This window comes from Numenius arquata, chromosome 3 (genome assembly GCF_964106895.1).
Source record: "Numenius arquata chromosome 3, bNumArq3.hap1.1, whole genome shotgun sequence".
Lineage (NCBI taxonomy): Eukaryota > Metazoa > Chordata > Aves > Charadriiformes > Scolopacidae > Numenius > Numenius arquata.
Genome location: NC_133578.1, coordinates 35,733,719 through 36,022,076, shown reverse-complemented (window position 1 = coordinate 36,022,076; position 288,358 = coordinate 35,733,719). Strand labels below are relative to the sequence as shown.

At 37.4% G+C, this 288,358-nt stretch overlaps 1 protein-coding gene across 3 annotated transcripts; it reads left to right on the top strand.

Moving 5' to 3' along the window:
• Window positions 1-60,641: 60,641 nt before the first annotated feature.
• On the top strand, window positions 60,642-224,449 carry GULP1 (GULP PTB domain containing engulfment adaptor 1). Of its 3 annotated transcripts, XM_074145051.1 has the most exons (13): window positions 60,642-60,743; window positions 139,938-140,024; window positions 152,942-153,003; window positions 178,281-178,352; window positions 188,212-188,310; window positions 191,457-191,594; window positions 194,043-194,159; window positions 194,541-194,633; window positions 205,882-206,106; window positions 208,987-209,125; window positions 215,787-215,881; window positions 217,812-217,822; window positions 223,149-223,170. In XM_074145051.1, exons 2-13 carry the CDS (start codon window positions 139,997-139,999, stop codon window positions 223,168-223,170), a joined length of 1,101 nt encoding a protein of 366 aa, XP_074001152.1. In that variant the 5' UTR covers window positions 60,642-60,743; window positions 139,938-139,996. The 3 variants fall into 3 exon arrangements, with proteins under 3 accessions (XP_074001152.1, XP_074001150.1, XP_074001153.1); XM_074145049.1 differs by lacking the exon at window positions 217,812-217,822 and having other exon boundaries at window positions 223,149-223,890; XM_074145052.1 differs by lacking the exons at window positions 205,882-206,106; window positions 217,812-217,822 and having other exon boundaries at window positions 223,149-224,449.
• The last annotated feature ends 63,909 nt before the right edge of the window (window positions 224,450-288,358 follow it).

Below are 288,358 nucleotides of genomic sequence, written 5' to 3'. Positions count from 1 at the left end.
TCTATACAGGAAATGAGTACAGACTTTGCACCTAACAAATTTAACTAAAGTAGTTTTACAAACAGAAAGTTCCATTTGCCCATTTGTTTAAAGGTAGCCTTCCACAACCCTACAAAGAGTAAGAAACTGAATCACGATTTAAGGAAAATAATTGGGGAGGGTGTCAAGTAAAGATGGTCCCTACTCTTCATCCCTACTCTGCTTTAGACCAGATATTTACAGACAGTTTGCTGCTTATTAGGAACTTTCACAGCATTGCTATACTTCCACTATAGAAGTATCAAGATACTTTTTAATAAAATAAAATCTACATCCTTACTAATTTTCTACATGTTCTTCACCTATCCACAACCTCATCCAAACACTACAATTCATTCCTCAAATATACGTAGAATGCCATTAATAGTTAAACATATACTTAAAGCATTAAATAAATCGGATTTATAGGACCAGACACCATTAATCTTTGTGGATTAAGTTAAATCACAGAGACTAGTGATAATATTTGGGATGTTGTGTACAAGACCACACAGTGAAGTGACCAAATAACAAAATTTATATCCAGAAGGAAAAGAGTATCTCAATTTATAGTGAGAAATGAAAAAACAAGGTTGAGTCATAAAAAGAGGGGACATCGCTGTTAGATTGCCCTTATTGCAATTTTAAAACAGCAAGTATAGTAGCACAAGTGTGCAGTAATGTACATGTTCTGTTAAGAAGTTCAATAATAGAGATGAACATCGAAGAGAAGTCATACTTTTGAAACCCTTCTCTATTTCACAATAAATGGCAACAAGTAATTATTAATGGCATATAATTCATTGTGATCATACAGAAACAGCTTCAATAAGGGATTTAACTCTGTGTGTGACTGCAGGTTTACAAGGGGCCAATGACAACTAGAGTCTTCATCTAGCTGGACAAGGCAATAGCCCAAAATTCTTTTAAAATACTCAAAGCCATTAAACCTGATCTTGTCAGAACTGTAAAGTTTCAGTCAACCTCAAGTCACTTTCTGGAGAAAATAAATTTCTGTTAAAACATACTGATTAAAAACTCCCCAAACTAAGAACTGATACATAATAATCCTGTGGATATAGCTGATCTGCAGACCTATTATATATTTAGCTCTTGAAAACAATAATTTTGCATTTTTTCCTACAAGAATCTTGATTATTTTTAAGACAATTATAAACTTTATCACCAAATTCAAACAATTCTTCATTCATAAAGTAGAATTTCCTGTCAGAAAAAAATCTTTAGTACTTGTTGCAATTTTTATTGTAATCATTGAATTATTCTGGCATTTGTCTACACCAATTTCTCTCTCTGCTGTTTAAACTTAATAAACCAGTAACAGAAAGCCTGATGTAACCCCTGCTGCAATGCCAGTGTAGGGAGTGACTGCAATCTGTGATGTAACACAGTGCCAAAAGTTTAACTTATTTATAAAATGCCTGACAGATAAATCAGGGCTTGTGCCATTTTAACTTTGATGACAGGAATTTGTGATCATGCAACCTAAGCAAAATATAATGCATTTCACCAGGAATAAATTATTTCCAATAATTGTCATAATAACCAGCCCCTGAAGACAAACCAATGCTGAAGTTAAGCTTTAGTTGATGCTATACGAAGACCTAAACAGAGAAAAGCTGACAGAATATCAATGGCATATAAAACAATTTTATTTATCTTCTAGTTAAGACAGAATGGACTCACATATGAGTAATAAAGGTTTGAGCAGTGGTAAAGTATATCTAAATAAATGGTAAAAATGACAAATAACTTAGCTGTTCTTATCCAAGCTACCTCTGCAAGCAACACTTGATATTTTTCCTTTGAAAAATATCCAGGATTTCAAATTTAATGAACGTACCTTATTCATGCTAATGTTTTCCTGTCCAGAAAAGTCTTATAGCAGCCTAAATGTTTTGATTTGTTTTGTTAGACAAGGCACAAGTAAACTCTCATAAGGCCTTCTTTATGGAAGAAAAATAGCACATTGTCATCTGTGAAATACCATGAACAGCAGCCTCCTTTGGCATCCAATTGCAACGATACCTCATATTGATTTTAGTCTTCAGTAAATCTAGGCTATGTTTCACTTTAAGTGCCATCTTGTATGGTGTTTACTTCGTGGCAGAATCTTATTACATGTAATCCTCAAACTGCTTCACCCTGTAGCCCTCAGTCTGAAAACCCTTTATATATGAACAGCCTTACTGAAGCCAGGAGGCTACTTTCTTTTTGCCATGCTCAGAAAACAATACTGTGGGAAGAGAAAGTTTGTTTTCTACTTCTGTGTAGAGGTGAGGGGGTGGGTGGGGTGGGGAGCAGAAATGAAAATAAAAAAGGAAACAATAGAATTTAGACAAAAAACTAATTCCACCCAGTAGTAGATGACCAGGTAAATAATGTAGAAGAAAAACCATGAGCTAATTTTCTCCTCTGCCAATGTCAGAGAATTTGGGACTGAGGGAACACAAACCTATGTCATGCTCTTTCCTTTTTTCAGCCACAATTTAGAAGTCCTCATGGGCTACCACATTAAGATAAAAGATACATTATTTAAACAAATGACAATATACAGTACTGCTCAAAGGATCACTGTGCATACAAGAGGTTTGCTTCATTTTACCACAGTCTGCAAAATACAGACAGCAGCCCAGCAAGCCAATCTGGTATCTGACACATCCTTCTGGCAGCACTCTGCTTTCCCCAACCCCATCCCATACCAGCATGGGAAAGGTGTGGCTGGTGCTCCAGAACATGATCCCAAAGTCTCCCAGTTCAGCCAGAGCTAGTGACAGGGAGCCATCTCCTCACCTAGTGGCCTGCATTTGGGCAGCCACAGGGCTGACCCCTGCATGCAGCACCCCTCTTAACAGCATCCCAAAGATGGGTGCTGCTGTCACACTAGCATACCTTTAGCTGGAAAATAAAAAGCTTGTGCACAAATAGAACAAATATGTATTTTCCAAAAAATCATGAGATGTGCAGGCACACTATTAAAATTCAAGTCATATAGTACTGACCACTAAATTATACAAGTATATAAATAACAATCAGCCACAAACAACAAAGATGAGAGATTGCTCTAACCTGTTATCATCTGCATCCAGAAAAGTTCGTCTCTCACATACCCTCTGCCATCCATCCACCAGCAGGAATGTACTCTTTTCTCCTCAAACCCACTCCAGAGGTATTTGAATTACCTTGTACCATCAAGGCCATGAAGGTACCCAGATAAACTAGTTGATTCAGTCAGTGCAGGTCTCAGCACTAGCATTACCTTTGCTATAACTTGTATATTTGCAAAATGAAATCCATTATTTGCCTAAACATGTGTAATAGATGAATAAGAGCCTTTCAGAGAATTAGGGTAATATTTTATATCCTTTTCACATCTTTTAAGGTATTGGCTGCTGGCAAAGCTAGCTGGGGAGACAGCTGAAACCTAATACTGTAAGAACATTCTTAACTATAAATACATTTTGGAAGGAGTCTTACTGAGGGTATTACTATCCACAGTGCAAGAGGTCAAGCAATAGGCAGTTTTAGAAAGCAGTTTTGTGTCTCTGTTCTCTGAGCATGTATTGGTCTGGTATGCAAGCCCTGAAGTCAATCTGGAATCAGAGTACTGCACAGAGGGATTTTTTGAGTCTAGAAAATGCTGACAAGATAATGCTGACATTTTAACAAGCAGGTTTTGTTCTGAATTTACTTGTACTTAGTATTTCTTTGATTTAGTAAACTAGTTTAGAAAGCTAGCCTCAGAGGAAGATTTGATGTGAACAAGTCAGTCTATATGATGTGAAGTCATATGCTTTGCATCACAAATATTAAGCTAAGAAAAATAACTCATGCTTCAGACAAGTTGTTCTTGTATTCCACAAATGTCATTGTATAACAATAAAAGGTATTGTGAAACAAAGTTTAGGCTTTCTAGCAGTTTATTTAATAGCACTTATTTAAATTGTTCAGGAGTGTGCCAGATTAAAGTATTCATATATTGCATTTGTTGAACATAAAGCACTATACAACTGCTCATGGTTCACAAGCTTTAAAATTGCTAGGGAGTTATTAATGAAGTGGAGAGACTGCATACAAGAGTTACAATAGAGCAACAGAGTCACATAACTGTAAATGTAGTCTCGTAACTCAGTCTAAGGCTTCCCAAAGAAAATTTAGAACCAATAAAGCAAAAAAAATTTTGAGCAGTTTTTCAACACTACCCCTGAGATAGCATACCCCCAGTGACACAAAAGGATTCTGAAAATTGTAGCTGCTTGTTCTATTTCACCTTCCCCACTTGTGAACTAGATTACTCAGTTTTTGCCACATGCCCAAAGTTACTTATTTGAATTACTCAGAAATGAAGTAACTGCAGTAGGAAGTGTGGCTTGGGAGACTTACTACAGGTTACACACTATCACTATAAGACACTACATTAATTTTAGGTAGTTCACAGAACATTACTAGTTACTCAAAGGGCACATTAGGATATACAGCAAACAGGGGTTACAGGGTTAATACCACAACTCCTATTCATCAAGTAAATTTTGTTATTTTTGAGATGCCTAGTATTTGTCAGCATAAGGAATTTTTGTCATCTTCCTAACATCTAATCACAATTTGAAAGTTAAAAATCCAAGCATTTTTAAGTTAATTTACTACAAAAGAAAACATTACTGCATTGACAAAAAAAATCAGTCTAAACTGCTCCGAATTTATTGCCAAACATCCTATGTTTGCAAATATCTGAAATTTGGAGTGTCTCATGGTCATCAGGAGAACTTCAGTCTCCAATAGAGATGTATGGGTGGCTTGTTCATTGCTTTAAGGGCATCATAATACAGCAATCTGTAAATAAAGAGTATTAAACTGTGGATTTGGAAATAATACTTCTGTTTTATTTAACATAAGACACTTCTATCCCTGTATCATATTGATTCTCACTAAAGTACTATTTTAGAAGCTTTCAGAAAACATTTATGGTAATTAAATTCTTCAGGTATGGATTTCAGCAAGTGCATTCAGCAATTTTGAGAAATATTGTAATATATTGAGCAAGGTGTGGCATAGAGGGGTAAGAGGAAGAATCCCAGGTGGCAGTCCTCATTAGTGTGTTACAGGCAGTGTTTATAGAATAAAATAATGCTTAGGAAATCATACAAAAGTAACACAGTAGAAAATACTTTTAAAAAGTCATCATTTACAATACTGATTATGAGCCAAGTACCATCTTTTGATTTTTCCTTTAAGTATCCTCTCCTACAAATATTCTTTTCAGGGGTGTAATTAATTTTTTCAGGACTGTGAGAAAATGTAAAAATTTGAGACGTAGACAATAGACTTGTAGGGTGTGTTACAGTTTTGTATACGGATATAAATCACAGATCAGAACTGTACTGACTAGAAGGACAAGACTGGCATAGCATTTACTTTTCTGGAAACTGAAGTTTTGTTTCTGATTTTTAATCTCTGCTCAGGAAAAAGTTATTCTTGGTCACCTGTCAGGATCAATAACCCATTGTAGTATGGGAGGGAGTAAGGAAAGAAACAGGGTCCCATGTCAGAAAAATTCTCATGATTCACATTTCTAAAAGAACCTTGTTCCAAAACCACATAGTAAATAACTGTAGAGAAACAAAGAAAATTTTCATCTAAAAATAAATTTCAGCTGCTTTTTACTGTAAAATCATGAAAGCATTTTTTAAAATTATATTTTGCATGAATATACTAGTCAAATTAAACTTGTTACTGTTTTTCAACTTCAGTCACTAAAGATCTGAAAAAAAAAACTCATAAATTGCAGAACAAGCATTTAATCTAGAAGATATTGTGGCTATTCTTGTCTCACTGAATTACAGGGTATAAAGCTTCTCATATGCCAGCCATCTCTGCTTGCTAAGATGACTGATACTAATGGGACATAGATCATGTTGACAAGTTTCTCTTAATGTACAAACCTGAAGTAAGGTAAAACATGCTACTGCACAGTAACTCAAAGTGTGACACTCCAGGAATGAAAATAACCAGCCAGCTCTTTGTTAGTTCCTGCAGCCACTTTCAATGCAGTGCAAGTATGAAGAAGGCATACAATATCCAGACTAGTAAGCCTGTCACACCAGAAATCTCTCAATGACAGATTTAACAAGCTTTTCTTAAATGTGTGATCACTGTACATAGTCCAGAAACTTAAAAAATTTCAGTATTTCATTGGCTTTTGTAACAAATCTCAAGGGATTAAGGGAAAACTAACATCACAGAGATGGCTATAGCTAGATCTGAAAAGTGCCATTCTTGTAGTCTTATTTATATTTAGAGCTAGTCAGTTTTTCTGACAGGACATTATCTCCCTCACTGGATTTTGTCACCTACTACAGATACTCTATGTAATCCTAAACTGCTCAACTCCATTACAATCTGTGTTCAAACATTTATGTTTCCACTGCTTATGCAAAGAGCAGAGCCATTCCAGAATCCCTCTTGTGGAGCTCTCCCATTACAGGAGTTCAGCGTTCACTTTAGTTTTCAGCCCTGAGTTAACAGTGTTAAGGTATTTTGAGGTGCTGCAAAGCAGAATCCACAATGATCAGTCTAGGACATCTTGGAATGCAAAAAGACAACATCTAGCTACAGAAGCTGATGCTAGAGAAAGAAGCTTGCACTGTTGTCCATTCTTGTAGATACACAAGTGGATGGTGAATGAAATACAACTATTTGGAAGCCAAGAGGATGTTCCAAGTACCCTTTATATTACCATAATTTTTTACATGAGCACTCACTATTTTCTTCTCCTTTAGCTACTATACCTTAGCTACCACAGTGAAGATAATAAATAGCAGATCTCACCACCTTCAACCTCATCACCTGGTCATACATTGTCACCTGAGCTGACCAACAACTGAGCCTTTGAAGCTAGTTTGACACCAGAAAGCACTGGTATTGTGAGCTCTCAGTGAGTAGTAGATACCCCAATGTTCTTAAAATCATTAGCATTTAAGATCTTGCACTGAAACACCAGAATTCTGTAGGGATTTTAAGAACATAAAAATGAATAACATTTCATTCTCCATGGGCTGAAGCACTTTTAAGCTTTGTTCATTGGTAATAAAAATAAAGTGTCTCATGCAAGTCAGGGAAGGATAGCTTTTTCAAGTCAAGATAGTGCGCACTTTGTCTTCAAGATACCATACTAATCAAATATTAATCATCTACCTACAGTTCTGTAGGCATCTGACAAAACCCCATGAGAATTCTAATGATTTCTTCAGTCTCTGCACATCTATTCAACCTTTTGGAAAAAGTGGCAAGTATCCATTATGGTATGAAAAAATGGAGAAAAATTAAACATCTGCATTCTTAAAAAAAAATGCCTTCAACTATGCTATGAGATTATGAAGAAGTGAAGGTGAACAGATTTAACAAAAAGACCTCCCAGGATATTTTATTTCATCTCTCCTTTCAAACTGGGAAAGGAAGAACACTTAGTCAATACACTATGTATTAAGAGACATCTCTAAATTTGTGGTGTTCTGCAATGCAAGCTTAGGGCTTTATATTCTCAAAGTCAACATCTTCTGTCAGTCTTCTCTTGTGCTACCCTCATATTTTATTGGGTATAACTTAGAGACTTTGGGGAATTTTGTCTGCTTTGGATATACGTCAGTTGTGAACAGGAATTTAAGCTAAAATTCTCTCAAATGCTAAACAGGAAAAGGGCATGTTAATGATAAACTGTTACAAGAGCAGTTCACAATTTAAAAAATATCTAATATTTTTTATTCTTTCAAACACCCAGTCCAGGATTCCAAATTTCATGTGGTATTGTATTCAGATTCCTATATAAAGACCTAAGAAGTCTTTTAACTCCCAAAGCCTTGGTTAATTATCTTTAGGGTTTTGGCACTGCTATTAAAACTTGGATTTTACATGAAAATGACTTTTTGCATAGTGGTTATGGTCTTCTCTTGGCACACAGAAAATGACAGTAGAATCCTATATTCAATACATTTTAATTCATACAGGGAGGTAAGTGCAGCAGAACGTTTTATTGCCAAAGAATCAAATTCATACACCATGATAAATTCCATGTTACATATATATAATCCTAACTTGCAGTATAAGTCTTCCAAGTGTTCTGTTAATGTAACTTAAAAGTAATATATTCACAGTAGAAATAAAGATTAACCAGATACCAGTGTTAAAAAAAATATTTATGCACAAAGTCATTTCCTGCCATGCTGCCCTACTATTTCAGTTTGTAGGGGATTCATCTGAACACATGTGGATTTGATCCAACAAGATAGTCCTGAATATTAATGCAAATTAGCTGAATCTCTTGAGCCAGCAACACTGGCTTTTAAGTCTCAAGTACCAACTCCCATTAAATTCTAACCTGTGACAGTATATCTAAAACATCTGGTTAAAATCCAGAGGCCAGGAAGGTTATTTTCCAGCACTGGAAATTCACCAATGTCACTATCCCTCAAACACTGAAAAAGCACCCAGAATTCATCTTCATTTCAAAGTTCATAAATATGACAACATAATTGAGGTTTGAATTAATTACATGCTGAAAAGAAGTGTAATACTTAACACAAATTAAGTGTTCCAACATACTGACAGGCTTCTGTTGTTTTTTCTTTGGTTTGTTTTTTGGGTTTGTTTTTAAGGCATCACTGTAATACTGTTATCTACTCTGTTTTGGATTTCTTAGTATATATAAGTTGTTTGGGTGGATATTTTTTTAAACTGGTATATCAACACTTATCTGGGAAAAATTTAAGAAATTGGTCTTCAACATTTCTACTCTGCATATAGAATTCTTAATAATAGACAAACAAGATACTCAGCTTTGAAATGAGGGAATTAGAACGTTATTGAGAACATGAAACAATTTCTTCACTTATGCACATTTCTAAGTCTATGCCAGTTCTTGAACATAATGGTTTAATGCCTCTGGCCAGTGTCATCAACCACATTGCTTGAAAAAAACTACACACAGCTTTCATAATACTCAATAACTCTGGAATCTGAATGGAAAGCTGTAAACAGAAAGAAAAGGAGCCATGCCTTGAATAGCTTAAGTATGAAGCCAGTTTTATTACCTTCCTTTTTAGATAACAGACACCTCTTTCCATATTATATGCACACACTAAGAAGCAAGAGAAACAACAAAAAAACCAGAACTCTGTAGTTCTAGCAGGCTGCATTTAGAGTATCACAGCAAGTCCTTCTGCTCTACAGCATTAGCAGCTATGAAAGAGCTGGCTAGAACACATGAAACAGGAATAGATGCAGCAGACTTCTGTTTCTCATTGAAGCAGTTTTCTGACATTAGGAATACAGCTGCACTGCAGCTACCACTGCACTCTGAAATAACCAGAACATCTGCAGTGAATAGATGCAGAATTTCTAAAAATCAATTTACTTCTGGGAAACTCTTCAGTATTAATCAGTGAGGCTTCAGTACAGAACTACATGCTACAGACAAAGATGTCAATATCATTTGTACTAATAATCTAGTATTGATTCTGAGGAGACACTTAAGTCCACTCAAAAATCAAAGGCCTGTTATTGTGTGCTGAAAAAAGTACATGTTTTATCTGTAAGACTACCAAGTATCCCACAAATAAATAAAACTATTACATGAATTTATTCATATATTTGAGGTACTTAATATTTGGTTTGATTTTTTTAAAAAAACAGATAGCAAGACTGTATTGGTCACATTACTCTATTTTGTGGTAAAAACAGCAGGGAGACTTAGAAATATAAGAAAGCTCCCTGACATTAATCCCTTCCAGAAACATGAAGAAAATTTCTGAACTTGAAGGAACTTCTGATCCTTGAAGGATCTTTTGATCCTACACACCAGCAGTGAAATGCATTTCTTTATCAGTACAAAGTTCTTCACTGGTAATCATTCCTTGCTTTGTGTACTTAACTAAACAAAGCATCTGTAAGACTAAAGCCATTCTAAAGGATGTTCTTTCTGGGGATTATCTGCACTGTCCTATTAAATCAATCCCACCATGAACATGATGCAGTTCAAGGGTCTACAGACAAGTGTTTTACTGCAGAGTGGCAGCTGCACAGAAATACAGGAGCCTGAGGACAATCAAAGCTTTGTCTAGTTCCTTTGTGCTATGACAATACTCCCTCATTTTTTTTCACCACTTCTCTCTCTCCATTCCCCACTCTTGCTGTAAATAAGTGTCTTTTGGCATTCTTCTTGCCTTCTCCCTCCAGCATCTCTAATGGGGTAGCTATTTACCACAGTGCAGCTAATAAGGTTGGTGTCATTCCGTTACTGTTTTATGTGGTGTATATACTTCTGAGGTTTTTCATTTGCTGGCAGGAAGTCTGACAAATGTGTCCTCAGTGAGGATTCTTATTTCCCTCATTGCTTCCTGAAGAAGTTAAGACATGTATAATGATTCACAGATTTTTTGCAGAGTGCTTTGGGCAAATGTGTCACATCGAGTTATTCTGCTCTCTGACAAATATTTGAACCTGAAAAAAAAAAAAAACATTAAAGCCAAGATAGACAGTTTGAAACTAATACATCCTTGGAGGAATGTAGGAGAATAGCAACCTTGAAAAAAAAAAAAGTTACAGCCTATGGTAGGCACGTTAGAAATCCAGGCAAATCTTGTCACAAACATTGTAAGCATATCCAGCATGGTCATGCAAGAAATATCTAGCAGTTATTTTGGAGAAAAGGGCAATTTTATCTGCCTCAAAAGTTACTTTCCAGTACAAGCTACCACAGGAGATTCTGCTATGACTCTTGAGCATTTGCACTGCAGGTGCTGTCCTGTGCTTACAACACAAGGGAGACAATGATTTTAAGTGTGTTGCTCTAAAAGGGAAGGGCATAGTAGCCAGTATTTTGTAGGGTTGGTATAGCAATGGGATTTCAGAAGCAGCAGATTTAGGGTTCTGATCACTTCCTTTCTATAGGAGGGTCATGTTGTAGAGTCGCCTTTTCATCCTTAATTTATTAAGGAGAAAGGAAGTCTGACACTACTATGACTTTTGAGACAAGATTCAGTCTACAGAAAGTACTATAGCATTGCAAGTTAGCATAAGCACAGAGATTGTTATAACTTATTAGTTTAATTCCCCATTCTTCCCATCTTAAACAGCAGTGCTCACAATGAGTTTCTTTCTTTGTTAAAAGGAGAATTCTGTAGAAGAGTAATGAAAAATAATTCCTTACACACCTTTATCAGCATAGCCTTTTTATCTCCCTCGATGTCATTTAAACATTAAGTAGAAAAGGTGCTGACAGATTTTTTCAAGGTTCTTTTACTAATAAAGATCTGATTCAGTGCTATTGACTCAAAGTGAGCTAAAATATTGTAGTGAGTAGTACCTCACATTCACCAGTTATATTCAACTGACTGTATTCAACACACAGCTAAGGAGATCACCACAAAACCATCTTGATTTAACCAGTCAGTTCTACTCACATGTACTGTATTTTGTTTGTATAACATGCATATATACTTCAAAAGTAATTTGTTACAATTTCTTACTGTTATGACTTCAGTTAGTATTGTCTTGTTTATACATATAAACCTCAAATTTAAGAACCATAGTGCCCAAGACACAAAGAAGTTTCAGAAAATGCTATTAAACTGGCATGTATTTTTTTTAGCTCCCGCTTTTAGCGGAGAGTTTATTCAGGGTATTTAAGGAAGTCAGAGTTACATTCTAGCTTAACCTATGCATTCTAACTAAGTACTAGTGTGCTTTACCTTTACAAATGCTTCAACTGATAAAATGGAAGTATGGAAGTAAAACCGCCCCTTGAATTATTTTTTCCTCTTGCGCAACTTGTTTAATCCTACCTCTGGCAGATCTAAATTTATGGGACAAAGATGACTTCATTGGATGAACACTAACATGAGATAAGATCCTGCCATTGGCAAAACTTGTTTGGTCTTTGACAGTGCTCCATACCCACTTTCCCTTTTGAGCATGCATTCAATAAAATAAAACCTGCAATTTGTTTTGGAACCAACTTGTGATAACTGACTACTTCAGGACTGACACTTCTGCATTCAAAAAATGCTTTGTGAAAATAGCATTGATTTCATTTCTTATGAATATGATGGCATAGAACACAAATTAGTTAGATAGGGTTGTTCAGTGTTTGGTTGTTGGGTTTTTTTAAGTTGTAAAGAGTTCTACAAGTCTGACAGAATTGACAACTGCAGAACAGCATTTAAAAAAATATGACAACAATGACAATACAGGTATCCTTATAATTTCAACTTTATCATTAATGTAATGCATCAAAAACTGTTTAATAATTTGTTCCTTAGAAGAAGCCCCCAAAGCCCCCTGGGTAGTATATCACTGAATAATCATGAATTTGAATTATAAGACATTATCAGAAGTGAACTAGAGACTCTCCAGTCTCCATCACATGAACCCACTTTTCCAAATTAACTGCATTCTAATAATCCAAGGACACCTGCAAGAAATAGTTCAACAACCTTGAAACTATAAAGTGGATCTCAGATTGGTAAAACTGAATACAGCCTTAAGAATAAATGAACTTTTAGAACAAATTATTTCATTCATTAATTCAGCTTTAATTCAGGCCTACCATGATCTACAACTGCAACCTTATTACCTCTCTTCTTTGTTGTTAGCTCACATCCCTCATTAAATTTGCTGGTGGCATTTTAGGTACAGATGCTGCGTTCCTGAAGTTGACATAGCACTTAGCACAATGGGTAATTCAATGCGATTTGGGCTTATTACTTCATCAACATATATAAACACTACATGTTTTTGTATAATATGAGCATGCACATTTTTGCAAATTCAAGTTTTTGCAAAAAACCCAGTATTGGCAATTACCTATACAGTTAATTTATTCAAACTGACATTAAATCCTTCAGGGCTGTCCCCCGTAGCCAAAATCATGGCTTCTAGAGTCTTATGACTGCATACATCAATCTAATTCCTCCAGTCCAAAAATCTCTTGAATGAACTTCAAAGTTATACTAAATAATAATGCCTTGGGTCATTAACTTTAACACTGCCAGCATGCCCCCATGATTGGATTTACTTTAATTAGTGTAAACTAGTAATTAATGGCACACTTCACACAAAGGACTGCTTTAGCATATTGCCAGCTCCAAACAAATGAAGCAAAGTGCTTGAAGCAATATTTAAGATAATCTGTTGCAGGTGAGACATGCAGAAACAAAAAGGATAAATCAGGTTTTTCTTAACATAGGTGTAAAATAGCTTTAACTGCCATGATAAAAACATGACCCACATTTTATCACATTTCTTTCAATTTTTGCAATACTAAATTTGATTATTAATAAAAACTTAAGCCTGCATCCACTAATTCTGTGCAAAGTTATTAAACTAATGGATAGAGAAACATTAGTTCTAATACAGCAACGAGAACACCAAAAAAAACCCTCAAGAAATAATCTTAATAGCATCCTACTACCTCCAACAGGTCCTTTGCCAGAACACTCATATTCCAAACCCATTCTCTCCTCACTTGTTCTGAGGTTTCAGCTTCTGATGAAACTTTTAATCAAACTTGGTATCTATCAAGGGATCTATCAAATTTATGCAATCTTTCATAAACTTTTGAGAGAAAAAAATGTACACAATAAGTACAGTAACATGGTTTAAGTGGAAGGGTAGCTTTCTAAATACTCTGTTCTATAAAAATACTAATCTACACAGTGACTTTGAACTTGAAGATTGTTTAAGTTTACTACATTGTCCAAAGCCAAAAGAAATCTCTTCTGCAGTCAATGTAGCATCTCAACACTACATTTTAAGTGGATGCTCTTTGGCAGAACTGGATCAATTATCTGAACTGGCTGATTGTAAAACAATGCATTGACACAAGATGATTTGATTCTAGAATTATTTATCAGCTATACTTGATATTTCAAACAGTAATGCAAAGGGAAGCTCATCAAGGGGAAAGCTCATTTTTTTGACTCTCCATTTTCCATCCTGAAAGCTGAAATGAGGATAGGCCTACTTAGGTGCGCATCACATTATCACAATGTGCACATCACAAGTGTTTTCACTGGCAGAGAATGGGAGATACTAAAGACCTAGCAAGAACAGAAAATTTCAGATATCAGATTCCTTTTGGATGATTCAGAAAACCATCTGTCTGCCAGCATTAAGAACAATTTACTTTGAGAGCCATCTGTGGGAGATAACTGCACCTGAAGTCTGGCAAAAAGTGCCTTTTTCTTTTAATGACTCATGAGCTCACTTTCTCCTCTGAGAATAATAAAGCTTCCATTACTGTCTTCAAAGACTATTAAATCATTCCCAGAAAGCGAGAGAAAAATGGCAAAAACCAAGAGGACAGCAAAGAACATGAAAAGACTGTTTTGGAGAGGGATATGCACCACATCCCCCCACTACTTGACTTTCATATTTATTTCTTTCCAAAAGCCTATTACCTGCATCACAACAGCGATGAAGGATTTGTCTGGAGTTGTTAAATATCATGAACAGGTGGGTGGGAGTCCTTCAGTCATCTGTAACCAAGGAGAAATCTCAGAACCACTTCAGCAAGCCTCTGAATGTTGGTCTACGTACCACCTCTAGGTTTGCAGGCAGACTCTGACAGTGCAAGAGAATATGCTCTACTCCCACTTGTAAGCTTTGGTTTTTTTCTCCACAATTTGGAGTTCTAACAAGGAAAGGGTCCATTTACATTTAATGTAGAGATATAGAAATGTCAGTGCACTTTGATGTACTTTAAGTTTATATGTTTGGGACCTAGGGAATAATAATCAACAATAAAAATATTCATAGAAATTATTTGCATGCCTGACATCAGGAATTAAAGGGTTGTAGAAACTCAAAGACATCTGACTAACAACTGAAATCCAGCTTGCATAAGTACAAGCCACAGCTGGAGTACCAGTTTAAGCAGATAAAGTTAAGGACAGGGAGAACTCCAGTAAAAAGTTATATGAATTAAAGTATTCACTACAGGAATCATATCAAGATAGCCAATCTGCAGATGTGGCAAACAATTGCAGTGTTTTCTTTCAGCTATCAGTACCAAGAGATATCATCACATGGGATCATTCCATTGCCACACTACCCTGATTCTTTCCACTTCACTCTATTATAATCATCCTTGATCCTGACTACCCAGAATGGTGTATACTAACCAAAATAATGCTGACCATAACGTACAAGCTTGAAGATTGAAATCACTCATTAGCAAACAAAATATTTCAATGCAACATCTGACAATGCATTTCTGAAGTACAGACACAAACTATCAAAAATATATTAACACCTCCCACTTATTGACATCGGCAGAGAAGGAAATGGAACTGAGCAAAACGAATCAGACTAAGAAGTGATTAATATGAGGACAACTGAAGATTATCTTGTCAATATTTAGGTAAGATACCAACATAAAACAGTAACAATACAAATTATCATCTGTGGTCATATATAAAAAACAAAAAGGCTTAAAAATAAAATTAAGGATAATTACACTGGGGGTATGGAGAATGAAGAATATGGAATGATTCAGAATAATATAGAGCAATACAATGCCAGGAAATGGACTGTGGCTTACTATCACATCTCAGATATGAAATAGATTGAGCAATCTAGTTACTCTAAGAGGTTTTATCCATCTCTCCTAGAACTAATGAAAAAAGTCAAATTAAGCTACCACAACTCCCCTCTAAGAGATGCACTTTCCAAACTTTTCCTTCAGACGTAAGAGTTACTGGTAATACCAGTAAATAGAGAATATCTAATAGAGTTCACTCAGTCATTTTAAAGGCATGATCTGTTTGACATACTGTTATTTCTATGATGCTATTTGACCTTGTTTTCTCACATACATGCTACAGCTTTCATACATCAATGCAAGTATGGCACTTCTTTAAACTTAAAATTAAAAGTGGATGTTGAACAAACCCATCCATCAGGGTGCTGCAATTTCAGAGGATGCATTTGTGGACAGATATGGATACATTTGACATCAAGTTCTGAACAGCTTTGCCAAACCCTCTCAGAAATGAGAATTTTTTTCCCTTTCCTTTGCCCTCTGACCTCCTACATAGAGCTAGTAGGTGGCCAAGAGCTTCCGACGAAGTGGTCAGGAAACAACTTTCCGTTCAAACCAGATAGTGTAATCTCTCCCCTGGACAAGATAAATATTTCAGAAGTCTGACAATGCCCAAGGGCTTTCAATCCAGCAAATCCAAGGAAACTGTCCACAGTGGAGTTACTAATTCTCTATAGCTATATGTATTTTAAAACTTAATGTAGCATAATTTAACTGCATATTAAAACTTTAAGAAAAAAGATCAAGTTACCTTCATATTTCTGCTCCACAAACACTTGTACGATTAACTTGATTTGAGCAAGTGGTACACTGTGGCATGCAGAAGCAACAAAAGGCAGATGGTTTCAGCATGTCCACATCTACAGACTTCAGTGGCACACACAGAGGCTATTTATTCCACCCCAACTACATGTAACAGCAATGAACAAAGAGTCAGCTGCAATTAGTTCTTCAGACTTTGTAGCAAGGCTTGCATAGATTTGTGGGGGGTTTTTTTGTTTGTTTGTTGTTTTGGGGTTGAGTTTTTTTGGATTTTTTGCAGGGTTTTTTGTGGTGTTTTTTTTTTCCCCCAAGAGTGAGCAGAATTAGAAATAGTTGGCTAGCTTACAAAAATAATACAGATGAAGACTGGCAGGAGTAAGAGTGCAAAGCCCAAGACTTTTGCTGTAATTGCAACATCAGGCAATGGACAGGCTGATTCAAGTCAGCATTTTCATCTGAGTATTTCAGCCCTCCAGGACATGGTCTAAAGACCAAATTGGTAGAAATTAGTCATGCCTTGCTCATTACCCCAAAGGCATAGACTTGCATACAAGAACTTGAACATATAACTTTAAAAACTCATTGTGGTCCAAAAAGGATGCTATTAAAAAAACAACAAGCAGATTTAGAAAGATTACTATTTCCTGCATTTCTTTCAAAAATGTTTCTATTGAACATCCACCTATTTAATGTATATCCTACATATCTCAGGATTACAAATGTATACTTTATCATGTTTTAGCATCACTATGCAAAGAAAAAAAATGTAGACGGTAACCTAACTTTTAGGAAACCATTAAGAAATCCTAATTCAGCTTGAAGGACTAGAAACAGTATCAGGTACACAGTTCTCACTTCCACTGCAATATTTGTGTCTTACTGTACTGAATTACCTATATGAGACAACTAAGTATATACAACATACACAAGAAATTGCATTATCTGTATATATCTTAAAGCTGTAGAAAGAAGAATATGTTCCTAAAACCAGCTAAAGATACCATGATTTTACTTGATAGAAACATTTTTCTTGAATCTTTTAATGTCAGTCAAGCCTTGCATGTATCAAGTGGAATCCTAGTTAGGCATAACCAAAGATCATTTTCTGTTCACTAAAGGACCAAGGCATCAAATTCAAAAGTTTATTAAATCCTTAAGTTTGTATTATTTGATGAACTAAGGTTTGATGCTTAAAGATTTCTGGAAAAAATTGAGGCAATGATTAATCTAATTTGTGAAGCTCCTAACATTAGGCTATGTTTTAAATGTAATATAGAAATTACTGAACAGGGTTTTTTGAGTTAGATAATGCTAGATGATTATTTAGCCTCTTTGAAAGCCATGGGTAGGTTATTTTTACTAGACCTTTTTTCCCCTCTTTCAGTCTGTAAAAAAAAAAAAGCCTGAAATCTAGAGATTTTTAATTTGTTTCCAGAATCATTATTTGTAGAGCCACTAACTTCCTGCAAGAATCTTTCCTTTAAAGCAAACATTAATTTGTCAAGGGCAGATTAAAATAAACTTGCCCTTTGATAGACACAATAAAAAACTTCCTTTGTGAATACAAACTAGTATCCTCAAAGCATGCCTCAAATAAAAACAAATAGTAAAAGCCTAGAGTGCTTGTTCTTTCTTATAAATATTGAAAATCACATGCCCAAAAGAGTTTAATAACAGTGCTTTTCCTAAGTTTGCTTCTAACAGCAAGTGTCTATATTCACCTAGATAAAGCAAAATGCAGAAATATCACATATCACATAAACACTAAACAAACAGTAAAGCCAACCAATCAAAAATTGGTTTTCAAATTTTTATCCTCAATTTATAATTACTCTTGTAAGTACTCTGAGAAGGCAGGTGTTCAGTTGCTGAAAGCAGAGCTGTTGCATAACATAGTATAGTAAAGACTGCCTTTTTTTGTAGCTGTAATGCACTGTTTATACTTCTCTGTGAATAAATATAACCAACCAATGCTTGCCTGGGAAGTGGGCTAGCATCATAATAAACCACAATTGAAATAATTCAAACTAGAAAGTTACATTTTGATGATCCATAATATTTTAAACCATGGTGCTTGATTGTTACTATCAGCACCACAGCATGATACATAGTATGTGAAAATACAGAGGGAGGAAAGTAAGAGCAATTTCATTTCAAAAGAGCTTGCCTTAAACCAATTTTGAAGTGTCTAAACAGGAAAAAAGTCTCAGAAAGACTACTGTAACACCATTTTGAGTATAGACTGCCTATGTGCACAGTATAACCTCAAATATTATTCTGGAAAAGTGAACTGATTCACTTCATTTCTTTTACAACATGAAGCAACAGATGTATTGGCTATTAATTACATCACTACTTCCTCAAATACTAGGAAAAATTGAACATGCTGTCTAGCTCCAGGGTGATTAGCACTGTCATTAATCAGCTGCTTCCCATTTACAGTACAACAGTTCAAGGCTTAAGTTCACTTTGATGTTAGTAATATAACTATGATATTATCCTACTTTTTTTATTTCTGACCCTAATGTTAAAAGAAGATCAAAGCATATTTAAAGGAAAAAATATTTTTTTATTTCTCTCAAGCAATTTAGGAACTAAAAAAGTTGGTTTCCAGGCAATATTTCAGTTTGTACATTCCACTAAGCAATTACTTTCTATTTCACACAGTTGTGAATAAAAGACATTGAGGCAAAAATATAATTTTTAAGCAAAGTGACTCATCTATAAAGATTAAATATAATGTTATAAACTTAGGCTGTCCACAAAGCTATGCCCTACAATATCTTTATTAGGGCAGCAATACAATTATAACTCTTGATTTTCACAAACTTATGGAAAAACTTACAGATCTGAAAATTCCCCTCTTTCACAGTTTGGACTTGTCAATAAGGAGAACACAATGTAGTTCCAAAATAGGCTGTCCTAGCCAGGACAGCTGGCATTTCAGAATTTGACAGATAAAACATTAATAGAGGCTTTTAGAATGCTGGTCACTACAATGTCATTCAGAAAGTCTGGCCTGTATCACAAGTATACATTTCTGAAGAAACAGAAGTTGAATTTACTGGCTCTCCAATACACAACAGATAAATGGGTTTTTTTGTAAAGAAAACAATCATCTTTTCATCAGAAGCTTGTTGTGATTTCAATGGGAATGTTAGACTGAGTTGTTAAAAGTTTTTAGTATACTGAAGTGCAAGGAGGGGTCAAAAGTTGAGCTACTGATTAAGTATTTAATGAAATTAGGGGAAACTACCAAGTTGGGAGACCTGCCATAGAGCACAGATTTAATAACTGTTTGAATTACCTCTTCTGAGAATTCTTGATTAAAAAGTTACTTCTGATCTCCAGCCAGGTTGAGATGATAGTGTTTTGTAAAAAATGTGATTCTATAATACACAAAAATTGTTACTTGAAAAGTTAGCATGCTTGTCCAATACAAGTACATAAATTATGTTTTTAAATTATTAAACATAGAAGAACCATTTTCTAAGAGGAATTTACATGTACTATTTAGTATTTTTTGCAGTATCACTACATTGACAGGTTTATGAAACAAGTATGGTTAAGTGATAAGCATATTTGTCTTGGACAACGGCATGATGCCAACCAAAACAGGAAACTGAGGGATCCAATTCACTGCCTTTCTCATTCTATAAGAAATTTTAAACAAGAAAAATACTGATTGCAAAGAATCTACAGTTAAACAAGTTGCTTTGCAGAGACTACTCTACAAACACCATGATGTATTCAAAGTCAGTTATGATAACTTGTGAAGGATCAAGCTCAAAACAAGCAGTGCTCAATAATTAGAACCAATCTAGAAAAAAAGAAAGGCTTAATTACAGTTTATTAACTTTTTTTTTTAGAAGAAAGCTAGAGAGTTTGCAAGGGACAATGCATTTCCTACACAAAATACCAGATTCTGCCAAAGTTTTCACCTATTCCTCTCTAACAAAAATCAAGCTAAGGCTTTTGATACAATCACAGAAGCTTAACACTGAATATGTGATGTGACATACTAAACCATGTTGTGGATCAAGTTAAGTTAGGAGCTAGAACAAAAGCAGCAGTGTCCAAGTCTCTCCAGAATTGAGACAGTTCAAGAAATAAGCAAACAGGCTTCCTATATAACTGTGTTATACATCTTACTGCCAAAGTAGTAAAGGTACTGCACATGCAGCTACTGTTAGGAGATTACAACTATTATTAAAGGTAGGCATAATGAATCATCACTGATGAAGAGGGGTTCATTTTGGGTTTTTTTTTTTTTCACTTGAGGCAGTTAGTTATTCCATCTGTTGAACAACGCAATTGGAGGAGAGGAAGCAGGTGAAAAGAGTAACCTTCTCTTTTGAAAAATGAGAGGTTTTTCAAACTCTCTATTTGTTACCTCACCTGTGCTCTGAACCTGACTCAAGCCAGTAGACTGCATCCCTCCATCCACATCAATAGATATTAACAAAAGCAGATGTTACATGTTCATATGTGTGGGCCAGCACCACAGATGCAGATTACCAGCTTTCGGAAAGTTATTACGTTTTCCCATACACATTGTAAAAAGTATTTTGACTGGTAATTCTAGATACCATAACTATATTTGAGTTTTCAGCAGGATGACCATATGCTCAATCCTAACAGAAGTAGTTTATTTCTATTTACAATAGATATTTATACTGGAAAGCAGTTTCAGACTCTCTGGTTTCTACCTTTAAAGCTAGCAAGTAATTTCCATTCAATATATTAGTTTAAAATCATAACTATTTTCTTCCCAGAGCCCTTCTTTTGCACTTCATTTTAATGAGATGAGAACAAGTTATTTAAACAGCTATAAGCCACAATTAAAATTTTGCCTGATTGATAAGAAAGCTAAAATATTTTACTGCAGAGCCCCAAGTCTTAAATAATCATTTTCTATATGGTATTTAATTAACTAATCTGTTGCAATGTGTGATCTTTAAGGTAAGCCTCCAGAACATTGTCAGAGAATGAGTTTTGGACAGAGAAAGCACAATATTGCTACTCTTTATTTAATCTTACAAGGTTTACTCCTTTGCACATCAAGTGCATTTAAGTTTTTATTATTATGTAAAAGTACACTACAAGCTAAATTTGCATAGCATCTGTATTACTTGTACTACAAACTCTTAAAGAATCTAACGTACTATTTCCTCCACATAATGCTTTCCTGTTCTGTTTCAAACAGAAAATTCTAGAAAAGGAGGAAGAGAGGAAGCATTAAACTCCGTAAAGCCAAGCAATAGGAACAGAGAAACTTGGTTACTTGGTGAAATTGACACAGGAATTAAGTCTTTTCCAAACAAACCCCTACCATAGGATCATTAATCCTTTTAATATTCCTATTAGTATTACAATACAAAAGAATTCCCTTTTTCATTGGCATCACAAGAATGTTCCATCACTTGCTGAATTACAAAGAACTAAAACATGGATTAAGTAAATAAGAGGTGATTTCACTCAATAGTAAGACTGTTGTTGCTCACCAGGCTGTTCCCCAGATTTAATTTGTTTTCCTTATTTTATCAGTTTCATAATCCTGTACAAGTTTAGAAATAAGTTCAAGAAAGATATGAAACTGTATAACGAGCACAGCAAGGAATTTATTCAAACTGACCCTTGAGAAGGGCAATGTTGAAAGGATAGGAGATATCAAACAGATCTGGAGAAATAATGGTAAGTCTGATTAAACTAACAGTTCATGATAATTGCTTGAAGTATTTATGTTCATCACTAAAGAATGATGGGGTTGACAGCCAGAAAGACATCCTACTGGCAAATATAGAAGCTGTAATACAAGTATTAGAGTAATCTAATTGACATACACTTTTTACAAGTACTCTTAAATGTCTCCATTTTGGGATCCTCCTCTACTAGAAAAAAAAAAGAGGTATACACTACTCAATTAGTCCTTAAGTCCTGCAAATAAATTAGTTTTTCCTGAAGAAGTAACAGACTTAACTAGCCTTTTTGTGTGATCCTAACAATTATTTTCCACAAAAGAGGAAGAGATACCTTGTCACAAAACATTGCTATAGGAGGAGAGTTACTTACGCCCATCAAATAATTACTCAAGGGAAAAATGTCATATTTCTTTGTAAGGCTTAATGAGACATACCGAATCAAGAGGAAGACTTGGAAGAAAGACAGTTTATTAGTAAAATTCCTCAGGTGTTAATATGGAAAACTTTAATCCACAGGTGTATTGTGGCTAACCTCTGAAGATTTTGCTACACAGTTTACTTATCATAAGCAAAGGGGTCTTTCATATTGCTAAGACAATTGCTATTTCCAAAGTTTGTATTCTTCAACGTGCACTATATACAGGTATGCAATTCCTACAATCCAAGAGAACAAAGTGACAGCTGTTCAGAGGAAAGAGTGCATAACACAAAAGTAGGAGATTGAGCAATTGACATCAAGCATTCAGACAGACGTTTTTCCCAGTCAATCAATCAGAAAAAAAACAGAAGACTACACACCACTGTTCTTCCACTTACCACCACAGAATTAGAAAAGAAGTAATCCCCCCAAATCAGTGCCTCCACACACAAACTATGTTTTCAAATATGTACCTATTCTTCAGATATCCACTTACATAAAGAATGGAACAAAACATTTTCATGACTCTGAAGCAACAGCCCCATATTCCAGGTCTGATGTTTATACTTGCTTTGAGTGCTCATCCATTGCTGCTTCTACTTTTACAAAACTTATTCCCAGAGATTCTATAACATTATAGTATTTTTTAAAAAATTTGCTCCCTACTGTTTGAGATTTTTGCTTTCAAATTTTCAGTCAGAAAGCAACTGGCAAATGGTCATAGTTACTGCGCTGTTACAGAAAGTTTATTTTGAATATACATTTTACTTGTCACACGACTTGTTACAGCACAAGTATATTCCACTTCAGATCTTCAGCAACAAAAGAAGGGGAAGGCATTTGCTTTCCTTATTTCAGATATGTCATCACTGGTCCAGAGGCAGAGAATTATACACTTACATCTGCATGCAGTTACTTGAACTTCAGCACAACAGACACTGACGTTGAAAAGCAGTATGTAGGTCAGTATAAAATTCTAGTCCAGCCCTTTGGAATCAGCATTTCAGTTCCTCAGCTTAAGCAGTTTGCAATAAGCGCCAGTGTTTAAACTGTTGTCTTGCCAACGTGCTAAGCCATGCACTGCATACCAATCACTTTTAGGCTGGTATCAGTTCAATGGGCGTTTGTTTGAAGATGAGTAACATTTTAAAGTCCTTCACTGTCTAGCATAGCAACCTATTCTTTACACCTCAAGAATTGTTCTCCAGTGCTTCATATCAGATAACAATAAGCTTCAACAAATGTAAATTGTGTTCTGCCTGTTTTGAGTTGATTTCACCCATTTCTGATAAGGCTATAACATAATATTCTGTTTCTTGGAAGAGTATATAGTGTGAGAAAGTTTGCAAATGCACTGTAAATAATTAGCTTTATTTGATCTACTTAGTACTAGAAAATTCTGCCTCATTTATTTTAGGATATTCTTGTGTGAGTGTGGTATGATTATTTTCTCACAGATCTTCACTCAACTTTCATGAATCTAGGAGCAAACCACTCTGCTGGGAGGACTTGTTGTCCAAAACAGTCAAAGCTTTTACAGAAAAGCATAAACAAAGGTAGAATTGAAATTCTTATACTATGTTTGCACTGGATGATAGAAAAACCTCTCTCATTTTACAATGAATTACTACATTTCAAGTGTTGGCTTAAAACATGAAATGGGTAATAGAAGGTTCTGTTATGATACTTGCATTTGAACAACTGTGCAATGAACATATCAATTCAGCAAAACAAAATCCTAGTACGCCCTATCTCATTACTTTGTAAATTAGTTTGAAGAAAGCTGAAATCAAACAAATCAAGCTGAGTTCAGATCTCTTTAAGTTTAACTAAATCTCCAGCTTCACATTTACTATGCATTCTTCATTTCTATGAGAAAAACTAATAGGGGACCTTGTTTTATTTTCTCAATTCCTTTAAAAAGGGAAGAACAATGCACAGCTTAAACTGCTGCCCCACCATTAAATTAAATGTTGGCACTCATTACACACTTCTTAACCTGAAGAATTTAAATACTGATCCCAAAGACCTGAACTACAATTTTATACTGACCTACATAGTACTATTCACAGTCAATTTGTTTTATGTTAAAAATATACAAGATGAGGTATACTAGGTTTGAAATCCTCTTCTCCAAACTCCCTACAAGAGTCTTCTCATCTCAAACCCACAGCTAGAGCAATTCTTTGGAAATGCTCAACAAGTCTTATGTCGGATGCTCGCCTGGCATCCTAGCAAAGTGGAACTCAGAGGCCACTTGCAAACACAAATATTTGTAGAACTAAATTCATCACACAAATTTTTGTTACTTTGCACCCATTAATTTTAAGTCATCCACATTTTGTACACTACTGTTTCTAATATCAAGAAAAAAATAATCACTGAGCATCAATTTCACAGCATTTTTAATAATTTCTATTTTCAGCTTGTTTCTTTTGAAGAAATGAGCATTTTTTAATCTACTTTATCATGATGCTTCTAATATTCACATTGTCTCTGTAGAGCTTTTAACCAATATCCTATGCAATAGACTAAATAAAGTCTCTTTAATTTTGTAGGTTAAGTGAAAAATAAAAGGAATAAAATGAAACTTTTCATATAGCAAAAGTACAATCTGAACTCTAAAAGTGTGAAAAAAATCAACTACAGCTATATTATAAACCTTCCCAAAAGTAACATTCAAATGGAGTATTATTTAAATGCATTTAATTCAAACAGCAGGAATTGCTTGAACTCTTCTATTCTTTCCTGAATTTTCAGGATCTTTGCAGACCTTAGGTTCATTTGCACATTTTAGAACACTAGATTCATAGTATTAGTCTTGATCACGCATAAAAGTTTTGCGAGGCATTCATGTCAATCAGGGCAATAAATAAGCTGAGAACGGAGTTTCTCTAATCACATTATAAGGTAGATTTGGTTTGGGTTTGTGGTTTTTTTTTTTTTTAAGAGAAAAAAAAAAGTACTTTTCCCACAGTACACAGCTTGTATTCTTTAGTGGCTGCTCCAGGAAAGGAAAAAAGCCACATGAGTAGCTGAGTTTATTGTAGCTAACCAAACAAGTTAAAAGGGTTAAATCTTTATCAAGCAAATCTTCAGGAAGAAAATTTCAAAACAATAAGTGGGTAACTTACTCACTGGCAGATTGGGAAGGAGAAGGAACAAGACACATAGCAACCCCTTCTCTCACATGAGAATCATTAGCATTTACAACGTTTTATCTTTGAAGGGAAGAAAAGCTTCCAGACACATTCTGCAAAAGAAACCCTTCAAACATCAACGGAGTGCAAATAAACTATGTGCCAAGTCTGCTACAGAGAGAAAACCTGAATGCCAGAAAGTTTGCCTTCCCCTTCCTTGGAGGGCAGAAACAGAAAGACAGATTGTTGATGCCTAGTCCTATACTGAAGTTCCCATAGAGCTCTTAACTCTTGATGTGCAAGCTCTAGAAGTGTAATTCTTCAGTAAGCAGGCAAGAAAACTGACCAGCTATGGGAACTGACTTAACAGTTACGTCATAAGATATTTAAGAATTTTGGAAAGCTCTACTAACACACTAGATTAAATGCTATGAAGTTTCTGATACCAAACATCTGATCTGAAATGTCCCATCCAGTAAGCCTAGAAGTAAGGAATAGGCAAAATCAGATTGCTCTCTTTCCTAATCCAAGTCTAACATGAAAAAAAGATTTTAATGTTGAAAACAAAGAAACAATGTTTTAGAAAAGGAATTTAACCCGACAATAAGGTTAGGATAATCAAGCATGTAAAATTAAAGATCATTGAAAGTTTTGCTGACATATAAACACCGTAGTAGTCCATATAAAACCAAATATCTTTAGAATTTATTTTATTCTGCTATGCAGAGCCAATTCCTAACTTCCAAGGACAAAGCAGCAGGTATAAGAAGGGAAAAAATAAGTCTATAGAAATAACAAGAATGTAGAATATTTAATAACACGAATTGTCTAGTTTGTATCCCATTCCTGTTGCATAAAATGCATAGAGAAAGAAATTGTGCAGAATTACTTTGGAAGAGGTGGAATCAATTTCAGTCTAAACTGGCTTCTGAAGCTAACCCGTGAAAGATAGTCTTACCCTGAAGCTTAAAACTTACATACACAATAGAAGCACAACTTGCTGTTAGTTTCTACACCATTTGATTAGTCTCTCAAAATAACAGAGCCTGTTAGCAGACTTAACTTTGCAGCTAGTTTATCTGGTTTTAGAACCATATTTCATGCATTCCCTATTCTACGTTCTATGTCTTCTATACACCTGTCTGGAAAACTCTAAGTAGAAACTTACTTCTAAAAGACTGATGATAACTAATGTTTATAGGTACTCTCTTCAGTAGAATTACATCACTTACGAAGCACTTGAAGACCCTTCAAGGCCCAAATTCACCAAGATCCTTTATGAAGTTAACCTAGCCCATAGGAGTAAATGATGGGTCTAAATGATTGCATACCACAGTCCCACATACTCAACATTTCAGATACACGATCTCATATGGGTCCTAACACTAATGAAATGGGGCCATTTGCCCAGTAAGATGCTACACCTCATTTCTGCATTAACAGCCCACAAACCTTATTATTATGGCCACATTTGTGGTAGAGTACATGCATATATACTTTCTAGGCTTGCAGACTTGAATTTACAGACAAGGATACATCTTATTACAGTTTTTTGTCTACACAGCAAAAGCTAATGAACTTAATAGATACCACTTAAAACTCAAGAATTGAGTCATTGAGTTTCCATTTACACGAACCTGGAACTGGCAGGAGTCTACATCCTGTAGTGATTATCATATCTATCATTGAGCATAATAATCAGGAAGTTCAAAAGAACACTTTTGCTCATCTGATTTATTCATAATCTGATTGGAAGATAAAGACATCCCTTAATTTGCAGCTCTACAATAATGTATTTCTTCACAACCAATTAGGCAGTTCACTGAAATAATTTTGAAGCATGGAAATACATTGAATCCAGTGATCAAGCTTTCAGACACTCCTCATCACTAGTTTTCTTCGAAAGTCTGAGTTTTCACCTTGCATAACAACCCTTAGCTTTCTTAAAAGCATTTGATCTTTGTTGCCAGCTAGCACAGGTTACAGTTATTAACGCTACACTTTACATTTTATTTGACTAATTTCAAGCTGAGAGCTCTATGAATGATTGTGAGTCACAGACCCTGCTCCACAGGTCTTTCCTCTGATTTCAACTGAAGCAAAATAAGCATTAAGTAGCTTGGTTTTAAAAACTCAACATAACATCAACATAGAGCTAGTCTCTCTAACAGCTTGCATACGCTTTCCCTGCTGTTCCTGTAGCTTGATGTGTAAAAACTGTTCTGTTACCACCTTCTGAGCTGTATTTTTTCGTGGCTTAATTTTTTGGCCCCTCATCCCTAAAACAAGGGTCTTTTGCTCAAGACCATTCAGAGTTTGGGCTTTTGCGTAGCCGCCCTAATCTACATAGTATCTTACCTTCAGTTATCAGCAGTTCCTTTCTTCCTCTGTAAAGGAAGTCAAGCCCCTGCTATCCATCTGTCTGCACAGAGTCACTTCCTCAGCTGCAGATGCTCCTCCAGTGCACCCTCCAGCCCCAATGAGCTAACTCGAGTCACCTGCTGCAGGCTCAGTTCCTGAGGGTGACCCCACTGCCCTGCACTCCTGAGCTGTGCACTCCTTCAGACTAGCCATTACAGACTTCATTGCACATAAAATGTAAAAGGACTGACTAGTGATTACTGCAGTGCTGATGTGTCACTCAGCCTTTAAAGGACAGTAAACTCCAGTTATCTCCAGTGAGTACTACTTTAAGGTACATCGTGCTTTGGCCAGTCAAAAACAGATCTCAAAAACCACAAAATTTGAGAACATGCCACAATGCTCCAGGGCTCAGCTGTCTATTCTGCATCCTTTCTGTAAAAAGGACTAGCCTCCACTGACAAGTCAGTACCTACTTTTCCAGGCGACCTGAGTCAGTAATTCTGCTTAAGCAAGGACCAAGCTCTCCTGCTTGCAATTACTTCCCTCCCCCAACAAGACAGATCCATTGCCAGATGACAGTACTTCAGAGGGTTAATATCAAGCTTTCATTGGAAATACATACAGACACAGCCTCCACTGACCGTGGCAGAACTCCACATTCAAAGTGTGCTACCATTCATGTGTTCAGTTTTCTGTTTTTCTACCCCAGATGCTGACTTGCTTTCCCAATGCTATTCTGTAGCTAAACCATGCCACCTTTTAATCATGAAAAAATGAGTCTGCCCTGTTAATAAGCACTTGTTATTAGGACATCTTTTTTTGCCCTGAATTAGGATATGGCAACACTGAGTATTAACAGCAACATACATCACCACCTCACAAGTTCATGCCCCTAAGCCTTTTTCCTGTCAAGTAGTATAACATTTAGTACAAAATGAACTGCATCTGCTTTAATTGTAACACCTTCTAGTAAAGCAATTTCAGGTAAGCAAGAAAAACCACAAGAAGCAAAGAAAGGAGTTTTGGAGTTGCTGTATAACAGTTGTGACTGAATTGGGATTTTGTGGGGGTTTCTTGTGGTTTCTTTTTTTTTTTAATATAAGCAGTGTAAATAACAGTCCATGGCTCTAATTTTGTCATCTACAACCACCATTCCCTTACTGTGCTCAAACATATCAGAATTTCTGTTTCTGTTGCAATCAGGAACTAAGTGTCTAGCAGGTATGTAACTGTGTAACTAAAAGGATTAAGGGCGCCTTTTACAAATGCAAGCAACAGCGAACAGTGAAGAATACCATCAGAAAGAACCTGTTTACAGGCCTGCAAAATAAATGGAGGAGTTGCAAAATCTTCTGCATTTGCCTTCCCCAATCCACTCAGAGTTACCAGTGCAAACCAGCCTTACTGATCAAACAGAAGGAGACTCCAAGTCAAGGCCTCATATAGAAAGAGCCACCAAGAATTCACTGAGACTTCACCCCTGAGTGACCACCAAACACCACTAGGGACCACCCAAGACCTCCTATGAAGCCCCTAATGGACTTAATGCACATGTGCCAGGGTGATGTGAATATTATAATGAGTTCTGAGAAATGTAATGACCATGCATATTCTGTATAGATAAGTTTCTGTGAATCTTGCATTCGGTGGACATGTTGGGTGGAGATATCTCCCATGTCCCATAATAAAAGAATGCCTGCTTCTTAAAAATACATTGGTGTTAAAGAGTTTTTCTGATTTCGGTAACGTTCCTCCTACTGATCCCACATATATTTGAACCTGATCAGGTTATTCAACAAGAGAGTTAATCCTTATGGTGCATTTAAACTTGCTATCAATACCACTCTAGAAAGCCTTAATAGATTTCTTTCTAGTCCTCACAGAGCACAATTTGTTTGAGACAAACCTTTTGCATACGTAAGTTTCATTTGAACAATATTTAGTTCTATTTTGCTTCCAGACATTGTTATCAAATATTCAGTAACACAGCTGCAGCATCTAGCTCTCCCACATTTTTATTCTGTCAATTACTAAAGTTTTTTTTTTTTTTTAGGGCTAGACATGCAGCTTTGAATCTTTCAAAATTTGCCAAGTACTCTACCCATACTTTTCTATCTACATGCACTGAACCCATGAAATATTGATATAAACACTGGCTGTCCATAATCCTTTTGACTTCCATTTGAAAAAACAAAGCATTAAACTATCAACAAACTTACTTGCTTGGTAATGCTGCCTATGGACTATCAGCATACATAGACTGTCCACCACAATGGACATCAATATTTCTAACTTAAAACACATTACATTTTCCTGCAAAACATACAGTGCCAAATAAAACCTATATACAGCCTAAAAAAATTTCCCCGCAAAGGGGGAGGGCTCAATTCCTACTTGACAATACCTCCAACTCATTGTCTGTGTGAGCTAGATAATACTTTATTATTAAAACAGCCAGGCATCTCAAAACAGATATTCCCTATGACTCAATCTGATTATTCTTCACTTAATTTGAACACTACCAATAAGAAAGAGTGACTACTTTGGACACTTCAATAAATTGCTCTTCTTACTTTCTTCCCACTTTAACTTTCACTAAAAGAGGTTACATGTCAGAAAAAAATATCAGCAACTAGATTTTTACATTGAAGTAGTACAAAAAGCAATGGTAAAATGAAATCTTTAAACAAGCTAGAAGGCATTTTCTTATATAATTGAGTTCTTATTTTCAGATTTCTTCTGCAGCAGTAAAAAACATGTTCGACACAAAGAACATTAGGATTCAGCTGTAGTCTTCTCTGTCCTGAATGACAATCCCAAGAATGACAATCCCCCTCACCAAATATATTTTCATGTTTAAGACCCTAATATTTTTTAAAAATATGAATTACTATTAAAATAACACTTATCTGCAAGGTAACATTTTAATGACAAAACCCCAAATAGTCAGTGTGTTAATACTGTTTTTCATCTGCAATACTGATGACTGAAGCACTACAAGTTTAACATTCCTTTCTTAAGTTGTTTCTATTTCACCAAGTATCATTTGTCTTTGGTGTTCAAACTAATGCTTTATGCATTGCTCCCTGTACAATACTGATTGACCTTGTAGGTTAGTCTTTTGTATTGTATTATATAAAACTCTTTACTGTAATTAAGTGTAATTATATCTTACTGCAATTAAGTGCAATTATATCCAGAGAGTCTTCCATCAGTCCCCTTCTTTTCAGATTCATCACAATTTCCTTTTATGCTGACACTTCACTATAAAATCATAGTGTGCAGGAGCTCTGATTTCACTCAGTTTTACCAGTTGAGATGGAAGAACAGATTCAGTAATATAATTTAGATAACTCAAAGATGAGGATAAATGGGTCACTTAAGATCCAGGACTCCCCATCACAGACATCTTTGATTCATATATTAATTTACTTTATTTCAAACTTTTCTGAGGTGTTTCATGTTTCATTTTTCACATTTCATATGCTGAACTTTCTTCCTTTATTAATTTCAATTATATCTTCCTGTCAGGAGCCAGACCCTGCTCCTAGAAAGATCTATACACAAGCCTAGGTTTATACAACAATTTTCCTCCTTATCCTTTACTCACTCAGTCCTCCAATTAAGATTCATAACTGGTACCAGACGTATATAAAACCAGACAGTTACTTCTGAAAATAATAGGAAAATATAATACAAAATAGTAGCAGAGAGAATGACCAACCCAAAATTTTGTCTTTGCATTACCCTGTATAACCAATGCCTATGTGAAAAAGTGTTTTTTAGCCTATTGTCTTATCCTTCATGCCCTTTGAGTGCTTTCTTCAGCCAGTTCTGCCTTCACAAATTACTCCATATTCCAAATGTAACAGAACAATGGAAACATTCTGCACATTACCCAGATGTCCCAGGATCAGAATTACAGTTTTCTTCTTTTACAGTTTCTTTCCTTTGGAACAGTTTGCTCCAGGACACTTACAAACAAGATCTGGAAGTATATGCCCACAGGACTATCATTTATCCATTTTTATTTATACAGTATTTTAAAATAAGATGGATAAGGGAACTATGACTTAAAGCTAAGTCTGAAAGTATAGAAGTAAAGAGGCTTATAAATCATCAAAATACACTAAAAAAAAAAAAAGTCTTAGACTGTCCCTTCTTTCTCTGCTACATTCTAAACTTCACAACTAAATCCCCAGTACCTCATGAGCTAGACCTCCAACATGAGAAATATTAATAAAAATATTTTTGTAGACAATCCATACTCAAGCCATTAGCTTGCTTTGCTGTCTTTACTTCATTGCTTTTCACCCCAGTATTTCTCAGGGGAAAATAGCCTTCCTGTTCAATGAAATATATCACTACAAATTCACTATTTTTCTGAGAATAGACTGTTCTTATTCACAACATGGGGATATTTGTACAAGACTTGCTAGCCTCAGTCTGGAGCAGGAAGGGCTTCACATATCATCTTTGTCTTCTCAGGAAAGATTTGATCATCCCTGGATTCTTCCCAGCACTTCCTGGGGGAAGTCAGAGTGGGAAGGTAGAGAAACCCCATAAAGCCTGCTACATTCTTCTGGGAAGTTTTGATTTCAGCAGTTTAGTATTTGAAAAGCCCACTTTAAAGTGTGCTTAAAGTTTCTGATTTTAGCTCTTTATAATTTTTTTTTTCTATTCTTATCTGTTAATTCCATAGTAAGGCTGCAATGCTGGTTTGAATCCTTTTAAGTAATGTTTTTTTTTTTTATTTTTAGTTTAAGATAAATTTCTCTTAAGGTTGAGATTTAGTAAAGATAAGATGCTTCAGAAATAAAATTTTAGATTGTATACAAAACATAGAAGAAATGGACTTTCTTTCCAGTCCATGTTGCTTGTAACTTATCAACAGTCAATAACTAAAGTTTTTTGATTGTAACCTACTCAGCACAAAGAAATTGTGTGAGAGCTTTCTTCCCAAATATTTACTTCAGATGCTACCAGGTATATATAACATCATTTTACAGCTGTGGAAAGCCAAATAAATAGATCCATCACCATGAACCTACAACCACAGAAGTAAACGTGCTCCTTGATTTAAAAGGGAGATGTAATGAATAGTCCTCTATTAGCTTGTGGCTGCACACAACCCTATTTATGGGAGAACCCAATAAAAGTCATTACAACCATTTACATCCAGCAGAGTGAAATATTAGTTTATAAATACTTACTATTAGAATATACTTTGTTCTGTGTTTGCAAAGCAGCGGGAATGCAAATTCAAAGTGTTTTCCTAGCTGCAAAAAAGTGAAGACTTATAAAAAAAATACACTAGCTTTAATCATCTATTCAGGAAATTCAACAGCCTTTGCAAAATAAAACTTGCAGAATAAACAGTGTGGCAAATGCAACCAGAACGTTTTTCCTTAATGCACAAATCAGTACCTACTACAGCATGGTCCACCGAAATTCAGAATTCACAACTGCTTCATGGGAATATATACAGGACATCTAATCACTCCAACTCTCTTCTTCCCTGCATACAGCCTCAGAGCACCTGCTCTATCCCCATCAAGGCTAATAATTCAGCATTCCACAGATATCTGTGCATATAACTTTCATAAGGTAAATAATGACTAAACAGAATTCAGGAAGTTTAAAAGCTACAAACAGGTAAAATTGACAGTCAAAGCACAATGTATTACTCTTAAGTTTTTTGGAAAGGAAGGATAGGATATAGATAAGGTAGGAGTTCATGAAATGTCTTGAGTCAACAGCATTAGCAGCAACTCAGTGTACTGTAATAAAGGAAAGAGACCAATTTTTTTTCATAGCAAATGCATTAGACAAGACCTTCCACCGAGAATGACAGAGGACCAAGGAATATTTGCAAAGCACATCTTTCTATTGTGGTTACTTTGAAGAGCATAATGACAAGAAAGTTTTACTCCCCAGTGGTAGCAGGAATTCTTTGTCGACATGGAAAACAACCTCCGATTTTTCTTAACCTTATTATTTGACTTTTTTAGCTACGAAGCTAGAAGTATCAACTATAAAGAAGTCAAATTACTTGATGCAACTCTACATGAGCTTTTAGGATTTCAAGTTTTCTGGTTTGTAGTATTAGCACAGCAAAGTTTAAGTAGTCTTAATTGAGAGATTAATATCCAAGATATGCCAGTTAGTTTTTACATGGTAAGGCTGGAGAGTCCTCAATTAATTTAAAATCTCCTTAATGAGGCAAATCAAGAAAATAATATGCTAGTATGCTCACTGGGTCCTTATCTGCATTCATTTTAGAAAACTAAGCAATTCCAGCAGTTTATACACAGTTTCTGAAACACTAGATAAATATTTAACAGCAGGCAGGGTCTCTTGATCATGAGAAGGATAGTGTTTCCGGCCAAACCTTTAATACAACTGTAATAATCAATGAAGAGTGATACTTTACATCCTATAGCTCTAGTTTATAGGATTTTGAACAAAGTAATACTTTATATGGCTTTTTGGGTAAAAAAAGGTAATTTTTTGAACAAATCTTCTCAGCTCATACATAAAGACATGGAATGACTGATGAATATTCTACTTAGCTTGCATAGGATAAAGCAAGTTGAAGAGCTACTACCCTAGCTAGAACCCTTCCTGCACTACATACCTTTATGATATTTAGACAGTGAGGATAATTATTTAAGTAGCACAAACTTAAGGCTTGAGAGGTCTAAAAGTTTGCAATAAATCCAGTAATGAAACAAATACTATTACAGTCTTGTATTTCCCCCTCTTCCCTCTCCCCCCCCATTTATCTCTTTAGAAGGAAGCTACTCACAATTACAACTTCATCCTCAGGGAGTTTGTTACACTAAGGAATGCGTTTTTCCCTAGCTAAATCTTTAATTATAAGAAACATTTAGTTTTTCTCCTTGTCAAAGACAAAAAGAATTATAGCAGTATTTATAACCAGATATACAGCTTTTCTTTTAACAACAGGACAGGCAGAAAAATGAACTGACCTTTTTTGTAGAGTGCAAAGTCTACCTCCTGTTTACCTGTCTTTCCCACGTGTTTAACAGCATCATCTCAGACATTCCTGGATTACTGCATAACCATCTTCATTCATTTTCTGGTGTGGCAAACTTAAGCTCTTTCTGTTAAACCAAATGAAGTAAATGTTAGTAGTACTCTACTGAACATGTTAATTTCTCCAAGCTTCCCAATAAAATTAAGTAAAGACATGAGAATGCCTGATTTTGTAAGTCCTACCAGACTGTGTAATCTAGTAAAAAATGCTTTTCCTAAGCATAAATTAGTTACAAACAACCAAGGGATAAAGAATCAAAACAGCAATGATAAGAACCATTCCTCCTATCTAATCATAACAGCTTCTCAGAAGCCTTCCTTCAGGATCAGCAGAGAAACAGAGACTAACACAGAAACATTAAGTGTGGAGTAACTTACTTCTGTGCACTAAGTTCAGAGAACATGCAAGTGGACTAGTATCAGAAAGAAACAAGAACAGAGCTAGTCTATAAGGAAAGCAAACAAGGAGACAAGACCAGCTACAACACAGACAGGAGCAGGGTCCTCACCAGCAAGGATGCAGAACCATAGATCATAGCAGAACATTCATTGTAACATCACTAGACCAGTGATTATGAGACAAGCACTAGGTCAGATCAGCACTCACCATCAACAGGCAAAAGACAGCACTAGCTACAAAGATGGCTCTTAAATACCTTTATGCAGAAGGTGTATGAGTAGAGATCCCAGGAGAAGCTGATTTGGGCAATTAAGGCCTATTGGTGCACTCAGGCCCCTAAAAACTAGTTAGTTGAAGTTGACTTGATTTCTTGAAGCTGAGAATAATTAGCTGCATGTTTTGATACAGCTGAATAATGTTTTCCCTGACAAAGGCACCGATTACTCCTACTATACTTGGGTTATCACCGGTATTACCAGATTTTTTCTAGCTAGTAGGAACTTAGGTACATTTTGCAAGGCTTTCTCTGATGAATTTCAGCAAGCTCGTCTGTGGATATACTTGGAGATATTTGTCAAGGTTGATGACATATTTTATGCCTTCTGCACCGATATTTTCTACTGGCTTTGATAAATCCAGTTTTCTTCAGAAAAATCAGAGGGCTGCTCAAAGTAAGCACTATGTAGCTTAAGCTGAGAGTTTGAGAGCAGTCAGGCTGTCTTTGTGTCTGTTCAAAACATGATTAGATTTAGGCCTGTGTAAATCACCTTAGGTACAATTTTGCAGGGTTTGTGACAGAGAGCTGTGGACTATGTTTATGCACACACATCGTTCTTTCCAAACAGGACTTTCTAATAAGATTGTGTTAGTGAGGCCTTAATTTGATGTAAAGCTGATTTGACAAAATCAAAAGCAGCAGCCATTTTGGGCAGGTTCGGTGTTTTTAACAATGCTCCATCTCTGATCAACACAAGAGGAACATCTCTGTCTTTCCTTCCCCCTCTGAGAGTAGCAAGGCTCTCTAAAGGAATATCTCTGCCCAGCCAAAAGGAGTGTGACAGTAGCACATCTGAGCACGTTTGTGCTAATATTAACCTAGCAGTAAGAACCCAGATATTGCAGGAGGGCCCTCTGCATGGAGCATCACCTCAAGGATAGCTCCGCTGAGGATCCAGAAAATCACCTGATAAGTATTTTAACTGCCAGTCCAGCTCAAGCTCTGTAGTCACAGCTATAGTTATAGATGTTGGCCAGTTCACAGCTAGCAGCACAAGCATGCCAGAGAGAAACCATACCGTCCTGTCATTTCTTAGATATAGCATAAATACTTCCTGCATGTGCTAGTCTCTGATTAATGTGATCAAAGCTTTTTAGCATGTCTCCAATCTGTTTCTGAACCTTAATTAGGAATTAAACCTGAGGTCCCTTAGAACTACTGGGATCTTCTGGAGGCACAAAAGCATGAAAGTCTCTGTCATTGCTGTTTCAACATTTTTGTTAATTCAGTGTTAAGCTGGGCTTTCAAAGCCATTAGGAGGAAAGCATGTACTGTTTGTCTACTAGGGCGGTTAAGTAAATTTATTAAGTAAAAACATAGACATGTTCCAATGAAATTTTGTAGCTACAAAAAAAAAAAAAGTATATTTGGAAGATGATATATATGGTATTATATATAATCTGCTGGTGACTTATTGAGAGTATTGTACGGACTAGAAAGAGATTTTTTGTGTTTTATTTATAATCAACTGCCAACTTTCAAAAAATAGCTGTGATCTCATCAGAAGAGAAACAATACGTTCCAACAGACCAAAGTCCTTTGGAGAAAGTGTGGGAAAAGGAACGGTTTTAAAAAATCCCTCTGATTTTCAGAGGAATATTGCTTAACTCTTAAAATAAACCCAAAACATCAACCTTAAGTTCTTCAAAATGCAGGAAAAGTATAGAGGCCGTGTATTTCAACTGCCACAATGTTTGCACAATGCCAGCTACGTGACCTTACTTGTGAGAATTAATGTAGCACCTTCTGTGGAATAGGTCACTGGAGCTCAAGCGGCTGCAGAAGTAAATTTAAAATGATACTTTTACAAGTACTTTTCTGACTCACATACCCACAGACATATGCACTGATATGCTGAAAATACTGTGATACTCACAACGATGAAGGACCTCAGAAATGTCCCAAAAATATTCTTACAGAATGACTGTATAATAAATCAGCTTCTAGTAAAAAAATACACCACTCTTAATGCAAACCCCATCTGAAGAGCCCTGAGTGACTCTGTGAAGAGCCAGGGTGTTACATACCAAATGGGTACAATGTCCACCCATGTCATTTACAGCAAGTTACTAGCACACAGAGTGGCAACGTTGCTATATAACAAAAATACAGCACCTTAAAGAAAGAAGTTTTTTGGTAAATGATGCCAAAGCCCCGAGTGCACTAGTGGGCCTTAGCTTCCCTGAGCAGCCTTCTTACCTGGGGCCTGCTCTGAATGGGGACTCCATATAAACTCAGGCTGGGGCCTGATTGAGCCCTGTTCCTGAGGGACTATGTGGTCTCTTTGGCTGGGCTGTGGCCCCAGTGTGTCTGGTGGTCACCAGACTGCTGCTCTCATCTGCTTGCCCACCACTGGTGTTGGGGATGGCGCCGTGTTGGTAAAGCCACAGGCCTGGGCTGCAGCTCCCCTCAGCCCCCTGAGGTAATAGCTCTGCTCTTGCTGCTCCTTTGTATATAAACAGTACTCCAGCCTTGGGTTGGTTTGTTTGTTTGTTTGTGGTTTTTAATGTATATGGCGTGCAGTATTGGGCGTGTGAACTGATTCAGTATCCAAAGACTCCAGAAGCCATATGGTAAAAGGAATGGTTGCCTGTTTTTAGCAGGTTACTTCCCCTACGTAAAATGCAGAGGTAATGACACAGGCGGCAACAGCTTTCTGTGAGGAAGCCAAGCCTGGAAAAGGGGAGGCTTTATGTATCATCTGGAAGGAGTGGAAAAATAATTTAGCATGGATCAGAAAAGACAGTAATAATTTCCATAAAGTTTAATGCAATTTATGCAGGAGAAGTTTTACAGTTTCTTGTTGTGGGCTGTTAGGCACAAGAGAGTGTGCAAATGAGCAGATTAAAGCAGCAGGTTTTTCCCTACTTCTATGGACTACACTAACTTTTTCTGGGATGATGGGAGACATCGTGACTCAATACTATTTATATTTCCTTTACAAGATATTGAAAGATTTTCTTATGCTATTTGTAGTGTTAAAATTAAAATAGTCTTATCTGATACATACTAAAGCTTATATTCGTTGAAGGATAGGTTACAATAAAGAAAGATAACTTTGATAAATGTAATTCTTATCTAATAGCCTCTCACGGAAAAGAAGAAAGAGCTGAAAACTTATTTCAGTGCCACAGCTCAGATCTCAAAAAGTTATTAAAAATAATTTACAACCAAAATCTAGAAAAGCTGTTATACAATTCATATTTTGCATTTTAAATTGTATAGATTTAAACATTGTATGAAAGTATTTAGAACTGTTCTAATTTTTTCCTCAGTTTTGGCAGAATTCTATGATCTGTTAATGCAATAAAGTTGAAAATCTGTACTTCTACCCTGAAACACAATATGGTAACATTTTAGGAAGGAAAAAGGGGCTTTCTCACTTTCATAGGAACAAAACAAATGTAGGAAAGAGCTTTGTATTTTTACTTCCATGTAAGAGCTGTATACACAGGTGAAAAATAATGGAGCAGAGGGCAGAGTAGTTAGTGCTTTGTGAATTAGATGTACTTTTGGTGTATGAAAAACATTTCATTTCACATTGCATTGTGGAAAAACACTGTGCTCTATATTTCTCGAGTTTTTTCTTCCTCTCAACAGTGTTTATTCTTATTCAAGCTAGTATGTCCATTAATTGAACTTCAGCTGAGGAAAATTTTTTTTGCAGATTCTGTTGTAGGTTTAAAGAACAACATTTCTATAAAGAAAGGTGAAAAAGTCAAAGTGTAACTAGTTTACAAGTTCTTCTCATCCCTAAATGTTTATACTGAGTTTTCATTCATCGCCCCACTGTCTGAACACAGTCTGTGGACCTTTAAGACTGAAGCTTTCCACTTCAGCTTCCTTGATTTCATAGAATTTGTCTCATTCTGATTTGTTACTGGTGACTAATTCTTCTAATGTATTTTGAGCTAGCAAGAAATCAGTTTAATGTGAATATTCTTTGTAACACCTGCTGCCCATTATAGTAAGGTTATATTGTGAAGGAGAAAGTTCACTTTCTCCTGCATCAGTCAGAATCTCTGTGGTTCAACAGTGCATGAGGACAAAGGATTGCCATCCACACTGGCCAGGAGAGTTGGTACTTATTGTTAATCTGTCTTTTAGGTTTCTTTGGCTGATTCTTTTCATCTCTGCAACATTTTGGAAGTGTACAATATTCTAAAATTGTAACTCTAATATTTTCATTTTCAGAATAAAAGTACCATCACAAAACAGCCCCCAGAATGATTCCAAGTTTCTATTATTTGATTACTTTAAGTAGTCTTTCTGAATATAGAATACATGTAACAAAATTAAACTTTATAGATTTTTCAATTTTTTACAGCAATAAAAACCCTGGTCCATGACATATACTCTCACAAATTGCAATCACGGCTTGACAAATGAAGCTAAAAAGCTTGGTTTCTAGAATTCATTCTGGGGCTAATGTCCTCAAATTAATAAAAAATATTAGGAAAGTATTTATATGGCAAAAAAGAATTGATATGACTTTTCTCCCCATGTAAATAAAATTGTCTGTCCTAATTAGGCCTTACCTTGTATCTTGAATTGATACTTATCACTGTAAAATATCACTGCTTTCTACTATATAGTGTTTAAATTAATGGACTAGAAATAAATTACTATAGAACTACAGTGTGCATTCCTTCAAGTTTCTAGAGATGTTTTCAAAGAGGCTGCATGCATGGACTTGAAAACTTTGTTACAGTGAGATTTGCCAGTGATAACAAAGAGATGATGATAGGGAATAGTTCAGAATAGCAAACATAGAAGTGATGCTTATCATCCAGATTCTTAAAGGAGAAGGAACAACCTGCAGATAGAGGCTTTTTTCAACATAACACCAGGTAGCCAGCTATAAAGCCAAGTTAATAAACAGAGAGCATGATAACCTGTAAGAACACATCTTATGAATTAGAGAAAAATCCTGCTTCCCAGCAAGCACAAAGGAAAGAATAAAGTAGAAAGAACAGTTCAGAGCCTCCCAGAGGAAGAGGAATACTGGTGAGTGGATATATACCGTTTACTACCCAGCACATGATGCAAGGTATAACAGCTGGGGCAGGCTGATTGGGTTAGGAAGGATTAGGGGAAGAGTTCTTAAGCAGTTGGGTCTGTGCCCAGAAGTATCACAGGAGCTGGTCAAGTCACAATTTATCTTTGTACAAATTCATACGATTAATGGCTGTTGTCATGGAACAAAGGAGGGTCTTCAATACTTATTCCCTAACTAACTTCTCAGTACTTAGTTCACTTAGTCCTGCTGGGGTCATGATTTCACCCAAGGAAATTTTTAATCATTCCAAGAAAAAGGTATACCACTACTAAGTTATTTTTCATACTGTTTTGAAAGGAACTATTTCTCACAAGCAAGTGAAATGGTTTACAACCTGAATTAAGATGTTTGCAGTTCCAGTTGGATTAAATATTTTAGGCTAGTTATCTAAGGAATTGTCATCTTTTCCAGTTCTCCTACCTTCTCCTTTCCTTCTTACTTGAACCTTGGGCCAGTTCTAACCAAATTTGACAAGAACTGAAAATATTTTGTAACTCTTACAAGCTTCCCTAAACTAAATATCTGAGACACATGGGAGAAACCTCAGGTGCAGGAAAAGCTGTGAGTTTAACCACATGGCAAGAAAATGCTTTGAGGAGATGGCACATGATATCCATATGGTACGTCAGGTTTCAAGACTTACACTGCTCACATTGTATTTTATCTAAACTACTTATAATTTAGACCAAAGCAGAAATGTGAGTGGCTGAAATGTACAAAAGGAAAGAGAGCATAGATCAGGCTCTTCTAGCATAAACACTAAATGAGGCATATGGGCAACGATGAATACTTTTCCTTCAGCAAAATATTACATTTTGAAAAAGAGCTGTCTTGCTTAGAGAATACAATAACTGTGTCTTAATATGAGTGTCCAGTCACATTCCCACAAGCAACTCTGCTTTTCAGTCCAGTGACTTCTCAGTGTTTTCTTCTTTTCAAGACTGACTAGAGTAGGTATCAAGGTCTCCTTGATAGAGTCTACAAAAGATGTCAAATGAGAAATATGTTTTCCCTATCTACCTTCCTTGACCATGTGGTTTCTATAAGTTCTTCAAGTAGAAGTTTTGCTTCAGGAAGGACAATACCAATTACAAAAAAAAGCCCCATCTCTTTCTTTTCCACTTAAAAAAAAAAAAAAAGAAAAGAAAAAAGAAGCATGCAATAAAGTGCCCTAAAAGGACTATGTGCAACTAAACAATAGCTGTATTTTGACTGGATTAGCTATCATATTTCATTGGCTGAAAAACTTTGGGTAAATTCAGACATTTCTGAATCCACTATGATGTAGCTAGCAGATCTGTTTTCTTATTGAAATTCTATCATTTCCTTCCACAGAAGAATTATCAAAGACAGCTGCCCTTTATTTCTTCATATCATATGTATGAATTTTTTCAAGGGACAAAAGGGAAAGTGACTATTTCTCTAAGAAAAATCTGCCCTAGGAAAGATACTTATTTCTCTCTAGTTGTATTTTTTTTTTCCTTCCCTCCATACTAATGATCTGGGTATTGTTTACATGGTATCTTCATGTACTTTGATACTCTGAAAAATCTCAGGATTCTTTTGGGAACTACAACACAACGGCAGTTTGAGCAATCCTCTCGAATTCCCGTAGTATTTTTCCCCTGGGCTCTTGCTTGGGATTATAGCTGTCAAGAAAATAACCTGGAGAGCAGGGAGGAGTATGGGGTTGGTTTGGTTCAGGTTTAAAGAAAAGATATCCTAACATCTCTCCCAGCTAGTTTACATCACTCAATTTAAAAACCTAAAGAAAAAAAAAAAAAACCAAACAAGTTAATCTTTATTTGTTTCAAGTTACACAAAACCAATTTCAGAAATCTGAGCAGGGATCATATCCATACCCAGAAAGAATTGTCTGTATTTAGTTCAGTTTTGCACTGAAGTAGAGCTATTCCATCTCTGCTCTACAGTAACCTTTACTTTTCAGGGTCCAGTATAATAACATATGCCAAGCAATGGGGAGGAAAAGAAATCCAAACCACAACTTGGTATATCAGGGAATATTAGACATTAGGGTACAGAGGCATGAATATTTTCCTTGGAATTTATTATGAAAAGTCAGTACAATGTGTTGTCTTTTCCAGCAATGTCCTTCAAAGCCGAGGTTGTTTCTTGTTTGCTTTCTTTTCCTCTGCTATTGGACATCCTCTCTCCTTCTACTAGGATAGAGAGATTTGAACAAGTCTAACTTGTTCTAAAGGGACAGATCCATAATTTCTGAGAGAAGCATTTTTCTGGCTCCAGTTCTTGTTTGCAACAACAGGATGCAGTGTTACAAGCAACAATTCCAACCATGAATAACAAACATAATTTAGATTACTGCATGACAGCACAATACGCATCAATAGATAACTTGTCTTTATTTGTTTGCTAAATGAGTAGACACAGTCCATGCGTTGAACTACCTTATCCAGTGTTTTCTCCAGTGTGTAAGTAGGCAGAAAAATAAGATTTTTTTCCCATGAAGAACTTAGTGATGTAGAAAAATCACATTATCCAGACACCAGTTACTTATTGTTGAATCATGCCTGATTGATAAATTTTATTTTGTTATCATCAGATGAGATATGAGGTAAGATAAATTTAGGGGAGGCATGGGAACTCTCTTGTTTTGGTGTCATGTACCTACTAAGAGTACCCTTGAGAGGCTAACGAGGTTAATTCGCAGCAAGGTGCAGCAGTAGCTTAGTAAATATCTTTAAAAGGGCTTGCTACCTCTTTGCTGTGAATTTGTAATGAAAGTACTCTGCCAACTCCCAGAGACAGGTAAACAACTTGTATACGAATTGATTAGCAGTTGGGAGATGCTATCTCCTAGAATAAACAGATGAATGAGTTTTGTTTCCATGTATTAATAAATTAATGTTAATGACAGCCATTTTGTTTGCAGGGTTTTCACCGCTTTGGCACCATGTAGACTGCTTGCTTCAGTCCTCTTGCCTAGACAGAAAGCAAGCAAGCAATTATCCAGAGCAACTGTCATCCTTCAGGCTTTCAATACATTGCCAACATCATAGGGAATATGGACCTTCCCTGGTAAAGGCTCATCAAAGAAGCCAGAAAAGGCTGTGAAGTATATCTGCAGGTAGGTTCACTGAGCAGGTAATCCAATTTGCTTATCTTCTGCTCTCTTTGTACCACCCTGTCATCCAGCTGAACCCCTTCTTGAGAATTCACCTGTACTTCACTGTACTTAGTGTCTGTGAGGACTTCCTATAGTAGAAGCAGAAGTGCTGTAACAACTGCAGGGACTTAAAAATAAGCTACATGGGCTTGAAAAGGAGTTCAGGTAAGAAGAGATTCAGTATGTTAACTCGTGATAACATTTGCTGTGTTCATTTCGGAAGTGATTTGCAATAAGATTTTGACATTTTGGAGTTTGCTTGTTTGATAGAAAGTCATTAGTCTAAGAAATTATTAGAAATGATTATGCTAGCTGGGCATAATCACAGTAAGATTAATGTGGGACATATTATTGCATTGTAAAGATAGTCTGCAATTCTGTGTTTCAGAAATATATTCAATCATTTAACATTATGTATTAGAATTTGTAAACTTTCTCCCTCATTCCCTATCTTAATCTCTGGAAGTTGGGCTAATACAGGAACTAGTGAGCATAATTTGAGCAGCAGAAAAAAAAAAAGCCATTTTAAAACTAGGACACTAGGAAGTGAATCACTTAAATAAAATGAGAGATAGAATATTAAGACATATTTTTCAGCCTCCACAATGATAATCTAAAATTAAGATATAGCCTTCTATTCGCATGAAATTTAGGGAAAATAGGAAGACATACTTTAAGAAATGCATAATAGTGAATGCATTTTGTATGCAAATTTACAACACGTCTCTGAAGTTAAGTGTGGCTTTCATCAGTTTCACAGTGGTGGAAGTATCACTCAAATTAGAGTTTATACACAGTGCAGTTGGCTTTTAAGGAACACCCAGTCTATTCTGCAATCATGTAATGAAAAGGGCCATGACCTCATCCGTGCTTTGAACCTTCTGATGTATTTTAAGATGTTTTGCACTCTGAGGCAAAGTAGCAGATTCTAATACCATTAAATGTACCCACTTTATCCTGTTGCCAAGATGCAGAGGAGAGACCTTTCTCTGCATGCATTTTTTTCCCCAGGGCCTCCCTTAAGGCAACTTTTTATCTCGTTTCCATTTTGTAACATAGGAAAAACAACCTATTGTATCTGTTTCAGTAGTCATAACATTAAATCATAATCGTATACAAAGACAGGTGCATTTTAAAGTTGTAGAATCTTTAGTTATAGAATGTAACCAAATGATCAGATGAGTTGTACAAATACTGTATTAATATTTCTTTATAATTAGATTATTTTCTTATTCACAAAGAATTTGCTTTAATAGAAAATGGTTGATTCCCTGTGCAAATGGTCCACACACAAAACTTTCTGATTTTTCTTGTTTATTCAGGTTTATTTTTAATCAGCTCTTAAAGGCTTTTTAAGTAGTGTGGTTTATATTCTTCACCTCACATAGAACTGGGAAGGGGAGAGTTGTTTTCATTTCAGTCAGCAAACACATCTGGAATGAAGAATAAAGTCAAATCAGTGTCCTTCTAAAAAATACTACTTTTAGGACACCATGCTGCTGCCAACAAAATTAAGGGCCAAAGTTCTTTTGCATTAATAAACTAATCTTGCAGTATTTGAACTGTGAATAATGCACAAAATCTTCTGATTACTGTTTACTAGACTATTTTTTTAAATGCAGAGAAAAACTTCTATTAGCATGTATTGATCACCAGGTTTTATAAAAAGGTAAAATTAATAATTTTATTCCAACAATGCCCTATTTTTTAAATTATTAGGAATTTCACTGGGCTTTTTTTTATTTCTAACCCTAAATCAAATGCAAAAAGGTACAGAGCAACTTGTATTTGGGCAGCCATACACATGTTTAGAGAGAATTGCCAGATGTTTCTTGGACACCCTTATCTATCTGTAGTGCTTTCAATACATTCAACTGGAGATTCAAAGACCTTTACTCCTTACTCTGCTCACATTTTATTGTCCTACGGATTCTTCTCTTGCTTGCTCTGTTACCCCACAATTGAACACCAATCTAAATGACAGCATCATTATCTAAAGTTTGTTGCAGGACACAAAATCAAACTTAGAGTTATAGTGGAATACATGTCCAGGAATACATTTTGTCCTAGTTAGTAGCAAATGCTAAGATAATGTGACAGAATGCTACTAGTCAATTCACTGTAAGCTGTGGTCTTAAGTCATTTTTGGTCTTAAATGTCTGCTTCCTATAGCAGTTAACTTCCCTAGCTCTTAGAAATAATCAGTATTACACAGCAAGTTCAATTAAACACCCACTGCAACTGAGTCTGTCAACTTTCAAACACTTCAAATAATTTTAAATATGAAAGCTGAATTTTTTCCTATCAAATCGCTCTGTTAATTCTTCTTTTCCTATGACTTTTTATGTGCTATGGATTAAAAAAAAAAAAAAAAAGGGAAAATTATGTCATCTTACCATTTTCTTTGCTCTGAGCAGCAGTATCCTTGCACAGATTATTAAACACTTTGCTATTTCTGTTGTTTTAATGCAAGCCAAATTATGTAGGGGAAAAAGAAAAGATCATCTATTTTGATAAAATAATTTAATCCTACTTTATTTTTCTAAAAGTACACTCTACGTTTCAAGGTGGGAATTTTTTAGCAGAATGGTCGCACTTACAGTCATATCAAATGCTCCTCGGCAGAACTGGCTGGAAGACTATATTTTTTTGATACAACAAACTAGTTTGAAAAGGTCTTATCCATCCATGGGGATCGATACAGGCTACTTACTTCATTCTAGATGTTTTTGTTAATGTTTCCTAACCAAGAACATCAAAGTACTCTAACTTAAACAGCTGACTTGCAACTGTGGTCATCTTTATTCTGGAATTTTTACTTTTTTTTCTTACAAAAATATTTTTGCAGCAAAGTAAATCTACTCTTTCTGAAAACAGCTGTTTAAACTTGTGATTCTGTGCACTTTGTGTCTGTTTTGCTATACTTTGGTTAAATGTTAAAAGTTTCTTTTGGAAATGAATCCACAGGCTTAAGCACTATTTTTGACTGCCATTGATGTTAACTTTCTTCGAACTTGAATCTTTAAAGCCACTCTGTTTCTCATGTTACTTTCCCCCCTATTATTATTTTTATAATTCTTTTTTCTCTTTGCCATATAAGAAAAATAAACAGGCAACAGAACCTCTCTGTTCTGCTGCTCATATGCTGAACACATACAGTCTTTATGCATTATGACTAGGACATAAAATCCAGCTGGTGTTGATTTCAATAAGGAGACATTAATCATCCATCCTTCCTCTTTAATAATATTGCAAAAGAATGCTCCCAATTGTATTGACACTGAAGATGTCTCAAACAAAAAAGAAATTGTAATAAGATGGCAAAAATAGCTGTGCCTTTGTGAATGCATTTTTTAAATGCATAAACTTTTAACAATTGAATGTTCTTTGGCATTATGTAGCATAGCAAGATCCACGATGAAGAGACATGCAGTGATATGTGATGCATGCTGATAAAAAGCTCTCATATAAAAGCAGAGATATAAAAAGATTTAGCTTCACATACACTAGTATAATTTTTTTCTTGTGAAAATCATACTAACCTATAATGTTCCCTCACTCTTGCTCTCCTTTTTTAATTATTTTATAAGGTCACAATTTCAAAAACTTAGACGAGATAAGGTATGAAAAAAAGATGTGGGAAACAACAATGAAATAGGAGGGTACATGCTAAGTGATATTTTGGGTCTTTTCAGTATCTGATTCCAGAACCTAGCTTACAATAAGGCTAAACAACTATGTCTGGGTATAAAAAGCAAGATTAGTCCAAAGAAAACTATCAAGAAGATGTATGTCACTTAACTGTGGTAAGTTAATGTTCTCATCTCATACTTTTTTTTAATTTTTTTTTTTTTACATGAGATGGATTAATGATTGTCAGGGAGGGAAACATCAGTTCATTTGACTGCTGAATTAGAGATATGTCTTCTAGTAAGCCCTGACAGTAAAGAATCAATGCATAAACCATAAGTCAAGTATGTCTCGCAGCTTGTAAATCCAGTTAGTTTTATCGTCTCCTCCTTTCTTTGGGTCATCTGCTACCCTTGCTGTCATTATTTTCTCTTGCTTCCTACCTGCCAGTTTCCTCTTTTCAGAGACCTCTCTGCTCTTTGTTCTTTTATATACATACATTCACAAGAATTCCTTTTTGTCCACCCTAAGGTTGTGGATATGTGGAGTTGCTAGACTACATTTTTTGCTGGCTGCATTGTTTTAGTCTCTTGCTTTTCTTTTTAGCCTCATCAGCTGAGAATAAAGGCAAGAGGATTTCTTTATTCTATTTGCTGGTATACATCATAAACAGATTTCAGACCAGAAGAGTGGAAACAAACACAGCAATAAGTGACTGAAAGAAAAGGATGTTGATTTACTTTCTGCTACTATTTCACCAAGATGAAGGATTTTTATTTTTGTTACTTTTTCCTTTTTGGTTCCCAAGATCTGGATGTATTTTGTGTTGTTTTGTTCTTTGTCTTTGGGGTTTTTAAACTCCAAGAAATTAATTTTCAAATATATATATGAGTTAATTCTTGAGTTAATCTGATTAGTTAACTCTTGCTGTATTTTTACAGAACTGTAAAATTATGTAACTACATGATTGCAGTTCTTCTGTTGATATGCATTTGATATGAGAAAGGAGTTCAAAACTTAAGTCCCAAGCTTTTCTTTGGAAATGTATATCTTTGGAGATGCTCAATAGTTCTTTTGAAGTAACAGTATGCACTTGGTGGATTTTTTTAGAAGGTTATAAAGAATATAAATTTTACTTTTAAAGCAAATTTTAACATTCTATGAGCTCTTTAAAACAAACATAAATAACTGGGGGCATACACTGCGAAACAGTAATTCTAAGGAGACAGGAACTAATTAAATTCTCCAAAATGTCGTATTAATGACGAGAAGAGATTTTTGGCTGAAAAGAACAAAGGCAGAAGTCGTTAGAAAATGAGTTGTTCATACCTTAATTTACAGTTCTAAACCTAAAAATAATCTTCCAAGTCCCACTCATTTGAATAGAACAACTTAAATCATTGACATTGAAGCTAATACTAAGAAAATTGTTCATTTGCATTTCGTGTAGAGAAGCCAATCCTGCATTCCTTAGGCAACTGTTGACCAAACGGCCGTATCAGTTAGACCAAGGACAATGCTAAAACTGGAGCACTTTCCTTTTTGTGAAAGAAGTAAATAAACATCCCACTGTACAATGTGATTCCATCCTATGATTTCTGTCGACCTACAGCTGATTTAAGCAGCTCCTGCAATCTTAGTTTGTTTCTTGCCTCTTCCTCACTCTTTCCCAGTTACAGTTTGCTCTCTCTAGTTGTCCTAATAGGTCATTTTTAAGACTCTCCTCTCAAATAGGTAAGTGAAAAAGCAAAAATGAATCCTATATTTCTAGGTTTTTCTCCTCAACACAGAAAATCTGTATATAAACTTGTAAAGAGGCCACACAAACAGCTCAGCATAATGAAAGATGAGGGAGCAAGCATTCAAGGGTGAAGAAGGACAGTAATCCTTTAAAATGTTTTTGCAATCAGAAATTATCATAGGAATCAGATAACTTTCTTTGACCACTTTGTGCATAATCTGAAATTACAGCCAAGCAGCCTTTACTGAGGGAGTTCTACTTTGTTTTGTATCCTTTCAATTCTCGCATTAATACAGGAAAAATGTATCGATGTGGTATCCATTCCAGCATTATTTACTATAACAAATCCCAGGTATGCAATACTTCCAGCTAATGAGCAATACAGATTAAAGGCAGATGTTTGCTGTAACCATGAAGTTGGCATTAATCTCATAGCAACATGTTTAATCTGTGCTGTATGTTTACTTCTTGCTGTGTTTGTTGTCAAGTAGCTGTAGTTCTGTTGTAGTTTAAATTTAAAAAAAAAAAAAAAAGGTCTCCATCTTGTGCCCTTCAAGCATATAGAAAATGGAAACTGGTAGTGTTCATCAGCGTTTCATGCATGAGCAGCTAACACAAGGAGGTCTGATTGTCCAGAAGCTACTTGAGGTTGTGAATCAGCAGGAATTTGTTTTTTGGACAAAACCATGGTACTTGTAAAACAGGGGCAGAAAGCTGAGAAGTTTAACTTCAGAGCCAGTTGAGCTCTTCCATTGCAACACTTGCACAGCACAAATTCCAAACCATCTCTCTGCTGTTTTAACTCAGGCATGTAAATGAAAAATGCTATGCTTTTAGGACTGTGGTCTCATGTTAAATGATCTCAATTGGTGGGGACACCCCTGGGGTGCTCCCTCCTATTACTAAAACTTGAACCATCAGAGTGAGGAGGAAAGCAGAGACTCACCTGAAGCCGCACAACTGCAACATCCCATCAAAAGATTAAGGGAGAAAACACAGCAGTGAGTGCAATGTTAAAAGTAGGACAGCTCTACTCCAGAAAAAAGAGAATGAAAATTCAACAGAATAAAATCCATCCAAGAAAAGGATAAATATATTAAGTAAGAAAAACAATTTGGCATTTCTTTTGCAAAATGGTAGGGTAACATTAAATTTGAAAAAGAGCAAGTTAGAAGAACAATTTTAAATGCCAAATTTCAGTCATCTTTGTGTATTTTACATATGGTCTCTATGAAAACGTCACACTGACTTTGAGATTGCTAGGAAGTATGCACAACTGACAAAGAGTATGCATGATTCTTATAAAAATATTTGTCTTTAGAAAGTATTGTCACCATCTTAACTCAGAGTTAGATGTAGTTTCCCTTTTTCACACTAATTTTGAAGGTGATCCTGATTATTAGGTGGGGAATAAGGGAAGGGAAACAGTGCTGAATTGCTTGTTTTGTTTCCACAGCTATAACATGCCTTAGAAATTTTAAGTGACAGGCAGGAAAGGAGATTGATAGCAGATGGGCATTTTATTGTTTTGATGTTTTCTTTAGTTACTTTATTCCCAGTTTTGTATCTGAGACTGTCTTCTGTTTGGTAGAACAAATATGATGTTTTCTTTCTTGTTTATTGACTTGGATAGGATGGGCTACCCAGACATGAAGAGAGGAAAATTTGACTTTTGATAATGACATTAGTAATGAATAATCAGTCATTAACCTTCTGTAACGATAAGGTATTTCTCCAACCACCTGTTTCTTCCTAGTTAATACCTAGCAAGTAAATTCATTTTTGCATGCTAATACTTCCTGATATTGGCTCACAAATTTATCCTTACAGCTGAGTAACAAACACACACTTTAACACTCCCACACATGTGGGTAGAGTGAATTTCTGGTATTCATTGCTTATTTGGGTACCTACCTCGGGGTAGCCCTGCCTCAGTTTCCCTCTCCTCGCAGCATCACAAGCTGTGCACTCCCCAGGCCTTAGCCCAGCCCCATATATCCACCCCATGGGATGTGCTGGGGTGTGTGTGTGTGACAGCCCCATGGCTGTCCTCATGTCGTCCCCCCACTACCCGTGGCTGTCACTCACCACTTCTCTCTGCTGCCCACCCGCTGCAGCACCTTGTAGCCGAACCGGCCCTTGGCTGGCCTGTGGAAGAGCCACGGGTGCTTCAAGTCAACTTTGAACTTCACACACACAGCCCTGGGTGGGTGGGGACAGCAAGCCCTGAGGGTGGGGACACCCACAGACCCAAGCGTCCTGTGACCCCTCACCCTACATCCATCCATAGGGATGGGGCTGCTGCAGTGGAACCCCCAAACTCCAAGGCCCTACACAAAAACCCCCAAAACCTGATTTTTTGAGTGCTGCTAGGAGCACTCATCTCCCACCCAGCGGGGAATTAAAATGGGGGGGGGGAGGCGGGTAAGGACATGGGGATGAATGCAACCTGCGATGGTGGCCACAACCCCATAATTAGGCAGGGTGATGACCCAGTGGTGGGTTTTGGATAGTGGGTGATGGATAGGAGGACGAAGAGGTTTGCTGGGGAGTCATGGCACAGCCCTGGCACCCATGGGTCCTTGGGGTGCCCATCACCCTGCCAGGGGAGAAACCTGCGGGGTGAGGTGGGGAGTGTGGCTGAGGGTGGTGAGTGTCTCAGGGGAGTTGGCTGTGGTGGTGGCACCCATCCTGGGGTGGTCATGGGGGAGAGGTCCTGAGCGCTGGGTGCTAAGCACCCTGTGTGTGGTTCCAAGCACCCAACAGGCAGCACTGAGCAACCCCTGTACGGCACCCAGCACCCCAAATACAGCACAAAGCACTCCAGGTATAGCACCCAGCACCCCAAATGCAGCACTGAGCACCCCCACATGCAGCACCTAGCACCCCAAATGCAGCACCGAGAACTCCACGTAGAGCACCAAGAACCCTGTGTCCTTATACGAAGGGAGGCTACAAGGTTGAGCACCCAGAAAAACAAATACCTGTTGTCTTTGGTAGGGCTATAATATACTGCTGTGTTTTGCCCAGCAACGTGTTGCATTAGGGTAGTTCTGTGAACTGTTTGCTCTTTATTTAGTGGATAAGCACCTATGACTTTTTTGAGAGTAATATAATAATAACATCAATCGTCATAAATTAGAACAGCTATTACTTTCAAAGGGATGCTTAGGCTCCATTTTGAGATGTGCTGAATGTTAAATAGTCACTAGAGGGATCTAGGAGTTCTGGATAGACTTAGGGTTCATCTTGAATGTGTTTTTATCACAGTAAATCCTGCTTCATCAATAGCAATTTTTGAACTTTTGGGTAAAGATTGTACTCCATGTAATTATATATAAACTTAAATGCCCTTTCTATGGCATTTCTTTTGAAAGGTCAACTGGGCTTTTTGCCTGACCAGCTTCAAGTTAGTTTTAAGCAATAGCTATTTCAGAGGTAGTCTCATATATGGTCCAAATTCTGGGGAATGTTTACTTCTTTAACTTATTGTTCTTTTTCATGAAAGACATCTGAAGATCATTGCCATGAATAGAACTTTAACAGCAATGCTAACTACACCCAGTAAGGGGAAGCCAGTTTTTAACCTCTACTTATGGCAAATGGACAGCACTGACCAAGGGTTTGCCTTGTCCATAACTAAAGGCACATCTATGGGAGTGCTGAAGGCATGGGCATGAAAGGCCACAGTTTAATTTCGTAAGAACTACAACTCCAAGACAGACAATATATTTACTTGAGAGGGTTCAGTATGATATCAGTCATAGGTGGATTTTTATGTGTGTTTTAATGTTCTCCAGATTGTACAAGTTCCTTGCACTTGTTACTTTATTTTATATAATGGACTATTACCTTTTAGATAAGAATTGAATTTTACCTGCAACATCAAAGTCCATTTACAAGCCATCTACAGGCTGAGCTGTTTTTCATCCTAAAGCATAAAAAAGAAGGATTACTATGAAAGGACAAACCCAGTAATAATGACGTGAGATATCTACCAAGAAAATGGAAAAAAGAGTCTGATTTTGAAATGTTTGGCAGAGTATAACAGGAAAGTCTCATGGTCTGGTAGCTATGGAAATGTGTGAACTTGTGTCCAGTGAAAGCACTTAAGGCTTATGAATGTGTTCATAAATCACATATATCAATTGTCAACTAAGAAATAATTCTATAGTTCATTTCTCACTCCTGTAATTCAATAAGAATACCTAAGAAGCTTAGAGGAAAACATGGAAGCTAATTCCAATATCTGAACAAGTCTATTCAAAGTCTCTATTTGCAGACGTTAACTCACGTGTTCGTTTCCAATTAAAAGGTGGTGTTCTGTTCTCCTTGCTTGAAAGCAGCAGCAAGTTCTGCAGAAGTCTGCATGAGAATCTGGCAACCATCAAGCCTAAACTCCAAAGTGATGCTTATTCCTATTGTTTTACCTAAACAGATAAAGCCGTTGTCTAGAATTTACTGAGGATTCTTGGCCTTACGTGGAACAGCCAATGGAAGAAATGAATGGCACTTTCTGCTTTCCAGACACGTATATTCCAGGACAGAGGGCGTATATAAAAATATTTACAATATTTTGAACTTCTGTAAAAAACCCCGCATTTTTTCTATGAGAAATGAGTATGCAAGAAATGTGTCATTTTGGATTTTGGTAGTATTAATGACCCATGATGGAGACAAGTGGTTTTAAAAATTATGGTACAGCTGACTACAAGAGAAGAGACTTCATTTCTGCAGAACACAAATAATGTAGATAATTAATTACACTTCAGACTTTCAACTACACTGTAGTTGTAATTGGATATTTATTCCCTCTCCTACAGATCACAAATACATATTGTATAACACGGCTTTATTTCTTTTCCAGTATTAGGTTCTTTTTTTCAATATTAACCCTGTGCTACCTTCAGCTTTCATATCCTTCCTCTAGGCTTCTACCAGTATCCGCAAATTTCTTCTCTTTTGTAACTTTTCAATTTTACATTATATGTGGAAAATAATCTAAGGGATTTTAATGTGCATACTAAATGCATGCATCACTTATATTGTCTTAGAGATATAAATCACAGTCTTGGTGAGATGTATCTAATGTAAATAAGTAAAACTCATCCTCAACTGCACATGCATTTACAGCCAGTCTTGCATAAAGTAGAATGAAGTGTTACATATGGAAAAGAAGCAAAGGAAAATAGAGGAAAGTCTGGGTTATGACACATGCATATAAAATATTGATTTGGCCTTGACTGAGGGCCTCAAATAATTTTGGGCTTTCATGAGGCCTTGACTGGGCTATTTTACTAAGTAGCTTTGAAGATTTTAGTTTCCAATTTACCTGTTGATAGATGCTGTAGTGTTTATGTCAAGGGACTAGAGATTCTTCCAGAACTCAGTTTCCTTCTTAACATTTCATCTAAGAGAAGCCCTAAAAGCAAAGACTTTAAACAGATAATTTTTTTTCTATTTAGAGGTTTTATTCTTGTATAAGTATTTTATTAATATATTACAATATTTCTTTCAATGAAATCCACAGGAAAAATCCTTGTGAGTTCAATGAGAGCTGACTTGAAATTTTACCTTGGTTTAGGCACCCTTGAATACAATTTTGTTACATTGGTTTCAAATACTAGACAGTTTAAAAAACTGATGTCCATGTGTAGTGTAGATGACAGGAGCAATGGTTTCTTCTATTCTTTCTGTCTTAAGCTAACAGCATGGTTAGTTTTTAGGCTGTCTTGTTGTTCTAGGTTTTTGTCATGGAGTAAGCAACTTAAACCATTTCAAATAGTTTCAGAAGTAGACGTTCTGCCATACTTCAAAGGATAACTTGCTCAGAAGAGAAAAAAGCAATTGTATTAACCATTTTGCACTCTTGTTATCTGCAAAGACTACTACATATTCATCTTTTGTTTTTAATGAAAATTCTGTTTCTTCTTCCTTTTCTCAAAACTTTAGAATGAAATGCCCAAAGTCTGTTTCTTTCTCTGGGCTTTGTAAATGCAAGGTATATAATTGGCATGAGTCTGTGTGAATTTCTGCAGGAAAAATTGCTTTTCTACTTTGGAAATATTTTGTAATGCTGGCTACAGTACTTCTAATGTTACATACTTCCACAAAAAGCTTCTGGGATACAGAGACTGACCACCTCTGGGATGGAAATTCTATGAGGTATGGCATAGATCACCTTCCTCTTTAGATATATTGCTAGTTGATACTAATCTCACGCTCAGGTTTACAATGATCAACATTAAATCAGTCACCTGCACCAACCACCCCACTTCAGCATTGTCGACACCCTGTTTTTCTCATCTCTCTGACACTATTTTCCTCAGGCCCTGAATGGAGTTTAACAACACAATAATTAAGACACCTGGATAAAATTGAATAGCCTATGACACCTACCGAATCTAAGTAACATAATAGTTATTTCTGCACTTACATTTTAACAATGATGAAAAAAAATCAGTAACAGCACAGTAATTAGGAAAAACAGTATCAAATATCCAGCAAGAATCCTTTCATAAATGGGAGCATAAGAGAAACACAAGAAATATTGTGATTTTGAATCAATAACCCTTCACATCTTTGAAACACAACTGCATTGCCAGTTACTCAAGCTAGAAAAGACACCTTTTTCTCATGCTCTTCCCTCTCTCCCAACGCCCTCCATGTCAGATCTTCTAATGTATACAAGCCTCTCTTATGTGTTGTCAGTAAAACCTGTCTCAAAAGAGTTTTTGGTTAAATGTCAAAAAAAAAAGTGAAAATATCAGGCAATATGATGTTACATAGTCGCCTTCAAGAGACCAGTATCTGCTCTGTTGGCCTGACCAACAGTTACCCTTTTCCTGGTTGGTTAAGTTTATAGAAGATAAGGCAACTCGTTGTCTGGGTACCCAGGCCCTCTTGGCCTTTGCCGTCTCTGATATGGAAACCGATCATACTGCTAATGATTGTAATGATCTTTCCCTTGACTGAAATTCAGTGCTTTTTTCACATTCTCCTATGATCATTAAGATCAATGTGGGGATATGATTTTTGTTTACAATGTGGCAATTTATGGTTCTCTGGCAAAGCAAGGAACGTTTAAAATGGGGACATACATTACACTACCATGACAATACTAAAAGGCCTACAAGGTAAATATGAAATCAGGAGTGAAATTTTCCCAGGCAGCGTTTCGTCCTAAGAAAGACTGGAGGGGGATTGCTTTGGTTTCTTATTTAACATCCTTGCAGAGTAATGCTAGGTAGCTTTTGGTCTATGTGAGAGGTGAGAGTGCTCAGTAGGGAGGTGAAACTTCTCAGGTTTTGTAATTGGTGCAGCCCTTTGATCTTGGTTCCTTCTAGTAACTGCTTTCTGTTAAATCAGCCCAAGTGATTAATATTTACTCTTTGATCTTGGCATAGCTCCAGATCTAAATGAATACTAATTCCATTGCTTTTGCTCATCTTCTATCATCTCCACTCAGTCTTCACCATCTGTTTACATGACTGACATTTACAACCTCAGGAGAACAATAAAACCAATCAATTCCGGTAAGGAGCCAGGACGCAAGCCTGTCTTTATGAATGTGATTTTGTTCTCTCTTGAGTATGCTCTTTTCATTTCTTGAGTGCCTCATTCTTTGCTGAACTTCTCTGCAACACTCAGGGATGACAGCCCCAGTAATGCCCTGACTTTGTCCCCGTCAGGTTTTGGGGGACCTAGGCCACAGAGAAAGTCCCTGTTTTATTCTTTTTGCTCCTAGCCTTTTGTTCCTGGTTCACACCAATTAACAATTAAGATGAAGAGGTACTAATGCTAGAGTTCATATATTTTTGCTCTATTTTTCCTCTCAAATACTGTCATCACTCCATCCCTGGGTTGCCACTGTTGATGGAAAAGAATGACAGTAAAAGAAAGAAATCACATTTTCTTCTATTCCCTTCAAATAATATGCATCAAATTTAAATAAAAGAATTGTTTGCTCTACACTCCTTTTATTTAAGCATTGCAATACAAATTATGTCCAAAATATATCTCAGAAGAACTATGAAGCTTCCTACATACTGAGTGTTTTTTCTCATATTAGAAAAAGTCTCACTTTTTTTAAGAAAAAAATTTGCATGCAAAAAGGATTTTGAAAAATGTGCTTTCCTGAGGTAATATAGTCTATACTTATATTTTTATTGCATTTAAAATGGTCTAATTTGATTTTGGACAAAATCTACCCTAACTTCATCAAACACACTTTACTTCAGAAAAACCTGGTAACTAAAAAAACACCCTGCTATGGTACCGCAAAAGTATTTTAAAGTGCCCTTGATTTTACTTCCTTTCTGAATCACCTTTGAAAAACTGAAGATAACGTGTATTTCAACAGCCAAAATGTTTTCTATTGTCTAGCGTGTGCTCTTCTTTGCTGTTGTGACTGAGCTACCAACTTTTATTAGAGTTTTAGTAAAATTCTACCAAGGCTTAGTTTTGGGAAACATAAAATATGTAAGGATGTCCATAACTTTACAAATAAATATATACATTTTTAATAGGTAGATCAAAACTTTAAGACTTTATCCACTAACCGGACTGCAGCTGAGCTTGTCTAATCAAAATTAAAACAGTACTGTAACTGAACAAGTTTGAGTACTTGTTTACAACATACAACAAAGGCCAGCTTTGGATGTATGTTATGAAACGTCAAATACATAAAGATGCTTCCTGACACTGAAATATACTAAGAAAGCAGTACACGAAGTGCCTTGTTGCTTGAAAAACGAATCACACAAATATGAAAAACAGGTAATCAAAGTCTAAATGTTTAACACAATTAAAAATTCAAACTCCTGACAGACTAGATTAGTCTGTGTTTTTACTTCTGAGAAACTACTAAAACCCGAGGTTCTTGGTAGCAATTTACTTTTATTTTTCTTCCATGATTTTACAGATTGAATTTACAGATTATCTCTCTTCCCATCCTTCCTGTCACTGATTTTGACAGGCACCAATGGCTAAGGAGAAGCACGCAATGCAGTTGTCAGCTCCAACAAGGTGCGGTGGAAGTGTCTATGGGAATAGCTGTCAGTAACAACAGCAAAAAAACTAAAAAAAGTTTCTGTATTGACCAGTCATGGATCAGCTGTTAATGAAATAGGAATGTTCTGCTCTGATTCATTAGATACAGCTTCAACGGTCTTAAGAGTGCAGTAAAGACAGGTTTATTAAGGTGTGGCATTTGGGTTTTTGGTTTGTTTTTTTGTTTGTTTGTTTGTGGTTTTTTTGTTTTTTGTTTGTTTGTTTGGGTGTTTTTTTCCAGAAAAATGTTTGTTAAGATTTATTTTCTGGATGCTGAAAACAATTCCTGACTCTGTTGGTACTTAGAATACAATTCCCATACAACTTCCCCCAAAGTGTTTTCCATTTCCCTTCCTTCTTAGAATTTTACTTCTGTCTATTTATCTTTTGGAATTCAGCTGGTATGCTTCTACCACAGTCACAACTTTCCACACAATGATCCTTTGCAACTGCTTCATAGCCTGTTAGTTTCCTAGTAAAATTTACAAATAACTCTGAAACCGTAGAAGTAGTTAGCATTTGTTTCCTTTGTGGGAGAGAATGAACTGATGGAAAATTTCAGAAGCTTAATAATCATCTCTAGAGCAGACAAATTTACTACTAATTTGCTTTGGTTTTGTGCGTGTATTTTGGAGGGTTTTTGTAGTTTAGTAGTGAATGGAAAAGGCAGCCATGCTAATTAACTTTTTACATAATTCACATCATGCATATAATTATCTAGGTCTTACTAATTTAAAAAGCTGCTTGCTCTTGACTTCTACCCTTCATGGTTTTTTTTCTGTCATGATCCTTCCACTTCTAATTGTAAATTGCCACCCTGAACTGCTTTCCATCTTCCCTTTTAAAAAAAAAGAAGAAAACACCCACTGCAGACTAAATACCTTTGCTTTGATTTGTTACGTGTTTTGTTCTGCTCTCTAAATAGCCATTCTTGAGGTTTGTCAATTGATTAACGAAAAATGAAAGGCATCTTTCACTTTGCTGTGAAAACAATCAGGCAGAGTAATGACAGGTGAGTTTCCTGCCTTTCCAAAGACACTACATGCTCCTTACTGGCAGTATCACGGCAGAAGGCCACCAGGAATAAAAGAGATATGGCAGACATGAATTCCTTGCCTTTCTACAGGAAATACTTTGTCTCTAACTTGTATTTGCCGTGACTGTCATAAAAATATATTGATCTACACTGTTCCAGTGTTTCTAAAACACGTTTTAATTGGGGTTGTGTGCCACAGATAGTATCTTCAAAGACAGAATGACATTACATATCTGAACCCTACCAAAATACTTCTATTCTCCTTCTCCCTCTCTGTAGATATTCACACCCCCCCGGATGCATTCCTGTGCAACCTGCTCTAGGTGAACCTGCTTTGGCAGGGGGTTGGACTAGATGATCTCCCGAGGACCCTTCCAACCCTTGCCATTCCATCATTCTACTCCTCACTGTAGATTTACTCAAGACCGGTGGAAGTATCTCCATTAACTTTTTTTCCTCTAACAATGTTTCCTTGAGGAATGCTGAGCTACTAACTTGCACTCCCCACTTTCTCAACAACTACCTACTCTTCACGACTTTTTTTCCTTCCATTTCTTCACTTCATCAGACTTTACTCGAGGCAGAGCTTCATTAAAATAAGCTGTGATGCCAGGTGAGGTGTGCCCATCCTTGAGTTTAGAGCACTGCCCTGAGGCGCCCCTTCCACTCTGCTCAGAGAGGGGCACTCACGCTCCCAGTCGCCTCCCTTACTCGCCATCCTCGAGGGGAAGGGAGGCTGAACCAGCGCTCGCCCTCCACGGACCGGCACCGGGGCAGCGGCACATCCCACACCCCGCACGGGGCTGCCGGCGCCTCCTGCTCCTCGGAGGCCTGGGCCTCCCTCAGCTCCCCACAGCCCCGGGGCTCGGCGGAGGGGCCGCGGCCGGGACACAAGTCGCGGCAGCCCCTGCTGGGCCATGACGCTGCAGCCAGCCACGGCGTCACGGAGGGCCACTCTGTGACTTCACGGCTACGCCTTCCCCAGCCTCCGTGCTGCCGCCAGAGACCCCCGGAGCGGGGCGCGCGCGGCCGTCCGCCGCCAACCGCCCCGACAGCCGCGAGGGCGCCCCCTGTCGAGCGCGGCGGGGCGCGCCCCTTCCGCCGCCTCCCTCTCCCCTCCCTGCCGGCCGGCGGCGGGAGGCAGGGGGAGCCCGGGAGCAGCGGCGGCGGCCCGGCCCGGCGGGCAGCGAGCCCGGCAGGCAGGCGGGGTCCCCCCGCCCGCCCGCGCTGACGTCAGGAAACTTTCTCCGCGGCTGAGGCGGGAGCGGGCCGGAGCGGGCGCCGTGTGCCGGCGCGGCGAGGCAGCGGGACGGCCTCCATCACCTCGCCAGGTACGCGGTGCTTCCCTCTCTGAGGGTCCCGGCCCCCCGGGGGTAGTTTTCATGGGTAGCGGGGTTCTGAGGCGGTGAGGCGGGCGGGCTCCTCGCCATCCTTCCCGGGGACGAGGGCAGCCGGGGTCGGGCGCAGCCTCCCGCGGGTACCCGAGGCGCGGTTGGCGAGCAGCAGCGGGGAGAGCGGTCTGGGAGCCTGTTGATCGCCGCGGCGGCAACCGCTGTCCCGGGCTCAGCCGCCCGGCCGCTGCCCTTGGCTGGAAACTTCGCAGCCGGCGGAGGGGGCGGGGGGGGGGGGGGGGCGGTCGGCGGAGGCGCGGGGCGGGGCCCGGCGTGAGTAACGGGGCTCGTTGCCGGGGGCGAGCGGAGCGGCGGGGGGCAGCTTCGCCCGCCCGTCGAGGCTGGCGTGCTTGTTTGGCAGGTCTCACCTGCGGGGAGCGGCAGCGGGTTTGGCGGGGTCAGACCTCTCCGTCCCTTCCGCCTGGGTGCTCCTTAGACCGGCGCCAAACGTGGGGTGGGCGCAGCTTGCCGCCGTCCCCTAACTTCAAAACCGCAAGGACTTAGGGATTTTAGACATGCGGTATGCTATGGTTTGGGGGGTTTTTTTGAATTTCAAGCAACTGAAAATAGTCAAATGCCTTTCATTCCGTGTTGGTTTTTTTTTTTTTCTTTTCTTTTCCTTTTTTTTTTTTTTTCTCTGAGTAAGTACAGTAAAGCCATTATCTGGGAGGCAAGGTTTTGTTTTCCTTCTGAGGGCTTCGCCGTGGCAGCTCGGCGGTGCTGGGAGCCGAGCCGAGCTGGCCGCCGGGGCTGATGAACGCACAATTGTTGTACGAGGGAGGATTTTCTGCTCGTCGGCAGCCCCAAACCACCAAGTTAATTTTTGCTCCCTGGAGCGGGCGGGTGTCGGGAGGGTGGAGTACTGGCGTGGTTTGTCGGATCATCATGTGAATAGAAGACTGAAATTTGAGCGAAGGCTGCAGCCGCTGGGTTGAAGTCGGGCGAGGGAGCTTCAGGGAGAAATTCTCAGTTTAAGGAGGTCTGAAACTTGTGTGATAGTTCTCTGGAGGAAAATGGGGAAAGTGCGTTGCTCGTTTAATTTCACCATCCTTGTCATTTATTGAAAGGCACCGAGAGTCAGTCGAGGCCCGTAGAGGTTAATTGTATCTTTCATACAAAGGAATTTGCCACCTTCCAAAGAACTACATTTCTGGGGTCTTTTTTGAAGTTAGGACGCTCATTACATTTCTAATTTAAGTACCACGCAACTCTCACTTTTTAAATTTTCAGTTCTTACACTTGCAAGTTTTTTAAAAGTCGTCTTTATGTAGACGTAACTACAAAGATGTTAAAAAAATAAATAAACCGGAAAGCAAGCCATACATGAAGGTGACTATGAAAGTACTTTGAGTGTATAGATAAGTACAAAATGTTTTAGCAATATATTCGGTCTACTAAGTATAAATATAAATAAGCATTTTTACATTTTATGTGGATAACTATGAACCTGTTTTTTTAGAAATACTTTTATCTTTTCTGTGATTTTTCTTCCCCTGCGTTTTAGACTAACATAACTTTAGTCATGCCTTTCAATTGTTGTTGTGATAAGCAATGCTTCAGAGCTTCAAACCTCTGCCATTTATGATGATAATCAAAATAAGACAAAATAATTCACCTGAGAGGAAAAAAAATTTTTTTTGAAGGTCAAGCTTCTGTTTTTATGGCGATTTCAAAATGAACAGAAAAGTTTGCCTCATAATTTCGGATTTGCTTGGTTGATTTGTTGTGTGGTAGTGTGTCAGGGACAACCTCCGATGTTTGGAGATTATCCACATGGACTCAGGGAAAATAGTGGGGAAAAAAGGGCAATAATTTCATGATTATTAGCCTTACACTTTTTGGTTCACATTTTATTTTTAAGTGTATGGCTGGTTTAGTGATTATAGGCCTCCTTCAAGGCATATATTTACATGAAGAGGTTGAATAGAGTGAGTGATTTATGGATTAAGAGCCTGGGAATGATGCACAGTGTTGACGGATGCTAGGTAGCACTTTGGTTTGTGCTTTTAACAGAGTTACAGTGGCAGGGATATCAGTGAAAAGAGACTGGAAATAAGCAGAAGCAAGTAGAAATCACATTGCCTTAGAAGTAAGGATGACAGTGTGAAATGTGATCTGGGTAGCATTGGGCATGTCTCTTGAGTGATGAATGCAGAAATTAAAATGACTTTGATGCCAGAAAAAAAGAAGAAAATGCTAGACCGCAACAGGGAACTACTACTACGATGTTCTGTGTAAAGCATTTTAAATCACATTGGAAAATACAAAACTGATACCAGAGGACCAAAAAGGAGGAAGATGTAGGAGGGGCCAGTGAGAATGGTTGTTACACAAACTCACAGTTAGTACTGCCTCCTTAGCCTCTGGCAACAACTTTGTAATCTTTGCAAGGTCTTTTTAGAGTTCAAAGATTGTGCATCTGCTGCTCAGCAAAATACTCACCTGATGTGTTGTTTCAGAATTTCTTTTACAGGCTGATTAAAGTAATTTGTTAGTCTTTTGCCTGTAGACAAGGTTACATTTCATGGTTCAATAGCAGTGTGTCTGCATGGGTGTGTTCATAAAACATTTGTAAATATTTCTGGATGCTCTAAAAATCTTAAAAGACTTACATGAAGAACTTGAGAGGTCAAATATGATAAACTGGCATTTATATTACGATTATAGAATTATTTTTTCTTGAGATAATCCCTCAATAGCGTATAGCTTGAATGTGTCACAAGAAAATAATTAGAATTACGGCATGAAAGAATTAAAGGCCAACTTCAGCTTGAACTGGGGGACTAATGTAGCTTGAAAGAGAACAAAAAAATGAACTACCTTATCCTTCAATTGTTGATGTATCTAATATGACTCGTGGCAGAATTCTAATTCTGTTACTTTTTTAAAGAGAGGGAGTCAAGCACTGAGAGCTGAAAAGTCCACCAGGTTCACTTCACTAAAATCGCTGCTCCCCTGGAATTTTCAGTTATTGTTGACAGTGAAATGAGTGACAGAGATTGAGGCTGTGTTTCAGTAAATTGGCTCTTGAGACAAAGTCCTGAATTAATGACTTAATAGATTTGTTACATAAGAATATGCTAATTGGGCTCAAATAAACGTTTACCCCATACCATTTTTTGTCTTAGTGCAATCCTATTTTTGAAGGGGTAAGCGCCTTTACAGAACCAGGTTGTATCCCAGAACAGAGCAAACAATACTGTTGCTGTTAGAACACATAGTGCCTCTGTTATCACTGCCTAATAACGTTCTCTAACTCTCAATATATAACTTTTTGTCTAGAAATATTTGTTGATAATGTTGTTCCCAGTGGAAATCAGTTTCTTCCTATTTATGTCCTAAATCACTGAGATCAGAACACTGGCGTTTTTCATGCAGTTAGTCTCACTGCCCCACTGTCAGTGCTTCGCTGAAGATGACTTAAATACTACATCAAACTGTTCTGTGGATTTGCTGTTGCAGAGTAGCCACTATTACCATTTAATATGTAGCCTTCATCTGGGTTTGCAGTCATGGCCTGTGGTGGTGGTGGTAGATAGGGGCAGGAGGAAGGAGGTCTTACATTTACTTTTAGTTGTCATTTTGTGATCTATCTTCAAGACACATACCTGTGACCTAACAGGAATAGTAGAATGCAGTAGTGGCATTATAGTGGGTTATTAACCACGCTTTTAGTCTTAGATATGCAAGTGTAGACCTTGTCTGTGCCATTTCATTTGCCCAGGGACACTGAAAGAATTTTGTAAATGGTCAGTACTTGATCTTGTCTTAAAAATACTTTCTACCTAGGCTGCAGCTCCACCCCATCTAATAAGCAGAAGGATCATCTGAAACTCCTCCTTATCTTGCTGTATGGTCTCAAAATGTGTTACACTAAACTGAACGTCAAGAGAAAGTGATGTTACCGCATAGATTTTATCCAGGATTTCAATAGATAATTTGTCCCTCTGGAAACTCATGAATTCCCAGGAAACAGTTTACACTTTACTTTCTTCTTTCCTCTGACAGGTTAGGCAGCTGTTCTAATCACTAAACTAGGAGGGTGCTCTGGATTAAAATATTATCATTTCCTCGGGTTGTAATGACTTCCTTTGCCTAATATGTATTTACACCCCAAAAAAGAGAGAATGAAACAAACTTTTTTGAAGAAGAGACAAGACCTGAGTTAGATAGGGATAGGGGAGCCTAATCTTCAAGGTGCTTCGATCTTCTCATAGTCCCTAAAATAACATGAGAACTTTAAAACTGTATTCAAATTCTTACTTACTATTTTTAGATAAAACAAAATTGTTCTTGGAGGACTGCTGGATTCTATGAAACTATTCAAGATCTTTAATGTGATTTTTTTTTTTTTTTTTCATTCTTTCTCTGCTCTCTCCATCCTCCTAGTTTTAATGGGGCCAATCTTGGACAAAGGCAAAATGCAGTAGTAACACGATGTGCAAAACCGAATCCTGGCTACCACCTGCTGTGGCATTTAATAGTCTAGTCTATTTTCATTTTTGTTCTTTTAAAAGCAGATGTTAGATCTTCAGTTCCTTCTAGGCAGGATGGGCCATTAGGAACTTAAACATTGTGCTTAAACTTTCTAAGTGATCTAGGACACTCTAAATCCGTGTAGCCCTTAAGTTTTTTCAGAATTCTCAGCAGCCTATACAAAATCAGACTTTGTTTCCACTAGATGAAAGGCTGGTGTAGAGCAGCTGCTGCATTGGGGAAAAGTGGCTGGAAGGGAGGTCGTTGCCCATTTTCACCTTAGTTTTGCAACTGTCCTGGTGGCAGGGAGACACCCTGGACAGCTGGTTTCTTCACAGCTGCAGTCTGTGCCATCTGGGCTTTGGCAAGTTGCTATTTTGCTAGAGCTGGCAATTTCTGTCATCTGCTGCCCTGTGTAACTATTGTTTTTCCTATGTATAAAGGTACTCCTAATATTAACCAATTTTTTTTTTCTTGTCACATTGAAAACTTCTATTTTTTATGTGTGTGTTTACATCTTTTAAAGAAGGTATCTCTTGAAACAACAGCATTTTTTTGCTTAATCTGTTGTGAAATCTTCTGGAAAGTGTAACAGAAGTGAGGTAATGAGCCTAGATAAAGGACTGTGTTCCCAGTAAAAAATGATTTTTCCTGCAATTGCATCTCAAAATATTGTTTGGAGCAGCAGTCATCTTTGCATGCCAATTCCATTAAGAGTTGTTTAAAAAAGTTTGGTGTGTCCTCAAACCTATTTTCTTAATGTTTGTCCAGACCATCTTTCCAAATGCCTTGCTGTGCAGATATGTGCTGTCTCTAATGCTTTCTTCCTACATGCTGTGTTGGCAGCTGTATGCATTCAAAGATCATGAGTCAGGTTCCCTAGGAACCTTTTTTTTTTTTTTTTTTTTTAACAAAAGCTCAAAATTTCAGGACTTGGGTCTTCAAGAGAAACGGATCTTATGAGACTTGCCCTGAAATGATGAATGATGTCACCACTGTGTCTGGGTGTCTGCTGATACACACTTCAGTCTTAAATGAGAAAAATACTGGTCAAAAGGTTTCATTTTCATCTGTGTTTGTATTCAGATGTAACAAAGAGGCCTCTACTGATGGTTTGAACTGCTTGTTCATGTGCTGAAGTCAAAGAAGCTTCAACGCTAGAGCTGAAAATACTAGCCGATAGCATATCTTTTTTTTTCTACTTTCCAGTTGATAAGGTGACAGAACCATCATTTCCAAAGCAGTGAACCAAATTGGGGTAACAGCTAAATGGTGGTTTCATTTTGTGGGGTATAGTATGCACAAGTCATACCTATTTTAGAGTAACTGTAGTTAAAATAACATGAGACAACATGTTGAAACAAAGTAATAAGTAACAGTGAGAGGGTGACGTGTATGTGGTATAATATGATGGTGACTCTTTACTTGGGACAGAAAATAGCAGGGGACTAGTAGCCAGTAGAAAATAGTTGAGAGACTAACCTCTGCCATTGTGCCCCTTAATCTGTTTCACATGTGTAAGCTTTAAAGCAGAGCATACTGTGGATTTGTAAACACAAAGGTCTTTAACATCTGAGATTAGTACAATCTTTTTCTTTATTCAAGCAGCCTTAGTAATTTTGTAAGTTATATGTTGTATTAATATTCAATTTATCCTGTTGTGCAAATAGGCTTAGAGTGGAAGAAATACTTTTCCAACAAATTTTGTAGCTGGAGCTGTTGCTAATTCTCTTATCTTTCTGTGCCATACAGTAATTGCACTTAATTGTTTGCTTCTGCTGTGTTTTGTGGTGTGAAATGCAGTATGTCAACATTGCTAAACTGTGACATTAGTGTGTATAATGCTAATGTTCTTGAAAGAGATAATTTCCAGATTTCACCTAACTGGATGAAACAGCTCATGTAACTACCAATGCAGGGCACTATACATTTTCTTGTAATGAAAGTTTGTAGTTTTTTCTCAGTAACAGGTTGGTTTTGTCTTCACACTTGTTTTTGTGTAACGCATTGTACTGGTGAGCTAAAAGGCAACAAACGAATGGGGCTGGGCCAAAGTCCACAGCTGGGAAAGCAAGTTGTAAAGAAAATAATATTTTCTTACACAGCCACTTTAAAAAATTGGGGTTCTCATTAAATCCTTGCTCTCCTTATAATTTAGTGCAGCTCTCCAAAGTTGAATCTACCTTTTTAATTTTTAAAAAAAGCATATTAGGGGTTTTTTTTTTTTGGAGACCAAAAGAACTCACCTAGAAGCATTCCAACTTGTAAAAATGATTCTACAACCTACCTTCCCATCCCATGCTGTGATGGGAGCTCTATTTCTGGCTTAGTCCCCACAGGTTTGAAATCGTACTTCTTAAGAAACCAGCTAGTCTGGGAGAGGGCACTTGGGAACTTTATAGTTTCGGGCTTCAGTTCTCTCAAAGACTATTGCTTCTGCACTGAAAGAAGCTGCAAGCGGTGTTTTAACCTGGCCATACTGACTCGCAATCTCATATGTTTGTCAGTAGTAGCCTGTCATTGACAGCAAATATAAATGAGAAGAGCGTATGAGCTATCTGTTGTTTTCTCTTTCAAAATTAAATACTTCTCCCCAACGTGTCAGTTTCATTCCCCATGTTTTGTGTCAGAGAATATTGAATGTAGCTACTAAACTGCTAGACTGATTTTGTATTAGTAATTTTCTCCAATATGAAGAGTAACTCTTGAATCCAAATCATTAACTGGCATTTCAGGCATGTAGTACCGAATAATGTGCTTGCATTGGTAATATCCACACCTGTCAGTACAGTTATGTTGGCTGTGGTCAGTGACTCTTTTACTGGTTTTGACTGGGGTGGCATGAAACAGCTGATGACTACAGACATGGTAAATCTGCCAGCGTGGAAAATTCACAGGGCAAGCACAGTCTACGTAGGTATCGTAGTAATCTGTCAGGAAACTGAAGTGCAGTTGACAGCACTGTTGATTGTTTCTCTTAGAAGAGTGCTAGTATTTACTTTGCTTTTTGTACTGACTGGGAAAGCAAAAATGATTCTACTGCACAAGTGACATTGCTGCTCCGAGGAAGGAAGATATCTATATTACAATAGGCAAGGATACTGTGCTATACTTTTTAGTAACTACTTTAATGCACAGTGTTCTGTATTATGTATGTTTACTTTGCAGTCTTGCATAAACATGTCAGGAAATGGCTGGTCGTTATCCACAGCAGTCAATGTAAAATAGTCATGTTTGGATTTTCTCTTCTGTTGGAATTTCTGAGGGACAGGAGCAGGGGGTGACTACGTAGCAATAACATGATGCGTGGTACCATTCTTCATGTAGCTACGCATTTAAAATAGGTAATTAAGAGATAAGGCAGTGTATATTATATAGACTAGTCTATATGAACATTTTGTATTTGATGGCAAGCTTAACATGTACACACTAATACGTATGCTTCAGCTTGCTCCCAGTATAACTGATGGCCTTCAATCTTATCTGTCTTCAAAATGTAATTTTCGCCATGAATTCTAAATGCAGTATCAGATTCAGAAAAGATTGACGTGCTTTAGTGAACAATTTGCAGAGGCTTTCTTAAAGGTTTAAATTTCTGTTTGTCCCAAGCTTGAACCTAATAGGATAAAGGATACCCTAAGAGAAAATGTTGTTTTGTTAACTGGCAAATTTGGTGGCCTTCTGTGACAAAGTTACAGGGTTGGTGGATAAGGGAAGAGCGACTGACAGCATCTACCTGGACTTGTGCAAGGTGTTTGACACTGTCCCGCATGACATCCTTGTCTCTAAATTGGAGAGACATGGATTCGACAGATGGATGGTGGATAAGGAGTTGGCTGGATGGCCGCACTCAAAGAGTTGCAGTCAATGGCTTGATGTCCAAGTGGCGAGCAGTGACGAGTGGTGTTCCTTAGGGGTTGTTACTAGGACTGGTGCTGTTTAACATCTTTGTTGGTGATATGGATGTTGGGATTCAGTGCACCCTCAGCAAGTTTGCCGACGACACCAGCTGTGTGGTGTGATTGACATGCTGGAGGGAAGGGATGCCATCCAGAGGAACCTGGATGGGTTTGAGAAGTGGGCCTGTGTCAAACTCGTGAATTTCAACCAGGCCAAGTGCAAGGTCCTGCATGTGGATCACAGCAATCCCAGGCACAAATACAGGCTGGGCAGAGGGTGGATTGAGAGCAGTCCTGAGGAGAAGGGCTTGGGGATGTTGACAGATGAGAAGCTCAGCATGAACTGTCAATGCGCACTGGCAGCCCAGAAAGCCAGCCGCATCCTGGGCTGCATCAAAAGAAGCGTGGCCAGCAGGTCGAGGGAAGTGATTCTGCCCTTCTACTCCACTCTGGTGAGACCCCCACCAGGAGAACTGCATCCAGCTCTGGGGCCCCCAACGTAAGAAGAACATGGACCTGTTGGAATGGGTCCAGTGGAGGGCCACAAAGATAATTAAAGGACTGGAGCACTTCTACTGTGAAGACAGGCTGAGAGAGTTGGGGTTCAACCTGGAGAAGAGAAGGCTCCGAGGAGACCTTATAGCAGCTTTCCAGTGCCTAAGGGGGGCCTACAGAAAAGATGGGGAGGGACTCTTTATCAACAAGTGTAGAGGCAGGACCAGGGGTAATGCTTTTAAACTGGAAGAGGGGAGATTAGATTAGATACTAGGAAGAAATTCTTACTGTGAGGGTGGTGAGGCATTGGAACAGGTTCCCCATGGAAGTTGTGGATGCTCCGTCCCTGGAAGTGTTTAATACCAGGTTGTCGATGGAAGGTGGGTTGGACCTTCCAACTCTAACCATTCTGTGGTTTACAAAATGTCTGTCTTTATGTGAATTTTACTGTTATACTAGTTCCTTTACTTTTAAATTCCTGAATTTCATAAATAAAACAGCAATGTAATATTTTCTTTTAGATCTCTAAAGATAGAAACGTAGTCACTAAAAACTGATGAAAAGGTTCCAGCATCATTTGTTTACACTTTTTATTCAAAGCCATATGAAGAAAATGACAGCTCATACAGATGAGAGGTGGTTTTGTGTGGGGAAAGTGAATAATTTTGAAATGCTTATAGATGAGACTTTTGATGAAGTGGGACACGTCGCTCCTTTTGCTGGCCAAGGTGATAATTTAAAAGGGAGTAGAAAGCATCTTCCTATGGAGGCTTTTTGGGAAGACTGACTGTTTCATACACCCCATGTATCCATATATCTTTGGTGGTCACTTATTCTCTGATATTTTTAAGAATTTCCTCATCTGTGATACTCGTTTCCTGAAATTTAACTTATTTCCAACCCCACTCCTGGAGGAATCTGGCATACCTCAAACAGAAGTTCAATTATCAGCATGAACAGTCATTGTCTAAGCTTTTGACATCCAGAATACAGAACCAGGTCATATTTTGATAGCTTAAGGATATTGTACTTTATTATGTAGCAGTTTTCTTACTGCTTGTGGAGGATATCCTGAGTTTTTATAATTTTATGGCTTATGAAGAATTCCTAAATAAGATTTTCTCCCTCTTCCCATTTTGGAGTTGTGTTTCCTCTGTAGCATTGTTAGGCTTGATTAGGATCTAGGAACTTTTTGAGTAGTGAGTCAGAAAAATAAACAAAAGTTGAGCAAGCTAAAGCTGAGGAATGAGAGAAAATTTTGGTTTAAGTGTAGTTTAATTCCTTGCAGCTTTAAACTAGAGATATAGTTTCCCTCCCTTGCATGCACACCTTTTCCTTCCTTTTTCCTTGTCCCTTCTCTTGCCCTTGTACCCTCAAAAAAATCGTGAAGGACAGTTCTGGTATGCCTTCCTCAGACAACTTTGTGGGATATGCCTGCATGTGCTTCTTTAAAAAAAACCCAAAGGGAAAGCTTTCAACTGTAACAAATCTGTTGTGTAAAATATGCAAAACAGTAAATATGCATATAGTCATAAACCCTAAGAATTCCACAGCAGTCCCTTATATAGTTCTTACTCAGAGAATTACCTATGTTGTGACTCTATGTGCTTTTCAATTTGGGATTTCAAGTTTTTTGACATTGTAACTGAGCAGTGATTAAACAGTATGAAGAAATGGACCATAAAATAGATGTTTAGTGAAAGATAAAAAAAAAAAAAAAGCATACTTAATAAGATCAGTGGACTACATTTGAGATGTGTTATGTTACTGGCATACCCGTGACTGCTTAAACACTGAAATAATCTGTTGCTATTTAATCCAAATCAATTCCATTTGCTAGGTCATCTGGAAGTTACTTTTGTTGAATAAAGTTCTTAGTTGTTTAGCCAAATAGCGGGGGGGAGAGGGGAATGTCAAACTACTGAAGAAATATGCCTCAACAGGAAAGAACATAATAAATGCTAAACATCTCAGTTCTGAAAGAAATAAATGGTTGGCTGGAAATAATTGCTTTGAATATTTTGAATTCATTATGGTGAATTTTGCCAGATGCTCCTGAAGCATATTTGTGTATGTTATTTACTGTGGTGTTTCTTGTGCTTGCTGCGAGGCATATGTACTTCTGGGCAATTTGATCCTGTTTGTTTATGGTCTTCCCCCACCTCCCAGACAGCAGTATTCAATTGTGTATTAGGTTCAGCTGCTTTTTAGAAGACGTGATAAAAATGCAAGTACCAGGCAGTGTTCCTGTAAGGTAGAATGAAGCGTATTTCTTCTCAGCTACCAAACTTCTTTTGAATCTTGACATAACTTGACAGATTTCTGAAACTCGCATTTCACTATGTAGCTAGGAACATTTTACAAGGTAAGATCTTTAAAGAGATGTTGCAGTTCAAAGACGTATTTGTAACATAACTGGAGAAGGCGACTTATTAACTGTACTCTCAGACTCTTACACTGTGGAGGGGAGGATGGTAGAGAGAGCGCTCTCTGCTCTGTCCTATCTTGTCACTTATCTGGAAATATGTCAGTTATTCATTTGAGTCTGCCCTGACGTGGATATTAGGAAAACCTATAGGTATACATGGCAAGTGCAACAGCTGATATGTGAAAACCTGCATTGTGAATGACTGCAATTATGTGGTTACTAGTTATGTTTTGTTATGGATATATGAATTCTCTCATGCCTGTGCCTTGATTTCTCAGAGTATGCTTGGTTTGAACATTTACACCGTAGTTCTGTTGTTTGAAATAGCAATGATGCTGCTGAAATGGTGGTTGGATCCCTTCTCTATCCCTGTCCACCCTTTACCTGCCTGATGTGCCTGCCTTTGGTTACTGGCTCAGGTATTTACAATATGACTTTGGGAACTGTATGGGTCAAGTGTGACCAAGAACTGGGAAGTGGGAGAAATAGATCCATTTATACACGTTCAGTCTGATTGTGGAGTGACAGTGTAAAATACAATAAAGTTGCTTTTCGAAGTAGATTGAACCAAGGCTTACAGCTTAGCTTCTAGGTGTGCAGGTTTTTTCACTGCCTGCATTGTAGTTCATCACTGACCAGTGAACAGGTTCATCTGTACAAACATAGTCTCTTTCTGGTCTTCACTGATGTCATTTTATACTCTTCAAGGCACCACCACTTTAACAAGTGAGGATAAAGAGTGCTGTATTGTGGAAAAACAAAAAGCTTGTTGTTACTATATCCAGTTTATTTAGCTTTGTCATAAATTCAGGTTCCTAGGCATGTGTATTAGGGAGGTTTGTTTTTTTTCCTGCTGAGTTCTATCAGAAAAAACACAAAAGGTTTTTTTTCTTTGCTCTTACCTTTCTTTAGAAATGGAGAATGCATTGACTTCTGAATACAACAGACCACTTATTTAATGGATAAAATAATAATAGAAAAGAAACAGAAATTGAAGAAAAATTGCAGAAATTGAGAATCTTTATTGTGTTTTCTTGTTCTTTTTTAAATGTGGACTTCCTTGATTGGCTCTGGTAACCACAAAAAGAATTAGGGTACATGATTTTCTTTCCGTATTATTGTTACTAGCCTAATAATCTTTTATCACTTGCAGAAAACAAGTACTGTGGATTCAGTGCGCTCTGTGACAAATAAGCAAGAATGTCTTAATCAAACCTTTATGGTGTTGTACTTAGCATCATGGTAATCATCAGGCTGTCCATCGTGTAGATTGAATTTCATGGCAAAAAATGTGTATTTTTGTGGCACTCCAATCGTAGCCAAAGTGTTAATTTCATTCTCTGGGTGGTTATGCTGGTCCTTCTTCATTAGAACTACTTGGAAGTGTCTGAAGTTAGTTTGCAGAATTTTGGTCCCAGATTTTATGTATTTATAAGAGATTAAGAATGTTTTTTATTTAATTCTACCGTTTAGTGCTATTACATTGGAATTAGGTGAATACTGATTTCTGTAGAATGGGAACTGGTTGATCTTGAAAATGAAGCCAGACCATTTAAACTGATTCTTTTCAGCTCTAGTGGAAATATTTTTTTATTATTTTTTCTCTGTTGGAGTTGGGCTATGGCAGAGTAATCTCATTTTTCGTTTTGCCTTTCTCCCTAGCAGTGATTCTGGAACATGTTGGCTTGCTCCAAGAAAACTTTTACACATTTCACAAAATCTGATGAATGGTTAGAAAATAGAGATTGACATTACTGTTCCTGTAGAAGACATGTAGCTGACTGGAGAATGATGTGGCAGAAGCAATGGATTCTCACTTATCACCTGAAGTCTGCTGATTTTTAGTGACAGTTACCTGTAATAAAACCTCTGACAAAAAGATTTTTTTTTTTTTCTTGCTCTTAAAAATGTATCCGTTAAGCCTTGTCATAATGGATGAAACCCTTCTAGCACTTTATTTTGGAGTAGCCTTACAGGTGCACGATGTTGTGAATTTAATGTCATTTCTTATCATGCTCATGCAGTTCGGTCAGTCGTCTTTATTATTTATTATTTATTTTCTATTTTTGTCCCATTTTATCACATTCTGTTTTTTTGTAACGTTCATTTTAGCCCTCTTCAGTCAGCTTTTTCGGTAGACACAATCTTTTACTCAGTTAATTGTGCTTAGCAGAATTGGCATGAGATATCCAATATATGTACAGCATATTTGGTATATTTTTTTTTTTTTTTTTCTTTTTGCCAAAGTCTCTTCAGTGTTCCAGACTTTTTGGAGTGAGGCGTGGATCAAATAGCTTGCCTATTTTTCTGTAGAAATTGTCAGTTTGATGTAGATGTCTTCTACTGGCCTGAAGAAATTCTACACAGTGCATATGTTCCCAGAATTTGCAGTTAATTTTTTTCTTGCAAATTCTTTCAAGAACCTGGATGGCTTTAAACTGCATAGCATGTTTGGTTGTGTTCTGTGTATTTTTTTTTCTTTTTTTAAGAGGAAAAACTTATGATCCCAATTGGGCTTGTTATTTTTCAGATCTCATTTCAATATTCTTTGTTCAGCAGTGTTCTAAGTGGCCCTTTTCTCTATGTGCACAAGATTCAGACTTGCCAGTTGTTTCTTTTTTTTTTTTTTTTTTTTGTATTTATATTTGTGTTTTTTTATAGCTCGGTATGCTTTTAGTGTGCTCTACAAACTAAAACAAAAACTAATGGAATTGGAAATCTTGTCTGTTGTCTCTGCTGTCTGTCCTTTGCAAGCAGCAATGTAGTAATGTCTGTCTAGAGGCTTTGAAGGTTATTATTACATTAAAGAATTTTAGGGTCTTCTGTCTTTTACTGGGAAACTTCCCAGCGTTGCTTCATCAACTGTGCTTGTAGCTTTTGGTAGCTTTTCTATGTATTAATTCTGTTGCTTATTGTTTGCTGGTTATTAATTTTTTATCTATGCTTGGAGGGATTTTTTTTTTCCTTCCTGTGTTTCTTTTTAATTGGATAAAATTTTAAAACATTAGATTTTGCTTTCATGTGTTTTCTTCAGTTGCCTGTTTCAGCTGCTGATTTTCTTTTCTCTTTTTTTATTATTCCCTTTATACCTCCGTTTCTCCACCACATTTTTGTTAACGTTGCAAATGCAGGACTTGGTCACTGATTCCATTTGCTAATTTCTGCAGTTCAGTATCACTTCAGTGTTTTTCTTTTTGCATTTAAACTGTATGCATGTGTCTTTATGCATCTCCCAGTTCATTTACAGAAGTTAGTGATACCTTAATTGATGCAAACAAGAATTCAAAATTTGAGGGGATGGAGTGTACCCTCAGCAAGTTTGCTGATGATACAAAACTGGGAGGGGTCGTTGACATGCTGGAGGGCTGTGCTGCCATACAGCGAGACCTGGACAGGCTGGAGAGTTGGGCGGAGAGGAACCTGATGTAGTTCAATAAAGGCAAGTGTAGGGTGCTGCACCTGGGGAGAAGTAACCCCATGCACCAGTACAGGTTGGGGGCTGAATTGCTAGAGAGCACCTCTGAGGAGAAAGACTCCATCTAGGAGTCCTGGTGGACAGTAGGATGACCGTGAGCCGACAATGTGCCCTTGTGGCCAAGAAGGCCAATGGCATCCTGGGGTGCATCAGGAAGAGTGTGACCAGCAGGTTGAGAGAGGTTATCCTGCCCCTCTACTCTGCCCTGGTGAGGCCCCATCTGGAGTACTGTGTCCAGTTCTGGGCTCCCCAGTTCAAGAAGGACAGGCAACTGCTGGAGAGGGTACAGCAGAGGGCTACAAAGATGATTAGGGGCCTGGAGCATCTCTCTTATGAGGAAAGGCTGAGGCACTTGGGTCTTTTTAGTCTAGAGAAGAGGAGGCTGAGGGGGATCTGATCAATGCTTATAAATACTTCAAGGGAGGACATCAAGAGGATGGGGCCAGTCTTTTTCAGTGGTGCCCAGGGATAGGACAAGAGGAAATGGGCACAGACTCGAATATAAGAAGTTCCACCTAAACAAGAGGAGGAACTTCTTTACTTTGAGGGTGGCAGAGGACTGGAAGAGGCTGCCCAGGGAGGTGGTGGAGTCTCCTTCTCTGGAGCCATTCAAAACCCACCTGGATGTGTTCCTGTGCAACCTGCTCGAAGTGGACCTGCTTTGGCAGGGGGGTTGGACTAGATGATCTCCAGAGGTCCCTTCCAACCCCATGTGATTCTGTGAAGGAATATCGACCACATTTGGTCATTGTACCCTATCTGTGATTTTGCAGGAGAAAACAAGAAATAGGTGTGACTCATAAAGACTGAATTACTTTCACATCTGTCTCTTTTACGGCTTTCTTGATAGAAATGCTACTGCGTTGCCATTGCAGGTCTGACTCTGCAATTTTAACCAAAGATGCAATTTCAATCTCTACCACATTTCTTAAACATTCTTTTCCTGTGATGACTCTGTGACTCTCCACATATCCAGATTTATAACTGATTTTTAAGGTATGATGCAGATTGTAGATGATAAAAATATACCAAAACCTCTTGTGTTAAATGTGATCTGGTGCTCTCCTCTGGATCAAAAGATGAATACTATTCAAAATGGTTTTTTCCCTTCATCTGCTGCATTGCAATGATGTCATGTAACAGGACGTTTTTAACCTCCTGTGATTTTTTTTAATACTTAATATGTTTTACAAAGGAGGCTTTTCCTCTTATTGTTCTCTTGTCTTCTGTGATGAGAAATACAAATGTCCTGAAGAAAACACTATGTATAATTTTAACTGGAATACACTGCTGACCTGAGTAACAAGTAGGACTCCAAGATGCAAGTGTGATAATATCACAAGTTTCAGCAAGCCTTTCTGGAGATTTATGGTAACTATTAGGGCCAATATGCTTACAGTATATTTTTTCCAGTTTTCAAGTTCAAAGAGGGAACAACCATTCAAGTAAAAATAAATCTGTGATGTATACTTCTGTCATATCAATAATCCTAGTGGGGTTTTTTTGTGAGTGCAACACATAGATACTTGATGTCCTGGATTTTGAAATAATAGCATTGTACTATTAGTGTCACAACTGGCACTGCAGTGTTCTCCTGCTTTTCCAGTCCTAAAATACACATTATGAGTGTGGTGTTATCTGTGAATGGAGAATATGTGTGATCGTACAGATATTTGGATTGAAAATGTGAAGAACATGCTGAAAGATCTCGTTGTGGTGCACGAAGGGTTTAAAATCAACCCCTAGCTTAAACTGCACTAGTGAATAAATTAGGTGTTTTGATGTGGCAAACTGGGAAATTGGTGTCAGAGAAATAAAGGTTTATCCTTTAAGATTCCTGCATCTGCATCTGTTTAATCTACAGGTTAAGCCGTTGACAAAACTTGAGTTTATATTTATTTCGTGGAAACAGAAAATACTTAAAAGTTCGTGTGCGTATTGTATCCCAGATGGGCAGATGACACATTAGTGATTGCCATTAATATGGGCCATGGGCTTTTTTACTTTCCAGAATTATCTTTATTTCAGAAAACAGACTTGCCTCTTTCTCTGCATAGGATCCAAATCTACGTAGCACCCTAGGGACACTTGCCACAAAACAGGACTACCATGTTTTACTCTCTCTAGCAGAATGTCTCCGCGCCTCCTCCATGTAATGGAATGCATTCGTGCTCTGTTGGGGTTTCAACTCTCACAAACTCTTGAACTAGTTTAAAAAAAGGGTTCTAGATACCTTTTATCAGTATGACTAGCTGAACTGCAGATTAAAATGTAAATACCGTTAAAGTTATGTGAAGTGTCTTACATTTCAGGAGTGTTGATTCCCAGGAGGATAGGGAAGCTCTACAGAGAGACCTAGATAGATTGGAGCATTGGGCCAAAATCAATGGCATGAGTTTCAACAAGGGCAAGTGCCAGGTTCTGCACTTGGGCCACAATAACCCCAAGCAGCGCTACAGGCTTGAGGAAGTGTGGCTGGAAAGCTGCCTGGAAGAAAGAGACCTGGGGGTTCTAATTGACAAGCGGCTGAATATGAGCCGGCGGCGTGCCCAGGTGGCCAAGAAAGCCAACGGCATCCTGGCTTATATTAGAAATAGCGTGACCAGCAGAAGTAGGGAGGTGATTGTGCCCCTGTACTCAGCACTGGTGAGGCCACACCTGGAGTATTGTGTCCAGTTTTGGGCACCTCAATACAAGAGAGATATCGAGGTGCTGGAGCGAGTGCAGATGAGGGCAACAAAGCTGGTGAAGGACCTGGAAAACAAATCATATGAAGAGCGGTTGAAGGAGCTGGGACTGTTTAGTATGAGGAAGAGGAGGCTGAGGGGAGACCTCATCGCTCTCTACAACTACTTGAAAGGACACTGTAGAGAGGTTGGTGCTGGTCTCTTCGCACAGGTAACTAATGACAGAACAAGAGGGAATGGCTTCAAGCTCCAACAGGGTAGGTTTAGACTGAACATTAGGAAAGAATTTTTCACAGAAAGAGTGGTCGGGCATTGGAATAGGCTGCCCAGGGAGGTGGCTGAGTCACCATCCCTGGATGTGTTTAAGAGCCGTTTAGATGTGGTGTTGGGGGATATGATATAGGGGAGAACTCTGTAGTGTAGGGTAGATGGTTGGACTCGATGATCCCAAGGGTCTTTTCCAACCTGGATGATTCTATGATTCATTTCAATATTTCAACTTGATATTGCCTTAATATTTGGTCGCCTTGTTCCTGGCTCCTTTTAAAAATTATTTGACAGTTGTGCAAAGCAGTCTGTTTCAGTCACTTAATTTGAACCAGCCCAAAGGAGCCTGATGCCAAAGACCACTGAGGACTCCTCTCACTGAATATTAGACAGGTTAATTTTGGTACAGACCCAAAGTGGCTTGTCATATTTGTAACCTTCAGTAAAATACTGAAGTCGGTACCTAAAAAGGAGAAGACTTTATAAATCTGGAATTTGCAATCCTGTTCTATATATGATCCAGGAGTAACAGAAGTATCTTTCCATGCTAGCTAGCAAGTACATTATTATGTACAGTCCACAATAACATAATTCTTAAGTGGTTGTGATTCATTTAAGGAGTTGCTTTTGTTAAGATAAATCTGAGTAGCTTGCAGTTTCATAAAGGTCAATGGCTGTGTGTGGGGTGTATCTCAGGACAATTTTGATTTGCAAAGTAGCAAAGCCAGTATAACTTTGTTTTGTTGTCTTTTTTTAATTCTTGTGGAATTGTTTGTTTATGGCCATAGACCTAAGGTTTGTTGGAGAACATATGGTTACACTATACAAAAGATTTTTGCTGAATTAATATTTTTAAATTGCTGCAGGAGTTTTTAATAGAGCGCATGGTGCTTTGTTTCATGTACCTTTTTTTTAGTTCTATTTTTTGAACCCTGACACTCATTGCAGCAGTGTAACATTGATAGCAGGGGCTTAGTATGAGTAAAGAAGTAGGAAAAAAACAGAATTACATATAATGATAATGTTTGCAATTCTATTGAGAGTCTTCTAAATTAAGAAAAATTGTGCAGTCCCACGCTTGAGGTTATGAACTTGTTTATGGATCATGCACATGATGAGGGCAGACAGATCTGAGCTTATCAACTTCTTGTTTAAGTAAACCATATGGGAGACTGTTCCATTCGAGAAATACTGTGTGTATGTTATCATGCTTTAATACATTCTAAGACAATTCTGAAGTGGGAGTGTGTTTGACATAAGGTGGTCATAAACAATGTGAAGTTTCAGAGGTCAAGCGGGTTGCTTAAGATTCCAAGATTCATGGCATCCCAAATGGGATGTTGAAAGGCAACATCTAATATCCATGTTGCACCTGTTTCTTACTGCCCCTCTCTGTTCATTTGTATATTTCTTGGTGCAATGTCTCACTGTTTCTACATCACTTGTTTTTAGTACATGAGTGTGATCAGAATCTTTTTGCAACTTCTTGACAGGTATCACTGTTGTGGTAGATTTTTCTAGCACTTGTGTCATGAATTACTTGGAGTAACTTAGTCTAAGCTATGTGGAGTAACATGTTGAGAGAAGCCTTTAGGTTCATTTTCATATTTGCTAGCAGGTTGTGATTTTAACAAGGAAAAAGAGTTTGTATGTTAGGCTGAGGAAAGCTGTGGGTCCATGTAAAAACTTCTGTCTGTATTGCCTGATGCTTGCTTTGGACTCCCTCTGTATAAGTAGTAACGTTAAGGATTTGATGTGGTTTCTCTATGGGTTGGTTTGTTTTTTTTTTTTAAAGGTATGTGTACATGTAAAAAAATATGTACAAGTAAACTTGCTCCCAGACTTTTTGAATTAAAGAGTTGAACTGAATAGTTTGAACTTGCTCTGTGTGCCAAATGGAAGGAAAACGTCAACTTGAGAGAACGGAGACGTGAGAGAGGTCTAGCCTTGGTGTATTTCAGGTGGTTGGGTTGTAATTTGCAGACAAACACAGTTGTAATATTTTTAAGAATAGATACTTTTACAAAGCAGAAATATACAATGCTTCAAATATATGGAAGTGCTAAAGAGAAAATATTTACTTAAATTATTTACTTTGTAACAGAAAGCAAACAATAGTGTGGGGTTTTTTTAACTACTTCAAACTAGATATTGAAAAAAACCACTTGTAAACTGTGCACATTGGGCTCTTGTTTGCCTTGGGAATTTGGTCAAATTATTGCACTGCACTTAGGTATTTTTAATATTTTTAAAAAGCTGGATAAGAATATGGTTATAAAAACATTGGAATTTGTGTACTTAAATAGTCGACTGATAACTACAGTGAGGAAAGGTAGTGAGAGGAGTGCCTTAGCAGGAGTGGCAAGCTCTTAAATCAGATCTATTGCTGATGGAATAGTAATGTATGATCACAGCATTAATTGTCACATCTATGTCTTCTCAAAAATGAATTTTCATTCTCTATGTCTTCATTTGCAGCTTTCAGAAACTGCCTTTTCATTGAACTGTATGACTGGTTTTCGTGATTGAATATGTACTTGTTATTCTAGAAGCATCTTACGTTGAATCTACAATATAAACTGAGACTTAGATAATAATTATGAATTCTCTCTGCTAGCAGTGGTATGTATGTGCACATCATCAATGCAGAGGATAGAATTTTACTTACTAAGAAACTCTTTAACTTTTCTGGTCTCTTACTTGAGTTATATTGCTAAAGGAAAAAAATATATTCAGAAAAGTAAAGAAGTAGAACTGTCTAAAGCTTTAATTTAAAATGGTTTGGTCCTGGTTCTAAAATTTTAGAAATATCTGAAAACTTGTTTTGAATTAGTGACGTGTAGTATAATTTTTCTCTTAGCAATTCGTTATGGAGAATGTACTTTCTACTACTTCGGATTTTAGGAAATTTGCAGAATCAATTTGTGTATACTGACATTTTCTTTGTGCTCATATCTGGAGTAATCATACAAGATAATTTGAAAGAGGCTGCTAGAGGTCACCAGTTTGCCTCTCTCTTCCATGCTGAAGTGGAGAAACTGGGCCTGTAGTCAGAAGGAGACTGAGGATAACTTGGATTAAGATTTTAAGGCTGGGAGGAAAATAGATCTTGAACTAGGAGCCAGTACTTGATCAGATAGTAATTTTGAGGGGAACAGAAAAGCAAGGTCCATTGGGAAGATGGAGTATCTGTTCAGAGGAAGTAGGTATCATGTGAGGAGCTGCTTGTTAAGGTAAAATTTAGACGACTTTGATAAAAAGGCAGTGACCATGAACTGAGCTGATATTAAAAATGGCCAAGGAGCCTTTGTGTGCATTTTCCATAACTGAAGAGGGACTGGGACTCAGGATAATCATGGGGTATAAGAGGAAAGGAATTTATGCAGCCAAACTGGAGAACAAGCACAAAAGGTGCTGAAAGTGATTTGGACAGAAAGGGTTAGTCTTGCATACGATGAGAAGACAGAACTTCATCCTTGAGAACTTATTTCCCTCTCCAGAACCTCAAATGGAACTTCACCAATCAAGTATTATTCTGGAGAATGTGATTTTTCTCCCTGTTTTTCCTACTTGATACTGGTCAAAATGCTGTTGTAAGCTTTTCACTAATGTTAGGAATACTTGACTTTAGCTCTTGGCTCTGATTTGAGGAAGTGCTGACTCTCCTACCTGAAATCAAGGGCAGCTTGCTTTGAACATAAAGTATTCCACATTTTACAGCTCTTTAGGAAACACCACCTGAGGGCTTAGACACACGTTTTCTTGGCAGGTAATTTCTGTAGTTTTCTGCCAGGGTTTACTGCACCCACAGCAAATCAGTTGAATGGAGTACTCAAGTGTAGCCGAGTTTAAACTACCTCTAACATAAGTAGGCAGCTAAATGTTTGATGATTATGATAATTTCAGATTGGGACCTCCAATTCTTTGATAATATTGAATAGCCACAGTGACTAACTGTAAAATGAAGACAGCACTATTTTTGAAATTGAGTTTTGAAATACATTGAAGTTTGTGGGCCACAGAGTGTTCTGGTGAGAGCTGCCATAGAGCTTGCTCTTGTGAACAACCTCTGTCTTCAGACTCTGCTTTGAGGAGTTTGCAGTAAATAATGCACCAGGCTTTCCAATGAACATCGAACAAGTTGCCCATTTGGTGGACAGCATCCCTTTTGTGTACTGAATGAGGCAATAGGCTATAGAAAAGGTCTTTCATTACACAGTTGCATACTGTCATTACGCTTACATGTAAGGGATTCCAATTGGGATCACAGAGACATTATTCTTCCATTTTACAACTTTTGAGTGATTATTGACATTGCTTAAACCTTTCATCTACAATCTGAGACATTAGCATAACCAGTCGTTCAGTTTTTAAGAGGATAGGGCCTTAAACTGGACTGGTGTGACACAGGACTTCTGAGTCAGTTGTCAGAAATACTGAAAGTCCTTTTCTTCTCCTGGGCTATGCTGGTGGCCAGGCTTGCCTCGTTTGTGAAGGGAACTGTCGACTGAAGCATCCACTTCCGAGTGCTATGTTTTCTGCTCTTTTAGGAAGAGGCAACTTCACTATCTTACGGCGGAATTCCTTCTGTCATCCTGATGTTCAGTCTCTGCAGATTTATCTTTCGTTTGATTAACAACATAGCTTCTGCCAAAGGGAATATTGGTAAATACTGGACACGTAAGAACTATGCAGAGGTCTCTCTTGCTTGGAATACTTTGTATGTTCTTGTTCATAAGTTGTTACTGTTAGTACAGTTGAAGGATTTGACAGTCACAGACAGAATTCTTGTTGGAAAGCTAGGGTTATTGCCCTTATTTGTGGTTTATTTTTTTTAATAGTTTGTAGAGCGTAAATTATTTATGCAATTTGACAGCAAACATTTTTGCAGAATCATTGTTTCTGGATCATCTGTTTCTTGTTCAACATCCATGACTAATTAGCTTATAAAAAAAGTCATTGAGCTAATATCTTACAGAGAAACCTCTGATGTGAGATTTGATCCCCTAATTGCTCTTATAATTGGCATTCATTAGAGCTCTTTCACAAGTCAGGGCAATAGACCTCCTTTGTTTTATTTAGAATGTTGTAAAAACAATTGAACTGGCAGCTGATTCCAGTTTTCTGTTCAGTAAGCAATTTTGGAAGGCTGTGGGCTATGCAATTGTCTGATTTGCCTACGTTGTAAAAGTTAAATGTAAAGAGAGAGGAAACTTCAGCATATGGCTCTGTATTAGCAATTACATGCGTTAGTGGTTAAGCTGGTGTATTGTGTCTGCTTTATAAATGTTTATATTGCAGCATTCTACTAAAAGATGTTTATGACAGCCAGTGTTATGGAGACATAAAGTACAGTGTATGCCAGTGATCATTAGTTACTGCCCAGTAAAAAACTAGATACACGTATTTGATAGCATATCCTGTCCTAACCCATGCTGATAGGAACATCAGCTATTCTATTGTTCTTTAATAATGTAATACGAGGTCATTGTCAACTGGAATGTAAATGTTTAACTTTCTATATTCAGCTTCATCAAGTTTTAGAACTCTTTAAACATAAGCAAACCTGGAAATAAAATGATACTGATGCTTACATAAAACTTGTCTTATTCATTCTGAAATGTTTTGGAATGTTTTCTGGTTGCCTGAGTACACGTATAAATGAAATATACAGTCTGTGTTCTGAAAATACAGGCAGCTCTGTGGTGAAAGGCAGCTTTTAAATGTCACACTGTTGTCAAGAAAATTCATTCACTGATCATTGTCCATAGAAATCAGTGGAAAAATTCTATGGTTATGAATGGTCTCTGGATTTAACTTCTCTAAAATGGGAAGAATCTGATAAGTTTGAATTAAGCTGTGATGGGTATTTAGACATCAAAATATTTAACTTTTGCCATATGGCTTCTCTCAAATTCAGAACTTCTTTCTCATTTGCAGATTAGCTCTGAATAGCATGGTGATTGTGGAATGATCTGTTAAAGTCGCAGTTACAAAATGGAGCTTGTTTTAAAATCTTTGCCAGTTAGAGACAGCCTTCTGGAATTGTCTGCAATTTTTGTAATTCTAACAGTGAATGTCTAATGTGAGTTAAAAGAATAAATGAAGTATTTCTGGTGGTATTCATCCCAAAACCAAGGCATGATTAGCAAATAATTGGTTGTTGGTATTATGTCTTTGCATGACTTCGCTGGCTGGGTCTCAGAAGTACTCATTTTTCACAGTGGTGAAAAAGATGAAGGGCTTCTCTTGGATGTCGAGTTCAGGTGCCCGAAGTCTACGAAGTCCTGTGACAAGTCTGAAAAATGACCTGTAGACCTTATCCCAGGTGCGTAAGCCTGTAGGGCAAGGAATGCTGAGCTGTTTTGTGCCCACAGAGTTCTGTAGTGAACAAGCCATTTCTTGCGTTGTAAAGCATTTAGTTTCACACGTCTGTGGATGATGATTTTTTTTTTGATGATCCACATTTTTTTCAATATGGACCTCTTCAGGCCACTGAGAATTGTCTTTTCTGTTTTATTTCTCCACATTTGATATATTTAGAGGAAATGCCTCTGCTTATTAAAACTTTTTTTTTTTTTTTTTTTAGTCTGTATTATTTGGGAAAATAGATTGTTAATGCATTTGATGATATTATTCAACACATTGTTCAGATGGTAAACATATGCAAAGCCCCTATACTAGACATGTTAAAATCACCCAAAGAAGCCATTTCAGTGATTTGCAGTAACGGCTCTTGAGAGCCTGTTAAATTCTTGTGATTGTTGTGGTGGATTTGTGTCCCGGAGAGCACGTACCTCACCAAAATTCTTAGATGCATTCAGCCCTCGGGAGCTGATCAGTCCTTGGCACCAGAAAATTTTTCCTCTGGAAGTTTAAATGCGAAGGATCAGGAGTACTACAATCATCTCTTGGTTCATGTTTGATCAAGTATTAGGCTAGATAAATCTGATGTCCAAAGTATTAGTAATATATGCAAGCATGGACTGAAGATTTTGAAGTAATTTTATGAGCTATGAGTTCGTTCCAGTGTTTGTGGTTTCTGAGCTTTTTGATAGATACCTTTGAGGTGAGATGTGAGACAGGTGGAGAGGAGGGAACTGTCAGACCAGGTTCAGGAATAACCCTTTTTTGGTATCATCTGTATTTGGTTTACTGAATATCTACACCTGTTCATGTAAATGCACTTATTAACACTAATAGATAATCAGTTATATTAGTTACCTGATGTAGATAGAGTTAATTTGTATTTGTTGCCTTTTAGAGCTTCACAAGCAAGCATTTATGTGCTAAAAATGTGCAATTAGGTAAGAATGGATTTGTTCCAAGAGTTAGCAACAAAATAAAGTACCACAATATTTTTGTTTGGTTAGCTGACTTTCTTACAAAACCTTTTAATCATTTTCTCTCAAGATGAAATGGATTTTAATCTGTATGGTTTATGTTGTAAGAATATAGTTGCATTTCAGATATGAGGCTTATGATTAAATAAAGGAATGTTAGGTGGGAGGACACGTGTTCATGAGCAATATTAAAACAGTATGGGTTGTGCTGTTGAAGTCTGAGTGGGGAGTTACGCTATGTAACAAATGATGGTCTGGCATGTGCAAAGTATCATAGCTGATGCTGGAGTTTCTCGATTAAAATATTTCTGAGAAATAAAGCAAAAATAGCTGGATGTTCTGTTGACATGCCACAAATTGTAGGCTTTGGCCTCTTAGCTTAATGAAGTCTTGTGTAAACAGGATTTGCTGGGATTACACAAGTTGTTTTGGTTTTATTTGGGTTTTTTTTTGGTTGGGTTTATATATATATATAAAGCTAATTTTTATCCATAAAGAGGTGGTGTTTCAAGGTAGCATTCAGTGTGTCTTCAGCCCTCACTCACTATTGCATAAATTGGGAGACATAAAAAAGAATCCAGAAATATGAGTTCTGCAGAATGAGCAGTGTATTGAAAGTCTTCTGACCTTCAGATCAGGCTCCTAAAGATACATTTCTGCTGTGATCGTTAGTGACAGAGAAATATAAATGGTTCCTTTCTGCTTGCACTTGTCACATGGGACAGTCAGCCTTTGTGTAAAAGAGTCTGTATGAGGTTCACTTATTTATCATTTGCCTTTCTGCATAGGAATAAACCCCCAAATTTTAGTACTTGCATTATGAAAATTGCTAGATGTGTTTAGTTACAGTGACTACTCATCCAGTGTATTGTTTATTGGGAAAGAAGAGAGGGGATGAATAGAAAACTGTTGTTTATATTCCCTTACACTCCATTATTACTCTCATTTAGCATGCCAAATATCTAATGAAAAACTGCCTTGTGGATTGTTTGTTTTATTTATTGAACAAAGCCTGGTCTGCCAATGTGATCTTATGGTTCCATATTGCTAGGCTAATATACTATAAGTGGCATTAATTTGAAATTCTGTCTTGGCGTCTTTAACACCACCTGTGGGATTAATGCAAGGTTTTGCTTGCTTTGCTTTTTCCCTTCTACCTTTAGTATTTATTTACGCAGTAATGCTGGATGCTTATTATGTTCAAATTGCAAAGGAAAAAAACTGTTACTTAAGGGTATAATAAGCCAAAATGTTATTTTTATTTTTTATTTTTACACATTGGTAGTAGCACTTATCTAAAGTAAGAAGCAAAAATAGTGGAGCCTGTATGGTGAAAAAGGAAATAATTTTCCTGTCCCTGCTACAGATCCAGATGCTTTTACCATGAGAGAAGCCTTCACCATACCAGATTTAGTTTTACATGAGTTATGTTCATCCTTTGGATATCTTGATGTACTATAGCATGCATAAAGACAAGGTGATAAACATCTGACTAGCTTGATAAATGCAATCGCCTGATGATTTATTTTTTTTATTGTAAAAAACTCAGGAGTAGGCAATAGTCCTTGACACAATGAACACAGGAGTGTTGGTCGCCTGTGTTTAGAACCTAATATCCCTTTACATGTTACTCTATATTCTTCTGTTAGATTTAGGGAAGATTTAGTCTAGTTTTCTCAAAGGAAAGGCACAACTCTACTGACCCGTGTACTGAAGTCATTAGCTAACAGCCTCAATTAGCATGACATACGAAATACAGAACAAATGCAGAAAAAGCAAGACCGATTTAGCCTTGAATTTTCTGCTGTGACCGTATTACCATGATAGAAGGGTTCCTTCAGTAGACCTGCCAGGCAACTCTGGAGACTCAAAGAATAAATTCTCAGTTTTAATCTTTTTTTGGGGGGAAAAAAAAGCCTACCTTTGCAACCAAGGTAGTAATTAATCTGAAGCAACATAGATTAGCCTCACTTGCAGTGGAATTGAACTATTTGGAAGCAATTAATTTAACATAGACTTGAGTCTACTGAGCTTGAGGGAGGGCTGAGAATAGGGTTTTGTGTCAAACAGTAGTTAATGCGCCCTCTCTGCTTTTGGGTAGCTTAACTTTATAATTTAACATAACTTTCATCTTGCAATTTGTCATCAATTCAAAGACAACTGTTTTTCTGTAAATGAAATAGCCCTTTCTGGTAGAAGGAGGGGAGAACTTTGTGGCATACCAATCGATCTGTCGCTGTCGTTCAAGGAGGAAAGACACAAGACCACTACTGGTGTAGCCACAGAGTGTCAGGAAGGCACCTGGCAAGGAGTCCACTTTGTGCGGGAGCTGCTGGACTGTTTTGTTTTTAAAAAAGGATGGGACTGGAGGAACCAAAGACTTAGTGGTCTGGTACTACTGTACCTTCTGCAGTGGAAACGAGCGGGCAATATTGGTCAAAAAGTGGTGCTTGTTGTAGCCAAGGTGAAGGTTGGGATCAAATATTCAGCAGAGGACTTTGGTGAGAAAGGGCCTATCCAATGCTGCCCGTTTACCCTGGCTGCAACTTTTTTGGTGATGTCTGCATCTGCCATTTGAGGAAAGATTCTCTAGAGCAGCCGCATACGAGTTCTTCAGTGCCTGGAGCTCTTCCTACATGTATAAGTAAAATATAAGCAGTGGCTGCTGCTGCAGCTGCTTAGGTGTAGGGCTGGTGGACAGAGTGGGGTGTTCCCTCTCTGAAATACTGGTGAGGAGGGGAGGCTGAAGGACCGTGTTAGGATGTATACCAGCTGATTCCTTGTCCATTGTCTGATTTCCAGGTAAGAAATGGGATGCTGAAAACATCTTGTTTTAGGGGTGAGGGGGGATTAAGTGTAGTTCCCTCCCTCAAAAAAAACCAACCCCAGTGCTGCTGTAGTTGCTTTTGGCTATTTGACTGTGTAGTATAGTGTATTATATCTCTAGTGGTTGCTTTAGGTTTCAAAGCACGTTGTTGTGTTGAGGCCTCAAGAATCCTTTGAACATGTGGGATGTCTCTGTTTTCTGCTGGCACAGTAGGTTTGCGTTTGGCAGTAAGGAGTAATAACATTTTAAGATGTAGTCAGTTATGTCTGAGGAATGTGGTTTGGGCATATATTTTAAAAGGAGGAACACAGGTTCAGATGTATGCATTTCCAGTGATAGACTATTTTAAAAAATTCTTCCGTTTAAGGATAATCTTTTAAAATTTCTCTTGCCAGGTTTTCACTAAGCAGGTTAATGGCGTGTGTCACTGAGACAGCCAGACTGTGGCACAACAGCAAATGGACCCAAAGAGGTCTAGTCATCCTTAACTTACTATGAAATGCTTTGCATGCTGGTGGCTACAAGAATTAAGTTGGCATGTAAAGGGAATGTGAGAAGAACCGAGCCCAGCTGGCTGTGTTTCTCCACAGAAAGTGACTATACTGTTTTGAACACAGACCCCAAACAGGAAGCGGTGACCATAATCTTCCTCCTTAGCCTCTTACATATCTAATTAGAAAAGGCAATAAAGGCTCTTCCAAGTGTCCCTCATTTTCTGGGCTGGATTTGGACAATGAGCTGATAATCTTATGAGCTCTCTCTCTTATTCTCTCTTTTCCTTGGGGAAGAAAAAGGAGGGGAAGGAACTAGCATCCTTAAGATGCATCTAGGTTTTAATACCTGTTGATTGTTGTGCAGAATCCTGCTGTGTTTGTGGTGTGGTTTGGTTTGTAGCAGCATCTTACAGCATTATGAACTCTGTTTGCAGGACACTGTGGGTGAAGGTTTAACCTGACAGATCCTTTCGCAGGGTCTGTGGGAAGTAATGGGTAGACAAAGGCCAGGTTTGGAGGCATTTTCTTTTTGTTTTCTAGTTGCAAATCTTCTCTACAATTTATTAATTGTACTGTGAATGAAAGAGCGGATGTTTTGATTTGAAAAGGGAATCTTATTTATAATTCTTGTGTATAAACAAACTGCAGAGAGGAAACCTTATTGGAAACCAAAACAACCTTATTAGATCATCTTGTAAGACTGGGTCCCAGGACAGCGAGTAACAACCCTTTTGGTGTTTTGTATCAGTGACAAGTGTGTGTGTGTACGTCTATTTTTAGAAGGGCTCCCAAAGGGCAGCCTTCTGCTTGTTGGTTTGTTTGTGGTTCTGTGCTGTGCAAAACAGTATATTCCCAGCTCAACTCTCCTCCTGTTTTAAGTTCACAGACTGCCTTTATCTGCCCCCTGTGAACTAATGACTGGTGCAGGGAGCGGGAGGCTGGTAAGTGATAGAGCTGTCTTTCCACCTCAGTTTTCTTATAATTGGCATCAAACGGTAATTGCTGTTCATTCTGCACTTCAGAAAGAGCGAGATACAGAGCTAGGGTTTGCTTTTCCCCCCAGGGTGATGTGGGTGTGACTGATGGAATAGAGCCAGAAGAATTTGGCAAAGTAGCCAGCTGTAAAGGGAATAATCTGTTTCTTCTGATGATGGATGGCACTTAGAAGGCAGCTGAGCTTGAAAGCCATTTTTCATGCTAGGACTGCGATGTGCAGGTCAGTCATTGAGCAAATGCAAGCCTTCAAAGTGCAAGTTAATAGCTTGGCAGGTTATGCCTGACAAGCGGCAAGTGATTTGATTTTAGTTCCTGGGAATGTGTGTGGGTTGATGGTTTTGGTTGTTTGGGTTTTTTTTTTGGCATGGATCATAACATCTAGTAATTTTAATATTTTCTAATTGCATGATGACTTGTTTCTAAGTTCAGAAATACCTTAAAGAAGACTCAGTTAATAGGAAATACATTTTTGTTTGCTTTACTATCTAAAAAGTGATTCTATTTAACTGCTGCACATGCTGTTAAGAGTATGGGATAAAAAACATATTTCAGGTTATTACCACAGCTGAGCAGGTGTTAAAATTTTGGCCCCTCATTTTTCTGTGGAGCAAATTGGCAGCTACCTGGGGCAGAACATCTTTGTGTGTTACTTTGTAGGAAATGGTCATGGAGTAGTGACAGTGAGAATTGACAGGAAAATCTATAGTGGAGTAAAGCTACATTGACGTAAGATAACATATTGTTAGAGGCACTTCTAGTCTAATTTGATGGCCAAGAATCTTAGCTCTTGGAGAGTTTATATTGTCATATTTACTTCTGATTTGGTAAAAGAATACTGCTTGAGGAAAGGCTTCCTGGCAAATATCTAAATAACCTAATTTACCCTGTGAGTTTCAGAGCTGTTTCTTGAAGAGATCTAAACTCTGAACAGCTACTTTTATCTGGAGTTGAAGTTTGAGAAGTAAGATGAATAAAAAGATTTTTTTATATTGAATATCCAATAAATGACATATAAACAAGAATGTCCAAAACCATTATAAAATTTGGATTTTTCTGCTAGGGGATAAATCGGTGAGACTCGGTCACTAGCACATGTTACCTACTGCTTTGTGAATACAGGAAATTCTAATCTTTAAACTGCTTGGGATAATGTTAAGCACTGTACTTGGTTCTGTTCAAAGGATTAGATTTTGGTACCTGTTCTCCCTATGACAACATAATGTATTATTCAAAACATATTGACTGCACAAATATGTTTTCTTGTATTCTTTAAGCAGCAGCATCTTGAAATAAATGTTTATTTTAGTGTCTGAAACTCCTGTGTTTACCAATTATCATCTTGTGCCACTTGATTTGTTATTCACAAAGTTGGAGTTTCGTTTTACAAGCATGTATTGACACCATAATTATGAATGTAGCATTTTCATCTTTATTGTAAGAATAGTTTTAATGTTCAATATTTTAAAAAATATTTTTCAGGAGACAGATGTGTTCCTATCTTGATACATGTGTGCACTCTATGCAGTTTTCTTAAGAATGTTTCAGATTAGCAGTTGGCCTTAATTGGCAGATGGCATTCAGGTGAAGTAGAAACCTAAACTTTTTAGACTTCCAGGAAGTCCAGGAAGATCCATTGTGTTCTTGTAAAATGAACTCATATTACATTTTTGATTCAATAAAAACAGCATATAGACTCATAGAATGGCTAGAGTTGGAAGGGACCTTCAGGATCATCGAGTTCCAACCCCCCTGCCATGGGCAGCGACGCCTCCCGCTAGACCAGGTTGCTCAAAGCCCCATCCAGCCTGGCCTTGAACACCTCCAGGGATGGGGCATCCACAACTTCCCTGGGCAACCTGTTCTAGTGCCTCACCGCCTCACAGTAAAGAATTCCTTCCTAATATCTAATTTAAATTTCCCTTCTTTCAGTTTAAAACCATTACCCCTCATCCTGTCGCTCCACTCCTCATGAAGAGCCCCTCCCTGAATATGGTGCCTACTAGTTAGCATGTTAGGCAAGAATTCTGTTTCAAATTCTTCATTCTACTTTTTATGTGGCATCTGGCAGTTCCCAAAGTCTCAAAAGGAGTTAAGTACTTCTGTGGTTCTGGGAAGTGGTGTTTTTCTGGATCTTAATTCTGAATTTACGAAAGAAAATTTTGCAAGGTATTCATATCTTATGGTATTTGTGATCTTTTAAAATCATGTGGTAAGACTAGAGTGTCTGCATACAGACGCAGGATTTTTTTTTTTTCCTCAGATACTTGTGTTTAGCAGAAGTTGGAGAACAGTGGCTTACATCACTCTAGCCTCAAAGGCCCTATTTAACTTAATGCCAGGTATGGTGTAAGGTGTTGACTGAATAGTTATTCAGAACATCCAGTTAGTGATTGAATATGCTGGTGTGATTTAACTGAATTAATGCTATAAACTATGTCACTCAAATCAGGGATCTGGCAACCTTATTTATTGGGGCCTTGGACATTCTTAGCAGCAGAAATGTGTTGATTATATGGACACATCAGATACTAAAAAAAATAACTAACTGATCTCTATAGGAGAGATCAGAAAGAAAATGTAGGTATGAATACATCTTGTGTACATCTGGTATGCCTGTGATGGGAAGTTATCAACTGTGGGAACTTTTAATTGATTTATGGGAAATAAATTGTTGAACACACAGTAGGTTGCTTACAACATGGGTGTCAGTCTCCTCAGAAAGTAGAAATAACTAATATATTCCTGGTTTTTATGGAAAATTTTGTGTTCTCTCTTAAAATTTTTAAAAATAGGAATCTGAAATGTGTTTACCCACTTTAGGGTGACCCTTCACAAAATCTTTTTTCTTTCTGCATGTGAAAGAAAGGCATAGTGATACTATCTAGTTTTAAGCAAGAACTAGAGCAACAGATGGATGATGCTGTATGTAATTGCTGCTTGATTCAAGTTTACGATATTCATTAGAGACTATCTGCTTTTTAGAGAGATAACAAACCCAGTACAAGGAGAAAGGAATATGGAATGTTTCTACTACATTTTCATAATTATACCTTTTGGTAAATTGATGCTCCAAACTTTGACTGACTTTGTGCTAATATTGTGATACATTTTCTTATTAGGCAGTTAATGCAAAACTTTACTAACTGAGGAAGCGATAAAGTGGAATAAGGCATCCAGTTTCCCACCAATACTGCACTTGGCATTGCCATACCATTACTTAGTGTGATTTGGTTTACTAATGTTGCCCTGCTTTTATAAATTAAAAGGATGCTGGCTACCAACTTCTGCCAAGTAGTGACTTGGCCAAATACTAGCTAAGGATTATGAAAATAACTATTTCGGTTTGCATTTGTTTGTACCTGATGCTTCCTGTAGATGTTTAATGTTGTTTCAGATATTAGATATGAATCAAGTAAGAAGCTATATGAGCATGAATATTGTTTGGAAATAATCTTTAATTTTCTTCTGCAGTGTCTCAGTACGGCTGGCGTTTTTCCTGGATGTGGCTCTGTATGCCTGCATTCTGAATTTGACAGTCCCAGGATGTTTTTCCTGCAAGTTCTAGAAGTGTTTTTCATGGTAAAGCCCCTATTTTTTCCACCAGCCTTAGTTGTTAATCTTCCTGGGAAGTTAGGAGGAAGGAATAGGATGGCTTTTAACAAATCTCTTTTCTGAGACTTTCAAAAGCTGCCCTACTTGCAGACAGTGGCATGGGCAATTGGTCATCCTGTGCCTCTTACGGAAGAGGGACACTTGTCCTGCTGTGCAGTAAGGCATATGGGAAAAACTTACTGAGTAGAGGCAGAAGAGGAGAGAAACTCTCTCTTAACAGGCCTGTCTACTTCTGTAGAAAAAAGTTCATCTCTAACAGAATTCAAATGGATGGAAAGCTGTGAGTTAGTGTGCCTATAGTGAAGCAGAGGGTTATTTATAATAAGTTACTTTGTGAGATCCCAGTAAGGACAAAAAAAAATTAAAATTTATCTAGATTGTCACTATTACTTTGTGTTAAGAGTAGTATAACTAATAGATGTCTTGGGAGGGGCAAAAAAAAAAAAAGAAAGTTTTTATTGAGCAAAGTACTTGTCTATATCATGAAGAGACTTTGGATTTCTTCAAATCAAAATACTTGGCACTACCCAAAATATTTCATTGCACAGAACCTTTTAGAGGTATAAGCTCTTCAGAGTTGAAGGAGACCTTACTTTCCCTGAACGGGTAACTCTGTAGTCAGTTGACGATATCTTAATGAGTATTATTGGTTATATCCATGAAGTAGCTGATTATTCTTTAATTCTGGAAGATGACTGTTCCTAGGTTGTGGGTTGGGTTTTGTTTTGGTTTTCTTTTTTTTTGTTTGTTTTTGTTTGGTTTTTTGTTTGTTTGTTGTGTTTTTTTGGTTTTTTTCGTTGTTGTTGAATGCTAAAAACGTGCTTGATATTGTAGTATTTTTTTTTAAACTCAATGTCATCTGTGCTATACTTTCTACAGTTACCTGATGATGGCATAGTTGTAGGTAGAAATAAATGACAAGTCATTCCATTTGTTAGACTGCCTGCTAGTTTTTCTTTTCATTGCTGTTAATGCAGTAAAGTGCTCTGTAGTGGTAGCAGTGGTTGAAAATCTATTAGCTGGCTGAAGAAGTAGGCGTGATCTTAGCAAAAGGAGCCTGAAATTAAAGATGATTCCCATAGAGTATATACATAAGGCGCTAACTGTGGAACAATTTCCTTTTACTGATGTTTTCAGCCACGTGCTAAATCTAGATCACCTGGACTCCTCAATAAAAGGTTCAACCTGGCAGAGAGATTGGTAAGAGAACTAGTGGGTATGAATAGACTCAAATTCAAGGAGAGCTTGGTAAAGGAGGAGACAGACCCCCATGATCAGCTTTACTGGACTGGCCTACAGCAAAGGAGTGGTAGATGGCTTGAAATATTGTATGGGACAAATGTATCCCAGGTAGCAAAGGTGCAGACTTTTGCAAGACAAGATTACAGAAGGCTACACCTATTCAACATCACAATGATGCCTGAAATCATTTGGTTAAGGACGGAGGAAAAAAATAAGTAGCTCATTTTGTTTTCTTTCCAAGTGTATAAAGAAGAATCAGAAGAAGCTACAAAATTATATTTGTCTTCCAAATAACCACACTAACTTGGTATCTACGTTATATTTTTTTATATACTGACATTGTCTGGTTTTTGGCCACACCTAGAAGAGACACCACTTAGTGCTGTATTTCTGCTGCTTATCACAGATTTCTCCTCATGTAGTAGTAGAAGTAATGGCAGGAACTTGAAAAATCTGTTTATTTTACTGGTGGTCTCTTGTAAGAGTAATTAGTAATCAGTTGGGTGTTAATACAAAGTGGAACAGCTCTATGTAATTCAGTGTTTAGAACCTCCCTGTATCAGCAATTATTTTGACTCATCAGTTATTTTTCCCTTTGATATACACTAACACTTTAATAACAACCATGGAACAAGTCTTCTGAGATTTTTATAGTCTGAGAAACATCTTGCTTCCAGACCCTAGTAGCTTGTATCTCTTACCAGACTGTTCTGAAAAAGATCAGGGAATAGCGGGAGGAGAGGTGAAGCAATGGAGCGCTGCTACATCCATAAAGTCTTAGTTACCTTTCATACCTCTCCAGCATTAGCAATATCCCCCCGTTGTTAAAAGTAAGCAGCAGCCTGAAGTTTGCAGTCACAGTATGTTCGTTTCCGTTTTTGTAAAAGGTACATGCATCTTCTGTGATTTGCTTGAATGAAGTTTATTAGGGTCCAGTATTGTCAAGGTGAAATGAATCCTGGCAGCTGCTTCTGTGAGGGAATTTTTATTTGAAGTCTCCTAGGTGGCCTGTGTTTCACGCTGTTTAGTTGCAAGATCGTTGTGTTCTGCCAAAAAAAATGTGAAGTATATATTCCAAAGTGTTTCTTTTTTTTTTTTAAGCAGAGAAGTGGTAGTGGTTTTATGGTATAATGGAATGGCAGATTATCTTGGTAATTTTCTGGTATGCAGGGTACTGCAGGCACTTTGTTTTGTATAATCTGCATATTATGGCTTATTTGACAGGGCTGGAAGCCAGGGGATTGGAATTACATTTGATGTGCTGCCTGTTTCTCAAAATACAGTTTCTGTTTCTGTCAACCTTATGTAAGAGGTGTTAAATGAAACAGGTGAGATGCACAGATGGTACCCTTGACTGTGCTGACGTTCAGAAGATAGGTGTTCCTGCTCCAGAAGTCTCATCTGGGCCAGCTACTTCTTAAACTATGCTTATGTGAGCTTTTTTTGTTTGTTTAGTGTCTTCCAGATGCTACTGGAACTTCTTCAGGGCCATAGGTGACTCTGAGATACTCTGATGTGTCTGGTTGTATTAGTGTTTATCTGAATTACAGTTTTGAGGTCTTACCGATCACTGGTGTCTGAAATAATGGATCTCTAAGGAGGCTGCCTGCGGTGACACCCATGAGTCTGGATTGTGTGTGCATTGTTTGTCCTACATATTACTGAGCTATGGTGAAGGATATAGCACTGGCAGAGATAATGAGGTGAAACATAAATGGAGTAGGTGATTTTTGCTTTGATTTTTGCAAACTTCGTCTTAATGAAGTTTGATTCTAAAATACAACCATTACCATGATGTCTACTTACAGACAAAGTTGTTGAGAAACTGGGTGGCTGTAGAAAAGATCCATAAAAATGAGTAGAAGATTGTCAATTAGAGACTTAATGCTTATCAGAAACAGAAATGAGAAATGCCTTTACTATATTGGAAAACAGCAGGTAGTAATGCATGCGTTCATTTGGAGGGAGACACATAACAGGAATCAATCACTAAACCAGATGCTGGATAACTCACTTTGGAGGTGAGGCATATGTTTTTGACAATAAGGATGATTAATCTTTTGATCAAACTACCATTTGGGAACAACACTGTATCCATCCTTTGAAATGTTTAAATTGAAACTGAAAGTTTTTGCTTTAGCTTTTTGGATGTGGAAATCTTTACTAGATGAAATTTAATGGCTTGTGGCTGGTACAACAGGTAATTTTGGTTCTTAAATTTAGGAATGCTTTTGCTTCCTAGCTTTGCATTCTGATGTGTTGTTGGCTGCTGCATAAGGAACAGTCTGCTTTACCTACTGTTTTTTCACTAAAATGTGATGTGATCATAGGGCCCAGATATAGGCTCCCAAAGCACTTTTTAAACTGCTCACCTATTGGCATTGTAGAAGCTTCTGCCATCTTAGTGAATGTCTTTAATAGGTAGCTTCTCTTTGATTTGTACTTCTTGGTTTTGCTAATTGTTCAAAACCCAGTAATTCCCGGTGTTGGTATTTGAGAAAAGAGCCACTTCTTAGGATAGTGACAGGTATACGTGCACTTTTTTCTTTCAGATATTGTAACAAGCCATATTACAAGAAAGACTTGGTCTTACTTACTGGTATTTTAACTTTTTATTATTTGTGGTTTCAGGGTTTACTCAGAAATACTTTGGTGCCTTCACCAATACATTGGGATGAACCTCTAGTAGAGCGCTCTGTAGCATTGTTTTCTTAGTATTGTGGGCTCTTCTCGTTCTTGTGGGGTTGAAAATACAACTATGTTCTTTACACGGGACCTAGGAAATCCAGGGGGTGGAACACCTCATCATTTTTTTGCGTAGTGGGTCCATTTAATTCCCCACTGTGTATATTTTCTTGCAGTATAATGTTGATCTAAAAAATTCTGAAGTGTTTTAAATTAGCATGATTTAGATTTAACAGCACAACTGGCAAGGTAGGCATGGTAGCTGTGATTGGGTGCCTTTTTGGTTGTTGCCTTTCCTTGAGGTAGAATTATCCCTGTGATAATACTGAATTTGTCCTTGAAAGACTGTTTCAGTTTTCTTTCCATTTTACTTTCTGTTGTATGCTTTCCTTCCTTTATTAGAGTGTGTGGATCACAGGTACCAACTGGAAGAAGGGAGACAACTTCTTTCCTTGGGGTAAATGAGTCTGCTTGCAGGAGAGGAATTTCCAGAGATAGCGTGACACCTGACAAGCGCTGCAGAAGGGCACAACTCACATGAAGCGTCAGAAGCTGCGGTGAGCAGCAAAGCGAGCTACCAATGCCCAGAGGTTATGGCAAGTTCTCTGTAAGGACTAGAAATGACTAAGCTAGTTTACAGGCTCACGAACCTACTGACTTAGAATCATAGAATCATAGAATGGCTAGAGTTGGAAAGGACCTTAAAGATCATCTAGTTCCAACCCCCCTGCCATGGGCAGGGACACCTCTCACTAGAGCAGGTTGCTTAAAGCCCCATCCAGCCTGGCCTTGAACACTTCCAGGGATGGGGCATCCACAACTTCCCTGGGCAACCTGTTCCAGTGCCTCACCACCCTCACTGTAAAGAATTTCTTCCTTATATCTAATCTAAATCTCTTCTCTTCCAATTTAAAACCATTGCCCCTTGTCCTGTCACCACTCTTCCTGACAAAGAGTCCCTCTTCAGCTCTTCTGTAGGCTCCCTTCAGGTATTGATAGGCTGTTATAAGGTCTCCCCGGAGCCTTCTCTTCTCCAGGCTGAACAACCCCAGCTCTCTCAGTCTGTCTTCATAGGAGAGGTGCTCCATCCCTCTGATCATCCTCGTGGCCCTCCGCTGGACCCGTTCCAACAGGTCCATGTCCTTTCTGTGTTGAGGACTCCAAAGCTGGACACAGTACTCCAGGAGGGGTCTCACGAGCGCAGAGTAGAGGGGCAGAATCACCTCGCGAGACCTGCTGGCCACACTTCTCCTGATGCAGCCCAGGACACGGTTGGCTCTCTGGGCTGCCAGTGCACACTGCCTGCTCATGTTGAGCTTCTCATCCATAAGCACTCCCAAGTCCTTCTCCTCGGGGCTGCTCTCCAGCCATTCTCCACCCAACTTGTATTTGTGCCTGGGGTTGCCACGTCCCAGGTGCAGGACCCTGCACTTGGCTTGGTTGAACTTCATGCAATTTGCACGAGCCCACCTCTCCAGCCTGTCTAGGTCCCTCTGGATGGCATCCCTTCCCTCCAGCGTGTCAACTGCGCCACCGAGCTTGGTGTCATCAGCAAACTTGCTGAGGGTGCACTCTATCCCACTGTCCATGTCACCGACAAAGATGTTAAACAGTACTGGTCCCAGTACCGACCCCTGCGGAACACCACTCGTTACTGGCCGCCACCTGGACATTGAGCCATTGATTGTAACCCTTTGGATGCGGCCATCCAGCCAGTTCCCTATCCACCGAGTGGTCCATCCATCGAATCCATGAGTTTCCAATTTTGAGACCAGGATGTCGTGCGGGACAGTGTCAAATGCTTTGCATAAGTCCAGGTAAATGACGTCAGTCGCTCTGCCCTTGTCTACCAAGTCTGTGGCAGTATTGTAAAAGGCCACCAAATTTGTCAGGCACGATTTGCCCTTGGTGAAGCCATGTTGGCTGTTTCCAATCACTTCTTCATTCTCCATGTGCCTTAGCAAGGATTTCAGGAGGATCTGCTCCATGATCTTGCCAGGCACAGAGGTGAGACTGACCGGCCTGTAGTTTCCCGGGTCTTCTTTGTTTCCTTTTTTGAATATTGGAGTTATGTTCCCTTTTTTCCAGTCAGTGGGAACTTCACCAGACTGCCACGATTTCTCAAATATGATGGAGAGGGGCTTAGCAACTTCGTCCGCCAGTTCTCTCAGGACCCGTGGATGGATTTCATCAGGTCCCATGGACTTATGCACCTTCAGGTTCTTTAAGAGGTCTCGAACCTCGTCTTCTTGTACTGTGGGTGCTTCTTCATTCCCAGAGCCCCTGTTCTTGCCCTCCGTGACTTGGGCAGTGTGGTTAGGGCCCTTGCCAGTGAAGACTGAGGCAAAGAAGTCATTCAGTAGCTCAGCCTTATCCACATCCTGGGTGACCAGGTCTCCCGTTTCCTTCCGGAGGGGACCCACAGCTTCCCTCGTCTTATTTTTATCCCTGATATATCTATAGAAGTTCTTCTTGTTATTTTTCGCATCCCTGGCTAGATTTAGTTCTGCCTGGGCTTTCGCTTGCCTGATCAGGTTTCTGGTGACTCGGACAGCTTCTCTGTATTCTTCCCAGTCTACCTTTCCCTGCTTCCACCCTCTATAGGCCTCCTTTTTGGTCCTGAGTTTGTCCAGCAGTTCCTTGTTCATCCACGCCGGCCTACTGGCTATTTTGCCCGATTTCTTCTTTTTTGGGATGCACCTCTCCTGAGCTTGGAGGAGGCAATCCTTAAATACCACCCAGCTTTTTTGGGCCCCTCTCCCTTCCAGTTCTTTTTCCCACGCTACCTTACCAATCAGATCTCTCAGGAGATCAAAGTCTGCTCTTTTGAAGTCCAGGGTAGCCAGCTTGCTGCGCACCCTCCTTGCTGCCTTATGAATCTTGAATTCTATCATCTCATGGTCACTGCAGCCGAGGCTACCCTTGAACTTGACATTCCCGACCAGCCCCTCCTTGTTGGTGAGGACAAGGTCCAGCACTGCTCCTTTCCTCGTTGGTTCCTCTATTATTTGCAGAAGAAAGTTGTCGTCGACACATTCTAAGAACTTCCTGGATTTCCTGTGCTCTGCTGTGTTGTCCTTCCAACAGATGTCGGGGTGGTTGAAGTCCCCCATGAGGACCAGAGCGTGTGAGCGCGATGCTGCCCCTATCTGTTTGTAGAGGGCCACATCCTCGCTGTCACTTTGATCTGGTGGCCTGTAGCAGACTCCTACTGTAACATCACCTGCCCCCGTGCTCCCTTTAATCCTGACCCATAAGCTCTCTGTCTTGTCTTCACCCATCCCCAGGTGAAGCTCCATACATTCCAGCTGGTCCTTGACATAGAGGGCAACACCCCCTCCCCTTCTGCCCAGCCTGTCCTTCCTGAAGAGCTTGTAACCTTCCATTCGAACACTCCAGTCGTAAGAGCCATCCCACCACGTCTCGGTGATGCCAATAATGTCGTAGCCCTGGAGGCGTGCGCACATCTCTAACTCCTCTTGTTTGTTCCCCATGCTGCGTGCATTTGTGTAAAGGCACTTCAGCTGGGTGCCTAAAGGGGCCGACTTATTAGCTGAGATGGCAGGTTGAAGGCTCTCTTTGAGTTTTTTTCTGCTCAACCTACGCTTAACCCCCTCCCCCTTCGATCCTAGTTTAAAGCCCTTTCAACAAGCCCCGCCAACTCACTTGCCAGTATCTTTCTCCCCTTCTGAGACAGGTGTACTCCATCTGTTGCTATCCGACTCGGTGCCATATAAAATTCCCTGAGTTCAGAATACCCAAAATTTCGGTGATGGCACCAGTTTCTGAGCCACTTGTTTATCGCAGTTGCCTTTTTGTTTCTTTCAGGATTTCCTCCTGCAACTAAGGGTATCGCTGAAAAAATTACCTGTGCCCCTGATCCCTCAACCAGTTTTCCCAGTGTCTTAAAGTCCTTTATGATTGTTTTTAATTTCCTGGATGTATTATATACATCATCACTGCCTACCTGAAAAACTACAAGGGGGTAATAGTCAGAAGGGTTGACTAGAGCAGGAACTTTGTCCAACACGTCCCTGACCCGTGCCCCAGGGAGGCAGCAGACTTCCCTGTGAAGCGGGTCAGGACGGCATATTGGTCCCTCTGCCCCCTTCAATAGAGAGTCACCCACAACGATGACCCTTCTGCTTGTCTCAACGATGTCCCTTCTGCTTGACTTGGCTCAAGCTGAGCCCAGAAGGAGGATTCGTTGGTGGGGAAGCTCGGTCTTTTGTTGGACCAGTCATGTTGAGTTTTCTTTTCTCAACTGATCTGTTCTCACAGATGCTTTGATAAGACTTGTCTTTTCAGTTTTAAAAAACCCTGGATTGTTGTAGGACAAATTCACTGAACAAATTTAGCTCTATCTCGGGCCAGCTTGGGGTCCTAGGAGAGCATCATACAGCAGTTAAGTGGGACCAGTGGACTTTAATATTGAATGACTTGAGCAACAAAGGCTGTAATTGATGTGGAATATACCTATGACAAGAGTTAGAAGTAATTTTAAGAATGGCTGTGTGGAATCAGATTAATACCCTGTCTTCATACTATCGTATTTGTATACTAATTTTCTTCCTTACAATTTATTGGGGGAGAGTATAAGAATAAAGTAGCACACAGAGACACTTTCTTAGTGATCTGTAAATGAACAATTAGGATCAAAGATGATTTATTGTGTGCTTAAGGGAACTTCATGGACATTTTACCCCCTAGGTCTGTCCAGATACTTTTTGAATACTTGAGGAAGTTTGGAGCATGCAAAAAGCTTCTATCAGTGTCCAAGTTAGAAATGCTGTTTGTGTATGTAATTGAATACACAGGGGGGACTTGTTATTTTAATGGTGTTGATACAGTTGCCAAGCCTCAGTACTGGGCTGTTTGTGTTAGGATGTGGATTTAAATTGACTGATTAAGAGGTTTTGAGTATATTTGGGTGATTTCTCAGGAGCCAACTACCTGATTAGTGGACATCTGTTCAATATTCAAGTATACCATTTGAAATAATTAGTTAATAGATGGTTCTAGCTTTAAATTCTTTTAGCTTACCTTTTTTTTTTTTTTTTTTTTATCCTAAACCGTGTTCCTGTTAAATCATTGATACAGGGCAGGGGAAGAGGCTCAGAAATCTCACTAGTTACATGTATAGTTAAATGCTGTGTTGCTTCCAGAAAATGAGAAGCTGATGTAGGAATGCTTTTGAAGGAACTTCTCAAAAGGAAATTGGACACAATAATGTAAACTGAATGTCATTTCACTGGGTAGGAAATCTAGTGAATAACTGAATTGTGAGACAACAGGGCTATTGTAGCAGCTGTTCAGCTTTTAACGAAAATCAAAGCAGTGGTATATTTTTTCGCAGTTCTGTGCACCTTAAAAAACGAACAGTTGTACTTAATTTTGTGAAATATACACCATGCCTTTGTAGGAGAATGTTGTGGGAGGCATGCAACATCTTATAGAACTGGCTCATGAACTTTGTGGTTGTGGTTTTTTGAAATAAATGATTGCTAGAAATCATTTTTGATATCTGTCAGTCTCTCATATGTAAATATGTTTGAACTAGAGCTCTCTGAATTCAGAGGCTTTGCTGATATAAACTCAAGAGGGTTGTACCTTACTTGGCTTTTGGAATATTAGAATTATATCCAACATGTACCATTTGTCTTGCTCTTTTAGTAAATTTAGTTATGCTACAAATGAAGCCTCAGAAATTCTAACACTGTAAAGAGATGGACTGTATGCGCTGCAGGAGAAAGTGTAAAACTTATATTTTCTCATTTGTATGGGGAGAATTTTACAAAAATGAGGGAGGAGGTAAATGGGCTTGCGGCATAGTTTTGGAAGCTGTTTGATATGTGAGCAGGGGTATCTAAAACTCTTAGATAGCAAATACCTTACAAAAAAGGAAGGTTTAAATAGAATTTATAGCAAATGCCAAGGTTAGACACTGTGCTGCTGGCAAGTATCCAGAAAGAAGGCAAAAAAATATTTAGGAAGTGTGTGTTATTGATCCATCTTTTACAGTTGATGTAGTAGCCGTGGGGGAAGAGAGGGTTGGATGACATAGGCAATATGCGAGAGGAGTTAACTAAAAATCCCTTCATCTTAGAAACCTTGTTCAGGATGGTTGTACTAAAAGAGACAACTCCATGTACAACACAGGAAGAATCCCTTCAGAAGCTTACCATGCAGAATTTTTTTAATGCTGTAATTCGAGCTTTTCCAGTACAATACAAGTCACTGCCTGTTTTAACTGTTATTGCTTATGTGAGTTGAATGTTCACAGCGGCAGTTCTGACATCTGTCTGTCTTTTTATATGATCACAAAGTCAATGTTTCTTGCAATAAATCTGTTGTTCACAGTTTTGCTTATGTTTTCACCCACAAAGAATATTCTGCTTTAGTGTGGTTATTTGTGGTAGTGGTATAGATTTGATACACAAGGGTGTCCTGGGGATTCTGATCTGTTTACAAGTCTGGTTGTATAAAATCTGTTTTGACACATAGACAGTAATTGGTAAGACTGTGATAATTTAATTCTACAGATATAGCAAATGAGAAGTACAAATGAAGTGAATTAAGATAACTTTGTAGTGATTATCAACATGTATATGTTAATCACTTGAAGTTTTGTTAATAATCACATTGGTAGTTAAAAAATATTTTCTAGGGATTCAAAGCATTAGGAGTCTGATTCAAGTCATACTTAGCTAGAGAGAAAGGCTCCTATCAGCTTCCCCCCCCCATCCCAGCTACCTGTCAGGGGAGCTTAAGTATTAACCAAGGTTTTTAATGATTTCGGATGACATCCAAGGCATTTTGCACTAAGGGAAACTGATAACCTGCAGAGCCTTTGATATAAGTTGCCAAGAGGTTTTCACGACTCATTCCACCTTACTCTGATAAATTAAAGAGTCTTGTCTTTGTTCACCCAACAGTCTTGGTTAGGGTTAGTACTCTGCTAGGAGTTTTGTAGGAAGCGATGAAAAACTTTTCACTGTTTTCTTGGTAATAAGGTGCTTGAGTATGGGTATGTTCATGCTCTTGAGTTTCGAGAGCTAATTAGTGTTTTATTACAGAAAACATTCAGGTGAAATGAGGGCGGGGTGTTTTTCCTTTATGTAGCATCCCCGTATATTGGTATCATTAATTTATTGATATCAACTCTTGTAGTTTTTGCAGTTCTTTCTCTGCTGGACTAGCCTCTTCCCTACTGAGGGAAGTTGGACCTAACTCAGTAGCCAGTAAAGTAGGTAAAATAAATGCAAATTCTACTATGAGACTCTGAACTTTACTTGACCAAAGACTTAATTGGTACAAAATGCTGATTCCATATTTTGTTGGTCTCTACTAAGGAGCTCATATCTTGGATTTTCCCCGAGTTCTATGTATTTCATTGTTTTTCTAGTTGGGCTGCATTTTTCTTGGCTTTGACTATATGGTCATTACTGTGCCTTAACAGGAGGTCAGCTGCATTTTTGCAGTTAAATAATGGTTTTAGTATAGTAGTAGTCCAGGCCTCTATGAAGAAATACCCGTTTACTGTTGGACTATGCACATACATATAAACTCTCAATAATATAATAAAAAGTGCTATCCATGCTTTTCCTCTGTATGACAAGAATGAATTATGATTTTATACCTGGTTGTTTTTAAAAGTAGATAATTGCTTTCTCCACTGCAGATTTAGGTTGCTTCTAATCTGAAATGGAAAAATACAGGGATTAGGTGTTGGTTTTTTTGAAGTAATTATTTCCTAGAGAAGTGAATGCAGCCAGAGAAGGCAGAATTCGGATCAGATGGAATTCCTGTAGATGTTGGCATGAACTTGCATTGGGTGAGGATATAGTTCCCTTGTTATCCCCTTGGAGCTGGGCTTGTATGGGGCTTCACTGTGTCTAGGTCTATTGGCTGTATTAGTTACATCACCAGCATTCCCACCTTGTTCTGTGGAAACCCTCAGATGTGGTTGTACTTGGTATGGCCAGTAGAGCTGGATTTCGGGATTAAAATTAATGTCTGAATAGAGGAGCTCTATATGCTATTGTTTGTAGTATTTTACTTTGCAAATATATGCTTTATAGAATCCAAAAACTGCCAGTTGTTTTTTTCCTACTTGGCAATTGTGCTTTTGATCATTACATGTGCACATAGATGGTCCAGGCATAACGTGTTATAATGAAATATTAGTCTTTGTGAAAATGAATATAGTATTGTGTTTAAACAAAATGCAAGAAACAGTAGCAAGACTATAATTCTGTAGTACAACCTGAATTTTATTCATACAATTTTAGGTAGGTTTTTTGAGGGTAGTATTACAGTGTGCCTCTAGGCACGAAAAGGCAGGGCACATCATAAAGAATATGACAGAATGTCTAGTAACATTCCTAAGAAAAACAAAATTGAAGTGTCCAAATGAGTTCATCAGACTTTTACCCTCTATAGTACTTGATGGGAAATTGAATGGTTGCGGGGTTGAACCTGTGTTTGAAGCAGACACACCTGTAATATGGAAAAGAGAAGGGATGACCTTTTCTTTATCTCTTTTTTGCTAAGTATAAATGTTTAATAATCATGAAGGTTACCAAATGAAAGTATACCTGCTAGGTTTTTCATCTCATTTGGAAAGGAGGGATTGATTCAAATCCTAACCTGGCAAGAAGATGCTGATGGGCTGAAGTTACGATATTATAAAAAATTATTGCATCAAAGGCTGTGGAGTAGCAATGCAAGTTTTGAGTTCCTTTGTACAGCCAGTACTACATTTGGACCTTTTCACAATAGAATTGTGTTTAGAGATTATTTAGAAGCAGTATCTTCCCTTATTTAGTCAAGTGTTTGCCAAGCATGATATCACCAGAACTCCATCGTAGCTGTGTTTAACTGGAATAGTATGCTGTCCAAAGCCAGCAATAGCAGTCTGTTGCAAAGCACGAAATGCAAGGTCCTTCTAGCAGTCTCATCGAGAAATGGTGGATTACTGCAGGTATTGATCTCAGTCAATATTCATCACATCAGTGACATCATCAGTCAATATAAGTTGCGATTTCTATCATCTCAACAGAGAAGTTGTAACCAAGAAAGGAATGGAGGGAAAAATTGAAGATGGGACGTGCATGTGAACTGAAAAATAGTTTCAGATAGAGAGAGGTAAAAGACCAGTTACTGATTGAAAAATGAGCACTAGAATCAGGATCATACCATAGAATATGAACAGTAAGAACTCTAACTAGTTTAGAATTTCTGTAAAGAAAATTTTCACCCATTTTAAAAGATCTAAACAAGATTTAGTGAAAGGGAGGGGGCTATACCTTATCTTCTGTCCTAATTAACTTACTGTGTATCTTCCTGCTTCTATGACAGTCCAGACTGAATGTGTTCACAATGATCAATGACCTTGCCAAGACCTTGGCCTGTTCATTATCCATTGCAGGGGTGACTGGGTCCAAATTATGACAAAGCCAAATACTGTGTTTTAGTGGAAGATGTTAGCCATTGGGAACCAGAGTAAGATGAAGTGCATTGCCTGTGCCTGACCAGGAATGTCATACTTTATTCCGGTGTGAGTGAGTTTGCTTAAAATTGTAGAGAATATCTATATGAAATGCAGTTGTGGTGGTAGGAGAAGTGACACTTTCTGATTTCCTAGAGGTCATTACTGTAATGAATTTGAAGATGGCAAGGGAAGCACTTCTATCTATTGTAAGTGAAATCTCAAAGCAGCAATCCAGATCCTCCTAAATACTACAGGATGCCTCTTATTTCGTGTGAACTCATGGAATTTGCTTACTCTAGTGATGAGAACTTGTGGAAGGGTGATGTATGGCATCTAGTAAAATTGTCTTTTAGTCTTTGCATTGCTAAGTATCTGCATTCAGGTTGACCATAAGATCCGTAATTAAACATAGGCAATGTTGAAAGAATGTTATAAGGAGTGTTGTGTTTCTTGTAGGTAGCATCTAGAATTTACTTTCCTTGAAACTTGTCATAGATATTTAAAATTAATCCTATTAATAGCTTTGGCTCAGGCATAATTTTGAGCTTCTTATCTAAAAGTGTTTTATCAATCTAATATATTTTTTTCACTATGACTTAGGTTTATGCTTTCTTTATGTAATGTGATTTGCAAAACAAAGTTGGAGTATATCTGGCTTTAGCTCACTGATTACAGCTAGACAGAGTTTTGTAGTGGAATGTGTTTAGCAAATAAAAAGCTGTGAGAGCTTTTAAAAATTCAGATGAAAATTGAACTTAACCATCTTACAGATTTATAAAAAGCCTAATACCTTTATCTGATGATACGGTTGAGAAATCCTTCTAAAATACTTTATAATTGTTTTACTTCTTGCTGAAGGAGTTTTTCTGCTGTGTAAGTACCGATACAGTATCTTTATTTTGGATTAAAATAGGCAGTGAATCACAAATTATTTCTATATAGTCTATTTTAGTGATCGATAATTAAATGTAGTTTGTAGTTTGGCAGTCTTGCTTTTCTGTATTGCCCACGTCACCTTTTCCTGCATACAGTCTACTTCTTTACATTTAAAACATATTTGAAGATCAAAGTTTCCATTTTTGTGCTTTATATAACTTCCGGCATTTTACATCATATAAATAAATGCTGAAATGTTTCTTAAACAGTAGATTGTTATTTCAACTGTTACTCACCAACCTTGTCTAATGACAACTAGGATGTTTCTTAAAAGAAAGAGAATGTCTGGGCAGTTTGAGATAATGCCAAGGAAGTTGCCATGAATGCTAACAATTTTACAACTCTAGTGTTCCATGCATTGTGCTGTGCAACTTCTAGTTTTCCACTTTTGTTCTTTCTTTTCTTTCCTGGATTACTCCTGAGAAACAGGATGAAATATCCGGGATGAAGCTGGGTGATACTTCTAAAGTCTTACTGGGTCTTGCATAGACCAAGCCAATTTTCTTTAAGGTAGGTGTAAATCTCCCTATGTGATGCTGTTGCAATATTGGCATAATCCTAGGATTTTGAGTGAAGTTTATAATCCTCACTTCTTTAACTTCTTCCATCCACAAGGGCAGTCATGGTTCATATCGTGCCTTTGGAGAATGCTCCATGCCTATAATTAAGGACAAAGTGGATACAGCCAAGAGTAGGTTATAATGTTGTGTCCCATGTGCAAAGTTAAGCCAAGAGTAGAGTAACAGTAAGGTTCTTTAAAAGCCATGATCACTGTAGGGAAATACTATTACAATTTCTAGAATAATGTTTTATTTACTGGATACCTGACACTTCTTTTTTTTTTTTTTCCTCCTTTTTTTCTTTTTTCTTTTTCTTTCTTTTTTATTTTTTTCCTTTTTACTTTTTTTTCTTCATGGGACCTTAATATGTGAGACAACCTGAAAGCTCAGGTGAAGACATTTTGTGAGGAGTATGTGGCAGCAGTGTTCATTATATGACCTCAAATCATTCCACAGTTTGAATCATGTAAATTCAGATTTTTAGGCAAAGATTGTGGGTCAGAGTACAACTTTTGTTGGGAGCTGGATGGGGGTTTTGACTTCAGACAGACTCACCAATGTTAGTCTTTCATGTTGGGAACTGGTAGTGTCTCAGCTTGTCCATCACGATTTGGTACTACTTATTTGAAATCTTGATTAGAAGAGATGTGCTGCAGAATATGTGGAAAGTCAGTTTATGTTCTGACGGTGTTATTGTATCTGATGCAGGAATCCTGTGGGCTGAAATCACTTCTTTAGTCTTTCTTTAAATGGTGCTCTATATGTTTTAGTTGTAATCACCGTAACTTCTCTTTTACACTTGATACATATTCATGCACAGATGGCAGGGGCTCATCTCTGAACCCTGCCAATCCTTAGCCGTTGGGTGAGCGTCAATGTACAAAACTTTCTAGCTTTAATAATAAAGGCATATTTGATAAACAGTCCCGAATGTTACTGAATCAATAAATGTTGACAGCACTTTTATTCATGAGTTTTGATAACAGCAGCAATTACGGCAGCTACATGTAATACATCATAAGATATAAATTTTATCTTTTGGATAATTTCTGTACTAAGGGCATTTTCTCGTATGAAGTGATGTCACTGTCAGTTGCTCCAAATGTGATAAACAACTGTTTATCAGTATGTGGCTGCTATCTACATGATGTTGAAAGAGATATCAGTCAGTTGAGACTGAGTATTGTATGATCTGGAGCTCTTAATGTGTTTTTATTTAGTGTTTGAAAACTTCAAATTGTTTGGGCTCTCTTCTGAGATAAACCCAGTATTGAAGAATTAACCTAAATTATATATTTTGATATTCAATGCATTTGCTCACTACTTTCTGTCTGGATACAGAGCAAATGTATTTTATTATTGGGAAGTAAAACTACTCAGGCTACAGTATTTGTGATGGCAGTTTTATTTTCCAGGCATAATGGTTATGTTTTCTTTCTATACTCATTTGTGAAAAGATTAAATCATCATAAATCATGTTTTCATGGGCTGTGATGCTCAAGTTATTCAGCTCTGGGTTGCATGGATTTAGGCAATCTGTCATCTGTATCCTGGCCTTATTTTAATAATTTCTCATAAATCACAAGCCTAATAGAACTTTTATCACTGGATAAAAACAATTCTTTCTTTAAAACTGGCCCCAAATGAGTAACTTGTCAGAGTATTTATATCAAATTGCTATCCAGACAGGAGGGAAAAAGCAGAGTATATGCTTCCTTAAATCAGCTTGAGAAAGGTAGATTGCAGGTTTACAGAGAAAAATCTGAATTCTAATTTTGCTGGTGTTTTTTATGGACTACTAGGTATGGGGAATCTGCGCTGAGAAATCAGTGTATCCAGGTGCTTCAATACAGTGATGTGACTATATTCATGCCTGACTCCGGGATTGAGCAGCAGGCCTCTGTTGAAGCTCTCGATCTATTCGCTGGATTTTCATGGGTTTTAAATGGTGAAACTGTTGTAAGTCTGAGAAAAAAGTTCGTGCTTGCTGAAAAATTCAAGCTTAATCTGTATGACACACCTCAGTGTCTTAAACTTGAAATCTGTTTCTGTGGCTGAGGAGGGCTATTAGGGTTGAACAAGTGTTTTGAAATCCCATTTAAAAAAAGAAGTTAGGACATGGGACGAGGCTTATGTGGTGGTTATTTTGAAATAATCTTATGTATTGCGATTTGGACTCCATTAAAGCCTGAAAAAGACAACGTCCACAGGAGTGAGTAATTAGTGTGGTAGCTAGTTGAACTTAACCGCAGCCTTATGTTTCTGTTTTTGTGTCAGCTTAGTAAAATGGAAAACTTTTCTGGCATTCCTCACTCAACTCTCAGCTTTGTTTGCTTAACATACTAAGCACAAGATTGTCCATTTTGAAATGTAAAAGGAGTATTTCCCAAGGCTTTGTGAGGTAGAGGAATCAATTTAGTACGGTCGTCTACTATAGATTTTTCTTTCCCCTTTTCCAGCAATGAAATTTAACTTGTTTGTGTCTGTTTTTCACCTTTCCTTTCTCTAGCTCCCTTCCCAGCTTTCTATCTGCATTTAGACAATGTTTATAATCACTGCCTTGTTTTCCTACTGTGGTGACCAATAATGTCTGGAGTACACACTGAAATCTGGAATAGTACAACCAAAGTGGATTTTTTAAATTGTTTTCATCTCCATTTATTAGTGATGCTTCATGAGACTTCCCATTAATTATTTAGCAGCTCTTCTTAAATGTTTGACTCATAATTTTACAGTGATAAATTACTTCCCTGTCTTTACACAAAATTTATTAGTCAAAGAGATGCATTTTCAGTATACCCTCAAGGCATCACTGGTGTTTCTTGCTGTAGAGACTTCTTGTTCCATAGTGAGTGTGATAAAAATCAGCCCAGAATGTATCTGTCTCTGTTAATTCCGCAATGGGTGCGCATGGGCGGTATTTCTGGGTAATGGAAGCAGCACTTTGAACTTGCCAAGCTATAGCAGCCGTGTGAGGAAACCATCCTTACCAAATGGTAAATATCACGCTACACAGGGTTACAGCATAAACCTTTTTTACGATGAAGAGAGATCCTGTGGGAATAAATTCAGCCCAGTACAGAACAGCTTCAGAGGGCAAAACTGCTTTTGAAGGCAGAGGTATAATTTTATTGTCAGTGAGGAACTCTGACTCTTGACGTCCTCACACACTTTTGAGTCCACAGAAAACAAAGTGGCATTGCGTGAGTCATGTGGAGCAAGAAGCAATACTATAATTACATTATAAAGCGTACAGAGGAAAGAGTTCTGAATCCCAACTTCTAAATGAAGAATTTTGTGCTTCTTGATTGCAAAATATCAGCTTCTGAGCTTTGCATTGTTCTCCCTGTCTCATCACCACTCAAACTTGAAGGGGAAGCTGAAGGAAAGATTGCATGCCTGCTTTTGAGGCTTTCTTGGGAACAATACAGCTAAGATCAGTAACTGAAGTATAAAATGCAGAGAAATTATATATTGGTGCTCCATGCATGTATATGCACACACACAAGTATATGTGCTTGCATTTATACATACTCCATTCTTCAAGGACATAAGAAGAAGTAATTCACTGCCTTCACATTTTTTAAAAGTGAATTAGTGTGCTGATTTATCACTGTTCTTTTCAGCTCATGAGACTGTCATGATCTGCTTGAAACTATTTAATCTTGTAGGTGTTCTGAGCTCGTCTGTGGGTATGGATCAGAAAAGCTTTTTTAAAATCTCCACATGAATTAAAATATTCTGACAGTCAAATATTTTGCTTTCGATTTTTTCATTGACGTTGTCGATATTTAAAGATTTCTCATCCTGCTCTTTTCTAGCAGAATATAAATATTAGCTGCTCAGTGAATTTTTCTTCCTGTGGCATCTTTTGTAATACGTATTAAATTGTATCATAACAAGCTTTTGTATTTATGTTTGTAAACAACTGTCTTCTATGTACATCTGCAGATCAGTTTATATGAGAATAGGGGTTTTGTATGTATGTAAAAAAAAAAAAAACAACAAACAAACAAAAAACCCAAACCAAAAACAAACAAACAAACAAAAACAAAAACGTGGGTATTGAGGAAAAAGTTGTGTGATCATTTCTTAAATAATGAACTCCAGGCTGGTGGCATCCATTGTAAGGCAAGGAGCTGCATGTTAGTTTTCACAGTAGAACTGTATGGAGTTCTTGTTTGATAACTATTTTGATTCAGTTTTGTATAAATATTTTGGAGGTTAAAATTAGAAAATGCGGTATAGTAGTAAAAGATCTGTATTATACACAGTACTTATCATACAACAAAATATATTTTAATTTCTGTTAGCTTCTCCTACTTAATTTGCCCTGCAAAATGCATACCAGCTACCAATAGCTGAAAACTCCTGTGAGTCTGTTTCTATTTTTTCCAGGAGTGTTTTGCTTCCTCATTCAGCTTGGTGCACTCATACTGTCTCCATTCTTCAGGTCAGTAATCAACGTGCAGCCAGGTGACATTTAATGGTCAGATAAGAAATATCATGGTCAGATGAGCATAGAACTGTATCTTAACTCTCAAGTCACTGGCCTGTCTGGGTTTTTTTATATTTCATTGTTCTTTAGGATTTTTTTGAAAACTTCTGTTGACCAGCAGTCCTGCAGCATGTGATAGTCATGTTTTCCACATTATTGATTTTTATTGAGAATAATAATAGAACAAGCAGCAAACAAATTCATGACATTATCAAGAAAAACAAAACATGAAATGTATTGTCTGAAAATAAAATGGGTTCATTGACTCTCTTGTTTGTTCTGGCAGTTAGATCAACCCTCATCACAGCAGTGAAGGCGAGTCAGCGAGTCACAGTTGGCTTGTCTGTGCTGAGCAGAGTAATTAAGATTAGCCAGTGACTTTTGCTAGCTGACTAAAATGCCCCTTTACACCTCCCCAGTATCTGTCGGGGAGTATGAAGGAATGATCTCTGCTGAGTCCCACAGCTGCTGACCGGTCAGTGGTGAGGACTGGTGGTGGTGAGACAAATGAAAATGTATCTCCTAAAGATGTTGTGCTCTGAATCAAGTTTTAAGCATCCCGTATTAATGTGTTTAGACAACTTGTGCATACCCTTAACTGGACCTGCTGCCTATCAAGAAGCTGTATGATAAGTAGAATTTTAGAAAGATTGCATTTCTCCAGTTTGCCTTTGGTTCTTTAGGGTGTGGTCACATTTGGGGACTTCTCTGCAGTTGTAAGATTTTCCTTGCTCTGATCAGAGATGTGCTGTTATTTGGGCATAAATTAAACTATAGGAATAAAATAGTTGTTGCATCATGTTATAGGGCTGTATATATTGCTCATTTCTCTAGTCTTAGAGATCTTCAAAATAACCCTGGAATAAATTCCACTCATACAGAGGAATTCAGTGATATTCTGTTTTGATGTTTCTTCTCTGCTAAGGAATGCCTGCATCTTTAGTTTTGTCTTTGCAAATACATTCTTATTTAAAGTGTGAGAAATGACTATGTCTAATCTGAAAATTTGCTTAATTCTTCCCCACCCCTTTTTTTTTTTGTTAGTCTTTAAATCAACCTTAAGAGAACTTGGCTTAGTGGATTTTGATTTTTGTAGTAATTGTTTTGCTCAGTTTTATTTCCTTGAAAGATCTTATCACCACATTAAAGATCAGAAAGCTCTCCGCCCAGACTTTTTTGAAGACTGTATTGTAAACAAGTTGTTTAGACAACCATAGGACTTGTCAAGAGGTTTCTTTTCAACTTGAATGCAGTTCTGTTACCTAATCCATGTTCAAGATACTGAATTTCCTTAATCTGCCATAGCTCATTAATTTATGACACTACTGTAACATTTATATTGCAGGGTGGCTTTCATTCTTTTGAGTACTTCAGCTTTGCTTTCTCTTTCTTTTATCACCCACTTTAGAATTTACTTCAGACCTTTACATGTTAACGTTACGATTTAGTCAAGATCATATCACATTACGCCACAGTTCCAAGATTTAAAAATACCCTATTCTGTCAGCATTAGTTTATGGGTAAGTAAAGCCAATTGTAGTATGAAGTACATCGTTACCAAAGTGCTGAGACATAGAAGACTTTTAATCCTATCTATAGAATAGCAAGTTCTTTTTTACGTCTGCTGGACCAGAATATGTATAAAAAATATTTTCATGATACTGCAAAAGAAGAAGAATGTAAAGTATTTTGTAAAAGAGAGTATTAATCACACTGAAAAGATGTAAGAATGCAATAGGGGATGCATCTATGAACTAAAGAAGATAGGTTGACAGGAATGGGTATAACCAAAGTTGGAAAGGGGAGTTTACTTGAGATCATTTGGAGCTGTGGAGACTGTTTCATTTCATGTGGATTTAAGGTTTGGAAATTTTTAAAAAAAGTAGTATAACCGAGCTAAGTGTATTTGCACTGGACATGACATTAGGACAAGTGTGGTTATTCCTCCAACGGTTTTCAAAGAGCAAAATTTAAATTATTTGGAACATTTTGCTCTGAGATGATGTCAAGCATACTGTACCTTGCAAAGATTTTTATAGCCTTGACTAAATGATATTTGGTGTCTTCTAAAACTGTTATAGCTTCCATTAAGCTATAATTATTAAGAGGCATCCTCCCTTTCTTGAAGGCAGAGTAAAACTGGAATATTTAGGAAGAATTTATACTATGTACTGGGACTTCTGTAACTTGGAAGGTATTCTGATAGCTGAGTTTGTTACATGTGCTTCTCTTCCCATGTGTTATTATATGATGTGGGTAATACTGACCTGTGCATGATTGCCAAATCTTTTGACATGTGTAAGTGAAAAAATTCTTTACAATTTTTGTATATAGTGCACTTACAAATATTTTTATTGTTATTATGATAATCAGAAAGTGTAAATGAGAAGTAGCGCTACTCAATGTAACAAATACTATTTTACCAACTACTTAAAGCTGAAGAGCTGCTGCTGTACTCTGAGACAAATTGTTGCCTTCTATACAACAGCAGACCACAGCAAAGGGTCTTCCATGTCTTCCTGTGATAATTCCAGTTTAAGAACCTCTCTGCATGATTTCTGAAATGTCTGTACCTTGAATACAGCTGGTGAATTGCCTAAAGTTTCTGCTGCATATCCTTCTACTGAGAGCTGCTCTATAAATGTCATTATTGAAATACTGGTTACAGTGCCTGTGTACACAGTGCCTTTGTACAGTGCAATATGAATATGATTCTGAATAACAATTTGCTGGCAGGCAGCTATGTCCATGGCTTCAGGTGCTATAGGATGAACTACAAATAAGCAAAAAAGACTGGAGCCATTTGGGTTAGTGATTCCCATCTCCATGGCTCCTTCTGATCCAGCCTTGAACGCTGCATTGAGTGTTGCCTTCCAGTGTCCTATGATCTTTTCTCTTGTTCTGCTTTTACTGTGGAAAGTACAGTTAGAATACTGTTACTGTATAGTTACAACAAAAAGTACCAAGAGGCAAGAAAAAGTGTTTAAACTTGGGGTTTTCTTCTCCCCTAATTAAGCCACAAAGTCATCAGTGTGAGGGAAGAGCATTTGCTTGTTGAGTTCAGTACTGTCACGTTGATGAAATGGTACAGGATACATTTGACATTAGACCAAGGGGAAAAATCCTTGTATGTTGTAATTCCAGAACATACTCTCTTACACAAATGACCTTCAGCATTTAATATCTTGGTGTTCCTATAAAGGCATGATAGAAGCAAGTGAACTAGTTGAGCATGGTGTATTGCATAATTAATAAAATTGACACACATTTAGTTTGGCAGAATAACAAGGCCGTGAAATTATAATGTTGTGGTGCAGTATACAGTCTCTTAGAAAATGTTTCTGATGTATTAGTGCTCGGCTTTTATTCTACTAGTATATTATATCATTAATCATACTTTTGGGGTCTTTTTTGGACTTAGCTTACCAAGTTAGAGGAAGAGCACAAAAGGCAGAATGCGTTCTTGCTAATTATAGAAAGAGAGGCAAATTAGCAAACGAGAATAATTTTCAGGTTTTCTATTTCAAGGGGGTTTTGTCAAAGATTGATTTTTAGAAGACATCAGTTGTTTCTTAACTAGAGATTTATACAAAAAAAACGAGGGAGAAAGTCATGGAGTTTTTCTGCTAACTTATTGATAAAAAGCTGGTAATGAAGGGGTGGTATATGCAAACAGTACAAATTAGCATGTCTGAAGGACGTACCCTATTGAATATTAAAGGATTTAGTTAATGAACTTGCTGAACCACTGGTAATTATTTTGAGGTACATAAATAACTGATACTATGAGCAACTTACTAGATGAAATTATTTGGAATATTAGTATTCAAAGATAATACATTTTGCTTGGTAGGTCTGACTTGAGTCTCTAAATAGTAGCAAAAATAAAGTAAGTAAGCACCTGATGTGAGGTCCTGAAGCATTTTTGCCTCTGATGCTATTCTGCTTCTTGACTAGGGAAACAAAATCAACAAAAAGTACCTTTACCTAAAATAAACTTTAGTTAAGAATCTAGGTCTAGATTTGAGTAATATTTGATCATGTGGCTAGCTTTCAGTAGAGACAATCAGACATTAAAGTTTAATACGAGCTTAACTTTCTTACTATGCTGAGACCACAGCGAAAACTTCAGAATTTCACTTTCATAATTATCTAGTGTATGTGTGATGGTATAAAGTCTTAGAGACGAGAAAAATGAAAAAAGATAGTTCAGACAATCACTATCAAGTGTGTCGTCTGTTTCATTGCTGTTTCTTCTTTTGTTTCTATGAAGATATAAGGGTGATCTAGTGGTAAGAATGATGTGTTTGCTAATGAATGGAATACTTAAAAATCATCATTTTAAACATAACATAATATTGTATAGTCTTGAAAATAACAGCTCCTCAGCTGGGTAACCTTACAAATCTATTCCCATTGTAATAGATTCAGTGCCAGTTACTGAAATTTGACTTGAATAAAATTGGGAGACACAGGCTAAAGAAAAAAATATATGAAAACGAATAGACAAGTATGGTTGAAAAGGAAAACCAAAACAAAACCCAAGTAACTTTAGCAAGTAACTTTAGTTTGAATAAAAGGGAGAAAACTAGCAAGAAAGCTACTTCACCCTTGAGAAATGTTTGAGAGTACAAGAACCCAAATAAAGCTGCTTAGAGTTCTGGGGAAAGGTAAATGTTGCCATCCTTGTAAATTAGCTGAATCACTGAAAAGACTGAAAACCCTAGAAGTTTGGCATAATCAAGAACTTCCTTTGGCTTATTTTCACTTTTGCACCTAAATTTAGAATTTCACCTTGAAGAATACATTCCTTATTTGCTATATATTTTTCTTTACATTTCCCTAGATGATACCTCTGGTATCTTCAGTACCTCACATAATGGCAGCAATTGCTAGGTGTGTTGTTTCTTTGGAAGCAAAAAATCCAAACAGACTTTTTGCAGCCTGGGACAATTAAGGTATGTTACCTCCAACAGGCTGCAGAAAGCAGTGTAGTAACCAATGTAAACGTCTCCTGAGTACCTTGTGAGTGGGGCTTCTAGTTCTGATGTGGTGCCAAAATAAATTGGTCTAGCTGTGGCTGGTACTATGAAGTAGCAGACCATAGTAAACCCTTTCCAGCCTTAGTAGGTGTTAACAAGGCCCTTTAAGAAAGGGTAGGTTGAGAAGAGGTCACCAGTGAAACTGGATGATGCTATCCTGTTGAGCTATATGATGAAAAAATGGGGTTTTTTAAAATTGTATCACCTATTGTATCATTGTATCACTGTCATTGTAGTGGAGTAAGTATTGGGCTGTAATTATTTTCAATGGGCTCTGTGCTGTACCTGAAAAGCCTTTGACATTTGTGCTTCTCCAATTTGGAATTGAAAATTACTTTAAAATCCGTGAATGTAAGAGCTTTATAGATCTTGACTGTAAAAAAAAAAAAAAAAAAAAAAAAAATTATAAATCAAATCGGAGGGAGTTGTCAAATAAGGTGCTAGAGGTATTGCTGTCACCTGGTTTTACTTGTCACCTTGAGTAATGACTTCGGAAAAAGGGCAATCATAATTAATTGGATTGATATAGGTGAAACTTAGTTGAGAACTAATGAAAAAACACCCCGTGACAATTAATAGCTGAAATGGTACAAGTTGGGGAAGGACTGCGTAATATAAGGAGTTTGTGTGTATTATGGTTGGGGTTTTTTTTGTCTTAAAGTGAAGGAGAAAAAAAAAAGCCACCATGTCAGTGAAAGAGGAATGAAGTAGAGAAACAAGAAATGATGGAAAAAGCATGAGTTCACATTCCTCACAAAGATGAGTTTTTACTTCAGGGCAGCAAAAGATAGACCAATGAAAACTATGTATGGAAGATGTAGGGTCATTTATTCATTTCATGGATCTGGGAAGTAATATTTCTTGCTGATTTGGTAAAATTCTACGTCTTGTTATCTCAATACCTGAGAGTTAATAGATCCAAGAAGATTGAAGGGGATAGTATAAGTAAACATCTCAGAGTGAATGATCAAAAATATCAAGATTTAAGTTGGTATGGCTTATCTAAACGTTCAGTGAAGAGGGTAAGAGTATTTTAAAATCCTCTGAAAATATCTTTAAATGGAGAACGTCAAGGAGTGAAGGCCAGGGTGGTTACTTAGGAGGGACCAGGTCACATGCTGCTCTCTGGTAAAATAAGAAACAGAGCAGGAGCAGACTTCTTTGGATCCTGGTTCTGCTGGAGAGTGAATTGAACTTCCTTATGTTGAAATAAGATGTGGTACCGTTTCTACAGACAGATTTCCTAGCATCTGTGGGAGTGCAGCATTCTCCTTAAAGGAACAGGATGCCTAATGCTGCGTGCCTAGCGCATGTCATATGTAGTGGAATGAAATGAATAAATTAATAAGTGGTCAGGCTGTTGTTCTGTATGCTAAGTGGTTATTTTGTTGGTGTAGGGCAGTTGTGGATAAGGAAATTATGGAAAAATACTTGGAACTGAAATTTCTGTTTGAAGCTACAGTTCTATTGGTCCCAGCATTTTAGTCTGATTTGAACCTTTTCAGCAGAATTCTGTTAAAAAGATTGTGTGAAATATATTTCCATTAAACCGTTTACACTAAACTTCCTAGAATGAGGCAATAATTTCTGTGCTTTGGTAATATACTAGTTTAATATCTGTTATTGTTTCTTTTTATTCTAGTACATGAGAAACTATAAAGCAGCAGTGACAAAGGTTCAAAAATGTTGACAAATGAGTGATCTATTCCACATGAGAATTAGTGTCTGCTCTATACCTTGGCAAGAAATTTGAATGCAGAAGGGTAAGCTGTTTTAATTGTTGCTATGATCTACTTTACAAAAAAGGATTATGCAAATTATTGAATTTTTTTTTGGTCGAGTAGAGGGTTTTTCAAAGACTGGAATGGGTGACCAAGTCAGACTTCTGATTTCTTTTCTATTTAAAGTGTTTGTAACAAAGCCAAAAGGTTAAGTTTATAGACTTTGGGGGTTAGAGAGGTGCTTCTGTCCATTTCCCCTATTAAACAGTACCCTCGACATGAAGTTAACTGCTGAGTGTATGACAGGAGCAAATTGTTGACCCAAAGCCCTTACAGGCTAAGTAACTGTGTTTCAGTAACCCTGTTGCTGAGTGAGGGATAATGCTTGTTGTCATGACTGTTACAAATTGGCTTTACTTCTCTTTTTTTTTTTTTTTTTTCCTTATGTTCCATCCTTCTCCACACCTGATAACTCAGTGCTTAGATTGAAAACACTGCTACAGTCCACTGAAGGTCCAGTCTCCTTACTTCTTTTCTCTCTATTCTAGAGAGAAGGGCTTGTTTGGATAAAGGAAAGGCGGCAGCTGTGAAGCTCCCATCGATTTATTGGGGAAAAAAAGGCAAAATATGGGGGCTTAAAATGTTACGGATAAGAGTTTGTTTATGGAAGTCATTATATACTTTTCAAAAACATTAAATAAAGCTGAATGTTTTCTAAGTGTGGGTAGGGAACTAGGAGGCTCTGGAAAACTGAATTTTCTATGATTCTGTTTAGCTCAGTGAAAGGAAGGTAAGCAGAAACTATGTAGCAAATTTGTATTGTTTGACATGAGGGTAAGCAAAAGTATTTGTTTAGCAATCTGGTGCTTAAAAATTTTCTCTTGGCTTGCTTATTTCAGTTGCAGCAGTGTGCTTTAGAGCAAATGCATATCACTTCATTTGATTATAAATCCAAAACTTCATTGAAGTACCTCTGAGGAAGTGTAGAGCTAAAGTCAGATTAGGCTGAGTCAGTGTTGATTCTGCTGGTTTTCCCAAAGGTTATCTTTAATCTGGCACCAAGATGGGTATTACTGTGATATTATAACCTCTTCAATCTACTCACATGATTTCATCACTTCTCAAAAACAGGTCACTAGCCTGCAGTTCCCTTCTGACCTCCCCTGTGCATCTTGATGCCTTCAGCATAGGTGGTATGCAAATACTATGTTTCAAATAAAAGTTCCTTGGATTTGGAATTACTGGTATGACATCATCTTGTAGGATGACCAAGGATGACTTCAGTTTACTCCTGGTTTTCAGAATCAATGTGTATGTTTACAACTTCATGCTATTACTTCCCAATTCCGTCTCAGATAGGTCCAATGGTTCTCATTTCCTGGATGGCTGGGATGAAAGGCTGTTGTTTCTGACTTTCTTTGTAAAACAAAAAAACGAGTATACAAGTCCTTAGCTTTCTTCCTTAAGATCTTTCACTACTTAGGCAAGTTTCTTGTGTTAAGATCTTTCTCATGGGGCAGATGGGAGCTGCCCCATGAGGGGAAAAAAAAAAAAAAAAAGGGGGGGAGGAGAAGAGAGAGAATAATTTAAAAAAAATCAAAGCATGCCAGTTGCAGAAGGATCTGGTAGTACGAGAACAAATAGAAGGAGACACATTCTTTCTTTCTGACAACAGCAACTGAAAATCACTCCCATCTCTGTACTGGATTGTCCTTTTATCTCTGCACTTGAAAAAGACTACTTAATGGGTGTCTCCTTCCACAGGGTGGGGAAAAGCCAGACCCATTGGCAAAAATGTTGTTGATAGGCCTGATTGCGGGTCCAAAACACAGAATCATTTTGTAGATGTAGACTTACTTTAAACAGATTTATTTAAGATGCTTAGATACAAATTCTTTTGCTGATTTGCAGCAGACTTATGTAGTATTTGGAATTCTGGAATTAAAAGACAAAGCTCTTTTTATGTACAAAGTCCTTTACTTAAAGAACATTCAATCCTTGGATTCTTAAAGGTGTTTGTCGTTCTGGCATCCATCATTTATTCTGAGTAAATGAAGAGTGTGGCATTGCAAAAGTATAGCAGAAATGACATGGAAAATGCATAGACTCGCACACAGAAATCCTTAGGGCCAGGATTAATCATTGGCATTATCAAGATTGGATGCTGACCAGCATAAAAACTCCAAAATGTTGAACGTGTTCTGATTTCACTGTGATGAAGTTAAAATAAATGATTCAACTTCCCTGTATTATTTTGCAGAGGACTGAAATTTATTTTTACCTCAGCAGTGATGTACTACAGTAGTAAATGCTAGGAGGTTCTACCATGCATGACCTGGTTCAGCTGGATAACACTATTGATTTTTTTTTTGATTTTTTTTTTTTTTTCCAGTGCCTCTGCTTTAGTTAATTTTAACTTCATTTTCTGAGTCTTGATTAGCTCAGTGGTAAGTTGTCATTACAACATTCGACTCCCTAAGGACATGATCTATAAGGCAGATTTTTCCAGTGGAGGGTCATGATTCAGCTAATTTACCCATAATTTAAACAGCAGTTGGCCTAATACCCTGAAGTGGAATTTGAGATACTTGAAGTCCAAGAGTGTAATACCATAAATTAGTGTTTATGTTAAGTACTCTTTAGAGACCTGCAGGAAGGGCCAGTGGAACATGTAATTACCCTTGTGTTTTTTTCAATGTGAAGTTAAAATCTGAAGGATGACTAAGAAAGCAGTAGCACTTAATGCAAAATTGCCACTTAACATTTCATCAGGAAAGTTTTGTTTCATCAGTTGTCATAGTATTTGTTTGCCCAGACTCTGTATTTGGATTTCTATGTTAGTGTCCTATTCAAATAAATGAGCATTTCTTGTTAAGTTTGGTGCTGAGCTGTGTTTAGTTAGTTAAGACAGCTTTTATAAGATACAGAGAATTTGTCTCCATGTTAGCATCTAAATGGTTTTGTCAAGCAGAGCTGATGTCTCAGAATGCTCTATAGAAGCAAAAGACAGGATAAACAAATTGGATTCGTGCCTTTCTTGACTGTTTTGGTGCAACCCCTCTGTGGACTGAAGCATGACTGTCACTTCACCCAAGAAAAGATTGTTATTTACTGAAAGACTTCCTACGTACATTAATGCTGTGGTTTCCAGTTTAGTACTACCTCTAGTGTGGAAGTTAGCCGAGATGGTCCTGCCCTTCATCCACTTTCTAGGGCTGATTGTCAGCCCTTACTTTTTGTGGGCACATGGTAGGAGAAAACTTCAACTCAGTTTTGTTTGTTTGGTCGGTTTTTTATTGGATTGTTGGGTTTTTTTTCTCCCCTCTGCCCGGTTCCCTGACAGAGTTGGCTGTGCAGGAGTGCTCGTGCCAGTGTACAAGGGCAGTGTGAGTGGGAATAAGTGTTGGGGGACAGAAGGCAGCAAGGAGCACAATTGCTCCAAGAGTGCATTAAATCAAATGTAAAACTATTTATGGGACTAATGATAGTTATGTCAGAGCTAAATGCGTTTGAAAGACTATGTTTCTGTGAAGCGGTTTTCAGCTAGCTAGATGGTGAGTAGCTAAAGAGCATTAGTCAAGTTTCTAAAAGAATCAGAAGGTACTGTCTAGATTGTTTTGTAAGTAGCTGTACTTTAATGTGATAATCAAAACTGGACAAAACATCTCATAGGCTAATAACTAAATTGATGGCTCATGGTTTCGATCGATGTTTTAACAAGTATTAATAACCATAAATAACCAATAAATATATACATTTAAAAGATTTTTTTTCCCTTAAAAAAATTAAAACAATTTTTGTGAGTAAACTATACTAAGATGATGTTCAAATATGAGGGTGGAGTTGTTACATACACAGTCTCGATTTTGAAAATTCTTCCTATAGATCTTTAAGGCTACAAGAAAAGCAGTGAAATCTAGCCTTAATTGTAACGTGTTTGCCTGATTGGGCTTTTTTTTTTTTTTTTTTGCTTGTGTGTTGTTGATGTTCTTGATTCAAAAGTGGATCCTGTTTTTAGGGGACATAACAAGTTTTGGTGTACCAGTAAAAATCTCTGTGTTCAATATTGATCATGATACGCTTATTTAAAGCTCTGTTTCTCTCATTCACTATTTCTGCCAAGCTGCCACCATATCTCCCATCTGTCTGCCGCTGGATCTCTGATTCACCTTCCAAATAGCTAGACTGGTTTTTATCACTGCTTTTTCTTTGTTCCCTTTATTGCCTTTGGTACTGGCAAAGAGCCAACCAAGGCTGAAGCCAAATGATTCAAAATGTAAAATTTTTTCCAGGTCTGTTTCAAGGTATTACCTTGAGCTTCTTGCAATCAGCTGTATTATAGGCATCCTGCCATTTGGGAGGGAGTCGCTGCTTTTTAGAGGGCCATTAAACTTTTGAAAGTTTGCAGGTGGTGAAGATTCTGCCACATTTTTAATTAAATGCTTCTTTATAGGCAATTATCTTTTTTTTTTTGACCTGCTTCTAGGTTGCATTATTTTTATTTTTAGTTCAGCATTAGGCTTAATGTCTCTGAAAGTCAAGCAGTTATATAATTTTAAAATGTTTTCATCTCAAACTTTTTGCAGTATTATTAAGGTGGGTGCAGTGCAGTGCCTTTTGGCATAATGTGTAAGGTCAAACTCTAATTACCCTTTAGTTTAAGATATGTTTGAGACAGGTAATTCCAGCTGCTTTATGCCTGTTAGTTTAAATAACCATAAGAACTGAGGATTGGCCTATAGAAGAAAGGGGTTCGTCAGTACCAAGACCTGCTCTGTCTTTCAAAAGTGTTGGCAGCCAGGCAACCTTCTTGATGCAATTGATGAAGTTCTTGGATGGTCTGCTGCATCAGTGCTCCAGTCTTTGCAATTTGCTGTAATCTTAACAGAATAGCCTGGTTGACTGTATGCATGACACAAGGAATGAAATGGTGTCCCAGTCAATCACTCTCCAGCATGACAGGTGGAGATAGTTGTGTCTTAAGTGGTTCTGAAAAAGGCTTGTCAGCAGCCTAAATAAATGTAATCTGTGTTTAAAAAAGCAAACAAACAAAAACTTAATGGAGTTTGTTCTTGCATTTGTGATTCTTCCCATTCATCTCCCCAAACCACAAACATTACTTGAACTGTGTTTGGAAGAAATCTGTGTGTCTGTAGTTTTCCCGTTGGCTATCTATACGGTTACTTGGGTTAATGATGTTCTGCTATTGAAATACCTCTTTTTGCTTCTTTTCTTTACTTACCTACAAGAAATAGGACACCTGGCCTTATTAGGGATTCATAACGGCTATCACATTCTGCGTTTATAGAGGTATACTTACGCTATGAGTAAGCAGATGAATCAAAGTATCAGAGGTCAACTCAAGTGGTTTTGTGAGTCAACTCTATAATGTTTTATTCTCTACAGTAAAGATGTAGATAGAAAAGTTACGCAGCTCTCCTATCTAACCCTCAATCCTGTTTCTAAATACAAGTCTGTTCTTTCCATACTTTTGAGTCATGGTAAAGCATTAAATTAAAAACCAGTCAATCCATCTGTGCCAAGAAGCTCAGTAGCTTTGCACAACAGATACTTATTTATTAGGTAGTTTCTTTTTTTTAAATCTGACACCTGTTATGTGATATGCGAAATTGAAAAGGACTTCATTGTAAACTTCTAAATGCAATCTGTTGCCACCTCTTATTTTCATTTATAAATTACTTTAAGATCTCTCTCCAAAAGTTAAGATTCCTAACAAGGAAGAAGGGTTTTGTGAAAAGGTCAACTGTGATAATTTTTTTGACTGCTCTTGAGACATGTAATTCTTAAGAATTACATTTCACATCTCAATGGTTATGGACTTAACAGGAATATTACATGATTTCATGCTAAAAATGAAGGTACTGTATTGTAATTCATGTTGTATTTATTTTTTTATTGTTTATTTATTTGGTTTTATATTCATAAATCACTGCCTATAATTCAGCTCCAAAACTGGAAAATTTACAGATTTATCATGTTTATCTAAGTTATGAGGCTGTTTGATTCTGTCCTTTTACAGACAGAAGTACCATAACTTAATTTAAAAGTTTTTAATAACATAAAAGCAGTAAAGTGCCTTTCCCCCCATTTGGATTACTTCATTTTTGTAAGATGTTGCCACTTTGTTTTCATCCTCACCTTCAACCATGTTGTAGCACCGAAGTGGGAAGACTGGAGCTATCCAAAGTGTATTCAAGGTCCTAGGTGTATTAGAAATGATCTTTCCACAGTTCTGTAACGTTGTTTCTTATTTCTTAACTTTTTTTGGTAATTGGGACACTCTGGCTCCTGAAATGGAAGTACAAAGACCACCTAGGCTTACAAATTTTTGAAAAACAATGTGAGCAACCATGTGTTGCTTCACCTAAATATTTTCCAGGCTGTCAATGGCAGCCTTTTTCATAATTTTTTGAAGGGTTTTATGTAAGTCTGTACTTTCATAGGTCAAAAACTTGATACGTGATTTATCCATTAATAAAAATTTACGTACTTGGCTCACTAGACACGTATACTACTTAAAGCAGCTCTTTTCTGCGTTTTTAAGTGACTGTGGAATTCAAGATGGAGACAAAAAGTCCAAACAAAGGAGATTTCTGAATAAATGTAATTAAATCTTGCTAGATTTAAACCAAAATCTATTTTAACAGATAGGAACAGTTAAATTTTGGTCTATTAAAAAAACAGACAAACAACACAACAAAACCAAAAGAAAACAAACAAACAAAAAAAAAAAAAAGAAAAAACCAGACCTGGATAGCCAAATAGGTCATGTTTCAATGATGCAGAAAACAGAAAATAAAGACCTGCCATATTACTGTTTTTAACACTAGGACCTTTTTTTGAAAAATTATAAAAGTCCTTCTATGGAGTTTGTAGAATCTAAAATAAAAGCATCTCTAAAGATAAACTTCAAGAATCAGAAACGTGAAGATTAACTTACTATACTCTAATTTTTTAACTTCTGCTGATCTAGGGCTCATGGTTGTGTGGTGGTAAGTAGGGATTCTCTCACAGGTCCACTTCTACATGCTGCTTCCATCCCTTCCTCTTCAAGTATGTTTTATTTTCCTGGATGAATTGAATCCTTTTTGCAGACTTACTGTCTGAAAGTAACTCTCAGGCATTTCCATTATCACGTGTTTACTCTGCCATACTGGGACATTAATATGTAAGACTCTTAAAAGGCATATGCGCTTGACTGCCCCTCTGCCTTGAGCAGTAGTTGTGTCAGCAGCTCAGGGCTGAGGCGACAGCCCTAAGGGCTGGGTGCTGTGCTCCCATGATCTACAAAGAGTACTCCGTTACCTTTGAATAAATGACACAGCTCACTGGCTTGCAATTTTTTATCACTAAGGCACTGTATATTTTGTGAGTGGTCATTCGCTCAGTGTTTCCACAGATACCTGAACAGCACTGTTCATCTAAAACTGCCAATCTTAAGACTCAGTTTATTCTTCCCCTCTGCTGAGTGTTCAAAATTAAAACTTGCATCTGAATATTCCTCTACACTGCTGATTGTTTTATTTTGTGGGTGTTCTCTCAAAACACAGAGCACGTTTTCGGGTGTTTGGTTCGCAGCATCTGATTCTGTGTTCTATGTATGCTTTTAAATAATGGTCTCTCCACTGTGTTCTATCCTTTACTGCTAAATGGTGGGAGAAATGTATTCTCCTGAACATCAGCCTCCGTGTCTCTGCTCTCCCATCCATGAAATGCAACTCTGACCTATGAAGTTGGCAAGCCCTTATTATGTTATTAAAGAAGTTGTCAAATAATATGCTGACGGCAGCTATATGGATATTTAAGAACAGATAGCTAAACCAGGTGATTTTCTAGTAACTCAATTGCTCTTGAGCTTAGAGAAATCATTTACTGCAGTTTAGTGAATTTCTGTTAATCAAAAAATCGTGTTAGTTACACAGATACGGCTTCATGACAAGTACAAGATAAAACAGTATTTTAATTTTGAGTGAAAGTGATAATTTGTTACAAATTTAAAAGCAAGTTCATATTTCTTTATTTCTTTGTTTTGGGGAATTGTGGATCTTTTTGCTCCTAAAAATACCCCCAATTGATAACATGATAAAACTGACTTTGTACTTGGAAAAATCACAAGGTTGTGTTGTTATACAGCTTGGACTGCACTATGTTCTAGCATAGAGTTTAGTGGTGGATATCACAGAGTACTTGAGCTATGTTCTTGGCCTTTACAGTGGTATTTTGTGCTCAAATTTTGATGCTACTGGGTAGGTATCTTTTAAACAGCAGAAATGCAGTTTATTAACTCCTACTGAAGAAGAAGATGCACAGATCTCTGATTGCTAGCAGTCTGTTGAATAAAGGTAGTTCTCAAAATTATCTTATCTTTTTCAACAGGGGGGAAATAGCAGTGTCTGCTGGCCGCTTTCGATTTATCACTGATGAATTTCTATGTGATCTGGTTACTGACTCTTTGAGTCTGGAAAAAGTACCAATTTGAAACTGGTACAATACAGACAAGTAAAAGAGGTATCAAAGGGTGATTGTTTGTATGGGTAAAAATAAATAAATCATTTTGACTTTGGGATGAAAAGTGCAGATCTTCTAATGCAGTGAGCAATCAATTTGTATAATTTTGATCAATATATTGTAATGGAATATTCACAAAACAGACAAATCAATAGATGTAAATGTCACAAGTGAGGTTGTTCATCACCCTGAGCAAAGCAAAGATTTGGTTTCATGTGAATGAATCTATTCAGTGCTGGAAACCATGGACACAGTGCCAGAATGCAGATGTGTGGGGAAAAAACAAAAAAACCAAACAAAAAACAACAAAACCCAAACAAAAACAAAAAAATAAACAAAACCAACCAACCAAACAAAAAAATCCTCACAAAAAAACCCCTAAAACCCACCCCGCACTCTATGTAATGTGAGTTGTGGGTTGTGGGATAGAGTTGAAGGTGATACGTGGATGAGAATTCAGGGCAAAAGTACGTATCTCATGCAAGGCAACCTAGGGAGGATGCAAAGGAAAGTTTTACTGGTCTTTGTGGGTGCATTTGGTCCCTTGTAGCTTTAACAAAAAAAAAATAAGGCAAAGAAAACCCTGAAAAGTAAATAACATCCTTTTGACAGGAAGCTATGTAACAGTGCAGACTTATATTTGTAACACATAGTTAGACCAGTTCTGCAATATTTTAAGACTGCTAATGTGAACAAGGAGCTCCTGGACATGCTCTAAAGCAAAAAGGAGGTCTACATGTAGAGGGTGGAAGCAAGGACAGGTAGCCTGGGAGGAATACAGAGAAACTGTCCAAGTGGCCAGGAACCAGATTAGGCAAGCTAAAGCCCAGATAGAATTACATCTGGCCAGGAACATCAAGGATAACAAGAAAAACTTCTGTAAGTATGTCAGAGGTAAAAGGAAGACTAGGGAAGATGTGGGCCCTCTCTGGAAGGAAACAGGACACCTGGTCACCCAGGTTATGGAGAAGGCTGAGGTACTGAATGACTTTTTTGCCTCGATGTTTGCTGACAAGGGCTCTGGTCACACCGCCCAAAGTCACAGAAGGCAAAAACAAGGGCTATGAGAATTTTAATGTGCTGAATAGCTGGCACAGAATATTTGCAGTTTAGAGAAATCCTTAAGCAGGAATGTGAAATTCTGTTCTGGGTTTTACTGCAGCTGTCAAATCTTTCAGTGGCATTGGGAGGCCATGTATTGTGCCTCTGTCTTAATTTATGCATCTACAAGATGGAATGATAATAATGTCATAAGAGAACTTATAAACTTTTCCTAATGTCAATGGGTGCTTCTACATCCTTTGTTGAAAGATTTCATAAATGCTAAGTGCATTTTGATTTTCATCTCTGTCCCCTCCAACCATAACAGAACTATTTTTTCTTCATATTCTTGTCTTTATTTACAGAAACTTGCGTTGTGGTTTGCATCAGTATTGTTGAGATACTGATTTCTTTCTTTGAGAAGTACAATTTTTTCTCAGGTGACTTAAATGCTGCTGTTCTGCAATAGCTACTTCATTTTTCTCGTTTTGTTTTAAAGGCAGAGTCAAAGATGTTTGTAAGAATTCAGTAACAGTCCTTTTTGTCCGCATGCCATCAGTCAACCAGTTGAGAGTGCACATCTATGCATGTGCATATATATTCAATCACCTTCCAAAGAATGAGCTTTGCTTGACTCTTCTTGCATAAATTTTCCATTAAAACAGAATGGGTTTTAGAAAAGCACAGAAACCTGTAGATAACGATGTGGTGTGTTTGAGCAGGATTTTTATAGCACTGGGCCGTAATGCCTATTCCCTATTACAGAAATTCTCGTATGTTGCTGCATTACTCAATTATTACCTTTGTGCTCAATTTTTTAATAAAAAATTAAAACTGCAGCAGAAGCAAGACTTTTTTTTCACACAAGCTTGTTCTTTTTCAGTACTCCTAGCTATTTCTTTTGAAATGAACTTTAATGAAATGCATAAATACCAGCAGAGATGCTCAGCTCACTCTCTTGTGTGGTTGATTCTTTGATTTTAAAGCAACAGTGTTTTTGAAAAGCAGTGTTCAAGAAGTGTTTGTGAAGTTGTGTTTGTGTATGAATCCAAAACATCGAGTAATTTAATTTTCATTAGCATTTCATACAATAACTTGTATGTGATTATCATAGGAGTAACTTAAATAATCTGAATAGGTATGTGTGATTCATAAAATTGGCAGTGTCAATGTATGTTGTTGGGGGAAGAAGAAGGAGAGCCTAACACGTAGTTTGGTGTAACGGTGGGATGTAGGGTACAGTTTTATGTTGATGGTTCTGGTTTTGTTTCACCAGCTGACTCCTAGGTTTGGTTTTTGAAAGCAGCATTTTTTCAAGTACAGTAGAGAGTCATTTTATGTTCTGTGGTTTTGCTGCATTTTCTTCTCTTGAAACAGTGTCTGGTGATAACTATCTAGGAGAAGCTTCTCTATGGCTGTGTGTTACAAGGATCTCATGAAAGAGAACATGAACACTGGTTGAGTTTTGCTCTTCATGTAGGAGGACAGCTGAATCATATGCTTGTAAAGGACAGGAGAAGACACTCTTTCATCCCCAGATATTGGAAATGCCTCACTGAGGGTTTTTTCTATAGGATGTTGAACAAACTGTGAACATGATGTTAGACATGCAGCAAGTTTCAACTACATCGAAGTTAATTGGAGCAGGGACTGGAATCATGTCTTTCCAGTCCCAAGTAGCCAGTACCATTCTGTGTGTGATGCAGTGAATGTCTGAGTCTAAACTTGTTGATCTTTCATGCTTTTAAAAACTTACACATTCTTCTTAGTCCTAACTGTGTTAAAAGGTTCCTATCCAGGAAAACTGAAGAAGTTTGTCTTGCTAGCTTGAAAATTTTATTATGTAGTAGTCTTTATGTCAGTAATTTCCACTAAATTACACTAGGATGGATCGCTTCCCAAAATCTTGACATAAGATTCATAATAACCATAATAGCATACAAAACCTGAATGTTTCTCCTTAATACTCATTATAATGAGGTACCTGAACACATTTCTGATCTGCAAGACAGAGATGAGGAAATTAGTTCGTCATAAATATTATTTTGTCGGTTTCATATCTGTGCTTTTAACTTCATATCACATCCTTGTTGAAATGTTGGGATTATTCAGAATGTATTCAGAAGGGCTAAAGAAGATAAGCTAAAGGAATGTAATATGATAAAGCCTAAGAAATAATATAATCCAGTTTTTGAGATACTCTGATTTAGTAGAAGTGAAAAAATGGATATCACTAACTTTTCTCAATTTTGAAAACTGTCACAATCACTTAATAAAGCCTGTCTCATCTGTGTAAATACAACTTAATGATGTCCTTGAGGCTAACCAATTAAAGCAAAGATTCTGAATGTAATAACTTTAATGAGAGATCTATTGTCTTTAATAGTAAGGGATTGTGTTCAGTATCATGGATTTTAAAAGTCTTTGTGAAGTGAATGACATTTTTTTAATCTTTTGTTAAATGAATGACACTTCTGTATGTCATTGTTTCAGAAGTATTTAATAAGTTAATAAATTGGTTCTGAGAAAATCGGTTGTTAGAAATTTGTATGGCAGTGATTTTTTTTCAGCATGTGACCTTCAGCATCAGAAGAGAAGTGATTATAAGAATTGGACTATAAAAGATGAGAAAGCACGTATATATACATACACTCTGCATGGCAGTCTGCACACCTAGAATTTATACAGGGTTCTTGTCCTGCTTTGAGGGAGAGTTGTGGAACAAGGGTCCCCAGATTAGTTGAGGTAAATAAGTATGGACTTAAAAGTCCTGCAGATAAATAGGTTTAAATAATTATATCATTATATATTTCTCTTCCCCTCCCCCCCCCCCCTCCTTTTGACATGATTATAACTTTTTAACATGTACTTCTCATTTCTTAAGAGGACAATTTATGTTAATTTTGTGTTGATCTTGTGCACTAAACCCCCCCCCCCCCCAAAAAAAAAAACACCCCAAAAGCTTTTACATTTAAAAGAACCCCAAACTATGATTTTTAAAGAGTTATGAAAGCATTTGTAGTGTCATGGTTCAGAGCTCTTGGGGGAAAAAGGGATTATTTCTCTCATTTTGCATTTATGATAAATTGGAGCAAGCCTGTTGAACTCCTGGAGAGAGGACTGCAGCAGAGAAAACATCTAGTGTGTACTGTGAAGTCTGTACAGGATCAAAGATAATACAGGGGTGGGTGGGGTGGGTGGAGATGCAGGCACATTTCTCCTCATTCTTTGCTTGCTGGTTGTTTCCCTGAAACTTTCTGGTTGCCTCTGTCTAAACAGACATCTGGGTTTTTCACTTCCTCTTAATCATCTTTTGAACATCAGTAATTAGCTTTTCAACTTCAGTTAAGTTTAATGCACATTTAGGGAAGCACGTAGAGTGGTCTTGTGGGACGTGTTGAGCACGTGTGCACAGTGGTATATCTAATGGACTTTTCAAGTTTGGCCAAATATACTTTGGTAGAGTAGTAAAATGGTACCTTTTGTTAAACTGTTGTACCTCTACAATGGATCTGCTAAATATGATGAACTTTTCATTGTAAGTAGAACTAAACTAAGTTATTTTTAAAATTGTTGTGCTTTATTTGGAGATGACCTTTAGAATACCTAATGGGTCTTTCCATCTCTGCCTTTTGTCAATAGCACTTTTAACAATGTGATTGGGAAAATGCAATGAGTACAATAAATATAACCTTAAAAATTTCAGAAGGCTTACAAGAATTTGCTATTGTTTGGAAACTCAAAGATTTAAAATACTTTTTTTTTTTTTATTTCTTCCTCCCTGCAAAGAAAAAGAAATGGAGGATTTGAATTGCCAGTAATTAAATAAATTGCTCCATACACAATCTACATAAGCTATCAGCTCTTCCAGAGGAGAAATGACTATGTCAACATAGAAGTAACTATATTCAGTTTCAGGACATATCTTTCCTTTCAATGGCATATATCCATTCAAGCAAGGACTGTGTCTGAAGTTTTGGAGAATTCTTCGTGGTGCGAGTCAAAAAAGTCAAGAGTCCAATGTCCCTTCTACCAGAGCTGTTTTATTTTTAAGAGCTGTTCTGTGTTTACTTGTTCATAGTGGACCCCATTGTTGAATCCCACTCTGTTGCTGTTGAAAAAAAAAAAAAAACACTAATAAAGCTCCCCAGGCTCTTCTTCATCCAGCTGAAAGTGGTGGGACAGGCAAAAATCTTGTTCAGATTTCATATAGATGATCAAATCACCAATGGGATGTCAAATACAGCCCCTCTTGTCTGCAAGTAAGCAAGATGTTTGGCATCTGTCTGTCTTATGGATGCAGATGGAAGTGCCTGAGTTCTTTGAGAGAGAACATGTATAAAGCCTTTCTACCGACTCTGAGCATCTGACATTTGTAAGTTCTTGTACAGCAGAGAAAAAATTAGGCTGACACGAATGAAATCCTTCAAATTTCACTAGACACTAGCGCTTGTGGTTTTGAGGAAAAGGGAAGCTCCTCTTGTTCATAATAATGAACAAAATAAGAGTATTGATTTTTCATACAAAATATAACAAGCTTGGGAAGAAGGGAATATTAATGTTTATAAAATTACTAATTTTGTTTGTACAGTATAAAATATAGTTTGTTCTGTGAGTAATGTAATCCACTACATATCAGTGTAATCATTGATAAGCATAACTCAAAAGAATTGTTTACAATTAAATATGCTGAAAAATGTAATATTTTAAAAATTAAATACCTTTTCTAATACTTTAAAAGCCACATCTAGAGAACTGTTTTTGTGAAACCAGTGAATTTTGTATTTCTGTTTTTAATTAAGATTGTGCCATAAGGAACTTCTCTGAGGATTTATTGGTGCTTGCAGCAGTTTTAAACACATTTTCTTCACTTTAGTAGTAAAATTTATTCTTGTTATATTTCTTGATGTTGTTATTTCTTCTTCCTGTAAAACAAAATTCAGTGGTAACCTTGCCTAAGGAGTTGTTTTTGCTGTCAGATGTCTCAGTGAATATCCCCTTGTCACCTGTTACTCATCTGTATTTCCTTTTTTTCCTATTGGATGGAGCAGGTTATTTTTAGGAAAAGGGAGAGTAAAAAGCCAGTTACCAGAACTTTTTGGAAACTAGTATAAAATGCATGAGTTTCATACAGATTTTCTGATCTGTGGTCTCTGATATTTATAGCAAAACACTACTGTCTGCTTGTCTTCAGAGTTTCTGTGAATGCTCCTCTAGCTTTGGCAGGTCTACTGTATGAGAAGTGCTTTACCTGTGGTCTGAAAGACTTCTTGCTGTGGGGGGAAAAACATTTGTCACAGTGCTACTAGGCTTATACTGGTTGAGAGAGGAGAAAAAATAGTGCTTGTGTGATTCTTCTGTAGCTTCCAGCTGGTTTCAGGAGCTTGGGGAGAACGGGGGCTGTCACCTTTGTCAGACAGGAGGAATGTTTTTAGACTTCAGATTAGGGTGTTCCTGCCCATCCTTTTCACAGAAGGAGAGTGAGCATGTTGGAAGGTGAGCTATGTTTCAGGGCTGTGTTTTCCAGTTTTTGGTGTTTGCCAGTCCATTCTATCTTCTTTTCACTAGCACTTGGTGAGCCCCGGTGACACATCTGGTCGCTCTCATGCCTCCCTCACTGCAGGCTCTAGGGCCAGCGCTGCAGGCTGACAGTCCACCAGAGTTGTTGCTTGAGCTCTGCCCCATTGAGAATATGATCGTCTCAAGAGCAAGGTATAGTTTAGTAGTGGGGAGAGTATTACATAGAAGACCAGTTCTTAACCAGTTCCGCGCCTCCTCCTCTGCATATGTGAAAAATTAGAAGAATTAACCTCGGACTTCTGCAGATTTGCCTCCAGCCAGAAAGAATGCCTGCCACTTGATTCTAGATAATGAATGCTTTTGAAAATGTGGAGATTAATAAAACTTTAAAAGTAAAGCTTTCCAGTGACTGAATGTTCTCCTTTATATTCCATTTGTGTTTCTGTGCAATTATGAAGCCCAAGTATAGGCTGAGGACTTCAGCTGGCAGAATGCTGTTCAGTTTTGGTGAGGCCCATAGAGCTGTGCTGTTTTTGAGGATCTTGAAGAGGTTTCTTTCCTGCTAGTTTTTATAGCACTGAATTCTATTTAAATGCTGTTGTGGTTTGTATTCTATAGACTATGCTATTTTCACTTATAAACATAAAGGACACGCATATTTTCATAACATGAATGGAACTGCTTACCTCCCAAATATTAAGAAAGGCTGTATGTGAGTGCAGGTTTGGGTCTACGCTGAATTTGGTTCATTGACGTGTCAACATCTTTTTCTTATCATTTTACTGTCTCAGAGGAGAAAGAGTTGTGGCAAGTTCACGTTTCAGTTAATTGTCATACAAAAAGAAGGGGAGTACATCATGATATGATGATGTTTGTTTTTGTGTATCACTTAATGTACTTTTTTATTATCATAATTTTTTCCTTCATTATGTCACATGTCATATCAGGGCAATATTTTTGTGGTGTTTTGGTCTAACTCAGAAAAAGAGTTTTAAAGCTGTTAGCGTATTCCAAAGTTTCTCGTCTTACCTTCAGAAATAACTTTATAAGCCGAAGTTTCATTGCAAGTCAATGAATCACACATTCCTGTGTGCTGCGGCCCTTTTGAAAACAGGGTTTAAGATATTTTGTGCTTTATTCTTTAAGAAATGTTATCCAGTATGCTTGAAAGGCTGGGGTCTGAGAGGGGAAAAAGTCTGAATCCTCAGGTCTTCTGAAGCTAAATTTGGCTTTGTATGGAAACTATGTATGTGTGCATTTGAGAAGGAAGGAACAGATTGGACGAATTTTTATTTCTTTTTAAAAAATTCTTTTTTTTTTTAAACTGAGTGGATGGGTGCAAGTTGGGGGTTTTAGGGAGGTTTTGTTGGAAGAGTTATTTGTGGAATGAAAAAGAGGTACACAAAATTTAAAAAAAAAAAAAAAAAAAAAAGGGGGCTTGTCCCAGGTAATTGTGATAGCCTGGGCCATTCAAAGGGACTGGCTTGGGGGGGGTGGGGTGGGGAGGGAGCTCAAATAAATCCTGAGGAATACCCAATTTTTAAGAGGAAGTAAGAGACAAATGTGACCAGTTACGCTGGTGATTTGTTTCATCCCCTTCCGAAGTACCCTCTCTCTTGGCTTGTCTGAGACAGCTCTAAATTTAGAAAACATCAAAACACAACATTTCTGAAGGAGCCTGCAGGCATTTAAAGATGTCTGTGTGGAAGCTTCGGTGGTGTTTCAGCAGCCAGGGAGGACCGCGTTTGCTTGTGCTGGAAGCTGGAAAGCTGCCACTCTGCTTCCTTTGTTTGGCTTCCTTTGCTGCATAAAGCACAGAAGACAGCAACCAACGTTAGTGTTAGTGTTAGAAAGCAATTACAGAGGTGACGGCTTCAGCTTCAAATCTTGCCACCCTTGCCCTCACCAGTCCAAATGCCTGCAAACACCGCAGTCACCCAAATCCATTAGTTTCATTGCACCCCTTGCCATTTTGCAGTTTCCTCCTCACGGTGAGAAGCACCTCGCCATGAAGGAAGGGGTTAATGACAGCAAAGACAAAGGGAAAGGAGACGAAGGTGTTTGCTTTACCCTGTTACTGTTTAAATTTTGATATGGCAGCTTAAATATTCAACTTTCCATGCCACAGGCCCATGTCACTGTTCAGACTGAGAATGTCTTGTCTCCCCCTGCCCAGAATGTTTGGCTCTTATTTATATTTTTATTATTGTTAGTTTAATGAAATAACTTTCTAAGCCTTTTCTCTTTCTTTTCTTTCTCTGTCTTTTCTCTCTGCCCCAAAAGAAATAACCTGATATAACCCAAAATTTCTCTAGTTTATACCTGTCAGAAGTATTCATATTTTGTCATTTAACCATTTTGTATTTCCTAGTAGCGTTTGGTTTCTGGACAAAGCTGAAGAAAACTCCTAGGAGTAAGGTGGAGGAACATTCTTTACATAGGTGTGTCTTCCTACGTGATGAGTAATGAAATGGCTTGGTCCACGGTTCTATTCCCTGATGCCTCTGTTGCAACTGCTTTACGCTCTCTAAACAAGTGGTTTCATAGGAAGGACTCCCCCTTCTTCACGGGCCCCCCTCTACCATAATGGGATTTTCAGACTTGCCTTCCTTTAGACTTCATTACAAGCTCTTAACAGACTGTTTTGCAGCTCAGTTTATTCCAGTGGCTTTGTGTGTCGAGCATTGTCAGAAACGAAATGATACTCTACCAGAAAACCTGTCTAGCATCTGTGATCAGAGGACAGCTTGCTTGCTCCTAATAGTTTTGTTTGTTTGACTGTTGGAATGTTTTGAGCAAAGATATCACAGATACATGTAACCATAACTTTCCTTTTTCCCTGATCAAAAGTTTAACTGTGCTGCTAACAACAGTCTGATACCACTCTCTTGTCCCAAACCCAACTGATGAACTTGAAGTTAGGCTTGTGATGTTTGGATTGCTTTATCTAAATAGCAAAATTTTATGGGGCATTTAACCATCTGCTTTTTCTGCATCTGAGAGGTTGATGAAGTTGTTCATCTTAGAGTTTGAGGGAATTTTAAAAGCAGTTGCATGTAGCTAATTGTGTTTCTTTTCCTGTTTAACATTTTCTGTGATAAGTGGAAGTACGCTGATTGAGTGTTTTAGTACTAGTTGCTGCCTAAGCCATTTGTATGTTTTCTTCTACTGATGTTGGAATTGAAATTATGAACACACTTTTGGCAAAATACTGTCCATTTTTAGGTAAGTAGTAAATAAATTTTGGCTGGTTTTAGTGTACATCACTTTAATGGTAATGTATCCTTGTCTGTGAGGAAAAACCACATACTTAGTTACTGCTAGCTGTGTTTTAAACAAAATACTTGAGTGGTGATCTCTAGAAATGTGGCCAGCCAACAGCCTCATGATGTGCGTGCATAGGCTCTATTTAGGAGATCCTATACTCAGTAAGCCGTCTCAAATATGTTACTTAGTAGTTTCTTGGATGAGAAAAGGAATGCACACTTAAGAAAAAAAAAAGGTTCTGAAAAAGGACAAGTTAAGATCCATCGTGGAGGAGAACTGAAGTGATTGGTCTAGTGCTGTGCAGGACAACTGCCAAAGGTATCTAAGAGGGGAAAGCATACTCTTTATTTTTTTTTACTCAAAATTGCTTTCATCACTGATTGTAATAGTTCATGAAGAAGGTGAACATCCTGAACTAAGTTCTGCCATTGTGTGTATATCCTAAGTGTATGTAATAGGCTGCCTGTGTTCCCTGTGAAAGTAAACCTCTAAGCTAAACATGCTTGTCAATTTCTTGAACAGTTGAAATTCTCATGTTGGTAGCTGCTTGCTACTTCATTTAAAGTGAAGTGATTGTCAGCATTTACACGGCTGAAAGTCCTACCCTCTGCCTTCTCTGCGAAGAGAAGTATTTGCGTGTTGGCAGCTTTTGGTGGAACTCCCTCATGGGTGAGCAATTACTTACTGGAATTACCTCAGTAATGCCACTACCTGTTCCAGGGATGCTGCTGAAATCATTCCTAGGGCTTCAGAGCCCCTGCGGGTCTTTGCTCTCTTCACTGACCTCAGTATCCACAGCTTTCTGTGTAGCCCTGCTGAGCGTGAAGGCAGCCAGTGGGAATGGCAATGGATGTATGTAAGGCTTCTGCAGTTTTGCTGTTAAGAACTACTGTGTAGTGTGCCAAATGCACTGTTTCTTGATTTTTTTTTATATCAAAATAATTAGATGGAAAGTATGTCCTGCTACCTTTGCTTATTTCATTGCGCCCTCCCTTCTTAAATAAGAGTATTTTTAAATGAAGAAAATACAGAATTTACTCTACAGTCTGATGTGATTAGAGCAAGGAGGTAGTTGCTCTGACAGAAGACAATTTTTTCAGTCCTGAATCCCTGGGTGGAGTCTCTATATTGTGATTTTTATTTTTATTTTTCAATGACAAGCCCACATGAAGATGAAAGCATAGCTTGAAATAATCTGACAGCCTAAAGGACACAAAACAGAGCAGTGCAAATGTGAACTGAATGTTTTTATGGAGTTCTGTAGTCAACATTCATTTTAAAGCTTTCTTTCCAACCTATTTGTGTGTAGTATTTGTCTTCACGTATATATATAATACCATCTGCTCTGCGTCTCTGAAATCTCAGTGAGAAGACCTCCACAGAAAGCTTCAAAATATCTTTCTGTATTACATACCACTGGGCATTGAAACAAATCTTCTCAATTCTGCAGTTTCTTCCTTGACAAAGCACAACTCCCTTTTATTCTCAGAATTATTTCAGAATCCTTAAAATAGTTTGTGTTATCTTTAATATGAAGATAATGAGGTAACTTCAAATATAATAATCAACTTTTCTGTTTTCTTATGTGTATTATTCTGCAGGTTTAAGTGGGGAAAAAATCCAAACCCTGAAACATTGTTGACTGGATAGATTTTTCAACATGAATCGTGCTTTTAGCAGGAAGAAAGGTGAGTAATTTTGCTTATGTTCCATGGGAGACATAAGTATCCTATGTAAATTCTTTAGAGTATCAAGAATTACACAAGGAAGTACTTATGAATAAATGCACCTAGTGAACTAGGTAGAAATGGGCAGCCTACTATAAGATGTACAGAGCAAAGCATTCTCAATTGATAGTTATAGAGCTTTCTGGATTGTAAGGGTTTGTGGATTGAAGGGTTTTAGAACTTCTAAAGGGTTAATGACTTCTGTATTTATTGCATATATTCATTGCGTTCTTACTCTTGGAGAAGCTATTTTAGAAAACCGTATTTAATATACTTGAAATATCTCATGCAGCAGAATGTCTCATAGCTTTAAGAAGCTATTCTGAATTTGTAGCAACCTGAAATGGTATGCTTTCCAAAAGAACATCAAACCACTAAAAATTCAGAGTTATGTATTTTGCTCTTCTGGCTTGCTTATTCTCTTTTCATGGTCTGTTTATGATTAAACTTAAGTTTTAGATCGAGCATTAGAGATGCAGCTTTTTTTACTCACAGCTTGTTGTAATGTAGAAAATACTCACTAGGTATAATTTCTTTATTTTTCATGTTTTCTTCTAAAGATTCTTAAGTGTGATACACACTGAGCCAGAGCCCTTGCTTTAATAACTAATTGTAAACTCAGTTGGAGTAAGTGTAAAAGTTTTGTTTATCTAAATAAAAGTTTTCTTTATCTAACAAGAATTCTTACTTTGGTATCGATATCAAAGCTGGAAATAAAAGGAATCTGCCATAAATTAGACCAACATGGATCCTTCCATGTCTAGTACATTTATTTGTTACAACCAGAGGAATCGAGATAATGTAAGTAGTCCAGAATATCAGTAGACATAGCTTGATCGCAAAAAGAAGATGCACTTATTCACAAAGGCTACAAAACCTAATGAAAGATCATTTGATAACCATTAGCATGATGGATGCTGAGGAAGGAAGCTCAATTCCATAGCCCACGCTCTTCTTAAGCACTGATATATTTTCTTATGTAGATATTTGTAACACCTCTATCCAGATCTGTACCTACCAGCTGCTTGATAGTGTCGCCTAGCTTCTTCCAAATACTGTGAGAGACCATTTCAATATTCTTTAACTGTGCTTTTATTTATCACTGCTGGGAAAGAAGCTTGGGGTTTATAGATTTTGTTTTGTCTAGGCAACCATAGAATACTTTTTTTTTTTCCTTTTTTTCTAGTGACTTCTGATAATATTTGAAACTCAGCCTGCTGTGTGTTTCAGAAATAGACCAGTTGTATTTTATGGGATTTTTTCCTTGGTGTTTTGAGTTGCACCCAGAGCTCTAAAATGCTCTTTTGCTAGTTCTCATTGCCCTTGCCAGTGTCTGCATCTTGCCTTTATGGTCAAATTGTGAAGTTGTATCCTCAGGTATCTGGGATCATTTGAGCGGTCTAGATTAATTCATTTCTGTTTTCATTACTTCTTCATAAGAAAATTCTTACTAACCTCACCTAAATTCTTATAATGTCAGTGTATTCAAGGCCATTTGCTGTGTTGTTCAGTTGATTTTGTGTGCTATTCTCTTTACCCCAGCAATAAAAAAGTGTCATAAAAGAAGCTGCAATGAAGTGCAGTTATTGTGGATTCTTAAAAATGACTCAGAACTTAGACTAAGTAGAAGAATTAAATACTGTCATGTATTAATTTTACTCATAGTAATGCACACAACATTTCCATTCTTGTATCCTAGGAAAAACACAAATTTCAGTTAAGCAGTTGTCAAGAATAAGTGAAAATTACATATTTTTCATGCCAGCTGAAGTTCAGAAAAGCTCAGCTGTATCAGTATTTGTGTTTAATGACTGCATTCAAGAGCAGGTTCAAACAGCTTCAATTGCTGAACTTCCTTTATATTTTTTTTCCTGATTTTACTCCCAGACCTCAGAGAGAGAACAATTTCCACACCTGTGTTTGGTGGGGTTGTTTGTGGGTTTCTTCTGTTTACAAGAACATGTATATTTTGAGTTCTCTCTAAATCCAAATTAGCCTCCTGGTGGCTGTGCTGGTAGGGTTTGTGCTAATGACAAGTTTATATCAGTCTGTTACCTTGAAGTTACGTAAACAACAGTCTCAAATATATAGGATTGTGAGGGGAATTTAAACAGATGTAAGTGGTACTTTCACAATAGCCAAAGGTTATCTGAATTGTGCAGATTTACAGAATAAGTGTCCTCTAATCCTCATTGACACGCTTGGTCTATACTAGCTTTTCAATACGAAGCATATACAGAACATAGTAGCTATTGCCACAGCTCCTTATCTTCTTGAACGAGATAAGCTGGTGACTAGAATGACTCGGTCTGTGCTGTACTTGCGGAAAAGCTCCGTGCTTGCTCCATCACTTGATTCAAACAGCAGGACTTTTCTTCTAAGTGCAAGTACTTGGTGTAAGTTTATTTTTGAGGGCCACGATTTGAGCATGAAATAGCCACTTCCAGTGACAAGGTGTCCTGAGTGCTCTGACCTTAAAAACACCTATTACAGCCATTGCCTGTCTGATTCCCAGAGATTTCACACAATCCAGAAATTCTAACCTGGGTACTTTATGTTTGTATTTTAGTTGTATTTGTTTTCTTTTGGCTGATAGTAATTTTAATCGAAGGCTTAATTGATGTGCTTAAATCTCAAATTGATTGTGAATAAAATTGAGCTGTTTGTCTTTCATCCTAATAATGACAATGAAAAATATAAGAAAACGTGAATTTTAAGGAAATTCAGCTTGTTTCAGGAAGTACTTGCATAAGCAATCCTAAATAAGTGGAATCTTTTTCCAGTCCAAGTTGTAATATCTATTCTCATCAGTTAGTCATGAGCTCATATAACAGGGAAACAAACTTTATGAAAATACTGACCAAAAAAAGACAATTTTTGGTTTAAAGCTGGTATCAGCACCTGCTGAAGTTGCATCTTTTAATGTGAAAAAATGTAGTACCTGTTCAAAATACAACAACCTCTCTGTTGACTTCAGTAGAAGTTGGTTGGACTACCAATTATGTATGTTCTGGAGAAGATACTATCTTGTAGCAATATTATATGACTGAACAAACTGTACAAAAATATATATTCCTTTTTCCATTCACTGACCTATGAGTGCAGTATACTCTATTGAAGTAGATTTTATAGATTTTCTTTTTTTTTTAAGGATCTCTTTCTTTCACCCACAAAAACAAATTAAAGAACAGTGTTATATATGTTCTTGCTGCTTTGTTATTGTGACAAAGCTTGTGAAAACGTTTATGTATCTATCAGTATCAGGAGCTGCTTTTATATGTGGTCCTGGTTTGGGTCACAGTTTCTGAAGAGCCCTCTTAATTTTTCCTTTGATTTTTGCTCTAAAGTCAGGTGTGGTAGGATGTTCACTTTGAAATGTTGCAGTGCGAAAATCCTGTAGTACAGATCGAAGTCTGTTAATCTCAATATATGTTTGCATCTTGATAATTCCAGTCTCTCTTTTAAGTAGTTTAGGATATTAATATTATTCTTCATTAAGAGTTCTTTGTAAATGCTTTATTTTCATGTAAATTTTTCTCATTTTTACTGTATTGCTATCTAAATTGAATTACCTATTTGTCCTTAATTTATATGTGATTGTGTGTACAGGTAATGTGTATACACAAAACAGAAAACATTAGCAACGGGATCGTTGCTTTTGGGTTTTTTTTGATTGTTTTTTTGTTTGTTTGTTTTAGTGAATGGAGGTGCCTCTCCCAGATCAGTTTGGCACATTTTACTGATTCTGTGGCCTTCCATTCAAAGCCATTAGTATAAGAACTGGTGCATAGAATCATAGAATTGTCAAGGTTAGGAGGGACCTTTCAGATCATCAGCCATCAACCTATTTCACTAAGCACCACATCTACATGTCTTTTAAATACCTCCAGGGATGATGATTCCACCAATTCCCTGGGCAGCCTGTTCCAATGCTTAATAACCCTTTCAGTGTAAAAATTTTTCCTAATATCTAATCTAAACCCCCCTGGTGCAACTTGAGGCCATTTTCTCTTGTCCTATCGCCTGTAACTTGGGAGAAGATGCTGACCCCTGCCTCTCTACAACCTCCTTTCAGGTAGCTGTAGAGAGCGATAAGGTCTCCCCTCAGCCTCCTTCTCTCCAGGCTAAACAATCCCAGCTCCCTCAGTCGCTCCTTGTAAGACTTGTTCTCCAGACCCCTCACCAACTCTATTACCCTTCTCTGGACCTGCTGAGCACCTCAATGTCTTTCTTGTAGTGAGGTGCCCAAAACTGGACACCGTATTTGAGGTGGGGCCTCAGCAGTGCCGAGTACAGGGTGACGATCACTTCCCTAGTCCTACTCACCATGCTGTTCCTGATACAGGCCAGGATGCTGTTGGCCTTCTTGGCCGCCTCGGCACGCTGCTGGCTCATGTTCAGCCGGCTGTCGACAAACACCCCCAGGTTCTTTTCTGTCAGGCAGCTCTCCAGCCACCCTTCCCCAAGCCTGTAGCGCTGCATGGGATTGTTGTGACCCAAGTGGAGGACCCAGCACTTGACCTTGTTGAACTCCATACCATTGGCCTCAGCCCATCGATCCAGCCTGTCCAGATCCCTCGATAGCACCTTCCTGCCCTCAAGCAGATCGACACTCCCACCTAACTTGGTGTAGCCTTCAAACTACTGAGGGTGCACTCGATTCCCTCGTCCAGATCGTTGACAAAGACCGGCCCCAATACTGAGCCCTGGGGAACACCCCTCATGACTGGCCACCAACTAAATATGGAATGACTGTAATCCAAACCTTTTAGGAGAAAAAGAGTGAGACTTTCTGAGTGTCTCAAAATAGTGCTAAAAATGTAGGTACATGTCTACTTTGGGCTAAATGTAGTACTGAATTATAAAATGTTAAATGCAGTGGGCTTCAGTGAGGTTGTGGAGGATGGAAGTCATAGTTGTATTTAGTTCATTCTTTATTACACCCCAATGGTCCTTCTTCGTCCCAGAATAAATGTCAGCCTTACTTTACATATGGCACAAAGTTCAATGCCAAAGCTGCTGTTGTATGCGGGAATCTGAATTTTCTAATTTTTTCCCATATAGTAGCAGTTCATAAGGTTGGTAACTGGTGCCACGTTATCAGCTCATGAGATGTAGATGGTATTCATAATGCTAAATGGAATACATTAAAGTAATGGCCTGTCATAAATCATAAGTCAGCAATAACATTTCTGTGCAGTGGCTTTTTATGAGTCTCATTTATGAAAGTGTAGACAGATGCATTTAATGGGCAGGGTCTGACATATAACAAAATGCAATCAAAGGTTATAGGATGCTCTCTTATGTGAATTGACTGGCTACAATACGATCTTTATTTTCATTGTAAACTTACGCTGCATTCCAGAGATGACAAATGTTATATTTTATATTTCCTTTTCTGAGTAGACAACAGGTGAAGCCCCAAAAGGGTGAAGGGGATAAGGATAGGCCTAAAGCAAATACTTCAGTTCTGTCGGAGAGTGTATTTCACATCAGTGATATAAACAAATGGGTTATTGTGTGCTGGACTCCCACACTAACAGTAATACTAAAAAACATACAGAAAGAGTAGATACTCATACACTTTAAAGGTGTATAAGTAGTCATAATTTTTCTCATCATGGTCTTCAGATATTCTTGTGACTGCAATTTGTCCTTTCATAAAGCACTCATCACCTTCCAGGAAAAAACAAAACTAGGTCTAAATGTCTTCCTCTCTTCCACTCCCAAAAAACTGCTTGATGTTTGTAGGATTTTTTAAAATAAGAATTTTTTCAAGAGCAAAGTTTGGAAGGGAAAAACGGGTGCTTTTTTTGTATACCAAATATTTCTATATTCTGTTAGTCTCACTCGACACAATAATCGGTTATCTTAATACTTTTGTGATACCTCCGCAAAGAGGTTTTGTGTGTTCCAAATACTGCTTCTTGAGTTTTGAAATATGGGATCATGTGGTAAACGAATATTCAGTGGCCAAGTCTCTTTTTTGGATTGGCAACTGAATATGTTTTTTTAAGCATCATTTGTACTATTATACTGTTTTCACTAGACTATGGTGATACTCTTTCAAGTACACCATCAAGGAGAGTTGAAGGGTTAGTACCTTAATTTGGCAAGGACCAAATCATCTTCTGTTGGTGCGACGAGGAAATGGCTAGTCCTGCAGCATTTGTATGCAACTCTGTATTTATATGCTGAAAGCAGAAGGAACAGATCTAATTGTTTAGGAAAGAAATTATTACAGTATGTCTTCGGAGCATTAATAGCTACAAGTGAGGAGTATGCTTTCGAAAGTTTCTCTATAGGTTTCATGTTGAGTCTGCACAGATAAGCCCAATTTTTCTTTTTTTTTTTTTTTCTCTGTTAATATGAGAACAGAAAGAAGATAATTTCCTGTTGGCTATATTATCTGCATTATCATAGGAAAGATATTGCAGAAATCATCTTATCTATCGCCTGCTTTAAAGATTATTCTAGGCAAGTTCACAATGATATTTACCACAATAACTATTTGTTGCTTCTGCAAAAGCTAAGGAGTTCCTTTTAAAAACATATGCATACTGCTTAACCATAAAGCACTAAATACTGACTTTAGAATGGGAACAGCGTTGAAGGAGCCTTAAGCTTTTTGGTTTCTACCCTATTAAAATTTATACAGCCTAATTTACAGAATGTTTAATGATTCACCCAGTGGTTTGACAAGCATATCTTTTGAGATCTACAACCTTATAAATTCTTGATTTAAGTTGTTACTGGTGTATGATGTAGAGTTCTTGTCCAAGTGACTATTGCAAGTAACTTCCCCAAGCTACATACACCCTAAATGCTTCATGAGTTTCATAGCTACACTGCTAGTTAACTGGATGAATGTCTGATTAAAAACAGGACGTATTATTCTGTGTGAAATAAATTTGGATGTGTACCAACCATACCTTGATAGGAATCACAATGACTACTTCTTTTTATGGGACGTTGTCTTTTAGAGCGGTTGGGAAATGCAAAGAACATCCAAAATATGTCACTCAGGACAATACTATTTTGTGAAATCAAATCCTTTAGGTACATAAAATGATGTACCTTAGGTACATAAGCAAGAGGGAGCTGCAGATATGCATGTTGTAGTTGTTCTGATTGGTTGCTGCCACTCTCCTTTCTTCCCTTTCCAGTTTGTTGGCATTTAAAAAAAAAAAGTTCCAATTCAACTTTTCTATTACATTATTTTAATCTTCCTGAATTAGAAAAATTAAAATCCTGTTTTAATTGTATTGAGATTCCAATTTCTGTTACTTTTCCTTTGTTTGACACACATAATGTTCTTACCTTAACAGTTTGAAACTCTTCAAAAACTTGCCTTTTTAACAATATTTGACAAACTTAATTGACACTTTTCAAAATTTATTTATAGTTATACTGGAATAGTTGACTGAACTCTGACTCCAAAAGTGAAAGGTGGAGTTGGAGGTTTGATCTATACATATGTCTTAGTGAAAACTTGTTGAAAATGTAGTCACTTAAAATAAATCATGGTACACAAGTAACCCCTTTTTCAACTTCAGCTAGAAGCTTTTATAAAAGTCACAGTGTAGTTCTTCTAGTGGCAAGAAGACCTAAGAGGTACAGGCTAAGTAGCTCAGAATGCTTTTCTTGTTTTTCCCTTTAATTTAGGAAGTTGAACTTGTTAAATGTTCTTAACATCAACAAATTAGAAGTGCAGAAGCAAAGATATGCTAATCACTAGTTAATTGCACTGATATATTATTTTGATCCTATTTTCCTTTCTTGTCAAAATCTACATATTAGCATCCGTATCTTAAAAATAGATAGTATAAAACGTGTAGGTTATGCAGTGAATGTTACTATTTGAGGAAATGAAAACACTAGACTTTTTTTTTCATTTTGTAGCTGTGCCAAGCCAGCATTCTATATATCATTTTGCTATTTTAGTAATCAGCTGTTTAAAACCATTCATGAGGTCCTAGATATTAGAGGGGAGGACAGAGAGGCTAAGCATTCTGCAAAGCTCACTCTGTTCTAGGGAGATACAGCTTTGTTGTCTTGGCAAAGAATAAATAAGTCTCCAAAGAACATTTTATGTTTGCCAAAAAAAAAAAAGGAAAAGGAACAACAAAAGTGATTTTTTTTTTTAATTATGTAGATTGGTGGGCATTTGCCTATACGTGGTTAGGGCAGAATCTGACTCATAATTTCAGTTGCTTAATCATAGTAACCTAGTAGTAACTTCAATAAATTACTGCTATTAGACATACAGATTGTACTCATACAGATTGTACCTAGAAGGTGGTTGGAATAAATACTGTAGCTGAATTATAGAAGAATATGGGTGGATTTATGTTTGTTAATAATACTTAGATATTGCATTAAGATGAAAGCTCTGGTAACAAGCATTAAGTCTCATGGCTCAGTGTATCAGTTGATTCATTGCCTGCAGCAGTCGAGAAGACAAATTCTACCTCGCTGTCTGACTAGCGTAACTGAGGTTTGTGAGAACCTGCCTGCTTCTGTTGCAGTGCAGGGTAAAGGAAATGATTTCATAGGGTGACTTCTTGTATGTCCCATTGTGAAGGTTTTCTTTCTTTATAAAAAAAGAGATAACCTAGGAAAAATTAAAGTTATAGATACCTGTATACAAACACTGAAGCAAATAAGCTATTTGTTCCCTGAAGCATTAATACCTAGATGAAGCCCTGACCTTGTGGGATGCTCTCTTCTTCTTGAGGAGACTTTTATTAGGCTCATTGTCTTAGAAGATCTTTTTTTTCATAGCAGGTTTTGTAAAACAGGAAAAAAGACAGTTCAAAGATTTCTTCTTTTCTTTCAGCATGGAAATCATCCATTGATGTCCAAGAGATTTTAATTCAATAAAGAATAAAGGCAATTTAATTTTTACCTTCTAGAAATGATTGTATTTTCACTGTGGCACTAAAAAAAAAGTAAGTTAAAACCAGAGTCGTTCTCTGTTCATCATATTAAATGGAGTGGCCACTAGGTCTCGTATGCTTTGGTAAACACTTTGGAAACATAGTTAAGTAGAGCCATTTTAGCATGCATGAATTAATGATGAGAGTGGGGCTTAGGGAAGCAGTTAACTGAACTTGCACTGTTGAGCATTGTTTTGCCGTTTAGAAAATAGTTCATCAGTGCCTCTCTACTAAATACATTCTATAATATCTGTGGGCAGTAATGTGTGGAGAAATTAATCTCAAAGGGAGAACAATTTCTTGGCACTGTTACTACTTTCCTTTTTGGTAGATAAATGGTCAGCTGTGCTGTTATCTAACCTAGTGTCATCCTCCACTAAGTGCAGCAGAGTTGTTCTGGATACTTTATGAAGTCCCTGAGTCTATTGACTTCAGTGTGTGATTTGTAAGCACGCTTCTCCTTCCCAGCTCTCCCAACACCGCTGAGGCCTCTGAAATGGCTCACACCAGCGCTCCCGGATTGTGTGATGACCAAGTATTTGATGTGAAATGCGGATTGTAGATGAATCTTTCCTTTGTAATGGAAGGGGGCTGGCATGGCTCAAGGGAGACTAAAAAGGAGTGAAGTCTCATTTCTGAGCACAGTTAATCCTCTGACCATGAAAGTGCCCAGCCCCCTGCCTCCACCCTTGCAATTCTGTCAGTCAAACCCCAGGTCTTCCAGAGTTAATTTTATGCAGTTTTCCCACTGCCCTTAGCAGAGCAGTGTGTGCTGGCAGGGAGCAAAACCTGAGAAGCTCTCACCCAAGTCAAATTCTCTTAAAAACTCGATGGGAAGCTGGGCTACTGCTACAGAGACTCTCAAAAGCCTGTGCCGCACAGTTAACATGCCACGCACATGAAGAGGTGTTGTGTAGAGGCTACAGGATTACTCTCTTAAAGCAGGGCTGTGGCTTACCCTGCGCCCTTGAATTCTGAACGGTGATCCTCTTTCCCATCTTTTCTCCCATGAAGCGCGAGTATGTTTGGCAAAACCACCACATATTTAGGCTTTTACCTCTTAGAATCTCTCATACCTCATTCAAACTAAACTCTACTTAGGTTTTAATGGACTCTAGGAGGCTCGAACTCATAATTCTCAAAAAATAACCGAGCACTTATTTAAACTTTAGTGTAAATGCTAAGGCAACCTAGATTAAGATCTCAGACAAGATCTAAAATAACTGTAGTTTTCACCCAGTGTGATACCGTGAGTGTCTTTTCACTTTCTGCTGCTGCTATGTTAGATGCATGCAGTTGTCAGTTTTGGTTTTATGTAGGCTTTTGGTCCTTTCTTTAGGACTTACTGTTTTATTTATCTATAAAGTGTCTAGAACTCTTGCTGCTCTATAGCTAATAAAATAATAATATGAACCGTGATTTCTCATAGTAGGGTTTTATATTTTGTTACTTCAAAATGAATAATTAAGTACTAAGCTGTGAATACCCATTTAAAATTAATTCAAAAAGTGAGGGATCATGCAAACCACAAGCCACATCTACATTATGTATTTAAATGAATACCTGGTTTATAGGTTTTCTTTTTTCATATTTTTCTGCATGCAAAATGTCTGAAATTTGGTATTTCTCAACTGCTGTGAAATCAAACTAACTCTAAAGCAATTTTACAGGCTTTAGAAGATACAGCCCTGTCACTTGTGTTAGTACAAGGCATGAAATGAGCGGAGGACTGGTTTTATTGTTGTTATTTTTTTTAAGAGGTTCAACATCTTATTTTTACCAGATTTTCCCTTATGAATTTATAAATATGACAGTATCCTTGCTGAAGCTAGTAAACGGTGTGTAAGAAGTAGTAGTAAATAAAACATTGACATTAGCAATGTGAATAAACATTTTGGAGTTGAAATTTGCACTGTATGGATCTTGACTGTGCTGCAGTAAGTATGATGGGACAGGGACATTCCTGCCTTACATGCCAGCTTCCTCTGTGTCTGGGACTTACTGTCAAGCCCAGTTACCAGTCTGCTTGTCCGGCCTTCAGCAGTGCACTGACTTGAAATACAATGCTTACGGTTAATGCAGGACCTGTTGTGATAGAAGAAAGGGTAATGGTTTTTAAAAAGGTATATTTGGACCACATACAAGAAATTTTTTACAATAAGGGTGGTGAAACACTGGAACGTGTTGCCCAGAGAGGTGGTAGATGCATTGTCCCTGGAAACATTCAAGGTCAGGTTGGACGGGGCTCTGAGCAACGTGATCTAGTTGAAGATGTCCCCCCTCATTGCAGGGGGTTGGACTGGATGACCTTTAAAGATCCCTTCCAACCATAACTACTTTATGATTATATGATTCTCTTAGGCTTTATTCTAACATTTCTAATTCACAGCTTTTGATATTGTACTCAAGATAGAGATCAGGTTTCAGATCTTAAAATATTCTGGGAAATGAGTGCGGTTCTTTGTTGCGGTATTCCAATCACAAGCCACAATTGAAAGGAAGAGCCACTTCAGTGCATAATCATACTCCTGGGTGCCGCTGAATGGACAAATCATGCTTCCTCAATTAAGAAGTGATAATATCATTCTTCAGTAATGGAGCTGAACGTTACTGTCATCTAGAATAAAATTTGCTTAAAGAAAAAAAATTTCCTGTAGCTTTGCAGTTTTGATCCTCTTACTGTGGTGACCATGGTGAATATCTTGTTTAACAGTTTTCTTGCTGATGGATATTCAAAAATATTTAGTTACTGGTTTAGCGTCAGTAAATGTCACAGCTTTTGCTCTTGAACAGTTTGAAGTGAACAGGATTTTATTGTTCTTACATGTAACTAACAAAAAAATTAATAATTGCTATAACTGCAGCTCCCATTAAAGGCAAAGGGAATTGTCTGTGAATATCCAAGGGTAGAATTTTGCTTTAAGCTATTATTCAGTTACTTAATTCAATAAAGTTCCAGATTTGTGACTTTAATTGATGCTAATTAAAACAGGATGATACTTATGTTAGAAAATACTACTAAATATTAAATGTGTGGAGTATAAAATACTGCTCAGTGTTACAGAATCTCTCATGTAGTTGGTAATACAATTCAGTATTTTGAGACATTTTTTGTTTTTTTAATGCTTTCAAATGAGAAAACTTTTTAAAATAGTTTCTAAACTTCTAATAAAAAGAATTTTTTTCTAATGTTTGGAATTCCACCTTAAATTATGTAGAGCATTCTAAATGGCTGTTAAAAAGAAGGAGGGAAGATGTATTTCACAAATAATGAACTCATCATGTCACCATACAAAGCGTGCAGCGGGAAAAGTAAGACAATAGCGTAGTCTTGTGATGCGAAAATCATTGAAGGAACATACGCAAATTCATTTAGGATATGTAAGGAAAGATTAAAGAAGATCTAAACTTCTGAATCAGTTACCACCATGCGATTTGCTTCTCTTTTCTTGTAGAAGGATTAGGGCTTTTTTTCTATCAGTTATCGCTCTGATAATTTTTCCAAAATATTTTCCTTTATCCCTTTTGATGTCTGTGGATAATTCATCTAAAAAAGCACATAATAAATAAAAAAAGCCATAATTAGAAGCACAACATGCATTCAACAACAGCAGGATGCAGAAAATAATGAACTGAGGCAGAAATACCAAATAACCTTAGACCAATAAATGTATTTGGGGGGAGGAGTTGGAATTCTTACAGTAAATCAAGTTGGTTAAGATGAGAAGTGTGCCCAAGAGAAGTAACCAGGTTCTTTCATGTAAATCTTTGAGAAATTGTGAGATATGCTGCATTTCCCACCAGCCCCAATAACTACTTCAGACAGATACTTATCTAACTAAAAGGAGGGTCGTTGATGTTTTCCAGGTAGATACTATAATAGTTAAATTAACAATTGAATAACCAATTCAGTGCTTCTTTTATTTTGCTTTTCTATAGACAAAACATGGATGCACACTCCTGAAGCCTTATCAAAGCATTATATTCCCTATAATGCAAAGGTAAGAAAATACGGTTATTTTGTCCTCTTACCTTTAGAACACAGCACGTTCTATCTTGCTTTTCTTTCAAAAACTGCAGAAACATGAATTAGCCAGATGAAATAGTGAAGAAAAATTTAGTAAATGTCTGTTTTGCAGATGAAAAATTTCTGTTTCTTAAATAATGGTCAATTGATTCTTGTTCTGAAGTATTTGATGGTTTTCTACAAAGCAAACCAGTCATCCTCTTCTGCTTGATGCTGTTTCTTTTTAATGGATGCTAAATGGATGGAAATTTTGAGTGCAAAGGAATTTAGCATCAAGCTGCATGTCTACGGTACTGTAAAAATTAAAATTAATAGCACAAACTTCTTTTGAACAATAGCAAAGACAATGACTAATGATCCTATCTGCTAGATATATTGAAATGTCAAATACTCTGAAAATATGGTAGAATAATAATGGAGTTTTTGCACAGTAAAAACAGAAGTCTTACTCATATTTTCTTCTCCCAGTTACAGCGTAGTTCTACAGTAGTATTTTGATTAATCAAATGACATCTGTTCTCAGGAAATTCATCTTCCCAAAATAACGATTTAGAAAATGGTTTGCTAAAAGGAGGAGGGAATACGCAGTAATCGGCATAACTCAGAGTAAACTGGGTAATCAGCTATTACTTGACTAAATTGGGAGGATAATTCAAGAAGATTCAACAGTGGTCTGTTCAGGATGAAGTTCTTGTACGATTGGTATTTTTTAATATAAAAATAAAAATTATTTCATAGGCTGGGACTCACTTTCCTATATTGGTATTCCCTGCTGTTGTGTTTGCAAATTTCTTTTGCTTAGTATTGCCACACCGTGCGCAAGTGCTTGTAGTGGAAATTTCAGTCTCATTCTGCTAGTTGCCAGGTGAACATGGTTTTTTTTTCTGTGTGTTTTCCAACTGAATTTTTGACCAAAGGTTATATTACCATTTAACTGTATAACCTCGCCAAACACCTTGGCTTTTATATTACAGTTTTTGAGGGAGGAATACTTGCTTGGGTGACTGTGCCATCTGTTTTAAGAGCAAGCTGAAGCTATGAATTCTGTTAATGGACTGAACAATGTGTGTTTGTTTGTGGTCTTCAAGAGAAATAAAACCCAAAACTCCCTCATCTTCCATGTCTCATTGCCTTTCTTAAGAGCATATCTCGTGAATAGGTGTCAGTACATCTATGCAGGAAAAAAAAAATAAAATTGGAATATGGAAAACAGTGATAGGTCGGTGATAACTGTAGAAACAATGGCACCAACAGCTTCTGGAGTAGAAAAAAGGGATGGGGAATTCCTATCCAAAGGAAGTCTGTTCTCAGCCTTGTTAGAAAGACTCTTGGTCCAAAAAATTCTTCCCTTTTATTTCGGCTAATATATGCCCAAGTGTCCTCTCCAGTTCTGCTCTTGTTTAATGTGGGTTCTGACCTTATGGGGCCTCCTTGACCTCTGTTCTGTTGGCCTCTGAAGTCTGTCAGAATACTTGCAGACAATGTAGTACAGCATGTGCTGCTTTTTTCTTTTTTTTTTTTTAAAAAAAGTTTACCCGTTTTTTTCATTTGGATCACAGTAGAAATTATAATTTAGAGGTGTCGAAGTGTCAGTTATTTGATTCATTATTCCAAAGCAAGCAAAAAATTGCTCTGCTTTGTAACTGGAGTGTAAAGGGTATGGGATTTCAACATTGTGGTTTTTTATTGAGACCTGGCATAAATTTGCATAGCTTTTATGAGGTTAGCAGGCATATGCAAACATAACAACATTACTAAATCTAGATGGTGTTTCCACCTCAATTATCAAGTACCTTTTTCATTAAGTTTTTCAATATTTTTCTTTTTAAGAGGAAGGCATCTATCTGTTAGTACCTCATTTGGATTTTGTAACGTTTTGATCTTTAACTAAAACATCCCATTGATTTCATATCTTGTAACTACATTGTGAAATAATGATTAAAAACTCAGTAAGCATTCATAAAGCAAGTATTGAAAAAGACTCATTGATTATTTTTTTTCAAGTGTTCATATTATTCCACTTCCAATTCTGTAACATTCTATTCATATAACTTTTATATTTGTTGGGAGGAAAAGACAACACTTAATCTGATTTATTTTAAAAGTTAACTATGCGAGTGCAGAATTATGTGTTCAGTTAATCAAATCAATTTGATTGAGAGCAGTACCGGAGATGTTCTTTTTCCATGGGCAAGTGAGCTGTATTCTGATACGTAGTTTTTTCAATGCAAATTACCAAGGATGAAAAACAGTGTTTTCTCTTCTTTATAACACACAAAAATTGCTTCTGTGACACTACCCTTCTGAGATGATCAGAAAAAGGAGACCTTACTAACAACAGCTGGAAAGGATGGGGTTTTGTTTGTTTACTTGTTTCCTAAGACATCTTTAAGAATTACAGAAAGCTTCTTGGTAAAATGCAGTTCATGAGTTGACTGTTATGTTACTAAAAAAAAATCCTAGCACAGTTAACTGGAAATTAACCCTTCAATATAGACAACTGGCTTTTTTTCTACAAATTGGAGTTTTTAATAGAGAATTAATAACGTCTTGTATCTCTTAGGACGTACACCCTCAGGATGATTTATGGCAATAATCCTCTTTGCAAGAAAATACAAGCAGAGTCGTTTCTTCTGGAAGTAAAATCCAGGAGCCACCAGTCTCATAAGGATGCCCTTAAATATAAAAGCTTCTTGATTCTTTCTCTCATTTCCAACATACCCAGTCCTTATGGTACTTGCTATTTTGAAATCTGCTGGGTTTTGACATGGTTTGGTATATGGTGTAAGTTGATGGGGGTTTGGGTTTTTTGGTTTGGTGGGTTTTTTTCAGTGTTTTTTTTTTTGGGGGGGTGGGGGGGGTGGTGCAGGTTGTTTTTTGCTTGTTCAAGGTTTTTTGTTGCTTTCATTGTTTTTAGGGGTTTGTTTTGTTTTTTTAATCTTACTGATGTCCCCAGTCTTGGTCTTGCTGAAGGCACTGATAATAAGATACCACACGTTTCAGGATGGTCATCATTTTGCCATTAGTTTGTGATCCTATATTTTTCTTGAATATATCACTCCAAATGAAAGCACATTGGTCACATTTTTTTTTTTTCCCAAAAGATTGTTTAGAAACTTGATAGTATATTATCAAATATGGGGATACAGGAATCATTTAGGTGTAGTAGCATGGCAATTTTCATGTTACCAGGATATAAAATGCAAAGGCAAACCAAAATTTCTCTTTTGTGTCATCTTTTTTTTCTGTGATGTTCCATAACTAAGAAGAGATGTTTGTGTTATTGCCCATACTGTAGGGGGAAAAAAGTTTGGTTTTGCCCTCAAGTCAGTTCTCTTTATTTTCAGCCAGTTTCCTTTCTCCAAAACAAAAGTGATCAAAGTGTGACTTTATAGTGGAGTCTGACTGCAACCTTTAAAATGAACTGATTGTTGTCATCATGTAACTGATACTATCCTGAGGGGTGTCTTTCTGCTAATAAAAAGTTGCCACTGCGCAAAACCGCAATGTTTACTATGTTTCTTTGTAGTAAATTACATACATATTCCACTTTTTAGTCCCTTGGCTATTTTTTTGGCTTATATCAAATTCCCACTTGTACATCTTTCCATTTTGCTGATTAGAGGTTCAGCTTTGCAAGCCTCATGTTTATGTTGGCTCCTAGTATCGTAGTACAGTAGCTTTGACCTTACACTAGGCTGAAGAGCTGCTATTTTACATAATGACATGATGGCATGTTAAACCCTTGGGAGTTTATTTTACCAAGAGATGTGATGGCTTCGTAGTGCTGAGGCAGCTGCTGTACTAATGTTTACTTCAGACTTATTTTAAAACTTTGTATATTTTCTTGTATGTAGTTATGATTCTTGCTGAAGTTTAAATTTGAAACTTTGAAGATAAATGAGCAAAACTTTCCCAAAACAGACTTCTAAACATCTCTTACTTTGTATTATTGTGGGGTTTTGATGACATTTGTGAATTTTTGTGTAATTTCATGGATGATCTTTCCTCTCTTATTCAACATATATCTTCACCTGTAGGAAAGGAAAATAAAAAGGCATTAATAATAAATGCCCTGCAAAAGGCAGTACCTAGTAGTATTGATCTTCACTGTAGTACAATAACAGAGTTTAGTTAGGTTTTCAACTCTATGTAATTTCTTATTCCTTCAACTTCTGTATCATTAAGGAATGGCAGATAATACAGGCATTTTGGTTACAAATTTTAGGTCAAAAATATCATGCTGCTTCTAATTGATGTAACTACTATAGCAGGGCTCCAGGTACACTTATGTCTTTTGAATATCTGCACATTGCTATCATTAGTGTACAGTATTATCAAAGCCATGTTTTCATGGCATAAACTGCACTTCTACAAATTTTTGTTGCTATAGCTATACTAGCAATTTCTGTTTTTCTAACAGTCAGCACACTACAGAATGATCGTAGGTTTGTGTCAGTAGAAATAATTAATGGAAGAATATCAAAGGGAAAATTGTATATAGATTTTCCAAGTAAACAGCAACACAAGGCATGCTATTAAAAAGTATACCGAAATTTATGTGGTGAAGTTATATATACCAAAATATTCCAAACTGAGCACAAAAATGTAGAAAATGAGAAACTAATGAAACAAAGAGGGCATTACAAGAAATAATTAATTTTTCTATATTTAATTTATCATATTTAGAATTAACAACTTAATTCCAATTAGCTTTCATCAGATTATCAAAATGTTTTGGGTGTAATCATAATTAATTTTGTGTTGAAACACAAGAAAAATGAGTATTGTGAAAATAAACAAATGAAATATGAAAGCAGAAAATTATAATTTTACAAGGAAATGCAAATCTGAACTTCTTAGTTACTTCTGATACATTATAGTCATTAAGCTTGGGGCTTATATCAAAGATGAATAATCATGTAAATAAAATATTTAGAGTCTGCAAAGGGTACTGTCAACAGACTTCTCTGGTTTAGGGAAACGCACCTACCTATTCCATCTTGCTTACAAGATTACATACTTAAAATGGGGGAAGGATAGGGGAGGATAGCATTATGTCCACAAATAGCCAACAAAATAAATGACTGTGATGCAGCAGGATTGTATCTAAACTTTCCACAGCAACAAACATCATCTCATATAAGTTGCTGAAGGAGGGGAGCTGCGTTTTAGCTGTTCAGCTTCAAGTAGTTTCAGTTGTTGTCATTTGTCTGTGTGAAAACTGGTTAATATTTCAGCTTCCTTAAAATTTGGCCGTTTGTTGGTTCCTCAGAAAGCTCTGTTGGATACTGAGTGCTGTTGAAAAGCTGTCAGTCTGTCTTGCCTGAGGTTGCATAGCCAGCCTGTAAAGGGCGGAGAATTAAGTCTACACCTCCTGAGTCTTGGTCCATTGTTTTGAGCCCAAACCCACCCCTCACTTCCCATCAATAATTTATCACTGTATAGTAAGGGAAGTTGAATAGTATTTGCAGACAATTGTATATCTCATCTGCATATGAATGCCCCAAGTTCAAGGACCGTATGAATGCGTGTTGCATGTGCTTGAGTAGCCCACAATGCCGCCTATACGTTAGCACGTCAAGATCATTTTGCAAGAATTAGTAGGCACGTGGCTTATGGTATCTGTGCATCTGCACCTAGAGTTTTGTCTTTCACGTCCATTTACTACTGCCTATCTGAAGGCTTTGAAAAATGTGACTTGTTCATAACCGAAGAACTGGTGTCTTTCATGACTGAATACTGACTGAGGAGTTTAGAAAAATTTGCGGGATAGCAACAGCATGGTTTTGGCATGTCTGTGGTCTCTTTCCAGGTGTCTATAGCCTTCTGCCAGTTTTCTGTAAAATATCCAGCTGTACAACTTCAGGCTCTATAGATCAGTCTTATTCTCTAGAAGATTACTTGCTTCAAGAGAGGAATGAGTTTATGACCAATTCCAGTTTTTCTTTCTTACGGTCCATTTGTGTGTAGCTTGCACAGAGAGGTTTGACTGAAGCTCCCAATGTCATACGTAAATGCAAAAAGTATATAATTTTGATGCATATACATGAGACAGAATGCTTAGATTCAAGTAATTAAAATTTGGCAAGGTGATAAACACTTGCAGAGTGGAGGGGTAGGGATAGGAAATGGTTTATATCTGGATGCTACAGGCACACATACTGCAAATTCTGCAGTGTAGTAGACGAGTATGCAGATGAATACATGTATGTACTGAAAGGATTCATAAAGGTACTTCACCTAATGTCTAACTTTTAGTTTATAAATATTACAGCTAATTTTAGGCAACCATGAACTACAGTCAGTGTAAGGGCTGATACCCTTTTTGGTTTTGTCCACCCAGCATAGTTGCAAGGTGCTATTGCAAAGTCCTCCCCGGGTGCACGGGCACCTTGTGCAATAGCACGGTTGCTACCACAAAAAACAGCCTATTTGCTGCACCCACTTTACATCCATACCTGGCACAGCATCATCATTTGGCCACTCAGGGCTAATTAAAACCAAAAAGGATTTCAAAACTTCTGAAATAATGCAAGACAGTTTACTATAATGTATAATGTTTCATTTCTTTTCCTCTCTCAGGAAAAGCAATCAATAGAGCACATGTGTTTTAATGAAATATTTTTGGTAGATACTAGTAAAAAAAAATAAATCAGTGAATTTAATTGGGGGAGTGAGGTAAAAAAATATTGGTCATGTTTTTTTATACATTGCAAACTGCAACTGAGAGACAAAACAGCAGCTTTTGATCTATTCTCCAGAGCTCTCATCTTCTCTCAGGTTCTGCTTATGATCTCTTGCTCTCTTCATAGCTCCGTTTTACTTGAAACGTCTAGGTACTCTATGGCATACTTCAGTTACAAGTATGAAACAGTTATGCAATGCAAATAAGAGATGGAAGTTATAATTTCTTGGCAAGAAGAAAAAATAGATCACACCGATTAATGGTAGTGTACGCAACATAGAATCTGAGAAATATTTTAAGTCCCTTTCTCAGTAATGTATTAAGTAATATATTAAAACTCTGTAATGAAGCAAGATTGGGACAGAGCCCCTAGTCTGCATTGAAGATAGCTCTGTAAGCTGGAACAGCCCTGGAGTGTTCCCTATTCTGAGTAAGTTTACAGTTCCCTTGGTATCCATCCTGTTTGTTTCTCTCATGTAAATTGCCTTCACATCCATTCTGTTTATTCTGTTCAGGGAATTGAAGGGTAAGAATCTGGAATAATTTAGGTTGGAAAGGACCTCTGGAGATGATCCAATTGATCCCCATCTGAAAATGGGGCTGACTTCCAGGTGAGACACAACAGAACCTCATACAATCAAGCTTTAAATACCAGCAAGAGCAGAGATTCACAGACTCTGGGGAGCCTCTTCCAGTACTTGGTCCCTGTCACTGTGATTTTTATTTTTTTTTTTCTCGTTTGTAGTTGTAATTTCTTTTGCTGCAACTTGTCACTCAGCCTTACACACACATGTGCACACATAGTCCAGCCTTGTCAACTTTAGGTTGAACAAATGCAGCTCCCTTAGCTGCCTACTGTGGTCCATTTTCCTAACCATCTCGTTGCCCATCACATCCCTCACCAGTTTCAACTCCAGCTAGGATTTGGCAGAGTTTGCTTTCCTAAGTTCATCCCTGCATGCCTGGAAAATATTTCTGTATTCCTCCTAAGTAGCCTGTCCCCATGTCCGGCTTCCACGCGCTCCCTTTTGTATTTGAGTAGTGCCAGGCATTGTGCAGCCCAGCTGATCGCACAGTCAGCTGTTGCGGCATTCAGGAATGCTTTCCAGAGTTACACAGTCAAGCCGATTGCTCCACAGTCCATGGCTTTAAGAGGAAGGTTGATGTTGCTGTGTTACTAAGAGGCTTCTGCTACCATAGCAGTCGATCTAGTTATCTTTCACATTCAAGTTAGGTTTAGTTTAAGCTTGAAAGTGTGAATGCAGCTTAAGGGAAACAATAAAACTACAAGGGCCTGATTTATTCTGCAGGGGCTCAAGAGTTAGTCTTGTTGGTGTGCCCATACAGGAAAATGCTGTGTGTTGCTGCTTACCACAGAGCTGGTCTCTTCATTGGAGAGGGCTGTGGTTAGCATTAGGAACTGGGATTCTAAAGTTTCGGGAGCATAGGCTGCTGCTAGATTTCTGTTTCTTTAGATATAGGAAGGAATCAGGCCTAAATGTAATTTTAAGCTTTACATTTTGTTTCACTTTAAGAATGGGATACTGTTGCTTTGTTTCATCTTGGAATCAGAAGTGTGGAAGGGCTGGAATGTGAAACTTCTGGAATTCACATGGCTTCTGTATTATGAGGCATAAATTTTACATAGATATGTATATATGGGAAACTTAATTCGGGCTCAAGGCTTTTTGCAGCCTTTTACTGTAAGACGTGATCTTCTAGGTATGTGTGTTGTTTTGGTGAAGTTTGAAAATCTGCAGTGGGGAATTCCATAGTACTGATTTATGTGGCATGATCTGCAGTTAGGAAGACTTTTGTTGATGGCATGATTAACAGAGTACACTGGTTAACAACATGGTACCTGAGCCCCATCTGTGCCAGGTACGTTCTTTAGATTATTTTTATTGTATAAATTATGACTCTTTGCAGTAGTCTTGGTGTAGAAGAGCTGTTAGTTGTAACATAGCACAGCCATATGTTGGTGTTAATCCAACAAGTTTTGAAAGTACAAAAATATGTTTGTATATATGTATGGTACACAGAAAAGGCTAGTAGAATTTTTCCTATAGTAGTAATAACAACTCTCTTTCAACAGTAGTTCTTCATAATATGACATTTAGTATTGAACACAGCATCTAAAGTATATTTCTAAAGATACTATGTTAACTAAAAGTTTTAAAATAAGTTTTAAACAGATGCGTTGCTGCCCTTCCGCAGTATCTGTCTCAAAAGAGCTGAGCAGTGAGACTGTTGAGACATAGAAGATTTGTAACAACTTCTATAATGTAATTTTCTTATTCTTCCGAAAACAATAAGCTAGTATTTGAGCATAAGTCTCCACTTCACTGTGAAAGATACTCGCAGTTGTGAGTTCCTCAGCCCCGGGCAAGAGCAGGCACCAGTTGACTAACAGGCAGTGAGTGATACGAATGTCTGCTCAAGACAACTGAACAATACCCAAAGGTTTGTCCAAACAGAAATAACAAAACAAAAAAAAGCGTGCAACGAAAAAAGATGAAATTTCCAAAGACCTTAGGGTCAGCAAAGATTTACTCAACTCTCCATGTCCCTTTCTGTTCCTTCTCTGTTGCTGGTATTTATTCCCTTGCCTCTCCTTAAGTCTGCTTGAAACTACCAATTAGCCTCATTAGCATGCCCTCCGGGCATTCTTTCTGCACAGTTATATTTCCCTGTGAGCTGTCAGCTGTGACAATGTGAGGCTTCCTTAAGCAGGCTTTTTAGGCTCTGGACTGTCAATTGTCAAGTGAGTTGCATGTCTGATGCTGGAACTAATAGGCTATAGAGTTCAAACATGTAGATTTTTTGCACTCGTGGGCTGGGTGGCTGACAGAGGTTTATAGATTGATCTTGCTTTAAATTAGAATCAGGCCTGCAGATGAATTAACTCCTCATCTCCCATTTTTACTTTTGACAAAGATGGGTATTTCTGTTTGCTCAGCCTTTGCTATGTTTATGGAGCTACTGCCTTCTTCATACATCCACTATTCACCAAAAATAATTAGGAAACTCTCCCAAAATAAACTAGAAAAATTAAATAGAACTGGATCACGACAAATAAGGGAATGGCACAACTTTTTGAACAGAAACTTCTACAAGGACATACAATTTTAGCAATAAAAATAAGACTATAGGAATCCGTCCAACAGCCAGGCAGTTCACCGTTCAGAAAAGAAAAGCTTCGCAAATACTAATCTCCATGAGGATTCATCTTCAAGAAACCATTGGACAAGTCACCAACTGCAGTCTCTGACTTTATTAACTGTAATAAAATAATAACGTACACTAGTCAGATGTGAATCCTGAACTGTAATGAATATTTCTCTCAGAAGTGCCTCCTTCAGATTACTCTGATTCAGAAAGTGTAAAGCCAAGCTTGGCCTGTTTTAAAAAGCATTTTGAACTCTCAGGCTGAGAATTTTACGTGTAACTTACTAGAGGAAGTAATCACTTCTGGTTTGCCACATAGCAAAGGAAAAATAATAAAGGAAAAATAATTTCTAAAGCTTTGTTAAAATGTTTTGCATATTCACTAGAAATTATTGTTGGCTATGAAAAGGGAGAAAGTGATGGATTACATTGCTCTAAACTTAAAATTTTTTTTTCCCACTGTATACTTTTGTGTAAGTAATCTTTTCTTCATTCTGAATTCTTAAGGGAAATCAAATCTAGTCAATTCCTGTAGTTTTGCAAGTTGTTTTTCATCTTGTTGCTGTAGTCTTACTGAAAAGAGGGAAAATGTGGAAACAAGGGTATACATCAAATCTTAATGATATTTGTGGAACCAAGAGTTGCATTTGAAGGAACAGATAATTTGAAACATGAACTAAAAATGTCCCTAAGCCATGTCTCTTACTATTGTAGTAGCACTTACATGCTTCCGAAATGGGAGATACTAGGGAGACAGAGATAAGTAACTAAGCAAATCACATTCATTAGAACATTCTGTTAATAAGATTAGGTGGGAGGGAAGTGCCGTCTGCCCATGAATATAGGATTATTGCTGAAAACCAAATGGAGTCAGGAATGTGTAGGTCTTCCTAAGTCAGAATTTAGAGGCCATATCCCAACTTGTAGTTTATGAGGTTTTGAGGAACTGCAATTATTAAAAGTAAATCGATTCTCAAAATGAAAAAGCATTCACTGAAATTGCATCTGCATACTTACGGTTCAAATTGATTTTAAAAGCTTTAGAACTAGGTATAGATGTTGGGTTTGGGTTTTGTTTTGGTTTTTCTTTTTTTTCTTAATAGATGTTTAAATGACAGTACAAGTGGTCTTGCTTTGGTATGTGGTCAAGTGAAGCCTCCTTACTCCTTTAGTGATGTATTTCAGGGGCTTGCCATCTTCCTCCTCTTGCCTTTGGGTAACCAGAAGAGAGGGAAGTGGGAAAGTTGGACCTCTTCACGTGTTTTTTATTTGCAAAATTGGAGAGCACTCTGTTCATTTTGTACTAGTTGTAGTTTTTTTACTTGTATTAGTGTTTGCTATTAGAATGATAAGAAAAATGGGATTCAATGTTTTATATTGATTTTTATCAGTAGCACTCAGAGGCACTAACTGAGATTGTGCTATTTCCGAGAGGTTAGTGTAATTTATCATAGTTCATTAGATTATAAATTCTTTGAAGCTAAGGGATATTTTTTTGATGTTTGTACAGCCTCCAGAATAATGAGACGAAGGCTCTAGGTGCCACCCTGGTGCAAATAGTCACAGATCAAAGTTCAGAGTAAGTAAGCAACAGAAGACCTTGGACTTGACTCTCATGAGTTTTCTTTTCCGTTGGAATAATTAAATGATAATGCAGACAAGAAGTGGGTAAATTATTATCCTCAGTTTAAAGATAGGGAACTGAGCTAATACTGGAGGTTTTCTGCAAATCTGCCCCAAATTTGTGTTCTCAAATCGGATCCCAAATTTTGAATTCTAATTCAGTGCCTTGAGCTCAAGACTAAATGTGTTCTCAATACCTGCTGTCTCAGTAAGAATGATTTATGTTGCTATTTAGAGAAGACTCTAAACACTTATATGAAGGATTTTAAAATACACTTTCCTTATTTTATGTTCACCTAACAATGCGAGTATCACTATAATGATCTAGACTAGACTAATTATATTACTTTAGCATCAGAATACAGATATTTTATTGAAAATCATATTTTTTATGAACTAAGAGCCGGCAGCCAACATTAGTGTTGGATTAATTGCCGTTGTAAAATAATTTATAAATTCCTTTCCAATTCAGTTATGTTCTCTTAGAACAGTTCATCTGAGATCCATCTCATCTGCTGATGGATCTTAAGGTCATGATAATAGTGGTTTCATTTTGTATCTGATGTCAGGTTGAAGTAGCCACTATTAAACATTTTTGCAGTTTGCTAAAATGATCTTTCTAATAAAAAATCCAGCTCCCTAATTTGTATTGTTTAGAGGGAAAATATTTTCTATGTTTAGGTAGTGCTCTGCAAATCCCTTTTAAATGTCTACAGAATGGTAGCTTAAAGAGGCAGTTCTTTCTGTTCCAAGTATTATTTTACAATAAATTACTCTCATCCTAGCTAGCTTTTGGAAAAACTCTGTTACTGATATTCTTGAAGTATCTGAAGGCCAAGTGTTGAGTTAACGGTGATCACGTATGTTTTATAGCTGTCTTTCATGTGGGATTATGTGAAGAAAAGACAGCTTCTTCTAAAAAACAGATTAACAAGAGAGAACGTAAACAGGTTCATAAAACAGTAATCATCACAGGTAAGACACCTTCACTTACATGTAGGAAAAGTGAAAGACTCACTACAGCTAAACCAATATATGAAGTTCTTATCTTGTTAAGGCTTATTGCCTATGCAATACTTGCTTCCAGAATCTGTGGTGTAATTGAAGAGGGATTCAGAGTAGGATTTGACTTTTTGCAGGCAGAACATTCACAGATAATAAGGCAGGAGTATGTTAAGGGTATGTTCCCAGTCTTTGAAAGAAAGATTTCCAATATCTTTGTGTTACTCCGTAAAAATCTTAAATGTGATTCCTGAAGATTCTTTCTCAGATTAACTTGTACTGTGGTCACGAACCTGTAGTAGATGAAGATGCTATCCCGCTGCTGTGTTTGTGAGACATTACTTAGGCATTAAGTGAGACATTAAATTTGACTATTTAGTCTTAAGCTTCCATATGTTCTGGTACACTCCAGCCTCTGTTCTTTATTTGGTTTTTCAGCTTGCCTCCTAGGCATGCTTTCTTTATGCTGTTACCCCTTTTCAGTTAAAATAATCAAAGCACCCAGAACCAGTGCTGGTTTCCCTGTCCTTTTTCTTTTCCCACAAGATACCCACTTTTTTTAAAGATATTTTCTCAGAACTTCGAACATGATGCAATTTGGGGGTCACAGTTACTACTCTGCTTTGTCCTCTGTGTTCTTCCTTTCTGCTGCATGGAGCTTCTCTCTTTAATTTCCACAAATAGACAGGTAATCTGATTTTCACTTGGCTACCCCAGTGAAATACTCCAAAAATTTCTGAGGGTATTCTGTGAATACAGTAATTCAGGAAGAAGTCCATAGGTGTCATTTGTGTAAAATTAACAATACATTTAAAGTAGTAGATGGAGCGTAGGAAGTAGTTTTTAGGAGCAAAGAAAAAGATGACATTTTTAGTTTAAAACCACAGACATTTTCTTGGACACTTATAAACAAAACAGTGGTATTAATTTATGTGAATGTGGCATTTATTTTAGCACTTTCTTGTAGATTATCCACGTGATTGTGGATTGCACTTAACACACTGATTCAGCATAATTCCCAACTGAAGATGCTTTACTAGAAATGTTAGGCTCATACTTTTTTTACAAATGTAGTAATTCTCAGTATAGGAACTCTACAGTTTAGGAAATTAAAAAAAAAAAAAAACAAAAAACAAAACCAAAAAACCTCTAAAAGCCAAAACCCAAAACAAAACAACAAAGCTAGTTCATACTTCATGTTCCTATTCTTTAATACACCTTGGTACATTTATCTGTCCTGTGGTGTCTTTTATCTCCCTCGTAGAACTTATATATAAATTATTTGGTACATGCTAAAGTATCTATAATACTAGAATTTAAAGAGCAGATGAATGTCTGTAGTAATGATAGTTTAAAAGAAAATGGTCAAATTATGTTTATATTACATGAAAAAATTACCAGAACTGCTATTAAATTTCCAGGCTACTAAAGCTAAAGCACTAACTATTTTCTAGTGTGCTGCTTGTCCTCTGTTTGACAGCCAAGTGTTTTTATGACTCAAGAATTAAACCAAGAGTAATTTATCCTAATCTATGGTGCAGTAAGGCTCACAGTATTACAAGTCCTGATTCAGAAGAGATGCTGTGTCCTTAAAATAGACAACTTCATATTTCACATTAAACTGGAAAAGGGCTTTTATAAACTGAGAGTAATGGACAATAGTTATTTGTTCCTATTACTAAGGCTATTTGTGTTTGAATGAGAATTTTGTTACTAACTGTGACTTCTGGTTTTTGTCCCACAGGGAATTCCTGTTTCTGTGTTTATAATGTCATTGCATGTTGCCATGGCAAAAGAGTGTGATACTGCAAGTTCAGCGTTATCATGTTAGTCAAGGACAAAGGAGGTAGAAACTAGTTTAGAGCAAAATAAACTTTATTCACAAAACTGACAATGTCTGTGGAATTTTGTCTCTGCTTTTATAAGATATAGTTAATATTTTCCAGTACAAAAGAGTAGCTTCAATACTTTTCCATTTGTCTTTATTAATATATATACTATATATATATAAATATCCATCACAATTTCTTCCACAGCTTGTAGAGTTCTATTTACATTGAACAGAGGAAGTCTCTAATGATTTTGTGTCCAGCTTCAGTCTGAAGAAGTTATTGCAAGCTGAATGCTCAGAATTGCACAATCCCATCTTGAAACGGGGCATGGAAACTCCTGGCTGTTCTTGTACATGTTGTTATGAAAGAAAGAATCTGAAGCCTGTGCTCAGATTCATGCCTAACAATGAAGTCATCTGGGAAATACCTCTTTGTAGGAACAGCCAGTTTCTAAATGACGTCATGGCCTGTTTATTCATGTGGCTCAGAGGTACACCCTTAATTCAGCTGCCTCACTCCAGTTCTGAGTTAATCAAAATTCTCCAGATTTCAGAAAGCTTCATCGTATTGGTAAAGCAGAATGGTTTTGTCAGTTTGATGAACTAAGATTTGTTTTGTTATCGAATACTTGACAGCATAGCTTGTTTCTTTGTAAGGGTTTTTTGTAATCTTGGTTCAGTTTTCATTGTTCTTGGAGAGGTTTTGTTTGATAGGCTGAATATTTGCAACAGAAAAAAAGAAGTCAGCAGGACAGATGGAGCTTGAGAACATGGAGTTCAAGCTTTAACTTGCTATAATTTGTGAAAAAAGCTAGATAGCCTGCAGAATGCTAATACAGAGCAGACCAGTGCGTGCTACTGTTAAAGGAACAGTGGCATTATGAAAACCAGTGGGTTGATACAGCAAGGCAAAACAGAGCTAAAAACTAGGACTACGGTTTTGCATATCTCATGCAGGGTGTTACAGTGGTAGCTCTTATATAAGTTGTTATGAGAATGCCAGCACTTGGGGTCATGATCTTGCTGTTCCTTTATTGTAGCACTGTACTAGATTGGGTGTTTTGAGGCGGTGGGGAGGCCTGTCCTTTAGCTTTATGGGAATGCCAAAAACTGTAATCTCCATTTGGGTAGGCTAGTGGGTTCGTACACGTAGTAACAACGACAACATTTTTTTTCCACACTATGGTACAGTGCAGTTTCCCATAGACTTCCAGTGTTGCTAGCTAGCATCGGTGGAGATTAAGTGGGAATTAAAGCAAAAGTGGTCTCTGTTTTAAAGTTTCTAATAGTACATTTGACATCTTTGCAAAAGAGCCTGTAGATGTAGAGCTGTTTGTACTACTTCAGTCAGTTTGAGTGCAATATAGGAATTGTTGAAGTCGTCCTATGGTTAATATAAATTAAATCACCGTATTGGCATCTGGTTTATAAAAAAAAAAATGCAAACAAGATGTCAGTTTTCTTAAATTAAGATATTGGAAAATATCTAGGATTTGGTAAAAAATAGCATTTCAGTAAATTTGAAGGCTCAGTCTGACTTTACTATTTTCATAAAGAAATGATCCTTGAGTTGAATCCAATTCCTGTGGTGCAGAACTAAGTCTACTGTCTAATTATGGACTTGTAAAGCTGAAAAATCTATCTACTCTGTTATTATGCAGTTCTAAAGCTAAGAAGTTGATGTTTAAAATAGTGACTGTGAATTATTTTTAGGTGGACTCTCATCCCTTACGTTAAATGTTTTTTTACTGGGAACAATGCAGTCAGGTATACAAATCTTCTGAATTGAGGCATTCAAGCAGTATGATATGTCTTCAGTGAATGAGTATCAGAGGCTTTATGTTTAGAATATACCTCTCTACATGGAGTGTCAAGTCTGATTATTAGTTCTGCTTTCCCTGTCTGGATACAGAATGGTTCTTGTGAATATACAGGTGCCCTTCCCTGTACGCTCACATTATCAGAAGTATAATCCATTTGAATAAACGCCTTCATTGAATGTTGGTTCAATAATGATAACTGTTACAAAAATAAGGAGATACTGAATTTTAAGTTTCAACCATGAGTTTAGAGTTGCCAGTACTTAAGAGATCAGACTAAATAAAATCTAAACTAATATGAGAGTAATGATAGAGGATTGCAGGAACTGGCAAGGATGTTATTCAGCATTTGTACTTGGATGGCTCAGTCATTTTCTAGGCAAGCCAGGAGCAACTCAGACCATGAATATGGCCAAGCTAGATCACGTTAGACAGCAGTTTGCTCATTTGATGAGTTATCTCTTGTTAGTTATTCTAAAATTTCCAGGCAGTAACAATGATACACTACAGGAGGCTCTGTAGAATTGATGAATAGCAGTGGAGAAACAGAAGATAGTAGATGCAACTGTTTGATGTTAGATTAATCTCTGTGTTAATAGTTTCTGTATTGAAGTAAAGGAGCTATAATAACCTGATGATGCCTTTGAATCACCCACAGACATCTCCTGTTGCTGGCAGATGTTTCTACCAAAAAAAAGAAAAATAAAATAAAAGTAAAAAATCTGTTTGCATGTGTACATGCCAAAACTGGGAACACTGTGTCTGAATTGAAACCCAGAGGATGAAGTTTGGAAGCATGTTTTTCTTTAATGTACTCCTTCATTTTTCCCATCTCTGAGCACAGGATTCTTGCACATGAAAGGTAGTGAACAATGCAGCACACCTGAAGAAGGAATGCTATCAAAATGCGTGTGTCCCAATCACAACCAGAGAACATAGGATAAGAAATTATTTTTCTTCAGTGATAAATTTGTTCTCACTACCATCTTCCTCTGATACTATCTCTGATTTTTTGTTTATATATCAGCTATGTGAAGTGCACCTGGGCTTAAAAAAAAAAACAGGCCTTCACTATGATATACTACTACTGTTAGCATCGCTGTCATTTGTGCACTGTTGAAAACTTCCTCTTTAAGCCCTTTTCCTATTCATCAAAAGCTTTTAATGAATTTTCTAAAAATCACTTGAGCTTGCAGGTTTTTTGCTCCAAGCTGGAGTTTTCCTAAGGGATATTCGTATTGCCCTCCTGCTGCTATCTCCATTTCTCCGCTGGGTAGAGCCCACTTAGACCAGAAGTGAAATGTTAGCTCCAGCTAACAAGTCTGCAGAGCAGAGTCCAAGAACCACTTTTTCCTCATCCAGTTGTTTGAGGTGGTAGTAAGTTTGCATGTAGCCGTGTTTATTCTCATCCTGTGGCTAAAAACTGGGTAGCTGTAAGGTGGCTGATAATGGTGTACGCTATGGGAGAACAGCATACACCCCACCACCACCACCCCAGCTCCATTATGATCTTCAGATTGAGCCTGACAGCTCTTCAGGGCATGATACGGTTTGAGATGTGCTTCTCAAGTGCTGTGTAGATTGATGGACTGAAGAAATACTGAGTGTTTTTCTTGTACAACTGGTATTTTCTATAGTGACAGTCTTGACAAGATAATCTTTTTACCTTTTTGCTTTCTTTCTGTATTCTAGTCTGCTTTTATCTTCCTTGTGGAGGTATTAGCTCTATCTCCTAATATTATTTTACTTTTAGGATTGGATGGTTTTATGCAGAGAACAGCTTTGGTAGCTGTGTTGCAATCTGATTTAAGATTTTATTTTTAATATATCCTTGTTGATAGCCACCTTAGCATATGCTGGTCTCTCTGGAGAAGGTCTAAGTTTGATTATTTGCAAAATGTGTCCTAAATTCTCCTAAAGTTCTGCTTACAAATAAACTGGTTATGTTAATATAAATGTATACTCCTATTGTATTTTCCTTTTTCTGTACCCTTTGGTTTTTCCTGTTTGGCTGTGGATGGAAATGCAGTGGCACTTGAGCAAAAATATGACCTGGTGAAACTATTCTCATTTTTTTGCCTTTAAAATTACACCAAGATAGATTTAGCTTACTTGAACCAGGTATGAAGTTTCTTCCCTGTGAGTAGCTATGGAATTTCTTTTCTCATCAAATCTAAACATGAGTTAGAAGACAGGTGTAGGCAGGATTAGGACTGCCATATGTCCTCAGTTTTTCAGGCTTCTTTACCAGAATATTTGTAGACATTCCTGCTTCCAGACATTCAGGCTCCTGGCAAGAACCACATCCAGGATAGCATTCCTTGGAGTATTCTGCTCAAAGGAGATGTCTGTATTGTCTGTGTCTGTCAGCTGTTCAAAAGCATCTCAAGCTTTAGTTATCAAATTATGTTCTTTATTATTTAGGCATTGCACCAAACTTGAAGACTGAGATGATTGCTTACACATTCAATATCAAAGAGTTCTTAGGTACACGCATCTAGAGAATAGAGGAAAGTACAAATTAAACCAGTGTAGCTTGCTAATAGCTTGTTTAAAGTTAAGCACAGTGTGTTTTTATATCATTACATCTGGAAGATTTGTTTTTTAACAGTTACCTATTTATTTTATGGTCCTTTCTCTAATGCTGTTCCCCCCCGCGCCCTCCCCCAGCATTTCAGTAGCTTATCAAATAGATTTTTTTCTTTCTTTATATCTTAATTATTGTAAATATTTTCAGCTCTGTGTTTTCTCACCTGCCTTTGGCTTATTTCTACTTATGCATTAAATACCTGGTAGTATTTTATTTCCATTAGAAGACCCTTCTTTTTTTCTTTATATTTTTAATCATGCATTCCTTTCTTTTTTGCAAATAGTACTTGAACACTCCCTCAGAAAAATGTGTAGAATTTTTTTCCTGTGTCAGTCACCATTTGTGCAGAACATTACATGTCAGACAAGCAGGAGACATTCAGGGAACGCGCTGATGTCTGTGGCACTTCTCTCATACTCTCATGTGGTGAGCTTGATTGCTGCTCTCATTTGAGCAGCGATCATGCCTGGGAGAGGCAGTTGTTTTTAAGGTGTCGCTAAAGAAGTGCTCCCCTAAAGGAAAAACCCCAAATTTTTATGTACTCTGGCAAAAATGTGTATTGGTAGAGAACCAATGAAGTTGTTACAGGTAGGGAACTGGACTGCAGGATGGGGAAGGAGAAGGAAGCCAAAATAGAAAGAGGTGAGTATGTTATAGCCCATATTGTACTTCTGCTGTTTAATTGACAGAAAAGACTCACTATGCAAGGCTGAAAAAAACCTGAAGTGATAACAGTTTAGGCATTTGTTCAACTGTTTCCTGCATAGCTTCAATCGCGATCCTGCTTCTCTTTCATTCTCTTTTTATATTATATACTGTCACTCTAATGTTATCAGAATGTGGATACATTTGTCTTCCTTTCATCAGTAAATCAACATCCCTTCAACTTCTACTATAGAGGGAGCTAATTTGTCAAATTTTGGCAGCAGGTACCCAGTAATTTTGCATTGCTTTTTAATTTCTTTATTTTATGAGTTTGGTAAGTACTTTTTTCATAAAATTGCATTTAAATCTGCATAAAGGCGAACTTTTAATGCGCAGGGGTATCAGAGCAATAAAGAAATGTTGCACTGTGAAAGAATGAATTTTTTTAAAGATTGAAATGTGATGACAAAAGAAAACAGATGTTGTTTTCATATTAAAATATCCTACACTGCTCTCTACTGGAAGAGTGGAAGTCTACGTTAAATGTTCAAAAGTGCACCTAAAACTATTTCGTAGTCAAGTTTTAGGTTTAATGATTGTTTTGACCCTGGTAAAACTTACTTTTGCAAAGGATGGGTAGGGTTTTTTGCATTCCCCTTAAGTTTTGAAGAAAGGCACCTGGATATACTTCACATGTGGAAAAAAAAAAAAAAGGTAGAAAGTTGGGGGTCAAAATGTGTAAGCTGATGGGGGAAGAATTACTGGAGTGTATTGTTAATGGCAAGGAAGAAAGTGAACCGTTAACCTTAACAATTCACCTGACCTTACTAATAGCTATTGGGCATGTGGTAACTGCAATAGGCTTGTCAGAACTGTAAAGGATTCTGAATGCCTGAAATTGCCCTACGTTTGACTTGACTTTAAATTGAGCCAGCAAAATAGAAGTAAAAAAGACTTACTTTGCTTTTAAAATGATTAAAACTATTTAAAAAAAGATAGTTTCTCCAGCCAAAGCGCAGCTTTGAAAGCATTTTTAATGATTTGACTGTGGAATTGGACCAAAACATGTCTTGCTCAAGTTAAATGCACAGGAAAATTTGCATTTCAGCTACATTCTGATGGAAGAGATATTCCCCACAAAGGGTCTGTTTACTAGTTTTTTGTGTAAAACAGCCCTTCTGGCCATTATGGGGCTGAATTATTCTCCGGTCGCTGTCAATGATAAAACTTCTGTTGATTCTAATATGATGAAATAGTGTCTGTTAATTCTCTGCAGCTGCACTATCTTACAAATCTTTGCATGTGGAGTGAGCACATCTGGTTGTCTGCTAATATTAGATTATAAATAGTTTTATCTGAGGTGTATGTCTTGTATATGGCTGGTCAACAGCTTACTTTGTTAATGGCAAACATTAATGAGGGGAGAACAAACCTTAGTATACTTTAAAGGAACAGACAAACTGAATTGACTGATAAGATCCATTGACCTCAAAAAAGGTCTGCAATGAAAAATGTGTAGTTCTTTATATGGGAGAAACATTGCCTTAGCTTGCTTTATCTTACACAAAATATTAAATGTCATCCTCTTCAAAATTCTTAAAGTATGCAACTGATTGTGGTGAACTTCTCATTAGTACTAGACAATATATAAATATTTTAAAAGATGAGTCTATGGCATTCCTAACTTATTGAGCATTTTTGTATGCATGAAGTACACCAACTTCAAGACTAACCTTTTGACTAGATGCAAACAGTGAATATATGTAACAATCGTGTAGACATTTTTCATCCGTATTATGTATGTGGTGTTAATGAACACTTAAGAATTTAATGCGTTTATTAAGTTGCATGTGGGATTAATACTGGATGATCTGAAGGGGATCTACTGTATTATTTTCTGGTTTTCTCTTCTGCAATTAAACACAGGAGTTGTATTAGGTTGGCTCTCATGAACAGTTATATTTCATGTTGTTGTTGTTTCTCGTCAGCTGGGTCTGCAAAAGGGCCATAGCTGCAGGAGGGAACCTGAAGTGATCAAAGCAATCGCTGACTTTTATAGTTCCCATCTAAAATTCTGCATCAGTACTGCCTTCTGAAGCAGCCTGATCTTGAAAAGGGAAGTTTCTTATTTACCAATTTTGCTTTGAATTTTTTCTTTACTCTTCCACAATTAATATTTATACTATTCATGCCACAGCTGTTCTGAATTCCTGATACAACAAATATTTGTTCTCTGTGTTTGTGTGAGATTTGGTGAGAAAAATCTGCTGAAAAGACCGTAATGAAATGGCTGTCTCCCCATTTCATGACGATAGTGAATTAGTTGTTAGTAATTTACTTTAGAAATCCCGGAGGTGGCAGTGCATCCATTCTGTGTTAGGGATTATACAAACACAGAGGCCTTTGTCACATTGAATTTGTCATCTAAAGTCTCAGTTTTGCAAATAGATATGTGTTGGCTTAGATTAACTAGTGCAACAAATGCCATAGTAATGGGTACCTAATATTAAATAAAATACGATGATAGGGCAGATCACACAGGAAAGGTACAGAGCAGATGGAAGAGCAAACAATAAAAAGCTTCCAGTTAATACATTAACTATATATTAAACCTATATTGCACAGGCATTCTTTTGTTATAATTAGTAAATAAATCATCTTGATTTTGATATTCTTTTAATATTTTGCCCCCAAATAGATCAGGCTAATTAATGCAAATATTCAGAGTAATTGCTCTTAATTGCTGTTTTTCTGTTTATTACTGTCTTACAACAAACAAATAAATAAATATAATGAGAAAGCTTATTAACTCAGGTATGAAATGTGTAAGCAGTTCTGACTAAAATTTGAGCTTACTGGAATAAAAAAAAAAATTTAAAAAAAGGAACTGCAGTTAAGAGATAAAAATGTATATCGGATACAAACATTGTAACCTATGGCATGGTCTCATTATCCTGGATATTAACACGCTACAAATCTCCTTTGTATTTATGGATTAAATGCATTTTACTCTATTTTACTGCATATTTTATTAAGCATAAGCTCTAATTTCACATCCAGTTCAAAACTGCTGAAAGCAATAAAAATTTCAGTAGTGATGCTTAATGTCAACACCGATACTCACCTGTAAGACAGTGCATTGCAAATGACTGGTAGAATTCTGGTTAGTGAAGTTATCCACAACTGTTGATATAATGCTTATGATGTCTCCATATACTTCTGGTCTTGGTTGTTTCTTTCTTTTGTAACTTGTTGGGCAAACCAAATTAGTATGTGTTTCTTCAGGATCTGACAGTCATTTAAACCTGTGCTTTCAGCAGTTTATCTTTCTATTTAGATGTCTACTTCTGCCTCCTCTCCATGATCAGAAATAGTAATTTCTGATTTGGGGGATATTACTATGAACTTAGAAATTCAGTGAAATTTAACAGATGCCCCAGCTGTGCAGAAGCTTAATTTGGTGCTTACGCTTTCAAAGGCAGTAATGTGAATAAGCATGAGGTACTGTTGTGGTTTGGGCCAGACTGGCCACTGAAACGAATGACAAATGCTCTCCCCCACCTCTCCCATTGGGGAGAAGAGGAAGAGTGAGAAAGAGACTTAAGAGTTTAGAAGAAACTAAACTACTTTAATGAGATTTTAATAAAATAATAAAAAGAAAATAATGAAATATGTGCAATATATACAAAACCGTATCAAACTTCCAGGATGACGATCATGTCACCAGCAGACACTGGGCTGCTGGGATTTATTGAATACAGCAAGATATCTTCATCTTTCTTGGACTTCAAATCAGAGGGAGATAGCTGAGAGGGAAGGGAAGGGGAAATGAGACTATTGCTTTTGAGCTGTCTTTTGCTATCTCATCTCAGTCATCTGGATGGAAATAAGCAAATAAGAAACTTAGGGCAGCCCTGGGCCCTTCTGGAGAAGTGTCTGCAGGCGAGTCAGCATACCCCAGGGCATCTAGAAGTGTGCTCAACACAATGCCACCTAAGGTCCAGCCCTCCATGTGTAGCAAGAAATACCAGGCTGCTTACGTTGGTAATGCCTCTGGAGCTACAAGTTCCAAAACTGCACAAATATTAGGAAGCATGTGTGGATGAATTACGTGCTGCCGTCTTCCACTTCACTGTGGGCAGCGGTGACCTGCGTTCTCTGTTCGTTGGGCCTTATCCACGCTTGCAGCTGTTATTTCCTATGTTTATGCAGGATTGCTCTATGCTATATAATATACCCTGGCCTGTTCACAAACTACTGAAATTATACTTCTACCTCTTGTGTTGTGCCAAGTGTGTGCTGTATAAATAAGCTTGAGTACAGATATCTGGTATTACGGACGTTCCTCTTAGATTCTCATCTGACCTTATCTACTATCTTTCTTGTCCATTTAAGCTTATGGTTACCTTTACTTATTTATTTTTTACTTCCATACCTTTGCTCGCATATATTCACTCGCCTTACCCTCTCTGTCTCTGTCGTATGTTTTATCCATAATGTCCAAGAATCATTCTTCTTTCTCTGTATGCGTTTTCTTCTGCATTTTCTTCAACTGTCACTTTTCCAGGGAAGAACATACCCACTGTTTAAAGTCATCGGAGATGTTGCATGAAAGACGTGAAATCAATAATAGAGGTTTCTGCATTATTATTAGAAAACATTGATCTCCTATCTGGACAATTGTTATAGTAGGAAGTATTGACAGCAGATGTGCGTGGTGTTTTGATTTACACACTATTGTATTCAAGATGGCACATCATATTTCAGAGTCAGTAGCAGAATTCTAATGAGACTTAATTATTGGTAGAGCTGCAAAGTTTCTTTGCAGGAGTACAGCTTGAGTATATTGACTACAGTAGACACGTTCTGAAGTTTTAATAAAATTAGAAACTCCAGAGTTACTATGTTGAAAGCATCTGTAGCTTGGCAAATTTAAGTTGCTTTTGAAACTGCTAAGACTTAAAAATTATACATACCTCTGTGTGTCATTTTATATGGAAAATTATGTATGTTAGAGAAAAAAGGGGGGTTGTTCTTTCTTGCTAGCATTATTTTGGCATATACAGGTAAATGGTGTGACTTGAATCAACTGTACCTCAATGTGAAAATCAGGCAATTGAAAATTAATTCAATTATTACATAGATGCAATTCAGGCAGGATTATCCTACCTTTCATAACAGTATAGTACAAGGCAAGCAAAACTGTAGGAAAGACTGTAAAGGCATTTCAGTGTAAAAATAAATGGTAAGGTCCCTTTGAAGTATCATGCTTCGTATATTAACAGCTGTACGTTTGGTTTTCATTAAAACCTTACTCAGTAAAAATATGATCTCTAGTAGAAATTCTTTGAATATGGGCCTTGGTTTTATGTAAGTTGGAGCCTAGTTCCTTTAAATCTATGAAGTTACTGTACCAAGCAGCTCTGAGACCAAAATCAGGCCTTTTTAATTCATCCTGCATCACTGTATGAAAGTTTTAGTAACATAGTCCAAAATACTGGTTCATTATGATTCATGGGAAGTATCATATTTCAGGGTGGTTTTTTTTCATTTTTTCATTATTTTCCAAAAGAAATTATATTACCAAAATGACAATTTCCTAGTGGAAAAAGGTACTTAACCTCTATTTTACAGACTTGTATAGGACTGAGATAAATACAATGTTTTTTAAAAGCTGCTTTTGATAACTCATATTTGTCTAATTAGTAATTAATTCTTGTTATTCTCTTGATTAGAAATAGCTGAGGAAGATTTGTTATTTATCAACTATTGAAACGATTGTCTTTCCAAAATGTTATTTGGAAATAATTGGAAAATAAGATTACTTGAGTTAATTAGGCTTTTCAGTGCATACCTTATTTCTCACAAATCACAATCTTTTCAGTTTCTTGGCAGTACAGAAGTGGAGCAGCCCAAAGGCACAGAAGTTGTAAGAGATGCTGTTAGAAAATTAAAGGTAAGAAAGAATGTTTAATGAAATAAAAATAGAATGTAATCCTAACTTGTTTTCACAGATGGGACACTTTGTAAATATTTCTAGATAAATTCATTGGTTTTAGTAGCAGTTGCTTTTACTAATCTCTTCACTGGTGTGTAGGCCCTTCCCTATTACATCCGTATTGTCAGCTGTTCTGCTGTGCAAATATTTAGTTGTCTCCTAGATGATACAATTATTTATAGTATAAAGTTTATGTACCTTATGTACCTTAATGCGTAATGCTTGTTCTTTGGAAACTTTAGGGCTTCGTTGGTACAAACTTAAGTAACAACAATTTGTTTTAGCTGCCATCCTCACTTTATGGCTATTGAATGTCTCTAATTGTGGCACACCAAACGTGTTACCAGAGAATTTAAGAACACAAACTCTTCCTTGACCAAAAAGCTGGTGACTTCAGTAATGCTTGTCCTGCATTTCTCTGGGCTGTGTGTTGCTTGCTACGAGCCCCAGTTAGGTGAGTTGCCTCTTGTTGCAAAACATAGAATACCCACCCAATAAAGGGAAACTGTTGGTGCAAGAGAACAGGAGTGAGAATGTCAAACCATGCTATAAGTGGGCTGTGGTAGCTGTGTAGGTACTGGCTGTCCCTGACTGCTCTCCATCTAAAGCTAATGTGTCTGATCCACATAAACTGACTGTTGGACTGGAGGTGAAGGTTTGTGACACTAGTGTGAATGTCTTCCAGCCTCCAGCTGTGGTACTTGGTGATATATCTGGAAATGATGCTGTAGTGAGAGAATAGTGTTTACAAACCAAGCCTGTTATGACAAGGGGCATTATTGCCTTGTCCTCCAGGTCTTCATATTTTGTTTGGAAAGGTCTGTGGGCACAAACCCCTGAGAAAATCAGATGTTTACAATTTCTTCTTGGTTATATGTCCTTGGGTACTGAGGGACTCGGTAGACAATTAGAAAGTATCCTAGTGAAATGAGGTGTTGAGGGTTACTGATACCATGGCTTTGACTTGACTGTTTGAGTGACAGATAATATGCATAAAGCTCTTCAAATGCTATGAGTTGTGGTAGGGAATGCTGATTTGGTTTGTCTGCTAACTCACACTGCTGTGGAATTGCACTGCTTCATCCTTAGCTGCTTAGAGCTATTGGAGCATTAGTTTATTTAGATGTAACGATTGTTCTGCCTATCATTGTACTTTCCATAACTTTTTGTAGGGTTTACATTATTCATTTAAAAATAAGTTTCTCGGAAATGGACAGAAGATTTTGGGAGTCAATATTGAAAAATTTTATTGTGTGTTATACTATCATAAAAAAGGAAAAAAGAAGGCATGAAACACTACTTTGTAGCTCAGCTTTTAAGACTGAGGTTTCCCTTGAAAAAGCCATCTTTACAAGATTGATTAGTAATTGTGTTAAGGTATTGAAAACAGGAGTTCTTTGCCATTATATTCGCTCTACCGAAATAGTACAGCTGCCTTTAAAGATTCACTTAGTCAATTCTTAGAATGTTTTATGCCAAAAAAGATTTACTCTGCTGCAGTTCATCAGAGACATTATTGTCTAGTTGTTTTCAAGTGTTTTAGGCTAATGTAAGTATGACCCTTTTTAAACGATTGTAGTATGCCACCAGCGGAAACAAAATGTATGGTTTTGTGTGCACCTCGTACAATTTACAGCTAATACTGGAGTGAAGCCTGTTGTGTTAGATGTTTTCTGTTTATAAAATTCCATTACCCTGAGAAAAGTTACTTCTCTGCAGAAATCTATCAAGATAATATCCTGCTGTGGAGAAGTTTGGATTCTATTTCAATGTTTTATCAGACTCTTCCTAAGTAAAGCAACTGCTAAGTGCCTCTGTCTCGCTGATGGAACTCCAGGTTAACCTGGGCCCTCACTGATCACTGGAGGGTTTTGGTGGGTTGGACTGTGTGATGTGGTACTTTGAAATAGTTTACTCTGAAAGTGGGTCCAAAAAGGATTTCAAATAACTGTCCTCTGAAGTGTAGGAAGAGCCAGAACTATTTTCATTTGTCAGCCTAGCACTGAAATTTAAAAGTAGTAATTTTTTTTATGTACTTGTGGTGTCATTGGAGTATGTAGGTATCTGTTCTAACTTTTTACACACGTTCCCTAAATAAACTGCCTTGGAGATATGTGTCTGAATCATTGCTGCCAGAATTACACTATTTTTTCAAGCTTGAAAGTTTGGAGCTTAGATACTGCATGGAAACTTATATAAACACAAGTTTATTAGAAAACTCACGAGGTAATTAAATACAACCTTTGGAATGACTTGAAAAACCTTGGAACAGAATTCAGAGAGCAATAAAGAGGTTTTCGGTTTGAAACAATCCTCAATTAATTGAATACTCATTTCAACATCTATTTATGTTGTGCATCTGAATTCTTTGAAGAGAAGCCTAGAGGTGCTGGATTTTATTATTAATCACACACCACTAGCTTGGATGTAGAAAATGTTAATTAAAAATTTTAAAACAGTGAAAACATTTTGAAAACTAATCTCTTACTTTGAAAGAAAACTTGTAGTGTTTTTTGGAGTAGGAGAGTTTTTAAAAGATGTGTAGTTTGTGATGCTATATTTATATATTTTGTATTATTATAGGGATTTGGTTTTAATCACAATGTTAATCATAATTTGTTTTTCATGAAAATTAATAGCTAGCAGAAAAACAGCTGACTCTTTCTTAGTATTTGGAGCCATTTTTCCAACTGGTGTATGTTGCACCAATAACCTTTTGAAATATTGTCACTGTAAACTATTTTTCTTAAGCCATCATGTCACCAAACTGTATCAGAATAGATATTTGATACACGACTTTTTATTTCTTTAAATCAAAAGATCTTAACTCATACATCACAAAGACTCTTCGCTTGTTGAGCAGGTTTGTGCAAAACTGTAGCACGCCGTTCCGTGAGCTTACTTTTACCAGCAGGTGGAGCTGATGTTCTACAGTAAAATACAATAACTTGGAGGAAATTTTTTTTGATGCTTCATTGTACTTATTTTATTCTGACTACTACTACTGCATTTTCTAAACACTTAAAATTTTTGCTGGGTCAGTTGCAATTTGAATATACAGTTTTTTGAAGCATCTATATTTAATGTTTCTAGAGGGTTGTCCAGTGGTTTTATCTAGTTGGGATTACCCCTTGTGTTTTCAAATTTCTTGGAGCCATGCTGCAAGAGAAAGAAGAAAGTTGGACACTAATATTTTTAAAATGTGTATTTTTATTTCTAAGATAAGATGAACTGTTCTCATAATTTATTACAAACAGTTTTCTGGTCAAACTAATTTCTAGAATGAAATAAAAACTAAGGAAAATGATACCAAGATGTGTCAGAACACACCTACATTATTAAATGTGTAAGTGTTGGTAAATCACACTTTATTTTATAAAGTGAAATGATTACTTTCCTTGATTAATGAAGGCTATAACTTCTAAATCTGACTGTAGGAATGAATTTGGTCCTTCTCAAAAAGTGCTTGAAGCACTGGCAGTGGTGAGAACAGCTTGAAAGATCAGCATAACAGATGGAAAGGGCTGCATATCCAGGCTGCTAGTAAGAAAATGGTATGGAGGGGTGTTAGGGAGAAAACAGATGTAAACACTTGAGTTTTGGTCTGTTCCTTTTGCAGTCTTCAAAGGGATGTTTTTGTGAGGACCAAACTTAAGGCTGTTCTCTTACCCAACTGCTAACTAGTTTCCTTTTCTTCTCCTCTTTCCTTCTATAAGTGGAGATGACCAGATATTGTAAATAGAATTAATCACTTTGAAGCCACTCGAAATAATCTTCATCAGCTCCTTGACCCATAAGGATACACAAAGTGAAGAGTGCTCTTTGACATGCCTCTACACATGCTGTGATGGTATCCTGCTGCTGCCCTTAATTGACCATCAGTGGATATTGCGTTGAGCTCCCTTTCGTGTTAAAGCTGGGTTTCATTTGTTGAAAAACAGAGGAGGGTGGAGTACAGAAAATCTATTAACATTGGGATAAAGAGGTTTCCAGGCAAGCCTTAAAGCCATGACTGTTCTCTTTAAAGTACTGGAGAAAGTAGAATGTATGGTTTGGGACCAGCCAGGGATAGCCTGAAGACCAAAGCAGATCAGATGAGAAGAGGTGAAGAAGAGAATACCTGTTTACCCTCTCTCAAAAACCAACCAAAAAACCACCAAACACAAAAAACAACCAAAAACCAACAACAAAAAAAAAAACACCAAAAAACCACCACACAAAACCCCAAACAACCCCGCCCCCAAACCGCTTACCACCAAAAAAACAAAAAACAAAAAACAAAAACAAAAAAAAACCCCACCCAAAACAAAAAAAAGCACCCAACACTCCCTCAGCTCCCCCCAGCCAAACCAAAAAAACCCCAACTTTAGGGAGTGAGAGAGAGAGAAAAAAAGACTACTGCATTGTCTTCTACACTGTGGTTAACAGATCAATAGCCTTCTTCTCAGTCCGGTGTGTGTTTGGAAAATAAAACACAACATATTCCATAGAAATGGATCTCTGAGACAGCTTTTTCCTTAGCCATCTGTTATCAAGAGACTCAGGGTCACATATCTGTGGCCTTTTCATCCTTTTCCTCTTCTTGACAGCTATTTTTCAGAGGTCGTAATACCCACTTAAAATGTGCCTGAGAGTTTGGACCATAATACGACCAAAAAGATGATATGTAGGCACTGCGAAAGAAATAGGGCCTGTTTTGTTTTTCAGGCATCTTTCCTTATAATGAATGATGTTATGAAAAAAAAGGAAAAGCATCTTCTCAAAGCCAGGTATAAAGCTGTGTGTCAGCGTAGACAACCACATTGCCATTAAAGAGACATCTTTTAAGGTGTCCACATGAAGTGCAATGTCTGATGTCTCACTGGACAGTGTAAAATGAAGGAGTTGACCTCCTATTCCTTGGCTGAAAATTAGCACCCAAAGCACAGAAATGTCTACCTCTGATGTTTCGAGGTTTTTTAATAAACTCTTGAATGGTGCAGTGAGGTGTAAATATTAAATAAAAGCACATAGCTTTGATTTGCGTAGCTTAAATTGATTTTCGATAGAATTTTTTTTTAACCATTATTTCTTTAACTGAAACGCCTGGCTCTTTTTAAAATGTGATTTTTTTCATCGTGTTATTTTTGCTGATTAATCCTCTGATTGTGGTTTGCTAAGACTTGATACGTAAGCATTTTAAATACAATTTTATTGAGTCTCAAAGTATGCAATTTTCCCTGTTACTGTAATAAAAGATAAGATATATGGAAGTTTTCCTTTTTAAAGCTAAATTAAACCACAGAAAATAGATTTATCTGTCTCTGTTCCTTTCCCTAGAAGATTCAAGAAAAATATGATGTTAATTCCAAAACAGTTAAATAAAAGTTAGCTCATCCCACTGAGCCTCTCATATTATTATTGGGCCAAATCTGGGTGTCTTGCCTGAGAACAATATATGTATAAACTAACAGCTTAAGAATTTGGCCCATCATATCTCTTCCCAAGCCACGTTGTGATTCATTATAATTTTATATCATTGTCCATTTTGATGCCAATGGGAGGCTACAGATTTTTACCCTCTTAAATAATCTTTTTACTGTGGGAGCTACAAATACTACTTCGTTTCGAATGTGTGCTGATAGGAAAATATAATGTTTGTAAATCTCCTCTATCCAGAGGTTCCTCAGGGTCCTCTTAGGTAAAATGAGTAAGTAGAAAAAATAGAAGAAAAAAAGCAAATGGGCTGATACCTGACTGAGTGTTAGGATCTGCTGTTCAAATCCTCCACAAGTTTGGGAGGTGGCTGAACTTGGCATTTTGGAGAAGGTCAGATACAAAAGAAATTACTGCTCATATCTGTATGTTATCTGTTACTACACAGAACAGGGAGTGGGCAGAAAAAGCATTAAGACAGTAACTGCACCAGATTTTCTGAATTTATCTACACGTACTTTTCAGTCACTGTATCCCAGTAAACCTTTGATTAAAAAGCTGTTTGTCTCTCTAGATGTCTGTGTTGGAGATTCTTTTCCGTTTTTCCTTTTGCCATTAACTTGTTTTTGATTTGATTGAGTTTCCTACAAAGTGGGTTTCCAGTCCTCTGCTAACTTTTGCAAATATCCTGTGATCTTCCTCCATTTTTTTCAACATCCTTCTGCATTTGAAAACCTCAGAACATAATATTTGAGTAGTTTCTCACAAGCAGCTCATGCAGTGCAGCCATTCTTGTCTTCTTAAGGATCTAATCCAAGGATTGCATTAGTCTTCTCAATTGTAGTTTCATGAAAAGGTCCACAGTTACTGGAAAGCCTACCATGTCATCAAGACTTTCTTAATTCCATCTTCACAGGGTAGTCTCCCCAAAAAGTAAGTTTGTTCTCGTATGTACGATTTGCAAAGTTGATATTGTAGCAGAGATGGGTGTTTTTGCATACAGGCAATCTGTGGTGTTCTGGTCAGTGAGGTATTCTCTGTGTTATTTGCCCCTCCATCAACCTTTGTGATCTGAAACCTTCCTCTGTAATGATTTTCGAGTTCAGATCGTTAGTTACTTTTCTCCCTATTTTTTTCCTCCTATTTTTTCTGCCTGCAGATTTTATCAGTAATCATTTTCCTCCTGGTCATTGTTCAATAATGTCATGCTTAAGAAATAAACCCTGCTGGAATACATTAGAAACATATCTTCCCAATGACAATTTCCTGTTTATAACTGCATCTGGAGACTAATGTAACTAACTTAACTAATACTTTCTTTGTATTGCTTCATTTCCTAAATGTAATGGCATGCAAAACTCAGTCAAATGCTTTTGTCTATTTTGACAAGCTGCATTTTTTTGTAGAACCCATATTGATCATCATTAATTCATCTCACTTAAATTCTCTAGTTCTTGAATTTGATTTATGCCTTTTGAGAGTGGAGATGTGGTAGGGTCATTTTGTTTAACCTTTTTTTAGTATTGGCACAGAACTATCTTCTGGAACTTCCTCAGTGTTGTAAAACTTCTTGACTACTTGGAGCGAGCTTTGGCCAGCTGTCCTAAAACTCGTGCAAGTTATTCAGTTCTACTTACATTAAAAAGTTTTCATGTTGTAGCTGTTGTTGGGGACTCTGATGAGGTGATTACAGTTGGAAAACCAAGCATTTCATCATCATTCTTAACATACACTATGGCTTTCACTCAGTAAAGTCAAATATTATTTATGCCTCCATTACTACACAGAAGTGCTTGCATCTTGTTTATAAACAGACATTTCAAAAAAGCCAGGGTTCACTCAAGTTCAAGGCTGTTCCAATTTGAGGTGTGCCCAGGATTATTTATTGCATAGCTATGCTTCACAGTGGAAACTGAGATGCCCAAACTGGCCAGGTGATCTGTGGGTTTTGCGGTCACTCTATTTAACATGTAGCAAAGTGAGCCAAGCACAAAGCCCTGTTGTATTATGAGATGGGGTCACATATGTCCTCAAAGTTTTATCCAATAAAAGGACATAATCAAATCACAGATCAGAAAGGAAAGGCAGCAGGGTGGGGGTATTAAGTAAATGTATGAAAATGATCTGAAAGATGATTTAAGTTTTATATTCTTTTTTGAAAAAAATATATGTGCTGATTTGGCCTATCATTTTCCTGTTTAAAGCAGAATCTTAAAAATCAAACAGGTTAAATTGATAATATAAAATTTAAGTCAGATTTGGGGGGTGGGGATTAATTAGTCATTTTTATTAAAGAAAAGATGTTTTTTTTCCTGTAGCAGATTTGAATTGTCTTAGAAAGTCAAGAAATGTTGTTGCCCAAAGTGCCCATAAACCAGTAATTAGGTTTTTTAAAATTTTATTTTCTATAAAGTTACTTAATTTTTTTAAGTAAAAAGATGCATATGAGATGACCCCCCCCTTAACTAAAAAAAAAGGATGGGGTTAGTCATTAAACTGTATTGAAGGTATACTCTGGGTATGTGAGAAAGGGGTTTGATGATAGATAGGACGGGAAAAGGATGTCTATATTGCAAGAGCTACATACATGATACTGAAGAGAGGCATAACTAGAAGTTATGTTAGGTATGCTTGACTTTTGACTAGCTCTTTTTCACTAGTAAGTCATCATGTACAAACCTTCATAAAATACGTAGCTAATACTTAGTAATCCTAGCTGTTGAAGTGTAAAGTGGGTATTTAGATTTAAGAATTGGTTTTGAGAATGGCATGGAGTGGTTTAGGTGGGGTTTTTCAGGGGGGGGGGTTTGGTGCTTTTTTTTAAAAACTAACTTGTGAAGCATGTGATACTTATCAGCTAATGTGATACATTAATCAGGAATAAATGGGATAGGTCATGTTACTGTATGAATTTAGCAGGATTAATTCTAAATTTATTTTTAGTCACTAAAATTTTCAATAAGTGTGTGTTCAAAATGAGGAATAAAATTGGGAGGAAAGGGAAAACAGGTTAATTATGGGCTTTTAGGGTGGTTTGTAAAACTAGTTAATAATTTGCCGTGAATGGAGCTTCCTGCAGGCTTCCTACAAAATGAAATGAAATAGATGGAGACAGTCATGCTGTGTAAAGCAGTCGAGTTCATAGAAAGATTTCCCAAGTACTAATTGGCATGGGAATAGGTACAGAACAAGAACCTAAACTCCCAACTCTCACTTAAATGATTAATTAAAATCAGAGGTTTAGGTGTTGGGGGGGTGGGGGTGTTGTATCAGTTGGCTACAGCCAAGTACTTCAGAATCACAAGGTAATTCAGGCTTCTGCCTTCCAGGTCTGATTCTTCCTAAGATAGGTTAGCACCCTTGTTGACATCCTAGACTCTTTATGCCACTAAAAGTCGTTGTCCTCTCTGACATGTACTGATGGTGAATTATGTGCTCAATTTTTCTTAAACGGGAGCAAGTTTGAGGATGTTGTGTTCAAACATATAGCTGTGAAGCAGAGTCTCCAGCTCCTCTGGCCTTCAGTGAGTTATCGTCTTTATTTATGCATTTAAAAATACCATTCCAGGATGTCAAAGACTTGAGAGGAAAAGGGCTGGTAACAGAGCAAAATATAGAGCAATTCTTAGCTTATCTTTGCTAAGAAAGTTACCCAAATTCATGACACTTCTTAACTGCCATGCAGTAGCAAATTCTAGATACTCTGCTTATTTTATATGCAGTGATCATGGGAGAAAGACAAGTCAGATCTAGCAGCTAGAAAAGGAGATATAAAATGGAAGTCGTATTGAATACAGCACATTACCCCACCCAGTCATATAAAATGTTGTCTAGCCATCATCTAGTGAACTGTTAGCAAATAAATCCCGAGAAGATAACAGAAGAGATCAAGTATGTAGCGCTTTCACACTGAACTTGTTTAAAAGAACTGATTTTCTTAGAGGAATATACGGGAAGTACCCTCCGTGCACGTGTACAGAAGTGAGTGTAGAAATAGTGGGATATGGAAAATATAACAATATTCACTGCTCAACAACCGAGCAGTTGAGAAACTGTGTGAAAACTTTCAACTGCGTGAAACTGTTCTAGAAAGCTCATGCAAAAGCTTAAATTAAGCGCATAAACAGCAGATAAAAGTTTCAAGAGGACCAGCTAAGTAATTTTAAAACATTTTTTCTTGAACTGTAGGAATATTCTATAGTGTACAGTCAGAAATGCTGTTCTGTGCCCAATTGTGACTTTGGGAATTGTTGGTGTTGTTTACAAGACCTTTTAAAGAAGGAGGGAAACAACTTCAGGTGGAGGGAGTTGAGACGAAATGAGAAGTAATAAAATAAAAAATAAACCTTATTATTAATGTGGTTGCTGTTGTATTTTTCTTCTTGTATTTTTCTTCTTGTAGTTTGCCAGACATATCAAGAAATCTGAAGGCCAGAAAACACCCAAAGTTGAATTACAAATCTCAATCTATGGTGTAAAAATTTTAGATCCAAAAACAAAGGTAAGAGACATATAAGTTTATGGGGCTAAACTAGTAATTAAATATTGTTTTAACTGTATTTAATGCTTTTATTGGTTTATATTTTACAAAAGTATTTTAATGAAAGACATTGTTGCTGGAAAATTCTTCTAAAATACCATTTCTTGTTACAACACATGGGTGACGTCTTCCCAGGAAGGTACATGATACTCCAATATACAGACTGTAGCTAATGTGGGACTTGTTTTAATGTGGGAATTGTTTTAATCTTTTCACACCAGAACTTTTAAACTCTGAGGAAAGTGCAAACACTGTGGTAAATAAATAGTAATGCTGCATATGAGCAACGGATCTTTCCAAATGGCCACCATTGTGTAGGTTCCCACATGTAGCTGTTTGCAGGTGAACAAAGAGACAATTTGTTGGCAGTGACTCATGCTTCGTGATGCTGGTTTGGAATTGCACGTTTCTCAAGCGTGTTATGCATTTCTCTATAAGCTTCATGTAGCAGGCCATAAGTACTATTGCAGGCTGTTCATCTGGCGCAGCTTGACAATGCCTTCGTTCTCAGCAGTTAAGTCCATTGAGTCATTCTGTGGATGAGTTTTCTGTTCCTTTGTTTGCTCTGGTATTTTGGAAGGGGTTATAGAGTAAGCAAAATAGCCTCCTTGCAGACTTCAAAGAGGATTAATGAGATAAATATAATCAAGCTAAAAGTGTTTATTCAATAGTCAGCAAGTCTTGACATCTGAGTGCTCTTAAATCTTTTGTACATATGTTGAATGTTGGATTTGAATGAACTGTTTGTTACTGTTTCTTAATTCTGGAGTAATTGCTACCATTCATAGAGTGATGCTGCCTTTTAAGAAAAGGTAGCTTTAGTTCAAGGTTGTATCTACTTGTAACCCATATTTGCTTTGAACTCTTGATACAACCACAATTCAACAGTTCTTAACCAGAGGGGGCAAGAAATATCCATGTCAACTTTAATTGCAGTTTTTGCATCTTTCTTACATCATAGGGCAGAAAGGGGTACTAAACCCCATATCTTGGCAAAAACTGTTTTAAAATAACAATTTTAAATGCCAAAATATGTTAGTCTTCCTGACTGTTGCGGCAGAGGTTAACAGAAAGCTGTGGGACAGAAGTTCCTGGGGGAATAGGAACATTCTAATCTGTTAGCAGTGTTATTATAACTCAAATGGTGATTGACTATGAGTAGTCTTTTTATGTCCCCCACTTCGTTTCTTAAAGCTACATGTAAATATAAATTTGAATCAAGTTTCTTTCATTTTGCAAAATTTTTAGATGTTTAAGGAAATGACTTAAATTCTGTGTTATCATCACTGATTACAATATTTTTTTCCTATGCATTTTTGAGACAAATCAATATTGTTAGATAGGTATATTGGTTTACATTCATGTAGTGACTATTAATTGTCATCATTGTGGTAGGAACAGGAGGCCTGCTCGTGTATCAGGACTTGATTTCTCTACTTGGGACTTAAAAAAGGAGGATTAAAGAAAAGTGGTACTGTCCTTAAATGATATAAAGTGGTTACATGGATCTATAAACATAAAGGAGCCAGAACAAGCATACGTTATTATCTATCTGTTAAACAGCTACAACAAAAAGAGATTAAATGTGAGAGAGATTTGGGAACATAGGAAAAAAAGGATACACAGAAGAATGGCTGTCAAGATTGTTGAGACTGAGAAAAGGAACCCAGCCGGGGGGGGAAAGATTGCCCATGTGGTCTGCTTTTTAAGAAATGGTTGTGTGCAGAGAGGGCATGCCCCTGTTTATGAGCTTATAGCAATCTGGGAACCCCGGTGCTGCACAGAAACTCTTCTTTTTTTTTTTTTTAATAGATAATTGTTCACGTCTAAACTGCATATTTTCCGTTAAAGCAAATACTTTCCCATGTAATAAGCCAAACAAAATAAAATACCAAGAAGAGACTTGTTGAAGAAAAATAATAAAAAAATACTTGAGATAGTTTATTTCAGTCTTGTCAAGCTCTCTCAGCTGAAAAGCATTGCTGCTGCAACTCTTTAAATAGCCGTAGCGTGCTTTTTAATGGAAAGTGTATTATAGTATCTAAAATATGCAAATAATAATGTTTAAAAGCTGATTATGTTGTAAGCAAGGTATTATTATTGTTATTGTTGTAAGCAAGGTGCTGGAGCGGGTACAGAGGAGGGCAACGAAGCTGGTGAAGGGCCTGGAGCATAAATCGTACGAAGAACGATTGAGGGAGCTGGGACTGTTTAGTTTGAGGAAGAGGAGACTGAGGGGTGACTCATCACTCTCTAGAACTACTTGAAAGGACATTGTAGAGAGGTTGGTGCTGGTCTCTTCTCACAAGCAAATAGCGATAGAACAAGAGGGAATGGCTTCAAGTTGCAACAGGGTAGGTTCAGACTAGACATTAGGAAGAAATTCTTCACAGTAAGAGTGAGCAGACACTAGAACGGGCTGTCCAGGGAGGTGGTTGAGTCACCATCCTTGGATGGGTTTAAGAGTCGCTTAGATGTGGTGTTGGGGGATATGGTGTAGGGAAAAACTTTGTAGAGTAGGGTAGATGGTTGGACTTGATGATCCCAAGGGTCTTTTCCAACCTGAATGATTCTATGATTCTATGACTAATTTATTTCTCTGTGTCCCTGTATTTGGGTAACAAAGTCCTTTTATTTCTATTTTCTATATTTAAGATAGAAAGGTAAGGATTTATTTCAGTAAAACCATTTAAAAAAAAACCCTGGGAGATGATGGAATCTGAAGATGGTGTGCACCTGGAAAAAGAATATTTACATAATCAGTCCCTAAATAAATTGCATAGGGACACAAAACAACAGTAAAACCAATTTTCTAGAACAGAAATTACCGTCCAAATAAACACTTCCAGATAAATGCTGTCCAAATAAAAGCTTCCTGCTTACGTTCAGTAAGAATGGGAACATTTGTTAGGAGATGAGTTTGCTAACCTCTGTTATACTTTAAGTCCATTTTTGGGTGCTCTCATATACAATGAGAGACGTTCAAAAATATTACTGCAACTTGCCTGCTCTTTTGTAGACAAGGAAATCCAGAGATTTACTTTGTTCATCTTTTTCCTGAGCAAGTATAGTAGTTTATTGAAATTAATCTTTCTTTTTATTTGCAGGAAGTCCAGCACAACTGTCAGCTCCATAGGATATCATTTTGTGCTGATGATAAAACTGACAAGAGAATATTTACTTTCATATGCAAAGACTCAGAATCAAATAAGCATCTGTGCTATGTATTTGACAGTGAAAAGTGTGTAAGTATGCAAGATGCTTTAAAAAAATTAGCATGACTCTCACAGATTTTGGTCTGCTTTGAAATAAAACAGGAATGATTAATAAAGGCATATAGCCTGCCTGTTAATTGGTGTCACTTTGACATAATCGTTCATGCCAGTAGAGAGCCTTGTAACTTAGATGCATTAATTTAAAAGAGAGCCTTTTTCTTCATTGATCTAAGGTAGTTTCCTGGACAATTCTTACTGCCCACCTCGGTCTGAGGCCAGGCATCTGCAGTACTCTCAGAGAACGGACTGCATCCCACCAAACTTGAAATATTTCCACAGCTGTTTTGCAGAGATTGCTGCAACCCTGTGGCTGACCCTCACAGGCTCTTCTGCTGATGTGTCTGCCTCAGACATCTTTTTTTTTTTTTTCTTTTAATTTTTTTTTTTTTTTTTTACAGCAAAGTTCCCCATTCTCTGCCCACCCCACCAGCACATCTCGAGTTTGTTAATGCTGTGATGCACTACCAGAGAATTCATTGCACCAACCACTGACAATTCTCTCGTGTCTGAGACAGAACAGGGCAACTGTTCAAAAATGTGCAATAGCAGAAAAAAAATAATACTTTAGGACAGGAAATGAAGAAAATGGTGTCTAGCTGCAAGCGTGTCATGTGCTTACCCTGGCAGAAAGTAATTAACAAATAAAAACACTGGGATCGACACCAAAAAAGGGTGTTTAGGGTTTGTTTTGTAATCTGGAGCCTCTCTTTTTGTTTTATTCTGAAGTAGCTGAGGTATCATACTTTTTTTTTTTTTTTTTTTTTAGGAAAAAATGCATACTGACTTCTATTTATATGCAATTATGTAGCTTTATGTGTTACCTCAGTGTTCCTGATTGTTTTGTTGTGCACCAGTTGTTTCAGTGCCTTCAGTAGATGTTGTTCAGAATTGCTATACACTTCTGTTCATTTCTCTTCAAATTTCTATCCTGCGCCTCTTTTCACACATTTCCATGATTTTAAATTGCCCTTGCAGTCTCTGCACACTAGAACCATTTTTATTTCAGACCAATGCACTGTTTCTTCTGCTCTCTAACCTGATACTTCACTTTTTGTACCTTTTTCCTCTGTTTATTAGTATTATCAGATTTTGAAGGATCCCACCTCAGTTGCTTCTTTTCATTTCAGCCAACCTTCATCCTTCCAAGAAGCCAAGAACACGTTGCCAGTGTCCATACTTTTCCTTTGCTAACATAAACAGTTATTCTCTAAAGCAGACCTAGTTCAGCTTTTTTTTTGGTCTAATTCAGTCTAATTTTATTAAAATAATATCTCGTGATTTTTTTTTTAATAAAGGTGGCCTTATGGGTTTTTTTTTTTCCCCAGTAAAAAGACAGAGGGGTCTTCACACACCTCTGCTGAATGATTTTACTGTTGCACTGATGGATGAAAGGCTGGGAACATCGTGTTCTGTACCATTTTTGTGCATCCAGCCATTCATGTTCATATAGGTAGTGAAGGAAGAATGTTCTCGGCATTGAGCAGAATGCTCTGCTTTCACGAGAAACAACCAATTTAAGGTTTTTATTTCAGTAAAGAAGAGAAAATTCTAGTTTAGCTTTAGCCAGATTAATGTTTTTTTTCTGATTTTTTTTCACCTGACAAATTGTTTAAAAATAAAAAAGTTATTACTTACTGTGTTTACTTTCTGTGCTGAATTTCTAAGGCAAATGGCATATCCATATATTCACCTTGATTGGTACCTTTTGTAAGTCAGCGTTTTTTTCTGAAACCTTGGTGTGCTCAATCAACTTCTTGTACACTTATTTTTACCCTTGTTATTTTTAAAGTAGATTTTTTGCACCAACTGTGTATACACATCATAACATAGGACACAAATCAGCATAGAACTTCTAAATTATATCTTGCACATACAAATGCAAAACTTGGATTTTTGTAGTCGTAAATACTTGCGCAGATAAATACGTTTATCTACAGTACGCTGACTGAGATTTTCTAGGACTTGTATAAATAAGTGTAGAAATTGAAATATAAAAGCAAGAGGGCTCAATACATCCATTAACATGAAAACATTAATCCATTAAAACTAAAACAATTAATTGATTGAAAAGCCTGTATTTGCTTCACAGATCATCAGAAAAAGACATACTACATCATGCTGTCGGTATTTACAGAAATCAGAGGCATAATTTATACTGAAAATTAGCTAATTGTATTCTGACTGTTGAGTGTCCCTTCTTTATCCAAAGTATTTTTAAGTTGCTTTCATAGCATTTTCTGTCAAGGTATTTTGCTGAAGAGTATTCGCCATGCTCCTTTGTAGTGTTGACTTCATGCTGAATCAAGCAAACCCTTTGAATATGATACATGGTGTAAAGTATTTTGTGATCATCTGAAATTAATGTAATTATATATAGTATTCTTAATGTACTGATTCAATCTTATGTTTTATGTAAAGGCAGAAGAGATAACTTTAACAATTGGTCAAGCATTTGACTTAGCTTACAGGAAATTTCTGGAATCCGGAGGAAAAGATGTTGAAACAAGGAAACAAATTGCAGGTTTACAGAAAAGAGTAAGTTCTGAACTATGTTTTTTAAAGAGATAAAGGAACATGCTATTGTATTTGTGTTATCTGCCTTCTAAGGTGCTGTAATTTCCAGCATTATTCTTGGATTGCTGAGAATTGCAGCAGATACTAAAAAAAAGAAAACTGAAAAAATACCTGATAACTATGAAATGGTATTTTAAGTTTTGCCGCTTGCAAGGTCATTAAAGAGAAAAGCAAGGTTGAAATATGGAAGATACAGAAATTTAATTATTTTTAGTAATTGTATAACTAGTTAAACAATGCTTGTAAATCATGAGATCTCAGATTAAACTTACTTTCAATGGATGCTGCTGTTGAAATGAATTAATACCCCGATAGCTGTTGCAATAACCACTTGCTTTGTAGATTCAAGAATTAGAAACTGAAAACACAGAACTGAAAAATAAAGTTCAAGATTTGGAAAACCAGTTAAGAATAACACAAGTGCATGCATCTCCAGTAAGTACATGAACGTAACTCTTAATATCTGAAGTTACTCTAAATTTATAATCACTGTGTTATGATGATTATTAGCATCTGTGCTCTTTCAAGTGATTGTGATTAACATGCAATGATCATGTAACATATCTGTTGAAATGCAGTATTGAAGTAACAGTAAGATTGTGACAAGCCAACAAAAGTGCAAATTCCAGTCTCTCAAATTGTGGTTCTTTAATCACCTTGTCATACCTATTTGTTGCTGCTTAAAGACAGTAAATACTCATTCTAGTAGACATCTAAGCATGCTACCTAAGGATGAAAAGCTCTGTTCTGCACCTAAAGGAGTCTTGTTCAAGAATGCTACTTTGGATTTTTCTGGGAACTTTCCGTCACAAGCATATTGTCACTTACAACTGACATTTTCTAAATGATTTTTTCAAAATTTTGCCTGTCTCAAAGGAGTCATTAGGTCTCAGGAACTAACACTGAGTGCGCAGGTAAAAAGGAGCAAGTGCAGATTCCTTATCATTGGAAATGTCTAACGCTTTCTGCAGTTTCTATAGGATATCATGACAAACGTGTTTTAAAATGGCTAACTGACAGTTACTTGTGTCTAGGCAGGACCTCTAAAAATACAGGTTGCATTGCAGACTGATCCTAATGACTCCCCTCTTACAAGCGCATTCTATCTATGCAGCATTAGATAACTGTAAAAATAAGTAAAATTTCTTAAAGTAGGTATAGCAAAATCTTAGAAAAGGATGGACTGCTTTTAAGCTGTGCATTTGGGGCCACCTTGATTCTGCCCTCAATGTACATCATTTCATTTGCAGTGGATGTTTAGAAATTTGGGCAATGTAAAAATAAGTTTATGGTGGTGATGACAGATTTTCAGTAGCGTCTGTGCACTCCCTTGGTATTGATTAGATGGTTGTTCCTGTGAGGAACTGGCATTTCATTTTACTGAAATCTCTTTAGAGAAGAGAGCCCCATAAATTATAAATACTGCATAACTCCCACAGTGAAAATTGTAAATTATGGATGTGTTCTCACTTATGAAGCATTCAGTGAAAGATAATCAACTTTTATTGCTAGATTTAAAATCAGTTTAGTGAGTTCCTTAATCTTTTATTTTCCTTAATTAGGATGGAAGCTAGTTTGTTTTTATTTATGAATATAATAACTAAATATATCTTTGAATTCAACTAAACAGGCTTTTAAGTCTCTTGTGACAGATGCATTTCTCTTTTATTTAAATTAGTGAGCAACTTCATAATTGTATTTAGCAAAAACCTAAAAGTATCAGCAATGACCAAAATATTTCCTGTAGGATGTGTAGTGCATATTTATATTTATTTTGTCTTTTAAGACAGTGGTATCTAATTCCTTATTAATGAGTTAAGATCTAAATTTGTAAATTTGCCAGACTTTTGTATTCTCTCCCTAGATGATGTTTTATTGTTAATTACTATTGGCACAATGTATATTCATATTGCTTAAATATAACTTATGCTACCACAAAATTATATAATAATTATTGGTAATTATTAGTATTAAAATATTAATTAATTTTAATAAATCATTACCAGCTATTATTTTTCACATATAATTTTACTGCTTTATTTACTCCTTAGTCTTTGAGAAAAACTACACAAATGTTTCCTGTCCCAAATTTCTGAGTTTCTTCGTGATTAGAATTGCAGTAAGAGCCACCTAACAGCCTGTTTGATATCTAAATTGATTCTGCCTCAAAATAACCATATATAAATGATTTGAATAAATATTGGAACAGGTTTCCCAGAGAGATATGAAGTATCTGTACTCCTGGAGATATTAAAAACTTCCCTGGACGTGGTCCTCGGCAGCGTCAGCTAATTGGGTCCTGCTTCAAGCAGGAATTTGGATTCGACTACTTTCTGCTTATGCGATGCTTTGATCAGTTGTGCAGCCAATGATAAAAAGGAAACATTTTCAGGAAAATGTGTTTCTCAAATCTATGAATGTAACTGTATCCGCAAACACTATCAACTTTTGTACCTTACCAAGAGACATCATTCAAGTAGGCCTGTTTTAAACTAGTTTGTGTGCGTTGTAAATCAAAGCTCTTAATTGTGCTAGCATAAGAGTAAGTTTATATAAGTGCAACAGGTTGAAAATAAATGAAGGAATGGAATAATGAGGTTATGAAGTGACAGTTCAGTGCAGGGAAGAGGAAGCACAGATTTTTTTATTAAGATAGTTTGATGAGTGCCTGGAATAGCAGTGGATAGGATTTGATGATACATAGCTGCTCTTCTACTATGTGAATAACAAATATATACAAAAGAAGGAAATTACAAAGAATTCATAAGACAATCAATTGCCCGTCATAGTTTGCAATTACTTTTATATGCTTTTAATTCCAATCAATTATCATTTCATGCATCCCTTTGCAAAGTTTCAGATCCTATTGGAAAAAAAAAATAGAAACAGTGCAAAGAATGTTTTCCTCTATTTGTATATTTCTGTGATGAAAAATAACACTTTATTTTTAAAAAAGTTTTTAGAGACTTGATTTTTTTTTTCTGAATTTAAACTTAAAACTTTTAAGTACCACATTGTTAAAAATACCTGTACTACTGCTGCTCTATTTCTTCAAAAATAGCAAAGAAAAATCGCAGTTCTGGCAAGATCATTTTGTCAGAGTAACATTCTCAAATCTGATGATGATAGTATTTTGTTAAATACTGAAATAAAATAGCTTGCATAAATGAAACAGAATATCCAGCATGGGGAATATTACCTTATCTGAGTCACTTCCTAAGCATTTTTGGTTAGATGGAGGGAAAATTTGCTTCCCTGCAGATATTCTTCATGTTACATACTATGAACATAACACAATCATTCTCATTATTTAAAACAGGCTTATAAAACTATAAAGTTTAGGTTTTTTCACAGCTCTCATATTTATGTTATTGAATTATAGAATCACAGAATCATCTAGGTTGGAAGGGACCTTCAGGATCATCTAGTCCAACCATCAACCTAACACTGACAAAAAAAACCTTCACTAAACCATGTCCCCCAGCACCATGTCAACCCGTCTTTTGAACACCTCCAGGGATGGTGCCTTAACCACTTCCCTGGGTAGCCCATTCCAATGCTTGATAACCCTTTCAGTGTAAAAATTTTTCCTAATATCCAACCTGAACCTCCCCTGGCGCAACTTGAGGCCGTTTCCTCTAGTCCTGTCGCCTGTGACTTGAGGGAAGAGACCACCCCTGCCTCTCTGCAACCTCCTTGCAGGTAGTTGTAGAGAGAAATAAGGTCCCCCCTCAGCCTCCTTTTCTCCAGGCTGAACAACCCCAGCTCCCTCAGCCTCTCCTCGTAAGACTTGTGCTCCAGACCCCTCACCAGCCTTGTTGCTCTTCTCTGGACCCGCTCCAGCACCTCAATGTCTTTTTTGTGGTAAGGGGCCCAAAACCGGACACAGTACTTGAAGTGGGGCCTCACCAGTGCCGGGTACAGGGAGATGATCACCTCCTGAGTCCTACTCACCACACTGTTCCTGATACAGGCCAAGATACTGTTGTCCTTGGCCACCTGGGCACACTGCTGGCTCATGTTCAGCTGGCAGTCGACCAACACCCCCAGGTTCTTTTCTGTCAGGCAGCTCTCCAGCCACCCTTCCCCAAGCCTGTAGCGCTGCATGGGGTTGTTGTGACCCAAAACATATACAGACCCAAAACATACAACATCTTATACAGAGATGCCAGTGCCAAGCTAGAGCTTTCTGAAGCTTTTTTAGACATCATAACTAATTTGATGTATTTATATTTAGCTAATTTGACACAGGTATAACTCCTTATCTGTCAGTCCAGTTTGCTTTTATTCTGTGCACTGAGGTCTAGGGTGGGATTGTTTAATGATCAAGGGGAAGTTTAGGCCCTTATACTTTATATCCAATACGATAAAAGCACATGCACTATTAACTGACATCACAGTAAGTTGTAAAGAAATGTTCATTTTCACAAGCCAACTACAGATGGTTGTGAAGTTGCTTCTGTTTATGCTTAAATTGATTGGATTTTCTTATTTTATGCTTTCCTTTTTCTGTTTGTTTCTTTGCACACTGCTTGTACTTCTCAACATTTGCCAGATGTGCTGAAATGGCTTTCCTGTCTTATAGGTTGTTGACTGTGCTCTTCCTTTAGTGATTAGTGCGTGGTCACAGAAACACTTGGTAATCAGCAATTGATTTAGCACTTCAAAAGTCAACACTAGCAACTTGATTAAACAAGCATATACTTAAAGAAGCAGAAGATGTTGCAAGGGCCTGTGATGACAGTTCACAGAACATGACAAATATAAACATCGAAATCACGTTGTGTGCCACATCCTCTTCTCTTCTGAAAAACCATTCTATCATTTGTATGCAGTGCCAGTCTTACCGTTTCTTTACTCCTGCTTCTTCCTTCTGAAATGGACTGATTTTGGTGTCTTTAATTATTCTAGACACATTAGCCTTCCCATTAATTTTTAATGAAATGTAGTAGGTAGAAAATACCCTCAGAAATTGCAAGTTCAGTTCTTTTTCTATTATTTCACTGACGCTTGACACTGTTCGGTTTGTGGGGTTTTTTTTAAAATAGCAATTTCTGCTTTTGCTGACAGTGTAGCTAAAGCTCAAGTCTTCTGATTCCCAGACCATTTTCCAATAAACAGAACCAGATTGCATCTCCTGTTCTCACTTCAGTATCAAAAAGACAATAGCATCTGAGAGCGTCTTTAAACTGTGGATGGATAACTTCATAGAGGATTAAACGCTTATTCATTCATTTCACATTTGAAAAAAAAAGGAAATTCTAGTCACAGCATCCTTCAGTTCTAAGCAGATGCATCCAGACTATCACTTAAAATAAACTTTTATAACTTCCTGTTGTCAATTAAAATAGGCTTGCTAACTAAACATGAGGACATACATAAAGCTATTTTCTGGAATTCATACTCAAGATCAAATGTAATACTATCAAGACTTAAAATTCAGATCCTCTTGTACTTCCAAAATATTTTAAAAATATTTTATCTATAGTTTATCAAAGATGGTGCTCTGTATATGTGATGCTGAAGAACAAAATAGATGTACCAAGCTGGACTGCACTATGTGACTTCATTGACAGATTTACTTCTCTAAAAGGAGGCGGTCATGTATTCATGTATTGAACTCATGGGTAACAATGTAGAACAGTTTATTTGCAAAACATAGTGCTAAAACATCTTAAGTTGCTATTCTCTGACATCAAAATGCGTCCAAAGAAATATTACAGATGGTGACTTATCCAAAATCCATCAGTGCTTTAACTATGAAAAGAAAATGCAAGCAGTGAATTGTAAGCTGAAGCTTCATTTTAAGCACAGAATTAAAAATAATTGGATGATTGATAACTTCACGCGAGAGAATATTTTTCCAGCTGAAAAATCCATTACTGATTGTTTTAATTACTTTCTTTTTTTAGGCAATAACAATAAATAGGAGTATTAGGGTGTTTATTGGGAGTCCTTAATTGCTCGACCTAACAAAAATCCACTCACATGGGAAAATTGAAAATAATAATAATAATAATTAAGAGGTGACTTTACTCTCCAGTTTACAAGTAGTGCAAATTACAGGCTTGTTTGGCAAATACAAAGGGAAATCTATCTTAAACTGCTTTCCTGATTCTTCTTGCTTGCATTGCTAATTTTTGCAGGCCTTTTAAGGGTTTATTTAAGGATGTATTTTAAAATAATACTGGCAGACTGAAATGGATGCAAATTACATGCGTGAATAATGCAATTACGTACCCTATACATTTTTGCAATGTGTAAGTGGCTGCATTGACAGCAGTCAACTTTTACTTGAGAAGGATACATTTGCTGTCAAAATTTATCTTCTTGGTTGGTTATTAGTATCAGTATGAAAATTTTTCTGTGGCTGTTCTATATCTAGTAAAACGAACAAATTAACATCAGTCTTATGTAGTTGTTTTTTCTGTCAGTTTGTAAACTGTATGGGAAAAATAAAATTTCTTTCTGAATGTATAAAAAGCCATTGAAAGCAATGAAATCACAGTTAGAATTGAGAATAAGAAAACTAGGTTGTATAATCAAATACTTTTGCATAAAATATACTGTGAAAGTTGAACATCAAATTATCAATCTTCTGCATACTTTTTCTCACAGGGTATTGTAACTATTTAGATTTAATTTTGTTCAGGACATTCAGTAAATAGTAAACTGCTTAGTAATCTTTTTTCCTGCTTTTGGGTTGATGTTTTTAAGTATGCTAGTCTTGCTAAAACTTTAAAAAGCTAGTCCCTAAAATATCTATATTTGCTAGTGCAGAATTGTTATGCAATAGAGACCGCAGCTTTTTTTTTTTCATTTCCTGAATGGATCTGTCAAGGATACACTATACCAAAGTCGGAGTTTCCTTAGAGTACTTTGCCTCTATAGCTGCACTTACATGTGCCATGGGAAATGTTGGCATGGGAAGTTTCTTTTGTCTCTCGCTCCCTTGCATGTACAGCTAGTTTCCATTACTTTATATCTGTGCTGTTTGCTTTTCATCTGTTCTAGTGGTTTGGCAATACATTAATCACTGGTCTTTTTTGCATTTGGTCTTGATTATGTGAGGACAATCTGATCTTCATTTTGTTGTTTGTTTATGATGACACTGCTCAAGTTTGTATCACAGTAAGACTTTGGATGCTGCTCCTATGTGTAAATCCAACCTCCAAGGATCAGTGCATCCCTGGGAGCGCTGTTTCACATGACGTCTTTTTTTTGCTATTTATACTGTTGGTGTTTCTTAGAGCAGCCTGGGTTTTCTGTACAAACAGCCTTCATGTGGATTACCAGTTACAGTTAGGACCCTGTTTTTATAGTGGACTGAACAGTAAACCATTGTGGGCCACTGAGGAACCTCTGATGAGATAAGAGAGATTTTTAGTCTATTTTGGGCTTGGCTGAAGTTTCTCAGGCATGCCTTTAAGGTTTTCTCTTTGAACAGCATGCTTAAGGCATGTGACAACTGCATGACTCTAAAGTTAGACAGAAGAAAATAGCAATATTCAGGAAAAGAACTTAAAAGAGAGAACAATGAAATATGAGAGAAGCAGAACTGAAAGGCAGCAGGAAAAGGTATTGGAAGAAACAGCCCCCGAAAGGGGTCGTATTCTTCTGTTCTCCCTAAGTATTGTCAATGAAGTAGTATGTAATATGTATTCTTATCATGGCAGTCTTGCAAAACCCCTCAATTTTTAAATGGATCATTAAAGATACTGATTGATTAGACCTTTTTTTTTTTAAAGTTCTTTAACTGTGACTCAGAAGCATAAGCCACCTGCACCTATTACCCTCATTATAAAGTTTTAACACGCTCATGAGAAAACCCCAAGATAGATATTGGAACTGTATGCATATTTCAGAAAAGAGTTTTGGAATGTGTTTAGGCATATCACTTGATTCATATTTCCATTAAGACTGCCAAGTGGGAAAACGCACATGTTTTTTCTTTGTCTATGCTCTTTCAGCATAATATTCTGTACCCCGTTCAGTGAGCACTTCTTGAGGGTTTAAACTTCTATTATGTTTGTGTCATTAAAAAAAAAAAAAATTTGAAATTGCCAATGTCAGATTTCATGTTACTGAAAAAGTAATAACTGAAGCAAAGATGAAGCAGTTAATTAATGAAGCTGCTAATGCTTATACATTATTTTATGAGGTAGTAAATTAATATATCTTTAGTAGTCCCAAATCTCGGGCAGCTTGTAATCAATGGGTTTGTAACTAACCACATAATTTCCAATCCAGGGTCATTCACAGTTCCCTATAACATTCACTGCAGTTATCCACTGTGACTATTCTGTATATTACAAACCTGAATGTTCTAAGGAAGAAAAACATTTTCTAATTCATTAATACACTTACATGATTGCTATGGGGGTATGACACAGAGATTGCAATCAATGTCTTGAGACACCTAGTAAAAACAAACAATTTTGAAATGATTTCTTGATTAACAAAAACTCAATCATGCCACATTTTCTAGTATGATGCAGCCAAACAGAGCATCTTCAGCATCAGGCTAAACAGAATGAGTCAAAAAAAACCCCCTTTGACAGGCATATAGTAACATCTAATCATAATAGAGACCAAGTCCACTGAATTAATATGTTAATTTCATTTAGAAAGATAACATGTTGTTTTCTTGTGGTTATGAAATGGGGCCCAAATTGGAAAGTAATATATTTACTACCTACCAATATATTGGAAAGTAATATATCGACTGCCTACCAATATATTGGAAAATAATATATCTACTACCAATATATCTACTAAACCAATGTGACCTGTTCAGTGTTACACAGTGGGAAGCTCAGACGAAATAGAATTGCTATATAAAATGGCAATGTAATATATTTTTACTCTTTTTCCTCCTTTGCAATTTGGTGTAAGAGTATTAAGTTTCAGAAGTTACACACTTTTTAGGTTGTATTCTTTAGAGTAAGGGTCTGTTCCCTTCTCTTCCTGCATTTTCTGAATCTGGTGATGTTTCCTACGTATTAAAAGCCTTCTGTGCAATCCTTCTCTTTGTGATCTTCCAGTTGTTACTTTTGATTGTTGAATATACTTCCCTGCTGTGCCCGTCCTGTCCGTGGGCTGCTTGAACACGTAGGGCTGTAAGCAGACAGCCACTGTCAGCCTCGCAGGTCTCCGAGTCATGGGCTGCAACACGCAGAACAGCGCTCACAGCACAGGTCCACGTGCCCACTGGTGGGCTTCTGTACAGCCATGCAAGTGAAGAATTACTAGTGAAAATTCATGATTGACATGACACATTGCCGAAACTATCATATGAAGCTCGACGTATCTTGCCTCACCCTATGTGGTGTGAATTGTCCTAAGATCATTGTTTGTTAGATAAGTAGGAGGAAATGTGACTGCCAGGTGTTCAGGGCTTGAATGATACAAGTAGTCTGTTGTGGTTTTGTATTGAAACCTTTCATTGTCTGGATTTAATATATGTTCATCATCCTTATAGTTTTGCTGCTTTGCATCCTATTTGCATTTTACTGGTTTCTGCATGGATTTTCATGTGATATACGTGCTTTTTAATGGAAACTACTCATCCTCTCCTGTTTTAAATTTCAGGGAAATATTTTATTTACATGGTTTGCCTGTTTACATCTAGTATCTTCCAGTGTTTACAAATATGAGATCTGTTTTTTCCGTATATATGTATAGAAGCAAGTATTACAGAGTAGTGGGAGAACAATGCATTGCAAATCTACCTATAGTCTCGTGATGCTCTTGAAATAATAATCAAAATTATTTAAGTCTTATTTCTTGTAGTTTTTTGCTTTCATTTTTGTTGATTACCATTCCAACCCGCCAATTTCACAATACCAGCTTGGCAACAGAGGATTCCTTTGCAATTGCAGTAAAAAACTTTTTTTTTCTTATGAATTGTAAATTTTGATTAGAGAATTTTGTTGCATGTCGCAAGTATGGCATTATTACTAAATTTGGATATCTGTACCCTTAATCTGGCTTACCTTTAAAGAAAGTGAAGAAAGGAACTAAGACTGAGTTTAACAGGATTTGAAATGTTTTGTTTTCTACATAACTATGAAAAAAATGGTTTAAAATCATTGATTGAAACCTGCTTTACTGCAGTTATGTAAAGTTCTAATGAAATAATCATGTCATATCAGTTGAGTAACACTGTGTGAAGAGTTAAAAAGTAGACTTCAAAATTTTTGCTGCATGTATCTACCACTGCTTCAGCCTGGGCAAGTCGGAGGGTTTTTTAGGAAAGGTACCTGCAGCACAGATCGAATTCCCACCTTGTCAGTGTATAAACTCTTGCTGTAGCCAAGAACTGTCTGTAAAAGTGTTTAATCCCTTCTGTTAAGATTCAAAGATTAATCTGCCCTTCTCTAAAGCCTTGTTTTAATTGTTCAGAGCTGTTTTCCTCAGATTTTGAGGAAGAAATCAAACTTGGCCCTAACAGAAGTATTGGTTGGGCATGTTTCTTAAATCAAATATCTAAAGACATTTCTGATTTTGCTTTTCTTTCCAGGATCAGTCCTAAAGGCTCTTCGTTTCTAATTTCACCAACATAAGATCCATTTCTTTTGAAACCTTTCAGGATTGCAGATATTTCCAATTGGGGCAAAAAATTAAGGTGTTTTGTTTTTTATCAAAGTGGACAAAGCCCTCTAGCTTTGCTTTCAATGCACAATGAATCTTTCTGGAATATATAGTTAAATAATTCCCAGTCATATGAGGCACAGTTAGCTTCAGTTTCTTTTCTGCTTAATTCAGACCAGAACCTTACAATTACCACTCTGTCATCTTAGGTAAATGCTTTTAGCACTTGTATTCTGATGTGGGTATTACTCATTTGTCTCTGTTCGAAGCTGTTCTGTGTATTTGCGAAGAAATCCAGAGAATCTTACAATCCTCAACATTTTTATTTCCCCAGCAGAAAAGTTTTATTCAGTCCTACATCCTATGCTGCTGTTGTAGGGACAGGAGGATTCCTTTGCTTTGCAACGAGCCTCAGCTTTTGAGATAGCTACTGAAAGTACCGAGTTCAGTTAGTTATTCATCCACACAGAAAAGATGGCAGAAGGGTATTATTGTCCATAAATGTTTAGGTTCTCAAATCCTGTAGATAGGGAAATGAAGTCTAGTATTAATGTAAATATTAAATTTTGTGTACTGTGAGCTTCTACTCTAAGAAAGTTTTAGTTAAGTAGTTAAATGTTCTTTAAATATTGGTGGGATGTAAATAGTAGATGTCTCCTGGTTTAGAGAAAGAAAATTCTGACCTGTGCTTTAACCACCAGGGTAACTCTTCTCCCAAGATAAGTGCTTACCTGCTAATTTACCTGTGCAGATATGAGATATTGCTGATATGTTGGTGGATTTAGACATTTGTCAATGCATCTGACATACCCACTTTTGGAAAGATGCCTGTCTTCATTTTATTTGGTGTAATTATCAAGAAGCAGGTCATCTTCATTCCAGTTAATACTGAGTTACCTCTTAACTGTGGTATATTTTTAGATTTTGTTTTAAAATATTTTCAAGTTTTCTATCTTGTAACTATAGCACTGAGCAGCAAGTTGCTGACAAACTTTTTTGAAGTATGAAATCTGTTTTTTTTTTCTTCTTTCCCTGACGTGACCATGTTCTGTTCCTCAGAATGTTTTCTCTTTCTGTGATTCCTTTTCAGCTGCTGCACATAAAGTGTGATAATGATGAACATGTGTTTCAAAGACCCTCTACTTTTTTCTGGTGTAACAATGAGGATTCACCTCCTTGTTTAGATATCTCTTCCATTACGCTTACTCCTAGGAGTTCACCTGACTCTAGACTACCATCTGGATTATTAATACCACCACCTTCAAAAAGTGGTCTTCCAAAGCCAACCAGTGAATACAGCTGCCCAAGACCTCGTGTAATCCTGCTGTGCAAAAGCTTTTTCAGTTTTTTTGGCTTTCCTTTGTTTTCTGTTGTCTGTTAACTTGTATTATAAATGTGCATTTTGTACAGTGGTTAAAGGACAGAGCAGATGTATCTTAGGTTCTCTAGGGATACTCTTAAAATACGGAATTTGTGAAGATTTACTCTTATTTCTACATAGCTTTTTCTCTCCCATCCCCAAAATGTAAATTCTTATTTTTCTAACATGTTTAAATTAGTCCATTAATTAATTACCTCTGTGTTATATGTCAATCTTTTGTTAAAATTCCTTATATTAAGAATAGCTATTCAAAACAAAGAATTCTAAAGGTCCAACTTTAAGGGCTTTTTCCTCCCCATGAATTAGTAGAAAAGCAATCAGCTATTAAATACTTCTTAGTGTACTTTATAAAAACTCTGTGCAAAATGAAGGTTGAAAAATATTCTTAAATATGAAATGGGCATATTGCCTGCTTTTTCATAGCAATATGCTTACAGTCTCAACTTTTCTTCCATTTGCAAGTAACATTTGGCTGTATTTGGCAAACATCCTGGCTTTCTGCATGTGTTCACTAAATAAAACTGCTTCTTGTGCTCCTATGTGTTGAAAATATAAATTTCTTAAAATAGCTAAATTATAGTTTTACTTAAACTAGCTGTACCAATACTATCAAAATAGCCAGTAACTTCAACTAAATGGCATATAGACAGGAAATGACAGTGTAAAGTTTGGTTTTGCTTTTTTTGCCTAAAAGACTTATTTAAGACTAAACATAAATACTGCTTGGGTTTTTTATCTAGCTTCTAGGTAGCCATAAATACTTAACAAATAAGGAGAGTCTACATTAGCATTTATTATCTCCAAGACATTCTAGGATTATCCATCACTGTTGATGGGAAATGTAGGTTAATACATGGCATGTACTTACGCATTAAACCTGATCCCACCTTCCTGATACAGGCAAAACCTATCTACAGTCAGAGAGAGTTTTCTTTGTATGAATAAAGGGATATGAGATTGATTATATGTTTACTTTGGGTCAAGCACATCCATTGCCCTGCTTTCAGTGGAAGCAGATGACAGCCAGTGATCTTCCTGGCTTGAATTATACTGGTTCCCTGACTATGCTCCAAGGCACCAGGAGGTTAATGCAAGGTCCATGAACACAGTAATAAGAGCCTATTGTGTCTAAGCAGTATGCACTGAAATCTTTTTACAACAGACTATCTTTGAAATTGCTGTCCTAACTCATGTTGAGGTCAGTAAGAGTTCTGTATATGGTCTTTCCAGGGAATAACATGACTAATTTTTTTTTTTAAATAGAACAAAAAAGATGCAGCATATTAAATGTTGCTTCCCCCCTTCCCCATCCCACCCTCCCAACCCAGCTCTTCAGTAAACTTATCTAGAATTATCCCAGGTTTTTTTAGATATTGAAGAGTTCTAGATGTCTGCTAATCCAAATTTAAAATATCAATTCAGACCTCCTAAGAAACAGGAAATATAGAACTTCAGATTCTAGTTTTCTCCTTAGTAGTGTATGCAATGGATTCTAGTTTTCTCTTTAAGCAGTGTATTCAGTGGAAAAACATATGGATAAATGTCCTTTCTTTCTCAGCAGCCACTGCAGCCTCCAGCGAGAAACAGAGGGAGTTCAGAGCTCCTCTCTGAGGAAAATTACCTCTAGACTTGTCTTAGAAATGTGTGTTGTGAGCTGTGTGCCGTGAGAGGGCAGCTTCAGTTGCTGCAGCAGAGGCACTAAAGAAAGTAGCATTCCAAAGTAAGGTTTAGGTCCATGAAACTCTCATGGGCCTGTAGCGCTAAAGACTACCTGCTTGCCAGGTTGTCTTATTTGTGTATTCTCAGTAAAAGGATCTGTGTGATTTAACTTGTGCTTAAAATTTTTCATGTGAATATTTTGGTGAAATTGAGTCTTATTTGAAAACAGCAGACTTTCCCTGTGCCTGGCTCTGTAGTCCTTCTAATACACAGAATGTAGGGGGTTTGTATTGTCTAAATAATATTAACATGCAAACTAGCTTTGCATATCTGTTTTGCCTTTGGCTTGTCAATCTCAGTTTTAATCTATTTCATCTGTCTTTTGTGTTCAGTTTATTCTGACTTGACCGTGCCTCTTTTTTGTCCTGAAGTAATGAACTGATGGCAGGAGGAATTAATCATTAAAAAATAAATATGGCTATAGAATGATAGTAATTATCAGGTTTGGGTTTTCTTTGCCTATCCAGTATTTTTTGAACCCTTCCAAATTCTTGGGCCTTACTAGTGAAATCTCTTCTGTTCCACGTTCAAGAATGAGAGTTTTATTTTGGATATTAATGTTCAGTTTATTGCATGTCTAGGTTGTTACTTACCAAAAAATGTATTTGAAGCTTTGATCACACCAGGTTTTTTAAGTTGTCAAGTAAGTTATCACGTAAGGAAGAATTAGTAAACAGGGAATATTGGGATTGTATCTTTGATTTAGCTTCTTGTTCTGTGCACTCCAGAGCATAGTATATTCTTGTTGCAGTATTACCTTAAATGGGTCTTGTCAACATACCTGTATTCATCCCTCTGCAATATAGAACTGCTTGTCACCAGCTTTTTCAGGTTTAACTGTGATACATTTCTGGCTGCACCAGATGGACTGAAAATGGGAAAATTACAATGCTGCTTATATATTGTTGAGTTTTAGCATGTCTCAGACTCTGAACTGCAAATGCCATTTGCTTGGTGTCAGGAGCTGTCTTTTGCATGCTGATGGTTATTTTTAACTTTTTTGAAAATGTGGCTTTTATCTGCATGCTGAAGAATTCAGTATTGTGATCTTTCTCATGTGAAATATTGCCCTAATATTTATTGTCCTTATTGTAGGCAGGCAGTGTGACACCTAAATCACCTTCCACTGACATCTTTGATATGGTTCCCTTTTCTCCCATATCCCCTCAATCATCAACACCTACTCGCAATGGTACACAGCCTCCTCCAGTACCCAGTAGATCTACAGAGATCAGTAAGTTTTGTAAGAACTGACCTAATTTTGCTTACATTATTTTTTTTTAATAAAGCATCTTTAAAGATTTACGTACATTTTGCATGAAAAGCCAAATACAGTTCTTGTAAATCACATTCAGTAATGCCGTTTCATTTTTGTACCATCTTCCCGAAGTCATTGAGGTTGCTGCCAAGTTATATTATAAACAAATTTATTTACTTTCTGAAGCTATTATATAAACAGTTTGAAGGAATTGGGTTGGGAATTTTAACTTGGCTTTTCTTTTACAGTATCTCTTTTGTACTTACTTCAAGAATTATTTTTACTTCCTATTAGTTCTTTCCTGTGACAAGCCACAGTTGTAGCATCTAAAGCCTACATTTCTGGGGAAGACAACAGGTGGTGTAAGTACGGTGATGATGATGTGGAAGGGAGAGCTGAAGAAGTCCCTCAAGATGTAGACTATCTTGGAATACTGATTTTAATACTACTTTTCATATCATCCACAGCTTTGTTTTTCAGTTATAGTTGATGAACCTCTCCAGTTCCACTCCTAAAAGATCTTCAGAAGATGATTAACAATAGCAATTTTATTTTCTAAAGGTTTGAAAGCAGCTAGAATAAGGTTCTTGGCTTTACTGGAAATCTTTTAGGAGTCCACAAAGTATTTTTAAAAGCTTTGGAAATGCCTTGGGGGTGAGGAGAGTGGAGCATACATAAATCGTGTTAATGATTGTAGAAGCAGCAATCTGTGCTTAGTATCTTCTATTTCTGATGGCTATTTTAGTATGAGTAAGGAGCATTAATGCTACTGCCTGCCACCATATAATACCACATTTGAAGAGTTTCTGCCTGTTTTGGGAAGTGCTGCTTGTCTGTAGAATTGTAAGGTATGAATGAGAGATGTGCATAATTATAAAAATGCACTGTAAAATTTAAGTTATTATTAAATATTCTTAAATAACTTAAAATACTATTAGAATATTCTAATAGAATACTAGAATAGAACTTTTCTATTAAGAGAATTTTTATGGCTTTGTAAAGAAGAACAAACAAGTAATTCAGAGACACTTCCTCCAAGAACTCCCTTAGCGTTTTCAGATTTGTTCCTCTGAAACTGCAGACAGTGCCATAAGATCAATCTCAATGTGCATATCAAGCTTCAAAGAATAAAAACTTGAACTGAATTACAGGATGAGATTATCTTTTTTTTCCCCCCCTGTTGTCCTATCTCGGTTCTGTTGGAATTGTGGCTAGAAATCTTGTTGGAGTCAGCAGTCAATGCTGAGTGGTCTTGAGAATTCCAGCTATGTAGGTTTTGTAATTGTTTAATCAGTGGGTTGTCTAATACAGAAAATACTATAAATAAGTTGCTTATTCAGTGATGTGTACTGTTTAAAATAGTTGTTTCTTCTGCATTTGATTCGTTTGCATGATATTAAGATGATGTAGTTCAGAGATGTGGCAGACTGTGTGTTAATTCTCTGTGCTCCTCACTCTGCTGTGCTTCAGAGATTACAGAAGTACATCATAGAGTACATCATAGCTTTTATACTTTTGATCCCTGCTCTTTATGTTGAAAATTGTTGCATTCATCAGCTATTAACACCCTTCGGCATATTTCAGAAGTGCAATTTGAAACAGAAGAGGAATATTTTATAATCAAACAAGGAATTATTGTCTTAGATGAGAAAGTTCAGCTCCCATAAGAATCTCATTCAAGCTGTGTAATGTTGCAGTACTATAAAAATGTACAGTAATACATTGGCTTATATGCTGTTATTGCTGCCAATACAAGCAAGATGGCATTTCTTTCTCCAGTACAAGTCAGATAGGTGGCAACCAAGAGGAGCCAAAGTTTAGTGTTTCCCATTTTCTGAGGTGTTTGGAACATCTTCTCATGTTCTTACCTCTACTTTGTCGCTGCACTTGAGCATTTTCTTCCATCACTTTTGTTGAAATTATAGGGTGATTTTCTTGGATTTTATCATTTTTATAGCTTTCACCTTTATCACACCCAGTAGTAAACAAGAAGAAAGATAAGGATGCACCTATGCATCTATTTGCTAGTGTCAACCTTAGTTGCTCCATTTGTTTAAGTGAGGTTCAGCTGCCTGTTGCCTAGGGATGGCACTTGTTCTGCTCAAGCAAAATGGGCTTTTCAAAGTCAAAGTTCGTCTTACTCATCAACTGGCTAGTTTGACAAATCACCCAAGAATAACACTTCACAGGAAAGACAGGTCCTGTTTGCAGGATCGGTAGTGATACCAACCACTTTGGTTTCCTCCAAGACCAAGAGCTTCATAGTTGATAATTAGCACCAGGATGGCAGTTGAGCTTTTCATAAAGAGAAATGCCTAGAGTTAGAATTCTGCTTGCAAGCTCTCCTTTGGGTAGGTCTCCCAGAAAAAAAATTAGGGGAGTTATAAATTATATCTTTTGCTTTGACTAACTTGCAGTACGTAGTTCAAGAAAGCCAGCATTCTAATACTGGAAGAGTGCAACACTGAACTTTTCGTGGAAAGATGATTATCTCCAAAGCATTGAAGATTTATAAAAGGGAGCAGTTTCTTGAAATTTTGAATTTTTATTCAGCATTATACTGATGTGGCTTCTCAGTAAATGTCTGCTCACTACTAGGTATATCAGTGACAGCAAATAGATTATTTTTACCTATTTTGAAAGATAAAATGTCTCTTAGGTAATAATTACAAAAAAGTGTTTTTTCAAGAAAAGACCTTTCTAGAATTGTAATTATACTTAAAATTTTGCTGAGAAATACCTATTTTAATGCTAAGTTTGCAGTAACTGGCTTGCAGACTAAACATAAATATTTCAGCCCAATGTAATAATTGCTTAATTGAACAATTGACCAATGTATAGTTAGTGCAGCCAAACATGCCATGTTAAACACCATGCTGCTGCTTCCTTATGGAGTAAGGGATTGCAAACTTAAAAGAATCTTTTGAGTTATCTTAAAGCAAGGAATTCACTTATTAATTTTAATTATTTAAAGGAGGAATTAATTTATGTGTTTTTTGTTGGCGCAGCATTGTTGTTGTATCTCAGAAAAGAACTGGAGAGGGACATTCTCTATTGAATTGTCAACATTTATTTCACTCAAATGCATCTTGACCAATCCAAGGTCACAACTGGCAGATGTAGAAATCTGCTCCAAGATGCTATCTTTCCAGAGATTTAAGAGTCTGTTGTCAGAATAATGGTGGAACTATTTTTTATGCTGTAATAATTCCAAAAGAAAAAAATATGGAGTAGCCTGCAGCTAAGGGAAAGGCTTCCTGGACTTTACTACTTCAGCTGATTCCAAATATTTTCTTGGGTGCTTGTCTTCATTGTGATTAATTTTTATTTGTTATCATAGCTGCTCTAGGACATCTAGGGAAAGCATATATCAGCATAACTCTGTGCCTGGATGATAGCTAAGGTAAAGAAGATTGGGATGCAAAATGCAGCAGAAGAGCCAAATATTTGTAGGTTTGATTGGTAATTGCTACATTTGAGTTTCTTACAAAGGCAAGGTTGCTACTCTCCAGTATTACGTGTTTCTTGTCCTGAATGTCAGATAGGTCACAGAAACAAGAATTTATTATGTTCATGTCTTCCTGTGGTTTGAGTTGCGGATGTAAAACATAAGCATTTCATGGTTTTGAATTTATTGGTCCATTTTTCAACCTGTGAATTTATTTCCATCGAGAAAAGAATGGGAAAGGGAAAGGAAGTTATACCTGCTGTCTGAAAGGGTCATTTTCAAAGATTTACTGGTTGCTGTGTATTGGAGAAAGAAATACCTGACTATGCTACAATTATTTTGGGGAGTGTGCCAGGCAAGATATTCTTGTTATAGTTTATCTTCATGCAAATACTCTAATCTGAAATGAAAAATTACTAATTTATCCCGTCTCTGCTAAAAAGGAGGCCCCTGTGAACAGTGGAATGAACACTAGCAGATAAGCTTATGGAGAGCCCATGCAATAGTGCCGTTCTGCAGTGACTCAGTTTTAGTATTCATCCAGTTTCCACATGTTCTTCAGCTTGTGTTCAAAAGAGAAATATGATGATGCTATTGCAAGTATTTCATGGAACTTTATCCTTCCTTGCCTCTTAGCACTGCTCTCTGTCATATACGACAAAGTTTAAATGCAGAAAAGCAGTTGTACTGTGGACTTTTTCAGCTGGTTTACTGAAATGGTTAGCAAGTTATAATAGAGACAGTTCCAAAAAGAATATTTCATAGAAACTCAGCTAGGAAACACTTCTCTATTTTGAATTTGGTTCCGTACAGGATTTATTAGGCTCTGTCACTTAGAATAAGTTACACTCTTGTTAGTTTTGAAGTCTGCCTTGAATAACAATAGAAATTAAGTAATCCTTCACCTGAAGGCAGGTGACATTAAAGCAGCTAAAGCTTCTGCCATTCTCCTGCTAATGAGCGCAGAAGTGCTGTCATTAAAAAAAGCCCAATAATAAGGCATGAATGAGAAAATATCCATAATAATGTACAAAATATTTGCTTTCAAAAATAGTGGTAAGTCATATTTCAGTACTTAGAAATGCAAGAGTTGTGTCCTCTACATTTTTTTCCTAAACACATTCCTTGAATGTTTGCTAAGGCTTGGTGTTGAAACTGGCTGCTTTTAGCTGTCTGACCAAATTGTCAGCTCCTTTTAAAGGGTAAAAAGAACCTTTGGAGAAGGGGAGAAGAAAAAAAAAAAAAAAGAAAATGAAATCATAATCACTTTTTGCCCAATAGAGTTTAGATTGAAAGTCAAAGCTGCTACACATCTAAAGGTTACGTGGTAGGAGCATCAGAGCATGTAAGTACGCTGGTTATACTGGAGCAGACCCATTTTGGCTGTGAAAGAGGCAGGGATGAGTTACATCCTAATTTTTGCATTGGATTATCCTAGTTAAAGTCTCTTTTGCATGCAGGTGATCTGCCGCTGCCAGGAAATGAACTTCCTTATTTATTTATTTTGGCTCAAGTGGGATTTTGGAATAAGGCTCTCCAGTCTGGGCCATCTCCTGGTCCCATGTGACAGTTTATAGCTGCTTAGCCACAGTTTTTGAAATATGTAATTAAACAAGTTCCTGCTTGTTTCTGTACTTTATTGTGGGAATGAATGGTGGCAGCTGGTTATTTAAAATGTCTATTGTGCAGCCTGATAACACCGAAATGATTAAGTCAAAACCCTTGGAGACTGACACGCGCAATAAAATGTTGAAGAGCCTAGATAAGTACAGGTCTAAAACTCTGACTGCAAGGAGGCCAAAATAAAGACATTTATTTGGCTATATACATGATCTTCAGCATTGATAAGATGACTGGTATCACTGCAACATGGATTTTCTGTCAAGTAGTCAGTTGTCAGCTTCCATATCTTGGATGTTTAGCGTAAAACTTTGCACTTAACCAGAAAACTAGCTAGTCATTTCAAAGATACTAAGGGTCCCTTCTACTTTCATGCTCTGAAGGTAACGTTGTTTTAAGGTAAGTAGTATGTTTACCAGGTTTCTTGCTGGAGAACCATGAAAGTTAGGAGGTAGGATGTGGTATTAATTTTCTCTCCACCAATGACAAGACTGTATTAACTTGCTTCTGTAAATTTTGCAATCAGTATGGTTGGGTTAGCAAAATTATTTTCTTACTGGTTTAGTTCAACCCAATGTGGTATAGAAAGTCTGTAAAGATGGCATGGTTACCTGTAGAGGGAAAAAAAAAAAATCCCATTACTGAGAAGGGAAAAAAACCCCAAACCTACGAACCAAAAATCCACAACCCAGAAATACTTGGGCTGTCAGATGTGAAAAACCAGCACTACACTGTTCTAATAAAAAAAAAAAAAAAATATGTATTGGAGGCGTTTCTTCTTGTCCAGACATAAAAAAAAACCCAACCAACACACAAAAAAAAAACAACCCTAAAACAAGCCAAAAGTCCTCACCACTGTAAAGCATACTACAGTTCAGAAAGGTGAGAAACTGTGCGGTATTGACAGAGGGAAATTTGCAGTCATTCAGTTTATGAATCCAGATTTAGTGGACTTTTAGGGTAAGTGACCATTCATGGTCCTATGCATTTTTGATTCTTTCTTTCTTGACTTGATCTTATCCAAGATTTTAAAACCCTGACAGTTAGTTTTAGTTACTGCCAGTTTTGCATTGAGGAACTCTATGAAATGAAGACGTTACCTTGCGTGAGTAAGAGTAGTTTCTTGTCCTTACAAAGACGTCTTTAACCTGACGGTGAGAAGTGGCAGACAGGGGACATGAAGACTAGTTTGCTTGCAAAAATATGTTTCTGACATAATGCTAAGTCAGATGATTCCGGAGCGCACTTCAGTAGAATTTGCCCTGTTCAAATTGGAACAACTTCTCATCAGATCCCTATTATTCCTGTAGAAGTCACAAGCATTAATGAAAGCTACATAAAGGTTTAAACAGAAGTTGATGGTGTTCTTGGAAAAATATTTCAGTATTAAACATTGGAAAACGAATCAAGACCTGGCTTTCAAATTTGGATGTTAAAAGTTGTGGTTAGTCAGTTACATATCTGGAGGTCCTATTTTTCAGCTATAAGGGAATGTAAACTGACTTTTTCAAAACCTATTGTCATAGCCCGTACCTTTTCTCTCGATGACTCGCTTTTCTGTTGTTCCAGAGAGAGACCTTTTTGGAGCAGAACCTTTTGACCCTTTTAGCTGCGGAGCAGGAGATTTCCCTCCAGACATTCAGTCCAAACTAGATGAGATGCAGGTAACTATTGAGTTATTGATTAGGCAGTTTTCTGTGGCTGTATGACTATTCTTGAAATACATGTTTACAGTATTCTGAAAATGTATTCCAAACTGCACACACAAATACATAGAAAAAAAACTATTTCTGACTATTCCTGTTGTAAGTATATCTCATCATCTTTGAGCTGGAGTTTGAATTTGCCTGAAGATCCTTACAAACATTAACCCACAGTATTAATACCAACACCTGTACTAATTTAGGTTTTATCAGCAGTGTAATCAAAATGGGTATTGCTACTCCTGCCTGGAAAGGGACTGAGTGAGCTGAAAAAGAGACCTGAGGCAAGAACCCTACAGATACTCTGATGCTGTTGCTCTTCAGTTCCAGCAATCTCCATGATCCCCCTATACCCTGATCTTTCCCTCAGTGGTGTTAGGCTGTTTTCTTGTAGCATTGGCATAGACAGAGTACGTGCTTAAGGGGCCACGCCAATTTTCTGCTGCCTTTAAAAACAGCTGTATTTGACTAAAGCACTCTGAGACAATTAAACTATTGAGAATTGATTCAAGAATTCTGAACTGATGTGTTTTTATCAGAAAACGTTTGTTGATTCTGAAACACTCAATAGTATCTGTTCAGTTATTGACCCAATTTTGCAACAGTTCTAGGAGAAAGCCTTCAAGTTTTGGAATGAATCACTCTCTTCAGTCAGACTTTCCAAACTGCTAGTTCCTTGCCAGCTTGTTTATCTATATTTTTTTCAGAATCCTGCCAGCAAAATGAAAATACTGGGAAATTGAATTTCTAGCATCCAGGGCTTCCAGACCTCTTGTATCTTGAGAACCCACAAAGTCCAATAGCTAGCCCTCAGGCTTCTTCAGTTCCTTTCTTCTGCCTGGAGAGCAGGAGAAACATTGCAAAATGGCTGAAATAAGATTAAAATACTGTTTAGTTTACCTAAGTAAGATTTTTTTAATTCCTATTCATTGTGAAATTTCACTTTCCATGTCAGTTTAGGATGGTGCCACTGGCAAAATCTGCTCACTGTGAAGTAAGAAATTTAGATTCTTGCTTACCTGTACTGTAGGCCACACAATTTCCAGTAACAGTAAAAGCCAAAATTGGTTTCCTTGCAAGTCCATTGAAATGCTTGTGTTTTGTGAATGCTGTAATGTTATTACCAAGCCCTTTAGCACAAAAAGCAAATCTTTTAGCACTTCACATTGATATATATCTATTTTAGGAAAAAGTATACTACAGTATCTGTGGATACTAGGAAGAATCCTGTGACTATAGCTAAATGCCACACAGAAGAGTTCTTACTACAGATAACTTTTTGGCTAAATTTTATATTGTTAATGTAGAAGGCTGCAAAGTGTTATCACCTCATAAAACATCAGTGAGAGGAACAGTAGAAATCTCTATCAAAGATTTTTGAAGTCATAAATTTAAAAGTCATAAAGAAGTCATAAAATTAAAAATTCCTATAATTGTTTGTACTGTCTTCACTTGAAAAAAACAACAGACAAAACTAATAAAAAAACAACCACCAAACCTTAGGGCACTACTGTGTCCTATTGCAAAGAATATTGCATAGGTTGGGTATTCCCCCTGCACATATGTATTTTGTTTTTTCCAACTTTTTTGTATGCTTTATAAACGAGTCTTACAATTGGAGAGTCTAGCGTATCAGTTTTGGCATACCCTGATATTTCCACTGAAATTTAATTAGTGGATCTTTATGTAGACACAAAACTTGTTCAGGTGCAATCCAATTGAGAAGTGTAAAGCTGATGGGGTGTGAAGCGGGGGAAAAATAATATTCTGACTTTGACCAAAGCAAAAGCTATGTGCAGTTGTTTTACTAGATGATTGGTGCAAAATACAGATTACAATATGTTTTTCCTAATATCTTCTTTTATCTTCTTGTGCTTTCCCTGGTGCCTAGCGTCAGCGATGGTTGGTATATCATATTTTAATAATGGTATTTAAAGCATTTGCAATTGAAGTGTGCATGTGTTCGTCTGATGTTTTTATTTTTATGTATATGTGTGTACCTATATATATATAAACTTTTAAGATTTATATTTTATGTATGCAACTCTAAGTCAGGGCCATTTTAATTTTTAGGGGCCTACAATTTTTAAGGTATGGACAGCTGATTTTAGTTTTCTTTAGATTGTCTTACCAGCTGTTAATAATACCAAGCCTTCATTTTCATTCCTATTTGTTTTCCATGTGCACTAGTGAAATCGCCAGTTTTCATTATCAAATTGTCAGTAGTGAAATGTTTTAAGCAAAACCTCTGATATGTAGATTTTTGCGTTAGTACAATAATAATTATTTAAAACTTGCAATGAGCAGAAGGCAGCTGTGCTAGAAGCTAACGGTTGTTAGATACACAGCCTATAAGAAGGAAGGTGAAATGGACACTACAAAAGATAAAAGCACACAATATGTAATGTGCTTTGGGAAAGCTAATGTTAAGAAACATGAAAGAAAAATCTAGTCATCTTTCCTTCTCTGGAGTGTAAAGTGAAGGGATGTGTTGTCTTCTCATTATGGAAGTACAGCCTGAGTTTCAGTAAATATGTATTTCATTAAATATACAAAGGTAAGCTGTTTACGAACACATCTTATTAGTCCAAAATACAGACTTACACTGAGAGGGTATTAAGTGCAGTTTATCCTACACTCAGAAACAAGCAAGCTGCCTCGGCACCACACAGTGACAGCCTGGTGGGAGCAGCTCAGTCCAGTCTCTCTCATCCTATTTCTCTGCGCGTGTTGGAAGGTGATGTGTAAGCAAAGTGGGGGAGGAAGGCACAGCAGAAGAGGCTTTGGAGAAATAAACACTTGAGTAGTGGGTGCTTTTCCTTTGCATCTGATATTCTGAACTTAGTGAGATCAGATAAATTTCTCTGACCTCTGGGGGAACTTTAGGTCCTAAACTTTAGTTAGGATCCAGATTTCACACTTAAGCTCCTTCTATTCCATTTCTCGGTCCAGTCAATTTTTGGAGAGCTCAAAACTCAAACATGTGCTGAGATGTGACTTTTACAGCTCAGGCCTCTCTCTGATGACTCTCCAACCTCCTGTTTCCCCCCACCCTTATGCTGAAACATATTTTCATCCTCTCTATTTTGACGGTATCCAGACATTAATAAAATGAATTTGTCTGTTTTCCCAGAAATCTTGCAGTGAAGGGAAGTTTCCCTGGATCATGAATCATACCGGCAACAGCTGCTATAATTTATTAAAATCTCAAGGTAGTTAATATCACAAAGCTTCCAGGAGCTGCAAGCCATTCTCCCTGCATGGCCTGAAGCAGTCAGTAGGCTTGTCGTCCTTCCATCTGAAATAAGTTATGCTCAGCCCACTAAATTATCTTCTCAGAGACATGTAAATTTATCATTGGTTCATGGGGCTTGTGCTGACTTAAGCTCATTGAGTGAAGTCATTGTGAAGTGATAAGTAAGTTAACCTCAGAGCCGTAAGGTTGACTTTGGCAAATTTGTCTTCCGATAAAATGGAGTTCTTTTGTCGTTTAGTGTTTTTAGCCAGAATAGCTCATGTTTTATTATCATAGACACAAAAACGTGGAAGTTTTGGAAGAGGGGTTGTTCTCAGGTCACTTTTTCTAGTGAAAACAAGCTTTGCTCTTCTCTTTAAGAGAGCAATCATATCCTTTAGTACAATACCATCGTTTTTCTGGGTAACTAAGATGTTCAGTCCTTGAGTTTAAATCACCTTGGAAGTGTCATCATGGGGATATGAACGCAGAAGTGAGGCACAATATAGATGCGCACTTCATAGTCCTTCCTATTCCCACTCCTGTCCAGTGCCAGGGAACGGCCTTTTTCTTCATTCCCTGATAATCCGCAGATTTAAGAAATTTTCTGACCACATCAGGAGCTAGTTTCCTGAATTTTTAAAGTACAGGAAGTCATAGCACACATGTTTTTTAATGAACAGGCAGTGTGTTATGTTAAGAACGCATGTTATTAGAAGCTGAAATGTCTGAATTTTATGAGGCAAACTATTTAAAATGCTGTGTATTAAAACTTTTGAAATATTTTTTAACATACATAGTATGTAATGTGTACCAAGTGCTGAGTATATATGTCATTTTTAAAGAAAAAATATTCTGCTTAACATGTTAATTGAGTTTATTAGAGAAAAAATGTAAAAACAAATCATAAGTTATAATCTGCTCAGTCATTCCAACTGACTTCATTGTTGTTACAGCTGCAAATGCTGGGTGTTGGAGTGGAGAGTTGAAAGTGGACATATGCTGTATGATTGATACTATAATAATCATACAGAAGCTTTAAGTAGGAGCCATAATACTTGAGAGACATATGCAGTTCAGGTGTATATATAAACTGTATTCCTGAAAGTGGACATAAAGATCAAAGTGTTCTGCATTGCTGTGAGAACTACAGCATTCTGTTATCTGCATTAATCACAGTTTCAGCTGTGGACGTAAAGGAGAATCCTTTCTTACAACCTTGTCTTCCCACGGCTTGCTTGAATACTGACAGCTGATTGGGTTTTTTTAAAATTATATTGTGTCTTTGCAAAAGTATAGTTTTGGAGATTCTAGAAATTATTTAAGCATTTGGAATTATTTTGCAAAACTTGAGGGATTAGGAATGGAGATGGCTATAGGATATCTCAAGTCTGTGCTTTCCGAATCTCTGGAAATTTCATTGCAATCAGTTTGCCAAAGAGTCTACTGGACAAGAAAGTTGTGATTTCTTTTCCCTTTTGAGGCCTGCATTTAATTTAATGGGAATATTGGTCGAGACAATGCAGTTTGCTTTGTTTCATACTTCTATGCACTTCTTGTCCTCCACTTAAATATTTATGAAGAAAAAAATCTGGATTTTACATTCTTTTAAAATGTGAAAAATGCCGAGATGGCTATCTAGATTGCCTCGATGTCTCTTTATTTTCTTAGGCTTTTTTTCACCCTGGGGTTGACATGAAAGTTTCAGCTTACTACTAACTGTAGTATCTGGTCCTTGATGATACTGTTTTTGTGTGATTTAACAGTGAACATTGAAATGTCACGTTCCTGTTATAGACAGCTATATGCATGGCCCTTTTTTAAGCACGCCTGTGTTAACACTGCGTTTCCTGGCACTGTAGTGGTAGGTTTTACTTCTGACAGTTCTGCCTGTAATAGAAGCTGGGTTCTCAGGTATGCAACTGATAACAGCACCTGGCGACCACATTACTATTTTCTTTTAGAACAGACAATAGTTCATTATGTTAAGAAAGTTAAAAGGCTTTTTAAATAATTATGATACATCTAGTGCAGCAATCTCTTAGTGGATTAACATTGATCACGTTGCAAGTATGTGAAAATGTGATTGTTTCAAATGCGAAATGTCACAGCTTAAAAGAGGAGGAGGACTAAATGGGGGAGCAAAGTGGTCTGGAGTGAAGTTGCAGATGGAAAGGTCGAGACGACCGCTGTTCTTCAAGAAAGTAGAAATGGTTCGAAGTAAAATCATAGCAAGCACAAGCTAAGTGATAAGTGACAAAATATCAGTTTGTATGGAATGAAGCAAAAATTAAACCCCCCCACATGATCAACAGAAGAGCAATGAGATGTGTGTGCTTCCAAAATGCATAACCTGATTTGTTCTTAGCTAGCCAGAAAAAGGGCATTGGAAGTGCAGCTACATAAGACACCAACAAACAGTGCTTAGATGTATAGAAGAAAGCTAACGGCATGCAGGACATGAATGGGATGCGTATTCAGTGAAAGGACTGTCTGGATTGGATTGCTAAGAATGAAGCTGGTTGTCCTTGTTAAACCAATTGCAAGAAAGTTTATTCTATTTCTCAACATTACTCTAGTAGCTGGTGGGGTTATTAAATACTCATAAGCTTTCAAAATTCTATCCTGAGGTTTAAATTTGTTTGAAATTAAGCTGGTTTGACTTGAGATTTATGTTTTAAAGCCAAAAGGCATGCTCTTGAAGTACTGCTGTGCATTTTGAGAAAAGGCTTGAGTTTATGCCTAATCCCAATACGTATTGCTTTACAAAAAGATTCGTTTACAAGGTATTTGCTTCATGAAAGCACATACTATTGATTCCATAGCATGCAATCAGCATTCTCTAAGTGAACTGTGTATTAGGACAGCCCTGAACTGAACGTTGTGACAGCTGCCACTGGAGTTGATGTTCTCATGGTGTTTCTGTTCAGAGCCCTTGTTTCCAATTGCTTATAGCTTTACAGTACTTCCACCTAACAGACTGACATTTCCTTGACTCAAAGGTGACTTTTCTCTTAAAGGTCAAGCCACAGTTGTTCAGCTTCTTTTAAAGAAAAAAGAGAAATGAAAACAAGAGCACTTTGCCTGTATTAAAGTGCTGTTCTTATTTTAGAACAGGTGCAAGCTAAGTACATTTTGTAAAACCACACACAGGTACTTGTGGAATGAATTTCTTTTCAATGGAGGGGATGATAAGCATGTTTGTGTTTCTTCTAATAAAACTAATGTGACTAAAAGAGGAGTTTTGGTCTAAACTTTTAAAGACATTTGTCGCACTTTCTAAAGATCATTGTATTTTATTTCACCAAGTTACATGCCTTTGAAATGCACAGTTTATTCACTTGCACAACTTCTATGTGATTTTAGTATTTTTAGTATGATTTTTATTTGCATTCTTTAGTGAAGCTCAGATGGCAGTAGGCTGTAAAGCATACACTTGTCAATTTAACTGCACAGGGAGCAATTCAGAACAAACCTCTGAGATGCAGCTGAGTACTTATTGTTGGACTACTTCTAAGAGAAGGTATTACTGAATGTAGGAGACACCTGGTATTAATAACAATGTCTGTGACTTAATCTGAATCTTTAAAGTGTAAATATAATAAACTCTTTGCTCATATAGCCCTAATCTTTCCTGCTTATAAATCATGTTGAGCTTTACTCAGGAACAGCATGATGCAAGTCAAGCTTGTTTGCTTTTCTATCAACCTATGTATATGAATTTTCAATATTTTTTATTCTATAATATTTTCTTCATTTTATATACATACTGTATTTCTTTTGTTGTACAAGATACATCCTTTTATAAGTTAACCACTAAGACTCATTAAAAATCAGCTGACCAAATAATGCAAATGTCTATGAATTCACTCTGAAGTATCGTTATGGTTTATCTGCCTAAAGATAAGTTCAAATTTAGATGTTCTTAGAAAGAGAGCTTTATTCTCCAGAAATCACTTTCCTTTTTAATAACTATGTCTTGTTTCATTGCAGGAGGGGTTCAAAATGGGATTAACTCTTGAAGGCACAGTATTTTGTCTTGACCCACTAGACAGCAGGTGCTGATGACAAGAAGCTAAATGTGAAGTTCCTTCACAGTGGTTTGGGTTTTTTTTAATTCTGAACACGTATTCACAAATATTATCCATGTGCCAAAAATTGCTTTTTTCAACATGTAAACTCTTGTGAGGTTTGCTTCTGTAAAAATCCAACTTAGTTCCAGTCTTTCCCTGTACAAATGTAAAAAATTTTATTTGTTTATGAAATATGAATTAAATTACACTGTTGTGTTTCTTTCTGTCACATTTTGGCCCGAGCTTACTATGCTTTATGACTATTAGCCTGAAGAAGTTCTTCAGAAAGCTCACACATACCTCTCTCTGTTTGCAGACGTGCAAGCATGATTTTTACATAATACTTTACCTGGCAGCATTTTGAAATTATGCTCTTAAGTCATTATTTAATATTCAAGCAGTAAAATGATTAATATCTAGTACAAAAAGTTCAAATTGCAGTGAAAAAGCAGAAAATACTAACCATTAATATATGCTTAAAAGATAAATCTGGATGCCATGTAATTGATTTCCATTACTGTGTGTGGTTACTATGCTGTATATATGTTGTTATTAGTTTATAAAATACAGAAGATTTTTAGGTCCTTTCTTCATGTTTTAGAAACTAACAAATTGTTAGTATGCTAATTAGTGTTTAAGAGCATAATAAAACTGCTAAATTGCAGAATGGACAAAGTAACTGCCCTTTTTTTTTGATATTTTATAGCTGAACTGTAAAGTATGTAATTTGGAATTCATTACATCATAACCATAACTTAAAAAGAAGATTATGGTCTTACATTTACTTAGAAATTTATGTAATTTTGTGTGTAAGCAGGCACTGTTTACTGTGCGCAGTTCTGTAAGTTACTTTCAACACCTGAGTATTTACAGTCACGCTTTGTTGAGAATTTTTTTCACTATCTGCTTTAGTGTTATATGTGTTACTATAATTTTGAAGCTTGCTGCAAGAATTCAATATAAATTAGTAAGTCCTTCATACCCACTGATTGTTCATGTTACAGAAATAACTGCACACCAAAATTTTCAGCTGTTAGTGAGTTTAACACTGACCTGTCTATGCATACTCTTCATTAACCTTTAGCATAAGCAATAAAATACCATCTTAAACCTATTTCAGAAAATGATTTTCATTAGTGTTTTGATGCCCAAACTCCATGTTAGTTCAATTCAAAAACTTGAAAAGCTCTAGTATTTTCCCCTCAAAACATACAGATGTGGAAAAAACAAAATTTCAGATTCTTTTAAAAATATTTTTTCTTTCCTATTTCATAAGAGGTTTTTTGTGATACTTACAGTTTTATCCTTAACAGTTCCAGTTTACACCAAAAATGCATTTTGCAAATTTGTCATCACATGTTTATCTTTATACCTTGTTCAACAAAGTACTTCTGCATATACCTTGAAATCCACTGAAATGAATGGGATTATTCCTTTGCTGAGTTTAACATATGTTCAGGTACCTTGCTGAATGGGGGCCTTAATGTTCTACATTACATTAGTCTTCCTCTCTCTTATTCTGTTCAACATTCATATAGAGTATTATATATAAATATATATATATAAAAATATATAAAATCACTAACAAATAGAATAGTATATGTTTCATAAAGAAAAGTCTTTATAATTTTGTTTGTCATATAGTATTTTGGAATTTGTATAATGAGGATGTTTAGTAGCCATAGCAATGGCATTTTTTAACAAATAGAATTTGTATTTTTATTGTACTTTAAAAAGCTTTACATAATAAGCATCTATTTAGTGGTCATTTATTATCAATGGTAACACTAAGATAATATTTGCACATTTTAAGAAACCTTTTTCGTTACTGATTTCTATGATAGTTGACTGCAAGTGGCATGGTTAAATATTACATACCTGCTCAATCCATACAAAATTACTTAAATCAACACAGCAGTGCATTTTTAATGAAAAGATTATGTGATTCAATTGGAAATTGTATTTCTATGTAATCTCAAACGTCTGTTTAATTTTGCCTAAAATAAATGTTTTTAAATAAATTGCATCCTAGAACACAATGTTCATTCAGTAAAACGCCTAGTGGAAGGGAGGGCGGGGAGGTGCTTAAATGTTGGGCAGAACCTGCCGCAAAGAATGGTTTAGTGCTGAGATGTGTCAGAGTCACCTTCTATGCTGGAGAGAATCTGATCTCAGCCAGTGTAGAATAACTCCAATGTTTGACCTTTACTATTGAGTTTGGTCTAATCTGTGATCAGCAGAGAAAAATCTTGTTTTATATGCAGCTACCTAATATTAATAATTAGGGAGTAACTTTCTCCACAGTGCTTCATGGATTTAATGGACTCTTTTTTATTGCCTTCTGTTTTTGTACGTAGCTGCTCAATATGCTTCGCTACTAAATGACCCTAATGGTTATTTAACGAGTAAAGGATGTACTTGAAGTCTTCCTGAATCCTAGAAAGCAACTTCTGTAAACCAGGTGTGTAATGGGACAGGCTACAGCATATGGTGATGCTTTTGAGAGAAGAAAATTAGTCTTAAATCATCTGGTATTGACTTCCATTGCAAAATTTCTCTTCAAGCTAATGCTCAAAACCCATCTAGCCTCTGCCATTTGTGGAAACGGGGCTTGGACAGTTTATGGGAACGGACGCTATCAGGGCTGGCGAGTAAGGGGTATGTGTAATCTCCTGTGAGTGATAAACATGAGCAATTATTTCTCTAAACTTTCTAAAAAAAAAAAAAAAAGCTTGATAGCTGGTTTCGACAGAGAATGTGAAGTGATTCTGCTAATTGTGTGACCATAGGCATTTCACTTGACAGAAACCTGTAAGAGGAGAGTAATGTCATCAACTGCGTTAGGGATAAAGTGTTAAATGAGTTCTGAACAACACTTTTTTTGGAGTGCGATTGGGTGCTGCTAGAAGATTTGTCCACACTTTTAAACTGCAGTCACACTGCTGATTGTGCTAACTGTGACCGTATCACTTTGTGAATATGTAAAACTAGATTTTGGTTCTACTTGTCAGCTGTCCAGCTACTTCACTGGCATGTCATACCATGCTATATTAACACCTAAAAGTAAGATTCCTTGCTTTCTATTTCTTTTTTTTTTTTTTTTTTTGTATGATATGGACTATTTTTCTCTTCCTACTCACTTATTACACTGTGCCTGAGTAACTGAGGTGCTTATGTTAGAATTCTTAAGTCAAATAAGCTGATGCATGGTGGTTTTCTTTTTTTAACCTTTGATAAATTACTGAGCATCATTGCAGGATGCTCATAAGCTTAACCCGTTGCCTTTACTTCAGATTGATTTCTGAGTGGCTGTATTTTGTCCTTGCATGTGACAGATGTGATTTGCGCTAAACTTATAGTTGATCAAGTCACTCAAATTGGCAAAGATCAAATCCTTCATGTGGTAAAAGGAATCACATTTCATTTTGGCTTCATTTATGGAAAGAAAGAAAGGAAAAATAAAATTCTCACACTTGCAGAAGTAAGCGTGGTTGTGTAATCCCAGAGGTGATTGAATGTGCCAAGGAATGGCTGGCTCTGAGACTTCATTATGATGATTATTTTTCAATTTGTGGAACTAAGCATGGTCTCCTTCTCACCGAGCAATTCTGCTTCACAAAAGGAGTTTTTTCTGCAAAGAAAGAGAGTGCCACTGTCTGAGAAATCTCTAATCAAACATCCAGTGCTCCTAGTTGCATTATATCCTGTCAGTCCCTAGAGATGTTCACCCTTTGGACACCCTCTTAAGGCAAAGAAATACATTAATAATTGCAGGCAAGCTCTCGGCTTTCTTAATTTGACACTTAGAGGTTTTGTTGTTGCTTTTAAAGTCAGAGGATGCAGAAGTCACACTTTAAAAAAAAAAAAAACTGAATAAAATTAAACCAAAAATGCCTGCTAGTACGTGTTGTGGAAGCTTCAGCTCAAAGACAGCAAGTAAGAGCTTTGGTACATAATTAGCCTGCATTTTCCCCTCATTTTAAGACATATTGAGAGACTGAGACATATGTTGCTTTGTCAGCTGGTGAGAAGTGTATAGCAGTTCTCATCAACAAAATAGAGAACAGGATTTTGAATATATCACTTTGTTCAGTTATTTGAGAATGGTAGGCAAAGTTTTGTCAAAATGAAACTGACATTTTTAATATGTGCAGCCTTGTAGAGATGCTTCAACATTTAGTGAGTGTCAGTGCATAGATTAAAGAAACTGCAGATTTATTTATTCATCAGACCAAAACACTTCCTGGAACTACAAGACTCTTTCAGTGGATTTCATGGGCTGCATGCATAATATTTGTGCGTGATGGGATAAAGGTTTCTGAACATATGAATATGCAATTTACCATTTGCATGTAAGAAACTTCCCGAGAGTCTAATTTATATATAGTTTGGGATGAAAAAACTTTGCAAGTTTAGTCTCCTGCAGTGAATTCTGGAATTGATTGAACCTATTTTAAGGCTCATATGCATCATAGCGACCAAAACCAGTATATTTGAGGTTTTGAACTCTTTTTTGTTTGTTTTTTTTTTTTCTTTTTCCCCACATTTTCCAGTATTTATTTCAGCAAAGCTTATGCCTTGCAATAAATAATAAGAAGCAGAAATAGATTAGGAAGGAAGCACATAAGAAAATTGAAGGGGGAAAAATGTCATCTTGTGCCAACATCATGCGATTTAGTACCATTACATTTTTTTGTGAAACTTAAATGATTTGGTAACTTCCCTTGTTATGCCCCATCACTTTTTATGCTTACCTCAGGATTGCGCGAGGGCAGCCAAGAAGCAGATTTGCCATATTTGCGGTCCACAAGAACTGCTATTGGAACTACTTCAGCTAGCCAGAAACAAGGAATGTTTTCCCTACCACCTGTAGCCATGTTACACAGAGTAGGTAACTCACAGTGAGCCTCTTCCAAGGTATCTGCCTGCCTGCCACAAGCTCCAGTTTCCATCCATTTATCCTAATTTCTAGTAGTTTGTACCATATTAAAGACCTAGGTAATTTGTCTGATGAAGGCTTCCAGAAGGAGAGTCTTCTGTAGTAAACCATTACAAAAGTGCTATAGCTAATTGTGCTTATACCCGTACTGATTGGAAAGTGTGACAAAAAGAATAACGATCATCCATACTTTCTAAATGCCTATTACTAAATTGTTTACATAAATTAATCTTGTTACGGTAAGCGCTTTCCCAAAACAGGAGTCTTGGGAATAGACCCTTAAGAATTTTCATCAATTCCATTTCCTTTGCAGCATCATCCTACACACAAACTTTTCTGACTGAAAACCAACTTGGAAAATCTATTCAACTGAACATTTGTAAAAGCTACTTGGGGCTCTACCATGCGTGGTGTTTAAATTGTTGCAAGTTCTATTTCTTGTATTATTGTATTCTGTAAGCATTTTATTCAGTAAAATCAAGATGCTTTTTGAAGCTTCTGCACAAAAATTTGAATTGGAGTATTTTGGGTGTGTTTCCCTGAAAATAACTAAGTGAATTCTCTAGGAATCTGCACTGGTTCACTTTTGAAAAGTATTGTGCATTTTAAATATTTTGTGGTATTTTTGATTTTCTTTAAAGGAACTTTGTTGTTTTCAAATAAAGTGATCCTTGACACTGTGGAAAGACTGAGAAAATACTTAGTCTGTGTGCTGCATTGCGATAAGATTCTACAGAAGATATGGTTTGTGTTGGGGGGGACACGGGACGGGACGACAATCAACCAACCAACAAAACCTATTTAAAAAGGCCTTCTTAGACTGTTAAAATCTGTTTATTTCATGCTTATCATTAATTTTTAGAGTATGTTAGAACAATATTATCATTCACATATATACTTTGCTGTTTTTTTTTGTAGTGGAAGAGAGCTACTATAATGGCAGATTAAAGTCACCTACAGTTTAAACAATGCAGGAATGGGTTTCCTGTGTTTTTGCAACCTTATAAGTATTAGAATACTATGAAGAAACCAGAATAGATCTGAATTTTTGAGACACTTCAACCCTGTCAAATAATGACATGATCACATGTAATTTGTGACAGATAAACCTGGGATGCAAAATGAGCAACTACATTTGGAAAGAAAAGTAAGAGAGTTTCCGAGATAACTGAGAGTGAGAAATTTTACAGGAGAATGATAATGCTCTATGGGATTGCTTGCCTGACAGGGCTTAGCCATGCTCTATTCCCAAGTGATGCAATATTTATGTAGTTTCAACTGATGATCTGACATACAGATCACAAAAAAAAAAAAGCTTGATGCTATTTCCAGATTATCAATAGAAGTGTCTAATGATCAAAAGTTTTAATCTTGGCTTTACAAGTTGTGTGTCTGTTTTACCTTCTTTAAAGTTTTGCGTCTACACTAAAATCTGTCATTCGGGGTGTTTAAGGATTGTTAGCATTCACTGTGTGTATTTTGATAGTACCTATAGATTGCCATAATATTTAATGTATATTGTAAAAAGACTAGAGAAGGCTGTGTTCTGTGTCATCACAATTGGATGCTGTCATAACATCGCAGTGGATTGATGTATGAAACTGAAGTAATATAATGTCATAGAAAATTCCATTATTTAATAGTCCTTTAAACATGTAGGTATTTTAAAAGAACTGAGTGTTATTTAAAAGGTAGAAATTACCAGAGACCTAAGTAAAAAAGATGAATTGCTACTTGGCACTTTAGTAAATAAACCAATAATGCCAGTAAAGCCACATGAGTCATATAACCATAATGAATTTACATGAAACTTAGGAAAACAGGGATTTGTTTTCTTGAGATCACAGATTCAGTCTCTCACAGACCTACCCAGTTAAAAAGTTGAATGCCAAAGGGGGGAAAAAAAAGGTCCCATGATATTCTAAACAGTATTTGACTCTGATCCAATGTATTGCTGTAGATAAGTTTATATCAAGGTTGGACTAGAAACATGATCATCGCAAGCAGTAATGCAGACTGCGTGTTGTGAGAGTTCAACCATTTAGAAATAATAGCATTACTTGTAAAAGGCATTTGCTGCTGAAAAAGCGCAAGAGACTGTTATGACTTTAGCAGGCTGATATTAAAATATACTTTGAGGGGTCCTGATCCTTGGTGTGTTCATATGCAAACTTTACAGTTGCAAAGGGTACTGGGAAGCAATTGGAAAGGCAGTGTAAAATGAGAAAGCTAATGTAAGTGAGATTATCAACAGGAAAACCTGAATTTACATGACAACACAGACCATAGAAAACACTTGCATGTTGTTTAACTGCTCTGAAAAAATAATTTTTTAAGCATCTGTGAACTTTTAACTGATTCAGAAAATGCTACAGAGCAGTATCTACCACGTCTCTAAATACTACTGTATAGGTTTCATTTTTCAGAAAAAAATGTGGACAGACTGGTCATAATATATAAAGTGATATTTTCTTTATATAATGTATATAATAATATATCATCTATTCACATTAGAATAGGAAAGCTGATATGTGTTGCTGTGCACAAGGCATGGTGTGGTATGCAGACAGTAATGTGCAAACGAGTATGCTGAATGTTTTTCCTACAGAGACTGATGCTTCAAAATGTAGCTCTGGAGTCAGGAGGAGAGTTTGAGGTGGTTAAATGGGGAGATCCTTCATACGCCGCAATTTCTGGACGAGCATACAAATTGCCAGAGCTGACAGAGGTTATGGAAATGTCAAGTTGATCTCCATCAGGATTTCAAGCACAATGCAAGTAAGTGCAGACAGATGTCAAAGGCATTCCAGACACTGGCCCATCTCTCAGTTATTACAAAGCAGAGAACATTTAAAACTTTCTTTTTCTCAGCCTGAAAGTAAACCCATGGGAAAAAGCACCTTCAGATACAGTCTGGCAAAATTTAGATTAAATAGGGCCACATTCTGACTCTCCATATTTAATTAAAAAAGCGAAATTTAATTAAAAAGTAAAAAGACAGTAAGCAAGAGAGAGTTTAACGCTATATATAAAAAATGCATTACCTCTATGTTTTATAAATGCAAACTTTTGAAACTTGGAGTAGTTATTTGTACATAGAGCATTCTAGCTTCTGTGTCTTTGAATACTACTTATTTTTTCTTATATTTGCTTAGATTTTAAGAATTCATTTTTATTTTTTTGTGATTTTAATTTTCCTAAAGAACCTTCTGGAAAAGAGTGAAGTATATGGGCTATGGAAATTTCAATTTTCAGATGTTTCTGCCTAGAAATAGTGTCAAAACACCTTTCTTTCTTAAAACCTAAAATTCAGTCATCTTCCTAGGAATCACAAATTTCATGTTGCTGTTTTGAAAGGTAAGCAAGCCTACCAAGGAAAGTTGGAAAAAATATTGTGGTTGGCCCTGAGAAGCATGCTGTCTTCCAGGAATCATATGATCATAGAATGCTGAATTTGTTTGTAATCTACAGCTCCATGTCTACTTACCATTGTGCTTCTTTTCCCACACCTTATGCAAGGGCATCACACAGCTTGAGCATTGACTGAAAATGATCCAGTGTTATACGCTTGGAAAGTAGTATTTGTGGCTGCTTTCCATGAGAACACTGTTTTAAGCATGAGCTAATAGGGAGTTTGTACCCATTTATGTGCAAGTATACAGAGAAGCAAGTTCTGTGCGTACCGAGACCTACCGAAAGGCAGGGACAATTCAAGGTTTTTGAAGTTTTGCAAATTGCTTGAAGAGCCTTGCCCCACTTTTTCTGACCTGAGATACCAGAAGCAATAATTTCCAGTGCCAAGACCACCTGTGCAGGTTGACTACCATCACATTTCCTGTTGGGAAACTAGGACAGGACAGTGAAAACTGGCAGATGGTGTCACTGCAAACCCACAAGTTGATGCAGCCACCTCTGAAACTGTGTGCATAGTATGTTTTGAATTCTGCACAATGTGCTAAGACCTTGGTTTTGTTTTGGTTTTTTTCTCCTCCTCTCTTTTCTGTAGTTCAAGTAATGTCTCCTTAATTCTCTTCCATGCAGCTTCCTAGGGCAATGTTGCTCCCACCGTGCAGTCTGTTTTTTATCCAGCCAGCTGTTGACTGTTAGTTTTAGTTTGGTGTTATAGTTTATGTCCTAACAATGCATAATGAATATATGATAGAAAAACATTGCCAAATTTATGAAGCAGGAAAAGAGAACAATGCCATACCTTTGTTTTATACAAATAATTTCTGACCAAAATCCTCACGTGCTGCTTTGGGATTGTCTTCTACATATTAGCTTTTCAAAGCTGATTTGTTAGGGCAAGTGTGAATTTACCTTCTAGTTGTACTGCTGTATTGGAAATTTCCCAGTTTCTTTACCATATTTGGTGCGGTGTGATAAAGTCAGAAAAATGCTTCTGCCTCTTTTTATATCTCCTAGTGTCATTGGATGGCAGACCGTTCCTCTATCTTCATAAGTATCTGCATATTATATAGTCTATCTTTTTATATTGTTCCACCGCTGTGATCCTTATTCCTTTAAACTAAAAGGTCAGAAGTTCAGGATAAGGGCGTTAAAGGCCCTCTGCAGTGGGGCCACATTCCAGAAGGCCACACTGTCAAGGAGATTCACCCCAAGCTTCTGGCGCCACAACTATCCCTGTACACCCTTAGGGCAGCTGTGGGTTATGACCTCTGGGCTTGCCTGTTCAGGTGACCCTCTGTTGCTCAGCATGTTGGTGTTCAGCAGCGGGCAAGCCTCTTGCTTCCAGTCCTGTGATTCAGCGATGTACATACATGCAGTGGGACAAACAAGTCTTGTCGCCATCAACTCTGTGGTGTTTTGTAAGGCCATCTGTCCCCTGCTCTACCTTGAGCAAGTCAGACAGGTGGATAAGGTCACCTCCTGCAAGGTGGCATAAGGTAGAGATCTACCTGTTGCTATAGAGGCCCATCAGACCCAAATATGGTTGTGTGGCCCAGCACGTCCATCTTGCACTAACTCTCCGTAGAGGGTGACTGGTATAGTTGAAGCTGTTGGAGACAGCAAGGAGCCATCCTGTCAGTAGGAACAGGAGGACAAGGCAGCCCAGTAATCCCAGGCCTGGCTGGCCCTGTTGACTGTGAAATACTTTATGTGCTGGGATGGCTTACACACACTGATGTGGTGTCTGCATCCTGCTCTGAACTTAGATGAGCCTTTGATGTTTCAGCTCTGGATTCCTCCTTACTCTTCCAGCTCCCCTCTTCCTCACGCCAGCAGTGCCTGTGCAGGCACCAGAATCATGCTTGCGCAGTTACAGCCACATCCATTAATCTGGTCTCTTGACTAGTTTATACAGGACTTTCCTTTCCGCTCTTGAAATGAGATCCTTTATTGAACCTCACTTGATAGGGCTTAATTGTTTTTTCTTCACAAGCTTTAATTGCCTCCTGTGGAGAATCTGTCTCTGCTGAGAGAGCAACCAGACTGCCAAGCACTACTGCTATAGGACCTGTTTGAAGCCTAAGTATTTAAACCTCATGAAAGGCAGACTAGATACTTCTTATGAATCAGTCCCAGCTTCCCTTTAAAGACTGTCTGGAACTACTGTCTTTGTGTGGCTGCCATTATGGTCCTCAGCAATTCATTTGGTGAGGAAATGCTGGTTGAGGCCAAGCCAAATGTACTTTTGATTTCCACAGTGTTCTCTCAGGACCAGTCTGTGGCTATGGCAGATTAAATGCACATGGAAAAGTGAATTGCTGCCCCACAGGCTTGGCTGTCTTGACTATCCAACCTCTGCCACCCACACAATTCTCCGTGACCAATATTCCTGTTAATATTTTCATCCTCCTGTGCATTGCTGCAGGCCCATGTGCTATTTTCTAGGACTTCAAAAAAGAGACCAAAGGCAGTGTATCCTCCAAATTTGTACATTAACTCAGGATAAGACCACACATTCAAGCAGACTGTAAAGCTTCCAGCTTCACCTCCACCACTAACTGATGGATTAATTCCCTAATGCACCATTGCCTCTGGCCGTCTCAAGGCCTAGGAACCCCAGGGCACAGTCAGGATCCCGTGCGAGGGATTTCCTTGATGGTTGGAGGAAATTTGTCAAGCAGCAATGAAAATACAGGCTCTGAGAAGGTTCTTGGGTCAAAGTCCTCCCGCAAACTTCTTTCATCTTCAACTGCATTAGATATAAGTAGCTTTTCTTCTGAGACTTTGCCAGTGTGGTCAGGGACTTTTGCAGACTTTTGCTGCGGGTAAAATACTCTTTAGTATGAGAGATGGTTCTGATGGAGAGAAGGGCAGTGTGTGCTGTGGCCCAGCCTGTGGGAACTGTAGGATGCAGTCTGTCCGTCCGCAGACTGCCAAGCCTTTGGCTGGGCCAGGCCAGGTTATGACAGTTTTATCAGTTTCCTTTGGAAGCTGCAGCTGGTGTCTGGATGTTCTGGCTGGGCAAACAAGCATAAGTGCAAGGGTTGGTGAGAGAGTTTTGGGTTGTGGACAAAAATGATGAGCTTTCACGTTAGCAGCCTATTAGTGTAATTAAAAGGGAGAGGTACAGGAAAGACTTGCAATTGGGGACAGTGCAGGGAAAGGCAAGAGAGAAAGTGGCATAATTCTGTTGTTCAGTCACTCTATCTTGTGTCAGCATTTTTAGCAGCTGCCAGAGAAGCAATGAACCGTGTTTTGTGTCAATATATACGTGCACAGCGCACTTACGTTAGACCTTCTGTGACACTTAGGGCATCCTCTTTAGCTTCCCAAGTACTTGCTGCTTGACTTCATGTCTGATGGTTGATGTGTGTGGAGCCCATGACAACGCATGGAGAAAGCAGTCCTTCTCCAGTCAATGTGTGTTTCAAAGTCATGGAACTTATTAACTGCTAACAGCAATGAACTCCTTGGTCCTTGGAGGGGTATATATTTACGTTTGTGTGAGAGTACATTTTTATGTGATCCTTTAATGGATTATTATACATGTAATTTAATTGATATTGTTTCATAATAACCATTATTGACAGAGTATAATAAATTATTTCAAGCTGACAGTGGTTCTCCCTGTGATTGTCCCATAGGTACCCTTAGATACTTGGCAGATAACACAGGCACTTATCTCCCCCAAGGTTGGCAGACGTTGTTCTTTCCCTATAAGAATTAGCATAACGTATTTCTAATCTCATCTGTAGGGAATCTATTTAATTCTTGTTTGTCCCCCTCTGGAATAAGGAAAAATGTTTAAGTTCATAATAATATAATTACCTACATTTATTTGGAATCAGCGTGCAGTTTGGAAAAAAGAATAAGAACCTTTTGCTTCTTAAGAATAAGGCAAGTATGGGGGTTATCATCAAACACATTAAATTCCAGCTCTTGTCTTTAATTGTGCAAATGCTTATATATGCGTATGTGTAAATGCAAATACATATATATATGTATATGTGTGTATGTGTATATATATGTGTGTATATATATAAATACATACATAACTTCAAACAGAAAAGTCCCTAAAGATCTTCAGAAGACCTTACAATAGCACAGTAAGTAACCAGATGAATTAGGTGTAAGATCTGTGTTCTTCATCACTGCCAGATTAATGCTGCTATGAATCTTGTGAAATACTATTTTCCACCCAGACTTTTACCACAATCTACAAGCTTACATATATGAATGTCAATTTATATAACATGTAGTTTATGTCAAATTTACTTTTGGTGGATCTAAAAAAAAATATGAGAAAATAGGAATATTTTTGGTGAAGAAAAAAGGGGAATTTCAAAGAAACTGATCAAGAATGGAAAATTCTTGCTAAACCAAGAAGATTTTGGTTTGCTACAGTTTGACAGTTCTTATGATACTAGATATGTGTAACATGCTGTTATTCTAAAATGGATAAGGCAATCTTATGGAGAAACAAAACATATATTACAACATGTCAGAGAGTTGAAGGGCAGTTTTGTCAAAATAAACACCACTTTTTGAAGAGGTTTTGTTCAAAGAAAAATCAACGCATTTCACAACTTAAGCCAAGATAGCTATAGTTATTTGCAGAATGCGTTCGCTTCTTTATGTCTGTGTTTTCAGATATGTACATCCTGGTACTTGGTTTTTTAAACAAATTGTTAGCATTGTGAAGAGTGAGTTAGTTAATTTTGTCTTTCACGCAAATCATTCTATGGGTTGGGTGTTCCAACAACCCTATTGGGTGCAAGAGAGAAGTGAGTAGACTCCTCAGGAATCCAGTCTTATTCCTTCCCCACATCTGCTGATCCTCCATAGGTCAAGACCATCTTCTCTGTGGAAGGCTTTTACCCAGCATGGCTTTCAGTGACTGACTTTTAAATTTGCCAGAACCAGCTTCTAAAGGTACCATGTTGTAAGCAGTAGACCTCCTTAAATGAGGTTTGTTCTTTCTCATTCACACAGGGCTGCCGCTGAAAGAATAGGATTATAGAGCAAACTTTGAGGTGGATAAGGAAGGAAGGGGTGTTTCTGGGAAATGGAATGAACTGGGAAATAACATAATTAATGTGTTATTCTTTCTTCAAACATATACAAAACAACATCATCCAAAGCCACCATACAAAGGGTTAAAAATTCTTCAGAAGATTGATATATTTTTTTGAGCTAAGGACATTAATGTAATTTTTATTTTATCTTTTCTTGTGCTTACCATTACTTTTGATCTATCCACAAAGACCAGAGCTTTGCTTCTAACAAGAAAGGAAAGAAGGATAACGCATAGTAAGAGATATTCTGATATTACTACATTTCTAATATATAAAGTTTTGAATCAGTCTATGGTTGTCCATCCTGTAGTAGATAAAACTGTCGGTAGCCGAGAGGTTAGGCCATAATGACTCCATCAGGTGTTAGCTTAGAACCTCAATCAAATTTCACAGGAATGGCTGCAGGCTTTTGAAGAAATGTGCCACACTTCAGAGGATGGATACTCCATAATCATTGATGCAGCCATTAGCCAATTTTCTGGCCTTCAGCTTATTATCAAAATGAACAGATTATAAGGAAAGTTTTTATGTGTTTAGCAAATGCCATCATAGCATACATTAAAGTGGAAATAAAAAATCCTGTTTATTTCATAAGTAAAAAATAAGTGTAAATGTTTATTAATAAATTATATTATTATTTGTCACAAATATTGTGTTTCTTAAGCCAAAAAAATCACACTTAAAACAATATAATGCAATTATATAGATGAATATGCAGCTAGCACTTCCACAGCAAAAAAAACGCCCAAACCATTAAAAGCAATGGAAGAGTTTATTGGTGCTTTTTCTGTTGAGCTGAATTACTTTGTTCTCCCAGTTGATGTTTTAGCAATCTTTAGCTACCTATTTAGCAAACTTTAATTAAAGTTAATTTCATTAATACTACCAGGCTGCAATGTTTTTAGGTCAAATATTAGTGAGGTTTTTATACTTCTTATGGTATCTTAACTCACTTATGAGTAAAGCTTTTAGTGCACTCACTAGTAACCTGAGCTTCTTTCCTATGACGTGACCACAAGCTGAACTCTGCAATGAAGATTTTACTTCTTTTGTTTTGCCCCTGATCTGAAGTGATATCAAGTTTCCGTTGTTTCTGGAAAAGCTCAAATCCAAGCTGAACTCCAACATGCTCTGTGGTTTTGGTCTAAGTCTGAACATGCAGTTCGCAAATCTCAGGCTGCTCTGCTAGGAAAACCTTGACAACCATCTGCTTCATTTTACTTACCAAAATTTTAGATTAATTTTAGTCACTGGCACAACAGGGGAGTCAAATCAGGTCTGGCCCATTTTTGTCCTCTTTTAGCAGCTTGGCAGAGGGAGTAGCACATATTGAATTGGTAATTATTTACTCTGCAGCCATACCATAACAGCAATAATTCCTTACCATTCAGATAACAAATGGTATTGTTACCACCCTATGTATGCATATGGCAAGAGGCTAAAGAAGGCTGAGATACCTACATCTGAAAGCAGCCCACAGAAACCCTTCCAAACCACACAGGTGCCACAACTTCTGTACCTTCAAATGTCGATGAGACAGAAATAACAGCCTTAGCCGAGCATGAAGGGTTTCCTCTCACCTCCGTGTGGGGTTCCCAAGTTCAGCCAGGGTAGAAGACCTCCCAGGACTTGACCGTGGCAAGTATGTAATACCCACGCAGCTTTGTGTTAGTCCAGAGCATGGCAACAGTGGTCAAAAACACCAAGGGAATTTAGGGGAAGCGAAGGGGGATGAGTAAAGATGTCAGCTTCAGTGGCCCCAGGCTTTGCACGCTAGTATTGAGTGCGTCACCTGGGAAGTGGCTTCGATGTCCCGTGGTTCAGTTTGGCTGCTGCGAGTGCCTCGTGGTATCTTGGGAAGCGGCAATGCTGTGTGTCATTCAGCTTTGCATATGTTGGGGCGGGGGGCGGGGGTTTGTTTGCTTGGTTGGTTTGGGATTTTTTATTTGTTTCTTTTAACAGATGAGGAAGAAATACTTGCCATAAGATTAGAAGCAAAGCAGTCTGAAGGGAGGCTGGTCAGGCAGGAGTGTTTTCTTTACAGGGAGGGAGGACAGATATGTTGAAAGATGAGAGTTGGAGAAGACAGCTAGGAGAGCACTCTGGAAAAAAACAGCGTTTCCACTCATCTATACCTCTCACTAGAACTGTAAACAAGATAATTTAAACCACCTTGCTATTAAATAAGTGACTTTAAATTCTTTTAAAGACAATAGCTCATGGACTTAAACAAAAATTTAAAAGAAAGGAAAAACGTGAAAAAGTGTAATAATAAAATATTTCATTATTTTATGCTGTGTTGAAATACTTGTGCTTCCTGTCATAATCTTACAACATATTGAATAGGAATTAGTAAGAAATATATCCTATAGGAAGTATATTTTTGTGGTTCTTTCAAAACACTGAAATATATATAGGCCACTTTGTCCTACCACTTTAAACTGTGGGTATAAAATCCATGTAACGTGAGCTGAGTGCTGTTTATTTTCACATTGAAACTCTATTGCAGGCTCAGTAACAGGCTCTACAGTTGTGAATGACAGCAGAGAAAGAAGTGGAATGAGTAGCTATCAGACTTGGCACTATTGCTTTCTAAATCCTGAACAGAACAAGGGTCTTCATTTCAGTTGTTTCTGTTTATTACTTTGGATGTATTGCCCAGTTAATTTCATTGCTGTAATTCTCTTCAATAAAGCATATCACTCCGCTATGATTTTGAACAATTACATGGGCCACATATTTATAGAAACTGAATCCCAGCAGGAGCCTGCAATGTTTCATAACAGCCTTTCTAAATGATTGCCTGGTGAAATGCTGACCACAGTGTAGTAGATTTAATTTCTATTACATGCAGATGGCTCTCTTTGTGTAGTTTACTTTGCTGTAACAGCATTCTGTGTCAAGGTGACACTGTACGCAATTACAGCAAGAATTAGCAACAAACTTAATGATGTGCTTATTAGACTGTTTTATTTGGGAATTAGTTGATTTTGGTTTTACTGATGTCCTTGGGGAAAATCCAATGTGTTTTTTCTCAAAATGTTTCAGATCTAAAATTTATATTGCCAGGGATTATTAAATTATCTGGGCTCATCTGCTGTTTCCATCTGTTAATAGAAAGTGCAACTACATGCTTTTATTCTTGATGATTGACATTATGTGGTTTACTTTGAAAATTTTCTATTTGAAAGAGTCCTTGCATTACAAACCTGAGATATTTGAAAACTGAACATCATCAAATTGCGTTAAAAGATAGCCCATGTAGTTGTAACCTCTCTTAGATATCCTCACTTATATGCAGATTGATTTTCCAACATTTTTAATGTGGTTTTCTCAGGACCTAGGGGGGACTCATTGTCCAAATTCCACAGAAATTCAGTGGAAAATATCAGCTGATGCAACTCAATGTAAGTTTAGATATTGTCAGTGAAGAGACAGATGTCTAATTCAGAGGTCTGCCAAGAAGGGTGTGAGTACTTCTGGGTACTTTGAGCCACTTGGTCCCTTGATCAGTCCTTGCCTGATCCCTGGATTTAATTTGATCAACTCAAAGACCACCTTGTGCAGCCTCCCATTGTGCTCGGTGTTTTCCTTTAGTGCTCGGTACTGTGGATTTAACCTCCATCCTCATCTCCACTGCAAGCGCACACCCTATGCCAGGCCTTCTGAAGAAATGCTTGCAATTAGGCTATTTGGCCATCTCACTCCATGCCTGAATGGAGGGTACGTACTTTGATTTTTACAAAAGCTTTGAGGCTTATTTTATAAGACTCAGGATCTGTAGGTTCTCCTAAAACTGGTGGTGGTGATGTAAACTCTCCTGGATCTGATGCATGTTTTCTCACTGGAAAAAAAATAAATATTAGTTCCCATGTAAAGAATACAACTGAGAGTAGGTAAAACTGGACACTTAGATTTTTTAGTTTGAGTGAAAACTTCAGAAAATATAAGCATCTGCAATAAGGAGTCTTCTGGGACACATTTGTGAGCCAACCTTACTGGGTGTCATGGTGCCAAGTGTTGAGTTTTCATAACTGTACCAAAAGAGGGATTATTTATTTATTTATTTGCTTTTAATCCATGCTGAGGAAAGGGTCTTTTTCCATCTATTGTGGAAAATAGTTGATTTTCCCTCTGGCATGAAGCAGAGATGGACTATTATGCCACAAATCAAATTACTGAAGTGTGATTGAAAAACCAGCATTGCCACTCCTCTATACTTTTTTACTAGAACTGTAAAAATGATAATTTAAACTACCTTGCCATTAAAATAGATTTTGAAATCTTTTTTAAAGACAACAGCACATGGAGCTAAAAGAAAAAATAAAAAGTGTAATAATAAAATATTTATGCTGACAGAGATTTAAGCAGGGATTTCTTGGTTTGGAGATCTGTATAAGAAAAATAGACCATGATAATTCCCAATTTCTTTTCTCATTTAATTATTTTTCAGAGACTTCAGGCAATTCTCTCTTCCCTATATATTGTGAATCTCACGGTGTAAAGTATTGTCTTAATGAGCTTATTATACCATTTTTATCAATATTTATATCCCTGGTAAGCCCTTCAGATTACTACCCTCTACTAATTTTTCAGACAGGCAGAGATGAACTGTTAACACGAAACCCAAGGGCGATCAAAAGATACTTCCAGGCCTTGGCATGACTGGCTTAAGGGGTCAGGAGCACAAGTAGTGTTCTCCTCTGTCATTCCAGTCACAGGGAAGGATGAGAGAAGCAACAAGAAGAGTCAGCAGATCAATACCTGGCTCTGAGCCTAGTGTCAGAGGCAGGACTTTGGTTTTTTTGATCACAGCATAGTTTACATGACAGCAGGTCTGCTGGAGGTGGATGGGGTACACCTGTCTCAAAGCGGGAAAAGGATCTTTGCACAGGAGTTGGCAGGGCTCATCAAAAGGGCCTTAAACTAGATTTGAAGGGGGAGAGGGATGTAACCAGTAGCAGAGACGTGAGGGTCTTTGATGGGTTAGAAACTATGGCTGTGCCTGGGAATGGTCAGGTAGAAGTTAAGGCTTCTTCCAGCAAAAAGACATCAGGACCAGTAGCCCAGCTGAACTGCTTCTAGACTAATGTATGTAGCATGGACAACAAACAGGAAGAGCTGGAAGCCATTGTGCAGCAGGAAAATTATGATGTAGTCACCATCATGGAAACATGGAGGTATGACTTGCACGACTGGAGTGCTGCATTAGATCACTAGAAACTCTTCAGAAGGGACAGACAAGGAAGGAGAGGAGGTGGGATGGCTCTGTATGTTAGAGAGTGTTATGAATGTCAAGAATTTAATGATGGAGATAATAGGGTTGAGTCTTTATAGGTAAGAATCAAGGGGAGGGCCAACAAGGCTGATAGCATGGTGGGAGTCTGATACAAACCGCCCAACCAGAATGTAGAGGTAGATGAAATATTCTACAAGCAGCTGGGAGAAACCTCAAGATCACTAGCCGTTGTCCTTGTGGGAGACTCCAACCTGCCAGATGTCAGCTGGGAACAAAATACAGCTGAGAGGGAACAATCTAGGAGGTTGCTGGAGTGGGTTGGGGATAACTTCCTGACACAGCTGGTGAGGAGGAAGGAGCCCTGCTAGGGAACTTCCAACTAGGGAAGGAGCCCTGCTGGTCCTGCTGTTTGTAAACAGAGAAGGACTGGTGAGGGACGTGACAGTTGGAGGCTGTCTTGGGCATAGTGATCATGAAATGACAGAGTTTTTGATTCTCAGAGAAGCAAGGAGCAGGGTCAGCAGAACTGCCACCATGGACTTCCAGAGGGCAGACTTTGGTCTTTTCAGGAGCCTGGTTGACAGAGTGCCTTGGGAGGCAGCCTTGCAGGGCAAAGGTGTCCAGGAAGCTGAACGTTTTTCAAGAAGGAGGTCTTAAAGGCACGGAAGCAGGCTGTCCATATGTGCTGAAAAATGAGCCATCGGGGGAAAAGACCGGCCTGGCTGAATAGAGAGATATAGTTACAACTCAGGGGAAAAAAAGAGAGTTTATGGCCTTTGGAAGAAGGGGCAGGCCACTCAGGAAGGCTACAAAGATGTTGTAAGGCTATATAGGAAAAAAATTAGAAGGGCCAAAGCCCAACTAGAACTTAACCTGGCTTTGGATGTTAAGAACAATAAAAAGAGTTTCTATAAATATATTAGTAACAAAAGGAGGACTAAGGAGAATCTCCATCCTTTGTCAGATGAAGGCTGTAACATAGTGACAAAGGATAAGCAGAAGGCTGAGGTACTTAATGCCTCCTTTGCCTCAGTCTTTAGTAGTAGAGTCAGTTGTTCCCCTAGTACCCAGACCCCTGAGCTAGTAGATAGGGGTGGGGAGCAGGATGAAGCCCCTGTAATCCAAAGGGAGATGGCGAGGGACCTGCTCCAACAGCTGGACATACACAAATTTATATGACCAGATGGGATCCACCCAAGAGTATTGAGGGAGCTAGCAGAAGTTCTCACAAAGCCGCTTTCCATCATTTATCAGCAGTCCTGGCAAACCTGGGAGATCCCAGCTGACTGGCATCTAGCAAATGTGACACCCATCCACAAGAAGGGCCGGAAGGGTGATCTGGGGAACTACAGGCCTGTCAGCCTGACCTTGGTGCCTGGAAAGGTCATGGCATCCTGAGTGCCATTATGTGGTGCATGAAGGACACCCAGGTGATCAGGCCTAGTCAGCAAGGGTTCATGAAAGGCAGGTCCTGCTTCACAAGCCTGATCTCCTTCTATGACAAAGTGACCCTCTTGGTGGATGAGGGAAAGGCTGTGGATGTTGTTTACCTGGATTTTAGTAAGGCCTTTGACACAGTTTCCCACAGCATTCTCCTGGAGAAGCTGGCTGCCCATGGCTTGGATGGGAGTAATCTCCGCTGGGTAAAACAGTGGCTGGAGGGCCGGGCCCAGAGAGTGGTGGTGAATGGAGTTAAATCCAGTTGGCGGCCAGTCATGAGGGGTGTTCCCCAGGGCTCGGTGTAAGGGCCGGTTCTCTTTAATATCTTTATCAATGATCTGGACGAGGGGATCGAGTGCACCCTCAGTCAGTTCGCAGACGACACCACGTTAGGTGGGAGTGTTGATCTGCTTGAGGGAAGAAAGGCTTTGCAGAGGGATCTGGACAGGCTGGATCGGTGGGCCGGGGCCAATGGTATAAGGTTCAACAAGGCCAAGTGCCAGGTCCTGCACTTGGGTCACAACAACCCCATGCAGCGCTACAGGCTTGGGGAAGGGTGGCTGGAGAGCTGCCTGACAGAAAAGAACCTGGGGGTGTTGGTCGACAGCCAGCTGAACATGAGCCAGCAGTGTGCCCAGGTGGCCAAGAAGGCCAACAGCATCCTGGCCTGTATCAGGAGCAGTGTGGTGAGTAGGACTAGGGAAGTGATTGTCCCCCTGTACTCGGCACTGGTGAGGCTTCACCTCGAGTACTGCGTTCAGTTTTGGGCCCCTAAAGAAAGACATTGAGGTGCTGGAGCATGTCCAGAGAAGGGCAATGAAGCTGGTGAAGGGTCTGGAGAACAAGTCTTATGAGGAGTGGCTGAACGAACTGGGATTATTTAGCCTGGAGAAAAGGAGGCTGAGAGGAGACCTTATTGCTCTCTACAACTACTTGAAAGAAGGTTGTAGCGAGGTGGGGGTAGGTCTCTTCTCCCAAGTAACAGGTGATAAGACAAGAGGAAACAGCCTCAAATTGCGTCAGGGGAAGTTTAGATTGGATATTAGGAAAAATTTTTAAACTGAAAGGATTATTAAGCATTGGAACAGGCTGCCCAGGGAAGTGATTGACTCACCATCTCTGGTGGTATTTAAAAGATAGGTGGACATAGTGCTTAGAGATAGGGTTTAGTGATGGTTTTTGTCAGTGTTAGGTTGATGGTTGGACTAGATGATCTGAAAGGTCCCTTCCAACCTAGACAATTCTATGATTCTGTGATTATCTATTTTATGGGATAATATCCTTTACCTAAAACAGCAACACTGCATAACTGTTTTTTCAAGTATGTCAGTAAAAATATGCAAGAGTGAAATCCTATAGGACTATCTAAATTAAATTCTGTAGTTTCTTATAACGTTTCTGTTGAATGTTGGGGTTTTTTTTTTAAATAAAACTCCAGAAAGATCCCATAGGGAATTAATTCTATTAAAACTCCATAACATGGTACAGATTACTGTAGATATCCACAGAAAATAATAGCCATCCTATATAATCTTTTGTCATCATCCAGACCTCCATTTAGAGATTAAATACTTGGAAAAGTTTTATAAAGCTATAAAGAAAATCAGCAGTTTCTGGTTCATGGTTTCTCTTTTCTGGTTCTCATGGTTCAATTTAAATAATTTCTTTTCTAATTTTCTCTTGTATTTTAAAAATTACGTTCATGAAAATTATCAAGCTAATTCATTATGAAAGCAATGATCTTCCAGATGTGAGACTTCCTTACTTAGCAAATTAATCTGGCCCATTTTTCTTTTTAAATAACTGTACTTTTACAGACTGCATCCTAACTATGTTAATATTGGGGTTTTGTGTGTTGTGCAAGAATTAAGTGATGTTGATCAAGGGAGAGAAAGAAGAAGAGGAAAGTTATGAAGTACAGTCAGAGATTTCTGAACACCATGTGAAAGGAGGGTGCTGAAAATCTAATAAAAGACAGGAACTGGGATCCAGGACAAAATTTTGTTGGAGACTACTGCAGGACCAGAACAAACCCCTGATAAAATAATTAGAGGTTGGTCAGTTAGTGTGATTCAGATGGGAGGTGTAGAAAGCGAATTATCTTCTCATATCCAGGAGATGATAGAGAGTCCGAAATAGCTCAGTGGAAGAAACTTGAGTACAGAAGAAAAGTATATTGTGTTGTCATGTTTGTCACAGCATATACAAACCAGAGCAGTGGTCAGCCTCTGTAGGAAGCATGCACTGCTTTGAAAGTGCCAGAAGAGTGATCAGTGCATTGGCAGACAGGGTGACAAGAGCACTGTTAGTTTAGGAAGGATGACAGGATCCAAAGTCAGCCAAGATTTTGAGATCTGTCTGCACCCTTGTTCAAAGCAAACGAATAAAAAGTTTAAAAAATCAGATTTGTTTGCATAATATCTGGAACAAGGTAACTGATGAAACAGAAAAAACTGAAAAGAAAGCAGATGGAAATAAAAGGGTCAGAATGTAACACTTGCCAGCCCTCTTTGTCTTTGAAAGAGTGGAAGTGTTCCCTTTTCCCACTCTCAGTCAGGAATTTTTCTATTGCTTTCTACTTTGCAGCAAATTTTACATGGTCCTGTAGGGGAAAAAAGCTTCTTTCTATCCCTGCTGAGGCCTCACCATGGATCAGTGTCATGCCTTTGCCATGTGTCTCCTGACTTGCCCCATCTGTTGGCTCCCTCTCTGTCCAGCCTGTGCCCGAATGCTTCTCCAGGGGTTTCCCACAGCCAGTGGCAATAGGCAAACAGGCTGCACCCGCCTCCACACTTCTGGGGGGACCAGGATCGCTAGAATGGGAGTATCTGCAGGGATCAATGGACACGAGAGCACTGGAGTGTGGTGGAATTGTCATTCCAGAAGAAAATGGGAAGTTTCTTTATTTTAAACTGAACAGAGACTTGCAGCTCAAAGTAGTGTCCATGATGGGGGGAACAATGAAAAGCAAGAGGACAACAACAATCAGAAAATAAAGAGATACAGGGGGCATGTTCAGCAGTGGAACAGAAAGACAAGGGACTGTAGGCAGGACCTGGTGAGCAATGGGCATCTGGCAAACAACTTTTTAAAAGATTACTTTTTAGTGACAATTGTAAAAATTTCAAGTTGGATACAAACACATGGGATATCTGATGCCTGGAGAAACACTGTTCCAGGTGTATGGCAAAAATGTAGTGACGTGAAGAGTGAGAAATTACATATTTCAAATTTATACAAAAAATGTAAACCCATCTAGATTCCACAAGAGTATAATCTGCAATTTCTGGGACTCCTGTGAAGGAGAAGACCCAGTAAAATAGATTGAATATTTTTGAGTACCATGGTCATTACAGCGCAATATTAGTCCCTAGCAATACTGTATGAATTTTTTGCCATCAACAGTATTCATTCTGGAAAAAATGTGTTTAAATTTACATCTAAGGGTCATTTAAGGATTGGGATATACAATAGATGGTTTACATTGGCCCTAGATAAACAGAAAACATGAAGAAAATTGTTAAGGCTTTTGCTTGTGCCAAAGATTATAAAAAAAATATCTCAAAGGACACCATGTCAGTAAAACAGAAAAATCAGCTCCTTGGAATAAGTACAGCTTGGGCTAGAGTCAAAAAAACAAAACAAAACAAAACAAAAACCAAAAAAACACACAACAAAAAACAACAAACCAAACCACCCCAAAAAGAGAGATATTTGGCTTAATCTCAGACAGTAAGAATACATTTTGATATCTCGTTTAATAAAATCCACTTCTAGATGAGACATATATTAAATGCGTGTCTGGCAGATAGCAATAATTCAGTGAACACCTCAAGAGTTTTCTGTGTACAATGGGGTAAGTTCTAAATATTTTTTTATTCAGTCTAGCAGGTTGGTAAGAAAAAGGTGTGGAAATAAGTGCTTACCTAAAAAAAGATGGCAGGGTGGTTGTGGATATTTTGGTTAGTACTGAGTCACAGTGCCAGCACTATTAAAAAACTCTGCATGATCCCCAGGGAGCGCAGCAGTGAGAGGCAGATCAGGCAAAAGAAAACATAAGAGACTGAGATCCAGGAGCTCCTTCTGTTCTATGAAAGTTTTAGCATGCGTTAGCCCAGTTGGAAGTGGTTGTGCTTTGTCCCAGGCAGCTGTGAGGCTGCCACCAGGAGCGGACCCCTGAAATGGTGGTGCATCTGAAGGGTTCCTGGGACTGGGAGGCAAAGGTGCCCTGCAGAGACTGCCTGGAGCCAAGCCCAAGGCACAGGGAGCTGTGGGGTGATGTGGCCACAGCGTACGGCTCTCACAGAGCTAAGGGGCTCCTTGCTGTCTGTCAACAGTGATGTTTGGAGGTCTTGTGGGAAATCCATCGGGTAGTACTTCATGCTGTAGAGTATTCATAATTAATAATCTGTGTATGAGTATTTAGGTTGTTTACTGAGGTAACTATGGTATACTGGTAACCCAAATATTTATGGTGATGTTTGGCAAGGACCGGGACATGTGGGATCTGGGCCTTTTGAATGGCACCGGCAAGAACCAGGAAGCACGTCCTATTTTCAGCATCTTCATTGAAGTGGTGCAGGCTTCCCCATGCAGGTGGCTGCTGGTACAACCAGAGGGCTTAGACAGAGGTGATAAAAGTAGAGAAGAGTGGAAGAGCAATGAGAACAGAAAGCATTCAAGGTTCTGGCAAACTTCTGGAAAACTTCCTCCAGAAAAAACCCAAAACACAGTATATGAACGTGTATAACATTTCTTGAATGCACATTTCTCGAAGGCCTAATTTTTGTTACCTACAAAGTGTGTTGCTTCTGCATCTAACCTCCTTTACTTCCTTCATGTCTTTTAGTGCTTTCAGGTCCCTCTCCCCATGCCTGGGTTACTGTTGTCCTGAATGGTCTTGTTCCCACCTCCCTTCCCGCTCCCAAACTATCTCCATTTTTCCAGGCACTGGTCATCTCCTCAAAACCTTTGATTTTATACCATAGAATAGGGCAGAGGAGAAGGGTATACCATCTAGGCCAATTTTCTTCTTTTCTTTCTGGGAAGAAAAATTGTATGTTTACCCACAATGGTGTGTAAAGTTCATGGACAGAGTGCAAAATCAAACAGCTTAATGATTTCTCTGGCTGAATAACTCTTGGATAATTTTCTTTGGATATGACCAGTTGATGCATTGCACATCCCCCTGTCCAAATGAAAAACAGCATAGTCACGGGCCAGATTTGCAGCTGATTTAAATTGGCGTGGTTTTATTCCATTCAACTGAGTTTTGACAGTCTAGCTAGGTGTCTAGAACTTAGTATCTCTACATTCTGCTTCCTGCTAACAAAACATTAATCTGTAAAAATACAGATATATGCAATTATATATTTTCCAATTAATAGACCAAATAAGATTGAGATGAGAGAGACAATGTAATTTTTAATTCTATCATTTTAGTTGTTTAATTCTTAGTTATTAAAATAGAATATAAAATTTTAAGAATAGTTTAACTCATTTAATAATCATATTTAAAACACATGTAATTAATTAATGCAAAACACTTCAGGAAATTCAGTTCTTAGAATTTTGTAACAAGTTATCTCTGCAACTGGGCAAAAAAGGAATAGAATTTTATCATGTTGAAATAAATTCTACACTTGTACAATTTCCTTAACCAAAATCTAGATAAACTGTTATACGGGGTTGAAGGAAAGGGTTGTGCCGTTACTGTAACTGCCTGCTGGATCATCTAAACTTCAAAATATTATGCAGTTTCCGCCTCCTTCTCAGGGAGGTGCTGATGTCTCAGAGAAGTATCAAAAAAAATGATATCGTTATATTTTGTCAGGAGGCAGTTCTTTCCCTTTCAAATTCTCAGCAACTCTCATTTTTGTATAAGAATAGGATCTGCTTTTCGTAACCAAAGTTTATGCAACTCTTATTTTCTATTTCAGTCCATAACTGTCCCTTTGTGACTTCAAAATCATCAATCAGCAGCATGTTAAGATGTCAGTTGCTGAGTAAGAAGTGGGACCATTAGGACTCAAAGGCAAGTATTTAAATAACAGGGACAGAGCTCTCTTTATGTAATGTTTTTAGGGCTCTTTATTACCTTTAGACAAGTCCTTAAAACCAAGAACATGCATTCCAAACTGTAGTGAAGGAAAACGAGAAGCTGTGGAGCAACCTCCCCTCTTACTTGTTGTTACAAACCATTATAGGCTGTTATGTCTTCCATTAAATACAAGCACATTTAATAGCCATAGGAGCTAGGCATGCAGAAAGGAGGGGAAAAAATTCTGGTTTACTAACTGCAGCTTGATTATTTTTTTTTCTTTCCCTGAAGAACATCCCCCACAAAATAAAAGCAGTGTTTATCTGTTCAGATGCAAAAAACCCTATAATTATTTGCCATGAGAAAGTCAATATGCCTTGGAGAGAAACCAAGCTAGCAAAGATTGTCTGCCTTCCTTCTTTCCCACTACCATGGGAAAGCCATCATTAACAATCTGGTTTTGTTGCTTTCCAATCAGGGACTCAAAGTATATACCCTCACATTCATCTCTGGTAACACCAGTGACCATTATACAGCTAAAGTTCCCTTTCCAGCCATGTGCCTACTTATGAAAAAAAATCACAGTAAAAACACGTGGATTTTCTTGTACATGTCGGTACTTTAAGGGTCATTACATAAGCTGGCACCAATGTCTTGGTTTTTTAGTCTCCAAGAATTGTGGTGACCATCTGTAAGATCTGAATTTTGCAGCTGTACTCAATAAGACATTGTTGGACTAAATCTTGGAAAAAAGTGGTTAATGCCAAACCGTCTATCACTGTCAATTTGGCTGTGCTTTAAACTTACAAATATAAATTTCCCTGAACAGTTGGGAAACAATAATAAAGTCAAATGTCTCATTAAGCAATACATGCTTCATCCTAATGAATGTATCACATATGAGATAAAGGATGAAGCATAATTAATGACATGCGTGATAGCACAGAGATTGTCTGGACCGTAATGGCCTGTATTTCAACTTTAACTCTTACAGGAAAGTAGTTGCTTTACATAAAGAGGACGAGTTCAAGTGGGGCTTGTCCAAACCAGCGTTGCCAAATAAACTGAATTATGACAGTGGTGTCATGCAGATTGCAACTCACTGTAAACTGGCCTTACGTAAGGTCATTAGACATGAGAAAGTTTCTAATTTACTTTGTGAGGCAGATAGGGAAACTGCGGTCAAAATCAAATGCAGCAAGTGCGTGCCTTCAAATAATTCAGGCTTAAAGCAGTTATTGACTCTATGGAAAGAAAAAAAAAAAGCATATAAGTAACAAGCCTTGTAAGTAGTCTTACTCAAGATCAATGAAATTTAAGATTGTCGAGGTCTGCAAGAAGGTATGAATGGAGCTGATCCTAAGTCATTCAATATCAATTACAGTTTTTATATTTACTTTATGGCCTTATATTTAGATGCAGCAGGTTTTGCTTCCTGGTGTTTTTCCAATGGTTAAAGCTAAAGCAATCAATTATAACATAAAAACATAAGTAAAAAAAACCAACATAAAAACATAGTAAAACTCGGGGGCGGGGGGGGGGAGCAGGGAACCGAGTGAAATGGTCTTGCTTAATATAAAAACTTCTGTTGGCAATATTCACTATTGCACCATTTAAGTCGCAAATCTTATTTAAAATAGGGGGAAAATTAAGATTAGGAGATGGAAACCTAAAAGCCAGTGTCATATTGACATTATTATTTACTTTCAATAGGTGTTTATATTATGTAGTGTATTTTTCAAAAGTGTTTTTACTACTGGAACTTAATTAGCAATCTTAGCCTGTAGTGTAATGTTAAATAAAATACAGAATTCAAAGTAATTCATATTATATGTATTATCAGCATTAGATATATTTATTCCGTTACTGAAACACCCTATTCTCATTATACAATTGTTAGAAAATGCTTCCTTTGTAAATGTTGCAAATTCAAACAAAGCGAGTAGTCTAATGTTAAAAAAATAGAAATAAAAGCTTTTCTAGGAGCAACTTCAGCTTGTGCTAGCCCATACTTTTGTATTGTTCAGCTTGTTGCAAAGCATGCAGCCTGAGGCACAGTTCTGGCATTTTATCATTTCATTTTATAGCAAAGGTCCAACAAAAAAAAAAAAATATTTAAAAACATTTTGAGATATATATATATATAATCATGCCTCAAATATGTAATGAGCGGAGATTGTTTCTAACTGAGCCAAAACCAAACCTGGCATTAACGACCGTAAAATTTGCAGCACAGGCATTCTGACTCTGACTAATACTATGAAGAAATCTTTCATTACTCTCCAGTTTTCTCATGACAGTCTTTATATCCCTGGAGTTCTGATTCTAGCCAGCAGCCTGACAGTCCCTCCAAACCAACCTGTGATTTCCTCTCCCTTCTGTGCAAGATCTGGTAATTGTTCATTTAAAGAAGTAGTTTACTGGGGCTTTGATACATTCACCTCAACTCTCTCTCCCCTGCCCCCTTTTTTCCTTTTAGGCTTGTGTAGCCGAAAGCACCCTTCCAGGCAAGGATGTGACAGAGAAGCAGAAACAGTCTTTGCAGAGCATCTGTTTGGGAGCCTTCCTAAAGGCAGATCCCTGCCAACTGCTGATGGAAATCATCTGCGGGAAAGCGAAGGGCGTGAGTCATGTGACCTCTTGGGGCTTAATTACCAAGGAGTAAATTGCCTGGGTCCCTCTCTCTCACTGGCTGCTTCTAGAAAACAGGCAAAATGTGAGCCAAGGATGCAGTTCTCAAATACCCAAATACGAACACTTCAGTTTCAAGTGTGTGTCTCTAATTTGTACGGACCCATATGATGGCACACTTATGTCTATGAACAAAGACTATTTTAAAAAAATGTGAACAACTATGTTTCTACACAGCATGAAAGCAGATAGCAGAAAGGAGAATATTCAGTTTACAAACTAGAGCACAGGTATTGGATATAGTTGATAGACAAAAGTAGCTTTAATATATCAAATTTTGTAGAGGAAGCCAGCATGATCTTCTGCACATGTGTTTACCCCAACAGCATAGTTATAAATAAGCATGCCTGTTTTCTAAGCAAACCAAAACTCTGGTGGCTTAAGATACCATCAGCAGCACTTTACAGTGCCAGCATTGTATCAAAATAACTGTAAAACACGGTAAAGGAAAGCCATGTAACCATGATTAACTGTCCATCCCATGCAGGACAAAATGAAGCTTCACCAGGTACTGGGCTTAGCCTTTCTGTCCGTAGCCTACAGGTGAATATACAGGTATTGCTTTTCTTCCATTAATGTTAACGAGAAAATGACAGTTATCTTGCATAGCTGTGCTTCTGCATTTAGAAGAAGCATGTTTTAGCTAATAAAGAAACATGCCTTTCTGGTGGAGCAGGGAAGGGTTTTGCTCAGATCTCAGTACCAGTAGCAAGGATGCATAACAAAATGATTGCATTTCTCTGCAGTTACTACACAACTGAGACTGACTTTATGCATAGTAATACATGAATAAATTTAATCTGTTCCTGTTGCAAGAATTTTCTGAAGCAACATCACCACAGATGAACACAGTATATATTTTCTGTCAGTCTTTCCTAAGGTCTTCCATATTGACAAGAAAACAGATGTACCAGACTAAGGGAATTTCTGTGTTTTACTGCCAGGATGAAAACAGCAACTTGGTGACTGTCCAAGAGTCTTAAAAATTAAGAGATTACAAAAGTTCTTCGTATGGCAGTATTTGATTTACCACAGTGTTTCCTGTTCCTAATACAGGGGGATGATGGTAGCTGTTGACGAGCACTCTCTTCGTACTGGAACCCCCTGTATTATGTCTGGATTTTGAACCAAATTCTTCCATGCTTTAGTAAAAAGATGTGCTGTGTGGCCATAAAGCAAGCACATCAATAGTTTATAATTTCTGGGCCACACAGCATGACTACAAAGTAAGTGATGGGGCTGGGACTCTATCAGATAGGTTAAAGCTAAAAATGAGTGTAGTTGGGGAGTGACTTCCGAAACGACAGGCCTAGAGGTCAGGCTGGAGGAAGAAAAAACTCTGCAGGAACCCAAAGGCAGGAGACAGATAAACTTCTTTTTTTTTTTTTTTTTTCCAAAACTCTGAAAGACAGTCTGAAAGAAAGGCGGAGAGCACAGAAGCTGGACAGGCTGACTCCCAGATCCTCAAGGGGCCCTAAAGTAAACAGGCAACATTTAGAGCATAGACATAGCCAGCAGGATGAGGGAAATTACTATTCCTTTCTACGTGGCACTTGTGGAGTCACATCTGGAGCAGTGTGTCCCATTTTGGGCATTCCAGGACAAGAGGGGTGACAAACAGTGGGGAGTACATCAGAGGTCTGCCAAGATGGATAGGATTGGACTGTGTCACGTACGGAGGGGCTGAGGGAGTTGGGTTTGTTCAGCATGGAGAGCAAAAGGCAGAGAGCATCTCATTGCTGCCTTAAGCTCTCTTGCAGGGGTGAATGTTACAGAGAAGACAGAGCCAGACTCTCCTCAGAGGGGCAAAGCAAAAGAATGAGAAATAGAAGTCATGAATTGCAGCTAGGGAAACCCTGCTGGATACAAATCCACAGCTGAAGTGATTAAGCACTGTAGCAGATAGTCCAGAGAGTTTGTGGGCTCTCCATCCTTGTAGGCATTTGGTGCTGCATTAGACAAGGTTCTGAGCAGCCTGACCTAACATTAAAGTTAGCTGTGCCCTGAGCCCCTGATGGGACCATATGGCCTCCAGGGAACCTCCCAGCCTGAATTAGTCTGGTTCTGATATGGACCATTTAGGAAGCAGCAAAAAGTACCAGCCAAGAAATAGTAGAGGAAATCATGGAGCCCAGTGAACTAGAGCATTCACTAAACACTTAGCCTGTACCATATTCCCCAGTGTGTAAAAGGCGAATAAGCCTTGGTACACATGGTATCCAAGGGGGTAAATGTCTCAGCAGGTGCGGTGAGGTTTGCGTTTGTCCTGGGTTCAGAGAGGAGGCACAAGGAGTAAATCACTTAGAAACTTGCCATCTTTTTTGGTAAGTCAGTCATTATCTTATTTTTACACTTCAATAGCAGAAATAAAACACCCTTATCTTCAGCTGTCAAAGTTAAATGCTGCCTGGTTTTGTTTCTGCTTGTTTCAAATGGGGTTAAGCCAGATTTGAGGGGAGGGTCCTCAGCTCTAGTTTGACAAAAATGAAGGAGGAAAAAAAACTATTTTAGAATTCATAATAATCAAATAATCTGAGTATTTGTACTGCAGGGTGGTTGTTGCAGTGTCTCTGGGTTTGCTGCTGGAAAGCTAAATAGGATCTTGGCTCTACTCTGGACACAAGTGCAGATATAGAAATTGTCTATATATAATTGTCTAATTAGGCCATTTCTAATGTGTCCAAAGAATGCTAGCCACAAATATATTCAGTTATTTCATTGGTATTTAGTCTACTGTTTACCAAAAGTGGACAGATAAAGAATATTAGTGTTTATAATTTGTGGCCCTGTATCTAGATATTTTTTTAAGTAAAAAACCAAGAAGAATCTGTAATGAGCCTTTTCTCTTTTGTTTCTCAGTCGAGTTTTGAGTTATTTATTTATTTTATTTTATTTCCCCCTCTACTGTACTTCTTCCTGGAAAATACTCATGAGACATGTGTTTTGAATGCTATTGTTTAACCTTAGCTGACATGACCATCTCAAGAACACATACAGACTTGCAAGTTTATAGATCAGGGGTACATGCTTTGAAAGACATACGTATCACTTCCAAATTGTAATTCAAAAAGCTTTTTGAGCTCTGCAGTGCTTTACTGACAGCCTGGCGTGGTGTCTTATTCTTTAATTTTGTTTTGTTTGAAGACTGATTTCCTTTCCTATGTTTTGGTTTTCTCATTTCATAAGCCAAAGTAGTTCTTCAGCAATTTATTTCCTTTCTTTGTCAGTGGAACAGAAAAGTTTTTACATGTATATGTTCCTATTTATAAAATAGGGTAGTGTTTATTGTCTTCAGTTATAGTTTTCCATGTTGTGAACTATAGCCATTTACAGCTTTGTCTCCTGCTTAGTCCAAACCTTTATTACTGGCACAACTCACATCATCACCATTTTGAGGACTGAGGCAAATGTTTTTGTCTTAGGGAAAAGCATTGGAAATGCATTCTCGAAGTTTTGAGGGTTTTCCATTGAAAACTAGAATAAGCAAAAGGACTGTTCACTTGCATACACGCTACTTATGTGAGTAAAGGATTTAAAAGGTCTAGTTCTCTTTTGTAAATCAGAATTATGTAACCAAAAAGGAACTTTATCCTTGTGCTGAACATAATGATTCCATGGTCTTAAGTCTGTAGCTCTAATTAAACTTCATTAAAACCTTTAATTATCTTTATTAAGCTACATGGGGACTTAGAGGTAGAAAGCATTGTTGGTCAGGAAAATCTTTTCCTCAAACTCTGATAAAAGCAAAAAGGTTAATAAAAATAAATGTTTTTATGAGAGGTTGAATATATTCTCAATAGCAATTGTTTCTGTCAACGACAGCTCAGTAAAATATGGTGTCTATTTTGTGAAAGACATCATTATCAAACAAAGCTATTATTTTCTGCTTCAACATCCAACAGTTTGGATACGTTAATGGCTTGTACTGAATGCAGACCATTTAATTCCAGATCCTTTTGGTTTTTATAGAAAACTGGCAAATGGATTAAATATAAAACACTTTTCTGGCAACTAAACCTTGTTATGAGTAGATATGCATAAACATCCAAGAAGTTTCTCTTGATGGAGCTCCTCCCTAAACATTCCAGCCTCGTGGAAGAAGGTCAGGTCCTATGGAAAATGGGCAAGAATTTGAACCAATAAACGCCATAATTCTCCTCAACGCGTAGGAGGCCAGACCGGTGGGAAAGGGAAGTTACTTGGTGCCAACTGGGGTTGCTGGCACCAAATGCAACATCTCCTGATAAGCAGAAAATCCTCCTCGTCACCATAACCCTACGTATATTCCAACGACCACTAAAATTACTTTAAGGGTCACAATTCACTGCAGACAACCTTCTAGAAAACACTTCTATTGAAAGCTTAGGATATATATGGATCCCTTTTAACAAAGCATCCTGAAGTAGTGAATCCCATCTATTTCTTTTCCATCTATGCTAATTTTTATGCTTTACTTAATTCACATTTTAAGTGAATGCATTGAATTCAATACCTATAAAAATAATCTTTTAACTGTATTATACTAATAAACTGAATACTTCTGCTTTATTCTTTAACTTACAAAACAAACCTGCCATCTGGGACATGATAATTATTGTTTATAAAATCTAAGCAGTTTAGTGCAGTAAGAGCCAATTAGAATCTTCTTTTATTTAAATCCTGTTCTAGAGCTGAGAGAAGTCTTGACTACAGGCTAAAACCTCTAAATCAGAATCTCCTTTAGTTAACTTCACTTATGTATAGGGGATTTCTGTAGTGGTGAAAAAATCTACACGTTCACATTCCGTTCATGGCAAAATCCACATGTTCATCTCCTCTTCATTGTTTTGTTAAAAGTGCAAAGAAATGTGAATGACAAACTATAAAGATGTGAAACAGATAATCCGTCCATTGCTTCTATCCTGTGGAGCACGACATCAGGATTTGTTTGCTTTTGGTCATGAAAAATAACATTTTATTAATCCTGTGCATCACTTGTGATTAAATCACACTGCAAAACACTGATGCATACAAATACACTTACCGGCCTCCCCACACACACTTTTCCACTTGGAGGAGAGATTAAGAAGTATTACACACAGCAAATGCTAACTGGATCATCAAGGGCACTTGTGGGACCTTCTCAAGCACTGCAGTGAGAGAACGGGTCATTTTTTCTCTCTCCATTTCAGACCGAATTCAGTCACAGGTCGGTGACACGCATCAGCAAAATCCGAAAAGCTTTAAGAGAGGATGAGATATTATGCAAGATGGATCTATGGACCCATCTGTGGCCTGCCTTTCAGGAAATCTTCCATAGCTTATATCTAGTCCAAAGCTTTTAGGGGAGAAGGGGATCTGGAAGGCAAAGTTTTTATAGCCAGAATTACAAGTTTACCCTAGGGAGTCTTCTTTCCTGGAGTTCGTGAACGTGGGATTGACTGATTGCAACAGTGAGCAGATTGCTGAGTGATGAGTATGTAACAAATAATGTGTGACAAAGTCATCCACTTCCTCAGATAATCTGTACCAACCCAAATGAATAAATGTGTAAGAAAAGAACAATAGTTGGCATATTTATAAGAAATTTGGCTTGTTGCTATTTCTAACTCTCTGTTGTGTGTGACAGATTTTGGATTTTGGGGCCACAAAAATGAGGCTTAAAAGTGCAATTCTCTTAAAGGTGTCGTTGGAAGCCCCATGCAGATGTTGGCTTTGGCCAGCATGAGAGACTGAGCACGCACAAGCAGAGCTGTCAGTGCCCCGGTGCTAGATGTCTGCTCCTGGTCCCCACAGAGATGGTTTGATTTTATTCACCTGGTCACTCAAAGTGGTACTTGAATTTTCTGGATTTCAGCAGGATGGCCATTAGTGTGAAGACAAGTTTAAGTTCTTGGTGTTTGTAGGGCCCTTGTTTAGCAGTTAGATATCATACTTTCACCTATTAAACAACCTTGTGCATCTTTTTGTGTTAGAACCGATGCTTTAAAAGGCCCGTTTAGCCTCATGTATCTTCTCTGCCACCTCTGAGGTCCCATAGGATGGATTGATGACAGCACTGATCCTGAGTTTGTTCTGTATGCTACTTTTCAATTATAACCACTGCATACTGAATTACTGCCAGCAACATTTGACAACATTAAACTGTTACAAATCCCATTCCAGAGCCTCGTTCGTAAAGCAGTGTTTCATCCGAGGTCTTCAGCACCTTGCATGACAAGGCTCCTAGTTGCAAAGTTATTCCATTATTTATTTGGGTGATATTTTTCTCAATGACATGCGTAGGACAGCTAAATTCTGCACGATCCTTGAATTTTTCACAGCAGTTGTGTTTCTGTCAGGTGTCTGGTGACCGAGAAGATGACTGTGGATCAGCATGCACTGTTGCCTCATTATATAACTGAAGATGGGAGTTCCTTGTTTTCCCTAAAACAAGATGATCACCTGGAAGGCAGTTTCATTGTCCCGAGTTTCTTGATTTAAATCAGTCAACAAAGCCTCACTCAGGTAGGTGTGAAAGCACCGGGCAAACAGTTTTATGCCAGACTGCTGGGAGTAATGGCTAAGTTATCCACTGCTTACAAGGGCAGGAGCTATGGACAGACTGCAGAGATGTGCTTAGAATGGGAATCTTCTCTGTTCATCTGCAGAGCACTAATTAGACATGATATATAGTAGGGATTGTACAGTTGCTGATTGTTCTTGGATTTTCTATTTGGGGTGGAAATGTGCTGCCTACTGCCCCTACCTCTAGCACAGCATCATCTCAGCAATGCTGGAGGTAAAACACAAGGCGGCTTCTGTTGGTGAACTCCTTGTCCCAGGAATATGATTGCGCTCTGTGGGAACACCCATCACAACCACCAACAGTCATTTTACCGAGTACATTTTGCTATTCCATTGTCTAATTAGATGAGTGGAGTTGCTTCATTCTGCTCCCTGGTGTATATCTCTGATAGTTTTATCAGTATCATGCTGTAATCTGTAATGCTGTAATCAGCACAGAACATGCCTGCCTATTTTCAGAGCATTTGAAGGGCCAAAATGTTACATTTTTATGTACAGTTCGGTACTCTTACAGTTTCCTCTCTAAATAAAGTTTCATTGCAGTTTTAATTTCTCCAGACATCCTCCAGTAGCTAGTGAGTGCTAATTTAATTAAAATACAATTCTTTCCTCATAAGAGTGAGACAGTCAAATCCATTATCTAATAGTGCCAGGGATACTTTGTTGACGGTCCTATACTAGCGTTAATCCTGCAAACTGTGTACTCATTAAAGAATAAACAGTTTCAGTCTATGAGCTGTGGATTATGAGATCTATTTGTCCCCTGTGAGCTTTTTCACAGTTAGGGGAACTCTTGTTCTGTCCTTTGTTCTGCCACTGCAGTAGAGAATTTTTTCTCAAAGCCTTTTAGCAGTAGATAATTGGGTTCTGTAGTCTATAACTTCCTCTCAAAATGAACAGAGGTCTTAGAGAACAGAAATGATTCTCAGAGATCAATTATATCTATATATAAAAAAAATTTATCCTATTAATTTCTTTGAGTCATGCTCAAGTGTTTGAAGCAATTATGGTACCAAACCAGGATTCATGGCACTTGGCTTACATCACTTCTTCTACTTCTTGTCTGTCATCTGAGTTAAAGCTAGTCTTCTTTTTTTACCTTTTATGGACAATTTTATTTACTCAAAATTTTGTGAGTTGAATAATAATTCTTGGACAATCAGAACAGTTCATCAGATAAGCTTCCATTTAGGCTTAACATCCCTACAAGTGCTTCTAAGCCCTGGGGATCTTTCTGGCTAGGACAAGCACCTCTGGGCTTGCATTGAGCTGAGCTTCTGCTGGTATGATAGGCCTCCACACAGGAAAAGAAAAATTTAATTTGTTTTAGTGTGACTGTTCTCATTTACTTGATTGTCTGGCAAGCTTCACAGAAGCAGGGATTTGGCAAAGAAACATGTAACTCTGCCTTGTATGTTGAGACATATCTATATTTTGAATTAGAAAAATGTGATCTGAATATAAATGCTAAAAGATGTGAATCCTTTCCCTGTGTACCTATGTGGTTTCCCATACACACTTATGACATGGGTCTTAGAAGTATGAACATAGCCAGACAGCCACGACACAATCTATCAAAACCATCCGAGAGGATATAAATCAGCAAGACAGATATGACCTGTGGGTTTTTTTTTTGGTTGGTTGGTTGGTTTCTTTGGGTTTTTTTTTTTGATGCAAGACCATGTACATGGTTCAAGTACCTTCACAGGCTATATATAGCACAGGATCTTCCAACTCAAGAGGAAGTTTTAGGCATGCAAACAAGGGAAAAAACACTTTTCAGTCTGGATTGCTTTTAACAAGAAAATTACTCCTAAGAGACACAACTACTTAAGCCCCAACAATCTGACAGCGGTCAGCCTTGACTGGTAGAGGTGTGAACCTACATTCATATGGGTCCAAATACAGGTAACGTGTATGAGAAGTCACGTACGGGGGTTGCTGTAGTGGCATATATGTAGTATATGTAGGGGCATAGCTGTATTCTGAGATGCTGATAAGTGAGATCTCAGAGTATATGTTTTTGAGCACGGTGAATCCTAATGTAAGTAAGTAAGTAATGAAGAAAAAGCTTGGGAGGATATCATTAGCTCCACATTTTAAGACATAATAGAATGAAAAAGTAAAAGATTAAAGAGTAAAAAGCGAGCAATAAGGGTAAAGCAGGCTTTTCACACTAATTCAAAAGAGAAGTACACGCTTAAAAAACTGAAAAGTAGTTGCCAAGTTAAGAAGTTACAATTTTAAGTGCAATATATATGGTACATAAAATATTTTTCAGGTCTGGACATGTACTGCTCCCCTTGTGTCTCAGCTTTACTGAAAACGTCTCTTTCTGCATGTTAACCAGGCTGCCTCCATTAAAGCACAATCAGGTAAAATCCCATACCCACCAGGAATCCTTGCATGAACCTTTGAGTGAGAACTACCTCAGTTAATTACATAAAAACATATAAATACTTCATGGATCACTCCCCCTTCTGAATTAAAAAACAAATCCTAGAAGCACATACATTGTAAATTAATTTAATCCAGTAAAGTGGTCCACGGCTGAAGTGCATTTCCCAGCACTCTTTAAAAGTAAAGTCAAAGACCTCTTCTTTTTTAGATGAATTAATTAATAGCGGTGGGCATTTCTTGAATGATGTGGCACAGATTTTGTCATTCCTGCTATAGAGTTTTTGAATGATGCATTGAAAGGTCATAAATTCAAATATTTGTGTCTTGTTATTGTAGTAATCAAGTATGTCTTTTTTTTTTTTCCCTAGTTCTTCATTTATTTTCCCTATTGAAAAATTTCTTATAAAGGATTTGAGTTATCCTGCAGCTCCAAACTCTGTTTATAAAAGCTGTGAGTGCATACTAGGAATCCCACTGCATATTTGACCCCAAACATAATGCAAACAAGGAAGAAATATTTTTCTTTTTTCACTTATTTCTGTGAAATCACACATTGAACATATTGTGCCATTTGTAGGCAGCTACAGCAAAAGGATCGGATAATGTATCTTGAAAAATGCAAAACTTATCGATAAAAAGGATGATAGCTAGTTCCTCCCAGCTCCTTTATGAAAAAGTCACCAGCACCATCTCCATTTCTGAGAACAGAAGAAAGAAGACTGTCAGGGAAAATTAGGTATAGTCATTAGATGTGCAAAACAAAAGAATAAATAGGGTGTGAAAATAGGAACCAATCCATGTCTATATCTCTGTCTGTTTTCAACATTCAGAACTCAAGAACGCTTTTGTGCTGCAATTTTCTCAAAGAGAAAATATAGCTGCATGAAATTTGCTTTATTTCAGAAAGACATATGTGATCTTTAGGTAAAAATTATTCTTCAGTGTTAGTTTATCACTTAGAAGTCTCAGCTATACAAGACAGCACTAAATACTTATCTAATGCATTAATTTGTTAGTGGAAATCTCCTTTAAAGGAGAAAAAATGAAATGCATGGTGATGTCAGAAATCTGAACATATACATACAGCTCCTGTGTATTTGTCAGGGAGTAACACAGAAAATTATGGAACACCTTCTATCTAAAATATCCTCTAGCATATGTCCAAGTTTTGGAAAATATAAGTCCTTTCTACATATTACCAGGATTTTCATGAAAAGGACAGACTGAGTACAGACAACTGGTTGAGGTGGAATTAAGAAAAATAGGAATATACTTTTGAAAATTGTATTCTATTGTCCTGTTTTCTCTAATAGTATCTCATATGGGCTATGAATGAAAAAACAGCACAACCTGCACATATATACTATAATTTGTAGCTTAGTTTATGTAAATGTCATAGGTCTGAAAATAATCTGATATAATTTACAGAACAAATGCCATAGACTTTATTATCTATTTTTTTGTATTATTGAAACAATGTGTGACTGAAAAGTCACATGCTATTTTGAAAAATGTTCAATCATGATACCAGCTTTATTACTCCTTTTATAATTAAACACTGTACCTCATTGAGTAAGAAAACGCATGCATTTGCTGGAAACCACCAATGATAGTCATAGGGCTGATAGTCATTGTTCGTTTGCTAAACTAAGTTTCCATCCATTTGGATATTTACTGTGCCTTCTTGTTTCTCCTGTTCTGGTTATACACTTACTTGCAACTTCATGAAGGTGGGTTTGGATTTTTTCTGTACTATGTACAGCTCATCTTTTGTTAACAATAGCAAAAGAGTGGAGGATGGTCACAGGGTATAGACAGCAACTTCTCCACGGTGTTGCTGCAGAGGTGGCAGTTGTAAGATGGCTGGGTCCCAGGAGAGATGTCTTGCCTCCATCCACCCACACAGTAGGGGTGTCTGGATGGATTACACCCTCATGCATGAATAGCCATAATGTGCTTCTAGCTTTCTGGTGGATAGAGATCACATTGTGATGTTCAACAGATCAAACAACTGCTCTGTCAGCATGCATGGTTACCTTCTGTGGTCTGGCCTATCTCCCAAACCCGAGCAGTACACCTGTTGTCTCTCCAACCTTAAAAAAATGCTTAGACTCTTCAAAATTACAAGGGAGCATGAAGCACCTCTGTAGAGAATAAACTAATTCAAGCTAAAGAGGTGGAGTGCTGTTAGAAAAATGCCAGTTCATGTTGAATAAGACAGATCCCAATAGGATCATGAATGTCATTCTTCTTTTTTCAATTTTGAAGAGTGAATAGGGTTGATGCTTCCTGGAAACCAGAAATCCCTCCAGACACATTAAATTCCAACTCATCTTTATCTTATTAAATAACTAATATGATCCAACCATCCCTATCAACACAAAAGTGCTGAACGCAAGCAAATAACACTTTGTACTGTGAATAGGACCTTGTTTTGGATTTAGTGGTATCTTTCCATGCAACAGCCTTCAGAGGATGTGAACTCTGATAATCTCTGTTTTCTGAAAAAAGTGAAACACACAGTTAATGTAAATGTCCTGCTTTCAGTCTGGGACTGTGCTACCCAGGCACTGCCATAATACAAATGTCATGGAGGCACTCATTGTAATGGGTATGCTCACTCCTACCTCTTTTCTACTTGAAGGGAAAAAAAAAAAAAAAAAATTTTGGTACATAAGGCATGCTCTGCTTGTAAAATAGGAAAGTAAGGCAATGGCATGCAGAGGCCTGCCACCCAAGCCTTCCTGTTGTGGGCTTAAAAGCTTCTACCTAAACCAAAAATGAATGTTGAAGAATGTTTCTAAGTGCTCTGAGTACAATAATCACCATGTAACAGAGACCTCTCTGGGTCCTTATATGTCCAGCATGTTTGCACTGAGAGGGTTTTTCAGAGGTCTTTAGAGACTTAGAATGAAGCTTCAGCGAGAACACAGAGACCCTTGTGGTAGTTCCAGACAAGAAATGAAATGCATGAGGACCAAGTGCAGCTTTGTCCTCAGGCAGCCAAAAGAGAAAGTTTGGGCACAGCCCTGCATGAATTAAGCTGTACTGCTTCTGATCTGAGCTGGAACAGTTACCATGCAAAAGTGTTGGATGTGCTAGCTTAAATCCAAAGAGGCTGTGAGCCTCCTGCCTTATGCTGCGCTTCAGGTGGCGCAATCAGCATGGCTTTGCCTAGGCTCCACAACTTTTATGCACCAGAGGCTTGTGGCAATCAGACTTACTGTTGAGTCAAGGATGTTTTTAGCCTTTTAGCTTGAACTGCCTACTGCCAAGAATGAAAATGCAACAGATACCTTCACTCAGATTAGCTTGTTCTATGTCACATTCTTTCCTCATTGGAAAGGCTATTTCAACATCTTGCTGATTTGTTGCATGTGCCTTTTCTTACTCATTATGAAGTTCAACAAGTACAAGTGTAAGGTCTCGCATCTGGGAAAACATAATCTGTGAGTGCAGCACAGGCTGGGTTCTACCCAGCTGGGGAACAGCTCTGTGGAAAGGGGCCTGGGGGTCCTGGTGGACAACAAGATCATTATGAGTGAAGAGTGTGCTGCAGTGGCAAAGAAAGCCAATGGGATGCTGGGTTGCATCAACAAGGGCATCACCAGCAGAGATAAAAAAGTCATTATCCCACTCTACTTAGAGCTGGTCAGGCCACTCCTGGAATACTATCTTCAGTTTTGGTCCTCACAATACAGAAAAGATGTGGACAAGCTGGAGAAGGTCTGGAGAAGGGCCACCAAGGTGATCAAAGGCCTGAGAAGCCTGCGATATTAGGAAAGGCTGAGAGAACTGGGTTTGTTCAGCCTTGAGAAAAGGTCTTATTACCACTTTTCAGTATTTAAAGGGCGGCTACAAAGAAGATGGAGATTCCCTTTTTACAAGGAGTCACATGGAAAAGATGAGGAGTAATTGGTACAAGTTACTCCAGGGGAGATTCCGACTGGACACAAGAGGAAAATGTTTCACAATGAGAACAATCAGCCATTGGCATAATCTCCCCAGGGCAGTAGTGGATTCCCCAACATTGGACCCTTTTAAGATTCAGCTGGAGAGGGTGCTGGGGCATCTTGTCCAGACCATGCTTTTGCCACGAAAGGTTGGACCAGATGATCCTTGAGGTCCCTTTCAACCTGGTATTCTATGATTATGTCTGCTCTTTTTAGCACAGGGAGAGCCCATTGCTTTACTTTGTTAAAACATTTACTATGAGAAGGCTGAGATTGCTTTCCCAAGCTGTATTAGGTAGAACGCATTGGCTGTGTTTTGTGTTCCAGTATTCATTCACTGCTTTTATTTAAGTGATGTAGTCATATATAGTCTAATTGCTAGCCCTATAGCCTCTTCCTCATAATTTATACACTCTTTGTCAGCATGGTTAGAACACTTCTACTACAAAACATTTTTCATTTACACAGATATGCCTTATTTAATAAATTGCCTTTTTGCTTTTTCAGGTAGTAAAGGTTCACCGAGATAACAATGCATTTTAATGACTGATTTGGTAGGACAAATCCTAAGAAAGAATCTCTGCAAGAATTTTATCATCCCAGTTGTCAATTTTTAAGGACTTAGCCTCTTTAAGAACTGAGACCAGATTACACAATATTTCATTTCAACTCTGAATCCATTTTTTCATCAGTCCCATTCTCCCCCTTCCCAGGCTGCAGCTGTAATGAGTAGGTCTGATTTACAGATGCATAATGAGCAAGTAGAGGTCTTCCGCCTGCTGCTGTCTGCTGGTCACTGACAATTCCCCTTCAGTTTTCCATTCAAAACAGACCGAGCTGCAGAAAATAAGTGTTTCCATGAGAAATAGACAGGGAAACATCTGTCACGGAAAACAAGAGATGTCAGTAAATAAAGAAGTTTCAAAAAAGAAGTTGGATATCCTCTTTTATTAGAGAAAGAAACAAAGAATATTTGCACCTCTCTATAGTTAAGGTAAATTAAAGAATATGCTTTTATAAAAACATATCCAGTCTTATCTCTTTAGTCTTCTTCTTTTTCAAGGCAATAATGTCCTTTCTTAGTGACCAGAAGTTTCAACTGTCATCCCCCATAACTAAACTCAGAAACAGTTAAATATCTTATTCCAGTGTTACCAGTCTGTTTTCTCCAGGATCGTGTTTTTCATCCCTGAGAAGATGGACAGATGTGATCAAGAGGAGTCAGAGCAAACCAAAGATATGCAGTGCATGTGACATGTTGCAGGGTGCAGGTAGCAAAGAACTTTCTGCTCCTTTTTCGTTGCAATTTGTGAGACTGCCAGAAGAGGAAATCTAATCATACAGTCGCACTTGCTGCGTATGGAGGAGCTGTAGAGCAAGTAAGTTTTACTAAATCAGCAACCAGTTCTCTAATGCTGTTATGTCTGCTCCTGATTTTTTTCCAAAACAAGAGTTGTAATGTATGCACAAGAAGACCAATCAGAAGTCCCTAGATTTGTAGAAGTAATGTGCTGAGGTACGTAAAGACAGGTCTTAAGATTCCAGATATAAACTAATGTCTATTGATTCTTAATAAAGTAAAAATTGGATGTAATGTTGTGTTTCCACTCTTTGTTACTGTGTCTTCCTAAGGAGGATAAATTTGAATTCAAATACAAAGGTAATTCTAGTAGGGATTTCAGTTTGGTCTCCAGTAACACAGTGTTTGAGGAACATTATCTGTCCTTTATTTGAAATGGAAGTGGTTTTCTTACTAAATACACAAGGTATTATTTCATCCTACAAAGCAATACCAATGTCAGAGTGGATGTTTATACATTGGAAATGACCTGGTTTTTAAAGTGGAAACAATTAGAGCAGAAATTGAGGTTTCCTCATAGGATTTTATGATTCAGAACAACAATTCATGCCATATAAACAAAATTGCTTCCAGCCTGAGAGCATGTGTATCAGTTTTGTAGAATGATGATCCCAAGATGGCAGATGGAAATAGAAGTGAATCTTAGATTTTATTTTCATGTTGCTAATCGGAAATTGTATAGTATGTAAATGTCATACATAATAAAATAAAATAAAATATAATACATGTTAGTAGCTGCATTATGCCAGAACAATACAATTTATATAAACAGTTTGTCTCAGCTAGAAAGAATTCAGGGGTGTTCTTAGAAGAGTATTTGTTCTATGCAAATTAAATTAGATATAGAGAACTGTAGTATTGCTTGCTGCATCAATCTTATTTCCTAACACACTGAAGTCACTCAGCAATATACGTATCTAAAGCAATGTTCAGGCATGCTGGATCATTGGCAGACAGTCAAAGTACTAAGTTTGACATGGAATTTCTCAGTGACTGCACCCACTGGCAAGCTATGTCTAGCTAGGCTCATTCTCAGCGTTTTCTCCTGCTAGGGTCATATAAGGCCAGAAGAAGCTGGCTCAGAACGGGCTTCTGCCTCACTTGACTGCAATGGGAAAAAAGGAGTGGAGAGGCCCCCGGGTACCTTGCTTGCGTAGGAGGAACCAGCTATCCTTCCACTGTGACCTTTTGGTGTTGGGGGAAATGTCTTGTTTACATCCTTTCTTTAGCTTCATCTCACCATTTGGTTATCCCCCCTGGAAATAGTTATCTATTCTTTACCACATCCCTTAACAACTTGGGAAGACAGAAGGACAGGAATGCCAATGCCTGTCCTGCTCCCTCTTAGTGCTGTTCTTTATGGTGTGTCTTTTGTACGTGCATAGTGTTCCATCCAGCTCTTATGGTCCATCTGTTGGACAGACTGCATCTTGGTGTTTATGTGGGATTCACTGTCTATGCATAGAGTAAGGTCAGAAGTGAATAATGGGATAATTCTGGCTTGTAATCTGTTCTGAGTGAGCTTAGTAGCAAGTCCGTGAGCTGTGCTAGAGCTTTATTAGATCTAAGAGACATCAGTCTTGTTGGAAAGTCTCCAAGGACCTGAATATATCTCATAAATTGAGAAACAGTTCTAATAGCTGATCCTTATTACTAATTTTTGTTCTATTTTGATTTTTTTATGCTTTAACAGTCACTTACGAGATCTTATTTTGTATTTATATGAAAGAATGCTTTGCTACTTTCTTTCTTACAGACCATGATTAATGTCCTGCTAAGCATATTTTTGATGCATCGACTCACTGGATCTCCATTAGTATCCTGTAAGGTAGGTTTTCCAGTTCTTGAAATATTGTTGTAATTCTCTTACGGATCCTTTTGGTGGGATAAACACCAGAACTGCATGCAGAGTGGTAATACCACAGTGGTAAACTATCATATCCAGCCACAGAAAGAGCTCCTCCTGATATTCTGTATTTCCTTCTATGCCTCTGTTCCTGTTAACTTTATTACCATAAGCCTTTCTGAGTCATGTTTTTCCTAATGTAATTCCTAAACCATAGGAGTGTCTTGCCGATCCTGTTGATACTTAATTATGTAATTGGAGGATAGTCTTCTGGAAATTACGTGCTGTGTAACTTCAAACAAGTTGCCTTTTGTTCTTGTTACTTTGGTAGGCTGTGTAGGGTGAAAGGGGGAGAGTGCAAAGTGCTTCTATAGAAATAAACACTAAAATTATCTTTAGGAGGACAGATTCCTGCAGGATGACATATAATGTATAATCACTTTGGTTTTCAAGATGTTCCTCCCAAGCATGCTCACTAGTGTTTACACCACTAAAGAATTCTGTTATCTGTGAAATGGAAAAAATAAGGACTATCATCTTTTAAAATAAGTTAACACTTTCTTAAGAGAAATTTGGAAAATTGTTAGATTTGTATGTCTCTTTCTTCTGTTCTTATGGCCTCTATTGCTGTTGTTTCATTTTAGTTAGGTGAGTTTACTTTTGCTGAACCACTTTGAATGTCACACATATATGCAACAAGTTCTTAAAAATGTTAACTTAATTACACCATTCTCCCTGGAAGGTTGCTAAAACTGATAGGGTACAACTTGTAGCCAAAAAAAAAAAAATTCTCTTTTAGTTTATAATTACATTTTGTTAAAAAACTACCTTCATGGCTCATGCATCCAACCATTCTGAATGAAATATAACATGAATTATTTACAAGATTTTATTTTCAGGGGAAGCTGACATTCAGACTGATGACTAAACACAGTTGTTTCAAAAGTTTGTTTTGAGTAACCACCTCTAAATAGGGTAACTGCCTTTGGAAAAGGAGACATGTTTCTGAACATGCTTTTGCATCCCTGGATCACCCAAAGCAGCATACTGGGGCAGGCTGGGTGAGCAACGGGTGCTGCATCAGCCATGTAATTCTATAAATATCTAAGCCACACTACAGTGAAAGCGCAGTATCACCAGCTCCAGTGCAGATGTTTTCCATACAGGAAGCCTCTAATCCAAACTTTCCCTCCTCTCCTCTTGCTGGCCTCACATGGCCTCATCGTACTCTTTGCTCATTCTGAAACAATTATATATGTTTGAATGGCAGCCAGACTGATTACAGCCTGTGTTTCTAAAAAATTAGCCAGTCGTTCTGACCATTGCATTTAGCAGAACATTCAAATCGATCAGGCTGCAGGTAGAAAATAATTTCTTTTTTGTTGTTAATGAGCTTAAGTATGATGATCCACTAAGCAAATTCTGTGTCTTCCAGAGCCATTTCCCATAAGTTCCAAACTCAGGCACAAACCATATATAGACACGTCTTTATTCATACTAGAAAATCTCCATGACTTTTTGAAGATACTGAGAATTACATAAAGGAGATATTTGCCAAAACATTTCTCTGAAGTGTTTCTACTTTTGAACAAAAATCAAGGTGAACGCTGAAAGATGCTGTACAGCACTTTTCTTGTGTTATATCTTGTAAAGCCCAATTCAACAAACCAGTTTTCCTGTGATGAAATACTACATTCTTACTTTGAAGTGACAGGATGTCAGAATGACATGAATTGTTTAATAAAGTTTCATAGCAGAGCTCATGTAACTTGTCGTAAAGGGCATGTATATTTCCTCATGTTTGCAGAATTAAGAGGCAGCTTTGTATTTTTTTCTACTGCCAAAACACACAGGAAAGCATGCATAATTTACTGGAGTACAACATGATAAGGGAATCTTCTGAAGTATTTTATTTAGATTTTTGTTCTGTTTTATATTTGCTGCTCTTTTTTTGATGTGTTTTTCAGTCAATTGGAATGGATCTGAACTTGTGCTTTCCCAAAATTCATGGAATCTGGGCTGTGTGTCCGTGAGCATATGTGTGGTGTGAGTGGCTTAGCTTTCTTGATCCAGAAAAGGAAACTTCTGTATGTATAAGATGATAAATTTTAAAAATGCTTTGAAAGTGAGAAGGAACAATCTTATCACTAGAATGATTGGAAAGACCTGTTTAAAATTCATTAAAGTCCTGGTTTTTTCTTTGCAAATATCTAATGTGCCCATTGTGTGGCTTAGCTAGAACATGCTTCATGCAAACTAGTGATTTATTTAAAAGCCCAAACATCCCGCATTTGTTCCCTCCTTTGATGTTACACAAAGACAGAACAATGCCGTTATATTTTTAATTACTCCCATGAAGATTCCAGGACACCAGTAAGAGAAGATCTACATTAAACATGGGTCATAAAACACATCTCTAATATATGGGCCCCCTTGAAATGCTGTTATACCTACAGGCTGTGTCTATATGAGTAAACATTTCCAAGCACTGGGATGTCTGTGCTAGTAAAGAGAAATTTAACTGGCATGAATTCATCCTTTTCCAAACAATGCTGAAGCCAAACAATTCCTGGGCACATCTTGGTGTTTTGACAGTTAAAGGTCATGGTGGCCATTCCCTGTAGGCTGACCTCCTGGAACCTCGCCTTTTGGAGACTTAAAGCCATTGTCTAGCATTGAAGCAGGCCATCCTAGTCCACTTGGCCTCAGGGCCCAAACCCATTCTTAGGCAATGTTTGTTTACTGGAGCAGGCATAGCCAATGGGGCTACTATAAGAACCAGTAGAAATTTATATTTCCCTGGACCTTGTGCTGTCATGGAAGGAAATTTTGGAAAAACACCCCTAGTCTCTCAGATAAGGAGCATCTGCTCATTTGTGATTTTTTAAATATCAGGTATCATTCTGAACAAATGAACTCTCCAACTTGGTTACAACCGATCCTTCATTTTTGAGAGCAGATTTTCAATTGAAATAGTCCCATCTCAGCCTCTGTCCCAGTTTATTTCAGTTTCCCCCAGACTTGCTTTGTTGTTGCAAATGAGTAATAGGAAAAACTACAATTATCCTGAAGTTTTGGGACAAGATGTGTTTGAAAGAGAAACTCATTACTCTGGCTATACATGGGACCTCCAAGGTGCTGGAAAGTATGAAAATCACATAAGGTTTTAGCAGAATTTTGGAGATTGACAAAGTTACTAGAAACCCTCAGCAAGAAGGAAAATGTTCTTTGATAGTGAATTGATTTAGGACATCTTTTACTCCTATTAAAAAATAGTTGAAGAAACAGGCTTGTCACTTACAAATTTATGTCATAAACAAACAAGAAAAACACTCGGAAATCAGCAAAGAAATCTAGTTTTTGATATAATGAAGGAAAGTGTTGGAAGACAGTGATTTAAGCTATACATTAATAATTTAAAATATTTGTTATATACAAAAATCCTAACTAAAATCCCATATAGTGACATGGAATAATTTATACCTCAGAGGTTAATGCAATTGGCAAAGGCATTTTTGATAGTGGAAAAATCCAAAACACAAGCAGTGTAAGAGGAATAATTTACGGAGCAAAAAGAGTGGGTTGCTCATGCCAGGCTTCCTCCTAGAAAAGACACATCAAGAAAGGTTTTTAATTAGTAGCAAAAAAAATTAAACAAAGAGTAGAAGTTCTGAGGTGCTTCTGGCTAGCTTCCAGACCAAGGGGCAGTCAGATGCCTTTTCCTCCCACTCCTTCTCTTGATGCTAGCAGGAGTGAGAAACTCTGGGGCCAATAGCAGTATTAACAGCATAAAAGTCTTCTGGAGTCTTCTCAGAAAAGTGGTATTCGGTCCGTATTGTTTTGAATTTGGACATCTTTCTGCCAATTTGCCATGTCTTATTTTTAGGATATATCAGGATTGCTGATTTCTGCCTTTTACTGTTTTCTCGCCTTCATGTCTTCTATTACTTCTGTTAATTGTAACTATTTCGTTCTTCTCCCAGGAGAACAATTTCCTCCCTTCCTTATTGCTCTTCCATAACTCCTTCCCCATCTTCCTCCTAAGGTGGGCCTGTCATGTCTGCTCTTCTTCACAGAGCTCTTTATCCAGTTTTCCTTTCTCAGAAGTAAAATAACGAAAGAAATTTCAAACAATTTGTTCATTTGTTCTAATATTTTTTAAGTGATTTGTTCTACTGTCTTCCATGTTACCTCTTCCCTCACGCTCACACTCTTCGTTGTTGTCTATTAAGTTTATAAGTGCTTTTGTATAATCTCTCTTTAAAAAATTCATTATATGCAAAATCTCTTTTGAGGTCTTCACTAATAGAATTAATAACATGTTGGAATAGATTAATAACGTGTTGGAATGAGTCAGAAGTGTCTCTGTGAGTTCTGAAAAGGATCAATGTTATGAAGGTGTCCTTGGGCATGCAACATGACCTAGAATATCTGTTGCCTCTTAAAACTGGAATGTGGCGTTCATGGTACATAGCTTGCTCCAGCGCAATAGAGAGATGATCTTTCCTTTTTCTAAGGGGTCTGTTGCAACAATTATTGTCAACTGACTATTGCATGACAGAAACCATTGCTTGGGATTTGGCTTAATAGGCACCCTGTAGGGATTGTCCTATCCTCTAAGTATTGTTTTCAATAGAAAGGAGAAACTGAGGTAACTGAGCTTTATGATGGCAGTTTTCCAAATGGGATTTATTTAATAAGAGCAACTCACATGTCTATTGCCTAATGCAAGCTAAAATGTGGTCTTCTTGAGTAGAAACCACAAACTGATGAGTAGCCATGTATGAGTGAATATTGTTGGACTGTCTAAGTCCAGAGACACCAAACACCTGGCATCTGGCATTTATCTGAGCATTTGGCTTTGCCTACTGGTGTCATCAATATCTGGGAAACTGTTGAGAGAGTTCAAACAGTTGTGACACACACCATAGTTTGGAAGACTACTAGCTTTTCGTGCGGACAAAATCCTTCATCTAATTAAACCCTGAAGTTCTGGTGATGTTAGGTACATATAGTGAATGCCAGTAACATTTCCCCTTCAATCCCAATGGGAAGTGTTTCCACTACCAAAAAAGGACACTCCCCATTAAATAAATTGGCTGTCTGTAATGACTTAAAGTTCTATTAAGTCCTACTTGACTTTCAGGTTTGTGCTCCCTACCATCTTTCTGCTGGATGGTCATAAATAGTATCGAAATTTGTCGTTACGCACTTTTCAGTAATGATACTAGGTCAAAGCAAATTTAGCATTGCTATCGTAATAAACCATTTCACCATGTTTTATTAGAACAGTCTGAACCTGGTGTACGTAACACTATCTCTGTACAATGATTGTTGTTTTTTGAACCAATGGCTGGAGTTGTTATAAATGAAAGAAAAGAAACTACAGCAAAGGAAATATGGCAAGAATACCCAGCTCTTACCTTACCGCAAGTGAGACCATGAAACACCTCAAAAAAACAGCTGCAGAGAGCAACAATTCCACCTATGAAAAGGTCGTAGGTCCCATGTATTGACCAAATAGGGTGCTGATACTTTCCCTGTCTACACATTTCTGTTCTAACATCCCTGAAACATGTAACAACATCAGTTCTGGGGTTTTCCCATGACAATGCAACTACCCAGGAGGTAGTCACTAACCAGAAATGTTGCTAGAGTAATAATAGAGAAAGAGCAAAGTGTATCTGTACCTTGAGATGTCCAAATGGATCCTTAGGGTTATGGGGAGCTGGGCAGTAGTTAAAAACACCTAAACACAGTTGTAGTGTCTGCCGGGCCTTACATTATCCCTCCCTGGCAAATAGAGTAGTCCAATCTATACCGCTTTTCTTCCCCCAGTCACCATGTTTAAAATGGACTTGGCTGGACTGTTGCTATTTAAATTATTTTTCCTTTCATGAGCTCAGGTGATCTTATGCTTCAAAGTACTTGTATGCTTGCCTGAAGTTGATTCTACTTTAGTGAGTGCAGCTGTCTGGAAGACCTTACGTGTAAAAGCTTCCTGTTAAACATCCAAAATGGCACTGCATATGCTAGGATATGTACTTTTAGCAGTAATAATTATATTTTGTGGTTCTCCTGTTTCATGATTCACTTGACCTTTTTTAACTTGGATTTTTACTTTGTATAAAGAATGAAGAAGTTGTTTTTATATTACAAAAATAAAAAAAAGAATACAGCCACGTGTCTCTCAGCTGGTGCCAAACAGTTGGCACTAGCCAAATTGCCAGGAGAGGGAGAAAAAATTCCAGTGAGTAATCACCTGAAGACAGAAAGTCACCATAGCAAGTGAAATTGCCAAGTAATTATCTATTTGACCCTGACTGACTGATATTGTTAATTCTTTGTAACACTGCACTGCCTAAAGCTCAAAGGCAAATCTGAGCATTTCCCAGTGCTGGCTTAGCCAGCAGAAGCAATGAGCATGTTGTCAGCTGACTGATGGGGAAGTCTCAGCAGGCTGAGATGCAGAGGCAGAGCTTTATTCCAGCTGGACAACCCCTTTCTTTCAGTCAGAGGTGGAAACTTGCTGGGGTAAGGGGAACTAGTAAGATAAATGCAATTATTTTTTTGCTTCCTCTACTTAGGTTGCTTATGATTTTGAGTCTGAAAGGCAGATTCTTCAAAACAAGTAATTCTTTTGATTTGAGTAAATTTATTCTGCTGCTTTAATGAGGTGCCAAGCGTAAAGATGTTTCGCACACATTGGTAAATGAATGAGGGTGAGATTTTGCTGCTGTTTAGGATTCAGGTGACAGGAGATCAAAAACTAAGGTTATTGAATAGGCTTAGAAATAGGCAATTGTAGGGCTGGTTCTAGCTTATGTCCTGTAGAGGACTGGTAAAAAAAAAAGCTTCAGGTTAGGTCTAGTGATCAAGTCAGGGTCAGTGCTTGGACTGACAGAGGCCTCCAAACTGATTTTTTTTTCCAGAATGGGATTATAGCTTTCATTCAGGACCCAATGAGTTTGTTCTGTCTGTAGAGGTAGCAGTTGCTGGATTCTGATTAAGGTTAAATCTAAGATTAGTGTTAGGGTTAAGTTTAATGCCGACAGGACAATAAGCAGCTCCGTATGAAGCTGCTTGCCTAGTTTTAACAGTGTAAAAATGTTGGACTTAAAATTAGTTCCATTGCCCAGAGAGGATGATCAGTTAGGTTCAAATTTGTGTTTTAGCTGGCGGTGTTTAAGGAGCTTGAACTACATACAATTGAAATATGTTTCACCCTCACAGAAAAAGAACAAGTGCCAACAGAAACGCCCTAATTAGGTTCTTTTAGTCGCCAAGAATTTCAGATTAGAGGAAAATCAGTTTATTGCTGGGTTGAAATTAGGATTCAGACATGTCGAGTGCTGCAGAACTATAACTCCATGCAAGAGAAAAGCTTTCCACATAGATAAATCAGGCAAGGACCTCTTGACTGGATCCAGTCTCTCTAGCCTATGTTTAATGCAATGGCTAAAGACTCAGGAGAGCAATGACCTGACTAGTATTGCGAAAGACTCAGAGAGCCACTGGACGTGGATTTGAGCCAGTGCTGAAACTGGGTATCATGACAGACAAAGTAACTGCTTGTATTATGTATAAATACAGGATAATAACTATGGGTCAGAATTTCACTTGACAAGGGAACTAAGAATTAAGTTTTGAGTTAGCAACATTGTGTTGTAGCTAATGAGTTTTAAAGTGGTAATGGTTGTGGGTCGACACACAGTGTTAGTAAGGGCTGATGCTATGGGGTTAGAGACGGGTGAAAAAAGATGTCCCAAGTGCAGGCTAAGTCATAGCTCCTTGGCTTTTCTTTCTGGTCATTTCTGGCGGACCAGAGATCTTAAACTCAAGGCTAAGAGTAGTGCTGGCATGTAGCCTAGAAGGGCTTATGAATCCATGTTGCACACTAGGCAGCTAGCACGGGAGATTTCATGCAGGAAGGAGTTTCTGTGGTTCACGCTGGTCTCGGAGATCTAGAGTCTGTCTTAACTGGAGTAAAGGGGACTATGGGAGCTAATGTTAGGCAATGGGCTAACATTGTCCTAGTGAAAATGGAGATTTAGGAGTGGTGCAGAGAGGGCCAAGCATATTTGTATCAGGCTGGGCTAGCAAAAGTTGCCAGTTTATGCCCATAACAAACTTCTATAATTTCTTAAGTGAATCTAGAAGAAAGCACGTAGCATTTTCATTAGAAATATTGCTGGTTTGGATATATGGTTTTCCCTTCACAAAGCAGTGATTATATTTTTTTGCCTCAACATAACTGATCTTCACAGGGTCAGCTGCAGAATTATGGGAAAAATTTCTGTGGTATTAAATAATTATTTATGACTTGTAGTATTACAGTTGTTACAGAGTTAAATCATGTTATAGGAGTAGATGCTATCAACACAGAGTGTTAGGGGCAGGTTTACACTGTGTAGTATTAACCTGGAACAAAAGCTTCTCTTTTTTTTTTTTTTTTCTAGATTCTCTGTGTGTACTGTGTTTCTCTATGTGGATGTGTTAGAGTTACTGTGCCAGATGGGTGATGGAGTATTCTCTTGCTTCCATATGAGAAGAATCGTGGGCTCAGGAAGCACTTTTGAGAAAGAAGTTTGGATGTATATCCTCTTCCTATTCCTGGAATAGAAAGAAACAATATAATTTTTAAAAGCAGCAGCAGAAGAGTTCTCACCATAATCCCTTCTCACAATAAACAGAGTTATCTTGTTTCATGAGTTAAATTTACACCAATAAACAGACTATGAGTTCCCATAAGAACATGCCCAAGGCAGTCCTTCACACTCTAAAAATCATCCTAAAAATTATCTGAAAAATGCCAGGAATTATCAGACCCACAGTAGTTACCTCTGAGCTCTTTGTATTTGTCCTGCAGACTACATTCCTTTTGGAAAAAAACCATGGTATGCCCAAATTGCCTTTATCAAGAGACCATGAGGCATTTAGGTATCTAGGAGTAGCGTAGCACAGATACTGCTCCATTCTAATCAGTATAAGACCTGTCAGGAGGGAGAGGTTTCTTTAATGCCAGCTCTTTCTTAAAGTGTGTTAACTGAAGTATTGACTCCAAACCATTCATGTTCTGGATCAAATGGACTCCAGGTACTTCAGAGAGCAACAGTTCATGCAAACTACCCTGACAGATGTTTGTAATGGGTCCTATAAGTCTTTTATGGCAGGGTTAGGTGATTGTCTTCCTGTGCTTATGTACCCAGGGAAACCCTTAATCTATAAACTGCTATGCCTTGGTTTAAAGTATCAAATGAAGAGTAATTTTGAAGTTTATTTAGATTCTAGATGATTCAGCATGAGTCTGGGAAGTAGGAGGCTTGCTTTCTTTCACAACTCTAAGTGACTTCAAGTGCAAAACCTATTATTCCTATGAAGTGTATGATGGAAAGCACAAGTTTAGAATTTCTGCTGAGTAAAGTCACATCACTTTCTAAGGGTCACTTCTAATATGTAGTTTCTAACCCTAAGGATATTCCTTAGGGAATATTCCTGAATATTCCTAAGTATCTGTAGCCTCAGAGTTTAGGAAAATGTGAAGGATGGGAAAAAATACTTTTTACCATATCTTTTTTTTTTTTTTCTCTGTTTCATTTGAGATGAAATCTTTCATCATTATGATGACACTATGGTAAAAATGAAAGTTGTTGAGGATGAAATCCAGAAGTAAATGTCAAGATTTTTAGATACATTCATGAATGATGCTCTTGTTGACAATAGTGGAACTATTCATGTGTATAAGATTTTAGTCATAAAGTATCAGTGTGGCTGATGATAATTAATTGTAATGTTGCAAAAGTTCATACAGATGATCATTACAAAATAGGTCCTATTACAGGCTAGCTCCTCAAAATCAAACTTTTTAGAATTTTCTGTATTTCATCCTGGTGCAAAATTATTTAGATGATGCTAAAATACCCTCATCTTCCTTAGGACCTGACTGTTTTTCTTCTTACCTTACTCCCAACCATGTAAACTCCCTGCATGCAGAGCTACCCCCTTTTCTGAGCGATTTTATGGCATTTGGCCTGCCTTTTTTATTTTAATTGTGTGTTAAGATGATGGCATGGCTAATAATAATGACTTCAGTTTTTCCATAGCTGCACACAAAGCTGGTATTTTCAGTAAAGTTTAAGGACATTAGACAGCCAAAACCCAACAAATTTCAGTGGATGCTGGACACAGAACTGGCTCAGCTTCTTTGAAAATCCTAAAAGACTTACAATTTTCTTTGCTTTTATTAAGTAAATATAGCAGTCTTTTTAAGTGAAGTGTTTCTAAATTAACTGAAGCACCTGTTCTGGATGGATCCAAATATTACAAAAATCTAGCAGTATAGCTCTTGAAATAATTTACATACACTCTTTTCTACCACTCCTCCCATTGCAAACCAAGAGCCCAAAGAGCCAGCAACTGAAGTCAATGGAAAGTGTAGCTGCTGAGCAACTCTGTAAACAAACTCTCACAGCTCAGTGAGGTATTCACAGAAATACATCCAAAAATGTGCTTTTTGTTTGTATAGTGTTTAAATCCTTGATGACTGATACCAACTCTAAATGCAACTGAAGTGTACCATAGATGAAAGGATATATGTTAGCCAAGGATTTCTTACAGCCTCTCAAACCTCACAGATATACAGCAGAAGTAACGTGCGAATAGTGAGTCTGCAGCTTTAAAGGTAAAGGCACTAATAGCTAAGTGCACTCACTACTTCGAAAGCAAAACTATAGCAGAATACGATTCAGTGTTTGTAGCAGTTTTCACTAGTTTTTTTATAATACTGTATGCTGTAGGATATATTCATGTCGATTTGTTTGTTCCGTTCATTTTCAGAAGTGTTATATTTTTTTCTCTAGCCTCAATGCAGAGCATTTCCATGGGTTAACTAATTAGAAAGTTTCTCAAATTAAGTACTAAACCAGTGTTTTTCTACTTGACTGAAAGTGGGTTTTTTTAACTCTTTATTTTTGAGAATGCATGTTACACATTCTGCGTATTTTATCCATCCTCACCAAGCAGTTATACGATGTTCCACTTAGTAAGCAGTGATTTTAAAGCCATGATTTTAAGGAGTGGTTTCAGTCATCTGTTACAGCTTCAAATTCTTAATTGCTTTAATGGATTAAATCTGCTTTCAAAATTCTTTAGGCTCTTAGAACTGCAGAAATTAGTTACCCTGTTCTGATTGTCACATAATGACAAATCCATTTCCCCAGTAGTTGTCAGATGGTGCATCTTTGAATGGACATAACCAGGTACTTGTGTGTGGAAAATTCTTATTTACCTCCTTTCACCTATTCTTGACTGATCTACTTACATTACTCCAAAGACTGAGGAGACACAAAGCAACACCCATGAAAGCAGTCAATCCGATATAGTGCCAGGCCTTCTAAGACACAGCTCTGTATAGAAACAAAATAAGAAGAATGGGGAAAAAATACGCTGATAATAAAACGAAGTATATATGTCCTTCACTTCACTATTGCTGATTGTGTGAGGTGCCAGACTATTCTGAGAGGACAGTTTTAGGGCAGAGATGAGATGCAGTGTGGGTGGGAGAGCTACAAGACGCCAACTTTTCCCACCATATCTTGGCTTCTGTGGCAAGCTAGTCAGCTGCAGGTCCAACTCATGCAGAAAAAGAAAAGTATGTTTATTTAGGCCTAGGTCCATGACTTAAAATGTTATGTTGTTTTCTGTGTATTCAGGGAAACCTGATGATTTAACTTTGATTTAATGGGCCTACTAGCCTGACCTCCCCACACCTGTTAATGACTCAGCTAACTTAGGATACCAAAACCGTTAAGATTATACAAGCATTTTATGTCACATTTAACTGTTTAAGTTGCTAAACTTTCATACAGTTTGGATGGCAAAACATTTTCTATTAAATAAAATAGTACAGAATCTGATATACCCATTTGAAAACTGTAAGTCTAACAGTTATATGTTTGTATAAGCTGTGGTGTATATACGCCCCCTTGAAAAGAAAACAGACTTTATTTAAGGCATGCGCAAACGGCAGGCAGACACAAGCCATCCGGGAAATTGAGCACTATGCCTGAATCCATTCCTTCTGGTATGAACAGCTTGGTCAGAGGTGGTGAGGGAGCAATGTGCCTTTAACATGGTGCCCAAGGAATCAGATGCAGGATGTAAGTGACACCAGTTGAACACCCTCATAAGTCAGAGACGGTAAAGCTCTTTTACCTCTCTTGTTTCACAGAGACACCACTTCAAGAAGGAATGCGAGATCTGGGGGAGCAAAGACCAAGGCTGACTATCCGTGCTTCTACAGCCCATCATTGTGAAGAGGGGCAGCCTTGGACTGGCTTCAGAGCCAGAAAACATCAAGGATGTTTTCTGCGCCTTCTTCAATGATTTGGCTATTAGTCAGACATGTGCAAGAGATTGGCACTGGTACTGAAGAATTTTGCTACTGGCAGACTTATTACAGGGCTTCTGTCATCTTTTGCTTTGCCTCTTGCAACTTATATCTATCCGAAAAATAGATATATATTGAATAAGAAGGCTAAGGTATCATTAGGCTCACCTACCCCATAGATTGCCCACTTGAAAAGATTTTTTCTGCTATTGAATTTTTCCTGTCTATTACAGTTTTTACATCTCACTATTTCTTCCAGAAAGCTGGTTCTCATAAATTATGGAATGAGAGTATGACTCAAAATAAGGACAAGCGATATCCTCCAAAGAATTAATTTGAGGCTTCAACTAGATCTTTCCTGTTTGAGGCCATATAGAACATTATTTTTAACATGCTCCAGCAAAAATAGCCATGTTGCAGAATATCTAGGGAAATGAAGAAAATCTTGAGAATCTGGCTAACATGTTTTGTACTGGAAAAATCACAGAAACTCATTGAGGAGGAAGCTATACTAGAAAAAAAAAAAGGCACAAAACAAATCTAACAGCTGAGAAGATGAAGGAGTCAGCTTTCAGAAACCAATAGAGTGTTATTCTTCAATCCTATTTCTGCAGATTGCAAACTAAAATGTTGTCAACCTCCCTCTGGGAAGGTATAAGAGCATCAGAGGAGAAAGAAAAGGAAATACTCTATCTACAGCTGTCAGAACGAAATGTACTAATTCATTTTACATTAACCTTCCAGAGTTGGAGCTAAGAAGAAGAGAAAAGGGTAATTTTAAAGTTCAGTGATTACTCTACATATTTATTATTTTAATGTTCCAAAATGCACAGTAAAGCTTTAGAAGAAGGCCACATAAGTGCCATCTATAGAATAATCTGAGTGTACAAAATTGAATTGGACCCTTGCTGTTCACAAATACAGGTTTAGAAGTCAAAAAACCCACCCAGTGTTAATTGCAGTGTGCTAAAAATCAGAGGAAAGCAACATATACATATCTCAAACCAAAACATAATTCAAAGAATTTAAGTACCATTTTATATATTTGTTTTCTATTGCTATTTTGTTTTTCATGTCTGTGGAACAATATTCTGTTCTGCCATTAAACTTTTCTACTTAATCACTACTCTTCAACAGCTTTCTTTAATAACAGATACAGCACTGTATGCTTAACAGCTGATGTAGGAACCTTGGCCTGGGGAGCCATGAGCATTGCTCAATGAATACTTCCAGCATGGGTTTGACTCTGTTTCTCCATGCTGACTCAACAACCTATCAAACAAAACATTTCATTATGTAGGCTCTGTGGGACATGTGGGATACAGAATAGAGAGCATGAAAGGGTAGGAACACATCACTATTATTTTCTTATTATTTTGCAGTTACAGAACATTTGGCAAATGTTGGTACACACTGCAAGGCAGATGCTATAAATTGGGTCAGTATGATATATATGGCTGCCAAGGAGCTGTTTAAGTATATTTTCACTGTTTCCAGCAAAAATAACAAGAGAGAAGTAAAGACATCCTGAAGTAATTATGTCATTTGGAAGGAAAATATGGCAGGGATTTTTAAAACATACATGCAAAAGGAAGAACAAATTGAACACATACAATACTTGAAAACCTCATGGAAAAGGATTAATTGATAATCACAAAACTGTTCAGTTATCTTGCCCTCACTTCAATCTGAAATCCCAATTACATCCTATGTAGAGTTACTAGCAAAATGAAAGGTGGGAACTGCTGTCTAGTTTGGATACCATTTTCAGTTTCTGCTCAAGGAATAAGGAAGTTTGTGTTGACAAATGTGTTAAAAACTAGGAATGAGTTAAAAGAGTAAGAGCATTGAAGAGAAAGTCAGCTAATCAATTAAGCTATTAGGATTCAGTATCTGAAATATGTTTTATAATCATCAAAGTCTGCCATGATAAAATCAAATTGCAATTTAAAAAGCTGGAGCCTTTTTCTAAAACAATAGATAATAAAAGGCAAACAGTTTGCATGACTGGAGCAATAGGTTACTGTTCACTGTGATTTCAATTCTGAATTGATGAATTTTGGACTTTTTTTTCAGATCTGTCAATACAGGCCTTGGGATTTGCCAAAATATGCAAACAAGAGGCAAAAGAGACAGACTGAAAGGCCCTCATGCTGTTCACAGTAAGGAGTTGTCTTTAAAACTTCTTAAGTCTTTAAACGTCATCGGTGAGAGACACTTTTTGTATTGCTGCTCACTGGTACATTATAATGTTTTTTTAACACTAGCATATCACTGCTATCATTTCAGTCAGGGTCAAGCTCCAGTTGTAGCCCGCATTTTGGAAAACATACACCAGTCAGCCCGATCTTGCTCCTCTTGCAAACTGTCTATTAATAAGCCTCTTTCCATACCACTGATTCCAGACCATTGTATAGTCGTAAGACTGTAATACCCAAATTTTAAGGACTTGATGGCATTTTGCATTCCTTAAAGAGAAATGAAGAGAAAAAACATTGAGATCTCAGAACAATTCCCTCTGAATTTACCTGTTTATATACAGAGAAACTCTTCATATACAATACTGAAGGCCTCAGTCTTCCCTACTCCCTGTAAGACATAGGTATTCTCAATGTGTAATAGAGGCTTTGCCGGCTACACAAAAACACCAGCGGGTACCACTTGGCATTACTTCCCAAACAGTGATCTGTCCACAGAGGAAAAGTGTTACACTGCTAACACCTATCAGGAAATGTAGAAGTGAAGTTGGACATGTAAAATAACATTTTTTTTAAAGCAGAAACCATGCAGAAGAGAGTAAGAATCAAACAGCCAATGTCAAAGGACAGAAGGAAAAATATGAGAAAGGAGACTCCATTGTAAATCCTGGGGGAACTTCTCTATTATGAGTGCCAGGAGACAGCAACACGGGGAAATATAGCAACAACCAAGGTCACTTGATAATGGGCTGGACTGCAAGACTGACTAAGTCAGTCCTATATGATTAAGTAAGTCTTTTCCATCTCCAATGCCTCAAAAAAAAAAACCAACCCAAGGGCCTTGAGGGAAAGGGAAATGGAAATGAAATTTTTTTGGTTTGGAAGGAAATAATATTGCTATGGGCTGTGGAGACAAACAAAATCCCATAAAGGAATCTAGTAATAGTAAATGCCTATTTGCCCTAAAATTAAAGGAGGTTAGTTAACTGCATGGTTTGGAAACAGTTCTGAGGCATCTCTTTAAAACTCATGTATCTTTACAAATGCAATGCTTTGTGTTATCAAGCCCAATGCTGCAAATCATTGAGGAGACTTTGCACCTTATTTTTAAGAATCTACCAGCAGGTTTGCATTGAAAGTTCCTAAGCATATTTCCTAACTTGTTAAATTTGCCACCCTGGTTTCCAGAGGCCCATCTAGCTTGTTTCATAGTGAGGATAGTTTTTTTGAGCTCATTAAAGTGTTCAGTATTAAAATGTATGTGGCTAGCTAGAACTGTCTCCTCCACAAAGGAAGAATATTTCCCTGTTGACTGTCTCTACATTCCTATTTGCTTTATGCAACTACTTCTGAGAGCTTTATGGCCAACTGCCTACAACATGCCACTTTTCATGCTATACCTTTTTTGGTCTGGAAAATATTTTTTTTTTTAATCCTATACTCTGTAATGCTGTATTACTCACAGCAATCTTTCAGCTTTGCCCATTTTATGGCACTGTTCAATGGCCTGATTTATGCTTAGAACTTGCAAAGTCACAGGTTACCAGTGTCAAATCATCCTGCATCTTGCACTCGTACTGGGATCATGTTCTGCTCAGGATCTTTCCTTGTTTTTTAATCCATGCAGTTCTCTGAAAGCCAGCACTTCTTAAAAAATAGTCTCATCTTTCTTGAGCTTTGCTTTGAACATCCCTTTCCCCCATGGTATTGTTTGAAGCAAATCTGAGCAAATGTAGAAAGAAAACTTCAAGAATACCTAGAAAATAGGAAAAACCTGACAGAAAGGTTTCATAGATTAGCAGACATCTGAAGTTGAAAGTTTGAACCATTAGTAACGGTTTTAGAAGGAAACAGGAGTTTGGAAGCAAGAGAGAAATGTATTTTTTCCATAAGCTTGGCCCCCAGTTCTGCTTTTCTGCATATACAGAGCATGGTAAGAAATGTTTTTCCTCAGGACTTGCATCCTCATTATTTATTACATCCCGGCAGCAGGATGTGATGTGCCAAGATCTCAGCTGGATCTAACCCAATATTCCAAAATTAGGCAAGTAAATGGATGCAAGTCAAGTTAAGGTTTTTTCATAGAGTTCAAAAGTGAATTAATTTGTCCTGTAGATATTCACTCAGTCCATGTTTTCCTGCTTTCAGCAATTACTCGAATGTGAAATACAGTGTGCCACTGCAGACTTGGGCCCTGATCTCAAATGTTGATTCTCCTCTATTCTCTTTATTCACGCTTCTGAACTCCAAGGGGGCTTCTCTTTTTGAACTTGCCCATTTCACACCAAGAACAGCCTTTTGGCTCAGTGGACCTAATAAAGCACTAAAAATGTTCTTGCATAAGTTTTGTTTTACATCTGTGATAAGGTTTGCACAGGTGGTAAAATTAAGAAGATATTTCTAGTAGCTCTGCTGACAAAAGGAGCAAGCAGCACACCTGTCAGAGCAAATATGCATCCTGATCAGCTCTGAAGTTACAAGTAAACAAGTACGAAACTATCCAAGACATATGATGAATAACCGCTGGTATTTATTTTCTCCTTCCTAGACCGTGTGGGTAAGAAAAACTGGCATAAAGTATGCAGCTACAGTTGAGAAAATTTTTTGAATTTAATCTGGTTTAAATAACTAAAAGTTTTTCTCTCATCGTGAAGCTATCTTATGAAGTTATTCATAAATTCTCCTCCCAATATGGGGATTTGAAATGATGCTTGCTATTACCTAGCAGGGAGTCTTAAAGTCAGGCCTTGAGTTTTGGGAGTGGTTTGGGAGATTCTGTCTTCTTTCTTTTGATGCTCTACTTGTGTTTATAAAGATTTCATAACAGAAAGGACAAAAATTCAATGGGACTCAATTCCTAAATGCAGAAGGTAACCCACCACTGTATTCAGTCAATATTGGTCCATCTTAATTACTTCTTTGCTACAGGAGACAGAACAGACAGGGAAAAACGAGGAAAGTTCATCCCAGAACAGCACACACCAGATTGGTTATATTGTGCTACCAGGTCTTGAATACTTGACTCACTGTATTGGAGACTGTAAGTTATAAGTAGCCATTAAAGTAACTTTTCCACAAGCAGAAGTATTTGCTTACTCATGTCTGCTAGCTGTCCAAAACAGATGGAAAGGAAGGCAACTTTAAGAAAAACATGGATCAAGTAAAGTTAGATTAACCTTTCAGACAACATTCATATCTGGCATTCATACAATGCAGAGCAATGATTGAAAAAAACCAAGGAAAAGTGGAGTAAATTGTTCTAAATCCAGAAGATTTTCCAAAATGGGCTGGCAGCCTTTCACACTGCTGAACCTAAACCTACCACAAGGAATGCACACCACATACCTTTACTCCAGGACATGATCTCAGTATAACCAGGAGCTCTAAGATTTCCAGCTATAAGACCTGTTCTAAGCTTTATCCCCCGATTAAAATTTTTAAATGGCGTTATAATTGTGATGGGCTTTATTAATGAATGTATTCCCTTCTATTGCATGTAAGGTTAGTGATTAAAGTAAATTTACTATGTCTTGTTTTTTAAGAAAGAATATTAAGCCTGGAATAGAAAATAAATGCAAGATTTAGATTTGGTTTTGGACTGTATGCAGTTCCCTCAAGTCAAGGTAAAATGAAGAAATGATTGAGGCTAACACTCCATTTGTTTGTATCATTTCTATTTTCTTGACAATTTATAACATATCTAGGCCCTTGTGATCGTTTGGATGATGTTGTTTCAAGTTGCGTTTACTGTTTCAGTTTATACATCATGGGTCTAATCCAAAGCAATGAGGATTTTCAGATCCTGTTTTGAGTAGACACCTGCTGAGGCAGTGGCACTTCATCTTTCTGTTTACTGCAGTGGTCTTCACGCCAGGCTTTGGCGCTCATTTACAACCCTGCTTCCGCTCCCTCCCCTATTTCTTCCCATGACAGTAGATACATTACAGAAAGGAGAAATGCTGGTAGTTTGAACCCTAGGTTCAGTCAACAGAACATTTTTGTACTCCTCTTCTACCATAAAAAAATTGTCTTATTTTCACCTCTGCCCTGGTTCTTTACGTCTTCCTTGTCACCATGTGAAGGTGCTGCTTTACACAAGGGTATGTTGCAGAGGCCGGGAGGAATTAATTCTTTACTGTGGCTTTCCTCCACACTTCTGCTTTGGTGCCAGTATCCGCAGAACTTATTTTAGAGTTCTGTGTTGATATGAAATGCTGAATGTTTCCTGGAAGACACAGATTTTTCTCTTTCTCAGTGCCTCCCTCCCTCAGTGCATTCCCTCCCCCAATAGCTGTTGGAGGAGAAATCCCAAATTCCTCAGAAATTAAGGTGCAGGTGAGGAATAATTTTTATACAAGCTATGGCTTGAAGCTTTTATGCATTTCAACCATTCAGATCTGCATGGGTGGAAAACATAAAGTTAATTACAGTGATTAAAAATATATCTCTGAATTTATGAAGATAAAACTAACAGGAAAAAAAAGAGAAAGGAAAAGCTGTTTTAGCACAATGGAAATATTGAGATTTTGAAAATGACATGGCATGAATTGACAGAATGGGCAGAAATGGTGTTTCTATTGTTTGCTACTCTCCACTATACCTTTACCTTCCTCCATAAAAGGGTTGGAAAAACTGGAAAGGCAACAACAGGGCAGAAATGGTGTCTGCCTTAAGCGGCAAGGTCTCTGCAGTCACTATAAAATGCTCTATAAAATGACCTACTATTGATGCAACGAACACACTGTCAGATAAAAGGCAATGTTATATTTCACAAAGTAATAAATTGTTCTTTGTTGCATCATATAAAATTGCAGCATCTCTCACTGATGCTGTTTTCTTTTATGGTATGTCATAAAAGAAGCCCCAAACCAACAACTATTTACCTGACTTTTACATAGGATGTTCCTAGGGCTTTTGAAGTTTCTTTCTGTTCTTGGAAAGCCAATGCCACTGCACGCACTGGCGTGTCCTCTACAACAGGGTAAAGCCTGAATCTTCAGGGATTTTGGTACGAGTTACAGCAGAGGGCTCTGCAGGGGGATGGCAGTGGGGGAGCCAGGGCACGGGGCAGCAACAGTGGCTCCGGCTGGAGGCAGCATTGTCCCTGCTGCTGGTGTGCTGCCCTCCCAGGCTTGCGTTGCTGCTTCTTGAAGGAGGTAAGAGCTCCCAAGCTTGTGAGTGCCGTGTTCATGCTGTTATTTTGTTAAGGACCCCTTCTAAATGTGAGCTCTGTTGTTGCTGCTGCCTGGCGCAAGGGTTGCTCGCAGACTGCAGGAGGTGAACAGGATCCTCTTTTTTTCTTGTGAACTAATCTCATTGTTCCCCTGCCTGAATAACTGAGAACAACTGACCTTGGTTTTAAATCTGTGTAAATAGCGTCATTATGCGGTCAAAACAGATGGAGGAGAAAAAAACAACAACCAGTAGATGAGAGTGATGGTCAGATAATAATATTAAAAAATCAGCATCTGGTGTCCTAAAATGACATGCTGCCTTGTGCTGACCACTGTGGAGTGGGAAGCTGCTCCTGTGTGTGGAGGCTGCTGCCTTGCATCCAGCATCTGGTTGGGGTGGGAGGCACTGTTGCCAGCAGCACTGCCACCC

Excerpts from the sequence above, each read along its gene's own strand:
- GULP1 (XM_074145049.1), top strand. The coding sequence starts at position 139,997 with ATGAATCGTGCTTTTAGCAGGAAGAAAG. Across the intron at positions 153,004-178,280 it reads ATATTCCCTATAATGCAAAG|TTTCTTGGCAGTACAGAAGT; the intron begins GTAAGAAAATAC and ends CAATCTTTTCAG. Across the intron at positions 178,353-188,211 it reads ATGCTGTTAGAAAATTAAAG|TTTGCCAGACATATCAAGAA; the intron begins GTAAGAAAGAAT and ends TTCTTCTTGTAG.